General features: G+C 40.2%; 1 protein-coding gene across 7 annotated transcripts; it reads left to right on the forward strand.

Moving 5' to 3' along the window:
* The first annotated feature begins 37,271 nt into the window (after positions 1–37,271).
* On the forward strand, positions 37,272–212,205 carry BICD1 (BICD cargo adaptor 1). Of its 7 annotated transcripts, XM_051635445.1 has the most exons (10): positions 37,272–37,502; positions 130,999–131,211; positions 167,330–167,482; positions 171,611–172,048; positions 177,910–179,004; positions 185,080–185,231; positions 191,691–191,898; positions 192,969–193,131; positions 206,581–206,666; positions 212,050–212,124. In XM_051635445.1, exons 1-10 carry the CDS (start codon positions 37,290–37,292, stop codon positions 212,053–212,055), a joined length of 2,727 nt encoding a protein of 908 aa, XP_051491405.1. In that variant the 5' UTR covers positions 37,272–37,289; the 3' UTR covers positions 212,056–212,124. The 7 variants fall into 7 exon arrangements, with proteins under 7 accessions (XP_051491405.1, XP_051491360.1, XP_051491351.1 ...); XM_051635400.1 differs by lacking the exon at positions 192,969–193,131 and having other exon boundaries at positions 212,050–212,205; XM_051635391.1 differs by lacking the exon at positions 192,969–193,131 and having other exon boundaries at positions 191,691–192,008; positions 206,591–206,666.
* Positions 212,206–285,524: the final 73,319 nt, after the last annotated feature.

Genomic DNA, 285,524 nt, shown 5'->3' on the forward strand with positions numbered 1-285,524 from the left:
CTGATGTGGTTCTGGGAGCACTAATACGTCTTAATAGTCCTGGCTATCCATATGAGTGACCTCCACAAACACCACCTGCTCCTGGACTCAGGAACTCCATGTAAGATCAAACCAGGGATTCAGTACCTGCCTGAGTGACATTGGAAGTTTGTCTCTAGCTCTGTTACAGTCATGCCTGTGTGTGGGCATGGAAATGGCCCATGGATCCAGACCCTGACCCTTGAACAGTCTTCCTGCAAGGACTCAGGAGGAACTTCTTTAGTTTGAGGGTGGCAGACCACTGGAACAGGCTGCCCAGTGGTTGTGGTGTAGCCATCTCTGAAGACATTAAAAACTTGTCTTGATGCCATCCTGTGCATCCTACTCTAGGTGAACCAGCTCTGGCAGGGAGGTTGGACTGCATGATAATCAGAGGTTCCTTCCAACCCCTAACATTCTGTGATTCTGAAAAATATGTTATTACTATGAAGCTGCCTGTCAGTCTTGACTATTCCTGACCATCAGTGGATCTGATCCTGGCCTGCAGATTGACTTCCCAGCTTCACATTGTCCCTCCTTCATCACTACAAGCTTGTCTGGTGATCTGAACTCTGGCTTGACCGTGGTTACCATCTCAGTCCTGTTTGCCTTGCTTGGGTGTGGTGGGGATGAGGCCTTGTGTAGTAAGGGTTCCTGCCTTGCCAGTCATGGTAATGATGTCAGTTGTATCTCACTCAGCTTCTGCCCCCTGGCCTTTATGGAGCCTCTGGTACTTGCTGACAGATACAGAACTGTAGGATCTGGGTGTGCAATATCCTATCCTCTTGGTGTCTGTCTTCTCTCTTCTTCCCATTCCCTCCAGAAGAAGCTTTCCATTTCTTCTGAAGAAACTCAAAGATAGTGTTGTCCCAAAAGTGGGGTCTGTTACCCAGTGTGCAAGAAGCCAATCCACACACAGAGTTGAGATATTTGCTTTAATATCCAGTTTGCACAGAAAAGACAGCGGAGGGGTATTCCACAAAGCAAGCTCAGTTTCCTGAAACACAAGTGCTACTTTTATACACAAAAACACATGAGAGAACTTTTATCTCTAATATTATTCTATCACTCATGATGCATGATTGGTCAACTCATTCCTTGCTTCCATTTGAAGTGGTAATGCTCAAGAATTTCACTACACATGCTCAAAGAGTAAGTGGCTTGTTAGTAGGTTTCCCTCTAGCCTGTGGGTATGTATCTTGGTATGCTCATAGCTCATTAATATATCAACACAGTTATTTCAATTACTCAATGTTTTTTCCACTCAGTGCTCCAGGCTGTAAGCAAGGTAAGTCGTGGGGAGTGCTCCTTTCCATCCCTTTTGTCTGTCTAGCAGATGTCTTGCCGAGCTGTTGACTTCTGTTTTTGTCTAATTATTACTGTTTCACTGTTATGTAGGCCCTGTTTTTCATCTGCATGTCCCTTATATGCTCTTTTATGTGATTTTCCCTAAATGTGATTTTTTTCCCCCAAAAAATTATTTATTTCAATGAATAACTGACATCAGTGGGAAGAGCTACCACTTGATCATTCTTGCCTTTGTGCCCCAAGAGAGCCATGGATGAGGTTCCTGATAAGTGGAAAAAGATAAATGTCATTTGGCACCCATTTTCAAAGACAAGATGACTCAGAACTACAAGAGACTCTTCAGCCAACCTGACCCATTTCTTTGGGAAGACCATAGAGCAATTCTTCTTGAAGGCATGACTATCCCAAGTGCAGTAAGGATAAGGTGAGTTGAAACAGTCAACATTAACTTAAAAAGAGTAAATCACCAACCTGAAGGCCTCTTATGGTGAAGTGACAGATTCTGTGGACAAGGGTGTCATGACCCAGACTGGGAAACCCAGGGAGATTCAGATTGGATCCCCTTTCTTTTTAAATTCCTTCTCTCAGAAATGAGTGGCTGGATCCAATCTTTCTCTCAGACTTGGGTTGCCCAGTCTGGGTTGTGACATTTAAATTTGCATCGTGGCTAGGTTTCTTGGTGAGAAGTGGAAAGGTTCTGTAAAAGGGGATAACAGCCATTCTGAATAAAGGAGAACTGATTTTTGTTGGAAGCTGAAATCTCCAGCAGGAGGTCATGGTGTTGTCCAAAAAGCGGCTTCATGCCTAGTGTGCAACAAACCAATTCTCACATGCTTGGGAGAGGTACTGTGTTTTGTGGCGATCAGCTACGGGCTACAGGTGGCCTTGATCTCGACAAACTACAGCTGTGCCCTTGACAGTTAAGAGATAAACAAGTTTGAGGGAAAGAAGGTATGTGAGATACGGATGTGTGTTGACATTCTTGTAAGAAAATGTAAGAAGCTTGTAGCCTATCACAGAATAAGGTAGAATGTGTGAACAGAAGCTGTTAACCAATAGGAAGGAAGCGTAAGGTGCGTGGACAGGAGAGCAAAGTATAAAAATGCAACGTAATCCCTAATAAACCGCTGATGCTTGTGACCATCATGGTATTGTCAGCCATGTGTCCAGGCCTGGGTGCTCAGTGGAGTTTCCAGAAATCAAGCACACCAGCCAAGAGAAAGGTAGTGATATTTATACAAGAATACTATTCAAAATCCCACCCAACGAATACCTATGTATGAGGCTACATCGTGTCAAGTCATCCTTTTGGCCATAGTTCAGAACTTACTGCAGCTGCGCCAGTTCCTCTGGTGGTTTTCTGGGAGTCTTTTGGGGAACAACCCATTCCCTGGTTATACCTTAAAAGGTATTGGTTTAACTCAGGACACAATTATGTATTTGTCTTCCAGTCTGGTCCTTGGTCCATTGGCCAGGGAGGATGTACGTCCTGGATTAAACCTTGATACAATGTAAACCCAACCTCTGCTAATTACTTTTGGCTACACTTGAAATGTTGTCTATTGTTTTAGCATACCTTCCTGTTTAACACACATAATTAACTCTAATGTTCCACAAAGAGAACTTACCAATTGCAGCCCGGCCTGATCTTGACTGCTCCCTGCTGTTGCATTTATTAAAATATTATAAAGCCTGTCCAACCCCAAAAAGGTATAGCTTGGCTGAGGAATATTGGCAATCCTCAGCAACTGTAGCAGAGTGGGAAAGAGACTTGGCAAAAGAAAACCAGTTAAGACCTGATAAGGGAAAAGCAGTAATTTGTGGTTCCTTAGAAGCCACATTAATCATGGCTCAGAAGGACAAATATATTGTCACAGAAACTGAGAGGCTAGGGAGTCTCTGCAAGATATGGTTAAAACACTGCAAGCAGAATTAGAACGGGTGAAGCAGCGACAAGCTGAGTAAGTGTCACTCAGTGAGAAACGAGCCATGAGCTATTTGCAGAACAGCGTGCGAGATGCTTCTGTGAGGGAAAGGGAACCAAGGTAAGAGCTGGCTTGCCAGTGAGACAGGGATGTTGATGGCAAACCTGGGTTCTCTAGGTAAGAAACAAACCTTGCCAGAGAGGTCACCCTTGTCCCTCCTCCCCAGTTACCCTTGGGAGAAAATGGAGGGGAAAAAAAAAAAAGGCAGCCTAATTTAATTCCTCACCAAAGTTCCAGCCACTTGTCATCTCCCACTGGGGAGACCTCATAGTGGCCTTTCAGTGTTTGAAGGGGGCCTACAGGAAAGCTGGGGAGGGACTTTTTGCAAGGGTTGGTAGTGAGGGAATAAGGGGTAATGGATCGAAACTGGAAGAGGGGAGATTTGAGTTGGATATTAGGAAGAAATTATTTACTGTAAGGGTGGTGAGACACTGGAACAGGTTGCCCAGGGAAGCTGTGGATGCCCCCTCCATGGAAGTCTTCAAAGCCAAGTCAGATGGGGCTTGGAGCAACCTGATCTAATGGAAGGTGTCCCTGCCCATGCAGGGGCATTGGATCTAGATGATCTTTAAGGTCCCTTCCAACCCAAACCATTCTGTGATTCTATGATTATTTTTTGTTTGCTGTCTGTTCATCAGTAGTAAGTATACAAGCGGGAAATGGTTCCTTGCTTCCAGCTCTTGTGCTCATTACTAAAACAGCTTCCAGCTGACAAGAAAGGCAACTGGAAATGGTTGCTTTTTCACTGCAGGCTTGATACTGGAGTATGCACATGGTAGTGGGAGGTTTGGAGCACTTAGCTCTGAGTCTCAGCAAGTTCCCTGGGGCACATGCAAGCCGATTATCCAGGCTAGGGTGCTCTGGTTTTGTTGGCTTGCCCTTTTTTTTTTTTTGGCCAAACTGGTCCTCCTCTACTGAAGGAAGGTCTTCCTCTCTCCAGACCTTTCCCAGGGTCTGGGATTCATGAGGGACAGCTTTAGCAGTGAAGACTGAATCAAAGAAAACATTTAGTAACTCCGCCTTCTCTGTGTCTTCCCCACTAGGGCACTCACCTCATTCATCAACAGGCCTAGGTTTTCCCTAATCTTCCTTTTTCTATTGTGAAACAAAAATTCGGAGCTTCCAAACCCCCTTGCTTTCTAACACTCCTCACAACAGTGGGAGGCTAGGTGCGGCTGGGTAAGGATTCTGAGATCAAGACCCAATAACAACAAACAAGCTGTTATTGAGCAGGCATTCTTTATTGCAGCGCTGGGAAGCACTGGGGAATTATCCACCATGAGTGCTCCAACGAGTCAGTGAACACCCCTACTAATATACACCAAAAACATGCATATTCAGTTCCATGTCAATGAGTTCCCAGAATTCTTCTACATAGTCATTTTATTTCCTGGAATTGGCTATCTTTGTAATTATGCGTGCTCGAGGGTCTCCTGTGGGGTTCTTTGTTGATTCTAGTCCTTTGTCGTCTTTGTTCTGTCTCTGTCCTGGTCCTGTCTCCAGTCTCCTGCTGGTAGATTGCCCAGGTGGGTCAGAATCCACATCAGTGTGTCTGTAGGCGCCCAGGGTCTTAGAAGACTTGATGTTATCACAACCTACAGGATGCTTGGCATAGTTGACTGATAGTTTCACAAAGCACATTGTTTCGAAAGCAACCCTTAGTATAGAAATTCATTTTTTTAGTAAACTTTTATTAGGCTATGTTTCTATTGAATTTACTAACAAATATTCTATGATGTATCAATTGATATACTGAAAAAACTGCTTGCTATCTTTAACTGCGGTGTCCAAGTTGATCTCTGCTTTAGCTTTGCCCTTCTAATTTTCTCCCTGCATAGCTTCACTACATCTTGGTATTCCTCATAAGTTGCCAATCCCCTTGTCGCAGAGGCTGTAAACTTTCCTTTTGTTCCCAAGGTCCAGCCAAAGCTCTTTATTTAGCCAGAAAAAAACAATACAGATTGGAAGTAACAGGCTATAAACACAATGGATATGAATGGAAACTAAGATAAATACCTGAGCATGCAATGATTCTGCAAGTAATGAGAAAAAAGACTGCTCTTCTTAGATGCCAGCAAGAGATAGATTGTGGCCCACCATACAAATTCATCTTTTAGGACATTTAATTAGAATTTAAAAATATAATAATAAAAAATTGACAGGCATAGCAGACTGTTGTGGTTTGGGCCTAACCCACAAAAAAGAACCAGCCACATGGGCCCTCACTCACTCCCTCTCTCCCCACATCCACTGGGAGGGGAAGAACAAAGGCCAACTAGAAGCTCATGGGTCGAGACAAAGGACAAGGAGGGTTCTTCACTGATTAAGGTAATGAGTAAAACAGACTCAACTTGGGGAAAAATAATAATTTATCAGTAATCAAATGTACACAGGACACAGACAACACAAAGAGCAGGGCTTGCATACGTTACTCCCACCCCTCCCTTCTTCCTGGGCCCAAATTACTTTGTTCCCGGTTTCTCTTCCTTCTTCTTTCCAGCAGCACAGGGGGATAGGGAGTGGGGTTTAGAGTCAGTTCTCAATCTGTTGTTTCCTCCTGATCCTTCCTCCTCAGGAAGAAGGATTCCTCATAGTCCTCCCCTGCTTCCCCACGGGGTCCCTCCCTTGGGAGAAAGTCCTTCACAAACCTCTCTGACATGAGTCCTTCCTATGAGATGCAGTCCCTCAGGAGCAAACTCATCCAGCCAGGGCTTCCCACAGACTCACGGGCTGCTTTGCGAACAGCCATGTTCCCTGACATGGGGCCCTCCATGGCTGCAGATCCAAGTCCACAGGCTGCATACAGGACTACATCCACCCCTCCTGGCGCCTTCAGGGGTTGCTCTGCCACAATCCTCCATGAGTACAGGAGAACAGCCTGACATCTCCCCATGGGCTGCAGGGTAATAATATCTGCTCGTGCACCTTTTTCCTCCTTCCTCACCAACTTCAGGATCTCTGCTCTCACCTCTTCAGCCGAGCTCTTCCTCTTTGCTCTCTGCTCTTGGGTCTTATGTCAGTTCTTTCATATGTTAATCGCAGAAGCACATCTATTGTCTTGGTAGGAGAGGAATCTCCCCGGAAGGTAAAAGAATGTACTTGAGTAGTGCATGCTCAGGGAGCTGTCTGGAAAGAAAGAGGAATTTTAACAGCCCAAGGCAAAAATACCAAACGTGGATGCGGATGCAATCCTGGAGCTCCTGAAGGGAGTCCAGCTGCGCCCCAAAGTGGCCTCTATGCATTGCAGGGGACACCAATGAAGTAAAACTGCCCAAGAACAGGGTGACTCAGGTAGTCAGCTAGCAGATCGGGAGGCTAGGGGAGCAGTGGAACAAGGTAAAATCTTATATCTAATTTCAGTGAAAACGTCGTCTCTACCAGAACAAGTAAAACATAATGAAAAAGATTAAGAATTAATGAAGGAGTTCGGAGCAGCAGAGGGCTCAGGGGGATGGGCAAGAACTCAAGATGGGAAAATAGTAGTGCCATCCAATTTGTTATGGCATCTGATTACATTGGAGCATGATAATACTCACAGGGGAACCAGTGCACTACATACTTTCCTATCTAGGCAAATTGTGTCATGGAAGTTGTTACAGACCATCAAAATTACAACAGAAAGATGCGAGACTTGTTTAAAGAACAATTCAAAGACTGAAACTGGGTCAAATTTGGGAACACAGAAATAGAGAATGTTCCAGGGGAAATCTGGCAAATAGATTATTCTGAATACCTGATATTAGCACGAGTTAACCAAAGGACAACTGTGGACCATAACCAAAACACATTAAATCAAGGATGTACCTGGGCCAGATGAACATCTCCCTGGGACAGCAGAACACCAGTTTTGTTGGAAGCCAACAGCTTGAATGTGTCCTGAGTTGAACCAATGCAAGGCAAGGGTAATTCAAGGGAGAGGATGTTTCCCAAACGACCACCCAAGACCACCAACCAACAGAGCATGTGCTGCAGGGAGAATAATATTATAATGTATTCTTGGAATTAATTGTAATACATATGATTATTCCCAGAAATGTAATGCATTTGTATGAGTTAGCAAGATGTAAGTGCTGTGTTTCTGTCAAGTTGGTATGCATGCTTGAAGGAGCAATCCTCCATGCATCCAGTGCTGCAATAAAGAAATGCCTGCCTTCTAAACTTCAAAACAAGTCTTAGGGGGTTCTTTCAGCCACTGAATTTACGGTATCAAAGAAGCCACAATGCCATTGCCAATCAACCCTTTGGTTTTCACAGTTTTGTCTGTTGGTTCTTCCCTTGCCTAGGGGTAAGTGAATTAGAAAAGACAATTGTAAACATATAGGCAGTGACTGAAAATATTGCAGATACAACTGTTGGTTTGATTCAAGCGGTACAGGAAGCGATTGCTAGCCTAACCAGAGTAGTAAGGCAAAACTGGATGGCCTTAGATGTGCTCTTGGCTACTCAAGGGGGAATTTGTACTATTATAAATACCAGCTGTTGTATGTAGAGAGATCTAAACAGTAGAACTACTACTGATCTAGAAGAGATCTGGAAACTAAATGGTGATGATTATACTTCTCTAGGATTTGAGGAAATCTCTATATATGGATATATATATATCTCCATATAGGATGTATGTATAGGGACAGGATAAGAAGCATCCCTAAATAATGTAATATGGATGAGGGGGGTCCCTAAACAAAGAATTGTTTTCCCCAAAAATAGCTAGTCAGCACACATGTAAAGAAAACTGCATTTGCAGCAAGGATGTACCAAGTTAAGCAAGGAAGTTGGAAACAATTACCTTTTTTTAGCTGTATTCTTGAAAATGTATAAATACTGTAGGTCTTGTGCATTAGAGTGGAACACTTTTGGTGGAGATATCCCCAAGTGCTGCCCAGTTTTCCTAATACAAACCAGCAAGAAGACCATGACATCAACTCATCAGCTGATGGAACAGGCATGTTCCTTTAAAGATTCATCTGCAGAATCCTAACTGGATCTGGCAGCACGCTTTACAGGAAAATTCTGCAAAGCTATCCATAAATATCATGTGTAAGAGATTGTGTGGGGTTGGTGTGGCCTGTTTTGGTAGCATGGGAGTGACCCTAGGGGTGGCTCATGTGAGAGGCTGCTGAAAGCTCCCCTGGCTGCAAAAATCCGGCCTGTCTCTGGCTATGGCTGAGCCCATCAGCCACAATAGATGGGCCCCTGAATTAACATGTGAAAGAAGGGGAAACGAGCTGATCTAAAACCTCGGGGCAAAGGAGAGAGGGAGGTGAGAGCAGTGCTGGGATACCAAGGTCGGTGAGGAGGAAGGGGGAGGAGATGCCTGAGCAGAGGCTCCCCTGCCGCCTGTGGTGAGACGGCAGGCTGTCCCCCTTACACAGCCCATGGAGGAGCAGGGTGGAGCAGCCTGTGAAGGACCACAGTGGAACAGATGTGGACCTGAAGCCGTGGATGACCCCCCCCTGCATCAGGGGAGATGACTGTTCTGCAGCAGCCCGTGACTCTGCGGGAAGCCCACGCTGGAGCAATCTGTTCCTGAGGGAGGGACTCAAGTCAGAGAGGTTTGTGACGGATTCTCTCCCATGGGAGCAACCCTGTGGGGAAGCAGGGGAGGACTGCAAGGAATCCTTCTCCCTGAGGAGGAAGGAGCTGCAGAAAACAACATAAGATGCACTGACTCAACCCCATTCCCTGTCTCCCTGTGCCGCTGGGGGGAAGGAGGAAGAGAAATCGGGAACAAAGTAATTTGGGCCCAGGAAGGAGGGGTGGGGTGAGGTGTTTTCTGTTTGTCCTGTTTGCATTTTATTAGTGATAAATTAAGTTGATTTTTTCCCCCCAAGTTGAATCTTTTGCCTGTGGCCATAATTTTTGGGTACTTGTCCTTGTACTTTTCCACAAGCTTCTCATTGGATTTTCTCCTTTTCATCCCACAGTGAGGAGATGAGTGAGTTAGTGGCTGCGTGGTCCTTTGTTGTCGACTGGGCCTAAACCATGACATTTATTCACATACCTTGCTGTACCCAGTTCTTAGTGCAGGAGGAAAGGACAAACAAAGTCATCATACCAATACTAAGAATCTTCATGTCAGCAAAGCAGCCAAGATAATACCAAACATGAGTGATACATCATAGGATATTTGTTAGTAAAATCAATAGAAATATAGCCTAATAAAAGTTTACTAAGATAATTAATTGGCTATACTAAGGGTTGCTTTTAAAACAATGTGCTTTGTGAAACTATCAGTCAACTATGCCAAGCATCCTGTAGGTTGTGATAACATCAAGTCTTCTAAGAACCTGTGGCACCTACAGACACACTGATGTGGATTCTGACCCACCTGGGCAATCCACTGGCGGGAGACTGGAGACAGGGCCAGGATGGGAGACAGGACAAAGGACTAGAATCAACAAAGACCCCCTCCAGGAGACTATCGAGCACGCATAATTACGAAGATAGCCAATTCCAGAAAATGAAATGACTGTGTAAAAGAATTCTGGGAACTCATTAACGTAAAACTGAGTATGCATGTTCTTGGTGTATATTAGTTGGGGTGTTTCTCTAACTCGTCGGAGCACTCACGGTGGAGAATCCCCAGTGCTTCCCAGCGCTGCAATAAAGAATGCCTGCTCAATAACAACTTGTTTGTTATTGGGTCTGGATCTCGGAATCCTTACCCAGCCACGGAATCCTTACCCAGCCACACCCAGCCTCCCACTTCGGTGGGGAGTGTTAGAAAGCAAGGGGGTTTGGAAGCTCCGAAATTTTTGTTTCATGAGCAAATATCAACACACTAAGAAAAAGACAACAGAAAGACAGAAAAAACATATAGGTAAAAAAAAAAAAAATCGATTTTTTTTTCTGTTTATTATCACAATTGGCCTGCTGAGGCATATTGACAAAGGGACAATTCTCAGGTCTTATCAACATGGAATAATTACTTCAGTGGCAGTTATCCTCAGGACATGTATAGGGCTTTTATAAATTTGTAATTTGTCAAGATCTGTAGAGAATGTCCTTTAATATAATTGGCAGTTCGTGTTTGGCTTGTTATTTTAAACCACTCTGAAGTTCCAGTCTCCAGTGTATTAACTCCATAGTGATTTTGCCAATATTGGAGTCTCTTTCATGACTTGCCATAAATCGATCACTGTCCATTCAGAAAGCTGCTCAGAGGCAAATACCTGCAAGAAGCAGCCTTACAGCTACAAGGAGTATCTACAGTCAGTGGTATAAGAAGCCTGAAGTGCATCTGCTCCATAGGACAAGCAGTCTGGATATGTGCATAAATGTCACATGTTAACATCAAACTCTTATGGTGGTCATGCTGGCTTGGCACGGACTTGAATAACAGAGGATAAAACATGACTGTCTTTCATACTGTCGGCTTCACCTGTGGGCACCCCTAGCAACTATAACATAAAAGGGCAGCTCAGCAGATAAGCCAAGAAGAAAAGCTTTCTGTAGGGAAGCCTGAGGTTGCTCCTCAGCATTTCTGCTCTGAATCTCATGCAGCTAACTATGGTTGAACCTGTTTTGAGGTACAAGTACATCCAAAACAGATCTGTTCTCTGGTAAGACCATAAACAGCTACAGACAAGACTTTAAAACATTCTTGAGTCCCTAAACCTTAAATTTTAAAATGCTGTTATGACAAAAAGATACTGTCTTTGTAGAAATAGTATGGGAAAGAGAGCACAAATAAAACACAAAATAATGACATCGTCTAACATTTGGAGGTAACTATATAAAAATAAAGTTAGTTTTAAATGTTTAATGTCTCTGTAAACTTTGTTGATTTTGTGGTATTAATGCTGAAAGTCACTGCTGTCTCTCACATAGACATATTTCAAAAAAGTTTCACCCTGATATAACGAGCAAGATAAAAGAAATGTTTAGTAGTGGCTGTATCATGAGGATACTTGTGCTAGATTTATTTGTGAAAACTAGTCCCAGAATGCCTTTGACTTGTATTTACTTGGCACTGGGATGACAGGTTCCCATACACATTGTAAAGAAAGGCTCTCAGGGAAAAAAAAACAGAGTAATATGAGAAGTCCCACTGCTGTCTGGTGAGGATGTGGAAGTGGCTTCAAGCTTCTCTGTGCATTTGGGATGTTTTGTTCCAAGAGAGATAAGAAACTTCAGGGAGTTGTTCTGCAATGTTTTGATGAGAACCTGACTTTCTCCACTGGTCTGTGTGTTGGGAACAGGAGGAGGGGCAAACACAGTCAATTATGAATTTCTGTGGCCCTGTCTACTTTGTAACTCTTTCTTGGTTGTTATGCACATTCATGAATAATTTTAATGCAGTTACAATTTGCAGAAAACACTTGAGTGGATTGAGAATGTGCTGTTCTATTTCTTGAAGTTTCTCTTTGGAAACATTGGCAGTGACTGAGAGGTCAAGTGCCTGATGAATAAGCTTGAAATTAGCAAATAGGCATGCTTTTGGAGGGCTCCTTGGTTTACCCAGGCTGAGATGTCCCTTTGTTTCTGACTGTAGGCAATGTCTTAATGACACAGAATCTGGGAGGAAATCTGGAGGGTAAAATATTGTAATAGCAGGCTAGTGGTTTCTTATTTGATTAATAAGATGCACATGCAATTTTTTTTTCTGATAATAGGTATATAGGCAAATAACTTAATAGGTATATGACATTGTACTGGTTGTTAGTGGCAAGGTTTTGGTGGAGGGGTGGCTGCAGGGCGGGCCTCTGGGAGGACACCAGGGAATGACCTGGCTCTAACATGCTCCACAATGCATCCACCTCAGGACACATCTGAGCCTCTCACCTGAATTTGTGATGCTTCAGGGAGAACATATTTAAGAAAGAGTAAAAAACACTGAAGAGAGAGAGGAGGAAGAAACAAAAGAGTGAGAAACAGGAGGGGGAACACCAAAATTAGGGGAGGTACTCCATGGTGGAGCAGATATTTCTGAAGTAACTGTTGTCCATGGAGGACCCACACTGGAGCAGATAGTTCCTCAGAGGGACTGCAGCCCATGGGTGAGACCATGCTGAAACATGTACACCCCAAAGAGACTGCAGCCCATGGAGGACCCATGCTGGAGCATAGGAAAGAGCAGCAGACAGAAACTGCTATGCCCTGACTCCAACCCTTGCATTGCCCATTGCCTCAACAAAGAGACCAAGGGTACCTTGTGGTGATAACAAAGGGGAAGGAGAGTAGCCTGGAGTGATGGAGTCTGGGAATGGGGGAGGAAAAGTGTTTTCCCTGTGTATAAATGTTTGTTTCCTTTTTTGAAAGAAAAATCCAAAACGCTACACAAATACTTATATTAATTGACAGTTAAGTTAATTTCGCTGAGGCAAGTCTGTTTTGCCTGTAACAGTAACTGGTAAGTGAATTCACTGTCTTTATCTCAACCCAAGTTTTTTTCCCTTCTTTTTTGCTGTTTCCTCCCCCATGCCACTGAAGGATCAATGAGCAGGTGGTCATCCATCACAAATTTAAAAGGGGAAAATCACTACACCTTGAGGGACCATTACATTTCAGAACAGAATTTTATCTTTTTATTATTATTTTTTTGGTAGAGGGTTATTAAAATGGTTATTAAACTGGAGATTTTTATTTAAAATAACCTTAGAATGCACTCATGCAATAGGTTTTTCCTAGAGCCTCCGATGTGAATGCAGAAGTACAGATCCAGAGAAGAAAAACTAGTCTGGCCTATTAGCTTGAGGTTTGTAAACTGTTAGACTAAACAATGTTTAAAGTATCACTTCCTGTTTCTGTTGCGTGTCAATGGCCTTATATTCTTCCTGTACAACTTCTGAGAAGTCATTTTCCCTTCTCTCTAATGTTTTGTAAGAGAAAAGCTGGAGGCAGTGGAAGGGTCGCAGCCCCTTGTGACAGAAAAAAGACAGCTCAACAGCTGAGGTGGGCCAGTGATGAAATTGTTAAACCAATACAAACATATTTAGCATTCCTTGTGATGGGACAGAGACTTTCCAAATCACTCACTTAGTATAACTGCAAAGCAGTAATAGAATTGCTGGCCTGGCATTACTGTATTTGGCTAATTACTGATTTAACACCTGGTAGACCACAGGGTTGATTATGTAAAGTCACTGTGGTTAGAACAGCTGCAGAGCAAGGGTGAAGTAATCAGTTATCTTTGGGTGAGCCTGGGGAGCTGACTCCCGCAGAAAGCAGCTGTGGGATGTGGATGGAGTGGCAGTTTGCTTTTGGGATGGATTCAGAGCTGACTCCTCAAGGGTCATAAGCAGTCTGGCTGCATAAATGAGGAAGTACAGAAGGTCACAGGTCACTGAAACTGAGAGGATAAAAGGGAAGATCAAAGACCAAGAGGTAGGCTCAGCAGAATAGGTTCAGCATTGAAAATCCCACTGTCTGGGAATTAACAGCTATGAAGGCAAACATCTTCTCCAGGCCACCATGACGTGTGAGGTGGGACAACCCTCATGAGCATGACCCTAAGGGCCACCAGGTGTGTCTTGCAGACCTTCTTGAACTGGGAGAACTTTGGATTTTGGAAGTGCTTGTCATACTAACACTGCTTTGATAATATTTATCATACCTGCATACTGCTAAGTTTGTTGTAGTTACATACTCGGTAGGTTCAGCCAAAAATAACTGGCATAACTATGCCATAATTTCCTTACCCCTGTAGTACTTGAGTTTACCAGGCAATTTCTCTGAGTAGGAGACTGCGAACAGTGTGGGGCTGGAGCCTGTCCCTTGTCATGGTGCCTCTGCCTCTCCAGAGCTGTCTTTGAAGACTGGGGTGGTATCAAAGGGCACCTACACCACTTATAGTAAATCTATAAGGGGATTTACTCTATCTTTCACAGATTAGATACTAAACTTATTTGTACCTTTAGGTAAGCAAAAGGGAAACTTTCCTAAAAGAAAGGGGAAAGACATTCTGCAGTCACTGGCGGGCAGTGGGGAACTAGCCTGCATGGGAATTACAGTAACCCAAAGAAAAAAGGAACAAAGGAAGTAAAATGAGGAGAATAAAATGATGGTAAAAATGGTAAAAAAGGGATTCAGAAAGGAACAATCGCAAGGGTGAGAAAAGGCAGAAACTGCACAAGAAAAAAAGCATGTGTTCTAGCTGCAGTACGTCAGGTGAAATTGGTGAACTATTAGGCTGAGCTTTGGGTATGACTACTAAATCCACTAGGTGACAGTGTGGAGACTGCAATCATCCCGACAGCGACATCTGTCTATTCCTTTACAGGCCTGTTGGCATTGTCTCACTGTTCTCTGCTGTAAAATCGAAGTTTGCAATGTGTCTCTGCTTGTACCCAGGGGCTTTGCCTGTGTGGAGAGGAGGTGGTCTCAGTCGATATTAACAATAGAGATAACTCTGGCATGAAAAAATTGACTGTCACTTCTTCAGCACTGGCTGTTTTTTTCTTCACCTAGAGGTCTGGAGACTTGTATTAAATTGGGGCGTGATGATGGAGAGTGAGCTGAAGGAACAGCCACCGTCTCTCTGCTGTGCCTTGCAACCTTGCTGCCATCATGCAGGGGGACAGACTTGGTAGTGGGGCCTGTTGCAATAGGACGAGTGGTAATGGTTTTAAACTAAAAGAAGGGAGATTCAGAACACATGTAAGGAAGAAATTTTTTACGATGAGGGTGGTGAAACATGAACAGGTTGCCCAAAAAGGTGGTGGAAGCCTCACCCCTGCTGTGATGGTGCAGTTCCACACCTCCACCCCACCTTATTCCCCTTTATATTTGAGACACTCAGTGTGGGCTGTGATACCTCCCTTCTCTGGGCCACAGGCCAACCTAGGAGGAATGTGGATTGTGAAAGGAAGAGGACTGGTACATTAAAGCATCCCCTTTACATGTCTGGCTTCTTCTTCCCCCGTGGATTGCAAAAAGCAGGAGACTGGAGCATTGAGGCACCGCCTTGATGTGCCTGCCTCCTGCCTTCCCTGTCACTTGGGAGTGGTAATAACAATCCATCAGCTCCTGACAGCCTGGTACATCTGTACATAGGGCATGTCCTACCTGTACCAGGACTGTGTCTCAGAAGGGATAATACCAGCATTTCCAAATCTGGCAATGTCTGGGGCCTGCACGATTGGTGGAAAGTACAGAATATTTCACCATCCATGTAGCACTGGAATGGAAAAGTACCTGACAAAAGTGAATTATCTCAGACCATAGAGTGATTCTAAGTGAAGGCCTTTGAGTTCTCCTGGATCACAGCAGGCTGTGACCAGCGTTTCCCTTCAGTCAGGATGCCTCTCACATACCAAATCCTCGAGGAACAAGGACTGTCTGCTGACAAATCTGACAGAGGGCCAGGGCAAGTCATTCTCCTCAAGTCTCAGTTATCACCCACTGAGGAATGGTGATGCATTTTGAGTATTTAAACTTGAGAAGACTGAAATTTTAACTATAGGCTAACCTCTTCCATCCACTTCTCTACCTATCTTTGTCTTTGAATACACACATTTGCCTTTGCGAGTGTGGGTGTCCATATATGTATATAATTTGGTGGATTCAAATATTTCTGTATGTCTGTATGCTTTGTGTTTATGCATATGGACATATATACATATATTCTTTGATTAAAGATACCTTGTGGTAAGTTAGTGTGAATCTTGTCATCTTTGAACCTATAATCAAGCCATGATTTTAATTATAATCTCTCTTACTGAATCACTTGTAAACCTTTAAATTGGTTAGTGTCTAAGTGCAACTAAATTTAGCCCTTTGATCCACCTCACACCATTAATAAATCTTGAATTGCTGCTAATCATAATCTCTGTTGAACTTTCTGTTCTGCGACACCTGGAAACATCAGAGGTCAGGTTGGATGGACCTCTGAGTAATCTTATCTAGTTGAAGATGTCCCAGCTCACTGCAGAGGGTTGGACAAGATAACCTTTAAAGGTGCCTTCCAACCCAAACTATTCTGTGATTCTATGCTTCTGCTTGCACATCATCACTGCCTTCGTGCACTCACACAGTTTGTGGTGCCTTGCCCGGCCATTCTCCAGGAGCATCTGACTGATACAGCAAAGAAAAAGCTGGAAGGAAGAAACCAGAGAATAATTAATTGACAAGGATTGGATGCACAGTACAGTTTTGGTTTCTGTGACTTTTCCAGTTTTGTATGGTAAGAACACCTGGGGAACACTTTCATACCACTGGTTTCTCCACACAGCCTCTTTCCACCTAGGATATGGTGTGAGAATGGATGGATTTTTTTATATTGCTCTGCTTTTTATTTCCATCTAGGGGAAGATTTGTCAGTCTGATTTCCCTTACTGCCCTTTCTGTAACTAGAGAGAGGAAAGGAAACACTGTGAATGATCTCAGTTGCTAGCCACAAATCCATCAGACTTTCATCACCTTTTGATTGAAGAAGGATTTAAAAACAAGATTTCTGTGAATCTTCCTTTTCATCTAAATTAACAATATATTGCAATTTCATAAACTTTTTTTCAATCTCTTTACTTCTCAAAGGCGGTATTGTTATTAAAGACCTCTTTGAACATAAAACTATTAAAATGCCCTTTATTAGAGTGGCTTACTGCAGCTCTCTTTCTAATGATTTTTTTTGCTTTATGACTTGCTGGCTGAATTTGGGCTCCTACTTTAAATCACACAATTGATTCAGTGTTCAGAGTCAGCTTATCAGACCGTATCTTCGTGAAATTGCCTGCCAGCAGAGCAGCCTATGCAGTAAAAAATTAGGATGGAAAACAAAGTAACCTTGTTATTTTTTTAAATTGTCAAATATTTGGGGTCTGCTTCTGCAATCCTTAAACTGTGCAAGGGAGGGGAACTTCTGATGCCAGCCCAACAAAGCCCAGAGCAAGCAATCCTCTGGAGTGATGCCACTTCCCTCCCGAAGGGCCAAAGAACAGCCTGGGGCTGAGGCAGCTTTCCAGATGGCTTCTTCACATGACAGGATCCCTCTTCCTGTTGTTCTGGTGCGATCTCTACAAACACCAACACTGTAAGTTCATGTTTTGGTGGAGTGTGTATGAAATGTGGTAGGCCCTGGAAAGTCTTCATTGTGCTACAAACGTGGAGTGGTGAGTTGCCATGCCTGTCTTATAAAACTAAGTAGCAGTAAAAGACATTTTACAAGATACTGTAGTTGAAATGATGACGAGAGACATCATCTGAGAGGATGAAGTTATGACAGACACTTAAGGAAAAAGGTCTGTCTTCTCTTAGCAGACCTTGTCTTACCTGTAGTGAAGCAGACGTTAAGGGATGCTCAAAGAGGGACATTTAAAGCTTCTGAGCACGGAGCTGGGAGTGATGTGTATAGAGGATATCTGCAGTCAAGGACAAAGGATCATCTACTTCTGGATTAGGCAATCTAGGGTCTCATCAGCTGGATAATCAAGTTAATCTCCTTTTTTTTTCAGTGCATCAGTTATAGCAGCTTGGTTGAGCCAAGGCCTGGTTTCATGCACACCTCAGTGAGTCATGGGCAGGAACAGAATTAGATCCTTTAACAAAGGAAAATGTACTCGGTATTAGTGAGGCCCCACCTCGAGTACTGTGTCCAGTTTTTGGGCACCTCAGTTCAAGAAAGACATCGAGGTGCTGGAGTGTGTCCAAAGAAGAACAACAAAGCTGGTGAAGGACCTTGAGAACAAGTTTGATGAGGAGCAGCTGAGGGAACTGAGGCTGTTTAGTCTGAAGAAAAGAAGACTGAGGTGAGACCTCATTACCCTCTACAACTACCTGAAAGGATGTTGTAAAGAAGTATGTGCTAGTCTCTTCTCACAACTAACTGATGATAGAACAAGAGGGAAATATTAATCAAGTTGTACCAGGGTAGGTTTAGACTAGGGAGAACTTTTTCACTTGAAGGGTTGTCAGACATTGTGACATGCTGCCCAAGGAGGTGTTTGAGTCACCATCCTTGGATGTGTTTAAAAGTTGCCTAGATGTAGTGCTTGAGAATGTGGCTTAGTGCTGGACTTGGTAGATAGAGTAGGGTTAATGGCTGGACTCCATGATCTTGAAGGTCTTTTCCAACCTAAGTGATTCTATGATTCTGGATTAAGAATTATCATGGTAAGTACTTCTTGAATGTGCACCTACTTAATTTTGGGTACTTGGTCATTACAGGGAAATTGTACTCTTATTGTACTGTTGTGCAGTATAAACTCACAAATACTTTTTCACCACACAATGCTGACAAAAGAATTTTAAATTTGCCAGCAGAACCAAGAGTTAAATAAGTAACCAGGAAACCTTGCTTTTTGAAGAAATCTCCTTTCACATCTTCTGAGAGGAAAATGATTCATGTTAAATATGCATCAGATCTTTATACAATTTTTAGTTACTTTTAATTGATTTTCTTTTTGTTCTTTTAGAAACATAATGAGGTTTTTTTAATAAAAACTGCATGTACTTCAGTCACTTAGTGCTAAAATAAAAACCACTCGATTGCTACTTATGAAAATAACTTTTTTTGTACACCACAGTAGAAAGAATAATGATGCAAACTGCGATAAGAAAAGCATCACTAGAACACAGAGAAGTTCCATAAAAATAAGTTTCTCTAGTGAAGAGGAGACCGATAGCTATCTAGAATCTAAAGAAAAGTATTTTATCCAACAGCAGAGGCTCCAAGGCAAATGTGCAGGCAGAAATGTTGGCAGTCACCCAGTGCAACTCATATGGCAGGCTTTGAGGCTGCAAAAGGTAATTTCTAGAGCTGGGAGACCAAGAAGACCTGATTAGTTTTCCAGCATTAGTTTTGACCTAAACGGAATGCAAATACGAAGTGTTTTCCTCTCAAGTATTTGTTCTAGAAATGCTAAAAATTTGCATCAAAACAAAGCAGCCTGAAAGGGAAACACATTTTACTGCAACTTCTCATAAAACTACAGTAACACAGAGCACAGTGTGGTTTTAGATAAACTGGTGGAATCCCACTTAATACCAGTTTGTTGTGGCTGATAACAGAGCTTGGCTCTACAATGAATGAACATTGCTATATTGTATAAAAACCGTGTGAATAACTTCAGGACCAAGTCATATTATCTGAAAAATAGTTCTTGATTTTAAAAATTCTTTGTTTAGAGTAATATGTCACATACAGCTTTTCCAGTGTTGTGCGCTGGATCTTGGATGTTGCTTTTGAGCAACCTGGTCCTCACTATAACACATAATTTCCTGTCAGACATCTTTTCCGTAGCCACTGTGAGAGTCCTGTGACTCCCACAATCTGTGTTGTTTAAATAAAGAACACACTGAATTATGGCAGGGAAACCAAGACATTAAAAAGGAATGAAGATTGGAATTCTAATTTCTATTATACAACGCAGCACAATCAACAGTTGCAGTTTATTTTGGAAGTGCTGCAGAATTAAACATTTTGGATCACTTGGAAGAATATTAAATTTTACTTCAACTTAAGTATATTCTGCATTGAGTTCAACAAAGACAATATTTCAGTAATTCCAATTGTAAACAAACTTTTTCTAGTGGAAAATTCCAATTCTGCAAAAGTTGCTTTTATATCAGGAAGTGAGCTAACTGTTCAATGCCCAAAAAACGTTTCAACTGACTGTTCCTGTTCCTGTTAGCAGTATTTTTCTGCAGAAAATATGACCTGTTGTCTTTGATCTTACTTGGGTTTCACTGGAAAGAAGCACATGATCAAAACTACCTGGAACTGTAATTAAACTTTTTCCTCCTGTCAACCCAGTTATCAAAAGCTACTTCCCTACATGAACTGGAAAAATCAAAAGTTTGATATGACAAAAATAAGGCAGCTGGGCTCATAATCTAGCATGTAGTAACGCTGCTATTCTAATCAGCCAAAAAAAGTAATCAGAAATATATTACTTGCCAATTTGATGGTCCAAACTGATACCAGCAAAACCAGAAAGAGCTGTAATTAATTACTTTTAACTAGAACCTTAGATCTTTGGATGTAACTTTAATATTTTCTGAAAAATAAATTAGCAAAGAGCTAGTCAAACAATCAGAATAATTTTGGCTCCTGAGGAACCTATGCAATTATCTAACCTCGTAATAATACCTGGCAAGGCATAGAAGTACTTGAGGAAAACCATCTAGTAGCAGAAGACAGGGAATTTTTAACAAGGAGTTCTTTGATGATCCATTTCTGGGGAGAGCAAGAAGGCAGAGATCTGGCCTGGAATCAGGTAGAGCAAAGCAGAAAGTGCCTGGAAGGTTGAGAACTGGAGGGATGAAATGTTCAAAGATGTCGAAGAAAGGAATTGCATGCAGGTCTTGCTGTTTTTCCTTAGCTTTGTGTAAGTCATGAATATGAAGAACACAATGGACCAGCCAGCCCTATTTGCAAAAGATACACGAAAATCAAACTTTGGGTTCAGCATTGTAGCTTCTGCAGATGAAGTTTATCCAGGACTTTACCAGTTGGATTAAAGTTTATTCACTCTGGTGAGGAACTGTGCAAGTAGATTATAAATGGAAGAAGAGACAGGATATGAAAAAGAACTATTAAAATCTGCAAATCATTTCACAGGTGCCTGTTCTGGATTTAAATTTGTTTATATAAATTAATAATAAGCTTGCAATCAAAGTGAAAAAATGGAGTATTTCTAGAAGCAGTACAAAATGGTATAATCTAAAAATGAAGTGGTTCGGTCTGAATAAGAGGAAAAATGGGACCAAAATCTTCCAGTTATCTTACTCCAGCTTCTATGTATTGATGATCGTTTGGCTGAGTTTGTTCTCCACTGCTGCAGAATATTATATGAGCTGACCCATATGGGAATTTGTGTTGGAAAATAAAAGCTGGTCCCACTGACACCAGTGAGGTTTGGTAACAACACAAACCACAGAAGCATAGAAAAATGCAGCTGAAGAAAACTATTTGATGGGAAATTCCTTTTCCAACATATCTTTCAAATATATGAATGCCCCTTCTGTTTGGGCACTGACACCAGGGATACAGGTCTATCAGGGTAGAAAAATCCCATTAAAAGAGGCAAATGGAATATATTAGGATCCTCTCTAATATGTATACATGACCACCCTCCCAAGGAAATATGCTGAAACATTCAGTTGAAATCAGATGAAAGAAACCTCCTAAAAAATGTCTACCTCCTCCTCTCAAGTTTTAGACTCTGAAAATATTTCAAGAAATACAGACATTAAATAGAAGCAAAACTTTCATGTGTATCTAGGACAATTAAGTGGACATTGCATTGCAGTAAGACATTATTTAGATCTTCATACATGGTTATGTGATCTAAGTTTCAGTAATATGCTTAACAACAAAACTGATAAATAATCACCTTCTTTAAAGAACAATTTCCTAAATTTGCAAGACTCAGTGGGGATATAAAGAATCTTTAGTATGTATCTGAAATAATTTTAAATTGAAATAATTAATCCTAGGTGTCCTCTGAATGGAGATGATTATTAAAATCTTTCCTAGGCATGTATTTTTTTTGAGAATATATCCTCTAAATCTGTTATACAAACATTGAGATAAACCAGTTTATTATTTTAACTGAGGAAATAGATTTCTAGTTATATTAATTTCTTACAGTACCTATCTGTCAAGTTGGTCCTAGTAATTATCCTTCCTTACCATAATGACAGTGAGAACTCTTGTTGATCGATTTCCTAATACATCTTTGGCATTGGCTTGGATGTGGGCTGGAAGGTAAGCTAAATACTGATTCTTAAGATAGTACATTGGTTTAAATCTGTCCTAAATTCTTTGGCATCGCCTTTACAAGCAATGTGAAGAAAATGACTGGGCATACATGAGACCTTCAGTCTTTAACTCAGCTTATATTTCTGTGTGTTTCCTCAGTTCACATGATTTATCCATCCAATTCTGACTTGAGTCAGTTTTGAGAAAAAAATTCCCGGTTTCTCCTCTTGCTCCTAGTTAGGGAGAGAAATGATGTCTGATATTGTCATTATTTTGCCATAGTGACACCTCTCAAAATGTTTTCCTCCACATGAAATCCTAGTCTTGCTGCAAACAATGGAAAATCTTGCTATTTTATTGGAGTGCTGTCAGCCTCACAGAGGAGATGCACTTCCTTGTGGATTTCCCCCCCTCATTTGTACAGATTTCTATTGTTCTCAAGTCTCCACTCCTCCAAAGGTAAGATTTTAAACATTTTTTATTATTCAAGATATGTAGAGTGTCCTTAGGGAAAAAGTAGTTTTCTGCTGTATTTTTTATGGTCTCACTGAAACAATCAACATCAATTGTTCTAATATAATTTCCTATTTCTGACAATATAGTGTCTGTAAAGTCATTCTGACCAGATAGAAAATGAACAGCTGTACTATATCAGAACAAAGGCGCATATACCCTATCTGATCTATTTTATCTCTAATATAGCCTTTGGTAGATAGTGAAGAAAAAAAACCCTTAAAACAAGAGCAATCTTTGATTCATAATTTTTCCAAGATACTCCTCCAGTTTCCAGCAATTTCTGACTTAGAGACTTTATGGTTGTAGCTGCCCCTGACAGACCTTTTTTCTATGAACTCATCTAGTAGCTTCTTGGAATTATTTATACTTTGAACATCCAAAGAAAACAGAATATTATGTCCTACAATGCAATTAGGCATTGCATATGAAACTGCTTTATTTCATTTGTCTTTGACCTGCTGCCTGATGATTTCATTTAGTGCCCCATAGTTCTTGTCTCATGAAAAATAATGACTAATCATCCCCTCGCCACCTGCTCCACACGATTTATGTTTTTCTAGACCTCTGGCATGTCTTGAGTAATCTCTTTTCCAAGCTGAGGAAACCAAATCTCTTCACTTTCTTCTACAGCAGAATTGTTTTCTATTTCTGACCAATTTGACCTTCCCTACCTGCATACTTTCTTGTTGCAAAATCTCATGTTTGAAGTGTCTGGAGCTTCACACAAGATTGGCTACAGCATACCTTTATGCTGCTGCAATGATAATTTCTATGCCCTTCCTGGTCTTTTTAGTGGTCAGGGAGTAAGAAGTTTAATCTTCCAAAGAACTGTCTGTAATGACATAGGAGACTACTTTACGGACATAAGAGCTCACTGTTGGGAACACAGAATTAGATTGACTCTTCAACAAGTGCACTGCTTTCAGTGCATTCATCAGTGCTACGTTTCTTCTGCCACTTTGTTAGCCATGCAGTACTGGGAGATCTTTCTGTAACTCCTGGCTAACAAGTTCAATTCTGTCACTCTGAAGCACTAGCCCTTCTAAAAAAAATAAACCCAAATCCCAAAATTACAGAGGTTTTTATGCCTCATCCCACAGAAGAAGCTATTTTTCTTGTGTTTGCTTCTAGTTTTTAAGCAGTTTTTGAGTATAAAAAACAAAAATAAATACAGGAAATATTTTTTTCTCAACTGGCTTTACCTCCCAAATTGTAAGGCAAAACCTTTCCTTCAGTTATAAAATGAAGGCAGAGGCTACAGAAAGGTTCCATGACTGTTTCCACCAGTAAAATTTGCAACCACTGGCTAGACAGACAACTGTAAGGTATGGCAGAATAACTGATGCCATGGGGAGGAGATGTATGAAAGTCTGTCTGAGGTCTCCTCTGATGCTGCAACTAGAAGAGCTTTAGATGTGGAATCGATACCTTCCCAATGAGTCCTTGCTGGCTTTGGCACATTTCGTTATGCTGAGTGAAAAATTATTGGTCTCATTGGTATATACTTCTTTTATATGTGTTTTTAAAGATGGGATAATTACGTGTATTTTATCTGTATTCTGTCAGCACAGAGCAGCTGAAACCAGCAGTGATGACAGTCTTACTTAGATTAGAATTTATACATAGAAATGCTGTGAATTTTCACTTCATTAACAGCTTGGCAGGAGACAAGCTTCTTGTCTTTTATGCAGTATAAATAGGAAACGAAATTTTCTGAGGAAGTGTAGCCTTTGTAGGGCACCTCAGTATTGTCAATGTTATGGCAGCAGGAGAAGCCTGAGGAAAGCAGGCAGTTACAAAGGGAAGCAGAGTGAGGACAAAAAGGAGAGGAATATGCAGAACAGAGTGCTACATGGTGTCAAAAGGGGATTAAGAAAAACAAAGCTGCTCAAAGACCAAACAAGCAGATTTTTTGTTGTCTCCCAGGGAACCAAATGAAGTTGCATGGGAACTATTGCTGTAGAAACCTAGGAGGAAAGACAGAGAGCGGAAATGCAAAGCATCGATGGCCACGGCAAGTGTTTTTTCCAGTAGGCATGAGCTGTCCCTGCCTGCTGCTACCTGGTGTTCAGAAATGTCTGAAAATGATGCAATGGGAAGAAACACATCTGGAATTTACCACAGAAACCTACCTTTGTCATTTGAAAGACTAAACCCTCACCCTGGGCACTGTACGGTTCTGCTGTCCCTGTGTGTCAGCATGGAGCTGCTTTAGTGGTTAAGATGACGAAATGTTCTGTGGTCTGTGGATTTTTCACATGTATCAGCAGATCTGCAACATTCAGCATGAAATATTGTTTAGAGAAGTCCTGATTTATTTCAGACATTATTCCCAACTCAAGGAACAGACACCATTAATACAGAGCCATTCAGTGAAAACATCTGACCTGTGTGATGCAGAGAAAATGAAACAAAAGGGAGCACAGACTTCTATCTTGAAAGGCTTTTTAAAAAATTCACACTGCCAGTCAGTACCTCACACTCAAAAGATTTAAGTATTTAGTTGTGCAGAAGTTAACTGTAGTCACAGGAAGCAGTTTAGCCACACTAAGCAAATCCTGAATGGGGACAGCCTGTCAGGTTTAGATGGGAGGGTGTTTGGGAGCAGAGTCTTGGGCAGTGCCTGCTCCCAGAGTCCCAGCATCCCCACCCTCCTCCCTGATCCAGCTCCATGAGCCAGCCTGGCAGCTTGTGATGCTGTGCAATGAATGGGGTGAGGGAAAGTGATCCACTGGCAATTTTGATCACCTGCAATATTTTTTGCTATTCTCTTTGAGTAGATAATTGGTTAAAAAGAAAATCAGGAGTCTCAGAGCACCTAATGTTATCTCTACCTGCCTTTATTGCATCCAGTTATTACAACCACAGAAGCTGATTAATAGCAACAGTTTAAAAGAAACTTTGCTTAATAGTGAGATTTCTTTCCCCCTTAGGCTGCCAACAGCTTTACCATATATAATCTCATTTTTCAACATCAAGTTTTTTCTACCAGGCTGGTTATAATAGGCCTCTCACTTCAATATTTTTAGTGCTTAATCACCTAAGTAAGTTCTCACTTGTTTTTATTCAAGCCTCTATATCGAGACAGAAGAATCTGGAGTACATGAAGACCCAGACTGAAGAGAGCCATGCACTGGGGCAGGTGGCTGGCTTGTCATCTCAAGCAGCTCCTTTCCTGACATGTATTTCCATGAGCATGGGAGCAGCAATGCACCTCTGGCCATGTTTCCTGAGGGTGCCAAGAAGGTAGGACCCATTTCACTCTCTGCTCATATCCCCAGACACTGCTGGCTAGGATCAGGTGGCAAGCTGCTATCCCTGAAGGTTGCTCTGGGTGGACAAATCCCTCCCATCCTCAGTTCTGTCTCTGATCTGTTGACAATTCCCTTCTAGGCCAGTCACTGATGTCTCACAGTTTTCCCACATGTTTTCTTATTTTCTTTTTATTATCTTATTTTTGTGATATTGCCTGAGCCATCCTTCTATCCCTCTTTCTCTTTTTCTCTATTTTTCTGGTCCCGATCTGTCACAGGTGGAAAAGAAACACCAGACAATGCAATACCAAGTGAGACACAGGCTGTATCAGGAAAAGCTACACACACGGGAATGCACTCACAGAGAATTAATTGAGACCTTCACCATGCACAGTGAGTTGGCACAGTCAAGCCCAGAAGAGTGTGACACTCGCTTTGTCCAACCTGTCTCCGTGTCAGGCTCTGGGCAGCAGCTCAGTGCCAACTTGTGATGGCTCCACCTAGAGCAATCTGCTTCCATGAGGTGTTGGACACCTTCAGAGCAATGCTTCCCCCTGTCTCTATTACTCTCCAGTGCTCAGGGACTTATAGCCAGATGTTGGCACTGGCCACCAGCCAAATCTGTCTACAACAATACCACTTTCCCAGCAGTTTCAGATATTGTTCTCCAGTTGCTTGTTGATCCACAGCCTGTCTTAAGGCTCATCACATACAGTCATTTGCATTTTCCTATCAAGCACAGCTCATTATGCTCTGTTACTCAATCCTTGATCAAGGCAAAGTCATGATGCTCCTGTAATATCATTATTTATAAACAAGTACATAAATGAATGTGTGCCTGTGGGTGTTTAAATCTTGTTTTGTATTTACTTAACACCAAATCTCAAGTGCTTGTTGTACAAGGCAATTAAAAAAATATTCTGCTTGTCCTTTTCTTTGGATAACCTTGAAGTGTATGTATGAGTGTGTGTCTGTTCCAGCTTTCCATGGATTGGAGTCAAAGGACACCAGCTAACCGGCATAGAGGTCATCCATGAGACATGTCTCCCCCGGCCATTCCTATGAGGAATCCCTTGTTCAAAACAAGTCCTTTATCCTGCTAATTCATTTTCAAAACATGTTTCTACTTTGACAGATCCCTTGCAGAGAGAATCTGTGACAAGTTTGCAAATCAACCTTCCCTTCTGCATCCAGCAGCAGTAAATTGCCAAATCTCTTAAAATGTAGCAGCTGCCATTTTCTCACAGTAAAATAAAGTAGGGAGGAGAGGAGGGTTAGTATTTAGTTTTCGCCTTTTAACTGGGCACTTGTATTGTCTTCTCCATGGTGGTGAATTTTCTCATTGAAGGGTGTTTACTGTTTATTCAGTTGCTTTTCAATAACAGCTTTGAGTGATCAGCAGCAGACATCAGAGCAGCTGGAAGTCAGGCAGAAGCACATTTATTTTCCCATGGTTGTGCACACTGCTCCTAAGTGCCATCTTTCTTTCAGATAACTTTATGTCTCTATATGTGTTTGCAGAGATTATTCCACTCATATAGAAAAATGAGAGGATAATAGCTGCCTGAGCTTTAGACAGCCAGAAAACCAGAAGTATTCATGAACTTATTAATCTTAAAATGAATAATGAAGGCTAATAATTAGGCATAACATTTAAATAATATCAAGATGTACATACTACTTCTGCTCGTCAAAGCCAGCAAGAACAAGAGGTGTGATCAGAGACAATGTCAGTAACAAAACGGAGATATTCTGCAGGGCTGTACAGTCTGGCTCCATGGCTACAGTATGAGGTTTGCATGGACTTTGCTTGTAACTGGGTTTTCAGAAGATATTAATACTCGCTTGTATTCAATGTAGGACACTGAGGAGCAGTTACTTTGCATGTTGTCCTATATAACTGAGTTGTTTCAACTTTTCACAAGCCTATTTTGGGACTTACCAAGAGCTGAGCAGAACTACAGATCCGTTTCTTGTCATGCTGCCTTCCATGAACAGAATTACTCTCCCTTCTATCTTCTCCTAAAGAAACCACATTCACATTTGCCATTCACAAGCTGCCTCTGAAGCTTTTCCACATAGGATCTCCAGGAGCTCATGGGGGAAGCAGCAGCAGATGGGTTCCTTGCATCAAAGGAATTGCCATCTGTTATTTCTCTGCCAGTTTTGCACAAAATTGGGAAAAAATTTAATTGTTTCTGCTGTTCTCCCTTGATCCTTTGCTGCCCAGCTGGGCAAACAAAGGCAGGCAAATAGCAGCATTTCCCTTGCCTTTTCCCCTGGTTGTACCAGGAATTCCTGTAAGCAACGGTTACATGCAGCACCCAAAAGTGGTTATACCCTCCCCTCACAGACTCCCCATGCCAAGCTCTATCTGCTGCACTTTCAGGAACTCCTAATCATCCAAAAGGAATGAAAAAAGCCTCAGGAGATGACCTCACAGGAACTCCCAATTCACTTTATTTCCCCCCTCCACCTCCCCCAATGGTATTATTAGGAAAGTCTCTGGCACTGTGGGCTTGTTTTAGTCTTCTACGGTTATACTACATTGTTGTTTCCCAACTGGAAACATCTGGATAGCTATTGTTAAAATACAACACAATACCTTGCCATATATCCTTATTGAAAAGACTTTATTTTGTAAGGAAAATGCTTCACCCAAAAAACCATACTGTATTTCCCACTAGGAGAGCTCTAGGAATTCAGTCATGTTTTCTGGTCTGTACGGTCAGGATTGGCAACTGCAGCATTCTCATTACGTCTTGCTAATTTGCAGGGTTAGTTACAGTTCATCTATCCTGGGCCTCACAAGTTCATTCAATAATCTGTGGTTTTTTTGGTGGGTTTTTTGGTGTTTTTTTTTTGTTGTTCGGTTGTTCTTGTTTGTTTGTTTTTATTACTATTATTTGTTTTGTTTTGTTTTGTATTACTTTTGTTTTGTTTTTAAATAAAGCTCTTGGTTGTAAGGAAAAACTGGAACTAGAGACCAGCCAGTTTTGGCCTGGCTCAGAAAGCATCAGGAAAATAGAAATAGCACAAAATACTGTGGTAACAATCCACAAAGAAAAATCTCTCAGGATTTTTTTAAATGGGTTTCAATTTTTATTTTTAAGGGTCAGATGTGACAATACAGAATTCACACAGAATAACTTTATGCAGTACTTGTTTCATGCAGTACTTGTTTCAGCCATTCCAATCCTTGTCTGTGTGTTGGATGATGTGATTATAATAACAAGAAGAATTTATATTCTAAATGCAATTATTGAAAAGAAGTCCTAGACAGGTTTTTGAGTCATTAAGCTTGTGATACCCGGTTCTGTTATAGGCCAAGCATTTCACCCAAGTTGTGCAAAGAATAAGTGGAAAAATTCACACTGAAGTAAATCTCCTCTTCAAGGTCTTAATCTCCTAATTGTGTTTTGACTCTTCTCTTTATCTGAGGAAAATAACTGTAGCTTTGGTCCAGATGCCTTCTTTGTAAGCCTTTATTTTAGTATTTTGAATACATCCAACCTTTTCTGTATTAGACATTTTGACAAAAATCTAATCAAACTTAAATTCATGGGATAGTACCGTAAATCTGGCCCCTTTCCCAAATGCCACACTTGCTTTATAGAAACGTAATGTATTTTTCTTTGTGTGTGTTCTACATTCATGATAATGCATGTTTAGCAACTTCATTTGAAAGAAGACCACAACTAACCTACTGCTAAGTGCTGAAATATTAGCTTATAGGTCTTTTAAAAAAAGCTAAGTCAAATGCCTTTTTAGTGTATGAGTCAAATTTTCCTAATATTATCAACACACCATTATAATTAGATTTCACAGAAAAATGTCAGTTTCTCTCTCAGCCATCATTGTCTGTATAGGTTTTTAGTCATTGATGCATGATAAGAAATGTAAGGCAAATGCTAACTTTAGCAGAAATGAGTGCTTTTTGAAGCTGTATTTAATAAATGTACTGCAGATCCTAGGCTTTCCATTTCAAGACAGGGCACATAATTATATCCAATTTCATTACTCTCCCACACTAATCACTTCTGAGGAGAAAAATCAGTTAAAATGGGACCATAAGCTGCAGTTTGATCCTTATTTCATAGACAGTTCCCATTTCAAACAGGGGATTTATTTATTAACGTGATTTTGCCAGCTGCTTTTGCCCATGGTGGTGTAGTAGGAGGAAACCTGGGAACTGGGCAGCTCTGCACATCCACTTGTTCCAAAGGCATTGGCAGGGACTTGATGTAACCAAGAGGAGACTGGAGGAACAATGTATTGCCAATGTATTGCCTCATTGCACTTCCCAGAAAGACACCAAAGATGACTGAGCAATTGCTTTGCAAGAGCCTGGAAAAAAAAAAACAAAAACAAAACCACTTTGGTTTAAAACCAGCCAGGGTAGAATTGGCCAGGGTAGAACTGGCAAGAAAAGGGGGCATTGGACCAGTCTGTTTCTGCTTTAAGAACAGCAGTTGGCTGGGTGGGTGAGCAGCAGTGGGAGGTTTGGGTCACCACTGCTGGGGCAAAAAGGGGGAGGAACCACACAACCCCTGAGGGCAAAGCCCTTCATTCATCTCCACAGGTACCTACCCAACTCGGAGGGTTGCTGTTGATGGCTTGGTGGCAATGTGGCAGCTCTGCCTGGGGGTGCGGGAGAGCAGCAGGTGGGCTGTCTGACAGCCATGGGGAGAACTTCTGCGCTCCTCGGGCACTCGTCTGAGGGGTACCAGTGTGGCAGAGCCCCCAGGCTGGTGCTGGGTTGGTGGGGACTGAAGGTAGCTGTGGTGGGAGGGAGGTGGCCGTTACCCAGTAGGTAGAGCTAGGAGCTGCAGTCAGCAGGCAGGCCCAGAGGAATTTGAGTTACATGCAGGTTTTGGAGTATTTCTGCTTAAAAACCTCTCAGTTGTCATGATGGCAAAAAATTAACATGGTGTTAGCATGCTGGGTTGGAGTTAAAAGTGGCAAATTCAGCTGTGTGCAGTGAAGAAACTCCCTGATTTGATCCTGCTCTCTGGGAACGAAAAATTTTTAGACAAAGAGCAGTTGATAACACATTTGTATGACGTTGTGCTTCCATAGAAATAGTCACAGGGCGTTTTGGAGGAGGATATTCAAAATTATCTTGGCTTACTGAATAAGTGATACGAAATCAACAAGATGAACCTCAGCAGAGATAAATGCAAATATGTAAGTGGCTGGAAAAGCAGCAGGGCAAGAAAAGATGCTGAAGCTATGGTAGACCACAAAGTACATGCTAATTAACAATGTGTTGTGGTTTCTTAAAACATAGGGTGGAGTACTAGAAGTGTTCTGCTGGCAATGTTGGAGATACTTGACTTGTGTTACTCAGTAGTGGGGAAGCTTTCACCTGGGAGGGATGATGATCAGCCTACAAGAAGAAGAAATAAGACAGTTCAGGAAAGGCCATCACAGCTCTGGATGGGATCAAAAGGGATGATTTACAGGGGCAGACTGAGGTGCCTGAGGAAAAGCTGGAAATTTGCTTAAGGAAGAAAAGAGAAAACAAGCCAGGCTTCAAACACTGAAGAAACTGATTAAAAAGGCATGGTGTTTGCTGAACAGGAATGGATCATCATGATATGTAGTGAAAAAAGTTTAAACTCTCCATTAGAAAAGCTTCCATTTGTGATGGTGGTGAAATATTGGAAAAAGGGTTTGTAGACATATTATTGTGTATCTGTCACTGAGTGTTCTAAGAACATTTTAGATAACGTTAGCCATGAATGGTTTAGTTTCATTTGATCCCACCTACATGTGGAATCAGGTGCAACAACCCTCTAAGATGCCTTCTAGCCCTCCTCATCTCTAATGCAGAAACAGAGAGGTTTGGAACTTCTCAGGAGTGAGCGGCAGGTGAAGACAACAGGGAGGGACCATACGAGAATGGGGAAGGTATGAAGTGGAACCAGTGAGCAGTGGAGACACTGTCCCACTGGTCTGCTGAAGCTCTTGAGGGGGGAAATGGAGCTGAACTCATCACTGCTGGAAGGATCTAGTCCCTCAAACAGAAGCTGCCTTGGCTCTCCATGTCACCTGTCTCTCAGTTGGCACAGCAGTGGGTGCCTGGGGCTCTGGCAAAAGTTAAAAGATGTTTCAGGGTATAGTTATTTTTTCCTCATCTCTGCTGCCCTACACAGCTGGCTACTTTGCAGTCTGCCTGAGCCCTGATTGTAATGATTCTCTGGGCAACGGATGCTTCTGCTGCTCATTTGAGAGAAACTGTGTTCTCCGTTCTCCTCCTGGGTTTAAATCTGTCTGGTAAGGAACAGTTTCCACTGTGACACTGATTTATCTAGGCTAGATGGCTGAAGAGCTGTTTGGACAAAGTTTACTAAGTGAAGAGGTCTTCCTTATGTCACAGGAACATGCCTATTAGGTTAAATTGGCATAATAAGACTGTCTTTGCTTCTTTCAGCATTTTTTTAATTATTATTTTTATTATTCTGTAAGGCTCTGCATAGAGTGGAAGAGCTGTGTGCTGGGTCTTGAGCCCGGGGGCTATGCTGTCAATTGAAAGATTCAGTTGATGTCTGTGGAGCTGAATCAAGACCCACGTGCAACACTTGCTGAAAGCAAGATCCTTTCAGGCTGAGGCAGTATTATTCAGTCTAACAGAATAATAGTTTACATTATTTGCTATTGTATATAGCTTTTTTAATACTGCAAGTATCGGTTTGCTGCTTAGTTCTTGCTGTGTTTTCTAAATGTCCTTATGCTTTATTTTTTGTGTAGTTTTCTTGCAGAACTCATTTTTGGTTCTCTAATCCCTGCTTAGTACACACAAAACGTCCCACTAACCATTTATGTACAGTTATTTTTTGTGATTTCCTTGTTGAGGTGTTCTGGTTTATCCTGTTCTTCCTTTTGGATTCTGTATGTTCTACCTGAGTAGTTTTCAACCTTTTTAGGTTTTTGGGGCCCCAAATTATTCTAGTGGGGATCCAGGACCCTGTATACCAAATTTTAGTCCACCAGACAATAGGCTTAAAAAAAAAAATAATTTATTTTCCTTTGCAGATCCTCTAAAGGCAGTTCACTGAGGACCCTACTGTTTGAAAGCCCTCTTCTGAATACTGACACTCATGTTAATCAGCATAACATCATTACTTTTCATTATATGCATTATTGTTTTTTAGCTCCTCTGCTTAAGTTTCTCTTAATATCCTCTATAAACTAATTTTCTTAAAACCTTTTACCAGTTCTATTGCACTAGGATCTTTAAATTTATTTTAAAATTTCATTTTCTTCCTATTGCTTCCCTTTTATCTCTAGGCTGGTCATTCATTACAAATGTGGTGCTTGTAATCAGTATAAGCTTTGGCAGCATAACAGCCACTTATTTCCAAACCAGACCCAGCACAGTTACTGCACCACCCTCCCTCAGTGCTCTTCCCCTCTTTTCACTTTCAGGAAACCAATCCCATTCCTGTTAACAATGACAGATTGGTCCTAATACTTTTTGTTTATTTGTTTTCTTCTGGCCATTCTGATGAGCCTGCCAAACACGACTAATTAGCAGTTGTTAGATTTGGGCTCTGGTCCTCTGAAATGCTCCATACAAATGGATCAAAGTGATTTCTGTAGGTGCAGTGATTGAGCCATCTGCAATTTATAGTACAGGGTGGCTTTTATAGCTGCATTTCCACCGAGATGTAGAACCAATAATTAATTTTGTATAGGTCATTATATGCTTCTTAAATGGTTTGAAATTTGGAGCAAGATTTGGACTGTATAATTTTGCCTATTCTTGAATATCCAATTGTCTCAAAAAATGTGTAATCAGAAAAGGATTTTTTGGTACTGGAACCTACTACCCTTAGTTTAAGAGTCTACCAACATCACATGCCAGAAATTCAAAGGGCAATTTCTGCCCATGAAATGGATGCAACCATAAGGAGGCTGGTTTTATGAGGGTATGTAGAATGTCACTAAATGGCTAAAGACTGGTTTGAAATATTCATGTGAAAGGGACGCAGCAGGGCAAAATGAAGGAGAAATAATGCAGGGTGATATGCCAACCTTTAACAAAATCAGGGCATGTTTTTTGAGCTGGGAAGGCAGAAAATAAAAGACCACTGTAGCAGGACTTAAACCAATGTCAGGTGATGCATATCTAGGGAGTGACATTATTTAAAATGCTGATATGATTGTTTAGGGTTATCTTCACTGATAAGAATGTTCCTAAAGGTACCAGATCTGTGACCAAGCCCAGCACTTTGCCGTTGTACAGTCACTTGAATCCATAATTAAAGTCACTCCAGAAAGCCAGGAATCTCCATCACAGCAGGTCGTGTATTTTCAGTGATCAGATCCTCACTGGGGATCAACACTTCTTTAATGATGTTTTTCCCTGTAATTGAGATGCTATTTATAGGATGATCCATCCTTTCTCATCTCCACAGAGACAGGAATGAGGCAAACTGGAGCCACTTGTACCAGGGAAAGGTGCTTTAGTATTTTCCAGATCCATCAGTGACCTTAGTAGTCCATTATCAATATAGATGGAGTCTTGACTGTAGCATGTTGGTTCCAGTTTTAAGCCCTAAGAAAAGATACAGGTGCAAATGGCAGGATACATTTAATTCAATGTATACATCTGAATGTGTACATCTGTGTCAGGTCCTCTGTAGTCAGTGGAAAGAAAATGACAACTCTGGGGACGGCTGACTTCAGCCTAAAGAAAACTTCTAAAGCAGCAGACTTCTAAAACAAAAACAAATACCACCAAAGCAGTTTGATTTGATATTGCATACGTTTAAGAGTCACAGTATAGAGCAAACAGGTACTAATGATGGCAAATCATCGGCGTGCTGTGTGTTTCAAGTAGCTACAGAACCTTCAGTTTCTGGAAAATTTTACACAGCCACTGGAAACTTCTGTACTGTGCACAATATCTGGACTTCACGCCTCCTTCCAATTTTAAAAGGAAAGATTCTCCCTAACTTTCTTGTGAGGTATTACAAAAAAATGGACACATTTTAACAAGCCAAATTTCCCCTCTGGGGTGCAGAGGTTCAGACATGTGGTGAGGCTGCCCCTGGGTTGTGGGTGCCATTGTCAACTAAATAATGTTAAATGGAATTCCACTAAGGATAAATTAGCTGTAGTCTTCAGCCAGTTTCCACACTGTCTTGACCCAGCCACCCATTTTCAGCACTGGTCTTGTGCTGTTTGCTTTTCCATCTGATCCTGACGGAATGTTCATGAAAGGCTTGCTTGCATGGGGGCTTAGGTTGAAAGCTGAGGAAGACTGGTAGATTAGAACTTGTAAAAGCTCTTGAGACATTTTGCTCCTGCTTTGGGTTTTGTTTTCTTGATTTTTTTTTTTTTCCTTCTGGTAAGTGGACTGTTTCACCCTCTTTTAAGAAAAGCATGGTGAGTTTAGTCATACAGTTTTAATTATGGTCAGAGTACTGGTGTTTTCCCCTGTTTTGACATTGATTCATTGACGAGAGCTACTCACTCTCCATACCTATTAATATTCACATTTTTTTCTTTCCTGTTAATATTCACACTTGCCTTGCTTCTACACTAGAATTTGTTAAAAATAGGCTTTTTTTTTTTTTTTGTAAGCTGCCTTCAAGATTGACAGAACATCTATTGACATCTATTGACAGAACACCTATTATCTTGCTATCTTCTTCCATTTATGTTCTCTAGGCAATGAGAAGTGTTTTTGTGGGCTAGATAACGTGTTAGTTATGTATGCATGCACATATATTTATAAAATACATATTACATACTATATGCATCTATTAAGACAACTAGTGTAAGTGCTTCCATTTGGATGTCTCAAAGCCCTTTGCTGAGGTGTCTAACCATTTTAACCTCTTTCTTAGATATGGGGAAGCTGAGGTAGAAAGGGGATGTGCCTTCCTTAAAATTGCATTAACAGGTCATCAAGGAAAGGGATCTGTGTCTTTGATTTCTAATACAGAGCTGCATAGGTGGGCTGTAGCCATTTTGTATATGTAACTAATTTTTTTTTAATTTTTCTTTTTCCTGGAAATTCTAACTCAGTTGTTAACCTTCAAAGAACTACTTTTGCTAGTATTCTAGAAATAAATAAATAAATAGATAGATAAATAAGTTTGCAAAGCATGAAACCCAACTCCTGGTAGTAGTTAAGAGCAAAACTTGGTCGGTATCAATAGAATCAGGTCTCTGTTTGCAGGCCACAGTCTGAAGAAACAGTAAATTCGGGTTCAAGACTCCTAGTAGCAAATAAAAAAGGCTGTGACATGGGACATTGTGACATCGATCCAGGATGAACTCACTCTGCCAGTTCAAATATGTAAAATGCCCCTAATCTGGTGTGTTAACTTTTCCCTGGCAGGCTTTGTATGAGATCAGTTGCTGTCTGTCTGCAGCACTCTCTTTTTAAGCTGGACAAGTAGCATCTGTCTTTCTGCAGCCAGCATAAAGCCAGCATAAAACTGACATAATCTATGCATCAGGTCCTCCGGTTAATTTGACAGAACAACAATGGTGTGACAGCATCTGATCTCAATCAGTTTTGTCCTGCTGTCTAATCGCTAGCGCAGAGATCTTGCACTAGTGGGCATGAAGTGTGGCCTCAGCTCAACGCCCCGATCCTGCTGCTGTTTCACGTCCATCTTTCCTTGCCCATTCCCACGTGCATTCACCGAGAAGAGGGAAGGGAGCGGGGAGCTCTCCCTTGCCAGTTTCCAGACTTGGCAGGGGAATACTTGAGGCTCTCCTCCTGCTCCCGCAGTTTTACCAGGCTGCACTGCCCTTTCTGTTTTGCCCAGCGCTGCCTCTAACGTGGCCATAGCTGCAACATGCTGAGAAAGACCAAGAGGCGCTAAAACCTCAGCAGGGCTGGCCAGCCCCGCTCGGCCGCCCGGAGCCCCGCAGGGGAGGGGGACGCGGGCGGAGGCCGCAGCAGCTCCGCGGCACATCAAGCGAGCGGATCCCGACGTGAGGAGCTGCGGGCTCCGCTGCAGCCACCGCTCCGGGTGCTGCTGCCCCCGCGCTTTAACGCTGCTTCCACCCTTCCTCGGCGGGAAATGCCAAACCTGAGGACGCTGTCATCTTAAAGAGCGCAGGGGAGGGACCGCGGCGAAGGGAGGCGGAGGTGCCGGCTCCCTGGGAGGAGGCGGGCGGCAGCAGCAGCATCTCTCCGGGAGCCGCCGCATCAAGGCGCGCTCCCGGCCGCCCCGCTCGCCGCCCCGGCCCCCAGCGCGCCGCCGCCTCCCGGGGCACCGGAGGGGCTCGCTCGGCCCAGCCGCCCCCGCCGCCGGTAGCCGGGGCCGCCGCAGGGCCGGGGGAGGAGAGCGCGGCCTCGCCGCCTCCCGGGCGGTCGGGGCAGGAGGGAGGAGGAGGAAGAGGAGGAGGCGGGGGGGCCGCGGCTGCGGTGGGGGCGGCCCGCCCCCGCGCTCGGCGGCGGCTGCCGCAGGCGGCCCCGGCCCCCGTCTCCATCGCCAGGCCGGCGGTGCCGGTGCCGGTGCCGCCCCTCGGCCGCGCCCGCCCCCCGGCTGGCTCGGCGGGCAGGCGGCGCGGCGGCGCGGTAGTGCCGGCGGGGCTATGGCTGCGGAGGAGGTGCTGCAGGGCGCGGACCATTACAAGAGCGAGATCGAGCGGCTGACCCGGGAGCTCTCCGAGACGACCCACGAGAAGATCCAGGCGGCGGAGTATGGGCTGGTGGTGCTGGAGGAGAAGCTCACCCTCAAGCAGCAGTACGACGAGCTGGAGGCGGAGTATGACGGCCTCAAGCAGGAGCTGGAGCAGCTGAAGGAGGTGAGCGAGCGCAAGCTTTTGTCTGTCCCCGCCGCCCCGCACCGCGCAGAGGTGCGCAGCCCCGCCGGGTGCGGGGTGATGCGGGGTCGCCCCACGCGCGTGTCTTCTCGGAGCCCCAGGCCAGCCCCCTGCAGGTGGACGAGCAAAGATGTCCGGGCCCCGGAGCGGCTGCGGAGATTGGTGGGGTGGGGAGGAGGGGTTTCCCGGGGCCGGAGGATCAGCTGGGACCGTGGGGTTTAGGACGGATTACACAAGACTGCAACCCCCCTGCCCTGGGAAACGTCCCTGGAGCCGGGGCCCGCTCCAGCCCCGGCCGCCGGGAGCCACAACTTCTTGGTGACAGGGATTTGCAGCACTGGACGATGCCTCCAAGCGTGCCTGCATCCTCCGAGGCTGTTTTAGGAAGAGGAAATTAAACAGCCCGAAGGATGCGAGCTGAGTAAAACCTGGTACATAAGGAGTCGGGATCTATGTAAACAGTTGTCTGCAGTGCGTGAGAAGAGAGACAATTCCTTTGGAAGTTATTTATAGACCTGCTCGATGCTTACCAGTCAGGGAAGTCGCTGCCGTTGAGAGGGATAAAGTAGCCATACAGTAGTCCTGAGGTCACCCCCCATCAGAGCAAATTAAATTTATGCGTCATGCTGAGAGGTTAAAGCGTTTGATCGGAGAGGTGGTTCTGGTTTATCTTTCAAATGTGTTTTTGTAAGAGCCGAAGTGCAAACCAGGGGACTGCTACACCTTCCCTCCCAGCTTTGCTAAACACGACTCTGAAATAATATCACTCTTCCTGTTCATCATTAAAGGAGGTAACTTGAGATTGATACAGTGCACATACCCGGGAGCTCCCGAAGGGGTGTGTGTACACACGTATGCAGCACTTGTGCCTCTACATTTCATGCTATTTTTATACTGACTTTGAATGTAACTAGTTACATATTTTGAAAAGAGGAGGAGAGTAAGTATCAAACAGATAGTCTGCCAAATTCAAAAGGTATGGGTTTTTTTCCAACAGAAATACATTGCTATACATAATGTGAAGAAATTCTGTTCAGTTAGAAATCACAAACATACTCCATATTGAGGGAATGAACTTAGATTGTGTATGAATATATTCTTTAGAATACTAAATTATGCACTTTTACAAGTATTTTTAATAAAATAAAGGTTTCATTTTACTTGCAGGTAAATGAGTTATGCTACAGACTTGGTTCAGTTTCCAGAAGAGTTGAAAAAAATTCTATTTTCAATAAGAAGAATAAAGCTGTTTTTCAGAAAAACCTATTGATCTCCTTAAACTTGATCTCTGCCTCCCCACCCCCCCTGAGCCTATGCAGGCTTAGGACTTTGAAACCAGTAATCACAGATTCAGGGATAGAGATACATAACTCACACTGGCATGAAGGCAGTGTTATTTGGAATGACCTAGCAGTGCTAGAGGAATAGGATTAAGGAGGGAAAAGTGCAATGCAAATTTTTAGGGAGAGGAAAGAGAAAAATAATAAAAAAAGAGAAATAAGCAGAGCTATTACCCATTGCACTAATGTACAAAAGAAGACTGATGAGAAACCAGGACAACACATGGGTGCACACAGCTACAGATAAAAGGGATAGTTCAAGGAATTGAGTTGAAAATATTAAACCAGAGGGACTGGTCAACAGAATTAACTGAAGTTAATCAAAGAAATCAAAGATGGGCACAAATTCTCTTCCTGTTTACCTCTCCCCTTGAAGTCAATGGGCCTGCATGGTCTGCAGCCCAGCATGTCTCCCACGGGGCTGTGCCTTTATGCTGTGCCAACCACAGCATGAACACTGAGGATGTCCACGAAGAGGATAAATCCTGTAGCTTGCCTGATGCCAAGCAAGAGTGGAGCCTCTCCAGTTTCCAGTTCAGAGCCAGACCTCTCAATTCCAGAGCTCTCCATAGCTGCAAGTAGGGCATTTCCATCTCCCACTTAGGATGCAAGAGATTTTTTTGGTTATTTTTTATTGCTTCTAACACAAATAGGAGAAACCACACCAATTCTTACTGCACATAAAGCCCCGCAAAGGAGAATGTGCTCATCTCCCTTCCTGTTTCTGTAATCAATTTTCTAAGCTTCTCTGTTACCACCTCTATTATGCTTGTTCCCTGAGCACAGATTAGACTCCTAACTGTGAGGCACAGGCAAATGGTACTTCTGGTGACACTAGCAAGGCAAAATTAGGTGGTTCAGGCAAAGTGCCTTCTGAAGACAGACCCTTCAGCTCTCAAAGTGGTAGAAGAAATCCAAAGATGGCTTTTTTTTAGTAAGGCTTCCTGCAAAATAAGTGGACAACGGTCTTTTGTGTGCCACCTCCATGAGGCCCTGCAGAGGATGTGCTGGATGACTCTGCTCAGCAAAGTGGGACACCAAAATGCTGTGAGTGACTGATGGGAGCTCAGAAGATTCCCAGTCTGTCAGTGAGGGTCTGTGCTTCTGCTCTTACCTCGCTACATCTGCAGCCTCTCTGAAGTCATGTTGGGGTGTAGAAATTAGGCTTCGAGTTTGTGCTGAAACAAATAGTTTATCTCTTCATGAAGAATTGTAGGTGCAAGAGTATGGGCAGGATTACTCTTAGGACTACTACCTCTCCTTCTGTGGACCTTCTCTAAACAGATTCACTCATTGGGATCAAATTTTATTAGAATCATAGAATCACTGAGGTTGAAAAAGACCTCTAAGATCATCAAGTCCAGCCATCAACCCAACCCACCACCATGCCCATTAAACCGTGTCCCAAAGTGCCACATCTGTACAATTTTTTAATGCCTCCAGGGATAGTGACTCCACCACTTCCCTGGGCACCCTGTTCCAATGCTTGACCACTCTTTCAGTAAATTAATTTTTCCAACCTAAATGTCCCCTGGCACAACTTGATGCCATTTCCTCTTATCACTGGTTACTTGGGAGAAGAGACCAGTCCCCACCTGACTACAATCTCCTTTCAGGTAGTTGTAAGGAGCAATAAAGTCTCCCCTCATCCTATTGTGGCAAGGCTTCATATCTTAACCATTTAATTATTATCGTTTTCTGTTGTTAGGAGCTCATTGTATTTGCTCAGCAAACAGAACTGCCCATCTTTAACTACTCAGTCATGGCTTAGCAGTCCGGCACCTGAAGTCTTCTCCCATGCTCCGTGGCAATTCCAAACTCCAGTGAACTTCAGTGGGGCCTTTTCCATATAGATTGGAATACAGAGCCTCAGAGATATGGTAATTTCCATTGTCGGAGAGTGAGATAGGGAAGGCTATTATAGGATGTTGAAGTAAAAGCAAATTGCAATACATTACATTAAATATTAATATTTGTATACAGGATATATGCTATCCACCATGCAATACGAGTTGTTTTAGTAACCTCTGATGTTTCCTATGCCTTATTCAGAGGTCTCTGCTTTAGTCTCGGACTTGGATGTTTTGGGCCATGAGACTGATTTACATTGCAAAAACTTTGAATCAGTAATGTAATAAGGACTTCTTCCAAATTAGAGCAGTTATTACACATGTAAGCTGTCCATGAATGACTTGAGACTTCTATCAGCTACTGACCTAACGTTTTAAAAAATGAACTGAATGACAGGAATGTGAAAAGTTATACTCTGTTGTGTTGACTTTAATAGCTTTCAGTGTTATGGAGTACTTGTGGTTGTGATGCTAGGCAAAGACTGCAATATTAAACAAAATATTATGATTTTTAAAGCTACATTCATTTTCATACTTTTTTTCCCCAGTCGTAAATTATATTTCCGTGCCTCACTCAATTACATCTCAAACTAGTGGAATTTTGGCCCTATGGTAAAAACGCTATCATTTTAGGGCACCTGTTCAGAAAGTTGCTTTAGAAGATGTGCCTTTTAACTTGCAGTCCATAAGAATGCAGGTAGTAAGACTTACTGCTATTGAGTTTGGGATTGAAGGTAGCCTGTTTTCACTGTTTTGTTGAGGTGGGAGTTTAATGATCAGCATGTTTTATGGAAGCTATTTTCCAGTGGTTTTAGTATTTGTGGTTTTACATGTTCAACTTGCATTTGCTGTAAGAATAGTGTTTGTTGTTAGTATTCATTCTTTTAAAGTGTAAAATAGCTTCATATGGATCTTTTTGCCTGAGCTAGCTGCTGTAGCTGTCCCTGCTTGAGCAGGTGGACTGGATGAGGTGATGCCAAGACATCCTTTCCAACCACAACTCTTCTATGATTCTGTGATTAGCTGCTGTGCACTGGTGGCCTGTCATGCTTTTAATGGCAAGAAATATCAGTCACTCCCAGTCGTGATAAAATGGGCATGAAAGGCAGCTTTGACGTCCAACTCTGCAAGGCATTTAGGCCTGGGAAATGCTAAGCAGAGATTTCTCTTTGGGAATCAAACAATGAACATAGTGGCTGAGTAGATGCTGCTGAAGTCCCTCTCCATGACTTCCTTTCTGTCTAATTTAGGCCATATCTCACATGACTTCTTGGCTTTTCTGTATTTCATCCTGTGGAGACAAGCTCTTCCCCTGAACTGCACGTAGACCTGGCTATCTGATTTCTAGATTAAAGATGCAGTTTGATGTTTGTACTACTTTAAACCCAATGATCTTGACAAATTATTGGAAACCAGGCAATTGGTGAGCAGCCCTATCCTTGGCAGGTCAAACAATCTAATTTTCTTTACTTCATGGAGATGTATCAATTATTATGAACTGTTTAGTCAGTTTAGTAATGGGGCTTCTGCAAACAATTCTTGGTCTGTCACTGAAAAGGGTCTTTGAAAAACAGAGCTGAAGTCCTCTCTGGCAGCTTCTTTTCTGTTCTGCTCCTTTCCTGCACTACTTTAATGCAGGTGATTCAAGCTTCATTTCCTCTCCCTTCTGACACGGGGCTGCCCCTCCAGCTCCTCCACTGTTCTCCAAAGTCTGTCGGCTGGAGTCACATCTCTGCCTCTTCTGTTGTTGAATTGTGCCGTTTCTGGGACTTTTTTGCATCCAAAAAAGGCAGACCCAGTTATAGCCCTGTTAAATGGGGATTGCTGTACACACCTGTCAGCATCACAGGATACTTAGAAAAGTGTGAAGTGGCTCATAAATTCCAATGAGATGTTCTGAATTCTCCCCAAAGATGAATGTGTCCCAAATACATAACCAGAAACTTGTGAACTGATGCCATCTCAGTATATCTTTACACCTCCTTCCAGTGACAACATCTGTGGTCTTGTGCAAAACATTTTCAGTGTCTCATCCTGATCTCAACATTTTGTCCTTGGTGTCTCATCCCGCTGTGTCTCTCAGAAAGGCCATGCTGCCTAGCATCCAGCTCAGGCATGAGGACAGGGCAAGAGTGAGTGAGCTGGAGGGACTGCACTCGGATGCTGTCTGCTGTGCAGTCTCCTCCAGAGCCCAGCCAGCACTGGGCTCTGCCTCTTGAGGCATATGTTGCTAATAGAAGAGTTTTTACCCATTTCTCTTTCACATCTGGCCTCGTTAGGAGAACAGAGCAGAGCACTGTGGGAAACTGATACTTGGAGAAGGGAGCATGTGGAAGGCAATCTAAGAACTTCAGTGATTAAGTTGTTATGCAGGGGTTTGCACAACATCTGGATCCAGAATATCCCTAAGTGTCATTCATCACTGTGCTTCCCTCACAAGCACAGGTCTGCAACAAAAAGAGTCTGAAGATGTTCTGTGCGGTTCATTTTGGGAGGTATGCTTACCAGTAATGCCTTCACAAAATCAAACAGCAGCTTGCAAAGCTATTACAGCTCTTACAAGTTGGGGACTAACTGCCTGGGGAGTAGGCCTTTGGAAAAGGATTTGGGGATCCCAGAGGAGAGTGACCTGAACGTGGGCCAGCAGTGTGCCCTGATATTGAAAAGACTAACAGTATCCCAGACTGTTAGCAGCAGAAACATAGCCAGTGGGTCAAGGTAAGTGATTATTACTTTCAAATTGACACTTGTTAGACCCCATCTAGAAAACAGCGTCCAGGTTTGGGCTTCCCTAATACATGGAAGATGTGGATAAGCCAGATGGAGTTCAGCAGAGGCCCACAAAGATGGTCGAGAGGTGAAGCACTTGTCCTGTGAGGGACCTGGGCTCATTCAGCCTGGAAAAGATACGGCTGTGTGGGACCCATCAAGAACCTGAGCGTACCTACAAGGTGGTTATTGAGAAGATGGAGCCAAGCTTTTCATAGTGGTGCATGGCGAGAAGACGTAAGACAACTGGCATAAATTGAAAGTGGAGAGGTTCAGACTGTATTTAAGGAATTCTTAAAAGAATTCTTTTCCCATGAGGGCAGGCAATGCCATAGGTTGCCCAGAGTCGTTGTGCATGTCCTTCCATGGGGGTTTTCAAGCCCAAACTGAATACAGCCCTAAGGAACCCGGTCTGAGCTCAGAGCTGACTCTGCTGTGAGCAGGGGTTTGGTCTAGACAAGAAAGAAGGAAGACAGCATGGGACCTTGAGCACTGCAAGGTCTCTGAGGGTGCCCACTGTGCCCGGTTAAATTCCAGTAGCAGCTTGCTGTGAGTTCTCCAGTGTGAGACAGCAGGCTGCCTGAAACAGTGACCATTAGCAGAGCCACAGCCTCATTTACTTCATTTTCTCTTCTCATTTAGCCTGCATTGACCTGGGGTTACTAAAGGTGTAGTTTGCTGTGCTCATCTCTCAGCAAGACAACCCTGCATCTCCCTGTATCATTCCTGCCCCTGTTGTGCAACTGTTTTATGTTGTCATACCAGGGTAGAAAACTGACCTCAGATAAACATAACTGAGGAGGGGGTGTATGCTATCTGTAACCCAGATTGGTTCCATGATCTTGTTCATCAAATGTTCCCATAAACCATTTTACTTGTATTGCCAAAAAGTTGCCATGAGGATAGGAATGAACGCTGAGGAAAGGGAGAGACAGGATGAACTGCTTAAACAGATACTGGTGTTCAGAGATGCTCATCAAATTATGGCAGGATTGCTTCTGTAAAGAGGAAATGAATTAGCCTACAGAAAACATAAACAGCTGAAATCATCTTAGGGGAAATTAGGGCTGTTCTTGGAGCTCTGGCAGCATGCAAAGAAAATTGTAGATGAACCTTTTTTTTTTTTTTTCCAGAGACCTGTATGGCCAGTTGCTCTCAGTAGTTGCATTGTATCCTTCTGAGCCAGTATAGATAAGCATGAGATTTTTATACCTCCTCCAATAGCTAACCTTAAAACAATGCTAGTCAGCTTTAAACGCTGGGGGCTCACACACTCCTAAAATAAATCTAAATAGAGTTCAGTTTGTTTTCTCCCCACAGTTCAATTATTTTCTTAATTACACTCTCTCACCTAAGAAGTCTCTTTCTAATCTGAGGGATTCTGATTGAATCAGTCATCTGGGCTGAAATTCTCTGAGATAACTGGAAGCTGCAACTGGATTTTGTGTCATGGAAAAGTTAATTTTCTGTAGATTTTCTAGAAAATATTTGGTTAATACCAAATAGAAGATGACTGATTGAAGTGTTAATGGGTGAGCCAGGCATTATTATGTGTTCTTCCTGTCTAAGGTTCAAGAATGTAAGATTAGGGCTCACTGAAGAGATTTTAATCTAAAGGTCTGCATCTGTTTGGAATTAGGCCTTTCACAATGAATTAAAAAAACAATATGCTCCCATCTTTTCACCTTCATTTAGGTGTAATATTTTTTCTTCCCTTTGGTATTACAGGGTAGATTTTCTTTCAGTCTTTTTGCACAACAGCAGTCAGATCAAACACCTGGCTTTCTTGAAAGTGCAACTAGGGGCAGAACAATGGTGGAGAAAACAACATTTGGCATAAAACAGTAATTTGTGGACATTCATCATGGTAAAATGAGGCACATTCTCAAACTCAGATATACAAGAGTAAATTTTCACCTGGGCAACTTTTATGTGCCTTGTGCAATTGGCAGTTGGAGGAAAATACGTGAAAGATCATGTATTTTTCTGGCTGTATTGATGTCTTCCAGAAAAAGAGCTTTCTTCTTGAACAACAGTTTTTCAAATGAGCTCAGATATGTTTGTTCCTCAGCACTTTGTTTTCTATCACACTTTTGCACTGGTGTTTTGTTCAGGGAATAAAATCTGATTCACTGCTTTTTCTGCATTCCTCATGGCTCCTCTGCCTTATAGGACTTTGCTGCACAGTTGCTTTTGCTATAGATTTCCCTTCCATATTTGTGTGATACCTGAGGGGGTAATGTTTAATTCAATACTATTCTGTATTGTACATTTTTTCTTTGGGATGATTTTAATTTCTAATGGCAGAGGCTGAAAAGCATGCATTCATTTCTGCTGAACTGTCTTACATTTGTGGCATGACTTTCACAGTCCTTTCCTCATTTCCTAGTGAACTCAACACTACTTTATGGGGGAGGAGAGAGGGTACATTCCTAAATTAGCAGAATTGATATGGCATGTAGACATGAATGTGCCCTTTGTCCCTTTACCCAGGACTGCTTGCATCACTGGCAGCAGATGATTAGGAGGAGAAAACAGGAATTTTTCATACTGTACTGTGAAAAGAATTCATGAGTAGAGACCAGCTACAGATGGAAGTAGTTATGACTAGTCAGAGGGTGAAAAATGCATCTCAGCAAGGGCAGGTGCCTGAAGCTGAAGTAAGCAGAAAGAAATTAAGCCAGATTGCAGATCAGTGCTTTAATGGGACCTCTATTTCTTAAAATTATTAAAAAATAAGATATTTGTGTCTCTGAGTGTCTTTCACTGTGGAAGTTTAAATAGTAGTTAAATGGAAAAGCAGGCCACTGCCCTAAATCTGTTGTTTTGGGACAACCCTATGGAAACTATTAACCACTACAAGGCTTTCATTAAGACTGAAATTGGTCCATTCCTGTTTTCTGCATCTCTCTTGTGGTTCCCTCTCTCTCTGTCTGCAGCCTCTCACTTTCTGCCTCTCATTCTTGTACAGCATTTGTCTACTATCCATAACAGTATATATATATATATTTTTTTTTTTTGTCCTTGTTCTACATCTTTATGAGTGTTGATTTGCTGTTCCTTAAAGATATGGAGCTGAATTTTTTATATTGAAGACCCTTTTTGTCACTGTGTGAATGTAAGAAATCTGGCCATTTTTTGCAGACTAGACTTTACATAGCATGCTCAGATACTGTAATGACAAGAGAATCATAGAAATACTTGAAAATGTTGTTTTAACGTGGACTGAAAATTAAACAGAAGAGGACTTGTCAGATCTGCTCTGTAGCACCCTCACCCTTAAAATTATCCTTGGAAGACAACATTTAAGGTAGATTTAAAATCAGATTGGCTCAGTATGTGCACAGGAAGAAGATACTTTTTCATCAGGTTTTGCAAAAATCAAACTTAACAAAAAAAATTGTTTGTTTTCTGGGGTTGTTTGTTTTCTGGGCTGACTTCGGTCTCTTCAGGATGCTGGTTTGGAGAGTCCCTTGGGAAGCAGCCCTCAAAAACAAAGGAGTCCTGGAAGGCTGGGCTTACTTTAAGAATGAGATGATGAAGGCGCAGGAGCTGCTGTCCCTGTGTGCTGAAAAAGGAGCCGGCAGGGAAGAAGACCAGTCTGGTTGAGCAGGGAACTCTTACAAGAACTCAGAAATAAAAAAGGAGTCTATCAACTTTGAAAAAAGGGGCAGGTGAATCAGGAAGCATTTAAGGATATTGTAAGGTCATGTAGAAAGAGAATCAGAGATGCAAAAGCTCAGCTAGAACTTTATCTGGCCGTCTCTGTAAAGGATAATAAAAAAAGCTTTTATAAATACATTAATAGCAAAAGGAGGGTCAGGGAAAATCTTCATTCCTTATTGGATGAGGGAGGGAACTTAGTAATGGAGGACAAGGAAAAGGCTGAGGTACTTAACACCTTCTTTTCCTCAGTCTTTAACAGAAAGAATAGCTACCCTCAGGACAAGTGAGCTCCTGAGTTGGTAGACAGGGATGGGGAGCAGAATCCCCCTCCTGTAATCCAGGAGGAACTAGTTAGAGACCTGCTGTGCCACTTAGATCCCAGCAAGTCCATGGGTCCAGATGGGATTCATCCTAGGATGCTGAGGGAGCTGGTGGAAAAACTAGCTAAGCCACTGTCCTTGATTTATCACCAGTCCTGGCTGACTGGGGAGGTCCCAGATGACTGGAGTTTGGCCAATGTGACGCCCATCCACAAGAAGGGCCAGAAGGAGGATCTGGGGAACTCTAGGCCTGTCAGCCTGACCTTGGTGCCTGGCAAGATTATGGAGCAGATCATCCTGAGTGCCATCAAGCAGCATGTAGAAGACAACCAGGGGACCAGTTCCAGCCAACATGGGTTTAGGAGAGGAAGGTCCTGCCTGACCAATCTTATCTCCTTCTATGACGGGGTGACCTGCCTAGTGGATGAGGGGAAGGCTGTGGATGTGGTCTACCTTGATTTCAACAGGGCCTTTCACACAGTCTGCCAGCATCCTCCTGGAGAAGCCAGCAATCCATGGCTTGGACAAGTGCATCCTTCACTGGGTTAAAAACCGGTTGGATGAGTGGGCCCAGAGAGTGATGGTGAATGGAGCTGCATCCAGCTGGTGTCTGGTGACCAGCAGTGTCCCCCAGGGATCAGTACTGGGCCCAGTCCTTTTCAACATCTTTATTCATGACCTGGATGTGGGGACTGAGTCCACCCTTAAGTTCAAAGATGACACCAAGCTGGGGCGGAGTGTCGATCTGCCAGAGGGTAGGAAGAAGCTTCAGGAGGACCTGGACAGGCTGAGTCGATGGGCTGAGGCTAGTGGCATGAAATTCAGCAAGACCAAGTGTAGGGTCCTGCACTTTGGCCACAATAACCCCAGGCAGAGCTACAGACTGGCGAAGAGTGGCTGGAGAGCAGCCTGGCAGAGAGGGACCTGGGAGTACTGGTTGACAACCAGTTGAACATGAGCCAGCAGTGTGCCCAGGTGGCCCAGAAGGCCAATGGCATCCTGGCTTCTATCAGGAATGGTGTGGCCAGCAGGAGCAGGGATGTGATTCTCCCCCTGTACACAGCACTGGTGAGGCCTCACCTCCAGTACTGTGTCCAGTTCTGGGCCTGTCTCTTCAAGAAGGATATTGAGGTGCTGGAGCAGGTCCAGAGGAGAGCAACAAGGCTGGTGAAAGGACTAGAGGAAAAGTCTTATAGGGATAGGCTGAGGGAGCTGGGGTTGTTTAGCCTGGAGAAGAGGAGACTCAAGAGGGACCTTATCACTCTCTTCATCTACCTGAAGGGAGGTTGTAATCAGGTGGGGATTTGGCTCTTTTTCCAGGCAACTAGCAACAAGACAAGAGGGCATGGCCTCAAGATGCTCCAGGGGGAGGTTTAGGTTGGATATTAGGAAGCACTTTCTCATGGAGAGGGGGATTAGACATTGGAATGGACTTCCCAGGGAAGTGGTGGAGGCACCGCCCCTGGATGTGTTCAAGGAAAAGCTGGATGTGGCACTTAGTGCCACGGTCTAGCCCATGTGCTGGTGTTGGTCATAGGCTGGTCTTGGTGATCTTAAAGGTCTTTTCCAGCCTTGGTGATTCTGTGGTTCTGTGATTTATTTAATCTCAAACAGGAAAATTGATGCCCAGTGAAGTTAGTGCACTCAGTCCCTGTAATCAGTGCTGGGAGTGGGGCCTGTTATTGACACAATTCCATGCCCTCTCCATCACTTTTTCCCCTGGTTAACACCTGATTTACCCCTGCACTATACAGCTGTGTTAAATCCAGCTACACAGCCAGTAGTTTCCCAGTGCTGGCAGTAATATATACAACACTGCTTAACGAAGAAGCATAAAAGACATCCTCAGTTCCCGGTGTTAGTCGCATTTCACTTCAGTCACTTCTGGGGGCATTTCAACTGAATTATATACACCTCATCTTTCCTTCTAGTTCGTTTTTGTCTGTGTTGGTTTATTTTTAACTGTGATCTCTCAGAGCTCAGAGATGACACAGTTAGCAGGAGCAATGCTGTGCATTTGGTATGCACTCTTGGAAGTTTATCTGCACCGAACAGCCTCTTCTTGGTTCTCCATGTCACTCTGGATGGATTTAAATGTTGGTGTGCTGAGAATGAGCTGTGAAGTGCTGTTTGTCATCACTGAATAATGGCTGTATCGTAGAGGGAACCTGGAAGTTATTAACAGTTGCAGTTTTACTTCTGTTTTGGATCCTTAAAGGAAAACCAGCTCCTACAATTTGTAAAGCTCAGATAGGAAGATGGAAAAGGATCAGCAAGCCTCTAAGAGTAAAGATAGGAATTTGGGTTGGGCAAAGGGAATAGGTAGCTTGGTGAAATAGTTAATGTATAAAAGCTTGGCTGTTGGCCAAACATGAACACAACATGATTTGGATTTAGTCTTGCTCAGGACTCAAGTCTTATCTACGTATATCCACAAGGCAAGATGCAGGATGCAAAAATGCACTGAATCCTGGTCCTGCATTTCCAGCAAGGTAGAGCTCTCAATCTTTTGGCATTCAAGTTTTAAGAGAGCTAGAGTATTTGATATGGGAGAGTTCATAATTGGGATGAACTGTGTAGGCATAGCCTCTGGTTCTCAATTTGATGGCTAATCCAGGATACTTAACAACTATTGTCCTACTTGAATCTATTATTCCTCTTAAATGTGCTCTCAACAGCTTGTACTTCGTATATTTTTTAGTATTTATAAAGACAAATTGTTTTGTTTTGTGTGTGTTTTTTTGGTGGGTGGAAAAAGTATTTCTCATACCCTGAATACCTCACACAATCTTTACAAAGCATTAAAAGGCTGCACTGTTCTAGATAATTTCAGGTGTCTGCAGAGAAATGGCAAACATGAAGAAGTCATCTGAGTTTAGATAAGGGGAGCATTTGCATTCAGTCCTACCTGTCTTTGATAACTGCATGTGATTCCCACCTACAAACAGTTAGGAAATGTTTTATTTAAGCATCTCATGTGAAAAATGCCATCTCTAAAAATGTATCTTATATTCAGAATTGCACCTCAAGATGATTTATAGCAGGTATGACTTGAAGACCAATGTTGAAGTCCTGGCTACATGAGTAAGTCAAAGATAAAATCAGGCAATGATTTAATTGTTGCCCACCACCTTCTGGCAAACAGCACTGTCACCAAGATGTAAGTGATAAAATGTGTTACAAAGGCAGAATTCAGATTTCTTCCCACCAAAGAAGGGAGAGCTGGCATAACTATAATGATTTGATCTCAAACATGATCTTACTCTTGCAGCTTAATGAATTGTCATAGCTCAGCTGAGTTTCAGTGATTGATCACGTGCATGTACTTGCCTAGTCCATGTATCTTCCATCTACAGTAAGCTAAAAATGTGCACTAGATCAACTACTACTCCATGAAATCCCAGTCATAAGTCTGGGTTGTGACAAATTTTTAAGTACAATGTAAGGATATGGTAACAAGTGTTCTGTGAAATAAGTGTATGGTATATAACTATATATAAGCGAAGCAGCAGTTAGATGGACTGTAATTGTCTATATATACCAATATGGGGGGGGAGGCATGTGATGTCTGTTAGGAATGCATTACTTTGGGCATTAGGTAATTCCATTTCTTGGGCATTAGGTAAGTTTTTATTTTTCCTGCCAGTTAAAGGCCGAGCATTGCCATCTGATAACAAAACTTTCCCTTAAGATGCTGTAAGCTCAGCTGTGTAAAAATAGTAGCAAATCTGAAACAGCACAGTTGAGTGACAGCATTTTTTTCCAAGTATGCTGAATTTGAAGTTAAAATGATGGTTTATTTTCTTAAATGCTTACTATTCCTAAAATAAAATCCATAATAAAGTGATAGAACTGAATTATCAAATTTATATACCTGGAAATTTGGACCCTAAAATCTGTAATATAGTGATAGCAAAAACATCTGGTTTGCTTTATTAAGCAGGCTGAGCAACCTTGTATTAAAATGTATATTACTTCTTTTTGCCCACATACTTAAAATTACAGATCACAGTTGTCTCCGTGACTATATGTAGATTTTGGGCTCCTGGCTTTAAAACTTTTTGCTGTAACCTGCTTAACACTGCTTCATGATTTGTGATTTCAAGTATTTTCTGTCTTCTTGCTTGAAGAGAGAAATTTATTCAAGAATGGGAAGTGCAGTGACACCTTGAGCACAGCTTTGGCACTTGATGTTTGGAAAGTTCTTTACTTGCTGTTCCTTGGGCTGAGGTTTGATACATTCAGTGTCATTCCTGTGTTTTATGGCTGCTGAATTTGCTTTTGTAGCACATTAGACCAGTGAGAAGAAACTAAAATAGGCATGTAAGCCTTGTTTTGGTATAAATAACCCTTTCTCTGGGTGTAGCAGGAAGAGTTGCAGTTAAAGACTATGCAAGATTCTTCTTGAAATATGGCCCCTGGTTTCTTCACCGGTGAGAATTTTAGTTAGGCAGCCACAGCTGAAGCTTGCTCTTTACCCAAGGATTGGCTTGTTAAATATTCCACTCAGAAGAAGTGGATTTGGGAAAGAAGATCCTGAATTCTGCCCCAAAACCCTGTGGCAGAGACTCTGCTCCTACAACGCTCCCCAGCTCAGCTGTTCCCTTAGGCAAGCTCTTTGGTTAAGAGTGAGAGGCCTCTATTTCAAGTCTTTTATCAGTTATTTTTTTAGCAGAAAGTAATCTACTGCTTGGAAAGGAGTCCACAATCTCATAAGCAACATTTTTAGGAGCTTGCCATCCGATGCTTTATGCTGTCTGTGGAGAAACAGCTTTGTAAGTGACAGCGTTATGAACAGTCAGGCACTTCCAGGAGCACTGGCACTGGATGGCTGTGGGGGAGAAGCCAGAGGCAGTGAGTCAGCACGACCTTGGCTGCTGCCAGAGGTATGGGTACTGCATCCAGCCTCAGTGGTCATCAACATGGGTTGGGGTCTTTGGTGGGAAGAGCCTACGGTGAAATAAAATTCACTGGAGCAACCCCTGTTGGTGGATGTCTGACAGGTGTCATATCTACAGAGTAGTAATGAAAACTTAAGAATAAACCAGTTTGTAGTAATTAAGAATTAATTTTGTTAATAAAAAGATCTTGTTCTTTCTGCTCTGCTAAAGCAGAAACATTCTGAAAAATAAACCCACTTGTTTCCTGAGCTGTTTTGCTCACTAGATCTCAGCAGGTTGGGATAAATTGTTATTCATTGGGTGAAAGTAGAACCTGGGGATTCTATGATGCCTAGCACAGTGAGTTTCAAGCATATAACTAAGAGGTTGGAGATTTTATAGTGGAAATAGACCACCTTGTCAGGGATTTGCTATTAAGGAATAATAAGGGGAATTTACAGCAGCCCAGAAGCTGTGGAGAGATAGGTTGTTCAGCTATAATTTCGTAGGAAATCTGTGGCTAAATCACAAAGATAACACAGATATTTTTTTCTTCCAAAGATCCTTCAATTTAAAAAAAGCTGCTCAACCATAAAGCCAAAGCAATCAACTGCCCTGTACTCTCTGACCAGAGTGTGCACTGGTCCTGTGAGGTCCTTCACACTGCTGCCAGCGTGATCAGTAAGGCCATTTAGGAATGGTGTTGCTGGTAGTTTTGCTACTGTAAAACAATCGAAACTTAAGGACAATTGAGGATGAAAAACATATGGAAATCTCTTTGGTTTCTTAATCCATTATTTGGCAGTGTTTCAGTGGTGAAGCCCTTGTCATTAAGAAAGCATCAGCAGCTCTTTTCCTGCATCTCTGCCTCCTGTGGAACTGCCCCCTTCACCTTACTGCCCTTTTGTGGTCCCTCTCCCATGTACTCTGGTGATCCCAGAGTCCATCACAGTCTCTCACCCCCTGCTGAGCTTTCTGCTCTGCCCTCTTTCCTCTGGAAGCTGACCACTCCTAGTTACCATCCCAATTTTGTAACAGTCTTCCTACTCCTTCCCACTCATCCCTTTCCAAACCATGAGTTTTCTCTGCTGTGACTGAGATTTTCACATCAGCATTTACTAATCCCTAGAACTGGTTGAAACACTTCATTTTTCTTTGCTCTTTCCCCATGTCTATTTGTTCATCTCAGGGGGCGCAGACCAAATTCCAGCCGCCTCTCCCTGCAAAAAATGCATCTCTCCTCGCCTGCCATCTCGGAGTAGCCTCACCCCACAAAGTACCCCTTGTTCCTACTGCTGCCTGGGGAAAAGTTAAATGACACTCTTTACCATATCAAGCTCTGGCATGTGGAATGTCCATTATAATAAGAATATGTGGAAATCTTCATTGAAATCTGTGAAGTGTGACTTCTGCAGTTCCTTGGGAGCTTGGGCTGGCTAAAATCTCCCACGGGTACCTTGAACATTGAATCAGGCTTCTTGCAGAGCTGGCAATGGTTTATGTGAAGCTTGTAGAGAGTGAGCTCTGTGGGGCAAGGCCTGTTCTTGCCTGCCTGTTTGTATTGAATATAACACAGTGAGCCTCTATTCTTGGCTGGGACAATTAGATTCTATGGCAATATGAGTAATTAATAATAATAATGGGGCCTCTTCTGTGGAGGGGCTGTTAGAAATAATTTCCTTCTGCCAGTTGCTTCTCTAGAATGTGGTTTTGAACTCTGAGATCCTGAAAGAGATAACCGAAACACAAGCAGCTGTCACAAACCTTTAGCTTTGTTTGTGTAGGCACTGGTGGAAATTCCTGAAACTAACTTGTCAAATGGCTCACTGGTTTGTGCATCTTTTGTTGCAGCATCGAGCTCTTATGCAATGGACCCTTGTTTGATTAAAGACCCTTCTCACTAAGAGTGGCTTTCAACTGTCGCTTTTTTTAATAAGGGGAAAAGAAGCAAAATCATCCAAAGCAAACCACTGGTGCCCTGTTGCTCTGCACTCAATTCACTTAGGAAGCACACAGGCTTAGCTGTGCTGTGTGCTGCCAATGCCATGGGGTGATCCAGCTGCTGCAGCTGCAAGAGGTAGGCCTCTTTTTTCCAGATGTCATTTGTGAGATGGTGGTGGCTCTGAATCGTGCCTTCACCCATGTGGCAGCTTGGGCCCGAAGGCAGGATAAAGCATTTGGTTGTTTTGGCACATCATAGTCTTTTACCAACCATTCTTCATCCCCTTCACAGAAGGGGTGGCATCTGGCCCACAGGTGGCCATTTACATGAGCCTAGTGAGTGGTGGTAGCACCATGTGAGGAAAAAGAAACATGGGTCCTTCTGTCCATGGGGTTCATCGAGGTCCAAAGGCTCCTCCTGTCTATCTTCTTCCCTATATTTAAGGGAAGCTGGACTGTAGAGACCTTCAGAGACCTCTTCCACAACTTTCATTGTATTCTTTGTCAGAACTCTGCCAAATACAGTATTAGTGACTCTGAAATTTTAAGTTAGGTATCCAAGATACTTTATTCTCCTAATTATTTTCCTAATAATAAAAAACTTATTCCCTCAATGAACACAAACTGGACTTTTTTAGGAAGCTGACAGCTGGTGACATGGTGATGAAGATGAGTATGACTGAGAATGTCACATTGGTTTTTAGAGTACTGGGCTCCCAGTAAGCAATGCAAGAATGCAAGCAACCTTGGCAGATTGTTGTTAATGAAAAAGATAGTAATTTCTGAATAATTTTTTAAATCTCTGTTCTATTTCTACTCTGGTAACTATAGTAATTATAGTTTTGGGTTTTTTGGGTTTAATCTATTAATGAATGACCAAAACCTCTTCTGGTGTCCAGTTTGTTTTTATAAAAAGCATGTTGTGGCCTGCAGCCAAAGGCACTGGTACTAAAACAGAATGTGATTTACATCTGTTCTCATAAGGCTGCAGAGCCAGGTACAGCAGGTCTTTTTAAATTATTTTTTTTAATAAAAAGATTTGGCTTCATGACAGCACTGTGAATTATGATCTGAATTCTCTGATTCTGTACCTCTCCTGAAATCAACAGAATTATGTTAGCAAATAATTTGGTCCTTTATAGTGTTAAGTCATACAGCTTAAATATTGACTTTCATGATGATGTTCCCAGAACTATAAGGTGTTTTGATGGGAGGACTTGGCAGCAGGCTGGAAGCACTGGTGACTCAGTGGGCAGTGCTCTGCCTTCTGAGCCAGAAACGAATTGGTGTCCCAGCAGCGCAGTTTGTAGTTTGTTTTTTGTGTTGTTTTGATGTGATGTAAAGCCATCTGTTTTCATAAAATTATTGCATATTAATTATTAAAAAGGAAAAATATTATTCTCGCTACTTTTTTTTGTACATTTAATATCAAGATAGCTATTCCTGGCTGTTTCTACAGAGTTGGTAGGAGAGATTAGTCACCTGTGCAATCTTTACCCTTCAGTCAAATTTGGTCATAATTAACCAATAGATTCCAAGTTATTTGAAAAGGTGAGACTGTAAGAGCCCATGAGAAACAGGCTAAGACTTTCTGTTTGTTTGCCCGGGTTAGGTCTAATTTTGCTTTACTGAACCTGGGTCACCTTCCATGCTGAAATGCATCCTAATGAAGTTTAAAGCCAAATTCCTTTTCTCATTTTCAGCTTTGGGATCTGTTTGCAGAAAGGACATTTTCTTCTGATAGCTGTGAGAAGGCTTTTGCCTCAGTGCAGTGTTGCTTCAAAAAGGGCAGCAGTACAAGTATCAGCTTGTATAAACCAACAGCTTCTTACACTGGAATGGGTAAGAGCAGAATGTGGTCCTTGTGGCTAATCTAGAAGTTGAGCCTTTTTGCAAATGTTAGCTGAAACATTTCAGAAATGTACTTTAAAACTCCAAGTGAACAAATAGTTTGACAGCCAAATTCTTAACTCTGAGAAGAAGAAAACATGGGTGCATCGACCTCCAAGTTCATTTCCTGTTAGTATGTTGCAGTACATCTTCCGGAATCTGTTCAACATAACTTGAACTAATGGACCACCAGAAACACTGTGTAGCTGTTTTGTTGTGGGTTTTTTTTCTTTTTTTTATTTTTTCTTTTTCTTTTTTTTTTTAATTTTTTTTTCTTCCCCCCCCCATATGTATATTGAGAGTTATTATGCAAATATGAAGAAAGTATAATTTTAAGTTGTATAAGCTGGGGCCAAGGAGCTCAGGAACTTCTATGTTATGTACTTTTTGAAAGAGTTTTTTTACAGGTGATGGATGAAGCCCACTGACTGTAGAAGCAAACAGGGATGTGCACTTCAGAGATCCACTTTACCCCAAAAGATCTCAAATAGATTAAGTTTCCTGTAAGAGTCTTATAGAGGCAAGGCCTTTCAAAGCAACATTAAGGTAGCAAAGAAGTATATGGTGCTTGGCAGCCTGCTTTAGGTGGCCCTGGTTGAGCAGGACCTTGGACCAGATAATCTCCAGAGGTCCCTTCCTACCTCAACCATGCAGTGAGTCTGTGAGTGTAAGTCAAAGAGTTCTTAAAAGTGGCTTTAAAACTCCAGGTGCAAATTTCACTTCCATGTGAAATCCATGGAAGATCTTTGCTTTTCCGTTTGAATTCCCTTATTGCATTTATGAAGATAAAACAGAGGTTTATCTTCATGAATGCAAAGCAAGACATCAGCTTTATAGAGGAGCATCTCACCAGGGAAGGCTGCACACTAGGTTGTCCTCAGCAGAATTAGCTTTAAAAACCTGTGGACACCTCCTGAACTATCTGGAACTGGGATATAGGTGTTAGATGAGCACAGGACATCCAGTTGTTTTTGTTTTTATGATCTTATTCCTAAAGATTTGTTTAACCATGTCTTTGATGAAATGTGCTGGGCTTGTTAATTTTCCTCTCAACTTTGTACGATAATAAGTGTAATCTAAATATGAAACTTCTATGTATGAAAGCCTCTGTTCTCACAGGAACAGACAGCCTTAAGAGGGTAGATAGATACCCATGTAACACTAGGACCTCTGAAGTGTACATCCTCTCCACCGAGCTGCACAGGGCTGCATGTGCCCTGTCTGTAAACAGGGAACTTCTGCAGGGTCTATGAGCCACAACTGCCAGGAGCAAAGGGAGGGAAACTGGAGAATGCTGTCTCTCTTTGCCTCAAAATCAAACAGCAACAAATAAACAGCAACTCCCATGTCCTCTCTGTCTCTTTGTATAGTGTTTTATAGAAGTATATAAACATCAGCAGAAACTGGGATGAGTTGGCATCTCAAATGGAATTGTAAATCTTACTGTTTGCAGCAATCATTGCTATATTTGTGATCACAATAATTTTGATAGTGTTGTAGAAATTAAACTTGCATCTGTAACTGGCTGAAATGAAGCAGTTTCTAAATAAAGCTTTGAACAAATTAAAATAACTTTCAGTATTTCCTTTCCATTTCAATGGAAGTTTGTTTTAGTTCCCAGACATTGTCTCAAGTTTATTTACAAGTCATTCAAACTAGGCAGTTTTTTACCATCTTTGTAAGACAGGTACAAAGTAGTTTTACAAAGCATGAGGGGGAAAACTTGCAGTAGTTGTTAATGTCAACTTAGATCAATCAAATTAGAATATTATTTATATCTTCCCATAGATTGGGTTTTTTAGGCCATAATTTCCTGATTTTGGTCATCATCACATTAAATATTTTAAAAATACTTCTCCTGTCTGTAAACATTTGTAGTGATTTGTGAATGACACTGAACTGCATGTCAAAATTTTATTTTTTTATGGTAGTCTTCATAAGATGTTAATGATTTGTGATGTGTGCAACAGAAGGCAAGAAAGCAGCAGTTGTAATTTACAGTTGGAAAATTGGACTGCCTCTGTCAGCATGAAAAAAAGCTGTGTTGTTTGCAAAAGTTTGTGTCCAAAATAATCTAATCAGTTATTGTAGGCTTTATAATATTGACATTTAGTAAGGCATTTCCATGTAAATATTCCATTTCTGCATAGTGCTCTATACCTGTAGTAATCACCATGGCCTAAAGAAGTTTTGCTCATAATTTATGAATTACAGACATTTCCACAAGTTCTGAATGTTGAAGTTGTTTGTTATAGGTATACACAGACAGTCATGAAGAAGCTCATCTTTATTTCATATGGATTCAGTATTGCATAAAGTGTCAGTTTTTACTGTCAAACATGCAGTGAGACAATCCGGGGAATATGCCTACGTGCATACATGAAATCTGGTGGTGGCCACTGCTGCATCACTGTGGGCCTTACTGTAGGTCTAGTCATTTGAGTGCTGTTAGGGCCAGGTCCTCCATCTTCTGGATGAGGCACTATCTAAAGAGCCTTTGAATTTTGATAATATTTTTTTCCAGAGAGACTACCTCAGGCTAAGAGGCTGGTTCAACGCATTTGAAGAAAACCAGGCTGACCCAGTTTTTCTGCACGATTGGGGTTTTACAGGGATGAATTTACAGCCGTCCAAAGAGACCAGGTATTCTTACTGCCCCTGAAATCCCACCATGACAGCACAGGGATAATTAAGCCCACAGTCATACACATTACTCCTGCTGCTGTAACGGCCTTTACCTATTGATCTTCTCTATTCCTCACTGCCTCCTACTGATTGCCTGATCTGATCGCTCCTTAATGCAGTTCTGGAAAACACATGGGAAAAAGGAAAGTCTGCACTCCTTAATCACAGAGTTTTAGTAATGCTGAATGAAAAAAGAGAAATGTAGGAGATTCCTTTTTAATGGGCTTGGCATAACAATAGGGTCAGGTGAGAAATAAATAAGCTGTAAAAGAGGAGGGAAAGGAGGTCAGTCTGAAGGGGTAAGGATGTCCTGTGGTTACAACAGAGAAGCCATATGAATCCTGATTAAAAAGTTGCAGATAGATCCCAAGCAATACTCAAGGAGCTATTTTCCTGCCCTAGTTTTCGCTCCAGGGCTGTTAACTACCGCTTTATTCTCTGCGTTTACAGCTCTATGCATAGGAAAGAGCAGCTGCTTTTGAAAGCTTGAGGCAGTCTGTCTGGCTCAGCTGTGTGTCCCTGAAGGCTGGGCCAGCTCAATACCTGCCAGCTGACAGCACAGGAGCCGTGATTAAGGGTGTGCTTTGGCTCAGGGTCTGCTACGTTTATTCTGGAAGTTTTTGTTGCTCCAGGGAGGTTAAAACAAATAAATAAACAATCCTGCCATGTTTGCAGTAAAGAAACATAGGCTAATTCCCAGCTGCTCTCTATGCTCTCCTGCTGAACTTCAGCCTCCGCCAGCCGAAGTGATGTTGCAATGGTAGGGAGCCACATTCCAGGGCGTTGCCTCTTACTGCAGGTGAAAATGGTTAACACTAGTGCCGTGGGTTTTAAATTCCGCTGTATTTTGCAGAGATGTGTCGTTAGGTTTGCCTGCTGTCTAGTGATGGGCTCCTGGGGCTTGTAAGAAGGTTGTGCTGCTTTATTATTACTAGAACTGTAAAGACCCACTTCCTGGTAAGAAAAGAAGCAGGGGTGCACCAGTGAGAGTGGTGGGCTTGCATTTTGGTTGGGGCTGGATAAGTACTAGAGCAGTAAGGTTTAACTGGGTGGGATGCCTGTGAAGCTGCAGCCTGAGAAGTCTTTTTAGGGCTGTGACTCTTGCTTACCTTGGGAGAAATGGTTGCATTTTGTCCACTGCATTTTTTTTCTGGCTTCATATTTCTTATGTGAGCAGAAATACTTCATGTGCCGGCTTTAGGCCTGTGGGAACTGCCAAGCTGTGAATAATGCTTCTCCTTGCTATGTGTCTTGGCTGTATAATATATTCTGCTTCTGCTGCTATGTCCTGAAAGATGTCAGAAAATTCTTAGCCGTGCTTGGGTAAATAAGGTTTTAAACAATGTTATTTCTTCAGTTCTATCATTTAATAGCTCAGCTATGAAAGTGGAACTGAAGTGGTAATTGAGCTTCTGGAATCTGAGGGTGTGTGGGAAGCAGTGAGCTCAATGTGACTTTTATATCTGTTGGCAAGTAGTTGGGAATGACATTTAGGATAGTCTTATTTTTTCTTTTAAATCATAACATTCTAAGCATGGAATCCTCAAATGTCACTGTTTCTGTTGTCTTCTCTGAGGGGAAGAGAGGTGATAGTGGAAGAGAAGCAGCCTTGGTAATTGAGCACAAAACTGTGCCTTTATTTTGGCTGCAGTCTTAGTTGATCCCATGGGCTAACTGAGTGCCAGACATGTGGTAAAGCTGAGAGACTGACTTCTTACTTGTTAGCTGATCATTTAGTGATGTTTCTCTGTTGGACAGTGCCTTAACTTGATAGATGAGGCTTCTGTATTCTCTCAGGTAACTGGGTGAGTTGGTCAAAGGGCCTTGAGTTTAGTATTAGCATTATAGGTTTAGAGTTCTGTGTCTCCCCTTGGCTGAACAAGGAGCTGGATGCAACTTTCAGTTCATCATGGATGGTCTTCACAGAAATTTGATTTGATACATCAGGATGAAAAGTTACTGCCACAAGGTAATCTTGTTTCTAGGCTTCACCTTTTTATATTACGTGTAGCTTGATTACATTTGTTTCTGTCTACTTGGATATATTAAAAACAATGCTTGCATAGGCAGTTAGGTTCATCATGGCTTCTGTGAATGAAAACAGGGGTGAATGCCTACAAATACTTTTTGCCCGGCTGCAGATCTCTATACTAGTGGCTCTGATTAAATGGAAAGCATGCTGATAAAACTGTTTTATTCAATAATATCAGCACCTATTTCATTAAAAAATTAAATTGCTGATAAGACTGGGTATTCTTCATAGAAATGATATTCCTGTGATGTTACAGCTTTGTCTCATTTTCCACTGATTAAACTTCTGTTACAGACTAGTCTGTAGCGAAGCTTGAAACTTTAGTCCTGTCCTTACTGTTTGTCTGGATGCATCAAACTGCTAGTAGAAACCTGAAGTGCAGTTCTTCTTCTCAATTACTGTTGAGATGAAAATGTCAGTGTCAACTCTGAAGACCACTGATACTGGAGGTACAAGTGAAATGTGAATTCATACTGTTTTCATGTCTGTTTTAGCAAGTTCTGTTAAACACCAATTAGAATTAGAATGTAACTTTTCTCATCTCAGACCTGTTAGTATTTCAACATTGTTTAATGCATTGTCTGAATATATTTTCTGCCTCTCAAAAGGTGGAAGAAGAGATCACCTCCTCAACCTCAACTTTTCATTCTTTGAAAAGACAAAATACATTTCTAGCTTGAAAGGGCTCAAAGAAAAAATATTTTGCTTTGCTACCTACCTGACACCCCCACCCTCCCACCTCCAGCTGTAGCTCCATCCCAGAGATCAGGGACTAGAATTAAAGGAGCCTCTTTGCATGGTGGCAGAAATGTGCCCTCAAAAACATATGTGCTGTGACTGTTAACAGAACTGGGCTTAACAGAAAACAATTTCCAGGTTTTAGAGCTTGCTTCACTTGTTTCTCTCTGGTCTGAGGAAGTTGTTTAGCATGTCCTTTTTTCAGACTTTTAATGCTCTGTATCTGTCCTGTAAAGTGATCTCTTATGATCATGTAAGACATGCCTCTTAGTTCTAAATCACAGATAACTGCTGATGCATGTATGTTATCTATTTATCCTGTTGTGTGACTTTAGTATCTTCATTTCTTGTTATTCACTGACTCTGTCCTCTTTTTGCAATGACTAGGCTTTTCTCTCTCAAGTGTTTGTAGTAAATTTTGGAAAACTCCATCATGCACAGATGTCTAGACTTTCCAAAATATTTCTTTGGCTGAACTGCTTGAGTAGTTGAGAGACTACTGTAGTGGCAAATAAATGTATGGGATTATTTTAGAGGAGAAAACATTATTCACTAGCTATTTTTACATATGTAAATTCATATTTACAGTTTTGCATTTAGCTTCATGAATTCTTACGGAAATCAGTTCTTATAGAAATAAATTCTTTAAGGCAAGAAACAGCAAGGCAGGGCAAATCATGTGGCTTGTTGGATTTTTTCTTAATTCTTTTTCTTTGAAGGGGAGGTAGTAAAAAAATGTTATCTAGCAGTTAAGCTGGAAATCTGCTGTGGTGATAGAAAATCAGAAAATGAGCTGTCATCTTGCAACAGTACTGCAGGTCACTGATGTGAATTTTCTTAATAAGGAAGCTTTTCAGTTCAAGTGTGCTCTGCTACATATGTTCAATATTTAAATCTGTTATTGAAAAAGAAATTCAAATTGCATGATAGTGAAGTATTATTTTTGCTTTCATGGGTAATGCCTTACAAGATAAATTAACTCTGTACATTGGGAAGAGATGTTCTGTACACCTCTGAGGAATCTCATTGTCTTCACTTTGGTTCTTTTCATGGAGTGTTTCTTTGGAGTGATGCTGGTTCTGTTTGATGAACACTGTCTAACAAATCAGCAGTCAGGTCTGCTAAATACTGCCTGGTCATTTCCCCTTGCTCCCCAGTGGCCCCCTGTATCTCCTTGTTAGTTCTTGATTTGGGCTGTGAGCCTGCTGAGGCAGGGGTCTGCCTTTCCACTCCGAGCAACTCCCAGCTCTGTTGGATCTCAGGCACTGACTAAAAGATTGAAAGGTGCAACTGCCATACAAGTAATTAATGGTAAGGAAAAAAGTCCTAGAGTTCCTGATGCCAAAGGCAAACCTCCCTTTGACTTCAGCCAGGTGGAGACTTCATTCTCAGCATCTGAGCAACCAGTTTGTGCTTTTGTCTTTAAGTGTTACATACTATAATGAAAGTTTGGTTTTATCTTTCTGACCTTCGGTCACCCAGATGTTAAGCATGTAGCCTTTGGGGCTCTCCTCTTACCCGTCAGAGGCAGAGGCACAAGAGAGAGAGACTGCAAGAGGTCACTTCTGGAAGTGCCTCCGTTGAGAGGAGCTAAAGGAGTATTTAGGTTGGACAACACCTTTAGACGATTTGATGTTAGGGAAGATAAATCCCACCCAGAGTGCTTACAGCTACACCATTAGGATGTGCTCTTGGTTGAACAAATTGAACAAATTGATTGAGTTTAAGGGTAAAAAGGGTTTATGGTTTGCATAGTCTGGCCTTGGGAATAAGAACTGGAATATAACTCTCCTATTAGCTCTGTGCTGAACTCCACAGTTTGCATTTGTCTTGTGGGCACATTCTGAAAAGGTATCCAGTCTGGCTGTAAATACACCAAAAGCAGATTGTACCATTTCCTTGGCAATTAATTTTAGTAGTTAACTCCCTCTGTCATTAAAAAAAAATATCTTTACCTAATCTCAGATTTCAATGTGTTTGGTTTTAAACTCCAGCAGGGTGTTCCTTATATGCTTTTCTCTGCTTGAAGAAAAAGCCCTAAGAACATTTATAATTCTGCTTGAGGTGATTTTTATTTTTTTTTAGATGTCCTAGTCAAGTCACCTGGCCATTTCTTTTCATCTGCTCCTTAAGTGACCTCCTGATCCTTGCTGCTGAGTTTTCATATAACCTTGAGACACTATTGTAATTCTCAGTGCCATCTCTAAATGTCCTGTAAAAGAAACAAGTTATTGGAACTCTCAGTTAATCCTGCATCCATGTAGCTAATACCTTACTTGGGGAGAAAAATTGTATTCTTGAATTCTAATTCTCTTCTATACATCTGAGGATTGCACTTGCTCTTTTCTGACACAGAATCACATTAGTGCTGAGTTGCTCATCCTCTACCATGTCTCATTTCTCTTTGGAGCTTTTGTAGCTGCCAATATTATTCATGAAAATACTGAAGAGCACCAGACCTGGGCTTTCTTAATTAGAAACAGACTCTGCAGTCTCCACTCTTCAGTAGAAAATGGTGGCAGAAGTTTAAAGAAAAAGCTTTTTTACACCATGTTTTAGCCTCTTGTATATCATATCAGCATGCACTTCTGCAATTTTATCTGGATAATACTGAAAACCTAAGGAAACAATTTTGACAGCTAATTTCTAGGGTTTTCTAATTGCTTTTCAAAAGAATGAATTACGAAAAAATTAACTTACTCATATCTTTGAGATATAATGGGATGAGTTTGGTAGTAAATCCTTTCAAGCACAGCATGGAAAATACTGATTCATATCTCCATTCTTTGTTAGTATGTAGCTGCAGATAATGATTTTTTAATTATTTTTGAAGCTTTGCAAAAATGCTGTATGTTGTAGAGAATTTCAAGGTTGCGGAGTTTCTTTTTTAAAGGTACGAGACAAATTTAAAACAAAACCCAAGCCCCCCAGACGACAGCATGTTTATCTTCAAAATCCTATTGCTGGAAGTGCAAGTGGTCAAAGTTGCTTAAATAAGCTGAGAGGGAAACAGCTTTTTGGGTACTAATGTACTACTTCACCAAATCTGCTTTAAGATGGGGGTGGTGGGTTGGATCTGTGTGTATGCCTGTGCATTCATGTAATGTATTTGGATGTCAACCCCAAACATTGAGCAGGAGTTACCTAGGGCCATTTTTTAAAGAAAAATTCCATTTTGTGAATATTGTATCTTAAATCGGAACAAATCGGAGCTTTCTGAGCAGTTAAGTTTATTTAGGGGAGGGGAGGAAAAAGGGAAGAGATGCCAAATGAGATACCACCGTAATGGTTACATCTCTCCCAGGTTATCTGAGAGGTCTGGAGTCAAGTACTCCAAAATTAACTAAAGTGCTAGCCTGACCAAAGGACTCCACATGCCATGAGTGGCTTGGCTGGGTAACTACTCCAAGATGGGCCCTCTACTGTCCTCTTTTTTTTTTTTCTTTTGTGTGGGAGTCATTGTTTTCTGAAGGGGAGGAAAGGAGATGGGGTGAAGGTTGAAAACAGTTCTTACAGCTCTCTGAGCAAGTTTGTTCAGAACAGAAGTCCATCAGTGCTCATAAGATGCAACTTCAAATGGTCTGCCAATGTTGAAAATTATGGTAATTGAATGTGCCATTTCTTAAGCAGCCATTTTTTGTTCTGAGAAGAAATGAGTAGCAGCAAGAGTTGCATTATATTGGCACTGAACTCCTTCAGCATGAAGTCTCAGCATTTGGCTGTTGATGTCTCAGGGAGGAACAGTGCAGCCTTTGCTCTTACTTAAGGATCTCAACCTGACCAACCCTGGGTACTTCAAATTAACAGAGTAACCAAGGTGATCAACAGGGTGCTACCAGATTCTGCGTGGAGGGCCCTTGTAAATGCTACTGCTCGGTAATAACCTGCCATTGTACCTTTGCCAAGTCTGTCCTGGTGTAAAACCTCAGTGTCTTTTCTACATCTAGGTATCACGTGGTGAAACCAAAAAATGTGGCAGTGAACAGGTGTTGGAAATACACCCTTTTACTAGTGAAGTTGGCCTGGGAGTGGCACTTCACCTGGCACCAGATGCTTCTGAAACTCCTCTTGCCAGCTCATGGGTTTCCAACAAGGCTTTGGCTCCCAACAGTGTGATGCCATTTGAGTGGTACGAGGTGGCTGCTGAGCGTCATGGTCAGCACTTGCTTCCCTGCAGCCTGGTGTGTTTGACAGACCACTGTTCAGCCCACTGCATCAGCTGAGTGCTTGTGAGCTCGGTGTGGCCCATCACACTGCTTTTCTGAGGCTGAACACATCTCTGCTCTGTTTTTGGCTCATCACCTGCTGAACGAGGTACTGTTGCTGTTCTGCACTTTGGCTGAGGTGTTGGCACCACAACAAGGCTATCTCACTGCTATCTGTGTGGGGGTCAGCTAATGGAGTTATGGGTTGCATGAGTAGGAGGTAACCAGCCTCCTCTCTAGGTTAGCACATCTCCTTATTTCACACCTACAGTTTTCTGCTTGGAAAGGCATGTTATCACTGTCTATTACTTGTGTTGCTATGGCCCATGTGATGCTTGGCATTGGAGTAGCACCTCACTGATCTGAACACTTCAGGCACACAACCAGGACATGACTTTTGTCCCTGAAATCTTGCAGCTCTCCAGGGTATGAACTAATGGTGAAAACTATTGATGTAACTAGACTTAGGGATTTTTATATGAAAACATTTAAATTTTGCTGAAATAGTTTTTGCAGTATCAGAGAAACCATAGGCTGAGCCATCTCTCATTTAAAAGATAAAAATGCTATTTATTTGGAAACAAATTCAAATATGCATTTGACTGTAGTAAGAGAATAAATATATTAAGTTTGTGGTTGTTTTTAAGAAGCTTTTTCATTTACTCAAAACAATATTTTAGTTAAATTTTACTATTTACCCCTCACCACCATGACTTCTAATAATTCCATTTACTCCCAAGAAGTGAATATAGGGCTCCAGGAGCATCACACTTCCTTACGAGTAATTGGAAGAGTTTTTTTCTTATCACAGAAATGTCATCTATGTGTTTTTCCTATTTGAAAAAAGCTTGTATGGAGAAGGGTGTGGTGAATTTGTGATCTCTACTTTGGTCAGGCTTCAGAGAATTACTACTTGGATATACTGAAGGCATAACAACTCTGTGCTTTCTGTCAAGAGACTGCACAGGAGGAAAAAAATAATGCAGCTGAGGTCTGCTGTTTGGCTCAAGGGGAATTTGCCTGTAAGGGGCTTGGAATGGAACAATTAATTGGTAAGTACTTAGAGTCCTTTGGGAAGACTTTTTCTAAGCAACTAGTTGTACAGGGGCAATTGGTTACCTGCCTGAGTTGCAGAACAGGGTGGAATTGGGAAGAAATCTGTGTAGTTTATGAACCTGTGATTATTTGTCACTTTGAATACCAGTAGTTATGTACTGGGATAGCTCAGGGTAGGAGTGTGGCTGGCATCTGGCAAAGTGTTGCCACATTGAATCTTTTATTTACAAGGGAATGTGCTACATGTAATGCACAGTGGCGTTCCTAGCAATCCACTGGGAATTATAATCCAATAAATGCAAAGTGCTGTTGGTGTGTCTGGGTATTGCTACCACTGTGCATCATTTGGTGGATATTAAGATGTATGTTCTCCTTGAAACAGCATGCTTCTGAGTTTGTTTGACTAAGCTCTGGAGTTCCTAACCTTGCTGTTAGAACAGCTTATTTGATTCAAGTATCATATTTTTGTGATGTTTTTTGGGTTATTTTACTCAAATTCATTGCAGATGCTGTTACCTGCTGGATTTATATGCAGGTGCAATTTAGCCTGTGAGTCTAAATGTCAGTGCCTAATTTGTCATGCTGCACTGTGGAAACCCTAGTATGTTTTGACCTATGTAGCTGATGAGCTTTACAATCGGACCATAGCAGCTTAAATGACATAAATTTGATGCCTTGTGGATACTTTGGTGGTTTTTGTTTGGTTTTTTAACGTTGAAAATGAAACATGGAATGTTAACTACAGTGCCTCTTTGTATAGCCTGTTAATGGTTATATCTGCTAAAACAAGATAAAATATTGCACTTGTTTTGCTTCATAAAGGATGTAAACAGCTTAATTGGAAACTAATTAGTTATTAATTTCTGGTGTCATGCGCTGTTGATGAGTTAGAAATCTGAGTGCTGCTGTTTCTCTGCCTTTCGGTTGCTTACTGAAGTCCTTGAGGTTAAGGGTAGGTGACACGGGTTACCTTTTCACACCAGTAATTCTGCATGTCCCTATTGTTTTCAAAAGATCTCTTACAGGTGACTGTTGCATGCATGTAATGAGAATCTAAAGTTCACGTTGAATGGAAAAATACTTTGTTTGCGTGTTTTTGTGACGCAGTTGGATGTATAACAGAGCTTCCAAAGGTTTCACTGGCAAGACAAACAGGAGACATTGAAATGCATGTAACCCAATTTATGTGACAAGCAGGAGGTGTGCTAGTTTGATAAATTGAGATTATCTCAAGTGGAAGTAGCACATCTCCTCCTCTAGTTTGGTTCAACTGCGGTGAAAGGGATTTTTACTCTGGCTGGTTCAAAATTTCAGAATATTCTCTTGCTTTTGATTTTGAGAGGTGTAATATAGTTCCCCAGTAGTAACAAGAAGATTTCTGTAGTGCTGTAAAATGACTTGGTTATTTCAATGATCAATAACTTCACACAATATACTAGAGTGATAACACTAGAGAGTGCGATTATATTTTTTCTCTGCAGTTTTAGTGTTATGTTTAATTTTTTTTTCAAGTAATACTTTTGTTGCTAACAATTCAATTTTACTGAATATAGAATTTTTTCCTTTGCAAAAATATTTTGCAAAAAATCATTAAGTGTAAGTGCAGAAGTAATCTGGGTCTGATCTACATAAATGCTCACCATGTTTCACCAATATCTTGAAGTGATTGACTACACAAGTAAGATGGATGTCATCTCAGACTCCCGCAGAATACTTATTTTTAAAAAAAAAAAGAGCACAAAAGGAAAACACAAAGCAACTGTGCTCAGCAACAGCTGAGTAAACAGCTGAGTAAACATCCAGTCTCCATGGTCTAGAAGACCAGCAGAGAGTAGGGAACAAATGAAAAATAATTAACTCTAAAGACCTGTTTAGAGATACTGAGATGGAGGGAGCATGTATGAGCTTTTGGTAAAGACTTTTCTCTCTTACTCAAACTGTTTGTTTCTTCCATGACTAGTCAGGAGTAAATCACTGATTGGTATCTTGAAGATGTAAAGCTGCCCAATGCCCTGGCTGCTACTGAAAGACTCAGCTGTACAAGGAACAGTGCCTCTTCTGAGCTTGGCTTGTTTTTACTACAGTGATAGGTCATCTCTGGTCCTTGAGATGCTCCTGAAAAGGTTATACTTTAAGCATTGTTTTTGCCTCAAATACTGTGTTTAGTTTTGGGACCCTTGCTACAAGCAGAACATTGAGGTGCTGGAGAATGTCCAAAGAAGGGCAATGGAGCTGGTAAAGGGTCTAGAGCCCAAGTCTTATGAGGAGTGTCTGAGGGAACTGGGGTTGTTTTAGACTGAAGAAAAGGAGGCTGAGGGGAGACCTTATTGCTCTTTACAGCTACCTGAAAGGAAGTTGGAGTGAGGTGGGTGTTGTCTGTTCTCCCAGGTAACAAAGAGATAGGACAAGAGGAAATAGGTTGCTTCAGCATATTCAAAAGGTGTATAGATGTGATGCTTTAGGGACATGGTTTAGTGGTGAACTTGGCAGTGTGCTGGGTTAGTGTTTGGATTTCACAGTCTTAAAGGGTCTTTTCCAACCCAAATTATTCTGTGGTTATCAATTGTGTGGCCCACATTTGTCCTTCTTATAAATGTTATCTGTGTAGGTGCATTCTTATTTTCAATGGCAGCTTCCTCTCTGGTGCAGATCAGCTCCCTACTCAGGGGTACAAAAACTAACAGAAAACTTGCCTTCTGAACATGCTGGAGACTCAATGGGTGAGATCATGGCTTCCGGTCCATCCCCTCTACCTTGCTCTGATAGCTAGCTCTTAGGCTGAATTAAATTGTTAAGAATTTACTTGAATTAAGGATGAAAAAGACAAAAAAGTTGGTTTGAATATGTCTTCTCTCTAGATTCCTGTTCCAAATAACAGTAGATAGAGCAGTCAGGGCCCAACAAGCCTGGAGGAGCACAAATCAAACAGCCCAGGCTGTGCTGAGATATTTAGCTTACCAAGAACAAAATATAGCTGTGGTAATTTTTGTGAGTGAGATATTCTTCCCAGGTCTTATTTTTTTAATATAAAAAAATGTGCCTGGTAATGTTTTGCAAGAATAGTCAATGTTAATAACATCATTAGTATTTTAGTTATTATTCCAGAAATGTCAGTCCTGCTGCCAAGACTGTAATAGATTGTTTATGATTTGGGAAGAGCAATTGACTGAATCTCTTTACCTGAGTTTCTAGATCATTAGTGCAGCTCAAGGCAAATTATATCTAAAGTAAATTGCTTCTACAAGAATAATGTGCAATGATTGATTTTCTGCATTTACTGTCCCATCAGCTTAAAGACTGCAGTAAGGGAGAGACAGATGACAATGCAAAATATTACTACTTCATAAAGCAAGTCTAGTTACTTTTTACTTGTATGTGAATATATTTTGCTTATTAAATGATCCAGTATGCTGTTAAATAGAGAACTTGGTTATTTGCCAGGTTTTTATCATTGTGGCTGATGTTGCTAATACTTGTTAAGCAAAACTGCTGTGAGATTATTCTTGCTACCCTGCTGTGACAAAATGCATTTGGTAGCATTGCCAAAATGTCCACATAGAACTGCAAGCTGTTGCCCTAAGTTCTGTTGGGACTATTTATCTGCTTAAAGGTAGGCTTTTATTTTAATCAACAATGGATATACTTGAGGCAGAACATAAATAGCTATGGAGATAAAATATTAAAGCAACTGCATGCAAAAGTGTATATGATAAATTATTAGAAAAGAGACTGCAGAGCAAATTGAGACTTTCCTGCTGTGCAATGATGAATCACAAAAGGGATCATTGGGTGGGGAGGGGAGGGTGGTGGTGGTGGTAGGTTCTGTATTAGCATGTTTGTACGTAGCTCCAGACCTGCCTTCTTCAGACTTTGTCAAAACCCGTCTTTTAGCCCATGAGGACTGTGTGCTTTTGTCCTCATCACTTAGGTGGGAGTCATTGTCAGTATTAGGAAAGACTGTGCTGGGCAGTGGCTCTACTTTGCATGGTGATGCCAATCAAGTCAAGTGGAAGATAACAGGATTAAATGATGAATGCTTTAACTAGTTTATAGGTTTTTTTCTTAACTAAGGCAGACCATAAAGATGTTGATTTTGTTTTGGTGATAGTGTATCATTCCTATGCTGGAAGTCCTTGTGCATCTGTGCAGTGAAAATGGCTTGTAACATGTACATCTCCAGTCACACACTGGCTTAATGGGACATAATGAGAGTCTGAGTGCTTCAGATTTATTGAGCAAAAGGCAGAATCTGTAACAGCTGTTCTGTGAAATACAGCTTCTCCTTCCACCAAGATATGAAAGAGATAAGGAAAACTGTATGTGGAGCTATAACTGCTGCCAGTTAAATCCCATCTCTTATCCTAGCTTGTTCTACCTTGAGCAACTTTAAGAGTGATCCTTTGTTTTTCTGACTGAAGTGAACAGGATGTTTTTCTCTTTGATCAGACAGTGCAGTTTTAGTTAGTTGGTGAGGTGATAATTGCTCCACCTGCAGAAATGCTTCTCTGAGGGGTGGAATATGACACACTTGGTGGTCCTGGCTGAGGACAGAGAGATTTAACCTCATATTCAGATGAATGGTGTGCTTCTCTTTGGTTCTGTCCAGCTTTGTGTTTGCCTGGGGAGATGCTTATAGCTCTGTTGGTTATGCTTGTGCAGGTGATTTCTCTCCTTGGAAGCAGTGGTGCATACCTCATGGTGCTTGCCCCAAATCCACATCTGGATATGGTGAAATATTTACCAGACTCTGAGGTTCTGTGTTCCTCTTCCACTGGTGCCGCTTCAGTCTAGAGGTCCTGCTTCCCCCATGCTCCTCTCAAAGTTTGCTGCTCCCACCAGCAGGCCAGTTCAACTGTTTGCATGGGTATGCTTACAGGGAGGGCCTGCACAAACGTTTTCACAGGTGTGTCTCAGGAAGGTATTTTCTCCAAGCTGTGTTAAGACACAGCTCTCAGAACAAGCAAAGCAGTGCTCGTAGTGGTAAAGAGGAGCTCATCTGTAGGCTCCTCTCTGCTTTTCCATTTGCTCCCCAAGGCTGTTGCTCGCTCCCACTTCAACAGGAGGAACCTTGCCTGCCTGAGTGATCTCCATGCTTGCTCCATGTCCTCTGTGGAAGTGTACTGATTTCTGTCTGTGACTGTGCAAATGATACTGGGGAGATAAATCAGTAGGAAAGCCTGAATTCATGAGAGATGGGAGCAAATCTGCTTACAGCTCTCTTAATGAAAGTGCAGGCAGTTGTGCTGATGCCTGAGCTGGTGGTTTTGTCTATCCACATGGGGCTACAGAAATGGAGGAAGCTAAAGCAATCATGGTAGCCTACCCTGTCTGTAGGCTTTCTATTTCTGTAATTCCTGGATCATTACTTAGCCCTGCCGGGATCTGTTTGTTCATCATCCAAACAGCTGATTTCCTGAAGACTGTTCCTGTTTGACTTCAGCCACCTCCATCTCTCTTGCTTGGACCTTTCTGGAGAAGAGCCCTACCCTCAGCAAGCACTTAAGGATTAACCAGTGTGGCCGTGGCCTCCTGCCAGCAGTGGAGCCCTAAGCAGTGACTCCTTCCTCGCTTCCCACACCTTCAGCAAGGTTTTGCTTGCCTATACCAGACAAAGGGCTGGCTCCAAAAAGGTGCAAACCATATCCAAGGCTTCAGTCTGGGATAGCGCAGTTAAGCCAGCTGAGAGTGGTCACAGGTTTGCATGCAGAAATAAGGCAGCTTCTGGCTTGTAGCAACAGCCTGTTCTGTGAAGTGTGTGCCTCCCTTTTCTATTACAGGCTGTCTTAATGGAAAGGAGGAAAATTCAGGGATAACCACCTTGTTTTCTAGTGCTAACAAGAAGTGCTAATGTATCCAGTTATTTCACCTATTTAGGAGCAATCTGGTGAGCAAACTGTTTAAAGGAGGAGGATTAAAGTATGCAAACCATGTTGTCCACCTGAAATTTATTTGCCACATGAAAATGTCAACATTATTATCTGCTGTTATCTTGAAGTGTTTGTATTTCTGTCTTCAGATAATGCAGCATTGCTAGAATACCAACAAGACAGACACAGTGAGGAGGCAGGGGAATTCTGAAGCTCATAACAACCCCTTAGGTAAATTCATGTGTAACATTCACTTAATTCCTGTTATTTTGGAAAATAATGAGGTTTTGGTGCACGTTTCTCAAAACACATTATTTTGTCTTCATTATTTCAGGTCTTTATCTGCATAAGCAGGACTAAAAAATGCTATGGAACTTGAAAATAGTTCTTATGATGTAGATACTAGGATGTGATTTATGATCTATGGGTGGGAAAATAATCTGTTTTAAATTATGGATATTACTTAAAATATTTAGCGTTCAAAGCAGTGTGTGTAGGGTTTTTAAAAATTATTTTTAAATTCAGTCTTCACCTTGGTTTTAGTGACAAAATGCTACTCTGCTGCTTAGGGCAAAGCCATGAAGGTACAGTCAGGATAGCAGTTGGCCAAATACTTGTTTGCAGCAACAGAGTGGGTGCTTGTAGGTATTTTACAGGTGCAGTTATTTAAAGGTCAGCCCCTCTTTGACCTGTCAGTGCTTTAAAACTCTGGCCAGAAACAAATAAAGTCATGAATGTTTGGTCACAAAGGGCTACAGTAAAATCCCAATATGTATCAAAGCAGTTGCTGCATTTGTGACAACTTGTCTTTGTGGAGACAGAGGGAGGCAGGATGGAGTCTTCATTGGGATCTGCTGGCTGCTGAATCCCAGGAGGAGAGATGAGGGCTGGTACAGAGCCCCCTGTGAGCCTGGAGGAGGGGGTGGCTATGAGCAAAGGCTGTGTGCTGCTTCATAGCCCAAGTCTCTGCACAAGTATGTCAGACAAGAAATCCACCTGAAGAAGCAGTGGTTTTTGCTTTTTAGTTTTCACCTTGGTGTAAAAACCCATAAAGGCGTATTTGTGCAGTGTGGCTGGTGGGTGTTTACTGCCTGTTACCAAATAACTGAGGCCAAGAGACAAATGTGCCAAGCCCTAATGAGATAGACATGCAGGGAATCAAAAGGACTTGTGAGCAGCTTGAACTGATTTGAAATAGTATTTCTGGAGACTGGTGAGTTTGGGAGGATTGAATGGGAAATGAAGGGTAGAGACAAAGCATCTGAATTAGTTGGTGTTTTCTGTTTTCTGTTCAGTTGCCTTGGCTGTTCCACAGTGCTGGATCATCCAGATTATCCAGTATAATAAGGGTTTATTTACTGTGTGGTATTTTAAGAGACTTAAAAAATAGCGAAAATGAATGGGAGATGTTAATTGCTCGTCATCATTGCTAATTTATATTCTCTGTGAAAGCCCTTCATACTAGATACTTGGAATCCTAGTCACCCTCTAACATTTTTTTAATTGCATATCTGATATGGAGGATAGATGATGATCACTTGTGCCCATGGTTATTACATGGGTATCTCCCAGCCTGATCTGGAAGTGGGAATTGAAGTTGTTTGGAACTAGCAGCTGGTTGTTGCAGAAATTGTGATAAGGGTTTTTGAAAAAGGAAACCAAATCTTAGTATCTGAAGGCTGAGCTGAAAATTTGAGCCCAGTCTGATCTTACAGATATTTCTGCTGTGTGATCTCACCCTGAACTGGGGTTTCTTTGTGTGCATGGTGGAGATGATGCTGGAGTGCTGGCTGAGCTGCTGAAGTGTGGTTTCAGTTGTACAGCAGCTCCTACAGCCGTCTTTGGTTCAGTCTGTTCCTTAGCAATCACAGGTGCCAAAATAGGCTCTGCAGCTGCTGCTGAGACACCCTCCAGCCAAAATCAGCAGTGTTAAAACCTCCAAGGGTCTTCTGTAATGCTTGCTGACTGTAGAGGGGTTTTTTGATTGCTTTCTGCTTTAGTGCCTTTGTGCTCTTAGCCCACAAACCTGACTGAAAAAACAGGAGACAGCTCAGTCAGTGCATCAGTTTTAGAAAAAGCATCTTTTGGAATGCTAGCTGTCAGCAGAACCTTAGCCTTTTGGAAACAGTTCTCAGCAATTTCACCAAATTACTGCTTCAAAGTATTTCCAAGATTTTTACTTCAATACCCATAGCTAAACATCCTGCAAGAGAGCCCTTTGCTCTTAGGTGCTCCATGGCTGCTTTGGACAAGTTCAGTGTTTTTGAAGACAGGTGCTGTTTTATGGAACAAAAATAACTATGGACATCAGTAAGAAAACGTCATCTTTATATTTGAAGATGTAAAAATCCTTGATGACCCTTCTTGGGTTAAGTCTAATTTGTTGTTGCTTTGTTTTCCCTGTTTGCCTATATCTATCTTTTGATAACTTAAAATAAAACAGGACTTTTTAGTTTTGTTTTTGTAAATAGCTTCTAGCACATAGTGAGAGCTTCTTTCTATTATAATGGTCCAGCTAGCAGCAATTAAGAAATCTTGCTGAGCTTCCTTGCCTGCTCCCCCATCCAAATGCCCTGAGGTACTGATCCTTTTAAAAACTAGCATTTATGTCTCTCTCTTCCATTATTTTTTTCATAGAATATGCCTTTGAAACTAGTGATTTTTTTGTTTGTTTGTAGGCTATAAAATAAACTGAATGTAATTTGGGTAGGCTGTTCTGTATGATCTGCCCTTGGCTGCTCTTGGGTAAGAGATTGCTTTGCTGAACTGCAACATGTAATAACTGTCCATCCAAAAAGGAGGCAGAAGCTTTAAGGATGATGACATACTGAGATTTAGTTTGCTGTCTGCATCTGAATATTTGCAAGACTTGGAAGCATTTGTATTTTAAGATTTGATATACACTGGTATTTTAAACTAAAAGACAATGTGATGGGGAACTGAGAGGGGAAAATCTAATTGCAGGTTAAGTCTGAAGTGCACCAGTTGATAAATCCATCCAAGTTGTGCACATTTTTGGGTTATTGTAGAATAACCTTGAGGGCATTCTAAGGGCACTGAATATTTGAAAACAATAAAGCCTTATATTGCAGTTTGGTATTATATTCTATTATACTTCTAGTTATGCATTGACTATTCCAAACAAGCTACATGTTTTGTCACAAGCCAAACAAACACTTCTGTTGTAAGATTTTCTGTACTTCATTGTCTGTTGTCTTACAAACATTTTTTTTAAATTAGGCTAGTATCAGGTAACTTTGTGTCAGTGGTGAAAGGCTTTCCAAACTACTTGGGGTCTGATTTTTATTTGACCTAAGTGTGTGGTAAACCCAAATACTTGTTTGATGGCTCTATGTTAATTTGCGGCGTGACGTTGTCCATTTGTAAATGCATTCAGTTATTTATTTAAGAATTGTAATAAGCTGGATGAAGCTTTTAAAATTCATCTGACTTTCAGGAAGTGTTGCAAATAAATTGCTACCATGAAAATAAAATGAGCACTCTTTACAAAAATATTCTATGAAAAGTACTGCTTCTGGGATTAGCTGGGTAGGTACTCTATATCCTAAGCACAGCATTATTATTGGATTGGGAAGGTGCAGAAAAGAGCTTATAACTGTCCATAGGGTTTCAAAGAAGGCCATCACTGTTACAGTAATAAGCTATAATAGTGAGGCTAAGAAGATGTGATCACTCTTATTGGAACAAATGAAAACATGGTGAAAAGCAAGCAAGCTTTCCAAGATGCAAGCCTTGAAACCAAAGCATTAACTATACAAGCAAGATATTGACTGAGAATAGTTGTTTTGTGGAAGTGTAATCTCTTCCCATCCGGTCACGCTGCAGGAGGAATACTGGGGGATGTGCTACCTGCGAACAAGGAAGATATTTGTAGCATTTGGCAATAATTCTTATTGGTTTGAAAAAGCAAGGAGCCGTGCTGTAGTCTGTATTGTACACTGCCTTCATGTGCCATTGAGTTTGTTGACAATGTTAGATGAACACACATAATTCCTTTAACGAATATACACATTTATTAAAGTGCATTAAGTTAATAAAAAAATTTTGACAATGAATCTAGGAAGCCTTCAGCAGATTTATTTTTACTTCTGTAATGCTTTTTATGATGGCCATCAATGAAGCAGAAATCTGCATTATTCTTAGACATATACTTGACTGAGGTTCCTCAGGACTGGTCTGAAAAGAGGCTTTTTAAAATAAAATTTAAGGATCCAGCAGAAGATGTTCTTGCTTACAATTCTATGACAAATAATGGGCAGAGTGCAAGTTGTAGTCCATCTTTGTTTTTGTAGAGATGACAAGAAGAGACATCTTTAGATTCCAGTGATTTACATCTCTGGTACAAATAAATGTAACTTGCTAGCAATTTTTCTATTTTATAAGACCGGTCCCAGGTTTCCCAAGTTGTAACACAGCAATCTGCAAAAAAATAAAAAAATTGATCAGAAGTGAATGTAAGTCAACATTGGAATCACCTCACTAAGATAATTGAGTAATAAAAAGAAAAGTGTCTAGTACTGTGCCTGCGACTTTGTGTGTGGTAAAACATAGGTATGACTGTAGTAGCATTGTTTCACAGGGCAGACCATGCTCTTGTGCTTTAGCAGGCTGAGCAGAAGCCTCCTGGAAAATGTGATTCAATCCTTTTATAGCCTTTGTTTTTAACACATTATGTTAAATGTGTCTGTGACCATCTGTATAGCAGTGATAAATGGCATATTGGATCAGAGGTCTGGGATGAATCAATAAGGAAACTTTTCCTTCTGTATGCTTCTATCTGCTAATACCTGGAGGGATATTATTGAATATCAGAGACGAAGAACTCTCTAACAACTGGCAAACTGCTGTTTTTATCAGATAGGCAGAAGAGAGTCTTGGAGGAATTTAAAACAAATAAGCAATTTACATGCAAAGTAGATCAGTAATCGCTTCATGTAACTTCTACAAAGATTAAGACCCTCTTGCATATTTCTAAAAGCAGAAGTTTGGTGTAGCTAGGAGACTGGAAAGCTTCTCATCCAAGCAATTACCTGTGTCAGCACCTCTTTCTGCACTCAGTAGCATGAATAATTCAGTTCCCTGGTAATGTCAGTAAGAACTGTTTGCAAAGCTTCCTTTACATTAACTTTCTGGCTCTTATTTTTGGGCTTCCCCCCTGCACTCCAAAATACTTATGTAGAGCTGGAATCCTTCCTTAAAGACAGCACCATTGCAGTGCAGGAGTCATGGAGGAAGAAGCTTAGTGGTAGTGAAATGGAGTCCAGCTCCCATGAGTATTCCTGGAAGTGCTGATGCTAGTGGAGAGACAGTGGCTTCTCTCGTAGCAGCTCAACTTTTCCTATATGTTGTTACTCTGAATTGCTTATAGAAGATATGTTGCTGTATATTTTTAGGTTGGTTTTATGCCATTCACAGTGATGGAATGCCACTAAAATTTTTGTGAAAGATTTGGTATAGGGTGTCATTAGGGATTTAAAAGTATCAGCTGCCAGGCAAAAGTAGGGATATTTAATCTCTTTCATGTTGTACTTTCCAGCTTCTCTGAAACAGTGAATTTTCCTTGAGTATACTCATCTGGGTAAAATGCTGTCACTGATGTCCTGTGTCTTGGGGCAGGAAATGGAGAGGAGGATGGAGAGGAAAAACAGCAGTTTTGTATTACATTCTGAGAATTTTGCTCAAATCTCAGTCAGTGAACATTGCTCAATGGAATGGTGGCAGTGAATCTTTCCATGGTCCCAAGCCAGAGGAGCCAAGATTGTAATCTTCTGGCTGCAGGCAAGGTGATGCCTGCATCTAGCAGGGTTGTCCCTGTCCTATTAAGTGAACCTAGGTAACCTGTGGAGATAATATCAATACAAATGTCTTTGGTATTTTTTCTTCCCAGCATATGACAGACATATTCTGCATATTGGAGTTATAATCCAACTAGAAAGCCAGATGAATGCAATTAGATTGCATGGTCATTGGCAAGTAAGTTCCTCAGCATTGTTAATGAAACATGAAAAGTTTAGTTAAAAAAAAAGTAGATGTGAACTAAACTAGCAACAATCCCCTAAAATCAAGAGCAAGCAGTTACCTAGCAAGTGAGAAGCAGGTTCTCAATTTCCTGCACTGGATTTCTGAAACATAGTTCATCTTCATCTCTGAGAAGGGCTCAGTGCTCTCAGAGGCAAAGGTCATCTGAGCAAAGGATGGTTGAACAGAATGAAAGTGGGGGAAGGAAGGAACTCACTGACACCCCTATATTACAGACCAGTATTTTTGGTGGTGTTTGTTTTTAAACTGATCAGTGCTGATACTGCTGAGGAAGGGGAAAAGGGGCAGAGAAGTTCACTGAGGAGTGTGCCAGGGACCAAGGAAGGCAGTCCCATCTCTAAAGTAAGAGCCTCAGTCTAATAGCAGGAGGGCAGTGACATAGTATTGAGGAAACTGAGGGTAATAATGAGTCTTTCCCCTTGGCAACATGCCCCATTGCACTGAAAACACCTTTCCAGGGCTTTTGAAATAGGAGGAAATACTAAATTATGAGGAATATATTAAACTTGGGTTCTGTTATTCAAGGAAGGACTACCTGGTGACTTGCCTGTTGTGTGCTGGTGTGACAGTAAGCATCACAAAGTGTTTGGGTGGATTCCTAGGAAGGGAAGGGGAGGACCCAGTGGTCAAGTTCTCTTGCTGTAGCCTTGAGACAGTGAATCCAGAGGTTCTGGAAACTAAACCTGGGTAGTAACTCTTCTGCCATGCTCCCTGTCAGAAGTCTTTTGCCCCCCTAGCTGTAATTAGGTAGAAAATAGAAGGGAAGAGTAGAACCAAAGGGAGTGCTATTTAAACATGCATAGAGGAAAACAGAACCAAAACCTGGTATCTGTATTTCTGTCCTAAAGCCAGAAACTTAAGTAGCAAATGGTGGAACTAAATGCTTGTCTTTAAAAGATGTTACCGACTTAGATGAATCTTAAATATGATTGGAAGATGACAAATGCTGGGATAACGCAGTATCAAAGTACAGAGAAAGAGAAGAGAGTAGGCTGAGCTGACAAAGAAACTGTGCTGTATGCTGAAGCTCAAAGGCAAGCTTGATCAGCAGCCTGACATAAGTAATGTAAAATCCCAGTGAGTTTAAGCATAGGAAAAAAAAAGACAGTAGGACTGAATTGGTGCCATCAGTGTAGCTACACCAACAGTGCTGCAGAGGAAGATGGGAGAGAGATGAAGTACAACAGCCATGTTGTATCTCATCTTGTGTGCCTTTAATGTCTGTCTGCATTGGGTACCTGTCATATTGCGGTGGGATACTGACACTACGCTTTAGACACCGTCAGTGGGAGCTTCATGGGGCAGCTAGTGAGGGGATTCATAAAGAGAGGCAGCACCTGGTTCCTGAGCATGTGGAGCCGTTTCAGAATGTCACAGTAGAAAAGCCATCCCATGGTAGCAGCTATAGTGTGCATCAATTAGCATCTCTGCAGGGGCAACAAAAGCCAGAAGACTCCCTCCCAGAAGATAAGGACAATGCTACTTAAGAGTAGAGTAGAAGAAAAGGAAAGTGTTTCTTTGCTGCTCTGTGGGTGTGTTAGGGATTGTCTTGGTGTTTTGGGTTTGTTTGGTTTTTTAAAACACTAAAGTTAGTTAAGGTTGAAACCTTTGTGGTGGTTTAAAGACACTGCATTGGAGCCTGTGTGTTCAGACAGGAAAGAAAATGAAGGAAATTGAAAACAGTGTGGTGTTATAACAAGGAAAAAGAGGGTATTGTAATGAAAAAAAACACAAAGAAAACCAAAACCTAAAAAACCTTGGACGAAACTAACTTTGAAGACTTTTCACAAAAGTGAAAGTTGAGTCCAAATGAGGAATGTAAGAAGTAACAGAAAGCTAGCAGGTCAGATTGCAATCTTGTAAGAAGTATAAATAAATACACAGTATTTTCTTTGTGAATACATTGGCAGTAGGAATAGTCACTGATTCCTCTGCCTCTTAACATCCCCTGCCATCCCCACAGGGCCAGCAGAGCACTGTAGTAGGGGTGGGGTGGTGTTTGTTGAACAACAAAAAAAAAAGCATCCAGAGAAGATAGTCTCATTATTAACATAAAATTGTGTTTTACTTTTGCCTTCCCAGTGGAGAATGTTGGAGATTTACATGCCACAAGCCTCCTCTATAAGGGAGGGGGTACCAGAGGGTTTGTCTTGGTAACTGTAAAAGTGGTGGCTGAAGCAAAAAATAAGTAAAATAGGTAATGACAAGTCATCATTATGATATGGTGTGTGTTGAAGGATGGGCAAGTTTCTTGTGATAAATAAATGATTAATGATTCTGCACCGGAAGACTGGAAGGATGGTAAAGGGCAGGCTGGGGACAGGGTTTCCAGGGAAGACCAAATAGCTCATTGTGTGCATTGGGTAGATTAATTGAGGTTATTTTCAAGAATAGAATTAACCTTTGGATAAGCAGGGTAGTTAGTATGGCTTTTGCAACAAAATTTGTTTCATTTATTTGTTGGAGTTGAGCATGTGAAAAAAGAGGACTCCGTAGTCACGTATGAACTGCCCACACCTATGGACTTTCCGTAGGTATTTGACAAAATCCCCCACCACTCTTCATTAAAAAAAATCAACACTGCAGTGGAACAGAAAGATAAGTCTTCATATGAATTAATAATGGATGAGAAATTGCAAAGTGCAGGTATCAGTAAAATGGACAAATCTCACACTGACAATAAAGCACCAGTGAACTATTGTGGAGGTTTCTGTTGGAGCCTGTGCTGCTCAATATATTGATGGATAACTTGGAAAAGACAGTGAACAGTGATGTGATCAAGTTGCTGATGATACTGAGGTATTCAGAGTAGTTGAACTGAGTCCTAACTGGAAAATAGCAGACAGGTGTTATGAGTTTGAGCAACTGGGCAATAGAAGGGCGAGTTAAAATCAATGTATCAATTTGTGCTGCCAGTTTCTCTTTAGAAGTGAGGTCTCATAGTTATAAAAGACATTCTTACTCAAACAGCCTCGCAATAGTGGTCAAAACGCCCTGCCCCAAAACCAAATCAAATTACAAGAATTATTAGGGAAGGAATGGAGATCCAGCAGGAAAATTCATAGTAGTTCTATGTAGGGCAATGATGCTCTCATATCTTGAATACTGTGTGCAGTTCTGGTCTCTCTTCCCTATGGTCTAGTATTTTTAAAATGATACAGCCTAACTGGACGAGATGGACAAGAGCAATGAAAGTGATTAAAGGCATGGAATTATTTTGGAGAATGGAATCAGAGAATGATAGAATGGTTTGGATTGGAGGGGACTTTAAAGTTCATCTAGTTACAACCCCACTTCATGGGCAGGGACATCTCCCACTAGACTGGGTTTCTCAAAGACCCATCTAGTCTATCCTTGAACACTTCCAGGGATGGGGCATCCACAAATTCCCTGGGCAACTTGTTCCAGTGTCTTACCAATAGAATCATAGAATAATTTGGGTTGGAAGGGAACTTAAATATCATCTAGTTCCAACCCCACTGCACGGGCAGGACAATGATGCACTAAGCTACGATTCTTCAGCCCGGAGAAGAGCTGCAGCAGCAGATGGACTTCTGTATTTTCAGGATGTTTTGGGGGGAAATACCTAGGGAATGACTATTTTTTTGTGTCCTCCAGCAGAAGAACTAGCAGCACCAGCTATAGGCTACAGTTTCAAAGCAGGTGGAAGAAATCCTTTTGAGCACAATTTAGTTAAGCTATGGAGGTTGTTGCATGGCACTTTGCTGCATTGTTTCACAAAATGACAGAAGGGGCTTCAGAAGCATCTACTGAAGGCTGTCAAATAGTAAATGGTATTTCTGGCTCAGGAAATCCCAGATGTGCAAGCTAGTGTGTATTCCAAGGATGTCTTTGGCCCGTTATGAGCAGCTTCCCTAGGGCTCTGCTGTTGCTTGCTGTTGGAGGACATAAGTGGGTTTTTGCCTGGCCTGTACAGCCTTTCCTACCTTATCAAAAATAGAAAACAAGTGCATGTATGGGTAAATACCATAAATTACACTTTTGTGTTTAACAAATATTTAAAGATAAATCCTCTCCTCATCAGTTATACTTTTAGGGCTGCTTTTAGAGTGGCTGCCTTGAAAGAAGCAGGTGAGAGCTCTGCTTTGCTGTAGGTAAAGCAGGTAGGACTCTAGATCACACATGTTGACCTAGAGTGAAATCACCAAAGATTATTAGTGACTGAAAAGTGAATTAAATGTAGTTTTGTTTGGAGCCCTGTAGCAGGTTGGCTTTTTAGGTTTCCTTGTCCGGCAGTCAGCACAGTTGCATGCATCCTAGTGTTGATGGGAATGGGTAGAGAGCAAGAGGAAAGGGGAAGGCTGTTCATGGAAGCAGACTGTGCTTGGCTTATGTGTACCTTGGCCTGTCCATGGAAGGCACATGGACGTAATTTTTGTGAGAAATTTGCATTGGTTCAATCAAAATTGCTTTACTTTTTGAAAACTTAGAGAATAGCAAGATAGAGTTTCAGAAACCTATGTGATGCTGTTAGTTAATAGATATTATTTGCTAGTGCAAGCTAATCTATAAGTTAAATGTTGTTAATAATTATGTGGTTTTGCAGCAGTTTTATGATAGGAATGAAAAAAAAAAGTCATATGTAAGTTAGGCTGCAGATACTTAGTCACATCAGTGTTGCCAGAGGGCTCAGAAACCTTAGGAAGGCTTCTTTAGAAATCTTCCATGTTCTTCCATTGAGAATGTGACCCAGCAACCATTTAAAGAGCTGGACTCTAAATTATTTTCTATTTTGGGTGTTTTCAGGGCAGAACAGAAGTATAAGGCTTGCACCAGGAAATACAGAAAGGCTGTTCACTTCTTACTAAACAGGTGAACATTCCTCACTGCCTGGGGTAGGCTCTCAGCTCCCTGGCTTTTGTATCAGCTGCAAACAGGATGAGGAGTGTGAACTGTGCTTTGTCCTCTTGGCTGAAGGCTTGAAGTGGCTGAGAAACAGTCTCATCTGAGAGTGGGCAGCAGAGGGTGGAGGTTTGCTGATTACCTGAAGGAAATGCTGCATGGTGTGCTGAACCTTGTAGTTGTCAACCAAAGTCCATGCTAGGTTAACATATGGTTAGCAGTGCAAGGTGCAGCTTTGAATATTGCAAATATTGCCAACAGTTAATTAGGAATGATAATCTATGAAGCTGTGTTTTTTATAGTGAACTGTTTCCCAGTACAGCCTTGGAAACTATATAGTCTTCCTCAAATATGTGGTAAAAGCCTGTTCCTGTTGGTGGATATCCCTCTTTCTTTTCTGACCTGTATCAGTGTATTGATCTCATGTGGGAGTTGGTGTTTGTGATCCATAAGGACTTACCGTTCTATTTTTGAGCAAGCCTATATATTGCCAAAATATGTTTTTTAAAGGAGAAGAATTCAAATTAATATGTATTTACTCAAAAAGCACAACTTTTTTAGTTTAAAGAGTTTTTTAAAATACTGTCAATTTTTACTTAAAGGTGATATATATTAGCAAACACCCACAGAACAAAATACTAAATGTCTGTTTAAAAGAATCATGATAGTAATTAATGTTATTAGAACCTGATGCTGAACATATAACCAGCTTTATAGTGTGGTTTGTTTTTTTTTTTTTTCACTAATTCTCCTAGTCTCATTTTGTGTATGTTTAATTGAGCTAGCATGGCTGATTTAGTTTCTTTCATCAACTCTACTCATGGCAAAGATCAGTGAAGCTATTTATATTGTTGAGCTGGAATATGAAAGAGTCCCCTCTCTGTAAACTGATCGGTTCCTTTATTGCTGCAAGGTGCCCTGAAATCCATTACTGGTGCTGCAAAGTACATCTTGATTGAATTATGCTACTTACATTTCTGCCTGTGCAAGCACTTTTGTTCCTTTTCAGCTGCCCTATAAAAACTACTAGAAATGTTTTCAGGTTTTGCTTTCTCTGTTTCCTGTTCAGTTCAAGTTGTTTGTTAGTTGTCTGTGTGGTTATTTTATTTTTAATTTATATTTAGTCTTGTGGTTGCATGTAAAAGGGAGAAAAAATATCTAAGGACGGTGTGGCAGGAGCTACATGTTTCCTGGTAAGCTCCTCCAGATGCTGGATGGAAATGTTTTTCATCAGCACTGTGGATGACCACAGTTCGGTGAAGCTCAAGCTGTTACCATGATGTCGTAACTTGAGGGGTTGCTGCTGTCAGGAGCAGAACCCTGCCTCTTAGGAGCTGAAGCAGCTACAGACACTGGCACACAGAGCCTAGGTGTTGGCACTGAAATCCTTGCCCCAGGATCTGTATTCTTTGGGGTTCAGAGAATAAGTTTCCTGCCTGCTTCTTTGGCTTCTCTATCACCATTGTTATTGATGGGGAGGGTGGAAGGGGTTATTTCGTTTTTGCATGTATCGTAAGCTTGAAAGGTACCCAAAATGGTGAAAGCTCTGAGGAATTTAGGAGAGAGTGTGAAGACTGATACTGCACGAGATGGATTTTTGTTTTGATTTACATTTAAACTTCCTTTTCCATAGAGGCACTGTGACTCAGCTTCATAAATTCTGGAAGGCAGAAACTGTTTAGAGAATCTTCTTAAATAAAGGTTCTTGTTTTATGGCAAGTGAATTCATTTCCCTGTAGGTCTTCTGGCTCTGTGATGATCCAGGCAGACTTTTGTACAAAAGATTTCAATCTTTCTTTTCCTGTGTTCCCTTCGGTGAAAAAAAAAACCAGACTTTTTGAAGCACCTGAGTTGTGAAACAAAACAGAAACAAATCTAACTGACCTAACTATAAAATGAAAAAGGAGAGTGCATCTGAGGATTCCCTGGTGCTATCTGCTATACAGGCATGCAAAAAAACAACCCAAACCAAAGCACTAAACTGTTTTAAGATCACCACAGATTTTAAGTACTTGGAAGCAGAGACTGTGCTTTGCAAACTTTAGTGTATGCTTTAGATGTATTGGTTGTTGTGTTCTTTTTTTCTGAGAAAAATAATTATGCATAAAGTAATGAGTAAAATGGTTCACTTTTTAAATAAACAAAAAAATCTGTGGTTGTCTTACACAGGATTGCAGTTCTTATGCTCAGAGCATAAACATTTTAATGTTAATCTTCCCTATAGCATATTCAGTTCAGTGATAATTTAGCTATTCAGGTAATGTTTAAGCAGCAAAGTAGATTTTTTTTCTTTCCATCTGTTTCCTAAATGCTATTATTTTTCCAGTGTAAATTCCTGAGATCAATGAAGATCTGATGTCCACAAGGCTTTCTTTGCTTGAGAGCATCTGCCATCTATTAAAAAAAAAAGTCCAGCAACTCCTCACTCCCCCAACTTCGCTATTATAACACAAAATCCATGTCCTACATGTGAATACTTGTTACAGCTTGACTGCATTTGTCTATTAATCTTTAAAATTACTTTTCTGCATGAATATTTCTGAAGAAAATAGGACAGCTTGTGGATGGCATTGCTTTTCATGGATGTATAATTTCTAGTAGAACTACATTTGCACAGTTAACTTCTCACAGAGCTGAAATGTATTTAACCCGTGACATCCTTCATTTTGGCCATCTCACAGAGGTCTCTTTACTGACAAATAATGATTGCTTCCCCCCTCTCCCGTGGATCTTTACCTGTTTGCAACTGGATAAAGCACAAACTAAATGAAGCAATCCTTATTTGTAGTGGGGTATTGTCCAAAAATAGAACATTCTGAGGGAGAGAACAAGGCAGGTTACTATTTTGGAAAAGATACAGATTTGGCAGGAGGGTTTTATCTGAAGGAAAGTTGTATGATTTCTATATAAGGTACCTGGCTTTGTGAATTTGACAGATGGGGGTCTCATTTTTCAGGATTATGACTCATGTCTTGTATTCTTACTATAGTTATAACATTTTTTGAGTCATATCATAAGTTATTCACTGACAGGAGTTTTCACCACTGTCTGCAGGATGAAGGTTTTCTCAGCACTTCAAAAGTGGGCCAGCTACTTCTTTAAGGTGGATCCTGCTTGGGGGCCAGGTCTAGATCTGGAGAAAAAGGGGTAGGTGAACCAAAGGTGCATTGCTATAGCTTTTCTCATTGTGTTAGCTTTCCAAACCTGCTGAGGTCCTTGGAACATTGGAGAGGAAGAGGGCAGGAGCTTCAAATACAAATACTGAGGTGCATGAGATCATTCACCATGTTTTCTACTTAATGGGCTCATCTGCCTGCAGAGTTACAGTGGAAGAGGCAAGGACAATGAATAAACATGACTGTTGCATCAAAATCCAGGCAAAAGACAGTTCTTTATACACTTGGTAGGGTTGCAGCCCTCAAAAAATGAAGGTGCTTGTTACTTCTCTCTTCCTTATGGGAAATGTGATTCTATTAATCATGATGATACAGGAAGGTGTGACGTGGCAGATCAGAGCGGGCTGTGATGCAAGGGAAGAAAGGAAGGGGACCAGAGTTTGTTGCTGTCACATGAGGCATGGGGGGAACAGAAAAGAGCAAGAAGAGGTTTGGGTTTCAGTGAAGGAGTCTTGTTACAAAAACTTTTGCCACCAGAATCTCTCTCCAATCAGTTCTGAGTTTCTGGTGTCTGCAGCTTGGTAGTAGAAATAATACAGCTCTCCTGAAATCAATGGGAGCTGATGAGTGTTCAGCAAATGATTTAAAGCAGTCAACTTTGACACTTAAACACAGTAGACATACTTTTAGCCATTTGGGGTGGGAACAAGTGGTTTACTTGCATAGTGAGAGGAGATGGAAAAAAGAACAAAACCTCTGACCACATGAGCCTTTGAAATGAGCTCTGGGCACTCAAGTGTTGATTTAGTTGTGCAGCACCTTGGTCTCTAACTCCTTCAGCACTGGCAGCTTTGCCTGCTTGTTTAGAACATGCTTGCTACATTGAGATGTACTCTCCTTAGATGATGTACTACACAGTGACTGGAGTTAGGCATGACTTGTTTTTCTCTTAGTGATAGTAATGTTAGTGACTGCCTCTGGATGCAGAATTTTAAACACCTTTGTTGCTTGGAAAAACAAAACAGACCCAAAACCTGCTCATAATGATATTGGCTATTGTACTGCATGACCCTGAGTGTAGTTTACTGTATACCAAGGAGATCTTTTGCTTGCAGTCGACTGCATGGAGGAACATTAGCAGAATCGATACCACATTAAAGATTCAGGCTCCATTAGGTTGATATGACAGATCATTTGCTGTGAATGCTGACATCAAGCTTGTTTACATCCATTCCTGGTTCTTCACAAGGTAGCAACAGAGCTGACTCAGGCCTCCTGAGTACTTCAGTCTCTCAGGAGATCCTCCCTCATGCCTCCTCCCATGGTGCTGTCCCTCCCGGCGTGGTCACCTGGTTTTCCTCACGGAGGCTGCAGAACTGACAGGAGGTCCTAGCACTGTGGTCTGTCCTGGGCTTGGTGCTGGCTGGGATGCTCGAGCCAGTCCTTGCAGGCCTTGCCAGGTGCCTGAGTAATGCGAAAGGGGAAGGTAGGTTGGAAGTGGTCTGTAGAAAGCCACCAAAGGAAGGGTGATATTGGGGAGGTCAACAGGAGAGTGGATTTGTAGTTGTAATTTCTGTGATTATTTGCATGATAAGGTGTGGAGCAATAGCAGGGTATTGGAGTGGGACTAATGAACCTCAGCTTTGCTCCTTACCTGTGTCTCTGGCTCACTCTGTAGCCTTCATCAGTTTGGTCTCAACTTTTGCCATAGGTAAATAAGGAAAACAATGCTTATTAATCTTTTGTAGTACTTTTATATGCCCAACGGAAAGGTGGTGAGTATTAGTACTCATAAATTTGGTTCTTTTTCCCATTTCCCTTTTAATTTCTGTACATTAAAATTAAATATTTATATCCCTAACTTGGAAGATTAATTTTTTGCTTAAAGATGGTATTATTTCATGCTTGCCAAATTATGGCTTTAGTGATGATTATGTCAGAGTGCTGCTAGAGTGGGTATATCAAAGGAAAAAAACAAAATGGTTTTGAGTTTCAAGGGCACAATGTTTACTGTGTTGTGTGTAGTGAGTGGTAGGAAGGGACTTCCTTGATTGAATAGTCAGCTGTGTTTCTAGGAAATTATTGGTCTCCATTAACACAGTTCTATCAAAGCCCAGGAGTAAAAATTTTGCTAAGTCATTTGTGCAGTTGAAGAGTTTTCATAATTAAGTTAGCAGATGTCTTGTAAAGCTTTATCAAAAGTAAAGTGGCAGTTGGTAAAAGCTGCTGCATAACTTGTTCATCTACAAATAAGAGAAGTGATTTCAGTTTCTAAGTATAGACATTAATTGTCCAACTTTATGCTCTTGGTATTTAATTTTGGGTATGTCATTAGAAAACTTCACTTTAAAATGTGATTTTAAAATGTCTAATCAGCTGTTCCTCCTTCAATTTGTTTCTCCATCAATGCAGAATTTAATCTTCCCCTCACTAATGAAGTAAATAAATCGATACAAATTACTTCCAGCCATAAGGTCTACTGAGTTATAAGCTTATACAACGCCACAAAGTCCACAAATGCATCAGTTGAGTGCATCAGTTCTGGTTTATGAAGCAGCAGGTTGGCAGTGGAGGTAATAAGGCTGGTGGGGAACTTAATCAGGCACCATTTCACTTCTAGAATGGTCCATTTTGGACTTTTTTGTTTTCCTGTTCAGTTGAAATGTTGTTCGTGGGCTTCTCGGCCACTCCTGTTCTCCTGCATCAGGAAGCATGTGAGCAGAGGCTCCTAGGTCAGGTGATGGTACCCATGTGGGGTCCTCCAAGTGCCCTGACTTTCAGGCCTCTGCTCCTACTCCCTGTGTCCTGAGACACTCGTGCTGCTGGGAAGTGCAATAAGGATTGCTTTTCTTTTCTCTTCCATTGCTTTCTGCTCACCCTCAGTGTTTTTCCTTTTGAAAAAGGATTGCTTCTCTACAAAGAGTTTGGCTTAACAGCTGGGAGGAAGCAGGTAATGAGTCACCATTCTATGCTATAAAGTATATATGAAGTACATGCATATGTGTATATTTTATGTCATAATATTTATAAAATTATAGCTTATGCATATGTGTAAAACAGGAGTATGGGGTATATGAATATGTATATACATATATACAAGCATACATACAGTCACCATATATATAGGTATATAAATAAAGGTTTAAGTCTTGTACAGAAGAGGTTTAAAAAATGGTCGGAAAAGACATGCTTTAAATCTGATGTAACTTGACATTTTATTATTACTGACGTGTTTATTTTTCAGTGGAGTCTGGAGGCACTATGCAAGATTATGGCACTGCATAACATACATACTAATCTCTTCAAGACAAACTGAATAAACAAGGTGAACTGAAGGTAGAGGACTAGCAGGCATGGAAGAGATACTTGGACTCTGCTGGCCTTAGCTTTTACCTACACATCAGTGTAGATAAAAGTATTAGCTTCCCAGTCAGGATGTTGTAATTACATGTTGTTATGAGCTAATGTCTGGTGATCTTTATCTGATTGATTTTTTTGTTTGTTTGAGTTTTTTAGGTTTATTTAAATTGTTTGCTAATATGTTTGTCATAGTGAAAACTGATTTTTTTAATAATTCAAATTGCCTGTCAGTAAAAGTCAAACTAATGTTGTTCTTTTTGTAGAGCAGTATGTTACTTTATTGATACTTCTAGCTTTAAAGATTAAATCAATGGGAATTATACAGCGTTCCAGGGAATTTACAGCTAGCAATAACCAAGCAGAGACTTAAAGGCTCCCAAAGCAGTTGCATACCTGAGTAAGGAGGTGGTGTGGTGGTGGAGGTGGAGCCCAGCAATGTGGCACTGCACCCTTCGTCTGCTAATTGGTCATGGTCTGATGGCTTCCAATTTATGTCTAGACTGGATCAGTGGCAGAGCTGGGAAGGAAATGAATTTCACTCTCATTCAGTTAGGAGGCTTCAGCCTCATGAATCCTATAAATAGTTGGGGGCTGAGGTTTTCTCAGAGTGTTGTGATTTGAAAAATTATTTTATAGACTTCTCTGAGGCCAATTTTTCATTGCATGTAGTGTGATGTGTGCCTAGCAGAGCTTGTGCTGTGACTGCTGAACTTCAGCAGCCCTACTTGGTCTGTCTGCTGATGAGCTGTTGCCTCTTCTAATTTAAATCACAGATTTTGTTTCCCAAAACGTGTGATCCCTGTCTTGCTAGGGCACGGCTCTATAGAGTTGGTAAGAAATGCTGGTGTTTGACCGCCCTCTGAGTCTCTTCTACAGTGCAACCCAGTTTGCAATGTAGACAGTCATTTTGATGCCTTTTTGTGCCCCACCAAAGAATTAAAACCAAAAAACAAATCTGAAAGAAATGCTGATTTACCAGATTTACTGATGAGGAAGAGGAAAGCAAACAAGGGCTGCAGAGGCAATCACTCACCAACTCCTACCAGCAGACTGGGAGCAATGGCTGCCTTGAGTAGACTCACCTCCAGTTTTATTGCAAAGCAGGATGTTATGTGGTCTGGGCTATCCCTTTGGCCAGTTGGGATCAGCTGTCCCTGCTGTGTCTCCCAGCCTCTTTTCCACCTCACTCCCTTTGGAGGGGCAGAGTGGGAAATGGAGGAGTCTTTGGCACTGTGCAACCACTGCTCAGCAGCAGCTAAAACACTGAGTTATCAACACTGGTGTAGCCACAGATCCAAAACCCTGCACATACGGAGTGCTGGGAAGAAAGTTAACTTCATCCCAGCTGCACCCAGCATATTGTGATATGATTAATTTGAAGATATTGCATCAGGATCTGTAAGCTAATGGTTAATTGAGAGCAATTTTTATCATTATTGAACTTTCATTTAAATTACTGTAATTGTGAGTAGTAGAATACCTGGTTCAGGTATAGAATGAATACCTGGAATAGAATGAGTACCTGGTTTCTTTTGTGTTCTCTGAAGTACAGAACTGGGGAAGGGAAAATGTAAGGAATCAAAAAAATAAGTGGTTCATTTTAATGAAGGCAAGCTTTAAAGTTTTCTTTTGCCAGCCATGTAAGTTTCATAGCTGGAGTATTTTTCCATTCGTGCTATCTTTGATACAGACAACCTCTTCATTGCCATAACTGAAATGTCCATATGCAGCATATCTAACAGACAATTTTGTTTCATTTAGAAATTAATTTTATGTGGAAAAGTTCAGATAAAGGAATCTCATTGCACCTCCTTTAACACTATATTCATTCACCCGGATGTGAGTTTGCCAGATGTACACGCATAGAAAATGAAGCTCTTTTTCTTGAGGTGCACTCCAGTTATAACACCAAATATTTTGTGTTTCAGTGACAGCTTTAGTTGGGCTGTTTCCACTCTTCAGTTCTCTGATAACTGTGGATATTGCAGCTCTCTGCATGCATTAACCAAGAAGTTGCACTGCTGTGGTCTTAGTTTGCTTCATTGGTTAGACATTGAATAAAGGTTACATTCGAGTTTATTTCTGCAGAGGATGCTGATGCATAATGCTGTGTTGAGCAGCTGGATGGACATCTATTTGGAGAATTGAAGATAATGTTTTCTGGAATATGGCTAGGATATTTTTCTCCTTTTTTTTTTTTTTTTTGCTTGTTTCTACTCCAATAGAAAAGGGAATTTCTGTAAGACTTCAAAAACATAATGATAGTTCAGAATTTATAAGGTGAGATTCGAAGATAAAGTTGCTGACTTTTGCAGATTTAACCTTGCTTTCAGTCTCATTCTACAGGTGGTCTTACATGCAGTAAGGGCCATGTCAAAGGAAACATACCACGTTATCTGCTCTTTCTTTTATTTATACACTCTTTGGTAAATGTTTAGCAATGTCTTTTTAGGTATTACTAAGGTGAATTGAATTTATCTGAGGGGGAAAGAAGTTTTTATTTTATTTAAGCTCTTTAAAAGAAGGCTGTTATTTAGAGAGCAAGAGGAGGTAGTTGAAAGGGAGGAGAAGGGGTATTTAACCCTCCTCCTATATCTAATCAGGGGTGCAGAGCAGGGTGATGCTCTGTGGGTGCGAGAACCTGTTCTCCACATCTGTTCCTTCCTTGTCTTTTCCTGTGTTATTGCTTTTACATGGATTCCTTTACAGTCTTTGTAGGACTCCATCTCTACTTGGGAGAGACATATAATGTGTGTCATGGGCATTGCAGGGTCCTCAAGAACCAGTTCTGTGGAGGGTTCTTCAATATAAATTGGGGAACAAATGTACCAACTGTACCTTAGTGGCTGGCCCTATAGGTTGACAGAGGCAGAGAATCTACAGCTAAATGGTAGTCTACCATTTAGCAGGCCTTCTACCACTTCCTCTGCTGAAACAGTACAGAATAGAAATTAAGTAGGAAATACAATGTTGATTTAATAATTCCATTGCTAATTCTATTTTACCAGCAAAATGTGACATGGTGCAATATGAGGAGAAACAGACATGGAGCTGCTGGAGATCTGGGCTTACCATTCTAGCGTGTCTTGGGTATGCACACTATGAATGTTTTCATTCTTCTAGATGGTACTGCAAATCATTTTAAAAGATTTGGTCAGCTTTTTTCTTACTACTATGTCTGTAACTGGCTCAACATAATACTGCAAGAGATCCCTTGAAATACGGGCTAGTCCTGCATCCACTAAAGGCAGTGGAGAATGAATCCCATAGGCAAAATATTCTCTTTTTTGCACCTTCTTGACTTTTTATATGTTCTTGACTTTTATGGATAATTGGTTTTGACAAGTGTATGCAGAAGCAAGTAATCATGAAATCAGTGTCCTGTTGTATTGTCAGGAACTCTTTATGATACAGCCAGGTTTCTTAAACTAGTATTTTGAGTCCTGTGGAAAGGATGGGAAGGTATAGTCACCCAATTAATGGCTGAGGTAGAATGAGAAATTTAACTTGTTTAACTGTGTCTCACTGATGAGACACAACTTCTTGTTTCTCAGCTGTCTATGGTATGATTACTGTGCTTTACCATAGGTTGGAGAAGGTCTGTGTTGTGTTTCAGTTCCATTAAGATGTTTCATTGCTATTTTAAATTCGGTATCCTCAGTTAAACGGGAGGAACTGTTCTTTCTGTGATTACAAGCTTTAAAATGTTAATCTTTCTCGTTTTCCTCTTCTGTGGTCAAGTTCATTGCCATCATTCTTGGCATTTGACTGTTTTATTAGTAAGCTCAATGTGTGCCCTCAATTCTGTTCTGAGCAGAAACAGTCCTTGATTTAAAGCTGCAATGGCAAATGACAAAATCAACAGAAGTCATTCCTTCTGAATGAAGATGTATGGTAGACTTCCTTGGATTTATTTCAAGTGTGGAATGATTTATCTTTTGAGACAGCCAATAACAATCCTATTCCATGCCTTCAAATAAGTTTGAGATAGTTAAGTAGGAAAATGTGAAGAAGAATCTTGTCTGCCTTCCTCTCTGTCCTTGAAAGCTGTGGGAATACTAGGCTGGACTTGAGTAACCCACCACACTCCCACCCCCCTGTTGGCTGTACTTGCAATGACAGTCTCAGATGACATGAAAGAGGTAAAGCCTGCCTTTCTGTCTGTAGTGGTTTGACAGTTACTTTAGGCTTAAAATGCAAATTTGACTTTACTTTTTATTATTTTTCAGATGAATGTGACAATGTTCTCTTACTGGAAAGACATAATCAAGCCAGTCTTTCATCTCAGACATTGTTAAAAAAATATGGAAATTATTCTTTCAGGGGAAGCTGAGAATTACAGGAGACTGTAACTGCAGGTGAATATAAATTTTGCAGGTGGTTATTCTTTAAACATCATAAATTCCACTAGAGAGATCGATTTTCTGTGTGTGCTGAATATACATATATTTAAAAATCTGTCATCTCATATCCAGAACTTTCCATTTCATGCTCACTGCTGGCTGGGGCTAACAAGCGAGGATATAACACTGAGGACTGAGTCAAGATCCTCTGAAGTCAATCAAGGGACTCCTGCTGGCAGCCACAGTTTCTTGATCAGGATGTATGCAAGTGGTGGCAATATATGATGTCCTTCAGATGTGGATGAAATTGGTGTTTTCAGGGACTTCCATGGCAGTTTAAACCTAATTCTATATGCCTGAAGTTGATTGTTGGTGTTGGTGTATATGCAGATTTTGTTGTGTAGCTCAGCTACCCTCCCCTCTAACACTTAGTAGTATTTTCCAGATGGTTGAAAGAAAGAGGAGACCTTTTAATTACCATGGTCTTGAAGGGAAGAAATGAATCTATAAATCTAAAGAGAAGCAAACAGATTTTCATCAAAATCCCAGGCTTCAGAGAGCACAGAAAGCTGATTTTCATCTCTCCTGCCTTTTAAAATGAAAAATATTTTTGCCCGGGTCTGACACAGACACTTTTACAAAGGGAAGGACAAAATATTGTGGCTGAGACTACTGTGGGGAGCAATAGCTGAAACAGCAGTAGCACTTGAGGTGTCCTTGTGGCAAGATGGAGGTCCTGAGGGTTGTTGGTAAGCTTGCAGGGCAGGGTTGAAACCCAGGCACAAGCTAAATGTAGATTTGCAAACAGTGCAAATAAATATTGGCAGCTCTGGGAAGGGTAAAGGTGAGGAAAACCCTGAGTAGCATTTGACTAGAAGGACCCAGGGGATGCTTGTGTCCTCCTATCCAGGGATGCTTGGAGCAGCAGAACTAACATTACCCAGGGCTGCCTGCTCAGACCTAATGCCTTGAAACCATACCATGCCTGGATTACCTTGTCAGAAGCCATCACTGCAGAGCCTTGAGAAGTAAAATTGGATTGGCATTTTTTCTTTAGGGACATTGCAGGGTTGCATTGATATGAATGTGAGGATGTCTGGTATTTTGGGTATAGAGAATGTTGCAGAGGACTGTTGCTCAAGAGATAAAAATGAAGCACTCCCTAAATAATGAAATGGATGAATTGTAGGCTGGGCTTCAAGATGGTTTTCCATGATAGTGTTAGTAACTAATTAACCTTGTTAGCTCAAGGATCAATGAAGAGCCAGGTGGAAGTCTGCCCATGTCCTTGAACGGTCCTTGGAAAGGCATTTTTTACTTTCCTTAGTCTGATTATCATATGCTGCTGAGGAAAGGATTTGGCAGTACAGTAAGAATTTAGGAGAAGGAAGAAGTGACTTTTTTAAAAAAAAAAAAAAGAAAAAAGAAAAGGCCTCTAAGTGCCAAGTCTCTCATCTGCTTTATTGGTATGTCATTAGCTGTGTTTGCTGAAAACTCCAGTCATGCTGAGAACCATCCATCCAATATGATGCATGTGCTGTGACCATTTCTCCTAACAAATCTGATTTAACAGCTCTGTTTACAATAGGGCAAATTGGGTAACTTAGCTAAAGCCTTTGCTTAGAAGGAATGATGTAGTCAAGGTATACACTGGAAATGCAAATTCTGAATAGATCTTCCTTCCAAGTCATCAGAGCTGCAGCTGTTTTAAGGTAATGAATTTCTGTTAGATAAGTTAACCAAAAGAGGTAAAATAGGACAGCAGTGAGAGAAAAGGCTGCATCTTCAACAAACAGACAGGACACACAGTAACAGTGTAGTGGAGAGGATCCCTTAAGAAAGGAACAGACTGGGAGTAACTTCAGGTATACTCTATTGCCACAAGCCCCTGAAGCATGTAGCAGAAGAGGGGAGAATGAAATACTCAGCTCCTCACCTCTAAAATAACTGAAATAAATGAAGGAAACACTTTGGAAGGATTTTTGTGGAATAAAGTCCTAGCATTATGTTGTCTCCTCTACATTACTCCAAGCTTAAGTATTCAATCTTTCAATTTCAAGACAGATTGGCATGCAACCTACTTAAGGCAGAAGTTTATTCAAGACAGTAAGTGTGAGATCAGCCTGTCAGCGCTGTAATTATAGAAGTGAATCCCCTATCGATCGGTCATTCCAGCAGCTGCTGCAGATCTGTCCCCTGGATGGAGACTGCAGGGCTTCTTCCTTGTCTGCTCAGTTTTATACTAGTTCAGGCTAACCTAAAGATCTTCATGTGTGCTATGTTAGCCCTTCCTGCACTCATGTTTGGTATCTGTGGGTTTGTTGAATGTGTTTGTTATGTGACTGGGCAATAACTGTAGTAATCTGTCAAAACCTACATAACAGAAAAGCTCATTATTCAGTGTCTTAGATCCTCTTCTTCCAGACAGGACTGCCTACGAGTTACTCATTTCACATTTGTGTAATTCTCCTGATGGCTTCTTAAATCTTCAGCTTATACCAATTAAATCAGGGTTTCTGCCTACATCTGTTATCAGGGCTTTGGATTTTGTAATCAAACGTTTTTCTTTGTGAGAATGAATTGTCTTCCCCTTTCCCCTTTCCCCTTTCCCCACAGAGCTCACAGGTGCACCAATGGGAATAAATGTCCCCAGGTCCATCACTAAACCATGTCCTTAAGCACCACATCTGCACATCTTTTACATTCTGCCAGGGAGGGTGACTCTACCACTTCCCTAGGCAGCCTGTTCCAGGTCCTGACAACCCTTTTGGTGAAGAATTTTTTTTTAATAGCCTATCTAAACCTCCCCTGGTGTAATCGATGTGATTCCTAGGCAAAGTAGTCTGAGATGTGTTCAGTCAGGTTGGCTGGAGCTTCCCACACCTGAAGAAACTCTTTATATGATGGCAGCTGTTGTTCTCAGATTTGTCAACTGAAACACCTTGTGGAAAGGACCATCACCTGTACAGTGCAGCATCTGGACAGTCTTGTAGGGTGTGACTTGAACCAGATGCAGGTTATGAAGCCACTTCAGTTACCCTGAGCATTATAATTATCTTTGCCAGTTCGTGGAATTCGTCAGTAAAAAGGACTTCTGAATGACTTCTCTCAGTTTTGCATGCTTAACAGTAAGACCAAGGCACTCTAAGAGTATAATGACAGCATTCCTGTTTCTTTGCAAGGCATAAAGCTTTCATGGCTTTGGGCAGGCACAAAATATCTGATGGTTCAAGAATGACCACAGATCTGTTGAGTGTGTTCTATCAGGAATTTGTACCCCTTCAAGTGGCTCCATGTTATCTTCATCTCTCTCAAACCAAAGACATTGACACTTAAGTGTGTTATGGATACTTGAGCAATGTTAGAAATATCTTTTTCAGGCTTTAAAGTTAGCAGGATGGTTATATACTCAGCTGAAAGACACAGAAGTCCCATAGTTTCTTCAGCTTGATGGATGTTTTGCTCTAGGCAGGTCTATGAAAAAAATTCTAAATATTTTTTTTCTTCTGCAGTATTTTATTGCTTTGAAACTGTAGAAGAACATATTCTGATGGTGGACATCATAAGTGATCAGCATGAATGTTACTTGCTTTTAATATTTTTGGTAGTTCTATTTTTTGCAATTGTAGGATCAGTAGGTTAGGAATTACTCTGAAAGCTGATGAAATGCTTCCTAAACAGGCTGTTAATACAGATGTAGTTAACTTCAAATACAGAAGATGTTAGTTTCATAAAAATGCATGTCATGTAATACAAGATTAGCCTTTCTCACTTTGAAGTTGTTTGGTTTTAGTTTTGTTGGTTTGTTGTTGGGTTTGTTTTTTTTCCTCTCAAAAACCCCCTTCAGTTCTGTTTACTAGCAAAAAGTAAGATCTCAGTTGCTAATACATTGTCTCAAGAATGTTTTTAGCTGTGGTCAGTCTTGGGGGCCAACCCACTGCTTTTGCAGGACCTGACTGACTGTAACCTTAGGTCAAAATAAAAAAAAAAAAGAGCTAAAAATAATCTTATTATAGATTTTGATTCCCCTCCACAAGCCATAGCAGTGCTACTACATGAATATTAGTTGCTAATAATGACTGAACAAAACATCTGAAACAGGTCAATCTGATTTCTATGAATTGGAATGGTGATGTATACAGGAATTCTTGAAATAAAATTTGATGCTCTTGGAGAGCATGCTCTTTCCAAATGGGCAAAATTCATGAACTTATGCATAGTCAGCAGCTGTGAGATTCCTGTTACTTGCTAATTAAAAATGCAAAGTAATCTGCGCATACCTCCTTGGAAATATTAAGGGACAGTCATTCATTAAGTGGTTTCTGAAGAGAAAGCATTAATTCTCTCCTGAAGGAATGAGGAAGATTTTTTTCACTTGTGTATTTTCTTACATTTTTTATAAAGGAGGGAGAATAGGAAATACAGACATGTACCAAAAGCGCACGCAAGTTGGCTAAGACATCCTGCCAACCGACTAAAGGCTTTCTGTGGTCTCACTGAATATGTATTAGTAAAAGCAGTGAAAATATTTCTCATGCAATTCTATCTCTGCCTCAAGTTCTGTAATTTAGCTGACTCCAACACCAGTGAAACCGTAGTGGAATAAATCAACTTGGAAAAAAGCTCTCATCACAGGTAGGTATTAGATAACTGAGAGGTGCAGTAGAGAGAATCCTGGGACTGTCCTCTCCAGGCAGTGGCTGCCCTTTATCCTTTTCTCTGCTCTTTTAATCTCCTTCTTGATTCATAGAGCTATTACATTTTCCACATTGCTCACTTTGAAACTGCTGCAGCTTGGTCTTTATGAGAGCTAAATAGATGATTGTACCCAAACCAGGAGCCTGAGACTATCCTTATATAATTACAGGAGAAGTGAAATGGCCGTTTCAGGATACATACAGAAAACAACAGGAAGTTTCACTGAGATAAACAAGCTTGAATTGCATTAGAAGTATAAAATATTCATCAGTCAAATTGGTATGCATTTTATTCTGGATCTGCTTGGTAACAACATAATACACATATTAAGTGCTTTTCTCTTTGAAGATAGCATTTGGAATTATTTCTTTCAAATCCAGTGCTTCAAAGTTGTTTTTTTTTGCTTTATTTATCTACCTTATGAAAATATTTTTAGTTGATGTATTGTCATCACTGGAAGAAGCTAAAGAGGATCTCTTAAACTGCTCTCTCAACTATTGAGAGCGAAGTACAGAGGTTAAAGTAACTCCTAGTATGTGTGAAGAGGTAAGCTGTTCTGGAGTTTGGTTAGAGACCAGCTCTCTTAAGGAAAAAACATGCTCTGAGTTCATTTTCCTGGATCAACAGTTAAAGATAAAAGGCTGGTGACTGCCTGGAATCATGCACCTCAGACCTGAGCAATGTGTGACTTACATTGTGGAGGAATGCTTGGGGACCCACCATCTTTTGCCAGCCTCAGTTACTGCTTTTGGGGGCTTTGTGCTGGCCAGGCTGTAACCAGCCTGCTCTAACATATCTGGTAAGAGGGCTGCTCTGTTGCAGGTATCTGTCTCTTTTACTCTCATTTCCAGCTTGCTTATCTACTCTTGAATAGTTTGTGGAAGAGAACTGCAGGAGGACGCCTATTTGGGACTGCTCATAAGACTGAGGACCCAAAAATAGTACTTTGCTTTGGCTACGATGGCACAGTAGGATAGGCTGAGTAGAAACTTGTGTGCATGTTTCGCTCAGGATTGTTTCCTAAATTTGTTGCTGTTGGTGAAGCAGAACAGGTTGATTTGTTTTGAATGTTTATGTTTACATGACTTCAGCTTTTCCTTTCAATTGAGCTGGACTAAACCAAGTTTTCGGTACTACTGCAGATGGCAAATAAAAACTCAGCCAAAAAAGATACTGTAATTTTATGAGACCATCTAGCATTTTGGTGATGTTATTGAATTTTATTTTAACGAGCACTGCAGGAACAGAACCACAAAAACCAGCTGAGGTTATCTGGCAAAGGGTACACTTCTGAGTATGTTGCTGTGGGATACCAGTGATTCAGTGCATCTTTAAAGAGGGGTGTGTTACTAGTAGAAAAGTGGGGAAGATTGGGGAAAAAAATCAGCCTAGGCAATGGATGCCTGCTTGGCTTGGGTAGATTCCAGTGTTCATGAGAAATAAACCTGTGGAGCAGGGACAGAGCTGTAATTCAGATTCCTATCTCAGAGTGCAGGGCTGCCCACCTGGAAGGGCTTTTCCTGCTTTACTAATAGCATGGAGTTTGTTTTGTTGTTTTCAGTTTTTTTTTTTTTAAAGCAGGTATGCGTTAGTATTTCTGTGTTAAACTTGATCACTAAGCCTCACTGAGGGAAACAGACCAAGAACCTGTTTCTTCTGTGAAATATTCATTATGGCATGTTACTCGAAAAGGTAGTTGGAAGATTGACTATTTTGAAGCACGTTAAACAATTATCTGCTCCTTCCAAAATACTGTTAAGGGGAGACTAAATATAAAATGTACCCAGCATTGTTTTACATCACCTTTTATTCAATGACTTTAAAAATAGTAATTCGTAGATGATAGTGTATGACTTATATTGCCTATTTAGAGTTTATGAAAGTTTCCTGAAATTGAATGACAGAAATTTTCAGTTTTATGGTTATAAAATGTATCCAGGAGAATATATTGGTCAGTATATCTGACTGGTCATTTTTTCAGTTAACAGTGGATCTGTTTGTGAATATCCTAGACCTTATTCAGCCTGAAATAATTACTTGAGTAGATGCAAGGAGAAAACAAGTTCTGCCCTTTGTCATTAGTGCCATGGAAATCTGGAGGCCTGTTTACATGCTCAGGTTATTGCATGCTAAAGTGCTCTCCTGGACTGAGACCTCTTTAGCATCTTTATTGAAAAAACACTGGATCTATCTTGTTGCCATTTAAGCTCCTAAAACAGAGTTTGCAGTGTTGCTGATTTTCCTCTACTAATGCTGGGTCTCTTCTATGCAGCTTTTATTCTTCCTGACTTGAAGTGAACCCCCTTCCTTTTTTCACCCCTTTTTGGGTGAAATGCCTACATTACATTTAAAGGATGAGGATAGCTGTGACAATGTCAGCACAAGGAGCTTGGTAACTTTTTGTTTCTCTGTTGTGGTTTGTTTTTTTTAATATTTATATTCATCTTGCATGCTGAATAAAGAGTAAATAACCAGCACTTCATACCACTGTTAACTTTGTATATTTTTCTAAGTTAGGAGAGCAAATCTGCTTCTTAAAACATCTGCTGAGATATCTCAAGCTTCCACTTGAGTTTGTTGGGGCTTAAACTTCTAAAATCCAGTTTAATTCTGAGCATGAGATGCTTCAGTGCAGTTGACACACTCCAGATTAAGAAAAAAAAAATCATTTTTGAAAGAAACATTAGCTGTATTTGGGGGGGGGGGTGTGGAAGGATGGAGGGTAGATGAAAAGGGAGAATTAAATTTTCTAACATGCAAAACAGTGTGCTGAAGAAGCAAGATTAGTGTGTACATATTTTTATATCTTGAGCTGCTAGGGACTTTAAAGTGAGTAGCTATTTGGAAATTCAAAGCATAAGTAAAGTTACTAGTCAAAATTTCTGAAAGCATGAATGATGTAGCCTGTGATTAATGCTGGGCCTAAGCCAGTGGGATGAATCCAGCTCCCCCTAAAGGCTTTCATCAATGTGGATTTTTTTTAAAGCAAGTATGATAATTGCTACATCTAACTGGCTTTTGAAATGAGGTCTTGGAGACCTGGAAAAAGTGTGTCTGAATATCATTGGGGGTGGAGGAGGGTGTGAAACAGCTGTCTCTGTAGTAGAAAACGAACATCTCAAGTGGAATATTATCTGATGGGGGGAGGGTTTGTGGTTGGAGTTCTGTGAGCTTCCCCTGCCCCCTCTGACTATACCTCTCAAAAGGAATTAATAGTACTTTAAATTGTATTGCCTGATCTTAGCTGTTACTTGTAGCCAGACTTTATTTCATGACCCAAAGAAAAGCATAGGAAGAGGAAATCTGGAGCTCAGTAACTTAAAAATGTGTAATAATGCTTTGTGTAATCCAGCTGCCTGGATGGGAGTCTTAATGTCAGCAGACTTAAATTTGCTTTATGGCAAAGTTCTTCTAGGGATCTGGAAGAAGATAAGGACAAGAAATTACTTACCTAGATTGATTCTCAGGAATATCCAAGCCCTATGGCTAAATCTCCTATTCCAAGACAGTGATCTATAGAGGGTAGTAAAAATAGCTTTGAACAATCAATGAACATAGTTAAAACATGAGCAGATGTTCTACTTTCTCTTGTTATGCAAGTTTGTATGACTCTGAAATCCATTTTGTGGCAGGGCTGTTTTACCCTGCTGGGACAACGATTGCTTGTTGGGTTAAATTCTCACCTTCTGTCTTGCCTTTCTGCAACTAGTTGGAAAATATTTGTTTGAAATGTGATTACGCAGTTAGAAGTTCTCTTTTCTTTCCTTGCCACTACATTCAGCTGCTGTGTAGCACAACTTATTTCAGATGGGCAGATGCATTTCCTTTACTAAGGTTAGGCATGGTAGCCAGTCAGTTACTTGAACAGTTGGTCTCCTGTAGCCACCTGAGGAGGTACCTTACTAAGCTACTTTTGGTTCAGTGACTAGTTCTTTGTATAAACATTTCTTCTCTTGCTTGAGACCTGAACAGCTGAGCTAGTACCCTCTATCTGTGTGCTCCTTAGTTCACCCATGGTCAAGGCACCAGCTGGGGACTGGCAGATAGCACAGGCTGGCCTGCCTTCCCCAGCAGATGTAGGGCTGTGCCCCATCTTCCTTTAGCAGGGCCTGCCACACAAAGACATGTGAAGTAGTTACTTGTAGCTGGCTTGATTCAGGACAATTGGTTTGATTTCTGAAGCCATGCAGTGCTCCTTTTTATTGAACTACCTCATTTACTGAAGTATCAGATTGTCTTTTGTCATCTTATTTCTATACCATTTATCAGTAACATAAAATAATTTTCTTTCTGCCTCCTTTCCTGCAATTTAGCAGGAAGGCCATTCAGTTAGATTCGTGTTGATGGCAGCCACAATTCACAGGTTCATTTTTTTGCTTGTTGCCCTGGAGCTGGTCTGTGTTACTGAACAGAAGGCTGATAATTCCCTGCAGAATTTCCAGGACTGCTGAATGAATAAATTGTGTTAGGGGAGTGAGTGGGAGGGGAAGCACTTCTTCTCTGTGGTGTCTTTTTTATTCTTTAATGAAAAATGTATTCTCTTAAAAAATGAAGCAAATTAACTATAAAGGTGAGTAGTACCAACTATAAAATTAGTCTGAAATGTGCAGGGTATAACTTCTGAATGTTTTTTTTTCTGTAGATAAGGCATATAGTTTTATTCAGAAGAAGTTAAAAGCAAGCCATCTTTAATATATGCATGGAAAATAATCTTTAGTATTTCATTAGGCTGCTTTGTATCACAGGCTGTCAACTTGGACAAAATCCAAAGCAGAGAGTTTTTATAAGTAGTCCTCTTCCAGCTCAGAAGAGTACAAGATCTAACAATCTAAATGTGTTTGCATGCTCTCATTGCAGTAAATTTTCTGTTCTTTATAATTACTACATATACAGACATATCCTCATACATTAACATTTAGAAATACCATTGTCATAAAGCAGCTACTTATGCTGTTACATCTTGGTTTTACTAGGATGATGCTGCCATATACAAGGAAAAGAAAATAACCCCCAAACTCTGCAGAATTTGATGCTGTCAGTTTGATGCTATGAAAATACAGGCTGTGCAGGCATGAAACCTCCATGGAATAATAGGATAGACCTTCTCAAGTAATACAGAGAAAAGGATATGTGATGGAAAACAACTTGTTTAGTCAGGAAAGATGAATTCTGTTCCAGATCTTTATAGAAGATGTTGTGAATAAAACCAGAGAGTACCTGCAAAAGGAAAATAGATGTTTTCTGGCTGATAGAGTAAGTGGAGTAATTAGGTGTGAAAGTACAATCATCACAAAGAAGCCTGAAATTATAATTGATGGGTCTCTAATTGGCTCCTAGAAAGGAAAGAAGAGACATGACTGCAAAGCAAAATTATAGAAAGATTTTTTATTTTTTTTTTACAATTAGATTATTTTTTATTTATTTGGTGGGAAACAGATTGCAGGCTCCTTTGCCCACTGTGCTGATACTGTGGGAATGTGATCTATGTGATTTTTCGACTGACTTAGATGTCAGATAAAGTCTTAATGTTGGGCAATGGTAATTTTTGTAGGAGCTTTTCATTTTACATAATGTGCTGTAAGATTTCTGGTTTTCAGCTACTTACAAAATCCCTGACATGCAGAGTGTTACTGGCATTTCATAACAAGAAGCAGAAAATTCATCTGCAGTTATTAGAAATGTACTTGGAATTACTGAGCGTCTTTCTATTTTGTTTTGGGGTTTTTTTAATTCCCTCTTGTATGTTTTTAGAAATGTGGTTCTTCAGTTCTTTTCAATAGGCTAAAAAAAGTTTAAACCTAACCAGCCTTGAAACTGGATTTCCTTTTAGCTGTCTGTGTCAGTATCTCAGAATCTTATAAGAAGCTGCCTAGCTCGCCATCTTTCTGAGGAGGTTAGGATGCTTTTCAGATGAAGTAAACATGACTTTAAATGTTTGAGCATCATTCCTATTCCATTTAAAAACTGAGAAATTTATGCTGAAGAGGATTCTGGCAAACTCAGCATTGGTTGAACTTACATAAAAGAAGCAGTTCAGGATGTTTCTTACAAACACGGTTTTGGAGTGGACAGCAGCTTTGTTCAATAAAATTGATCAAGGTGTTAAGATGCATTAATATGTTGCTGTCTGTCATGTCAGTGGATGAATTGCTATTGCAGAGTAACCATCTGTGAATTCTGGGTAAGCAGTTTGCTTTTCTCTCAAAATGGATGTTGGATACACTGTTAGTGAGAAAATGGGGAAAACAAATACACGACCTTTATAAATTCAGTGAACCTTTTTTCTTAAATGTTATTTGGAGTTCTTATGGTGCTAGGTATCTTGTATGCTTGTATATATTAAGACTGATCTTGCACAGAGCAACCGTCACAGCAGTGAGAACGTTAAGAATCCAGAAAGATCTCTGTTGCTTCTGTCTTACCAGACTGAAGTTCTTAATTTTTTCTCTTCCATATTTTTCTTCTCTTCCAAATTTTTCTCACCCATAGAATTTACTTGTTTGTCTGTTGTCCTCCCTGCTGCTTGATACTACGGCTGATAAGGAGCTAGATTATTTCTATGGGACCAGCAGTTCTGGGTTCTCTTGCCAAGCTGGGGAGAAATGTGGGCCAGTATTGTCAATCCTTGGCTATGAAGAGATGGAGACCAACAGTCAAAAAGTACACACTTAAACAAGTGGTCTGTTTTCAGAAGAAATATTTTATCTGCAATCCTAGTCAAGAAAGTGAGGGAAGTCTATATCTGGAACCCTTGGAACTTCATCCTGTTGATGGGTTCAGGATTTTGGCATTAATCTCCTTTTTGCCTCAGTTTCTGCTTCTATAAATGTACTTAAATATGTATTTGTATGTGTGTATGTATATGTTGTGCTATAATTATCTAGTTTTTAAGCTTGTGAGTTTTTTAAGCTCTAATTTTGTGACTACTGAAAATATGATAAACCTTGTGATTTAATATTAAAGTATAAAGTATAATTTATTGTTTTCTCCATTTTACTTTTCTCATGGCTATTATCAATCTCCTGCTGAGTTAATAATTTCAAATGAAAACAGAGATCTTATCCTAGACAAATTTAATGGAAAGAAGTCTGTATGTTACTTTACAGAATAATGCCTAAATGTCAGCAATATCACTAAGTGATAATTGGAGAACTGCCCTAAAACAAAGAAAGCAAAACCCCTTATATAAAGAATGTAGCTCCTTGTACTTGTGTTAAACTATGTTTTAGGGAAACTGAATGGGTCTTCCTTATATTATTTCGGTGTTACATACTTGTGAGTAATAGTTGTGTAAAAGCAGGTGGAACCACCCTGAAAAAGCAGCAGCAATATCATTTTTTCTTTCTGGCCCATTCGAGGTTCATGCTTGTTTTGGATTTCTATTTTTGCACCAATTACTGGTTGCTCTTAAATGTATTTTTATTCGAGTTATGTAAGAGTTTTTGGGAAGCTTTGTACCTTCAACACCGTCCTTCACAATAAAGCCCAGCTTGAATGTCACCAGTATTGGATTTCAGCACACCATCATCTGCTGATTTTTCAGTGGCCACTGTAAAGTGCTTTCAGATGGCACTAATGCATGTTCCTTATTACAGGTAGTGTCTTATCTTAAAATGCTTCTAGTAATGTACTGTTATTAACATAAGGGTTTCTTTCTGGTTCAGCAGAAATAATAGGGCAAGCAGCCAGGCCATCACTCACTGCCAGTCTTTTAACAGCTTAAAATCCAATTAGTTTATCTCAGCACTGCTCTTCATAATAGGGATTTGCCAATTTAAATTCCTTGTACAGAAATGCACTAACCTTTATGGTTTGAGCAGTAGTCACAGCAGGCATCCGTGGTACTTTGGGGTTAAAATGTGGATATTTTCTGCAAATCAGGAGGCTATTTCAGCAGCATTAAAATTAGCTGTGTAATTTTACTGTTATGATTTTGCCTACTTGAACCACAATTGTTCCAGTAGAGAATTGTGGTAGCATTTCAATCCTTCCTGCTATGGGATTTACCTTAAAATATTTATGTGGATTTTCTGAAGCATTCTGACAAGTCTATAGAAATACACAATTGCAGCATCACAGTTGATGATCTGTACACACACAGATACTTCTGAAGTAAGAAATTCGAATGTAAAGTGTCTGGCTTTTTTTTTTTTTTTTAGCTGAATATTTTTGGTCATCTTACTTATAAAGAGCATGTAACTCCTCTTTTCAAGTGTAAACATTTGTGATTTCCCACCATTGCCATTACTAATGCTTATAGTATGTGTCTGTTTAAAAACAGAATAAGAACTTAGGTTTCAGGACTGCCCTTAACAAAAGTTCCATAGAAGACTGGAGCATCTGGGTTGAAGACAGTAACACAGTAAAATCCAGCTTGATAATTTAAAGAACAAAATTAAAGTACGATAAATAGTATCTCCTGTTTTGGGAAATAAGAAAACATTTACACAGCCCTGGATTGTCAAGTGAGTGTAGGGGAGGGATTTTGATTCTTTCTCTTTGTTAGATCCCAGTCTTCTTCCTCTTGAATCTGAAATGCTAGTATGTTTTTTGCATTTAAAATATGAAATGTCCTAGATCTAGAGAAGGCTTTCTTTGCCATTTTAAAGGGGAAATACTAACTAGAATTAATCTTTCCAGGAAGCTTCCAAAATAACAACAGTAATAAATTACTTACTAATTGTCAGTTTGAAATTAGGTTACAAGGGACTTGATATTTATAAAGCACTGACCTCCTGCCTTTTTAAGATTCAAAGACTTTTGAGATATGTAAACACAGATACTTGATACTTTTTGAAAAATGTTGGCTAATGTCTTCACTTTGATATTGAAAAATGTTATTAAAATGATGTGATGTTTAGAGGTGTGATCATTGTGGGATCTGCTTAGTGTATAAAATGAGCATTGAACTATCTCTACCATCCTTCTGACCAAATGTGTACCATAATCCTGTCAGTATGCTATTATTTATTAATATTCAGGTGGTATCTATAAGTTACAGCTATCTAGGAGGAAAAAGAATCTTTATAAATTAATGAATAATTAACTCAGGTAGTGGAGAGGTGGGCTGAGGCACACAGGTAATGTGAAATGAGCGTGGTTACATAGGAAATTTTCCTAAGTTTGCAATATAGATTCTTTGTTTCTTTTATGCCTAACTTGTAACTCCTGTCTTTTAACTCCTTTCTGTGGACCTTGGTAATATTGACCTCTACTCTGGGAGTATTCTTTCCTTATGAGTTATGTTAGTACCTAAGCTAAAAGACAGGCTTTTGAATATAGTGATAATGTCAGTATAATTATGATATTAAACCTCTGCTTTCAGTTAACTGGGGTCAGCTCAGTAGTTCCATTGTAGGGTTTTCAGTGTTTAATTGTTTAAAAGAGAAAGGGTAATGAGCCACTTTCAGAGATGTTTTAAAGAGGCCAGGACTATTAAGAGAAGAATAACTCTGAAGGCCTGAAGAGACTGTTATATTAACTATCTTAATTTGCTATTAAATGCAAGCTATAAACTTTCATAGTAATTTTTCTGTTGAGCCCAAGAACTAATGTATTTGTTGCATCCAAACTTTACCACCAGTCTTTGAAGGCCAGGTGAGCAGACTGATAGGCAAACAATAGCCCCAATACTAGAAGCACATGCCCCTTTCTGCGGTAATAGGGCAATACATTCATATGTAGCAATACAGACCAGCATATCAAAGTACCAACCTCCTTTGCAGTTCTGAGGAGAAGGGGAGATCAAAGAGTGTTTCTGCATTCTCCTATGGACAGTTGAGAGGCAGCTCTGCTTCTTCTGTCAAAGTGGTCACAATGGGATTTCTTGTTTTACTTTTCTAGATTTTTCAAGACAGTCATAATATCTTATCATGTATTCATTTGGGATTCCCAGATTTCTTAGGGCAGGTGGAAATTCATGTTTTATAGTAATAATAGAAGCACACATAAATAGTAAAAACGCACCACTTTGACCCACATTCTGACAAGCACAAGGGTGGATGTATGTTCAAGTGCTCTGTCAGGCACCTTTATTTCTTTCAGTGACACAGGGTAACGGATACATACCCTCAAGTTCTCTTTATGGCCTCTGGTTGATGATGTGCTGAGTTAGGATGTATATTTTCTGTCTTCTAGGAGCTGTAGCTGTGAAATCTAGTCTAAAAAATGTTAAGAATTCTGTGCTGCTATTTGTGTCGTTATTTGGGTGTCTTGAGGCATCAGCCCCACCTTTATCAAACCACTGGGCTCAAGTCCCCTGTCTTCCTGAACTATGTGTCTTGAGAAGTGGCATTTAGAGATGATGGGTCATTTTCCAGGCATTCTTCTTTCTGTTTGAAGCTAGTGACTACACAGCCTGTTCAACGAACAGTGATTCTGCTTGATTGACTAAGACTTGAATCTTTTTTGTCACTGTGAGCAAGCTTTCAGCATGAGAACCTTTTCAGCTCAGCATTGATCACTTCAAATGGATTTGAGATCTATGCTAGTTAATGACCTGCTCACAACTCTGAAGTTTCCTGATGAAGATTTTAGGTCTCTCCCTCTTAATTTTGCTTTTAGGTATGTCTCAGTCCTCTGTGTGAAAAGGCCTTGCCTGGTGTTTGTTTCAGCTGAACTTTTTTGGAAACTTAAGTGCAGTGGGACTGGAGTTGATTTGCATCAAATGTAACTCTGTACCCCAAATAAGAAATGTCTAACTCTCCATGGTGGTTTTGAGCAGCTGTGTTCTCCCAGATATTTAATCAGCCTGCTAGAGCAATAGCTTCACTAAACACTGACGGGTTGTGGCTACTGTTTAGATTCACCCCAAAATTGCTAACCTTGGTGTACTATAAGAGGAAGATAAAAGGTATTCTGGGAGTGACTCCATCTTCAGTCTGTGTGAAAGGGTTTTACCATCTAACACCATGATGTCTGTTTTATGCCACAGTGCAAGATGTTCTTCCCTATCTGGGTTTTGCATTTTAAAGTCAGATTAAATCAGATTTTGCAAGGTACCCTTATCAGTTTTTAGTGTCCACTTATCTTATTGATCTTAATTTTTAACCACCTCTGAATGTGATAGTCTGGTATGCTGGGCGGGTATCAGTTATCTGTGTGAGTATAATTTAGTGAGTAGGTGGACAAAGAGCAAGTGCAGTTAGGAAAGCCTGTGGCACATTAATAAAACAGTACTGCTTCCCTTGAAACATCAACGCAAATTTACAGTGGCTTTCTTCTGCTAAATTTGCTAAATGTACTGCCAAACACCATTTCCTCCCTCCCCCCAACATTTGTAGTGTTGTAGCTGCAATTGGAGCTGTTTGTGGAGTTAAAAGGTTTAGTGCTCATTCTGTTGGTTTTGGGACTATTCAGCATACCTAGGATTCTGGCTGCTGCAGCACTGGCCAGACTGGAGAGCTGTGTATAGCACAGGGGTGCGCTCCACTTACTAATCTAAACTGTAACTGATGAACTGCCATCCATTTTCAGCTGCTGTTTGATATCTCTGCTGGCACTATTGGGCTGGGGCTGGACCAATAAGTACTTTCTGGGCTGGGTGCACTTCTTGCTTGATACGAGTGAAATGTGGAAATCCAGTTCTCACTAACCTCATTCATAGACATCTGTTAGCTAAATCAGCACAAACTTATTGTCCCTCAATAACATGTTGCTTAGAATTGCTTGTTGTGATTCTTTGGGTCCATCTTCATTTGAACACAGAATGGTCCTTTTTCCTTGCTAGTCACCTAATTATTTTTTTTTGTCCTTAGCAGCTTTAACACCAGGCCATTCATGTGTTATCATGATCTGCTTGTAAACTACATCTCCTGTCTATGTAGTTCTTCTGATTCCTTTTGGTATTCAAGCCTGTTAAATTCTCTTTACTCTGGCTCTGGAACCAGCTAACATACAGGAGTGGTTCTGGTTGGGATTTATTTGTAGTTTTCCTGCCCTCTCAAATACAGCTGTCCTAATTTGATCATAAAGGTTTTTTTTGCTGGGACTGTGGTCTTCTGTACTTCATGTCCCTCATAGTCTTTCCTGAGCTTTTTCACTAAAGCACTGGTTTCTTATCTCAGCTATATCTTCTCCCGATCCCTCTAATTACTCCTAGATGTTACCCAGTGTTTCTGGTATCCTTTAAGGACATGGTCAGTCTTTTAATGTGGGTTACAAGATACAGCTTTTGCTTTGGCTTCCTTTTAATCTATGAATTTTGTCTGACTCTCTAGGTCTTAATTGAAGTAGATTACTACTTAAATAAGCTCTTCTTCATCCTTATTTAAAAAAAAAGTGTGCGAAAGTCTGTTTCACAGTCTTCCTGTGAAGTGTTTCAATCCTTCAGAAATTTTCTGCATGCTCACCCAAGGTAGCTGCTGCTATCTGGTGGAGCAATAATTACCTTTAAGAGGTGACTTCATCCTTCATATACTATTAGTCTGAAACTCTCTTTATTATAGTTGTGTTCCTTCTTGTTCTTGAGCACAAACACAGCTGCAGTTCCCAGTAGTTGCTTCTTTGTGAAAAGCAGCAAGAAAATGAGAGTTCTGAGAGATCAAGGCACTCTTGATAATAAAGCAAAGCCTTTAAACCAGTGCAAAGACTTATCAAGTCCATCTTACTAGCTCATTTTTAGTTATTGGATTAGCTTGTATTTCTGATTTGAGCACAACCCTCTCATCTAGTATTCTGGCTGGTTGAACAATTTGATTTTGATCTATATTTTACCCTTCTCTTGCAAGTCACTCATGTCTCCCTGTTTAAATGCCTAAAGTAATTTGGTACAGTTCTAACTTGATTGGCATCTAATTTCATTTCAGTAATAATTGACTCATTTCTACTTCGCTCATTATCCCTGGTTCTCTGTGTTTAATAATGTGCTTTGTCACAAAGTTTTTGCATTTGGTTTATTTCTTTTCTGATGGAGTGCAGGAAAGGTGTGTACTGAGGATGCTCATGAAATCCTGTAAAAAGTGAGTCATACTAGATGATTCTGTTCCAGGTGTTTGAATTTTCCACAACTTTTGTGGCTGTTACTGTACCTGTTTTCTCAGCTAACTTTCTGAAGCTGGTATTTGCTCATTATTCAGTATGTTATCAGTAGTCTCTTTCACCTCCAGCATGGCTTGAATGGCAGCCTGTGCTTCACTTAATTATTTCTATTTCATTCTTGTGTCCTCTTTTTAAAAAAGATGGCTGCCCCTTTTTCTGCTGTAATCTCCCTTTTCTGGCTATCTCTTTACCCAGTTGCCTCCAGCCTTTCTTCTATTGCATTACATTTTTGGCTTTGTATTCTTCTACCTGTTGTGGCAACTTCCACAACTCCTGTTCTAGAACTTCAGTTTTTTTGTTTTTACTTCTGTTTTCACACTTTATTTTTCAACTTGAATTTTTTGCTCCCTTTTGCATACACCACAATATCCAAATACTCTAATGCTGTTCTGATGCTCCTTAATTCTTCACTTCAAGTTTACTTTAATGCATACAAAAATTCATCCTGTATTTGCTAACTGCCATTTAAAATGCCCTCTATCCATGGATTGGAATCCCACTGAGAGCCCTCTACTTCTAACAAAGAATGTGTTTTGCCCTGTTTTTGAGTTGGCAAGAGAATGCCTGCAGATACTTTCCATCCATCTATCTATTCTGTGTATTTTACAAGTATTAGCAGTTAGGTCATCACCCCTTGGGTAACTGCAATTCTCAATCACATAGATTACTTGGATATTTGAAGCTACTTTACAGCAAAGCAGTGAAAGCAAACAAACTGCCTTTCCATTAATCACTTAGGCCTTAATGGCTTAGACTGTTCACATTCCCCATCAGTTCTTTCACCCAAGCTTTACAGCTAGTCTTCAGAAGCAGGTAACCAGACCAACCAAGCATAAACAGTAGAAACTGAGATCACATTTTGTTTCTAATGACCGCAGGACACTACTTCCATGTATACTGATCCAGACTAGGATATTAGGAACAACTGTGAGCCCAGATCTGAAGAAAAAGAGCAATGAAGTGATGTTTCTTGCAGTCTTTTATAGATACTCCAGATGTGTTAACAGACTCCTTGATTTGTTTTTTTGGGAGTTTGGTTTTGGTGGGGTTTTTTTGTGTGGTGTTTTTTTTTTTCTTCTTTTTTTTTTTTTTATCAAGTAGGCAATGTGGTTTTGGGTACTTAGCTTACCATTTTTCACAAGAGATCAGTGTTCCCAAGATCAGGATGTCTGTCATAGGTGACCCCTCTACAGGGTAAATAAATGACATTTCCATGAAAAGTTTTTCCCATGGAAAGATGCCATTTAAAATATTTTAAATTGGAAATATTTTCAGCAACTCAAGTAAGAGGTAAGAGTTATTGCTTTTAATAATTTTTAAAACAATTTGGTCTAATCTCCTGGATAGTGCAGGACATATAAAGCCTTGCTGTTTGTTGAGTAGATAATCTCAGTCTGAATAGCAGCAAATACTATGATGTTATCTCAGGATGAAATCTAGCCACTTTCTCTATGGTTGTCTTCAACGCTTTTTGTCCTGAGAAGCCAGGCTTATCTGTGCTTTCAACAAATGGCATTATTCTTTTTCTAATGAAAGTATGTTGTCTTCTTACTCCGACCTTGCCAAAACCTCAGACCTTCCTCTGTGATATTTCACTGAAGTTAAAAGCCTTAAGTCCCTGTTTTTCTTTCCAAATGTACCTGTTCTTTGTCACCAAGGGCTGCTGTGTGCTGTCATTCTAATTATTATTTGTATTCTGTGCTGTATTGCCAGGGTCAGCAATGAAACATGATTATCTTGGGATCTAATGAAATAGTTTCCTGCCTCCTGTAATTCTTGCAGTGGCTCAGACATTTAACCTTTTGACCCATTGGGACTAGCTTGCTGATAAATACACTGCTATGACAGCAGGACTGTCTTAATTTTTTTTGCTCTATTTCCAAGAAGTCAAATATTTTAAACATTTTGCATTTCTTTTACTTCTCCCCCATATTAATTTGTTTTGTAACACAGCTCAATAACCTTAGTCTGTGTTGAATTTTTTTGTCTTGCATAGTATCTACATGAATTTTCTTGTAATAAATTACAGTATGCAATATAATACCCGGAAGTTTTAAAGGCAAGAATTAAAATATTTTCTGTTATACTACAATGTTATTTCTTTTATCTCCATTTTTCTTTACCTTTATCATACCTTTGTCATTGCCACACGTTTAATCAGGATCGCATAAGCGGTGGGTTTTAGCCTAGATATGGCTGTGATGAGGTTCCAGGTACTTGATTCCTCTCACTTTTAGTACCATTCCTCTGCTCTCTCTGGGTGCAGTTTCAGCATGTGGCTGTTTCTCAGCTGTGTGGTGGTATGCCACATCTGGCTGGCCCAGCTGAGCTGCAATGCTGGCTCCAGCATCCTTGTCCCAGTGCAAATAAGAAAAGGATGGCAATATACAGAATATATTTATAATTGTTAAATTGAACAGATTTATAATGCTGTATCTCTTAGAAGAAAGTGATTAGGATAGAGTTCAAAGAAAAAAAGATCAACTCATTGTTTATCACATAAATAGCCCAAGACAGCATGTTGTGTGTTTACACACACACACCCCAATGCTGATGATTTCAGAACACTTCAGGGAATGGAGATAACATTACTGATTTAAATGGCTGTCCAAACTCCTTAGGCTGCTTTGGAATTAGCAACTCATGGGGGCTTTTTTCAGGGCTAATCAACCCATTTTTGCTAACATACTGTAAGGAATTTTATAACAGTCTGTTCAGCTGGAGTATGATAATACTAGAAATTTACAAAAAATACGTAATTCCATTCTCTTTTCCCTGTTTTTTATTCTTCGGAGCAACGCTATATGAAATCTCATCACAGCTCACAGGGACATACTAGCAGTATTTGGTGGTTTGCAATTCATCCTGTAAAGCAAAACTAATGCTTGGGAAACTCTTGGATGTGGCTTGGATTTGGTGACTCGCACCAAATCTTTTGTGCAAAAGGGGCAACTCCTGCCATGCAGGGGCAGCTGAGAAACCAATATTGCAGGGCAATGTGAGACAGAGAAAGCTGCTTTGCTTTCTACAGATGCAGCCTGGGTTGGCTTGGCCAGTGTTGAATTGGTGTGAAGAAACCCTATTGGATTTTCTGGATCCTTTTGTCTGTGCTCTGCTGTCTAAGGGTATTCATTAGCTTAAGCACGGGATCATAGAATAATTAGTGTTGGAAAAGACCAAGATTATAAAATCCAACTGTAAATCCAGCACTGCCAATTTCACCACTAACCCATGTCCTTAAGCACCACATCCACTTGTCTTTTCAATACCCCTGGGGATGATGATGATTCCACTTCTCTGGGCCATGGTTCCTGGACCTTATGAGCTCTCTTTGTTTTCCTAGGAAGCCTATGGAAAACCTGAAGCACTGAGAAACATGTTGCAGAACAGGGTGGCTGGAGCTTCAGTGGTCAGGCCAGGTTTGGCAGGGCTCCTTCCTTCTTACTCACTGCTGCCCAAATCCTGGCTTGGCCTGAGCCCTGTGAGAGTCTCCTTTACCTGGTTAATGAGGTGCTGTTGCACAGCTGTGTACGGTGTGTGCACATGCACAACTACTTGCACACACAACTGTATTTACAGGATTTTCAAAAGTGTACTGAGAAGCTCACCTGCTTCCACTTTCCCAGGGTCAGTGGGGTGGGGTTTTTTTGCGCTGCAATGTCCCCTTTTAGGTACAGAGACTTCAGAGGGTTGGTGTTAGACTTAAATGTCGTTTGCATAGATTTTGTGTGTTTAAAAGGCTGGTGTCTAGATTCCCAACAGTAAAGGTATAGCTATATTTTGACACAAAGGAGTATCTATGAATCTACTGCAAAAGGAATGTGTTGTTTGATGACAGGGTGTCTTCACTTTTTCTGTTGGTGTGTGCTTCCAATAAATGCACTTGCAGATATACTGCGGTTCAGAAGTTCGAGTTCAAGACATTTTGTGGACATGCAGGCTTTAAATGTAAATAAATAAAAGAAAAAATCCAAGTCTCTGAGGGTTGCCCTCGAGGCAACTGTCCCTTTGTGATGTTAAAATCCTTCAGTTAACTGAGATGGATTTGTCTGATAATCTCCAAAGGCTCTTTGTAAAGTAATGGATGGAAAACAAGCATCCCTATAGGCTGCTGTCAGAAGGCATGTTGTGATAGTACTTTTTAATCTAATGAATCATCAAATATGATTCAGTGTAGATTACAAATGTAGATTAGAAATGCTGTCTGAGTAATGAAAGTTTCATAACACTGTATGATAGGCAAACAATAAATGGAAACTGTTTATGGTAACTTGTTTTGCACTGAGAAGGTTCTGGTTCTTTTGAAGAAAGGCCCTCAAACCTTAAAGCTGGTTAATAAAGGTATTCAATGAGGAATATTCAATGGAAATATAGAGAATAATAGCAATCTTGCATCCTTGCTGATGCTGTCACCCAGCCTTCTGTGGCTTTGGATGAGCCCCTGGTGGCTCATGGCACACTGTTGGTCTCATCCATAGTGTGTGTCACCAGCCTTGGTGTTCCCCTGATACTCTTACAGGGTCTTAATCATAATACAGATTCATGAAAAACTGACAGCAGTCAAGTTTGGAAGGTGGACTTAGCTTTGAAAAGTTTTTTGGATAATACGCTCCGATACCTTATGCTAATAAAAATACAGTTCTTGTACAGGTGCACATAATATTTCAAGGGGAAGACAATGCTCTGTACATATACTTAAAATTGAAAATAATGTATATATACATGCTGATTATCTATGCATTGAGTATGTGTACACAGATTAATTATGCTATTGTTCAGAGCAGTTGCACTGTGTCTGTGATACAGAGGCATGTGCTGGGGAAGCAGTTGTGACTAATCTGCCATGGCTGGTTGGTATCACAGGCTACTCAGAGCACACCTGCAGATGTGAGAAGGCAGTAGGGCTGTGGGTCACTGACTTCTTGTACCACAGTCTTCCCGTGGCACCGCTAACAACATGGAAGGTTGAACAGAAACTTGTGAATTGTGATGTACACTTTTCAGCAAAATACCAGTTGAGTTCAATTCATTTGCCCAGTGAAGCCAGTGTAGTTCAGGTAATATGAAGAGGTCTTGTAATGAGTCATTAATGTTGGAGAGGCATACTTTATTTAAAAAACAAACACAAAAAAAGCAGACATCTCCAAAGTAACGTGAACTGTTAGTGCTTCTGGAGACCTTCCGGAAGGAGTAGGTGATGCTCATTTTACAGAATCTTTAAGATGCTGGACTTCCACCTACCTGCACTCATTCTCTTATAGATTTCATTTACCCACACACTCATACGCACATACTTTCAAGAACCAAGGCACATGTTTATGCACAACTAGTCACATCAGGATAATTTGTGTCACAATAGGACATCAGGTACTCATCATGTGTTTTGAGTTCTTATTGACTGATAATAACAAACTGGTTTTTTAACTGTATTTCTTAGGAGTGGATGGTGGTTAATGCTGTTTCTGATTTTGTTTCACTCCTCCTTAAAAATCTGGAATTTCACAGTTCTCTTTTTCCTTATCTGGATGTTTTATAGCTCTGTTCTGTTCTTCTTAACCTTAACAGCTTATCTCTAGGTCAGTTTGTTCTTCATTTTCTTTACATGAAATCACCTATATGGCACTCTAGGTAGCATATAACTGCTACCTTTTCTTTTAACCCCTGCTCTGCTGTTTCTTATGGTGTGCATGTGAGTGTGTGTGCACACATACACAGATATTTTCTTTTGTACTTAATTTGTACCATTCTTAATACTCTTGTTTTAAATGTCTTCGGAAGAGTAGGAAATCATCCACCTTAATAACTTCTGGAAGGCACTGATACTTGCATTCTGATGTTGCAACTCTGCAAGTGGCCGTCTGGAATACATTCCTTTACAGTTTGCTAATATCAAATTCAGGGACATGTGAAAATTTCCTTCCTGGAAAAAGAAAAGGAAAGCTCCAGCATCCGGTGCTGAGACAGATTTAGCTTGCTAGCTAAGCACTCCCTTGCTGGCTGCTGACAGGGGTGTTCTGTCTGTGCTGCTGATCCTCTGCTCTGCAGGAGCGCAGGCATCGCTTCCATGGATGGGAGTCGGGGGAGGAAAGAAGACTTACCCTTCCATGAAAACTGCTGTTATGAGCAGGAAGACTCTAAATGGAAAAGTCTGATGATGCTGGTGAAGTCGTTTGAAAGCCTCTCTGAAAACAGGAATGCCTCTGAAAGAGCTGAGATTGACAGATTTTGCTGATTTTTGATAGATGCTTAAACTGTTAGCAGTTTGCTTGCAATTTATGCATGAGCAAATGGAGTAAATCAGGAGCCAGAATACAGTGTATCATCCAAAAATAAATACCCAGGGGTAAAATCTGGGCTTCACTGAAGCTAATGAAAACTGGTTACTTTCTCAGTAGAAGTCATGGATGCTTGATTTGCATATTCTTATGCAATTATTTTAGTCTGAAAGATAGGTCACCCTGAGACAAAGCTGCTGACAAAGCAAAAGCATTTTATCCTCTTAAATTTGTTTTCCTTTGCAAATTGCTTATTGGGAGCAACTTTGTGAAATACACAAATGGGATTTTTCATCACCAAGCAGTATTATCTGTTTAACACTGTGTTAGAGATTTAGCCTGAGAACTACTTAAGTTCCCAGTTTTGGCTGAGGCAAGATGGGCACATTATGTAAACATGTTTGCAACCCTGGATGTTGCTTGGTGATTCCTGGTCTCACTGTTTTTTAGGTGGTATTCAAGTCAGATCCTTGTTGCAGCCACCGCCATCTTCTGTGTTCGTGCAATAAAAGGAAACTAGTGCTAGGGGCAGCAGAGTCTTTAGGCAAAAGTACTGGGACAGCTGTGCCTGGTCAAATGGCTTAGATTGTAGGTTTCTTGCTTATTAAAGCTGAATCTTCATTGGCCTTTTGCTTATGTTGGGTTGGCACATGGGAGCCTGATCCCTCTGGAATCCCACTGTGCTAAGACAAGTAGATGCCCAAAGCAGAGGCTAGGGCATGGTCTGCCTTCTTCAATTTATCATCTGGTTGACTTTAGACAGGCAGTTTTGGTGTGAATCATAGAATCACTTAGGTTGGAAAAGACCTTTAAAGTCATCAAGTCCAACCATTAACTTAGTGTCCACCACAAATCATGTCCCTAAGATACAGTAATATGCAGTGTGCCAGGCCATCTACCTTCTCAGGCAGCCTTAGGTGCAAGACAAGTCCCTCTCCTCATTAGTAGATCTGCTTGTCAGCAGCATATGCCAAACTCCTTTCCTCACTGACTTTACTTAGGTTAAATAAATGAGCAGTTTTTTGTTTTGGATTGGTTTGGGTTTTTTTTGGGAGGAGGGGCCTGTATTTCAGGTTTGTTTGGTTGTTTTTTTTATCTTCTTACCCTATGCAAAATAACGCTCCCTAAAGATTACAGTGGGGACAATTTATGGCCATCCCATTCTTTGAATCTCACTTTTTTCTTTTTATGTTAAATAGGCAAGCTGTTGTTGCTCTAACACGATTATCAGTACCAGGATTTGCTTTAAAGTCCCACTTTACTCTGGAGGCATGAGATTATCCAGCACTTGCAGGAAGCACCCAGCTGCAGCAGCAGCGTTGTGTGAAACAGGTGTGTGCGCTGCATTGATCAGCGCTAATGGAAGCGTGAAGTTCCCCACGGTAAATCTGTGGCTGGCAGCACTCTAATTAAACCTTCTTTTGAAAATAAATGAGAGGTCTGTAATTGTGGCCTCTTGTTCTGAAAGGCATGCTTTTATTTAGAGATTTTTCCAACTTAATTTTTTAGGAGATTTTATGCATGCATGAAACAGCAGAAATGTCTAAATCATCTTTCTTCTTTTCAACCTTTATAAATTATTCTTCTAAGGGGTAATGTGTTCTCCCTCTCCCCTCAAAACTCAAATACTCCAGCTCTAGGAACTGGAACATGGAGCTCTTTCCTTGCACTCCATTGTCTAACCTACTTACGCTAAGCTCAGCTTTGGTTGCCACATGCCTTCTATTAAGTATGTCATGTGTAGTCACAAGGAGAAAGTCTATTCTTATAATCACTTATGGAGTACTCAACTGCTGTGCTGACCATTCACAGAAAGAACTGCAGAGGAATATAAGTTAAATAAGTTAAAACCACAATGGCCTTTCTTTTGGTCACCTTCATTTTTAGACTGGTGTTGAAGACACCTAAGAAAATGGCCAGCCGTGAATTACAGTTCTTCCAACTGTATGATCCAGGATAGTGGGATGCATGCTGGTCTTCCAGCACATGAAATTGCTCCCTTAATCATAACAATTTAGTTTGGAAGAGGTTCTTGAATATGATCTTGTCCATCCCCTTCTTGAAGCTCAAAGTTGGGAGTTGCTCAGGGTCTTGTCCCAAACGTCACTGTCTTCAAAGATGGAGATTACCTGGCTGCTGTGGGCATTTATTTTGGTGCTGTCCCACTCTCAGGATGAATTTCCCTTTATCTGTTGAAGGTTTCCCTGGTTTAAGTTGTAACTGTTCCCTCCTGCCCTTTCCCTGTGCACCTCTGAGACAGGTCTGACTTGGCTCTCTCTATGCCCCTTCAGGCATCAGAAGAATACAAGTAGGTCTCCCTTTCCTTAACCTTTTCTGCTTGCACAGAACAAACCCATTTCCCTCAGCCTCTCCTTGTATGCCATGTGCTACCAATCCCCAAACAGCTTAGCCTTGGACTTATCTTAATCCAAGCAGTGAAGCATGTACTTTGGCATAAAACGTCTCAGATTCCAAGCATCAGTAAATGTTGGGATTTATCCAAAAGCCAGTTCTCTCTCAAGGACAGGTCGGTTGTAGACCTATAGAGGTTTCTTCTCCAGGAACCCTTTCAGGCACTCCCAGCAAGGAAACTAATTTTATCTTCATTTCTGGTCTTCCTGAACTGCTAGTTTCACCAAGCTGTTGACATGAACTTTAAATGGAGCCCATTGCTGTGCCTGTAGTGTTGGGTCTGCTGCTTCTATTCCATATGTTGCTTTGCATTTAGTAGCATGCTTTTAATTTACTATTTGATCACCCAGGACTGCAAAAGTCTTCTGCAACTGTTTGCAGTCAGCTTTGGCTGCTGCTTTCCTGAATAGCATGCTTCTGTATGGCTCCATAGCATGAGCCTTCTGCTTCTGAGAAGTCCATCTGAATACAGTTACCTCAGCAGGTCTGTGCTTGGGTCATTTTCCAAGCAGGGTAAGGAAGAACTAGTTACAGCCAGTTTGGTGTTTTCCATCACAGAGATAAGAGCTGTTAAGCTCAGCCTGTGGGGGAGAGGGCAAAGGCATCAAAAGAGATGCTTCTTTTTGAGTGACAGGTAATCCCCTCTCTTTTCTCCCATTGTGTTTACAAAACCTGTACAAACCAGTCTCTAGGGAGGTTCATGAAAAGATTCAGAAAAGATTGCACATTCTTGGAAAAAAAAAAGTATTTATGAGAATGTTAGCTTTTACCTCTGCACGTGCTGATTGTAGCTGATTCTTCCCCTGCATTTGGGGACCCCGTGTAGCTGGTGACTCATTGAAGTAACTCGTGGAGGCAAATTACAAAGACACATGAAAAGTTTGAGAAACATGAAGAGGAGTAGAGCAAGTCTTTATGCTTGTCTATAAATGTCAGTTCAAGGATAAGATACCTCTGCTTTTGTTATCTGAGACTTTTCTCTGGGTCCAAAAAATACCTTAAAGGACATAGGGTTTTTTTTCCTTCTCTGTGAAAATGCGGAGAGCAGAAATGCCCATTTTAGCTTTTCCGTTCTTTTGTTTGTGTGACACAGAGAAGCATCTGAAGCGTAATGACCAAGGGTAACATTTTACAGTGCTTTGAAGACAAGATAGTACCTGTATTACTTGTTTTCTTATTCAACAAGAGGAGTTTGCTGTTCTTAGAGTAGAAAATCCTTCATTTTGCTGCTTGGCAAAAATGCTACCATTTATGATATGCTCAGGGCATACAGTTTTAGATCTCTGCTTTTTTAATTGAAAGAAGATAGTGCAAGACATTAAAAGAAGTGGATCTAAATAAAGTTGATGTTTTATTGCTTCCAGGATGTATTTAAATGCAACTGAGTGTTTTTCAGCAGAAGAATACTATTTCCTTCTAATTTGAGACCAAATCTCAGAATCCTTCCTAAAGTGAGGCCATCTATTTTAAAGTTTTTGGGTAATTCAGTAAGCAGTTAGCCAATTTTCTACTCATCATGTTTTATATACGTTGAAGCACACTCCTTACATTTGCAGCAGGTACTGGAACAGGATTTCTCCATTGCTTTTCACTCTAATGTGCAAGGAACATTATCTCCTAAGAAGCAGCTTTCTCTTCCTTTGTTTCATCCAACTTAACTGGCTGGTGTGCATCGGTGTCTAGAGTATGTCCCTACTTCTTATTTCTTCCTTTCTCTTCTAGAAAAGGCATTCTGGGCATGCAGCCTTTGTTTCCTTGTACATGGCTCTGGGATAGTCTTAATTTGGTGTGACAAAAGAATCCTTCCTTCCCCCTGCCGCATTGTACTTTTACAGCTGGAGATAATCTTTCTCAATACAACATTACCCTCAAAACTTTTCTCCAGCAGGAAATAATAGCAAAAGTAGTAGCAGCAATATAGAATGCAGTTGATATTCTTAACCAGTTGTTTTTGTTAATCACTAGCAACATGACTTTGCTTAGACAACTCCTAAAATGCACTGTACACATGCTCTCATTATGGAATGTGAATTTACATATGGGGAGGTGATGAGAAATGACTAGAATGTCCTGGCAGACCAACAACTCTTAAAGAATTGCATTTTGGCAGACATTCTTTGCAGCTTTATTCAAACAAGTGCAGGAGAAAGAACTGCAATTACCTCTGTCATTTCATAGTTAGAAGGGAAAAAAAAAAAAAAAGGAAAAAAAAAATCATTGTTTTCGTTAAACGTGAGATTTTGCTATTTACTACAAAGGTAATAGAGCTTCCATGGAAGGCATGTCCCATCTCAGACTTCAAGTACATTTTGTTTTAGAAAATAGATATCTTCACCAGTTTGCTATGTTTGTTCTGGTAGTGCTTCTATTGGTTTTAATTAGAATTTTGTAATAGCTGGAGATTGGCCTGATAAGAGTACGAGCTCATATAAACATGCATACAGACATTGGTGCAAATTTTTAAGCCAGATTGTGGTTCATTATTAATGTGTGACTTATTTTCTTTATAGAAATAATTCAATTATTGTCTATATTCATTTTGAACAGAGCTGTTTTTAAACTACCAGCATGAACCTAATTAGGTATGTTGTAGGTAAGTGGTGCTCCTTATTACAAGCTTCGCCTTTCTTGTGTTTTCTGTGCCTGGAGGGAATGCTCAGGACAGGGAATTTAAATCCTCATCTAGAGTTCTGTTAAAGGCATTTAAATTTAAATTCTTATTCACTCTCCCTTTTACTGGATTGCTGAGAGACAGTGGAGGTTAGTATGGAATGTTCATTTTCACGGTAGTGCTTCTTCTTTTTGTCTATAAATATTTCCTAACCATCACATTTAGGAATATTTTTGTTCCTTATTTCTAAAAAAGCAGCATGGTTGCCTGCAGCCTCACACTGTGGCATATTGATGGAAATCAGCACAATATGTACTGGGACTGAAGAAGCACGGCCGTGTCTGTAGCTGAGTTGAATGTAAATGCTCATTTCCCCCAGTACTTTCTGAAGGCTCTGTTGATTAGCATCTGATATATGAATTTCATCAGGTCTGTAGACACTGTAGAGATCTATTAAGAGCAGACAGAAGACATCCACATTGTGCATGCTTTTATCCAAACCTTCCTTGGGGAAAAGATTATGAATTGTTTATGTTTGTCCTCTGGTTCTGCATCTCAGAGTCGCAGTGTTACTTATGTTTTCCATGTATCTGATTTCCTCAGTATTTCTGGCATAGATAAAACCTCTAGCATGTTGGTTTGCGAGTCTTTTTTGCAACTTAAATCTCTCATGCAGATATGAATGTACATGTCTTTACCATTGCACCAGCATTTGCATTTTTATTGAATTGATTAAGTAAGTTGGTATTTGGAAATAAAGTTAAATGCTTTTTGCCTTGAGGAGGTACTAAAATAGCTTCTTCAGGTAACATTTGTGGATTTAACATAGTTACCTGTACTGTGCTCATAGCTGTATATATTGTATCGCAGATTGTGAACTGGTGCATTGTAACAAGCATTTCATTGCATAGAGGGTATGTTCCTCTACATTTTTCAAATGGAAAGTTGAGGAACAATTCCTTTAAGGTTGTAAAAAGTGTTTGTAGCAAAACATGAATTGAAATCAACTGTCCTTTGAAGTTTACTTTTCACCTTTTTCAGAAAGTGGATTGATCTCATGAGAACAATGATCATGAAACTCCAGTTTGTCAGTTCGCTTCAACTGACTACAAAACATTTAGCATTTTTTTCTCCAAGATGGGGCAAACGAATTGAATGGTGTGTTGTTACATGAAATAAAAATTTCAAAACACAAACACACAAAAATCCTATTCATGCTGTGTGGCATAGAGCAAAAAACTTACCATCTTGAGTCTGGAAATTATATAATGACAAGTACTTAGACAGTTGTTTGGGTACAACTGAATTTTGCGCAATTATCTCATAGTCTTTTTTGACCAAATGAATAGTTAACCCTGGGATCTCTGTTTGCTTTTCTGAGTTGAAGAGGAATTAGTATTGGGATCCAGCATCTTTCTATCTTATACCTCTCTGTTTAGCATCTTTTCTTGGACAAAAAGGATACCTCTGTAGCTGTAAAAAAACCAGGATGTTTTCACCTAGCCTGTCAGCCCAAAAGTTCATGGTCTAGTTTTCTTGCCGGTATGAACATGCTGATTGAGGCTGTGTTCTCAATCTGTTTCTGAGTTTTCAATCTGCTTCCCTGCATGGGCTATACATCTCACATGCACACAACACCTATTAAATTCCTTCTTTTCATTATTTCCACTAAAAGTGCATCTGTCTGTGTTTTGAAAAACGCTTATTATTTGCATGTGAAGACTTTCATGACATCATTATTGGATTCCAAAAGGAAATCTATTGACCTCTCTCAGCCATCATAAATGAACATCATGAGGTCAGGTCAACTACATAAAGATTTAATCTAAGCTATTCATAAATTTTAGAGGCATAAAACTTTCCCACTTTTAAGAAATATGGTGACTTGAATCCATCAATCACTTCTGCAAGGGTATTGTTTGCTGTTTGCACTGCCAAGAAACACAAGTTGGGTTTAGATTCAGTGCTATCTCCTGTGTTCTTCAAGAATAAAACACAGTCCTTGTCCATGACTCTGGACAGTCTGTTTACCTAAAATGTGGGGAGCATGGAGTAACAAACAGTCAAGTAACCAGAACTGAGCATATGCCACAGGGAGAGGGATTCCCAGTTAGGCTGAATGCTGGTTTGGATTTACTAACAAAGAAAATGCTACATGAAGTTCATTTCAGCAGCGTTCAGGTGAGCATATCAGAGGTAAGTTAAGGAAATCATATGATTGGCTCTGTTTAGACACATCTTAGAGAGGGGCAGTTTTGTACTAGCTGGTTTTGAGGGAAAGGTTAGAGCTTGCTCAACCAATCACCCTCTGCCCAGCTTTGCCCAAAGAGGATTTTCTCGCAGGCCTGTCATCCCACTAATACCTCCTTGGTAGAAAAGCGTTAAGAGAATCCTGAGCTTTGCTTAATAAATTGTGAAGAAAGGAAAAAAAAATATAAAGAGTAAAATTTTAAAAAGATAGAAATCTCTTATCAGAAAGAAAGACACAAAATTATAAGTGACCAAGGGAATATGAAGCTAAGTGGGCCTTCAAGTTGTGCCACAAAATAAGGCCTGTCCCTGTCATTAACCCCAGTTAGACATCTCTAGCAAAGATTTCCACCTGTGGTGCCATGCAGACATTTGCCTAGGAAATACGCTACCCTTTTGGATAATGCCAAACTGATTTTTCACTGCTTTTATGTTGGGAATGTGGAGCTAACCAATACATAATACATTCCACTTTGCAGCAAGTTAGCAGCTGAGATAGGTAATCATTTAAACAACTTCAGTGCTGTTGCATTATGCATCAGAAAAACTACATTAAGTGTCAAAGCCATAAAGGTAGTCTGCCTGCTCATCCTGATAGTGTCAGGTCATTTTTACTTATTAATCATCACAGACTAGAAGAGTGAGTTTCTGTGCAAACCCTTTAGAATTCCTGCCCCAGGAGGTGGCTAGTGAAAATAAAACAGAAGTTCAGAAATAGCATCCTTCATTACCTGCTTATGCTTTGAGCAGATTTTTTGCATATGTGCTTCTTTCTACATCTAAACTAGACAGCTAGCTTCTCTTTTTCCTTTTATTTTTTTTAACGTGTTCAACATAATTTTCATTTTACAGGTATCGTTTAATGTCATTCACTGCACATTGGGTTTTTATTGCTGTTTGTATTTGTCATATAAATATTCTTACATATGTTTGCAACAGTCATATTTTTTCTATTGCTCTTTTACAAATCTGTGCCCATTTTGTTCACTGCATTATTTCTTTCATGCTAGTTTGCTTCTGACACTGGAGTTTCCATCTGGGGTTATTTAGAGTTCAATGTCAAATGGCCTACTCTTCAAAGTTACACCCCTGTTGCCATCCTTTATCATGTGCTCAGGCAAATATTGATCATTATTTTATCTTCCTCAAAGTTCAAATTTTTAAGTCCCCCCTAAATGTGATGATATTGTTACACAATTCTCAGGTGTCAGAAAATACATACAATGCTTAATGACATCTTATTACTCAGCTTTTATGAACAACTTACAAAAAAACAACTCCTAACTCAATCACAGCAACCTTTCAAGAAGGTCTTGAGAGAAGTAATGGGACTAGTATAATGTGAAATTTGGACTGGTCTGTGTTAGGACAGTCTTTGTAGCTGACTTCAGCTGTTGTACCTACACTGGGAGGGGGCTTCTGAAGGGAGCAGAAGCCATAAAGGGCTATACATCCCCCTCTCATTCCTCATGTGAATTTGGAAGATGATGTGCTTTGTCAAAAAATCTCTGCAATGTGATTGCTGAAAGTACAAGCCACTAAAGGACCAGCAGTGGTTTCCAAGTGGTTTTAATATGTAGCCACACGAAGCAAGGCAGCATCATCCTGAAAAGAACTGTGGTAATTGACTACTATATCTGTAAGATACAGTACAGCACCAATCCAAAATACTACCATAGAAACAATGCAAGAGAGTTGGGCACCATTCCTGCAGTTACAACCACTGGCCTCTGTTTCTGTAGTTAATTCTTCATGGTTCACTGAGAGAATTCTATTGCCTGTGTAGGTGTACTGGTCTTAATCCAGTTGAAAAAAAATGAAAAAATGTGGAAGAGCCTGGCCCTGCTTCTGTCATCCTGATGTCACCTGAAATTTGGTTGAAGGAGAAGCTGATATGGTACTTATATAGGTGACAAAGTACTTTTAGGCAGGAACAGCATCTTTCCAGGAGCCAAACTACATACCTTCACTATAAATTTCTGCTCAAAATATTGATACCTTCTCCAAGGGTGAGCCATAGCAGGCTGGTATTTTCCCATCCACAATGCCATTAGATATGTTTAGCAAACCAGATTGTATCTGACACTTGACCCAAACACAACTGAAAATTCTTTAGCCTGTATTCTGGGTTACCACCTTCTCATGCTTTGACCTTCTGCTGCTTCCTTGCATACCTGATGCCAATGCTAGCTGCATCACATAGAATCACATCATCCTTTACTGGCTCTTACCAATGTGGATTTCCCAGCTCCTGAGGACCTTTGGACTCTTTCCTGTCCAACGTGTTCAGGAGATAGCTGTGAAGGCTCAAGAGGAGGCCAGTTCCAGCTTTCCCAGGCTGCAGCCTGTTCGTGCTGTTGGCTGAGTATGGTGTTTGTGTGAAGTGGTGGTCTGAGGTGTGTGTTCAGTCAGGCCTGGAAACTGGTGCTGGTTGGAAGATAGCTGTGATGCCTGTTAGAAAAGTTAGTTGACCTGGAAAGTTTTTCAGGTGACTAACTTCTCCCACTATAAGGATGGCTTCAGTTAAATAAGTAAACACAGTTAATTTAAATATTTATATCACAGTAAGGTTGTAAGGTTTTATGAAGAACTATAAATACAAAGCAAATTGTGGATGCCCCCTTCCTGTTCAAGGCCAAGTTGGCTGGGGCTTGGAGCAGCCTGACCTAGTGAGAGGTGTTCCTGCTCATACAGGGAGTTGGAACTAGATGATCTTTGAGGTCTCTTTGATCCCAAACCATTCTATAATTCTATTAAATTATTAAAACATAAAACCAATAACTGGCTATTAGCTGAAAACTATTGATGCATTGCTTAGTTTAAAAGTGATCAATCTCATGGAAGGCTTCAAGTGAGTATGTCTGGAAAGTTTCAAATGTTGGTGTTCTATAAAGATAATTAAATACAGAGGCAGGACTTTTTGCTTACTCTTTAATTAGAAGATATCCTGTGTTCCTCTCCTTGTTGCATGGATCTCCATAACTTCTATTGATATGGAAAGAGAACTATGCTTCCTTTCTTTTCTTTCCCCAATTTTTAACATCATGATAGCATTTCAAGAAAGAAACTGAATAGTATAACATGCCAAGATGTTAAAATTTGATTTCATAGGAAAGCGTGTTGATTTTCTCTTGACTCTTTCTGTAGACGTAGGTACAAGGAGATGTGAAGTACACAGTAATTTTGTATTATGCTGTTCACCATCCCCAAAATGTATTCATGGACATTCTTAAGCATCACACATGTTCAAATGCACCTTCAAAGTACATTTCAGGAAAATGTAGTGTGTACCTGGAAGGCCATCATCACTATGTGCTAGTGTTTACCCTAAGTGCTTTAACTATAGCTCTCTGGTAGAGAGGACTCCAGGTCCCACTTCATGTGTTTCTCTACCCTGTTGGTCTTATATGCTGTTGTGCTGTGTTTTGGTTCTTCCCCTGGATATGTGACCTTTACACTTGTTATGCAGGGTCTTTATTAGAGTGGTGGGTTTGGTTTTTCTTTCAGTTTCAATTTAGGAGCATTAAGGTATTGAATATAAGCATGTAGAGAAAGATATAATATATTAGCAGTGTTCCTGAAACAGTCTTCTTAGGTTCACAGGTGTAGTGGCTGAATAAGTTCTTAGCAGTTTCATTAAATTGAATTTCTTGTTATTTGGAAAATCCTATTCTGCAGTTGCTGATGCTTGCTATTTCAGTAACTTGCAGTCTTTTGAGAAGACAGCTGGGTTAATACATTATTGAATATTTTTAGAATCCTTTAATGCTGAGTTCACAGGATTCTCTAACTGAAGTAGACTTAAAAGCTAAAAAGTTTTTGAACAGGCTTTTCCTTTGAAGTTTCTAAGGGGCTGCTTCAGTCCTAGTGCCAGTAAAACTTAGAATGTGTTCTGAAAGACTATAAATAGCAGAAGTAAAACAATGGATTGCACTTGGCAAGTAGTTCTTATCGATGGGAAGGCAAAGGAGGCCACTGCCTTACAGCAGGTAGAAATGTATGCTCTGCTTTCTGGTTTCATAGCTCTGGGTAGAAATTAGGCTTTTGGAGGGAACTTCACACTGAAAGGACATATATTATAATGACTTTTATCTCTCCTATATCGGGGGAAGAAATGAAAAATCATGGTCCTTCAAACATGCTTTCTCTGAATTAAGCTATATGAGAGAGCTTTTGCCTATGTTAGGCTAAATATTCTTAACAGTAGGGGTCTTCTATTGGATTTTTCCAGAATTAGATCATGTAATTTTTAACCAACTCTTTGTTTTTAAAGATAACACAAACAAAACAGGGTTTGCTTTTATATATTATTTTTATTACTAATTTCTTTTACGTATATATCACTTAGTGTTATTATATTATTTTATATTGTTATATTATTGCAGGTTTTCCCCTCTGTCTTTCATAGCTAAATGATATCTCCATCACTTCTACTATTGTGGCTTGTATTTGCTTTCTTCCAGGTTGCTTCAGAGCTGTTCAAAATAACATCAGGTATTGTCACTGAGAAATACCATCTTGTTAAACTGATCACTCTAAGCCAGAAACAAGAAGAGGATGAGAAGCACTGAAAATTACTTATATGTTTAGAAACTTAATGAATGCTTCTTTCCAGCAGCAGCATAAAACACTGAGTAGAAGTGAAATTAAGGGGTTCTGTGTTTAGTTTACCAGCAGTGTAGATGGCCACTTCTTGATATTCAGTTCATTTATCTTTCTTACAAGTTGTGGGAAGCTTATTTCCATACAATAAATTCAACTCTTATAATAAAAGAGTGTTGAAAATGGAAAGCAAATTGGAAAGATTTGTCAGCTATTTATGCTCCTTAAAACAAAACAAATTACACATTTATTTTGCAGAACTAGAGAAGAAAGGAATTGATGAATTATCAGCTAGCCTCATGCAGGGGAATTAAACATTGGCACTGATTAATGGCTAGTTAGCAGAGCACCATCTTGATCTCAGTGGAGGTCGCCTGGATAGGGGCCATAAATCCATAATACAAGTAAGAACAGCTTCAAGATGCTTCATTTCAGCTAAATGAGATGGTGGCCCTCAGCTGCTAGGAAGCTGCTAAGACGGTAGTTACTGGATCAGAGTTTGGGAGTCACAGATCTATTTCGTTCTCGCTGGCTATGCAGCTGCTCATTATTGCTGCTAATTTTCCTAGGCCTTCAGTAGTTTTACACTGTGCACTGTTATCCTCTTGCAGGCATTTGGACAATCCTTCTCAATTCACCGCAAAGTGGCTGAAGATGGTGAAACACGTGAAGAGACTCTTCTCCAGGAGTCTGCATCAAAAGAAGCATATTACCTCGGGAAGATTCTCGAGATGCAGAACGAGCTGAAGCAGAGCAGGGCGGTGGTCACCAACATGCAGGCAGAAAATGAGAGACTCACTGCTGTTGTCCAAGACTTGAAAGAGGTAAATGGGGGGTGTGCAGGAAGCAAGGGGCTGAATTTTCTGGGAATATCATGGGTGGCATGGCTCAGAGTAATGAAAATACTACAGAACTTAAGAAGCTCACCTACCTATCTGTGATCATCCTATAAACCACCTAGTCTGAGAAGCCTGTCATGTGGAAAGAAAAAAGAAAGTGACTTATAAACTTTATGTTTATTTCTAAACAACAAGAAAAACCCCTACAAATATAATAAAAATCAATTAAGGAAGCTATAGTTTCCCAAGTACTCTTAGTATTTGGCTTTGTATTTAATAAGACCCACAAATACATGCATTTTATGTAAAGGCATTTTCTGCACACTTCCGATACTTGTGTAACTCCTTTCTTTCTCAACATTCACATAATTTCTCATGTATTCTAGATTGACTAGGACTAGGTAAATCTTTCACCATTCAATCTCCTGTAGGGAAAAGCTAAAATTCGTGATCGTGTTTAAAACATGGGCAACAGTAAGGAAGCCAAATGCTGTTATTTGCCACATGGGACACAGTGGTTATTGATTAATTTCAATTGAGAAATTAGTAATATTTAATAATTTGACTTTTCCCTTGATATCTAGAAGTTCAGACAGATGTTTTTTTACTTATTAGTATTTCCATATGCCAGTTAGTGAAGAACTGTTCTAATTCTGCTAATTTACTCTTTCTGAATTAATGGTTAGTTTGCATGATCCAAGTAAGAAGTGATAAGACAAGAGAAAATGGCCTCAATTTCTTCCAGGGAAGGTTTAGATTGGGTATTAGGAAAAATTGTTTCACTGAAGGAGTTGTCAGGCACTGGAACAGGCCTGCCAAGGGCAGTGGTGGAGTTACCATCCCTGGAGGTATTTAAAAGACGTGTAGATGTGGCTCTTAGGGACATAGTTTAGTGGTGGACTTGGCAGTGCTGGGTTAACAGTTGGACTTGATGATCTTGTAGGTCTTTTCCAACCAAAACGATTCTGTGTAGCAAAACTCAACAGAAGACCGTAGACAAGAGGAAGATGACTTTTTTTTCAGCTTTGCTAGCAAGTTGGGTCTTGCTAATTTTCTCATATAGACTCCTTAAAAGTGTGTCCCACCACTCTGGCCAGCAAATTGGGATGAAATGGAGGGTAAGAGACACAGAGTACCAAGTCCTCCTCACCTGTCCTGGTTTCCTCATAGATTTTTGATTGTGTGCTCTTTTTGGATGTGCCTTGTGTGCCCATAAGGTGTTGATATCTATTGAAATCTTTTGCCTCTCTGGCTTGTCCCACTCCCATGAGTTGCTGTGCAACACTGCTCGTCTATTTATTTCTCTATAGTCTCCTGCCCTGGCTGTAAGCTGGTTTTGCAATCTGGGTGCCAGAGAAGTTGCACATGAGTCTGTTATGATCTTGGTGGCCTGTTCATCATGGTTCCTTCAATGCACACTTTTCTTTTATCCTTCCACTATTTATTCAAGTGCTTTCACACACACACGCATCCATTCATATCTCATGTCAGACTGTCTTGCTGTTTCTCTTACAAACCTCTACAGATTCAATTTTCTAAGCAGAGCAGCTACATGCAGAGTGGGGTGGGGGCATCACTTGGAAGTAACCCCACATCTTCCCTGCTTTCCCCAGAAATGCTTGGGCTGAAGGGCTCTCCCCACTGTCCAGCTTCTGGAAAAGATCTTTACTAGGGTGATTCTGCAAAATGCTTATTTTATGTGAATTTAACAAATTAACAAAGTTTATCATGTTTTCTCTGGCTGAGTCTAGCAGTATCCTCTTAATCTACCGAAACACCTGGGACAGGGGTCTCCTTGGGACTGCATCCTTTGCTCCCATTGAACACTCTTATTGCACTGGACTTGCCCATAATGCAAGCCAGGTTTCAGTAAAAAATTAATATATGCTACTTCTTCACAAGATCTAAGTAAAATCTGTTATTGTAATTGCTGTTGTGGTGGTTTACAAGAAAAAAAAAGAAAGAAAAAGAAAAAGAAAATCAAGTTTATATCTACTCATCCTAAAATAATATCCTAAAAGCTTCTCTGGTAGCAGGCAACCAGGTGCTGGCAGACCTGCCTAAACCATTTGGTTAAAACTTGCAGGCAGGCACAATCCTAATGACCTGGGATTCAGTCACAAATGAACAACCAAATTGGAGAAAACACACGTCTTTGTACTCAGTTTCTTCCTCTGGGGTATCTTTGGATTTCTTCAAATGCAAATCTCCCTTCCATTTTGTATCATGATTATCGATCTGTAAGTTATTCAGGAGGCAGTTTCAGTACCTGTCCTCCCAGAACATTGATTGTCCTCATTTATTTGTAGATTATAGTAACCCCTAGTGTGAGACCAGCTGCAATTATTTCCTGTTCTAATGCTAAATAGAAATGAGCCTTAGTAGTTAATTAAAGTGCAGGGAAATAATTTACCTGAATAAAAATAAGGGTGATTAATGGTTTGTTATTAGTAAGATGATGTTGGACCCTGAGTTAAAGTCCTTGACTATGTTGAAATTTATTTTGTGGAACTGCAATTGATGTATTTAAACATAAATAGGATTACTGCAGTCAGTTCATTATCAAGCTTAGAACAGACACTATTGTGATTAATTACTTGCATATAATAAGAGATAGAGGGCAATTGACACCTACCTCGGGCTCTTACGGAACTTGTCACCCTGAATTACACTGATATTTCACCTTGTGCTCAGAGGAGTCTAACCCTTGTACTCAGCTCAGTATACCTTGGTCCAGACATAAAAATCCTAAGGCCACAATGTCCAAGTGTCTGCAGAATTGAGATGTCCTTCTGCTGTGTGTATGAACTTTGCTTGGTTCTGGGTGATGCTGATAGGAAAAGGCAGACTTAGCTTACTACAAATCTTGACAAACACTAAGGCAGAAACCCCCATTTTTTAAATGAAATGTCTGGTACATTTTGGGGTAAAGGTAGCTGCTAGAAGATGCCACAGGCAGATTTGCTACAATGAGAAAGTAATTTGTCTCTTTAAACAGTCTATTTTAAAATCTAGTTAGATTAAAAAAAAATAAATTGAAGAAAAAAGGATGATCTTTATGTGAGCAGCTGTACTGAGCCATGTAAAGGTACATTCTGGATGTAAGTTACTTGGCTGCATCCTGTCTCTTTTCCTTCTTGCCTCATCCCTCTCTCCACCTCCCACCCCCGCAAGAGAATATACTTTATAGTTGCTTTTTTAAACCGTGCTAAGATATCTTATAAGCTAAACCAAAAAGTAATCATTCCTTTCCCTTTCAGACTTTATAATATAAAGTGTTTGAAAAACTGCTTTGTGGTTCTGGAAATAGCTTTTTTTTTGCATAGATGACAGAAATGTTTGTATTTCTCTGTGCACACAGTCCCTTATGATACTGAAGAGTGATTGCTAGGTTTTCAAAAAGTGACCCCTGTCATTGGTAACACACCTTGAAATAACAGAGTCAGTGCTCTTCTATTCTGTAGTCTGTCAAGGGATTTCCCTTCCAAATAGGTTCTGCTTTTTGAACTCGCACAGAAATCCATAGTCATATGAATGTGTATGAGCATTTTGTGAGCCATCAGGATACACTCGCATGAATGCTAATAGCTTTTAGGAATCTTGGGAATTCCATAGCCTCAGAGTTTAAAAATTTATGCCTTTTTTGCAAGTATCTGCCATATAGTTGCACCTAGTGTCTGCAGGGCAGCTTGACCTGGGTCCCGCTTGCTATAAAAAGGAATGTATCAGGCTCAGGTCTCTGGAGATTATGCATCTCAGTTTGAGAAAGCAAACAAACTGATTTCAAAGCTCATCACTAGAAAAAGACATACTTTTGAAGAATTTGAGCATTTGTTACACACTGATGGTGAAGGATGAATGAGGAATCTCTGTACACAGATGACTTTCTAAATTCATGTTTAAATGATCAAAAGAATAAAACTCTAGCAGCATTATTTTTGATGTAATAAAAATCCCTAGAGTTTTGGAGAGGAATATTAACTATCATCTAAACAAAATACACATTTTGGAAAGCAGGTAGCCCTTTTCATTCTTTCACCCCCCCTTCAGGCAGGGGATGTGGAATGTTATTTGGAGATTCTTAAAACTGCTGTAATCTGAACCAGAAAATATACTGATTTGAGAAATGAGGCCAGGGAGATAATTTTTTAACAGAGACCAGATTTCATGTATGTTATGAATCACAGTTTATTGTAGGTGGCTCATTTAACTTTTTTTAACCGTCTTACTATATAATAAATATTAAAGAAATAGTAAAATACAATAATTTATCATTTTCTGATCATCTGATCATTCTGATAATCTGATTTATCTGATTTTCTCCAGTGCTTGTGTTTTCTTATTTAAAAACACTGTATACTTATAGTTGGGAGATGAGTGGCTGGTTCTTCCATTTGTTCCATTGAAAAGTCTTTCCTTATAGTAACTATAAGCACTTTATAGATTGATTTGATAACTAACAAAGGGAGTTATGCAAACAGAAATTATGCTTCTCTGAAGGTAGAGCAGAAAAGTTCTTGTGATGAGTTCATACTCCTTCATAAGGAAGCTGAATGGGCATCTGACTCAGAAGTGGCAACTGAAGGGGAAAAACATGATGCAAAGAGGGGAAGCAGGTGGAGCTGTAGAGAATGGGAGATGAAAGATGATAGTATGGTTTGAGTTTTGACTAGGATTAGGAGTTGTGTGAGGTGGGTAGATGAATGCTTTTGGGCCTGAAGAGGCTGGCAGGTATGGGTCAACTTTTTCTTACCAACAAGACTAGTGAAAAGGAGGAATAACAGAAGAAAGTTGGGAAGCAAATGGTTAAAATTCACAGTTTGTGCTACTGAATATCACTGCAGCAGCTGCTAGGCTTGCAGAAAGAAATTCACACCTGGGTACCTGCAGTCCAGGAGATAACAGATGAACAGGGAGGTTTATGTGATGGCATTATCAATGAGCTGTGGCAACAGCACACACCTGGGCTTCTGGAGGGCAAAAGCAGGCATGAGGGCAGTGGAAAACTGGGTTGGGGGAAAAATATGTGTTGGTGAGGCATTATGTGCTGAAAGCAGGTGAAAAAAAAATAAATCTAGGATGAACCTCTGCAGCCCCACTGCCCTTGAAATCAGTAGCTAAACTTACATTCACTTCAGCAGTGTAAACATTTTCCACTTCATGTTAATCTGGAAACATATGGGTGTGATAGCTTGAACTCTTTGTTTTAGGGGAACCTGTGTATGGTGCAAAGCATGACCACTTGTTCTGGGTGATTAATTACAAGTTTTACTGCTAGCTATGGCCTTTTCAGAAATATAACCTCATGGTAGAGGCATATCTGCATTCTGGAAATACATGAGAAATAGAAAAAATTTACAGACATTGTGTTGGAGTTGACTTTTACCTTAAAAATATTAAGATCTGCTATTTCTGTACTAAATATACCTTGAAAAAATTCCTAATTGCCTATTTCCTTTTTAGAAATTATACTTTCATAGTCTGCAGAGTTAGATTTTTCTCTCATTTTTGACAATTCAGAATAAAGCCTCAAATTTTAAATAGGAACACATATCTGTCTAATACCCACACCAATTTCAGGTTCTTTTTTAGTTGCTCTAGGGTTAGACTGTAACGGGATTTGGGTATATAGTGCTTCCCACTTAATGTGGGATGTAGTTAGGGCCAGAACTGAGATCCTTAATACATTCAGTTGTCATCTGCTCCTGGAGGTTCCTACAGTCATTAGGTGCCTTAGTTTCCACCTCTAACACTTTCTGTCCATCTAATGGTCTGTTTTGAGATATGTGCAGGAGCACCCCTGGCTTAGGCTGGAGTCTGTTACTACCCTGTTGCTGGGTATTGCATGCTGCTGTAGGTGCTACAGGGATCCTCCAAGGAGACGTCTCCCTAGCAGACCTTGTCACCTGGCGATGTCCTTCTTCCACTCTTTGGTTCTGTGATTGTGGCATAATTTAGGGCTCAAATTTCCTGTGCCTAAGGGATTATGAATCCTCTTACCCTCTGAAGAACGTGCCCGAGCAGTCAGATGTCAAGCTCTTCATTCCTTCAGACAAAGTTGTTCCACTTCGTTGGGGAATAGTTAGTATTTTGTGGGTCAGGGAGAGCAAGAGTGAGCAAGCTCATAAAGAATGACTGTAGCCTAAAGGCTGAGACACTCAGCTGGGAATAGGGAACTAGTTCCAGTCCCTATTTCAATTAATGTTTAATAAGAAATACTTAAATATTAATTGGGGCAGAGACCAGGACCCCAGTCTCTCCTCTGTGAGGTGATAGCCCTCAGCAAAGGTTGCCTCCATCCCTCAGAGCGTGGCCTTTGGCCCATATTTCCCATGTCTGTGGCTAGTGGTTTAACTATTGAACTCCAGGTTACCAAGTGAGGTAACTTTTTCCAAGTCTGTCTTGAAGAAAGATGGAAAAGACAAGTTGAGGAGAAGAATCACTGCTATGAACCACATAGCTGTAGGAAGCACCTTCTGGCAGCCTGCTCATAGCTACAAAGTTCTCTTAGAGTGAGCTCTCTTCAGCATTACTAGCTTGCTTCCCCTCTTAGTTGTCCAGCTTCCTTCATGCACAGAATTGGGAACTTGTGAGTGTGCTTTGACAGTTATCCTAAATGGCAAAGTGATTTAACTGACTGTGATGTTGACTGTGACAACACAGCATCCTTCCATGATCTCATCTCCCCCCTCATAGTAGTTTCCTCTGCTTCACATTGGCCACATAGACAGACTCGTCCCACTGAATCTACTGAAGAATAGAAGTTTCTTTTGACATTTGCACTGATTGAATAAACCCTGCATTATAAATATATTTATCTTCTACCTACTTGTAGCAATGACTCAGTTTCTAGGGGGAGAATGAGTATGAAAATATGGTAAAGTATTCATTGTGGCCATTGCTACTTCAGTGTGGCCATTAGCATCTTCAGGCAAAGACTGCTTTTTAAAGAGGAGCTGTAGGAGTGTAATGCCAGATCAGCTCATAGAGATGACTGGAGGGAGCTGCCTGAGAAACAAAGTGCAGCCAAGGGATGAAAGAGAGATGGCAGAACTGTTTATCCTCTCAGAAGAGCCCTCATCACAGTTTAGGGTAGTATGAGCACAGTCACTCTAATTGGCTATATTTACATTCCTTTGTTTTAGAATTTTCCTTCAGCTGGCTTGAACAAGATCTAAATTAGGCTTAGAATATGAATTTGTTACTCTGCACACTGGGAGGTGTTTTTCTTTTCTCTCTCCCACCTTTAGAAAAGCTTGCTGAAGGGAGATTTTCCAGCTTGTTGGTGCCTAGCCACCCTCATATATTTTTCTGCCTCCTTTCCTGACAGTTCTGATGGGTGGGGTTTTATTTGTCTTGAGATGCTTAAAAGTTTGCTGAAAAGGTGTTGTTTCCGTCTGCTTTCAGGAGAAGTTTCCAGATTGACCATAATCCTAATTATTTTCTAATAGCATAAGTTACTGTAACATGCAAAATTTTATTACATGTTGCTGACTTGTTTCAAATCAAACTCCAGTGTGTTAGAAATGAAATGTGGTGTTGATTTTGCATTCTAGTGTTAGAAACATAGTGTCGGGTTTGGTTCATATATATATATAGATATATATATACACACACATATATACTCTAGTGTTAGGAATATAATAGTTTGCTTGAGATAAGTGAGATATCTGCACATTCCAATTACACCAAGAGTGGTTTACGGCCTACGAAACTGAGGGACTTAATTGGGCTCCATCTGGGGGATCTGAACGTGGAGAAGGATTTATGGCCCAAGATAAGACCGAACAAAGCCACCTCTATCTTGCTCCTAGGAGCAGGATTGCACCAGTAGGTATAGATCATTTTGGGGATTGGGAAGACAGCCAAGGGGGCAAGAAAGGTCAAAATTTTACCTTAAAAGGTAAAAAGTAAACTGCTAGAATGGAATGTGTAAACAGGGGTGGGAAACTTATAGGATAATTTGAAGCCTCAGATCGGCTTTAAACCCTGGAGTACCCAGCTAGTGGGGAAACAGGGGAGGGAACTTTGTGTGGGGAATAGGGAATATAAAACGTTATTCACCTTGCTATAGGTGTGCCTACTTGTTTAGGTCACCCATTCTTGCAAGAATGTAAATAAACTGTGCTTCCTTGAAGGATCTGTGTGGGCCTGTTAATTGGCACAACAGATGTTTCTCACAAGTGTATCCTTATGTCTTATCTGAACCTCTTTAAAAACATGTTAACAGTTTCTGTAAGCAGTCAGGAGTTAATGCTTTTCCTGTGAAGGCACTTACCTTTCTTCTTATCTAGACTGGAGAATGCTGCAGGATCTCCTGGTGCTTTAGGCTGAGCAGGGTGGAGAGGGCCCTGTCTTTGCTCTGAATTCCTGTCCTCTTGACACAGTCTCTGGAAAATCAACAGGGCATGTTTGTGAGTGAAGGCCACCAGTGGGCCTCCACTTGCAGTGGGTTGACTGCAAGTGGTGTCCTTCACATGCAGGCCATGCCTTTAGCCCTCATTCTGTCCTTTCTTCCTGATGCTTATACATGCATTTCCATTCACACTGTGTTCACAGAATCATGGAATCGTTTTGGTTGGAAAAGACCTGTAAGGTCTTCAAGTCCAACCATTAACCCAGCAGTGCCAAGGCCACCTCTAAACCATGTCCCCAAACACCACATCTACACATCTTTTAAATACCTCCAGAGGTGATGACTCCACTGCTTCCCTGGGCAGCCTGTCCCAGTGCCTGACAACCCTTTGGTGAAGAGAGGGTTGTCATATCCATCTCAATATTTCTTGTACAACTGCCTACATCTACTCACTGCAGACTGGTGTGGATCAAGGTGTAATCCCTGTATAAGAGGTCCTGTATAAGAATTTTTCGTTACAGGCAATGGAGTGTGCAGGTAGGTTTGGTGACTGCTCTCATCCCCGGCTACAATGGGAAAAAGTAGCAGCAGACCACACTGAAGTGTAAAGCCTGGCTTTGAGACATGAGGCAGTCTGGAGGATACAGAACTGGAGATTTGCATGAGTGAATGTTTTCTGACAAAACCTTTTTACTGATTTTCAGGTACTTTTTACCGAGATTTTGTGAGGATGTTATTTTGTAGAGTTAGATGCTAATGTGTATTAAATGCTTTTCTCTGCCCTGTGCATTGTCTCCATCTTCACAGAAATTTACTTCTGAAAAGAAACAAAATGGCTTTCTTTATGGGTTGGAGATGGAAATATAAAGCAAGCTGGGACTTGTAATCCTTCAAATCTTTCCTCATGCTGTGAAGGGGATAGTTACACTAGTAGCCTGATACTGTCTATCTGTCAAAGAAAGAACTTTCATTATAGGCAGCAAGACCTGTCCTGTGTAGACAGCTTCTCAGTGCCCTTGTTAACAGGTAAAGGTTTACTTATCTGCCATTTAACTTCATCTACTACTTGGTTAACACCAAACACTGTGGTGGTTCTTGTTTCATGCATTGACCAACAAACTTCTCGCTCCTGCAGGTGGACCCAAAGGTGGGTGTGGCAAGATTCACCATTCTATTTCATGAAATATGGTTTATAATTCTATAATTGCTCATAAAATTATTGTGTTTCCAAGCTCATACTCCTCATAAGCACCAACTGTAATAGAATGGGAAGGTGACAGTGCAGAACAAATACATTTTGTTGTGGCGCTGTTTTCTCAGAGTAATCTTCATCTCCTTGTACTGTTGTTCTTGCCCTCAAATATACCTGCAAGCTACCAGAGGCAGCTTTGGTTTGTTGTGTTTCCGGTTAATGAGCCTGGAACAATGGCTTAGGATGCAAACTTGTGATCTGACACATGCATGACACTGTTTTCTTTGGCAAGGTTCAGGCATTTAGCTCAGCTGTGAATAACAAGAGTCAGACAATGGACAGTAGGGAGGTCAAAAAAAGGCCAGGCAGCATAATGGAGCATAACCAAGGGACTGTTGCATAAATGCAGAGTGCCTTATTATTAACACTCAAATTCCCACCTCCTTGTTTCAGAAAGAGTCCTTTGCAAGGCCTCAAATAGAAAAGAAAAGAGGGTGTACTTTCAGCTGTGCTTTGTAATCTCTGGGCAGTAATTAATCAAATCAGGATCTGGCAGTAATCGTTCTTATATAAGATCTGTGAAATAATGACCCCTTATTTATGTGTTTCAAAGCCCCTTATGTACCCCCCTGTACAAGGTATTCTGTGAGAACATGCTGAGGACAGCTTGTGGAGGCCAGATTTATCTGGGTTTAAAGAGCAGCAAGACTAATGTCATGGGGAAAGGGTCCATCAGTGCTGCCTATGCCTGAAGATCCAGACCCAGCTCAGAAAGTTCCTCAACACTGTGAGCAGGAGGCTGGGAGGGAATGCCAAGGAAAACATCATTTTATAACATCCTTGTTTCTCAGGTATCATGCATCTATGAGTGGCTGTTTGGATGTTGGACTAGCAGCTTTCTGAACATCAGAAAATGTTAATTCTGTGCAGCTCTTGCTTTTTTTAAAAAAATGCATAATTTTGCTGATTTGTTTTTGTTTCTAGATGAGGAAGCCCTCATAAGAACTGTTTGTGCTGACTTACTCTTTTCAGTATTAATTTGCTGGTTGAGAATAAATCGGGCTTTTATCTATTCAAGTGGTGTAGAAGTAAGATGGGTTTTGGCAGTGCTGGAATTAGCTGTGTTGCCAACTTTTAGAGAGTCCTTGCAATGTGATCTGGAGTCTCAGGAGAAAGAGCCCAGGAGCTGTGCTGATTTGTTCCTTGTTACTTCATTCTTTTCCCTGGGATTAAGCGGGAAGGGAATACCCTGGTGCCAGAATTTCTGAAGCTCAAATCCAAAAGCTTAAGCACTCTTCCAGATAGAGACATAACAAGGAGAATTTTTTTGCTGGAAGTCCTCATTGCTTGAGTGCATAAGCAAATAGAGCAGAAGTTTCAGTGACATGTGCCACTGATAAAGAGTATTAAACACAGAATTAAAGTAATTTTGTTGTCCCTGTTCCAATTAATTCCCTTTGATTCTTTTTTAGTATCTTGAGCAGTTTCAAATTTAAGAAATGGGGGAAAAAATACAAAAATAAAATAGTTTCTCTGAGAGGTGATGCTGTTCTTCCCAATCACTCAGTATTAGAAAGTGCCTGGCAATTGTTAAGTGTTTTATGCCCTCAGGACTCCTAGGAGCTTCAGAACAGCAATCTTGATGTATTCCCAGCCATCCATACACAAGCGGTGCAGTCGTATTTCTCTTCTCCTGGGAGTCCCCACATGCATTGTTACTCTGCTTGACTTTACCTTCTGTTGTTGACTTTCTCCCATTCTTTGCAAATGGATGTATCACCGCCTGTTTTCCTAACCTGCTGCCTCCTAAACTTTTGACATTGCTCATGATTAAGCAGCGTAGAACCAATGGCACTGAAGAGCCATTGATTCAGAGGTGACCCACCAAACATAATGGAAAAAAACTTACCTACTCTGGTGCTGTGATTAGTAATGGACCCTGAAAGAAACTAATGAATGCTGATTACATGTGGACAGTAATTATCAGCCAAGGTACTTGAGCTTCCACATCTGCTCTTATTTGTTAAAAAACCTCATTTATCTTCAGTGTATTTTTTCTTGTCCTTTAATCAATACTGTTTTATTTGTAAGGGTTTCTCCTGGGATTTACCTTTTCCTAGGGAAACACTTAGATGCTAGGGCACAGAGCATTGCTGGTGACCTGACCCCCAGAAGTAGATGATTTGCCAGGTGCAATCAGAGTAAGACTGAGTATGACACATCCAATACATACCGTTGGATAGTTAGAAACTAGTAAAAACTTCCTTGGTGAGAAAATCACCAAACAAATAAAAAGTCACAGAAAAGCAAACCTTGTGAAACCCTGAAAAAGATGAAAAAAAGACAGAACCTTTGGAATTTATTATTTTGTGCTCTATATGATGGCATCCCCTCATTTGGCTCCATTCAGCCTACACCTTATAAACTGAATTCTGCTTTGTGTGGCAATGTGATGCCATCCTCTGTGGAGTAGGCTCTCCCATTCAATTCCCTCTTCTGCCTCAAAACCCCAAACTCATTACCAGTTTGAAACTGGTATGAAATCATTAATAAATTCTTGGCTCCCATAATCTCTGCTAATTGTGCTTTCTGCAACAAACTGTTCTCAAGGGGAAAAACAAAAGAGGAAGATGACAGGAGGGTGAACAGCAAGAAACTCAAACATGCCACCTCTTTTTCTCCCTTTGCCCTTATTACAATGTATGAGACAAGCTAGTTATTTTTAGTTTTTCTCAACAGTCAGTGCCAGTCAGCATCCACAAGGAGGGCACTGAGTCAGGCAGAGGTCAGACAGTGTTATCACCCTTTCATTGTGATGGTCAAATCCACTTTTAAGCTTCAGGATTGAGAGAAATGCACTTTTGCTGGCAAATGTTTTAGATGTGTACGTGCAGATGCTCATACATAATCAGAGCTTGCCTGCTTCTATGATGTTATTGTTCCAAAAGAACGATCAAATAGGTAGAACTTGATATGAGTGCAATTTTTTACTTCATTGTTCATTCAGTCTGTCTCTGTAGACTTTCCTTCTGAAGCGGTGGCTTTTTCAGCCAAGTGTGCCTTGAAGGCATCATCATAGTTATATGATTTTCATTTCAGTTAAATGGTCAGGATGTCTGTTCTAATACTGGCCATGTACTATATACATGAAGAATGACTGTGGCAGCTTCAGAGTGAGGTGAGTTCCCATCAGTCCTGCTTACTTAGTCATGAAAATGGGATGCAAAGGCAGTACTGTTCACAAATGCAATACTGGGATTTTTGGCTAATGATACAGGGTCATTTGCCTTTGTTGCCCATATTCCCTTGTGTCTCATTTGCCCAAGGCAAGTGGCAACATGATAGCAGTGAGAAGATTCGAGATTCTGGCTCTGTGCTTGATAGCTGTATGTGATTAAAATGGCAAGAGCAAAATTCTGGTCAGTGTGGAGAAAGGAAAGAGATTCTTTACCAAACAGCTTCTCACAAGTGTTATTTCACATGTAGTGACTATCTGCCTCTCTCAAATAAGGAACACAGACAGCTCAAGACAGACAAGAAAAAGAGGGAATACAAAGTAAAAAAATTAACCCGTAGATATAGACAAAGATTGGTTGTCTAGTAACTAGGAATATATTAATTAGAGAAATTGAATATTTTGAATTAAGTATAAGTCATCAAAAACCTGCCTTGGTTTGCTTCAAATATCTGAGGGCAAAAGGATGACCTTTGTTTTCCAAAACTTCAAGTACAATCACAGAATATGCAGACACCTTTGCAAGCTGTCAAAACAAGGTTCCAGATCACAAAGACATCTAAGTGTGTTTTGAAGCAGAAGCATAAAAGGTGTCCAGAAAAGCTTGTGGACTGGCTTATTCATGATACTTTCAGACATGTTCATAGGCACTTTGCAGAACTGATGCTTACCTTGTTTTGACAGCAATTTTCATAAGCATTTTACAGTGCAGTAAGTTATTAAGCAGGTAAGAAATAGCTATAGATGCAGATTTATGTGATTAGTGTGCTTTTGACACTCATTTTACTGCAGATATTTGAGACATTATCAGAATATTTTTGGTTTGGAGTCTAGGATGTACAGTTGTTTTTTATACAGCTTGGTTTGCCCACGCTCTATAAATGTCAGTGATGATTTGAAGTCAGTCCCTTGACAGCTTTCACGTATTAGATTTTTAAATGGTTTTATTTTTTTAGCCTTTGAAAAAAAAAAAAAGATTAAAAAAACAGTTATGAATTTTCCATTACCCCTTTTCTTTCTTTTTAAAAGTTATGAATTACTTTTCCTCCTAACCTGACTACATAATTTTTCTCACCAAATTTGTTATGAGATGAAGTTACACACCAGAGCCATACCTCTGTTTTAAACTAATTCACTTTATAGGCTTTAAATAAAATTTAACCTTAACATTCTAAAAGAGTTTAAACATTCTATTACATTGTTAGTCCACTTAAGTTTATATTATCATCTTCAAGCAAAAGAAATAATTACAGTGCATGTTCTGAAGTTTAAAAGTGCAAAAGTTTTAGAGCATTAGGAAGGAAAAAAGGCCTATGTGGATCTGGAAACTTAAAGTAGGAAATGTACAGCCCTGCTGGTGTTTCTGTTTAGAAAATCCTTCTCCTTTTAACATGTTATCAATAGTAATAAACTCTTCTTGTGTGATCAGCTGTAACACAGGGCAGCTACACCACCTGCCTCCTGCTGAATTCAGGCTGTGAATTGCCTGGATCATCTGGGAACTACTTTGCAAGAATTCAGTGAATACTATATTGCCTAGCTTAATGCTGCAGCAATGCGAAAGGCAGAGCAAACCAACCACCAGCTCATTTTCAGCAACATATATGTAGATTAGGTGTTGCTTTCTACTAATTTACTTTGAGGAACTGGATTTCCTTTTCAGACCGAATAAATGTGTGCTACAAACTGAAACTCTTAAGTTCCCCATACAAAGTCTACATTTTTATTCTCAGCTGAACTCAGAAATACTGGAGATATTGATTCTTTGCATAGTCATAATAACTAGTTCTACAGCCTCTGTAACTTTGTGCCTTGAGGTGGGAAGAACCATGATCATCTATGTAAAGGCAGGATAGTTAGCAAAAATTTTGGTCTTTGAGTAAAACTGGGTAGCTCCTTGCTTCCAAAGATAGCAAATTTATTGGAGATTGTTTCAGCCCTGTTGTAATTTCATTAAAAATTGTGGCAATAACTTACAGTGAATTGGAGAAATAATATTTCTTTCTATCAAGAACCAAATGCAAAGAATGGTTTATCATTGGGTTTTTCATACCACGTTGCACTGGCTTTTTCCCAGGAGGGCTGTAAGCCAGACCAGGACAATGAAACCAAATAGGCTGGTTTCTTCTTTATTACATGCATATACTTGAGGAAATTTAGCCTTGACTCTTTCCTGTCCACCACTGCAGTAAAATTCTGGTATAAGAATCATGCATCTTACAATCTTTGAATTATCAAAGCTTTTCTTATTACTGAAACTTTAAAAAACAGTCACATTTTGTTACGTGTATTTAAGCATTTTTAAAATAGTTTTTTATGCTGGACTTTATAAGAAAACTCCCTGCTCCATTGTGCCTTGAAGTAGTTGAGGCAGTTCTAAGCATCATTCCCATCTGAGGTCTGGAAGGTCAAGTTATTTTTAAAGCTTGTGCTGCAGCTGAAAAACAGTTCAGGCCCTATAATGGTGTCATTCAATGGTGTGGTAAAATGGGTTGTGAAAACAACAGTGAAGTAAAATAAATACATGTCGTGCCCTCCACTGAAGCACATAACTCAGGGGCCGTTGAGGTGCAGAGCCATGTGCCTTCTCCTCTGGCTTTCTGCTTTCCAGCTCCCATCTGTAACTCATTAGGAACTTCCATTATTTCTGCACGATTGGGGTTAACTTCTAAACATGATTTATTGCTGCCACCTCTCCTGAATACATAGACTGAACCCATGTTTTCAGCTATGCTGTTCTGCAGTTAGCTTCAGATTATTTTTTTTTTCATCTGCAATTTTCATTTTATAGTGTGGGGTTTCATTGCACAGGCTTTCTAGACTATTATTGTTCAGCCAAGGGTGGGAAAAAATAATTTGGTCTGAGAAAAGTTGTATATGAAGCAGACATTTTGCTTTCCATTGTTTTAGGAACAATCTTTGTGTTCTTCAGAATATCTATTTATTAATTTTTATTATTATTTAGTATTTTCCTAGAGTTTTCATTGCTTTTCTTTTAGAAAAAGAACAACAAGCACTGAAACAATAATTTGCCCCTTCAGCAAAAAACCCTGGAATCTAAAGTCTCTCTCTCCCACCTTTCCCCACATGCTGCAGCTTCTGCTGGTGCATGTGGTGTTACCATGACCTCACAGCTGAACAGCAAGTCCATGCAGCACTGGTTCCTTTCACTTTCCCCTGTCTCACAGTGAAAAGCTTCACTGCAAAATATAAAAGTCATTTATTTAATGATCTTATATTATGCAGAATAGATAAAGAATAGACAAATTCTTTTGATAGCAGGGGTAGTTTATCCAGAGTGAACAATTTTCTACATTTATGTGCTTCATTTATTTTCAAAAGAGGCCTCAGACTTCCTTTAAAAGAAATTATTTATCCCATATTATTGTCACAGAATCACAGAATTGTCACAGTTAGAAAAGACCTCTAAGATCCTCTTGTCCAACTGTCAACCCTCACCCCACCCAAAAAAAGAAAAGAAAGAAAAAAGAAAAAAAAAAAAAAGCCCACTAGAGCATGTCCTGAAGTGCCTCATCGACATGGTTTTCAAATACCTCCAGGGATGGTGACACCACCACCACCACTTCCTAGGCAGCCCATTCCAGCACTGATCTACCCTTTCAGTGAAGACATTCTTCCTAATATCTAGTCTAAACCTCCCCTGGGACAACTTCCAGCCATTTCCTCTAGTATTATCATTATTTTCTTGAGAGAAGAGGCCAGCCCCCACCTCCCTACAACCTCCTTTCAGGTAATTGTAGAGAGCAGTGAGGTCTCCCCTCAGCCTCCTCTTCTTCAAACTAAACAATCCCAGTTCCTTCAGCCTCTCCTCAGAGGACATGTTCTTCAGCCCATTCACCAGCCTTGTTGCTCTCCTCTGGCCTCACTCCAGCCCCTCAATGTCCTTCCTGTAGTGAGGGGCCCAGAACTGCACACACTGCTCGAGATGCAGCCTCACCAGTGCTGAGTACAGGGGCACAATCACCTCCCTATTCCTGCTGGCCACACCATTCCCGATGTGGCCAGGGTGCTGTTGGCCTTCTTGGCCACCTGAGCACACTGCTGGCTCATATTCAACCAGGTGTCCACCAACACCCCATTGTCAAAGCGATGACAGAGTTGTGTCTGGGCCTGTGCTGAGCTCCCTTATGCATGGCTGGGCTTTTGGAGGGCACCGACTGCAATCAGCCGTGGTCCTAAGGGAGGGTTCTTTCCTGTGCTGCCAGGCAGCTGGCTGGCAGCTGGTGATAGCACTCAGGGCTAATTCAAAGAGGATTTTTCTCTCAGAGGAGAAGGCTGGATTTCCTCTGACTCCAGTTTGGCTTTTCTGGGAGCGGATAAGCAGGACAGTAGTCGAGTTATGAAGTGATGTGGATATGAAAGAACAACCAAAGCACCAATTGTACCTCTTCCCTGATTAAGATAATTAACATGAAGGGCTTTTATCTGGATTGATGGGTTGATAGGCTTTTGTTTGTTTGCCAGGGTCACTGCTGTATAAGGTAAGTAGCATCAGTATTTGTGTTTTAAGAAGAGCTAATAAGGAAAAAAAAACAACATCCAGGACAGATAACACCAGTTTGGGTGATTTTCAGCCAGGAAATGGCTCTTGCAGATCTCACTTGCTGTTATTTCTGAGTAATGGGAGAACTGCAGACATCTCTCTTGTATACACAAACATCTTTTTATCTGTCACCTCTCAGGAGGACTGTATTCCTTTCTTACCTGTCCATTATCAATTTTCAGTATGTTCTGTAGCCTCATAAGTTTAATAATTTTGTGCCTCACTCAGGCCAGACCTGCATTTCAACTATCCTCAGTGTAAAAATAGCCTGAAGGCAAACTCAGGCATGTATTGTGTCTTCAACTAAGTTAAGAAATCCCTTATAAGATTGAGGGAGTGCAGAGGCTATATCCTCCAGCACTGTCCCATCATAGATAAGTCACTATTCCTCAGCTTTGTGTACTTTCCCTAATTCCAGGACATTAAACCTCATAGTTACTGTAGAAAAAAAAATTGCAAGATTTGTGTTGGAATAAAGTTCTGCAACACAGAGAATGTTTCCAACCTTGTGCTGCAAGCGTCACCCTGGGAGGCTTTTTCCTGTAAGATACAGACAGCTGGCTACAAGAAGCATCTTACCTGGTGCCAGATCAGACTTCAGCCCTGTTCCACTTTGTTGCCTAATTTGACTTGCTCTTTTCAGTTGGTTATGTGAGGGACAAGTTTCTGAGACTGTAAGTGCTGTGCTTTTTTTTTTTCTTCTGAAACTGGTCTCATCTAGATATCAAGAGTTAATTCCTAATGCATCACCATTGACCTAAAAGTTGCTGTATGTTGTTGTTTAAGAATTTGCATACTGGGATGCTAAGTCAAAGAGAAACAAACCGAAACCCCACTCCATTCTCTTCCGTTCAGTACAGCTGAGCTAATCTTCTTGACCTCAGTGTGCAATGCTACAGTTAAAAACTCAGTTGTGAGCTCTAGCTGGTGATGAAAATAATGATGGAAGCAGTTCTTGTTTTCTGAAAAGGTTCTGCTGTGCTCTGTAGGCAGGGAAGTACTCCAGAAACTCCTGTAATTAAGACCTTTCTCCTTTGACTTTGGAACATATGGCAGAATGGGATGAATAAGCAGGAAGGAGGAAGCTTTTTTTCTCTCTATGACCAAGGTATTTCCCCCCCCCCCGTGTGTTTCATATAACTGTATAAATTCAAAAGTGCCCCAAAGCAGCTATTGTTTGCCTTCTGTGGGTATGGGATAGACCCCCCCCCTCCCATAAATGCTGTCGTGCACATTTTGGTTGGGCACACTAATTGTGCTCTAAACCAACCTCTTTTAAGGGAAACATAAAGACATATATGCAGTTCAAGGTAATTTTTTCAAAAAAAACCCTGCCTACAAAGAAACAAAATAACCGAAAGTAGCTATGAGCAGACTGTACATAGCTCATGTACATTCTGAATAAACATTCTCTATCAAATAAGTGGTCTTTAAAAAAGAAAGCCCACAAATTAGCAGAAAAAGGATATCTTCCATTCTAGGGGGAAAGAAGGTTTCTGCCTCATCCTCAGAACATTGTATTTCATAGGTGAGTCATTTTCTAATGTTATGGAAATGATAAAGATCATTTGGCTAAGTGAGGACTAGCGATTCCTGTTATTGCCTCAGTGGTGCTGCCATCTGTTTAGATCCCTGCCTGCTTGGTGAGATAATGTAACCAGTCTGTTCTTATAGCTCACATTAATCTTACTCATATTAGAGAAATAAAATACTATGGAAATAAATTCTGTTTGCAATAAGATTTTTTTTTTAAACCAAGACATGTTTTACAATCTTCCTGCCTCTTTATATAAGGCGTGTATTGTTTTACCTGGTAATACAATTTTTTCACTGTGTTTTAACAGTGTTCTAAGTTCTTAAGATGTATAATTTGTACAAATTTCCTACAATTAGATGAGTTTTTTCCCTAGTGGGCAAGTTGAGGCACAGAAGCTGAGATCCCACTTCTTATTAACTGGCTATCCTCTTGCTTTTATTGGTTCTTCTGACGCTTGGTGAGCTATGTGAGATGATGGAGGAAGTTTGTGTTGCATCCTAAAGCTTAAAAATTCCCGGGACTCTCATATCCACAGTGCTAACTGAAAGGTTCTGTTTTCCATACCCAAGGTTCAAATATTGTAATATTTTTTCTGTGCTCTTGATATTCAAGAGCTTTTCACTGTGACGGTATGAAAATATTTGGTTCATCTTTACATCCTGCAATAGAAGACCCAGACTCTGTCATGTATTGGAACAGGCTGCCCCAGGAGCAGGTGAAGGCACTGTCCTTGGATGTGTTCACAAAATGAGTGGACCTGGTGCTTTGGGAGTTGGTTTAATGGTTTGGGGTTGTAGGGCAGATGATTGGACTTGATGATCTTGAAGGTCTTTTCCAACCTTGATTATTCTTTAATTATGTGGTTCTGTGTAGCAGTTGTCTTTCCTAACTGTTTTGTGTGCTTAAACATAGAAATAACTAGCAACATTCTGCATTTTCCCTGATGGAATATTTAGAGATCCTACTATCATTTTTGGTTTGTTATTAAGTTATAGGGTGTTAGGACTGGCTTTCTCTTTAAAGAAAGGTTTTGTCCCTTTCAGAAATCTCTGCATCAACTCTTCTCTCCCATTTCTCAGTTACTCTCAAAGCTGTGTACTGGTGCTAAATCCAAGTTTCTAATTGAGATTCTAAGCAGGAAAAATTGCATCACTGGCTTTTGTTCTCCCCTGAAAGCCCATATTAATGGAAAGCTGCCTTATATAAAGCAGTCCCCCTTTCCCCTTTGAAAACAAAGAAGAGTTCCTGTCTGAAACAAATACTGTGGCAGTTCTTATCAGCCCAAGGCACGATCAGCACCAGTTTTTGTGTAGTGAAATAGATGGTGTAGTCAGAAGGAGCTCCATCACTGAGCTATTTCCCAGGGATGGGAGAAGGAAAGCTTCTGGTCCTTGCCCAGTGAGATGATGCTTGACCTCAAGGTGTACACTTTGCAATCTGCCGTGGTCTTGCCTATCCCTTCCTGTCCTATGCTTGCTAGAAACATGGAGTCCTATTCAATACTCACCAAACTGACAGTGTTTTAAAGCTTCCTATGCAGATTCTTCCCCTGATTACCCTGGATGTGAATCAGATGCATAGGCTTGTGGCATGGATTATCTCTTACCACAGCTTGTTAGGCTGAAGTAAAATGTGTGAAGGTAATTCTCTAGTAGGAAAAAAACCAAGATTCAGGTCTGATTACTCAAGCTCTGACTAACCTTCCCTTTTACCCTAAATTTCAAGCAAACATTCAGGGGTTTTTTCCATTTATTAACTTGTAAGTTGTTAAAATCCTCATGTTAACCTGTTACATTGGTAACACCTAATGAGACTGAACTCAGCCATGTAACATGTGAGGTTATTAGGTTGTCTTTTCTCCGTTGCACGTTTTTAGGCTAATTAACACACGCTAGCTACTATATAATAAAATATGCATTTTCACCTAGGGGGGTCTGCACTGTGGAAACAAAAAATCATGTCCACAGCACTCCTCAGTCTCTCCTCCCAAGCTGAGAGCTAAGAATGTCACAACTATTTTACTGACAGTTGGATTTTCTATTTAATAATGATGGGGTTTTTAATTTAATTTTGCTTTTCTACATTGCGTTTTTTTCCCATGAATATGAAAATATAATCTTAAAATCAAAGGCCAACTTTGAAGAAAGCTTATATATATATATGCATATATATATATGTACGTATGTGTATGTATATATATATATAAAGAAAAAAGAAAAAAACTCTGATTGCCAGAAAGTATCCTCAGGTTCATAACCTCAGGTGGAAACAGCATTAGAGAGACTAGGCTGTCCTTCTGTCCATGAGACAGAGTGCACAGTGGCCTAGGCTGCTGTTACTGGTTTCTGTTTCTGGTTTTTGCATTGGGATATGACACTTTCTTCTTTTTTAGAAAATAAATAGCTAAAGCATTTGTCATCACTGGGGTAGTACTGCACTTTGTTGGTAAAGTTGGCAAATGAGCAGCTTGCAAGATTAACAGTCTTTTTTTTCTTGCCACTTTGGAATTAGTGATTATATATCCCATTTGTATGTCCTTCATTAACCCCTGTTTAACTCAAATGACAGGTAAATTTGAGGTAAATTATTATTTGTTTCAAGTTCAGCACACTTACACCTCTTGTTGAAAGAAAAGTGAATATGAAGCAAGAGTTGGAGGGGCAGAAGAAACGTTTTGGCAGTCTTCAGTGGGGAGAAAAAGGACCGCAAATGGTAGAGGAGAGCAATAATGGGAGGTGATGTTAGGCAGTGTAGGATGCTTTTGTTGCTGAGAGTTTAGAACAAGTCAGGGCAGGAAAAGCTTTTAGTACAATGTTTACATTTGAGGAAAATGGTTAGAAAAGATTCACTGGGTTTTCTCTGGGTTGCCCAAACACATCTCCAAGGGAACCAGAAAAAAGAAGATGAAAGTCTGTTTAGAACAAGAGTATTTAGTTTTGCTTGAAATCTGTCTCCTCTGTTAGGAGTCTAGCCTATTCTTAACTTTGAAGTTCAGTGAGTAAAGCAGTTTCTAAATAGAACACCAGCATGGTCAGGGTCAAACAGCAGCCTGTCAGAGCAGTACTAAAGCACCTTCAGTCCTTTAATGAGACTGACTGAGGAAAAAGTTTAGTCTTTATGCGACGTTTATAAGAGCAAGCAAAAGAAAGGCCAATAAGAAGAAGTAGTTGTGATACCATTTTGTTCTAGGATAATAACAAAGTGTACATCTTGTACACCACGTGCTCCTGGAACTCAGCTAAGGTGATCTCTGAGGGGCTCAGGAGTGGAGGGGGAAAACATTTAGGATTGAGAGACTGCTGACCTACCCTTTTATTGCTACCTGAGAGCTGTCTCCAAAAGCTTCCCATTTAGTGACGATGGCTGGAAATGTCCACAGGGAAAGCTACTTTCTCTGGACCAACGCCAGAAATGGATTTTTAACTTTAACTCGAGGCTTCAAATAGCACATAGAAAGAAATTAATGTTTTATAGAAACCCAGGGATTTTTATTTGGTTCCTCTCACACAATTAATATCTCTAATTTGTAATGAGGATGTTCTTTTCCTAAAGCAGCTCAGCTCTCTTCTGTGTGCCTACTGCAGCTATGCTGCTCCTGCAGTGGACACTGAGCTGCTGCAAAGTAATGCCTGCCATACTCTGAAACACCAAAATGGGTAGGACTTTCATTTCATGTGCTGGATTCACATACTGAAGCAGTTTGGCTACTCAGCCATGTGGAGCCTCCATTGATTAAGGCAGGGCAAAGGACAGACAGATGCAGCTGCAGAGTTCATTTTTTTTCTGCTCATAGTTTCAGTCTTTCACGAGAGGTATTTGCACTCTGTACAATCTGAAGAAAAATTACCTGTGCCACAGAAATCTCCATGTGATTAAAAGCAGAGGCTGTTAAACAAATGTGCAGTCTCCAACAGGGATAATGGACTGCCAAAAGCTGTGGTTACACCAGAAATACTGTTTGGGGGATTTTTTCCATTCTGCTCTTGTATTGGCAATATCCTACATCACACTGCACAAAGAGGAGCATGGTGCAAGTGTGTAGGTGTGAGGCATAACCCATTTCCCATATCTATATCTATATATCTGGTTGAGATGCTGAATAAACTCAACCTCAGTATAATAATCAAGAGCCCAAGGAATTGTTAGTAGCCTGGCTCATCTTACCTATAGACACTGGTAGCAATAATTTGATGATGGAAAGCCTGAGAATGGTCAACAACTATGTAGGTATGTCATGGAATTCATTGATCTGTTGATGAAGAGGAGTTCATAAATCTCATCTTATTCCTGTTGCATGTCTGAATTTTGACCTAGTTCAAGTGTGATGTTGTTTTTTGTCCCTGAGGATGACTGTCATTTTATTAGATTGATCCTTCTGCTGCACTTTTTTTTGCAGTGTGTAACTGAATTCAGTTGTGCTGTATCAAGCTATTGGGCATGCAACAAAATAAGAACTGAAAAACTTACCTTTAAATAGATACTTGCTGAAACTGATACTGGATTTCTTTAGTAATGATGTTACATTGTGGTATTGGTTGAGCACTTTAAAATCTCATGGGAAATTTAAAAGCAGTCATCCTCTTATGTTTTGTTATATTTTATATTAAAAACCAGTTAGAAAGAAACAAAGGGATTGTAAGCTATCAATCAGCAGTGGCCTGCTGGGATATTAGAAATCAGAGGGAGCAATTAAGGCTTTGGATTGCAGTCCTTAACTGCCACAGAAGTTTCTTACCAGTATCTGGAGATTTACAGTCCAGCACTCCAGTGTTGCATGCAGGTGCCCTTGCATCTTAGGGCTTCACTGCTGAGGGCTTGGATGGGAGACTGGAACAGTGCCAGCCTCTGCCCTTGGTGTGTCCAAGCTTGCTAGGGCTGGGCAGGGCGACCAGTCTGGCACCCTTGTTTTGCCCAACTGTTACTGTCAGCCTTGGAGGCCTGAGTGAAGGCTGAGTTCAGAATTTGGGAACCCTGATACTGAGATAGGTTAAGTCTTAGGTGAACATGTCTTTGAAAAAATATTTTTCACTCTACTTGCCACATGGGTGTGTTTTTCTGAATGTCCATGAATCTGGAAAAACACTAGTTCTTCATTTGTCATAGTCCTTGAGCACAAATTCAGCAAGGACAAGAAAACGGCTCCGCTCTCATGCTGAAGTTGGGACTTGACATCCCAGCTCTGAGAGCTGGGTCCCTTTGCACACATGTGCTTCAACCATCAGAGATCACTTGGTATTTGCCAAGAGATACTGTCCTCCTCATGCCACACGGTGTTTACAGAAAATTATCAGTGCTTTAGTGCACGTCGTCTTTAGGTAGCTAAAGAGATTTTTTTTTTTTAATTAGTTGTGGACTTTCCTAGTTCAGTTCTTCTGTAACTTATTTAACTGTAGTAAATAATCAGTTTCAGAAGAAGGCTCAGACCAACACCAATAATGACCTGGTTGGAAATCCGGTGGAAACTGATGGTAACCAAGGAAAACACCAGTGGTTTTAAAGGGGAGTACACGAGAATATAAAAAGTAGATTTAAGCATAATTTTAATATGCAAAGTGAAACAATCCCATAGCTTAACTGGTATTTTGCTCCCTGAGTAAATATGACACTTTGTGGCTGTTTTTTCCTATTTTGATGCATTGCAGGCATTGAATAATATTCAGTGTTTATACAATTTCCAGAAGGATAATTTAATTCTAAGGCTTTGCTGCTGTGAGCAGCATGCTTGAGTAACTGTCCCAGAGATTATGGCATTCTTATGGCATATATTACATTTGTATTTCTGTCCTGTGTGCAGAGCAATGAGAATCTTGTTTGCTCAGCCTTTTAATAGAAAAGTGTCAATGTAAAACTTACTACCATTGACTGAAATATATATATATAAAATAAAGCTGTGAAATATGCAGTCTGTATTAAAATAAACAAGGGAAATGGCAGATTGTAAAAGCCAAGATCAGGTTTCAAACCAAATTATATTGAACAGTCAGGAGTACTGCAATGTTAGAGACATACTTTGTGATACAGGTATTTTCACTGTCCATAGCAATAAATTCAAGTAACCTGTAGTGCAGTTTACTTTATCACATCTCCTACATAGGCATTTGCATTAATGAATCACTGTAGGCACTGTAATGAATAAAAATTATGTGTAAAAATCAAACCCGGAGGATGTAGTTTACAGACAGATGCGGTACTTATCTTTGGCTGTATTTGCCTCCCAAGTCATTAAAATATATTACCTAAAATAAAAATGCTAAGTATTTGATGAAAAAAAAAAAAAAAAAAAGAGGCATTATTTATCAAGCCATCTTCATCTTCTTAATCAACTCCCATTTCTGAATTGATGTTTCTACTCATGCTACAGACGAATAAGCGTGTGTGGGGGGGGTGGTTCTGCACACAAGGTCAAATAAGCTGCAGAATGCTGCTGTGCTTCTTTTGGCAGCAGATGGGTAACGTTACATGGATTTTAATTACTGAAATTAGTCCTGACTTTGAGGAAATATTGTCTCTTAATAATGGCAGAATCGACTGCATTATAACATTTGAATTTTGTGGCACAGGTGTGTTTGTTTAAAGATGCCATGCCTCTGTCCTTCTGGAGAAGAATAATAATTATGGAAGTTTAACTTGCTTGTTGCCCCTCCTTTCTTAGCAACCTTTTTTACAGTATAGATATTTTTCAAGGGGAACTTGAAATAGTTTGTTGTCATTGGGAGGAGGGTGAGTGCAGATTCACAAAGAGCTTTTAAAACACCCTTGCAGCTGACAATCTGCAAGAACAATTTTGACAAGGGAAGCTCTTCTGTGAGCATGGGCTTACAGAGCTGCTTTGATGCTGAGCTTTCACAGCTCCTCTGCAGCACAATAGAGAATGTCCCAGCAGATGACTTCTTGAAATAGATTTGGACCTGTGAATAGTGTCTTTGTATCCTTTAGCTATTTATTAACACTACTTTCTGAAAAGGATGAATGGTTTCTTCTTTGTTTCTTTAGATATATTTCTTCTCTCTCAATCCACTGTGAGGAACCTGGTACTAGAGGGAGTGTGGCATGTTAATTGGGGTCTTCTATTATTTTTCTTCCAATATCTAGTTGCTGTTGTCATCATCTCCCTGAATTTCTGCTGTATTTCATGCAAGGACAGCGAGTGAGTTCTCTCAGTGGTAGCTGTCTGGGATCTTCAATTCTCATGTGCTTTTCTATTTGCAGAGGAGAGAGAGGTGGCAGAAGATGGATACTGTGGGTAAATGGAAGACTCCTACAGAGAGGAATAAATGTATTTATTTTCCTCTTTGTGGGCTGGAAAAGAAACACTTCTTTCCTCTTGCAGGGTGAAAGTCTCACATTCAGATTGGACATTCAAAAAAGGTTTCTGATGACAAAGGCAAACAAGAATTAAGGAAACAAGTTTCTGGAAAAGGTGACGGGATCCGTCATTAGAAGTCATTAAGGAGAGATTAGACAGATAGCAAGAATGACATAGATGTAGTTGTTTCTGTCCTGAGAAAGATGAATGGACTAGATTCTGCCATGGAGTCCCTTTGAGATCCATTTTTCTATGATTTTTATGATCTTTTGTTAGCTGAGGATCAGGATTAATTACATATCTGATTAATTTGAACTCAGCCCCTTACTAATTTAGCTGCACTGTCCCCAGTACTGGATTTATGAGTACTGCTGCCCAGCCCTGGGTCTGCATGTCGACACGCTCTCAGCTTCCTGAGCTCTGACACAGCGCTGCAGCACAGTCCTCCTGCAGCGGGAGAAGGCAGAGGCACTTGCTCACAGACATGGATATTACAATATCTAGCTGCTATTTACAAGACCAAAGATTGGCTCAGCGTGCAAACTGGAAAAAAAACCAACAACCAAAACCAACAATAGCAACAAGAAAACAACAACATGAAAACCAGAGCTTGGGTAGTATTGTAACACACTGCAGAGAGCCCTGGCCCGGCACGTGCATCCCTTGACAGCACAGCTTGATTACTGGTGTGAGGAGTATAAGGAATGCAGGATTGAGCTAGCAGTGAGCTGTAATTAAAATAGCTCCGAGTCCTAAGGAGGGGAGACAGTTGCCGTGGGGAATGGAAAGCTTACGAGGAGTGTAGCTCTGTGCCTGGAACATGGGAGAATGGAGTTGCTGCCTGGCACGCTCAGAGATGGGTCAGCACAGGGAGCTCTGAAACTATCTTGACATCAGAAGTTAAAGTAACACAGCAGAAAGTAGTGCAAAAGCAAGCAGTCAAGAAGCAGAGCCATATTTTTCTATACTAACCAAGCAGAATGGATGCTAAAATAGTCAAGCTCATCCTTATTTAGGCACTTGGTGTCTTTTCTCTTTCCTCCTTTCCACCCTTGGGAATTCACTGTACATGTGCCTCAACATTTTAATGTATATAATGAAAATACATTCCTGCTGGAGGGTATATATATTTTACAGTTTATATCTATGGGGCTGGGTTTCCATCTCTGGTACTTGGAATTGATCATACAGTTGTTGCTGAGCAGCAATCATATCCCAACTAGAAATGGCATGTGTTCCTATTCCCTACCTCCTGCTAGCACCAATGTCTGTGTGTCCACCCTGTCAGCAGTGTCAAGGAGTACAAATACCATTACAACTAACTTTTTGTTTGTTTGTTTTTTGGGGTAGCTTGCTGATGATGATCTGGCTGATTATGTCAAAGGTAGTGCTGGCCCAAGGGAGGGTCAAGGCCTGGGAGCAGCAGCTGTGTTACTGCTGAGTTTAAACTGATCAGAGATCCATACCCTGTTAGCACAACTTCTCTTTTGTTGGTCTGGTGGTGCCCCTTTGGGTCTAGAAGGAAATTTGGCACTTTGCACCTGACAGATGGCCTCTCAAAGAGATACATATATCTGGCAGATGCCTCTCCCAAGTGATCAGTTAGGCTTTGAAACCAGCTCTTGCTTTCTTGATGAGCTTGAAAAGGCCTGTGGGGATCCTCCATCAAAAAGCCTGCCTTCAGGCATTGTCATGTAGAATCACTGCTGTTGATTTCTGAAATTCTGGATAGAAACGTAAATCTTGTAATTGGGCAAAAAAGAGTATAAATTGCCATTCAGTCCGAAATGCCCTGGGCACAAACACACAACACCTCCCACTTCTTCCCCCCACGCCCCCCCCTTTTTTTTTTTCTTTCCCCGAGCTAATCTGGTGAGAGCAATTTGGGTTTGGTATCTTTATAATAGTACCCAGCCAGTCATGGGACAATCAGTGACACAGAGTGGTCTCCACAGCTCTGCTTCAGAGAGCACAATCTCAACTGCTTGTCACTCAGGCACTCTTCCGTGCAGTAGGAATTATGAGGATGTGGCAAAATAATTCAGCTAAAGTGTAGTGTTAACGGGTAGTGCCCTGTCCACCTCTGGCAGCACGCTCTCACCGTGTGCTCTTCACTGCAACCAGAGCATGTAGGTCCTGGGGGAGCCCATTCTGCTCCTTCAGCAGTGGGATTGGGCAGATGGCAGCAGCAGCACAGCATGGAGGAAGCAGGTGAAGGGTCTAGAGCACAAGTCTTATGAGGAGAGGCTGAGGGAACTGGGGCTGTTCAGTCTGGAGCCAAGGAGGCTGAGGGGAGACATCATTGCTCTCTACAACTACCTGAAAGGAGGTTGTAGTGAACTGGAGGTTGGTCTCTTCTCCCGAGCAGCAAGTGATAGAATAAGAGAAAACAGACTCAAATCATGCCAGAAAAGGTTTAGATTGGATGTTAGGAAAATTTTCTTCACTGAAAGGGTAATCAGGTACTGGAACAGGCTGCCCAGGGAAGTGGTTGAGTCATTATCCTTAGAGGTATTTAAAAGACATATCAGTGTGGTGTTTAGGGACATAGTTTAGTGGTGGACTTGGCAGTGCTGGGTTAACGGTTGGACTCTACGATCTTAAAGGTCTTTTCGAACCAAAACAATTCAGGGATTCTATTAGAAGGAGGGGGACTGACCTTTGGGCTGTGGCTGGTCCCCGGGAGGACATGGCGTTGTTCATGTGTACCTGGATAAACTTGAAGGCCATTATAGGCCTGAATGGATTGTGGGAAGACTCTTCATGGAGAGCGCTGCATTTGCAAGATGTTATCAGCCCACTCCAAGGCATGGATGTGTCATCAACTTTCTTTTCACCAGTCAGTGTGATATTTAGAAATAAAACCTCCCACTTCTTAGAAGTGTTTAATGCCACTAAAGCTGCAGGAGGCAGATGAGTCGCAGGATTTTGACTTTAAACAAAATTACCGCCACAATGTCCTTCTCTTGGCAAGACTTTTTTGCAGCCAATTGATATTTGCTATTTGCAATGATCATATATATGACATCATTCTGCAGATATGTAGAAGGATCAGATTAACTAAATTGTGCTATAACCCTGGAGTCTGAATTTCCTCTCACACTGGTTTAATACCATGTAGTTTGGTAAACTTTCTGTTCCTTTGAAGGAATTAGTCAGGCATGTTACAGCAGTGCTTGTTACAGGCTGCTAATGTTAATTATAATTAGCATGTCATTATATAATTGTTATATAATTAATGTATTAATACTAATGTTATAATTGGTATAAATGCAGTCAAATAAAACAATTACTTTTCAGATAAATATGTATGGTTTGAGATTTGTAGTTTATCAGTTCATATAGCAGTCATTATATTATGTGACCACGACACTCAGTAGGAAAATTAAATACTAGCAGAACATTGCTTAGTTTCATCTTTTTGTGTATGCTTACATATGAAAGTTAATAAATAGATCAATAAAAAATAAAGATATTTTGTAGGGATTTTTATGTAGCAGGATTTACAATGTTTCAAACCCTGGGATAACTAAATAAATGGACCATTTAATTGCCCTTGCTAGAAATTCACCGTACTTGTTTAGATTTTGCAATTCTAATTAAATGCATTGAACATTTCAGATTATTACATTATTAGATGTATTGTAAATGCTGTATCTAAGAGCTGTTACTGGTGAAGGAACTTGAAACATACATAATCTTGATCTGGCTTCTGTTCCATATGCTGTAACTAACAAATACATGGCTTTTTTCATCCTTTCCTTGGTTAGCACTGTGATTCTGTAAGTAAATCCATGGAAGGGGAAGATTGTAAGTACTTAGGTTATTCTACAGATGTATTTTCGAAAAAATCTTGTGGCAGTAGCACATTTGTTTTTTTTTCTACTTTTGAAACAATGTCTGATATGTCAAAAACTGAAGACTGTCAGAATTCCATATAATTTAAAAAAATGGTGGTTTCTGTTTTTTTACAGTAGGAGCTCTTAAAGTAGTATTATACCAGTACAGATGGTTAGGTCAGATACAATATAATGAATTCTAATAATGCCACCTGAATTAAATTTTTTGAAGGATGAGATCAGATAAATTCAGATTAAAAGGGAGGATGTAGACTTTTAACAATGAGGGAAAAAATATTTTATTTTGAGATATAGAGGTATCTGTGTATTGAAAGGGAAGCAAAAATGTCTCTGCAAGAGATGCTCCATCCCTGTTTAACCCTGTTTAGGGCATCTACACATATGAATCATCAGGAGGATCGAGCTGCAAATTCTGCAAAAGGGTCAGACCAGGTCACACTAAGTCATCCACAAAATCCCATTATGGTTTTAAATATATCTGGAAACATGGAAAATGTCATGTGAGCATTCCTGCATATGAGAGAAGGAAACTATAAGTCTAGAGGACTTTCCTTGGGGACCTAAATCAGCTGATGACAACTAAAATAAAATAGTCCTCACTCTTCTATTCCCGCTTTCATTCCCTCTTCTCTCAACTCCCTTATCCCTTCAGAATAAAAAGTCAGGACCTGCTGGGGTTTCTCTATAGACCAGCCAGTACTCCCTGGCCACCTGCTCCCTGGCGTGGCAAGTCTCTTTCTGGGTCTTTACCTTGTATTATTTTCCTCTCTGGATTCTTCCATCAGTAGCAAGGAAGAGGGCAAAAATTATCTGTATGATGCAGAATTACATTTTCCATTGTTTAAGGAAAACAAAAATGTACCCATGATTCACATTAGCCTTCTAAAGAGGAGATATATTTGGGCTTTGATTTTCTAAGGTTAAATCTGTGTATTCTAAAAGTAATGAATCAAAGATACTTTAGGATTTGGTTCTTTTTTCCTCATTAATATCACCTGAATTTATACTTGCATGTCACCAAGTAGATACAAACAATATATTTAAAAAGAAGCCAAAGTAATTTAAAGGTGGGGTTAATCTTGTGATGGGACGATCCTGCAGGAAGTCCCAAACTTGTTTTTTGGCCAAAGTTGTGCTGGTATTGCTTCCTTATGTAAAGTTAGTGTGTTTGTAATTAAATTTGAAACCCAGTTTAAATTGTCTTCTCTATGATATTTCTATTACTGGTTGTAATAAAAAAATGCATCTTTTATTTTCCTCTGCCGAGTAAAGTAAACATAACAGACAAATTTTCAGTGAGACTTGTCAACAAACAAATGAGATTGTGGATATTAGTTGAGCATAAACTTTCTATTGCATTCAATTTACTGCCAGTGCAATAAAACTGTCATCAGATGAAAAGGCATTTTATACTGAATCAGCTAAAATACAATGCCATTAAGTTGGAAGTATATAAATTTCATGAGTTATGAAAATTAGAAAGTTAAGCATAGCATAATTCCATGGCTTGCATTTTCTAAGAGATAAGTAGTGCTTTAGTCAGAGTAGTCTGCAGCATATAATTAATTTTTTATTATAAGTCAGTTTTGCAGTGTGAAAATAGCATGTTTTACTACAGTAAGAACCTGGAATATTTCATGAAAATTTGTATGGAAATAATTTAGGGAAAAGCCCAAACACTAGTTCTCCAGCTTTGTTTGGGACAAAAACTGGTAGACAAAAGCCAGAAAGAAAGAAAGTTCTTCATGTACTGCAGGATAGGGCAGAACCAAAATCATGCAACTGCATTCGCTTTAAAGAGAAGGCTTCAGAACACCACTAATTTCCAAGAAGTGCAGTTTATGTGTCCACAGGTCACAGGTCAGGAAATCAAAAACCACCAGGGTTCATTTCTTACTTTGGAGATGAGAATACCCAGTTTCAGGTCACTCTTTCTTTGCTCTCCTTAGGTATATTGATAGGACACAAGGCTGTTAAAAAGTGCCTTCCATAGGCAACACTGGGGATGTTCTGACAAAAAAATGACCCCGGGGAAATAATGTATTTTTTAAAAGTCCTTTCTCATTGTTTTCAAGATTAGACATTTCTATTATTTCATTTGAAAGTAACGTCACACTTGCAATTATTTGATATTACACAATATATTACAATGTATCTAAGCACAATACAACATGCTCTGTATGTAGCATATGGAGTACATAATTTAAAAGTCTATGCTGAATCAAACATTAATAATATATTAATATACTTTGCATTGATTTTGATAAGAAGTAAAAAAGTTTAATATTAATGTTCCACTGATGCTTAGAGGCCTGTTAGGACTGAAGCGATGTTTGTGGTGTACAGAAATGGTCTGTGCCCCTGTAAAACCTAGAGATGTCTTTCATTTCCCATATATGGCAAGTCTGAAAATAAATCTAAGTATTAGTGGATAGGTGACCTGAACAGACTTTACTTCAACTGAGCCTTCTGTTTTCCATTTCTTGTGGTCTGTTCTGTTATGTGTAGGTTCATTAGACACGCTGTGTGACTGACATCTTCTACAATTAGTGCTCACATATAATTAGATGCAATGCTGACAAGGACTCTGTTGTTTTCTATGGTTTCACAGAAAGGCCTTTTCCTTCTTCTTTGGCACTGATCCATTAAAATCATTGCACCATGTTCAGCTTGTGACTGGGACTGAAAATAATTTACAGCCATTAAAACATTGCTCATGTATCGTTAGCTCCACTGCTTGGTTTAATTTCTTTTTTACAGATCCAGTAGTTAGTTCATAGCGGAATCCTCTCTGGAAATAGAGAAAGTCCTTAAACAGTGCCCTAGCAAAAGCATCTGGCTCAGTTGCTCTATCCTGCAAGGTTAATGTTCAGCACTTGATTATCAGTAATGCTTAATTGCAAATTATTTTGCTAGTAATTTGGGTTATATTGTCCTCTAGTGGCGCATATAGATAACTGCCCTGCTGACAGTTGCCTTGTGTTTTAGATCCTCTCATACTTTTTCCATACAAGTCCAAGTCACCTCAGGAAAGAACTGATGCAATGGCCAAATAAAAAGTTTGTCTTTCTGCTGCTGTATCTGTACAGCAAGGTCTATCCTTTTGAGCAACCTGGTCTAGTGGGAGGTGTCCCTCATCATGAAGGGGAGTTGGAGCTAGATGATCTTTAAGGTTCCTTCCAACACAAACCATTCTATGATTCTAGGATCATCTATTACTGCATATTGTCTGTTTAAGAAATACATATTTAAAGTATTTCAAAATAACAAGAGAGAGTCGTGAGAAGATACTGTATTTAATCAGAGCATTTGATGAAAAGAATATATCCTGCTTACTGACAGTAATAAACACAGGCTGAATTTTTTTTTTTTAATAGGTTTGTTCACTTCCACAAAATTCATAGCAATCTCCTACAAAGGAAGCAGAACCACCCTCCAGCATGCCTCACTCATAAACCTAGATAATGCCAGACTCTTTCCCTGTAACATGGCAGCCTCACCTTTCATAGGAAGCAGTGAAAGCGCTGGAGTGCTTAGCAGATGGATGTTTGCCAGCATCATACAGATGTTCACAAATAGGAGGAGAGATGTGGGAGCAGGATGAAGAATGCCAGGGTGTTTACAGTGACAAAATGCATGTTTTATTTCATTTTGAAAAGGTGATACCACATTCTCTAATGTACTAGGTTTGTTTTGCCCCTGTGGCAGAGCAGCAGGATTGCTTCCAGTGGAGGCCTTGGCCCTGGTCATGGAAAGCACAGCAGGCAGCCCTGTGGCAGGCACGGGATGCTCCCACTGGCAAGTCTTCCCTTTTCATGCTGTTTCTTCCTTGACCAAATGCCACGAGTAATGAGGTTGGTCTGCAGAGATACTTGCTACGTCTGTAAGAGGAGGAGGTGAAATGCTGTCAGTGCTTCTTTTTATGCCTCCGAGATTATGTAGGAGAAGAAGCAGCTAGAAGTGGCCAAGGGATGTGGTTTCTGTATTTTTAAAGACATGGTGTTGGGCTCCAGCAAGGTGAGAGCTTGTGTTTTCTCTTTGTTCACAGCCATAGGAAAAGCAAAGAAATACTCTGGCCTTACAGAGTTAATATGAGAGGCTTTTTCAAAGTAGCTCGCTTAGTGCTCTTTCAGTGAAATAATATACCAGGATTCAGTAAAAATTCTTTGCTCATGTCCTCCATCTCTGGTTATCTTGTTTCTTCCTCTCTTTTTGAAGAGGCCTTCCTTTCAACAGCACCGTGACTGTGTGCATTGGATGGGTGTCAGCTGGTTGCTATTCATTCCCTGGGCTGATTATCTTCCAAACAGTGGGAGAGTTGCAGGGTAGCTTAATTATACTTGACAGAGTAGAGTTATGCATTTGGTGTTGTCCACATTCATCCTCAGACTGGAATGTACACCCACACCTTGCAAGCATCAGTAAACTCCACAGCTGAGAATGTGCTGACAGAAACGAAACATGCAAAGGCAGCCCTGAGGTTTAAAATGCCTTCATCTCATGAAATCATCTGCCGTGCCATTCTCTCAGTTCACTCAGAGGTTTATTGGGTAGTGATGGATGAAGTAATATTTGTAAAGTTACTTTTATCTAGTGCTCTGTGACTCTTCTGCCACTAGGGATCTTTTAAACCAAAGGTCTGCCTTAATTTAAGGAATTATATAGGGTCTTTATTTCTTCTTAATTAACTGTGAGGAGAGGGAAGGTGATAGTTTTAATTTTCCTTTAACAAAAAAGCTTTATTTTAAAAAGTGCTTTTGTAATTCTTGCATCAACTTTTTTTTTCATGCTTCAGTCTTATTTTCCAGTGATTTGTAATGGTTTATTTAACTGGGATGCCAAGCAAAGTTTTGTTTATCCTCAATTCAGAGCATGTAGTTTTATCTGTTCTGTACTAGAGAGCAAGTGGTAGACTGATCTATTTAGAGTTCGCTGACTACAATTTCTGCTGTCTTAATTTTTTTTAACATTTGATTTTTCCAAGTAGCTATCAGGACAATGATTGCCCTCACTCCATGCTGGAATCTTTGACATAAACCCATTACTGCTTCCCAGGTGTGCTGGTTTTGACACTGCAGCAGAGACAGGGCTCTGCCCAATCAATTAAGGTTGCTGTAGTGCTTCCCTCCACCAGCTGCTGTGGCAATGCTCAGGTTCCTCCTGCAGGCAAGGAGATGTGACCAATTATGACTATTCTTATTAATCAAGGAAATGCAGGCTTCTCTTCAAAGCAGAAGAGGAGCTTGCTCCTACCGTTTGTGTTGGTCACTGTTCTCTTCCAGCTGTGTGTTAAATCCATCTTCCCATAGTGTGAGTGACATCAGAGGGGGTCAGCGGGGTCATCCCAGGATAACCTGACCCTTGATGTAAAATTTAATCAGAGCTGAAATCCAATGGAAGCAACTTTTGGTGAAACTGATCCCTCATGACCTCTCTCGTAAGGCTGTGTGGGAACTGTATGTGCTAATGGGATAAATAAAGTGGCGACTTTGTGTATTCTCAGGGTGCTGGCTGTAATCTTGCTTAGCACAGCAATGGGTTTGTCAGGTTTTTGAGGTGTGCTTTGCAACCATCTGCCTAGCAGATGCCCCACCCCCCTACCTGTGCCTGCAGACACAGCCATACGAGTGCACCTCGCTGGGTAACAGATGTCTTTACAGAACAGATGCCGTTACTCATGGCTTTTCTCTGTGAATGTAGAAAGCGTCCTTGGGTGAAAAGCAGGTGATAGTTTTATTTAAATCCAACTGTATTGTAGAGCAATAAAACTAATGAGATGATGATGCCTTGCCAGGTTTTCCATTTCAATAAGCATCTAAACTTGCAATTGTTTTAATCAATCTTTCTTATCAGACATTCTCATTTCTGCATTGCCCTCACACACCTGAAATTACCACGTGGCCTCAGATTAAAAAGTGATGCTATTTTTTATTTGGACTGCTAAATCATTTCTATTTGATGATTATTTTTTTGTTTGGACTTTTCTAAAGGCAGCATTCATTATCAAAGTGACTGTGCATGAACAGTAACGTACTCGCGTTTTCTCTCGCCAGAATAACGAAATGGTGGAACTACAGAGGATACGAATGAAAGAGGAAATTCGAGAGTACAAGTTTCGAGAGGCCAGACTCCTACAGGACTACACTGAGCTGGAAGAAGAAAACATCACTTTACAGAAACTGGTGTCCACACTGAAACAAAACCAAGTAAGAATCGAAATATTCAAGGCATTATGCTGAAAAATGGTACTGTTTTCTCTAATTTCTGTGATTTGATCCCAGAGAGCACTTTAATAGAAATGTATTTTATTATCTATCTATCTATCTGTCTGTCTATCTATCTATCTATCTATCTATCTATCTATCTATCTATCTTAATTGGGTTTTTGCTGAACACTGATTCTGAAACAGTGTTACTGGCCATTTTTTTGCATATGGTAAGGCACTTACCTCATTTTTAGCAAAATTCTGGTGGAATATTTCATTGCAGAACTTTGTAATAGCAGAGGAATTATTAAAAGGGAAATAACTGAATCTTTTAGCTTCCTGCTTTTCTTCTCCTCCCTCCCTGCACACTGAACTCAGAGCCCAGAGGTACAGTTCAGCCCTCCATTTCCTCTTGTTTGGTTTCCTGCATATCCTTTCCTCTTCTGAATTGGAGAAAAGAGGAAATAATCTTTTCCCCATTCTCCTTTTTTTTCCTTACTCCTCAGGTTTTCCTGTACCAGTGTTCCTCTCTTTTCAGCCATGCTAACCTGCAAGTTTAGCAAGCTTCAAAAATAAGCAAAGGGATGTCAGATGTTCCTAGTTTATCTTTTGGTTTCCTCATTGCAGTGATTTGCAGCTCACGACACGCCCAACACGCTGTAATTCTCACTGCAGTGCAGAATGCACCCCAAGGAACTGTCATAAACAACAGCCCCGTTGTATCCAGATGCAAGCAGTTGTGGGGTCTCTTCTTCTCCCCCTTAAAAATAAACAGCTTCCTTTGCTGCTGAGAAAGCAACCAAGGACACAGCTGTCCTTTAAATTGGACAAAGGAGATTTGTTCTCATGTCAGAAGACTTGCTGTGACCAATATTCAGGTATCCATGTTGGATGATGTAACACTTTCTGCCTGTTAGACCCTGTCCAGACCAGCATCACATGGCACTCCATAACACCATTTCTTAAACTGCTAGCAGATGGTAACAGCACTGTGTTGCAGCCCCTCATTTATGTCCTAACCTACTGCCTTGTTCACTTAGGGCTTTTATCAAACAGCCAAGAATGTCACTGTCCCTAATTATAGAGTCATAGAATGAGTGGGGTTGGAAGGAATCTTTAAAGGTCATCTAGACCAGACTTCCCTGCAGTGCACAGGGACGTTTTTGACTAGATCATGTTGCTCAGAGCCTTGTCAAGCCTGACCTTAAGTTTTTCCAGGGATGGGGCATCCACCATCTCTCTGGGAAACCTGTTCCAGTGTTTCACCACCCTAATTGTAAAGAACTTCTTCCTAATGTCTAATCTAAATCTACCCTGCTCTAGTTTATAGACTATTGCCCCTCTCCTACCACTACACACCCTTGAAGACAGTCCTTCCCCAGATTTCCTGTAGGCCCCCTTCATGTACTAAAAGGCCACTATAAGGTCTCCTTGGAGCCTTCTCTTCTCCAGGCTGAACAAACCCAGCTCTCTCAGCCTGTCTTAATAGGAAGGGTGCTCCAGGCCTCTTAATCATTTTTATGGCCTTTAATCACAGCCTCATAGCAAAGCTGCCTCATTCCTGCAGGAGAAGCAGCACTGTTTCATCTCTCTTTTACTGCTCTAGCACAAATGCAGTCAAAACATTTAAAAGAATGGGGCCAGGCCTCAGGGAATACCCAGGTAACAGAAATGGATACATCTTTTCCTTATTTATGAAGATAACCCAGACTTTCATACTCGTGAAAGTGAATTTATAGCAGATCATGTTTGTGTCAGAGTTATTTACAAAGCCAGCAAATTCCCCCCTTTGAGGAATGGATTTTTGCCACTCACATTGTCAGGAAATTACAGACCCCTTTATGGACTGTCCTAGTTTCCCCCCCAAGAAAATCTGTTTGCAAGTGTTTATATTTGCCATAATATTTCTTTCTTAATGAAACCGAATGCCAGCTGTCTGTGGAGAGAAAAAGCATTGCAACATTTTGAACGGCTTTAAAAATTAGTCATTTTGCATCACATATCCATGTATTTCTGATTCCTTAAATAGTTTTGATATACAAGGTAAAAATTCAATAGCACTTTACACTTTAATATTTTAATTTCCAAAACCATATGTTTCAAATCTTAGTGCTAAACTGTAATTATCTGGGTTGGGATTTTTTTAAACTTTTAAACAAGAATCCATGAGACAACCATAACCATATGGATAATATAGACCTCTTTTTACATTAATTCAAAATTTTAAAAGGTTTCTTTTTCCATGACCTTTAGTTATAAACATAGCTATTTGAGGGGATTTAGTAATTTTTCAGATGGACCTCTCTAGTCAGAAAAGATATCAAGTTCCCAATTGTAGATTTCAAAATATCATGGATATTCCTTTTCTATTTTACGTTTCCCAATATGACTCTAGAACTAACTTTGTTGCTTGAAATGTTTCCATTCTCTGGCTTTGAAAATTAGTACTTTGGTTTTTTAATTTGCCTTTTGAAAGACTTACAAGAGTTTCAACAGGTTCATAAATGTTCTACTCCAATAGGAATGGTTGTTATTTCTATTTTCAACAGAACCTTATTATAGTGTGTTTACATATATGTGTCATATAAAAGATATTCTAGACAATGTCTTAAAATTTCAGACAATAATACATATTAATGCCTTTGAATGATAAAAAGTTTATGGAGCATGAAATGCAGTATTTATATTCCTTTCAAAGAACTATTAAATTATTTCACCCAATATATTTCAAAATGAAAAGGTAGATGAGTAATATTATTAGAATTAAATTAAAAGTTGAAGCTTGAGAATTTTTACCAGGAGAATTGGTCAAGCACAGACAAGACCTTTAGGAGCGAAGTTCTTCCTTTTCATTACTGTTGGATTTTCCACCAATGGAAAGGAAGATAAAGAGAGCTAGCAAGGGAAGGTGTTTTGCAGTGAGGATCAGCTGCACCATCTAGATATTGTTGGTTTTGAGCTAGATTATGTTTACTCAGGCTTTGCTTCTTTTTAGGTGCAATAGAGAGGACTAAATAAACATGGGAGCTTTTAAAGAAGAGAGAGGAGGCTGTTGTTTTCCTCAGGCCACACTGCCAATAAACACTTTGATAAGATGCTACACCTGGGTGTGGGGTAGGGAGCCTGCCCTTCGAGAAAGAATGGGACCATTGAGTCCCTCCAAGCCTGGTGAGGCTGCACCAGGTCACTTGGGGAAGGGCTTCAGACAGCGCTGTTGCAGCTAAGGGATCCAAAATGGTATCCCAAACATACAGTGCAAGGAATAGTGGCTGGATAAGCTGTTTACTACAAAGTCAAACAGTCAGAGACACAGAGTGGTCAGGTCTGGAAGGGACCTTTGGAGATCATCTAGTCCAACCCCTCTGCCAGAGCAGATCACAGTAGATCACACAGGAGCACATCCAGATGGGTTTTTAATGTCTCCAGAGAAGAAGACTCCACAACATCTCTGGGCACCCTCTTTCAATGTTCTGTTGCATTTATCTAGTTGTTTAAAAATATCTAACATTTTGGGGCAACTTAGAGTTTAAACTGATTGTATGAATAGTTTGTTGTTTAATTTTTAAAATACTTCCTGAATAATGGAGAGGTTTGTATCACACAAAGAAATGTTGAGGCTCTTCTACAGTTTTTATACTTGAACACTACTAAGACACCAGATACTTTAGTTTCCATACCTGAGTGACTTGACATCTGGTAAGAATTTAGATAAGAAGTTATCTTCAAATTATCTGCAATTAATAAATCAGGCTATATTAACCTGCGATCTGTGCATACCATGATATACCAACATTGCTTATAGAAATTCATAATAAATCTATGGTTACCAGGATATCTGCTACTAAACAGCCTTCTTTCAATTAAATACATTGTTTAGTGTCATAAGTTACTCAGAAAAAGGTGTTTTATTTCTTAATTCTCACATGCTTGAAAAAGCAAGCAGTAGAGTATTTAATGGAGTGAGCTCCACTTGCATTTTCTGTGCAGCCAGGTCTTTGCAGCTGCAGGCAATGTCTGGTATTTCAAACTGAATTTTCTTTAACACCTATTTCAATAAGGCTGATAAATGGCAGGTTTTCATGACTCAAGTTTTAGTATTATGAATCTTCCTTGTCTTGTCTAATTCAGGTTGAATATGAAGGCTTAAAGCATGAGATTAAGCGATTTGAGGAGGAGACTGTGTTGCTTAACAGTCAGCTAGAAGATGCCATCCGGCTGAAGGAGATTGCTGAGCATCAGCTGGAGGAAGCTCTGGAAACTTTAAAAAATGAAAGAGAGCAAAAGAACAATCTGAGGAAGGAACTCTCCCAGTATATAAACCTCAATGATAGTATGTATAATAACCACATTAATATAGCAGTAGATGGATTGAAGTTTGCAGAGGACGGGGGTGAGCCCAACAATGATGACAAGGTGAACGGACATATCCATGGGCCTCTTGTGAAACTCAACGGTGACTACCGCACTCCCACGGGCAGGAAAGGGGAGTCTCTGCACCCCGTCTCTGACCTCTTCAGTGAGCTCAACATATCAGAAATACAGAAACTGAAGCAGCAACTTATGCAGGTAAGAACAGAATTTAATGTCCTTAAAATGTTTGGACACGCATCCTATGGACCCTAGTGCCAGCTTTTGCAGTGGTTTCCTCAAGTGAGTGTCTTGACTAGGTATGTCCTGTTGTCAGACTTCTGCTTTGGTGCTTCTTTGTATCCAGGTTCGCTAGAAATATCCCTGCTTAACAGAATATCTGTCTGCAAAAAGTCAGTGTGATCTAAGCATATGTTTAGTGCAAAGAGGAGAAAGGGGCCTACTTGCTGTGGTTTCAGATGGTCAGATTCTTTTTTTTTTTTTCCTGCACTGATAATGGGAAATATCCCTAAAATTGCAAGTGGGATAAAGTACTTCAGTATGACCAAAACTATCTGGAAAAGCCCGCATTGAAAGACAGACTTGATTATGCTCCCTTGCAAGTCAAAGGGAGTTTTTTGCCATTAAATTCCATTTGAACAAGATTTGGCATGCTGTCAGGAGAAAACAAAAGGAGAGGAGAGCTCCTCATAATAACTGTGCACTCAGAGAGCATGTGGCGTGTGAGGTGTCACAGAAAGCCCTTGTCCACGCTTGCAGTCCTGGCGGATGCACAGGCTGCAGGGGGTGCCTTGGGGACTGTACAGCCAGCATTTGCTCTCTATTCATCCAAGCCCAGCCAAGGCATAACCAGAATAGGAGCCTGAGATGCAAGCCAGGGAAAAACTCAAGCTGTGAGCCCTGATGCTGACATCATCTTAGAAAGGAGTACAGTGCCACACAGAGCAAGGGTCCTGCTGCCCAAGCTGTTGAGCATCTTCTCTGCCACAAGAGCATGAAAGGTTTTGGCAGAGTCAAGGAAACATCCAGCATTTTCTAACTGCAGGCCTCCAAAAACTGCCTCATCTAAAGGGAGTAAATATAAATCCTTCCCTGCTTAAAATGTAAAAGGCGATTTGGAAGTAAAGTAGAGCAAACCCAATTTTCAGTACTTGTAAGAGAACAATATATCCCTACGTGGTCTGTCCTATATTTGCTGAAGACTTAATTGTTCTATTTACTTCATTGCCAAACCCACTGTGGGAAGTTTTGATCTGAGCTATGACATGGCAAACGTCAATGACATCTAGTGCTTTGCACAAATAGCTTTGATGCAAAGTATACATCATTTAAGTGGAAAAGCTTGAAATTTGGAAATGTATTTCTGTGGAAAATTCTATCACAAACTTTCTCACTCTTAAAATGTAACAGTGTGTGTCATTTGTGTATATGCACATATATAAAAATATGCACATGTATGTACACAAACATTTATGTACATAATATGTGCACATACAGAGTATATGCAGCTTTTTATTTAATTGATAAATAAAATGTTAAGAAATAAAAAACCACAACTTCAGAAGAAATGTTTTGAGACATTCACATTTTAAAATACAGTGTAAGCATTTTCAGCCATAATTTACAATGAAGTTTATGCAAGATAAATTTGAAGTGAAAGCTAGTTAGAAATGAAAAAAAAACAAGATTCTTTGTGTATATTTTGTCTTGATTTTATTTATTTAAATATTGAGCTTGAAAATCAGCAAACTCCTAATTGAAAGATAATGAAAATGCTTTGATGGTTTTTGACTTGAACATTACTTATCTTACACTTCTTAAACAAAGAGTTAGCCTGCTGATAGTCACTCGCCACAAGCTATCTAAGAGTACCCTGGAAAATAAATATAACCATTTTTCAGTTACAAATGCATTGACAGGCCCCAGCACCCTCACACTAATAGCCACAACTATTGCTCAGTATTCTAATCATGTTTAAAGGTTTAAGGCTTAAAAGTAAAACTAGACCTAGCAGGAGACCTGAGTTCTTTAGATTCTGAAAAAGCTTACTGCAAAATGCTGATGTGTACTTTTTTAAAGTAATCATCTTCTCTTTGGAGTTGCAGCAGCTTACCTTGGGTCACACAAATTATATCTGAAAAATCCCTCTGAAATTTTTCCTCATAGTAGATGGGAGATTTAATCAGGTTCAAGCTTTCAAAAGGCAATTCTTCAGCAAAATTGGATTTTTCTCCTCCAAAGTGTCTTTGCTATGTGGTCTTCATTCAGCCACATCTCAATATTTGGTGTGTTCCTCTTGTTTTCCCTGAAGAGGCTGTAATATGTCAGAGTTGCTGAAGACACTGATTTGCTTGTGTGAACTATTATGTCTGTTGGACAGCAGGCTCCTTTTTTGAGAAAAGTAAACTTCAGATTTGCCATTTTGTACGTCTGGCAAATTTTTTCACTCCTCAATCTCAAAAAGAAGCCTTCACCAAAAAAGTTAGTGTGATAGATGTAATTCCTTCTTGCAGCTCTAGAATGCTGCTGCTCCATGATCTGGGCTGGTCCCTGGAAGAGATTTAATTGCAAGCATTCTGCTTCCATCTTTTAAATCCACCAGGTAACAAATATACTGAAAATTCTCATATTCCAAGATTATCTTGGAAAAGAGCAAGGCTTTCTGCTCTGGTTTCATGTTCAGTGGGAAGAATTATCTGCCTCATCTTTGAAGCCTAGGACTCCTCTCTTCCTTCCATGGTGATGCTTTTCTGTTCCTGAGGCCATCATCAAATTCAGAAAACTTGGATTAAAAAAAAAGTCAAGAGGCCTGGATTCTGACTTTCTTCTCCAGTTTCCTGCTGCTCTGATAAATATGATACATCTCAGATCCAGGGTTCTTGAGTTTTCCTTTTAACTTGTTTCAGTCTCCATTAGGAATTGTTCACTGATATTCGGATGTTATTAAAAAGAAATTTTAAAAAAGAGGATAAATAGCAATGGTAAAAATTGTTTCCATAATTACAAACTGTAGAGCAAATTGGGAAGAAAATCTCAAGTTGAAATATTTGAAGAGAAGGATACATCACAAAGTAAATGCAGATACTTTGAATTGCTTTGATTTTAATTTTAAAATTATAAAGGCCTTATTGCAGCTACTAACTTCAATATAAAAAAACTCCCACCAACTGGCCTGAAAAATAACTGCAATTCCTAAAAGTTTGCCGTGGGTGGAAATAAGAGTTTATTATTTTCTAGAACAAGAAATATAATTACCATACTTAGAAAAAGAAGAGCCCTTAATATTCAGAAGGTGCACTCAGGGCTGAGTTGGAGCTTTGGGTTGTTTGGGTTTTTTTTTTGTCCTTGTAAGTAGGAGCATGTATCTATAACTTTAAACAGAAGTGTATAATCTTCACCATAGTTACTGGACTAGAATAATTAAAATTCAGTAGATCTATTTATTTCATTTTACCTACTGTCCAGGCTGGTGCGTGGGTTTTGAAAGTTCCATGTTTTCTCTGGAAAAAATCCTTTCATTTGAAAGAAGTATTTGTTTCCAGAATACATTTCTGTTGAGAAGATAAATTATCATAAAGATCCCAGTTAGCTCTGTTATAGTTTTCCTTCATGGTAGAGTATAAGGGCTGAGATCAGTAATCTGGCAGGATTGATTCTGTCTGATTAATTTAAGCAGACACTGAAACACTGTGCCGCTGTAACACCAAGTTGTTTTCTTAAAGGAAAGGCTCTCTGGCTGTAAGCTTTAGATTTATTTTTATATTAGTGCAATCTACAGTTAATTTTGTACTTCCATGTCAACATGTGTTGACACATGTCAACATGTCAAAACAGTGGACCCATACATCTTATAAAGCAAACAGCATTTGGTATCTCATGTAGGGATTGTTATTATCCATACTATTTCTCACTGTAAGGTGAGACAGCCCTTTAAATTAACCAAAACTCAGATTTTCATGCATAAGTGTAGCTCACCTTACCAGCCTGAAGGAACCTTCATTATCTGATGTGGGTAATGCAATTAACACTTAAGCCTGCTATACCAGGTGGTAACAACTAGAGTTCAGCTGAAAGTTTCTGCTGAGAGCAGACCTGTGGCAGACCAGACTGCTCAATGGAAAAAACAAAGAAAAGCCACTTAAGAGTCTTTGGTTGGGTCACTCTTAGGCTCCCCAGGACAGATCTGACCCAAAACTCCGGGAAAAGAAATCACCTTCTAAGAAGATGCCCTCAGCAAAGGGGAAGGTTGCCCTATTTTGGATTTTCCCAACGAGAGTGGGATGACACAGGGCTTGAGTAGTCAGGGAGATGGCTGGCAGACTGAGGCAGCAAAGGGGGAACAATGTCAAATGGAGAAGTGTACCAATATACTCTTGGTTCTTGACTGTTTTCTTCTGCACAGACTGTGTAGTGTCTAATGTGGAGTGCCCTACATCTAGGGAGACAGCCTCTTCCTGGATCATAAATTAATGCTGAGGTTTGATCCTGTTGAATTCTTAAGCCATTAGTCACCTGTACACAAGAAAACTAGGCTGAATTTTTTTTAGATGTTTTTAACATGACTTCTGTTTTTATTGAAGTTTTTGCCTGCAGTTGATTGCATGTTCTAATAGAGGCCATGTTTTGAAAACCTGTCTGTAAAACCAGGGAATCATCATATGCTTTTGTGCCTTAAGACCTCTGGGCAGCAGCCACAGCTCAAAAGCCTCGTTATGAGAAAAGAGGAGTTGGAACCACTCCTTGGAACATTTTGTGAGATAGCATTTATACCTTCTCAGTCTCTAAAAGGCTTTTATTTTTCCTCAGTAAGATTCATGATAGCTGATTTGACTGTGTTCCAAACACTACCTGGGGGGATGCTGATAGGGAAGGAAAGACTTTTTAAAGGGTTTTTCAGAACTGACAGCTGTGAATTCTCAGACTTAGTAATTCAGCTACTCATAAAGGGAATGTGGAGTGTGTTTTTTTCACTGCATGTGTAAACACAGGGCTGAGATACTGCAACCATGGGACAGAAAGAGCAGAAAACCTGGTAGGCTCAGGATCCTGTTGCAAAAGCCATGGAAGGAAGAAGGATCCCGTCTCCTTGTGACTTCCTCTGCTTCCCAATTCACAATTCAGAACAGGACAAAGGCTTAGAAAGAAGTTGGAGCATTACACTTAAAACTTGAAATTGCAGTCTTTCAGGTGTGCTATCAGAAGTGGGAGATACCTGAGCAGATACAATTGTAATGGATTTTTTTGTTCACTTGCTTTAAGATGCTCTGTGTTAAAACTTCTAGGGGAGTCCTCCATGACCTCTTTTGCTGTTGGACATCCATATTTCTCTGTGGATATTCAGAAATTCACTTAATAGCTCAGAACCAGTGTTTTGTTAGTTATACCAGAAATCCCACTTTTTATGCCTTGTCTTTAAAAGGGTGGATTGTGCTTACAGTTAACTGCTGGGGATGAGAAGTCCTGTGAGTTGCACATGCTCAGTCTCATGATTCATGTTACATTCACACACAGCGGGTTATTTAATCTGTGGAAATATACACAGCCATTTGTTTACTGTATTTGCATACAGTAATCAAGCCTTAATGAAAGTTTTTAACAGTTAAATATATTAAAAAATTGGTAGAGTTATTAATGAGAAATAGAAATTAAAACTCCATTGAGAAATGTGTATATAGCAGTGGAATGGCTTATAGTTGACAGTGACGCAGTTCTTACGTTCGGGGAGCATCTGTTGTTAAAACTCCCCCATCATCACTCTAGCTGACTAGGCACTTACTTCTTGGGTACTAAGTATTCTTTGATCAGCAAGGTGTAAAATTGTGACCTAGTGATATTGCAAATTGTAACAGAGGCTGTGACTTTTATCACCCTCTAAGTGACACGTATCTCCCTCTGACTTAACTTTATGGTTCAGGTGTATATGGCTAAAATATCTTGGAAGCCCTCAAGTTGCACAGGCAGACTAGGGGAATGGAAGAAGAGATGAATGCGATTGCAGAGTTTGGTGTTCAGCACAGGTATGATGAGATCCTTGGTTTCTTACTTTGACTCTGTTGCAGGTGGAGAGAGAGAAGGCCATTCTCCTGGCCAACCTGCAGGAGTCTCAGACGCAACTGGAGCACACGAAGGGAGCCCTGACCGAGCAACACGAGCGGGTCCACAGGCTCACAGAGCACGTCAATGCCATGAGGGGGCTGCAGAGCAACAAGGAGCTGAAAGCTGAGCTTGATGGTGAAAAGGGCCGAGACCCCGGTGAGGAAGCACATGACTATGAAGTGGACATCAATGGCTTGGAGATCCTAGAATGTAAATACAAAGTAGCTGTTACTGAGGTAATAGACCTTAAAGCAGAAATCAAAGCCTTAAAGGAGAAATATAATAAATATGTGGAAAACTACACTGAAGAGAAGGCCAAGTATGAGAGCAGAATCCAGACATATGATGAACAGGTGACAAATCTGGAGAAGTCGACTAAGGAAAGCCAGGAAAAAATGGTCCACATGGAAAAGGAATTGCAAAGGATGACAAGCATAGCAAATGAAAACCATAATACCCTCAACACCGCCCAGGATGAGCTGGTGACATTTAGTGAGGAGCTGGCTCAGCTCTACCATCATGTCTGCCTGTGCAACAATGAGACACCAAACAGGGTCATGTTGGACTATTACAGGCAAAGCAGAGTCACTCGCAGTGGGAGCCTGAAAGGGCCAGATGACCCTCGAGGCCTCCTTTCCCCACGGCTTGCCAGAAGGGGGGTGGCATCACCCGTAGAAGCCAGAACCCCGACTGAGCAGGTGACGAAAGAGCCCGCAGAACCTGGCAAGGAGCAGAGCCCGACAAAAACACCCACCATTTCTCCTGTCATCACAGCCCCTCCTTCCTCCCCTGTCTCTGATACCAGTGATATCCGCAAAGAGCCGATGAACATCTACAACCTCAATGCCATCATACGGGACCAAATCAAGCACTTGCAGAAGGCTGTCGATCGGTCACTGCAGCTGTCGCGCCAGCGTGCGGCAGCTCGGGAGCTGGCGCCCATGATCGATAAAGACAAGGAGGCCTTAATGGAAGAGATACTGAAACTGAAATCACTCCTGAGTACAAAGCGGGAGCAGATTGCAACCCTGAGAGCGGTGCTGAAAGCCAACAAGCAGGTAAGAATGCTAATAAAGCAGTCAGTCTGGAACCTCTGTTATTTACACAGGTCACTTACAAGCTTTCCCAGGAGTATTTCAAGAGAGATTTTACTCACAGGTTAGTTAGCCTCTCACTCAATCATGGCAAGGGCAGACCTTCCTTCCCTCCCTCCCTGCCTCCTCTTTCAGCTCTTCAGCTCCGATTTTCTCAGCACACATCATTCACCAAGGGCACAGGCAGAAGACACTTTGCTGAGGAGCAGGAAAAAGGCATTAAGAGCAGGGAGGCAACAACTACCCCCCAGCCTGATGGATAGGCCTGTTCCTATTATTATTGTGAAACAAAAATATTCCCCACATTGGAAAACAAAACAGGAGGCTCTCAGGGACATGCTGACCCCTCACCAGGGCAGGTACTGCTGGAGTGATGGGGAAGCAGCATAGGGGAGACCACCTGGGCCAGCACCTCAGAGGGTGCCGGTGGCCCCTCTGGTGGGGTTTAGTGATGCAGATGGTCCAAGCAACCTGTTGTGTTCTTGGCTCTCAATAATGCTCCACAGGCTGCAAAACTTAAATGACCCTTCCCCCACCCCTGAAAATTTAAGGGGGTTGAAAATAAATGCCATAAAAGCTAAAGCAAGCCTCAGGAAGAGAATGGCAGGCATAAGACTGTGACCAGTGGCTTTGGACTGTACAGAAGCTTGACATTTGATAAGACAGTAGATGAAATGCTGAGTTATTTTCATTACAGGTGGCTGGCATTTTTAAAATTATTTTTCTCTTTAGTCAGAAATAATTTCTTCTGCCACTGTAACATTTTTAGTCATTTCAGAAATAAAATCAGGGGGCTGGTTATTTTAATAAAAGGGACATCACTATATGATAAAACTGACTGAAAGAGTAACTGCAAGGTTTGGTTTTTTTAGAGGGATTCATTACAAAGTTCTATTTTAAGAGAATAAAGCATTTCAAATGTTTATTTTCAAACTTCATACAGCTTAAAAAAAAATCAAACCACTTTATTTTTGATGTTGCACCAATGTAAATAAACTGAAAATTACTGCATTTTATATGCCAAAAGAGGACCATGTAAAAGCCTGTTTTTAAAGATGACTGTACTTTTTTTTTTTTTTTTTTTTTTTTGCTTAGTGTATCCTCCTAAGCCCTTTGTATCCATTTGATTCCACGTCTGCAAACACTTTAGCAAGCTAAATTTAAACATGCAAATTGTTTTATTTACTTTGGTGCATCTTCTTATGCCGAAGATTAAGTGTGAAGGCAGGAGGCTGCAGCAGCAAATCATCACACCAGACTGCCTGGGATTTTTCTCATGAAAAAGCGGCACAGGAATCACCACATAGAAGCATGAATCCTGGTTAATGGCTTGGAATAATATTAGCTAATGACAATGATGGGGTTTCAGTATTCAAATTCCCAATAGTCAAGTAATGTGAAGTTACAGTTTCAAGTTTGATTGCTGGATCTGTAACTGCATTTCTAGAGTACTGGGGATTTAAAAATTGCAGCAATATTTCAATATACATTGAATCTTTTATAGCATTTCCCCCCCTCCATTATAACATTTGTTAAAGATTAATTCAAGTAATTAAATGCCATTCCTAGCTAAACAATAATAGCTCTGAGCAATATATGTGGATTTTAATGTAATTAAAATGTAATTAAGATGTAATTGAGGCATATGGGTTTAGGTTCCAAATTAAAGATATTTTTCCATTAGCATACAATTATCATTTGTTTTCTTGATACTACTAGTGAATCTAGTTCAGTCTTGCTCTTCTGTTGTTGGCAGAAATGAGGGATCATCCTAAAACATTCTCAATGAAATGGGAAAAGTATATTTGCTGAGTAAGGAGGTGGTATTAATTAAATTTGTCATTATCAGATAGCAGCATAGATATTGGTAACTGTACAACTGGGTGTGGAATCTTGTAATACTGTTCATTCCAACCTAATATCAAGATCCTCAAACTGAAGTTAAAAGACATAATAATATATAAGGATAGGAGAAATTTAAAGTTGCAGAGAGGGAGGGGTAAGTTTTATTATGTGGTAGCAGTACTGCCAGCTTCAAGAGATGGGTGTATGCCTGGATCCAAAGCACATCTCATTTTCATAAAATGGGAGACGAGATTCCTCCTCTTGAGCTCTTCTCCTCCAAGCTAGCAAGCTTTTAGGTTGCAGTAGGCTGGGGATATTTTTCTTTTGTGGGATGCAGTTTAGATTAGCCTATAGAAGACACCTGGCTCAGTTTTTCACATTTGCTCCAGAGCCACAGAAGCCAGAGTCTGGATTTGTTAAAAACCTTCCTTGAGCCCTAATGAAGCTGACGTTAATATGAAATGCTGCCTTCACATCCCTTCTGCAGCACGGTGGGAAAGGGCTGGTGCCCGAGGCACAGGGACAGCTGGAGCTGCCCCTGCCAGGGATAGCCTGCAGCTGGGGGGCTGGATGCCCCCGGCCCTCCTCATCCTCCAGTGGGGCCACCCCACACCCCGCTGTGCTTTGTAGCAATACCGTCACAAAAAAAAAAAACCACAAACAACCCAAACCCATATAGTTAGCACTCCAGTGATGTTCTAGGTGAAGCTTTTTTGACTGAAATAATATTGGAAAGCAAGATGAGCGCCATCAAAGGCACTGTGAAAAGGGGAAGACTTGGCCTCCCTGGAGAATCTCGCCATCCAGGTCCTGGGGGACAAACCAGCAGCCGGCCCCTGGGTCTGACTTTCCGGGCAGTGTTTCAGTAGGGAAGTCACACCCTTGAACCGGGCAAACGCGGCTGCTATCTAGTGACCATCGGAAGTATTGCAACACCCGGTGAAAGCGGGAACGGTCTCTCTTCTGGCAGCGCGCTTCGCCGCAGCGCACCGGCACCCTCGGGTACCCAGCTACACAGGGGGAAATGGTTCATCACAAGAGAAAGAGATGAGAGTTTCTGCCTCCCGACTTCAATTGTGTTCACTTCTCCTCACAGTGACTTACCTGACGGCAGGGTAGCCCTGAGGGGCACTCCCTGTCTGTCCCCTCCTGCTGCAGTGGGGCTGGCATGCCAGCAGGGCAGTTGCACCTCTTAAATCTCTAATAACATATGATGAATTTCTGTTTGAATCTCACAAGATGTTGCCTAATACAATGCATTCGGCAATATCTGATGTTATTTCTTTTAAATCTAGCTAATAAACACTATAAAACACACATATATATATAAAAATATATATATATATATATATAAAAGGAGGGCAAGATTTCCTCTAGGAAGCTACAAACCGAAGCACGGGAAAACAGATTATTAAATCAATTGCTCAAAATAACAAGGTACATGTATCTTGCTAGCTTTCTTGCTTACCTCATCTTGATTTATGTATCCATTTATTTGTGTCTATAATTACTGTGTCAGCACCAGTTTTGTGAAGCAAACTCAATTAGCATTAGCATTCTCAAGTAGCATAAATTGTAAAGTAATGTCGAATTAATGTTATAACTTGTAGGACTGGTTCAGTAGTGGTTTTAATGCTGACTTCTAATAACATCCAGAAAACAAAGCTGCCTGTCAGGAGAATTTATTATCCTGAAGTTCTGATTGAAAACTTGAATTATTCTCATAGGTAAATGGTTAGATGGGAAGGAATCAAGTGAGCAAGACCTTCACATCTGTATTGGCAGTAACTACGACATCTCAAGCTCCCATAACTGAGATACTGATAAAAGTCCTTCAGAAACAATAGCTGGATAACCCTAGACATACAGCACCTGATCTAGAAACAAAAGCCCTGATGTTATAGAGAATGCTGGGTGGAAAGATTTAGTAGCATGTATGACTTCTGCACTGAAACAGACTACTGTTCTGCTTTCCTGTATGAAAAAAATACCACTGTACAACTTAATTTCTTTTTGCAACTTTTAAAATTTTATTATTTATTTATTTATTCAGTTTGGTTTGCTTCTCACACTGTTAGTGTAAGGTAACCTTTAGGAAGCTGGGTTTGGGCAAACATCTCTTCAGTAAGGATAAGGAGGAGGATGAAAAGGATGTCATTAGCTCTGGTGGCAGTGCCTTGGGTCCTGAGACGGGGGTGTGTGACCACCTCAAGCTGTGCAATTCCATGGCTGGGTTTTGGGGACAGCAGGGCTGAGCTCTGCTTGCCCAGGTTTCTCTTCCTGGATAATGTTTTGCACTCTGCAGGAGCTGGAGATCTCTGCTCCCTTCTGGCCTTGCTGTCAGCTCCAAGAGATTTCTTCTGCTCAGCAAATGCTATGTGCTCTGTGAACCATTAATCCTGTGTCTACAGGTGGCTTACTGAGTGGCTGTGTAGTTGGTCTGCCCAGTTCTTTGGCATGACTGGTCTCCTGACAGGAGGGTTGTTAACATCTCTCCTATCTTACTGTATTATTTACTTCACTGAAGAGTATTCACACACCTTGCTGTGTTCTCATCTTTTCTTTGTGCTCCCCATTTCCATGTTTGTTGATCAGAGGTTGCATCTTTATGTGGAGCAGAGTTCTCTGATTTCTCAGACACAATTTTGTAGTTAACCACAGCTTAAAATCAAATGCTGAATAAAGACCTGTTAAAAACAAAGCCAGGTCCTCAGTGTCTGCTTCCTTCTGGCACCCACTACTTGGAGGTGTTGAGAAAAGCTGCATTTATTTCAATATATCCCTAAGTAGTTGATTTTTTAAAAAATTGTATTGCTAATGATATCAAATTTGGCATGGAAAAACCCATCTATTTAAAATGACAGTAGTTACTAGTGATTGAAAAACAATCTTTTCTCTCTATGGGATCTAGTGTGAAAGTAGAGAAAACATTACTGGTGAATGTTTAACTGGGGAAAAAATAAATTGTTTTAACCCTGCCATTTCTAACTATGCTATTTCCCCAGACACAAATAAATAGAGTCATATTTTAGCTAATGTGTCTTTTAGTTAAGAGACACTGTTAGTGGGAAATGTATGGAGTTTCAGAAAACAGAGCTTAAAATAGATTTTGAACTGTTTGGCCATTACCGTTTTTTTGTCATGTCCCCTTGCTTGTTTCTTTAAACTAATGTTCTTCCACACTTCTCTCCCCTGATGATGGCTCATGAATCCCTAAGATCAACAACAGGGGAAAGTGATTGCCTATATAAAATGCTGCAACTCAGTATGCACTGAATTAATTGAAAAAACAACCATAACCCCTCTGGGTAAATGTAAAAGGGAACATGGCAATAATTTTAGATGTCTCATAGCAGCAGTAGGTATAAAGCCTCTATGAAATTCTGTATTTTGAATAACTTCAAATTTATACTAAACTCCGTATATAAAGAAGAAGGTTCACCTCTTGCAAAAAATATGACAAATATAGCTATTAAAAGCAGTAAGGCAGAAAATTAAAGAAATTTGATGGATTAAATTGAAAAAAGAATGCAGGCAGCAGAAAAAATGAAGGAATAGGATGACTACAAAACCTTGTTTTCCTGTTAAGTGAAAAATCTAATTTACACTCTTTTTTTTGTTCTTTTTTTTATAGTAGTTAAAACTGCCAAAATAATGCTGGGTTGCACAACAGGAGGTATGGCCAGTGCTCAGATATAAGAGCAAGCTGTCAGCTCCTGGCAGGCACCTGGGCCAAGAAAAGCCTCAGCTGGCTGGAAGCATGAGGTGAAACACGTTAATCCCACCTCAGCTACAGAGGCTGACTCTCATGTGCCTTGTGTCCTGTTTGCAACATGGTCAGGGGACACACCTGGTTTTTATTGTAGCTCAGACTACACAGTAGCATCCTTAAGTTACAGTAATTTAGTCACTTGCCTGAGTCCTCAACACACAGCTGCACAGTTTTGCAGAGATGTTTAAGGTACAGAGTTGTTGCTGGTGCATTGAAATTGGCTTTGTTCTTTCAATTGCTTTCTCCTTTCCTTGGTTTCATGGGGTACAACTTAAAAGACAACGTTAAAGGGTGCAATGAAGGTCAGGTCTAGATTCTTTTATTGTGTGAATGAAGAGGGAAACCAAAAGTAAAATCAACCAGAGCATCTTGGCTCTAAGCAGAGATCTCTTATCTCTCTATATCCCTGTTTGTGTTTTCAGACAGCTGAAGTGGCACTAGCCAATTTGAAGAATAAGTATGAAAATGAAAAAGCAATGGTTACTGAAACCATGACCAAACTACGAAATGAATTAAAGGCTTTGAAGGAAGATGCAGCAACCTTCTCATCCTTGAGAGCAATGTTTGCCACCAGGTAAGGGAAATGGTTTCACTGTCTGGCTCAGCACTGTGAAACTAAGTATGTGTGTGCTAAGTGAGAACAGACTTAACCCCATGTTCGGAGGAGAGACAGAAATTATTTTCTGCAAGGTCAAGGGTTTGCTGGATGAAGGTGAATGACTTTTACAGTATGCACTGTGCAAAACCTGCAAGCTTTCATGTGCTGTTGAGTGCATATCTTGGAAACTAAAGCTGAAGAATAGCAATGTCAATAAAACCTTGAATAAAGTGTTATAAATGCCAATATGAATCTCCATTATATTTGCATTTATAGGACTTTTTAAAGTGGAAATCAAAAGTAGATTTATGTGGCTGTTTTTCACATTCAGAAGTAAGTAGTGATTCTGTCATGTAAAGCGATTGTATGGTTAATGATGATCTTCAGAATCCCACGTTTTCATTATTGTGAGATTCGTTGCTTACCCCTAGTAAGTGGTTTCATCAACTAGCCTGTGCTGTAATCCAGCACTAATAAATGTGAGGCCACTGCAATGTCCCACTTTAGCATGAATTCTTATTTTATCCCATTGTGATACTCAATTTATTATCTTCTCCTTCACAGGATAAAAGTTTCACTTTTCTTCTGTAACATGGTTCCTCCTGGCAGGACAGTAATTAACAATCTCTCATCTTTCCTTCTCCCACACCTTCTTCAGAAGAGCTTTTGGTTTTAGCTGCTTTTTTAAAAAAGGTTACTAAAATTATTTAAAAAAAAATAAAATCCGATGCTTTTATCAATAAATCCTTAACTGCCAAATAAGGAAAGAAATTAGTATTAGCAGGAAATTACTCTGCTGTATGAAGGCCTTTTTTTCCCCTTATGGTCAAACACAATGCAGATTTCTTGCTTGTGCTTTCACCCATAAGTGATAAGACTTCTTCATGCCTCATGGCAACATCTGTCCAGTGCTCCCTGCAGTTTATAGATGCCATCTCACCTCTTACCTTCTAAGGTCCTTTGTTGCTCAGTGACAGCGGCACCAGCAGCGGGGAGAGGTGGGGAGGAAGGAGAAGGGACATTTACATGCCGTGACATTGGTGCTGTGTACAAATTCATCATAGGTTCATCGTCAGAAGAGTACGTGTAGTGCCATAATGGAAATGAAGAACCAACTCAGCAGGTGGTGTGAACCAAGGTAGCTCCATTGATTTCATTGACATCTAAAGATTTTGTTCAAGAAAGCAAATTTGTGTGTCTATTAGAAACGCATCTGTCAGTCTTTATTTGCAAGCTCATTAATCTAGGAGATACATGAATGTACTAACTCTACAAGATTACCTGGAAGGCTACTAACTCCTGAGGAGATGAGTGGCATCATGAGCATAATGCAAACAATGGTCTTGCATGGAGCAAAAAACATCAACCTGTGAGATTAAACAAGTTTGCCAGGATTGTTACTTAAAGGGAATGTTAGGTTGTTGGTGTACTGAATGCTCTTTACCCCATTTGGGCATCCTGAGTACAGACTTCTGCTGGGTTTATGACATATCCTAAAGCTGGTGGGAACCAGCAGCATCTTTTCTATGAGAATTAGGCTTACAGGCTTAGATGTCTTGTGTATAGGAGGCAACAAAGCTTCTGTTTCTCTTCTGTTAGCTATAAAGAGAATCTGGGTAACTGGCCAAGTTACAGATTTCCACTTTGTAGATGTCTAAGGTTAGTAGAGGTAAGTCCCACCTAAAACATCTACTGCTGCTGGTAAACTCCATGCCGTACTGACCAAACACTCCTTGCATGGCCTGTAGAACATGTCCCTGCCTTTAAGGTCATAAGCTTTGCCCAGTATTTTCTGAGCACAGTTATAAAAAATCATTAACTGCAAGGTCTTGCACATCAGTGCGCTCCTATAGATTTTTTTGTTCTAAAATACTCCTTTTCATTCCCTGCTGTGGAATCTAATGGCCTTTATAATTAAATCAATCTTCCTAAATGTTCAAATCATTGACTCATTCTGAATACTCCATTTGGAATAGCATTTGTTTAAATGACAGAGAACTAATATACTCTAGATGTCTGTTTAAGAAGAGAAAGCTGTTTGAAAAGACTCCATGCAGTAACATTTGATGCAATAGCAACCTTCAGCATAAAAAGCAATTTAAAAATCTTCTGTTAAGTAAAACAGTGGTTTCCATGGTAATCCTTCGTCAGATGGAACATACTCCTGAATTTATAGTTTGGGAGAACATCCCTCTGATAGTAGTGTTATATTACAGATCTGAAAATTATTTCATATATTATTTGATAGAGCAATATCCTTTCTTTTTCATAAGCCATCCTTTTCTGTTCATTTGGTCCCCAAATGGACATTTCTTCCTCAAATGCACTGGATAAAGGTCATGCCATGTTATAAACAGAGCACAGCATACCTATTTCTGGTCTGAGCAGAAAAGATGACACTTTTCTCCTAAGCTTCCCTATGCAGAAAGCAGGAGGCCTCATTTTTCTGTGATTTTCCCTGACACTTGTGCATCCTTCCGTTCCTTAAGTTTTCTTCAGTTCTTCCTCTCAAAAGTTCTTCTGTCTGGTTTGTACCTCTAGTTTTGCTGTTTTTCTTCCTGGAACTGTTTGCTTCCTAATAAAAAATCTCTGTGAATTTTATCTCTACAGCTTCCTTCTTCCCTCTTTATTAGCCTTGATCTCTTTCTGAATTTTTGTCAGACCTGTCAAGAATATGTTCTCAATAGGTTCAAACTCCCTTATCCCCAAACACCTCTCATAGAAAATGAAAACAACAGTGTATACAGCCTGTTTTCTGTGGGATGCATGGCGTTGGCAGAGCAGAGTTGAATTTCCTCTTTGATGCCAGGGCCACATGCTGCCCCTGCACTCTTGTCTTTAGCTTGCTTATTTTCTCCCAGGCTTCTTTTCGTCATCCTAGACCAGAAAAAAATTGTGTGACTGACCCTTTTCTGCCCCTCCTGTTTTTTCCCCTCACTCCAACCTTGAGGCACTGACCCTGGGGGGATCTGTGGGAGTGTGAAGCAGTGAGATGGGCAGCCAGTGTTTATCCAGAGGGCAAATGAAAAATAAAATATTTAAAACATGTTTTCCCATTTAGAGTAGGGGTTTCCCTGGGAGAAGTCTCGTGATGAAGGAGAGGAGGGACTACTTGTAAAGCAGGATCCTAAAGGGATTTGGGAGGGTAATTTTACTGAGTCGCTACACATGCTTGCTTTCCCAGCCTAAAAAGTGATACTCAAAAGAAGAGAGCAAGAAATATTAGCCATGATATTGCCACAGTCTTGACACTGCATGTACTGATTTTTATTCTCCATCCATCTAGACATTTTCTTATGATTAGTATTTTTTAAAAACTGTGCTGAAGAGATGGAATAGGAAGTTCAGAGAGATCCTGGAGGTATGCTAGATAAGGAAACATTTATGAGCAGAAAAAAAATATGCTTATATGGCTAGAACACGGATCTGTCACTGTCAGTGTCCCTGGGTTTTAGCTCAAGCTCTGCTATGATTTATTACACATAAGTGTAACATGATTTGCATTCCTAGATAAGAGAGACAGATGGAACTAGAAATCCCTTAAATTCCTATATAAGCTTCTTGGATCAGTTCATACAAAATAAGTGGACTTACGTGTCTGTCTGCTTCCTTTCTGAGACAAGAGAAATGAGAAATAGGTGAAATCTTGACTTTTGCTCTGGTGATAACTAGAACAGAAGACAGTAAGATTACAGTGCTGTTTATTTAATAAGCACTTGCAGCTTACACCCATTCTGGGGCAAGGGACAAACTGGGAAAGTGCTCAAACTCAGGAGGACATAATGTAACTTTTGTTATTCACTACTTTTTGAGTACTTTTGAAAGACCTAGTGCATCCTGGAGCCCTGTTTGGTCCACAGTGGTACCATGCCAGAAATCATCTCTCTTAGGAGCTCTTAACCTTTTTCTTCCTCAGTATGCTGTGAGACGTCACAAGTGTTTATAAAACTTGCGGGCAAAATGCAATAAGGATGTGTAATGCTTTTTAGTTTTAAATTGGAAACACTCCTTTTTATCCCATGCTTACACATAGCAGGGAGTATTTCAGTGAAGAGAAATGCAGTGGCTACATGCAGCATCTGCCTCCCAACACATGGAATAACCTTCACTGCTGCTGACTTCAAGGAGATCTGAGACTGTTAATTCAGCAGTTTCTGAAGTTAATTATGGCCTTTGCTTGACTGATTTAGGTTTAACCTTTCTGAACACTGTTTCTGAAAAAAAACCAAAAATGTATGCTTGAGCAACAAAACACAGAGACAATGGACCACATGTTTGTGAAAAATAATAGGAAACTTTGAGTCATGATGGAGGTCAGATGACTGGAACCACCCAAAAACTACAATGAACTGCCAAGAATGTGGGGTTGCTGTTATGGGAAGGCATCTAGAAAGGGCATATAATTAATGAGAACAGTTGGAAAATACTGTATTAGCAAGGTGGTTTTTGTCTCAAGTCTGTGAGGCCAGCTAGCAGCATAACAGTGTAACAGCAGGTAACCACAAGCAGGTTTGTCTAAGTCTGCTTTAGTAATATCCAACTTCATGGAGCTTATGATTTTTAACTGCTCCATTATGCTGTTGTAAAAAGCAGATGCCTACATACCAAGAACATATCCTAAGGCCTGAGGAAAACTAATCTTTTTCCAAAACCAAAATTGGCTTATTGCCATACTAAAGCAAGGCAGTTCATTCCTCTGGTAGCACTGTGCTACAGGTGTTGCTGCAGGTGTTACTTTTTGAAAATTTCAACAGAAAATATATTGGGGGGAAAAAAAAGTCTTCTTATCAAAGAGGAACAGGAAAGAATAAGAGAGATGGATACAGGATCCATCTGGTTACAAGAATAAGTCTCTGAAATTCTGATAATACAGACATTATAGTAATTCCTATTTCAAATGAATTGAATTTAACCTCCAGAATATGGATTTCATTGTAATGTCTGTCAAAATAACTGGCTAAAGCATCGATAGACATCTCATGGCTTGGAGCAGAAATAGGTGTGCAAGTTGGCTTTAAGCCAACTTATGTTTCAGAAATATCTCTTCTATCTCAAGGCTTGAATAGAGAGAGTCATGCTTATCATGGCCCTGTAGAAGAAAGCTTATACTGAAACTGTAGCTGAAACCATGGCTGATTTAGTAATTTTGGTTCCAGTGCCTGAATCATTCAAAGGATTCAAATTTTTGAGTATACTTTATTTCTGTTTCCCAAGGAGAAGATTAACGTTCCAGAGACATTAGTTTCATCCTTCACTTTGCAATAATTCAAAAGTTTATTCTGTCACATATTTTCAGAAGGAAAACTAACATTATTTTCTATGCTTGTTTTCTGAGAGTGATTCTGATAAAGTTACATCCTCATTCATTACACTATTGTAATTGCACAGCAAAGCTATTTAGATTTATACAGATCACATGAGGAGGAGATTTTACAAAAGCTGCATAATTTAATGTGAAAAATTCTTGGATGTTGCCACAACTGTCCAATGGTCAGACAGTACTGCTCTATCTGTGAATAATTTCACTACTGGTATACATTTAGCACTCCTAGTTCTTACTGATTAGATGGTCTATTGTTAACAAACTGAAGCTATTTCACATCAAAAGGTGATTAAGACCGTCCTGAAATGCCTTGCTCTTCCTGTTATCCTTAGGAACCATTGTTTAAAGCAGAACTAAATTCAGTCTTAAATGCTAACAAAATAAGGAGAAAGGTGGTTTTATTTAAAAGTCTATCTCAAAGGATTTAAAGCATATGAGAAAGACACAGGGTTTTGTGCAGATAAAAGAGGCTGAGGGTTAAAAAGGAGTAGGTGACCATAGCAATGGATACTTGGGCACGCCTCCCAGGGACTCAACAGTAAATGTGAAGTAACTTCCACACATTGGTATTCCTGAATAGTCCCTCTTTAATCAGTTAACAATGGCAATCCACTGAGGGGTTCTTCTTGTTTCACAAAATCTGATATGTCAAGTTTTCAAAGTATTTGTAGTCTTTTTAAAATATTTTTGTTCTTATATTTTGCTTAAGTAGATATTACTGGCTATGAAAAACAGTATTATCTAATGAGTAGACATTCTTATCCCTGGTGAGTTGCTAGCTGAACCAGCCCCCAAAATTGTTATTTGTCGTCTAACCTGGAGATAATCACAAACTTTCCCTCCAATTGCTAGTTATCTGCAGTACAAGCATATCATGTTGACATAGACTACTTGGATATTCTAGACACAGGTTCTCCTGCTGAATGGGAAGTGTTAGTATTCAGATCCAAGTCTAAATTTATTCCAAGTGGGAATGGAGGAATTGAGGTTATCTGCTTTCAGGATTAGGTTCAGCAAAAGCTTGGGTGTGAATCTGTCCCTGGAATTGTAATCACCAGTAGGGCTGGTTGTTGGACTCGTTCCCCAGATTTCTGCCTTGTTTGTTTTCCCAGGTGTGATGAGTACGTCACGCAGCTGGATGAGATGCAGAGGCAGCTAGCAGCTGCGGAGGATGAGAAGAAGACCCTGAACTCTCTGTTGCGCATGGCTATCCAGCAAAAACTTGCCCTTACCCAGCGACTGGAGGATTTAGAGTTTGACCATGAGCAGTCCCGACGCAGCAAAGGCAAGCTTGGAAAGAGCAAGATCGGCAGCCCTAAAGTAAGTGAGGAGGCATCAGCCACCGTGCCAAGCATAGACACTTTCCTCCTGCATAGTCAGGGCCCACAGCAACCAAACTTACTGGTCAGCAGTGGCACTCAGAGGAAAAGGTATGCATGCAGTGATCTTTACAGTACAGTGCAGTGGCCAGACTTTCATTAAAGTTGTTCACTGAATTGTTAACATTGTTCTTCTTTTTTTTTTTCTTCTTTTTTTTTTTTCCCCCCCATACTTTGCCTGGGGAGAAGGAGGGGGGGAGGATATGAATATGAAATTCAAAGCCTGGCAACATATGGTTCTGATCCACCTACTCACTATGTTATTTCCTCCTCCTTAATGCAGTGTTTTGAACTATATTCTGTCAGTGTCTCAGTGCATCTTGTATGTCTTTAATATTAGTGTGAATGTATTTTCTTTAATAAGTTGTCCTTAAGTTTTCCTTAAGGTTTTCTATAACAGGCATCTGAAAAAAAGGGTTGTGCTCTATGAGCATGACAGTGCTTAACACAAAAGAAATTGCATCTCTTTGTTAAGCTCTGGTGCTCACTTGTTCTTCATCAGTGCAAAAAGATTATGGATGTGTTCACTCAGATCAGTTTTGCTACATGGGAGCAAGAAACCTTTTGAAGGGGGATGGCTGCTGTTCGTAACCTAATGCAAATATTTTGCTGTTCAAGGAGTGAGCTCTTGTCTTGTGACTGCCCTGCCAAAGCTCTCTGTTAGAGAAGTCCTAGATAATCATTCACTTTTCTTATATGCTCTAGTCACAATGCAAAAACAAGAGAACATTCAAGGAGCCTTGTACTTGTCAACTCCAGGATGCTGAGATATAACCCAACCTCATCTCCTCCTCCCCTGTTATGTACCAGGATTTCCAATGCAGGCAAGGTGCCCTGCTGTGGAAATGATGTGGGGTGGCAACACTAGTTGGTTTTTACCTGTTAAGCAAATTAACATGATATTGTCATTCATGAGGCTTTGAAAGGTAATTAAAGTAAAACTCTTTTGTTTCCATATGTATTTTTCTTGGATCTCCTGCAAGAATATTCTCACCTTCCCTTTGTGATCAGAGCCATCCCAGGACTTCAGGGACCTACCTCCAGAAATTATTAAGAGCCCCCCCTCATCCCGCCTCCACAGAATCATATCTTCTGAGGGGCTCCCCTTCCATGAGTGAATTCATCCATGGGCACCGTCTCAGCAAGGAAAAAAGGTTAACCGTGGCCATACCAGGTAAACATTTTTTCCTTGGGTGCATGTGGTGCTGAGTGGTTAGTAGAGCAGAGGACCCTCCCAGCACTGCAGATGCAATCTAATTTGGGCATCTTCTTGAGACCCCGAAAGCAAAATGTCTCCTCCTGTGTCACCTGTGGCACGAGATGACATTCTGCTGGCAGCAGCCCAAACTGGTTCCAGATGCAGTGGGGAAAGTCCAGCTGTGGTATAGGTGGCTGCAGTCTTGCTGGCATCCACAGAGGCTTCACCCCTCTGCCTGGGTGGTGCTTTGTCTGGTGGTTGTGCTGGTAGTTCCCACAGAAGACACAAACCCAACGGGACAGAGGAGTCAGATGTTTGAGGACCAGAGAGGGAGGGATTGGCAGCGTGCAGGAGCCTACGCAGCACCTGTCTTCTGCTCACCCTGGAGCATTCAATCAGGTTTTTCTAAAGGGTAATATTAAACTCACAGAAGGTTTAGTTTATAGCAATTGAGTCATGAAGTTTATCTTTGCAAAAAGCTTTTGCTCTCAATTCCTGCCAAAATGTAGTATCTGCTTCAAGCAAGGCGTAGAAAGGAAATGCAAACTGGAATGCCATTTCAAAGGTTGTGACATCTTTCTTCTCCTGACAGACAAGCTAATCATCACTTTTCTTCTGTGCCTGAGCAGAACTTTTAGCCTTTAAGTGTGCGTCTTCTTGCCTGGTGGTAAATTTTTTCATTCTTTATTTTGAAATCCATTACACACAAAAGTAGAAAATATAAAAGCTAAACCCCATAAAGTGGTTGCTGCTCAAGTTTATTCCAGAAAGCTGACCAATACCCTATAGTATGTTAACTCTCTCACACAGTGCCAGCAGTATCACAGCTGCCTTTGAGTAGTGCCATGCAAGTGACACCCACTCAAAAGGACAAGTGTAAAACTGCAGAGAGTCTGAACAAGACATTTTCCTAAGGAGTGTTGCAGTAAATAAATCAAAGAACTGGTTCCTGAAGAGAAAAAGGTAGGGAAGGGGAAAGAAGCAAAGACTTTAAAACAAAATCAATGATACTCATCTTTCAACAATTCCTTTGTATTCTGTTGGCAATGGAAGACCATCTGCTCATTTTCTGCCCCAGACAGGAATATGTTTCATAAACACTACCAGTGTATATTGTATTCTTTCCACTTCAACCTACAACAGAATAAAGAAACATTTTTTTTTTGATGGACAATTAAATTTTTATAAAGAACTGGATTTTGTATTTTGTGCGTAAATCAAACTCCCCAGTTTGGAAATACGAGAATCTAGGCCCAAAAATGGCAGTCTTCTAAAATACGATTTATAAGGCTCTTCTAATTCTAATGGTACAATTTACAAGAGTGCCAGAGATTTTTCTGAACACTCAGATCTCAGCATTATCAGGGCCCATGGTAGAATCAGGTTGAAGATTAGGTAGGGAATTTTCCAGCATTGTTCCTACCATTTTCTGTAATATTTCCTATTGTTGTTAACAGATCAAAGGATTGATACACCAAGTAGAATTTTGTTGCCATCTGTCTAATTTTCTGTTTCCTGAAAGTAAGGAACAGTGAAGGATGTTATTCTGATGGTTTTATAGGGGATTTTTTAAAGCCTTTTAAGCAGAAATTGTTTCTTTTCTCAGATATGTGCAGTCAAGCAAGCCAGCAAGAAATGTAGCGACCCACACCTGCTTCTTCTTCAGAGAGGTTGCAAAGGAGCAGCATTCAGGCTCAAACACTTTGGAGCAGAGTAGAGCTCGGCTTGAGACTGTGTCCTCAGGAGCAGGGGAACAATGAAGCCAAAATTAAATGCACTCAGGTTTTGGGGTTTTTTCTTTTAAATTTATGAAACATTTCCTTCACATTAATATTTCACCCATATAGTGTGTTGACTTCCCTATCCTTTTTATTAGCTCCCAGTGTTCTGGGAACTGGAAGTCTGTAGCCAGGAATATATTTGAGGAGACCTAGAGCCAAAACAACTGAAGAGGTAGAAGCCAGGCAGGGTCCTCTGCCCCATTGTCCCCATGCAGCAGGTGAGCTGTACCTTTCTCTTCCACCTTCTTCTGGACTTGGTGCTTGGCAGAAGTGGCTGCCTTCACCATGCTCTGGCCCCAGCTTTGAGTGCTGCTGGCTCCCTGGTAGGGGAAAAGCTGGGACTCCTTTTGGCTGCCTTCTTCTGGGGAAGACCCTGGCATGAGAACTCACTAGTGAAAAAAAGACCTCTGAAGAAAGAGATTGCACTTTCCTACTTGGTGCCCCAATTTTAAATCAGCATACATGTCTTTCTGACATCAAGCCGCAGCAGTATTATTTTATCTGGGCTTTCTAACTGAAATAATAGCTCCTAACTGCAGTGGCTAAAAATACCACTTGGTCTATTTCCAAAGTATCACGTTTCGTTTCTCCTAGGTCATAGTACGCATTTAGCTTTGCTATGTCTTTCTTCTTTCCTTCTGTTATTAACATGTATTTTTACACTTTAAAGTCTTTGTTCTTGAATCTGTATTCAGGCACTATGTTTCAAACACAATTCCAGCCCACATGGCTGTTTTCATAACTACATGAAGAAGTCAGGGCATATAGAAGGCTTAAGACTTGATTTGACAGTTGTGTTACACTGTATTAGAAATGACCTTTCCTTTGCAGTTGCATTCAAACTCCTTGAATATAAAATCACTAGATGCCTCTTAATATCCTACAGTCCCAAATAAAAAGTTTCTCTTGACTTCTTCAAGGAAGGAACAAGACAGAAATAAGCCTGATGTAGGTGCCCTGTTACCACTCTTTTTCAGTTATTTTAGCATAGAAATTCTGAAAGTTGAATAGAAGGTTCTTTAATTTCATCTTAAAGTTACATCAGTTAAGATCCTTGTGTGGATGATGCACCCGAAGAAAAACTTTTCCAACAGGCTTATGAAATGGAGAGTAACTAATGGCTTCACTATACTCCCTTACACAGGGGTAGTTAAAAGGAACTATGATACCCTGAAAGTTTCCTTTGCTGAAGTACCCCCCAAAAAAATTCAGTGGTAGATGCTTCTTTTCCATATTGTTTCCGCTTGTAGGTACCACAGAGCAGATTTCAGTATTTAAAATCTTACACAGGAAAACACTTTGACTAGTAAATTATTTCATATTTCCTTATCAGATCTTAAGATCATAATAAGCAATCTTTTCCCTTCTAGAGTATTCTGAACAGACTTGTGTTTTAATGTTTTAAAATAGAAAAAGGAAAGTAACCTTAAAATGTGAAACATTTCTCTTAAATTCAAAGCCCAGTCAAGGCCAGGTGTTTAATTAACATAACACAGGCTGGCCCCACAAGTTTAATCAAAAATTTGCTGATTTACTCTAGTCTCAAGCTTTTGTCCTGTAGGATTTAGATTTTATTGTTCCTAAGTATTACAAGACCATTTCATAAAACTGTGCTTCTAAAACTTGCAAAAATAAAAACAACTGCAAAATTAGGTAACTTTGTGCTTACAGACAAATAAAATAAGAATAACAGTATGATACAAATAATTAGCTTTTGTTTATTCATTTGCATTTTACAAAAAAAAATATTATTTACAGAAATTCTATCCTGAGGGAAATTCTTACAGACAGTTATAGTATTTCCAAGTGCTAAATTATAGCATCTTTAACTAGAAACTATTTCTTAAAGCTAGTAAGGAAAACAGTAATGAAAAAAAACTTCCATTCTCAAATATGGAGGACCAAAAAAGTCTTCCAATTAAGTCTTTAAGCTGGGATTCCAGGGGAATTACTTAAGAGCTGTCTTTGTTAAGTGCCCTTCACATTGAATGTGCTTTAAACTGTGAAGAACAGGTTAGAAACCCAGGCATGCCTTGATCTGTTTGATGTAGCACACACACAGTTTAACACAAAAAGGAGAAAGGCTACTCAGTAGGGTGGTCATTAAGTATTCTAGGAAGTTAAGGGCCTTTTGATAGGCTGTGTAAAGTGCTAAGTGGCACAAGTGCTTTTTTGGCACAAGAAATGGAGAATAGCAGTAGACTGCTATATTAATGTTTTCTTTCTAGATTTTGATCTTTTTAAAAGTGCACTGTTTAGGAAATGATTTTTCAGAGATATTCTGTAAAAGGTTAATCTCCATGTAATGAGAAGCATGTATTCCTTTTTATATATTTTTCTTAAAATAATGTTGAAGTGGAATTCATCACATGGGGCAAGTTTCCTGGCTCCTGCTTCTTGCTGCTTCAGGTTGTTGAGGCAGTGTGACAATATGGGAAAGCAAAAGGAAGGTAGAAGGCCTTTGTAGGAAATGAAGCTGTCTTTACTCTCCTCTTTTGGATGAAGGGGTTGGAAAAATGACCAAGGGAGGCTCAGGCTGACACTGCTCTCTCCAGTGGAGGCTCTTTGCAGAGACAAGCCTGTGCCCCTTAAAGCATTGGAAAGGTAGGGGGAATACAATTTTGATAGAGGGTCTGTGTCTTCTTTCATTGTGTGATGAAAAGGATTTAAGTTCAAGGTCTTTAGCTGAGCACATTTTTTATTTGTTTGGGAATATTTTGCCAAAAATAGTTTCAGCTTTGCTTTTTAGAGTAAGTGCCAATGTCAGAAAGCTCCTCACAGATTTCTAAACCTTGCTGATACAGATGTTACTTCAGTGCCTTAACTTTGTTTTTTTATGCACTTACCAATTTTGAAACAGCAGGACTGTTAGAAATCTGAATGTGGAGGAAAGCACATCTTTTAAGTCATTATGGAAGAAAATCCTTTGAGGAACACTCTCAGCTCAGACCTGAATTTTGCTAGGAGAGTGCTCTGTAGATCTTTATGATAGCTCAGGACAACCAGTGAACAGTTTAAAATATTTCTTACTTATTGCTTGTGAAGGAATTTTATAGATTCATGAAAAGGAAAATCAAAATGACGAGGATCTAGATACCCCTTTCTATGCTGATTTTGTATTAAAGTTTTATTCTGAATTCTAGTTCATGAGCAATATGGCTTTATCTGTACATTAAGTGAAAGAGTTTATTCTTGAAAAGCAGAGTAGGTGGTTAACTGAGCAACTACTAGTAAAGATATGCAGCCATGTAATATTTAACTAGTCAGGCTACTCTGCTCTGATTGTTCAGTCAGGTGAGTTTTATTTGCTTCATCCAAAGCAACTGGAGCATGAAAGTTCTTCAGAATCATTCTTTTTTTAAAAAAATCCACAACTTTATTCTGACAACTCAAATTTACAGTCTGAGTGCAAATTGCCCTTTGTCTATTTAGAGATCCATGGATGATTCTTCAGAGTCCTTGGTTATGAATATGTTGTGGTTTTATCCTACCAAAAATGTACTTGTGTTGATGGTAATCCTGTACCTGAAAGATGTCTCTAGCTGGTGTAATCAGGCTACCAGCTATTGCAAGACTCATACAGTATTGGTCAAATCTGTCTCTGCTTTCCAAGAAAAATGAATTTTCTGTGTCTTTAGCAAGGTTATTTAAAATCAGGTGTAGGGGTTTTGTTTTGGTTTGTTTTTTTTGTTTGTTTGTCTTGTTTTTTTTTGTTTTTTTTTTTGTTTTTTTTTTTACCTGGGCATGATGCTCTTCACAAAAATGATAATTCAATCATTACTAACTTGTTATATGTGTTCACTTTTTGTTCTGCATTGTTCTGTTTTTCTGTGGGTTTTGTAAAAATGGCATATTTGTGTACATGTGTGTTCATTGTTTAATCACCCGTATTAGTGCATATATACAGATATATGTATATATCTTCCTGCTCTTGGGGCCATGTCCTGCATCTGATATGCTCATTTAACTAAGCTTAATGAGCGTTACATACTTATGCCATTTCAAGCATTGTCCTTGTGGAGGGCCGTTTTGAATGTGAAGAACAGGATCCTTGCCAAGGACATTAGTTGGCTGTAACTGATGAAGAAGTCAGCTGGCTAACTGTACTTTTACCTCTCGGTGCCACTGTGAATAGGATCTTTTTGCTCTCTGCTTTTCCTCTCTTGCATTTAGCTTTCCAGTTATCACTGATGAGAACAAAACCATACATTTCATGCTGATCTATATATTTTAGCCTCTTCAATATAATTTAGTTATTATGGCATGAATTCACTGCAGTTCTACAAGCTTCATTTAATTTCTGTTTGTCTTTTTCCCTGTGTAAAGAAAGCAGTTCCAAAATAAAACATTTTTAATAAAAGACACAATCTGTTTGTTAAAACACTAAAAAACCCCAACAACAACCAAGACTGCAGTGGAATCATGCCTTACTGTTGTATATTTTCATTAAAAAGTTATTGACATTTTTCTCTCTATAGCTAAGTTATGACATCATTGCTGGATGGAATAGTTAATATTAGTACCATTTGTTGAAGCTCTCTAGTAAAATCTTAGACTTCTGATTGTTTCTAACTAAATAGGTATGCAGGTGACATATTGTGTCTTCAAGGCATGTTACCAGATATATGTTGCTTTCTATGAACATTTTGGGCTTTGGAATCCAGTCTTATCAATTAACTAAAACAGCTATTGAAATATTTTTACAATGTTGGCAACAAAAGCCATCCATCTTTATATTCTTTTTTGAGAGGTTTTAATGTGGTTTCATGACTTACTGATTTTGCCATCAAATATACAGGAATATTCAATATTGTGCTTCTCAAAGAATAGGCAAAACTGAAATGAATCTCTTTAAATTAGACATGCTGATATTTTAGCTTTCTAGTAGAGCAGCTCATTGGGATGTTGTGAGGTATGGAATAAGCTCACCAGCAATTTCTTAATCAAGACTAGTATCCCTAATTGTAAGTATCTCCCTTCCTGTATTTTTTTAGGGCTATGAAAGCTTATAGTTGTACCTTGTGTTGTTTCTTCCAAAGCCTACTAAAGTCACCTTCCCACTGACTTCATGTTTTGGATCTAGTCCTTTTTTACCGGTAAAATAGTGCAAGTATTTTTGATTTGGACACATTTGTGGCCATCTAAAATATTTCCATGAAAGATGGGTAACCAAGGCAGAAGTGTGATGATTTCTGTATTTTTAAGACCTTTCTCTTTTAAAATGTTTAAAATGTGTGTGTCTTTTAGTGAATAACTATTTCATGAATCATCAAACCTTTCTAAATGTGCTTTTTATGACCTGTGTATAAAAGAAAGGAACTGAATATGTATTTTCAGCTTCTACCCTTTCCATTTCTGCTATTTTACTAACCCGCTATTTAGCTTCTCCATAGATTTAATGAGGAATTATTTAAACCATTCATGGAAACCATTTGAGAAATAGCATAAACATATAATGATATAGACAATGTGAAAAAGCCTACAGAGCTGACAAGAAATGTCTTAATGTTCTTAGTCTGTAATTGGAGAGAAATACATTTCACTAATTTTATTAATGGCTAGGTGTTATTTATTTAAAAAAAAATAAATTCTTAATATAAGCTCCAGCAAAGAGCAAGGCTGAGGTATAGCTTTATCACTATATTTTGAGCTATCAGCCACATTATCTCTAGAGCATGTGCATTGATGAGCACCCGGCTTTCTAGGTTGGGGGTAATTCAGGTCTAAAAAGAAATCAGAAATCAAGTAATGCAAAATGAGGAAAGAGGAGGGAAAACCACTCCATATAGCGTAGCTGTCATATAGATAAAAGAACTCACCAGAGCCCAGCCAAGAAACCTGACATGTTCTGGAAAACCATCAAATCAGTGACCTACTAAACCATGTCTGACAGGTAGTGCATGAAGTTGTCAGTGATGCTCCATGAGTTGGTTTGTGGAAATTGTCAAGACAGATAGCATTTTTTTAAATGCTATAAGAAAACAGCAATTAATATGCTACCTGTTCCAATAATCTCAATCAGCTGCTCTTACTCCTGCAAAGGATTTAGCAGAAGTCTCTCTGCTTTGTGTTCTGTGACTGACCTTGTCCTGAAAGTAAAAATCTGAGAGGAGGAGGAAGAGCAGAAAGACACCTGTGTCAGAAGCTTGGGAGTGTAGACACAGTGGGACATTCCCAGGATTCTGTTACAAGAAAAAGAGTGGGCATGTAGAGATGACAGGAGATGAGGATTTCAGATGCATCCTACATCCTATTGCATCTTAGTGCAGTACATAGATACTGCTGATGTCTCTGAACTCTGAATGGGAGTTTGTCAGCATGTTTACATCTCCTTACCTTTATTCCACAAACCATTTTAGAGAAGAGGAAGAACTAAGTAGTGGATGAATGAATTCTTGTTGAAAAATCTCTAATCAACAATAATCTAAGACACAAAGTTTCTCTGAATAGCAAGTTTAAAATTTGAGTTACCTCGAAATTTGCGAGACTTCACGTAGAAATTTCATAGCAGATCTGCTTTACCATGTAGTAAGCCAAAACTGATACTTGGATGATGAATTTTTCTATCTCAAATCAACAAATAATAATTCAGTTTAAGGTTAAGAGAGGTAAAACTTGGGTAGAGTCTGGGTACTGGAAAATGTGCAGGAGCTAACTTGCACCTGGTGAAATCCATTAGGCTGCCTGTGTAATAGCTGTGCCAGAACAGGGCTGGCTGTCATGGAGCTGAGCAGGGGCCCTGACCACTCCATGTTTTGCTCCTAGGCCAGGACAACCCAAGTCTTTCCTGCTCTGAGAGGGCTGGGGTTAATAAGGCTGGCTAAGCTCCCTGTGGAAGCCATGTGGTTGCTCCACCCTAGTCCTCTCCTTCCAGGGATGGCCTGCAGAAACACAGAGCTGCACCCAGCTTGCAGCTGGCAGAATGACCCTCTGGGGCTGTTGATAGGGCAGAGGTAACGGTGTTATTTCCAGACCCAAACTGACTCTGGAAGTATGAGAAGGGAGAGACTCTTCTGATCTTTGACCTGTACCATTGTTCATACTTTTTTCCTAAGGCAAGCCACAGCTGTTCTCTCACCAGCTGTTCTTCACGATAACCATTACCACTTAAAGTTCCTCTTTGCCTTAAGGTCAAAGTTTTCTTGGCATCCACTAGAAAAACAGAGATAAATTGTAAGTGAAACCAGCTAGTCAAATAAGACTATAAACTTATGTCCCCATCACCTCTGGACACAAACAGTTTTGGGACTTTTCCCATCCTGTCAGATTACAATTTGAAAGCATCTCTACAAATCTCAACTCAGCAAGGCGGGCGAGTGTTTTAATACCCTCTGCCCCATTCTTCTTGACATCTCAAATTTGTATTTTGGATTTGGAAATTTTCCTTGTTCCGCATCTTTGAGTAGAGAAGATTGATTTACTGTAGGATTTGCTGTGTTATGCAACATGTTTCTGCCTCTGCATGACTAGAAGACTACTGATTTGTTCTTTGCCCAATACTTCTGACCCATGCTATTAAGCATTCATTCTCTCCCATTAAATTGACATCTCAGGGAAGAAAACAATTCATTACCATATAAATGGAGACAGCTTCTCTTTTCAAGTAAATTGTCAATAACATCTTCATATACATGTTATCAAATGTCTCAGACTTAATGGAGCAAGTTCAATTGACATTGGGTAGCATGATACAAAATGAAATGACTTGAAAACTTCTAGCTAGGAAAGAAGGACTTTCTGCTGTCCTGGAGTGGTCAACAGAATGCTAAGGAGAGTTTGTTTTAGAGGACTTAAAAAGCCTCAGTCTCACATTTTCTCATAATAATTTTCTTGAGAAGCGTTTTTTATCAAGAACAGATTTTACCCTATGTTTTTCATATTAGAAATACCAAATATGTAACATTACCTGTAAAAAAATGGATTGGTTTGTTGTTTGACTTTCAATTTTACCCTTTCAGATAAAAGCAAAAAACCTCTCTATCGATTAACAGGACAAGACACAGTTAAAAGTATTTTATATATCAGTTACTCATTCACAACGCCCCCAATGCTTATCTTAGGATTCTTACTAGTCTCAGTCTCTGACAGCACTATGGAGAGTTTGGTTAATTACAGAGTGTCAAAATGTTCTGAAGTGTTCCATTGCAGTCTGCTGGGTCCTGAGCAGGTGGGACTGAAAATGCTTGCACGTAGCATTCTCACTGGGGACATTGCTGATGTCAACAGAAGGCATGCCCATTTCCTAGACACTCATAACCCAGTTAAGTAGGCCTGTGTTGATTGTAGTCACCCAGTTCTTAGACTGAAGGGCAGAGCACACCTTGTGACATGAGGGAAATGCACAGTTTTTGTGGCTGAGGCAAAGGGAAGCACAGGAAAATATTCTTTTTTTTTTCTTCTTCTTTTTTTTTTTATATTTGCTCTCAGCAGATAATTTCTAGCAGCACATTCACTTCTCATATGAAGAGATGTAGCTTCTCTGAGCTTGGTATTTTTAATGCTCTTACTTTAGGAGCTGATTAGTCCAATTAGGACTGGGCATTAGATTCCAAAGGAAAATCAGCAGTGGCTAATCTGTGAGAGAGGAAATCTCTGAGCCCTTTTCACTACTATTGCCAGCAAATGTCAGTAACTGGAAGTTCAGAACAGGCCTAAAACAGCATGAGTCAAGCCTCAAAGGTCCAAAGGATGCAGTGGTGAACATTGCTTAATACTGGCACAGGACTGGGTACAGATTCAAGTCCTGCTGATATCAGTCAAAACTGGCATATTAATTTTTTGTGTAAAATAGCTCCTCTTTGCCTTATGTGATTGAAATGGTCACTGAACTTCATTTCTTGGTTATAGGTTGATAGAATTGTAAAAGGGCTCTTAAGAGATCAGGCAGCTCATCCCCTGCCCCCAGTAGTTTATTTCCTCACAGCAACTGGAGATGACAGAGAAAAGAGAGAGTCTGTAGTTAATAACTTGTTGATAATTTTTGTTGGTGGTGTTCTCTGAAGACACACAATAAAGTATAAGTTTTGTCTGTCCTTCAAGTGTCTTCTACACAAATTGCAGACTTTCCTGTCACTCTGTACCTTGAATGACACTCCCTGAGTTTTGAAAAATACTGGGAACAAACCTCTTCCAATGTATTCTTTGAATTATTTTTCTTAGTAGGAGAGAGCATATCTCTTTCCTTGTCTTGTGGTGTGTCATTGAGCATAGAATTCATAAAGGCATTTTTTAACTTTCAACACAGTATTTTGGAAATACACAGATGTTCATTTGATAGAGGCAAGTGTTCTTTAGTAGAAGGGAAGAAATGAAAGCGGTCTTCTAGTTTTCACCTTTAAAATTACTGCCTGTTCCATAGTGTTTGACTGTCATGTCATTAGAGAATAGGGTTATAGACTCTCCAAAATACTTAAAAGGATTAAATATATAAGGACTAAAGTTAGCTCTGGCTCAGCTACTTGGCCGTAAGTAGATAAGAGCTCCTTTGAATTTGAAATATGTGTACTTAAGCCATACGCATTCTGCTTAGCTCTTTCCTAGCATAATCCTCAAAATCTTCACTCCTGGAGCACGTAGGAGGACGACTCAGCCATTTTAAGTCATGTGGATCACTAAATTTCATGCTGATGTGTGAGCCAGATTGTGTGAGCACTGCTGATGCCGGGTAGAACTGTCATTTCAGGTGAAGTTGAGGGAGTTTGCTCACATAAAGCAGTTATTATCCAGGTTGCATAATGCTTGCAGAATCTGGCTCTCTATTCACACATTCTGCCAAGTCTAGCAGATGAAGAGGCATCATAAAGTATTTGCAGGATGTTCGAGATATTGGAACAGGATCATAAATTAGGCATTTGTGTTTTTCTGGCAAAGCCTGTCAGAACAATTTATTCTATATATATGAAACCTGTTGAGGGATGACTTTGCTTTGGACTTCTGCACATTTATTAATTTAAAATAAAGTTTTTAATTATTATTTTTTTAATATACAATTACTTCTCTTCTGCAGTTAGCCTGATCTGTCTTTCCCCCCAGGCACCTTTCCTGTTAATTGAGCTTTGTGCTGACATGACAGACCTTTCTATTTGTGGTTCAAATCCATTGCAAACTCTTGCACTCCTCAGCTAAAAGATGTACTGAGGCCTGTAATGACCATCCTGGTAAATGAGAGAAAGGCAAAGAATCCTTTCTTGTTCCATTTCTGGTGGAAACTGTGCATATATTTTTCTGATGTAGCTACCTATACAGTTGAAAATAGGTCCAAACCCCTCTCTTCTTGGCTGAAGCAGTAAGAAACTACTGATTTAGGTACACTTGCTTCCACCCACTGGAGGTCAGTACTTCATAGGAAATAAGGAGAAGCACTCTGGGCTTGTATGAAAGGGCAATGTTGTGATACTGGAAATGATGCTCAGTGTTGTTAGGAAGGTATGTTGCTCTGCATTTTACCTGATGTCATCTCAAGACTCTTGACAGCACATCATTTATGCACTCTTCCACTTGATTGAGACAAAGAGTAGAAGTGGGGTTTGGAAAACAACCTCATTGTAAAGAGAGGTGATTGCTGGTTTTGAGATTTAAGTAGCAACCAATTGAAAAAAGACAAAGTTAAATTCTTTCCAAGTATATGAAGACTAGTTGTCTCATTTTTAAGGTTCCTTTTCCTGTCTTATATAAGGTTCCTTCCCACTGAAGAGCCAGGTTGAGGCAGTTGGAGAGGAGGATGATAGATCTGTAAAGCCTGCTGGAGACAAAAAGTGATCTCCAGTAGTCTTCCAGATGGTCAGAATTTCACTTATAGATTTTAATGTTTGAAAGGACCTGACAATCTGAATCACATGGGCTGTGGAATGAAAGGCCAGACAGCTGTGGGGAAGACTAGCAAATCTTGAGATCTGGAGGTCTTGGTAGAAAGTAGTGTTGTCTTGTTCAACTACTTTCCTATGTCCCGCAAGTATTATTGAGTTTAAAGCTGTCTTCCTATTCCAAATGTCACAGTAAAAATGTAGCAAGAAAGGATTATTTGGCTTTACAGTTATTTAATAAATTAAGAATTAGAATGCAGATTTCCAAGTAATTAATGTGAAAACTGCCTTGGGCAGAGAGTTGATAAAATGATCCAAACAGAAGAGTGAAAACTGACTTTATAAATTTCTCCCTTTTCCCTATAAAATATAATCTCACAAGCACTATTTAGAAGCTGCGAAGAGTTTCTTGCAAGCTTTTTCTCAGAGACCATAATGAGATGGTATCTGTAATTGTTGCTAAATGGATGTAAGTTCTCTGCAGGAATTTTTGGTAGCTTCAGTGACCCTTTTTATACTCGATGTAAGCAAAGAATGATGAGTATAAGGTTTAAACCCAGATCTTGAATGCAGACCACTATTGCTATCTGATCTGTTCAAACAAAGATTTGCCAATGCCATGGGAAGACAAACAAAAATGTCTTCACTGATTCTCGCAAAAAGAAAAAAGGCAACAACTTATGTTTTTGCTATCAGGAAAAAAAACAAAAAAGGTGTTTCTGTCAGATAAGGAACTAAGAGCACATTCCTCACTAAATCTCTCCATCAGATGCGTAGCCTGTGTACTACTGTTACTAACCCCTTGCTCTGTAATCTCTCTGTATATATGTCTAATTTATCAGTTTCTTGTAGATTGTCAGCAGCCTGCTGCCTCCATACCGCCACACGGCTCACAACTAGCCAGGGGGCCAGATTGCCAGACTGTCAGGTAAACTTCACTAACTCTTTTCTCTTTGCACATAGGTGCATGCACGTCTGCAACTCCTGTCCTCTTCCTTACCCAAAGTCTCTTCACTGCAATTCTTCACTAAAAGCAAACTTTTAACTCCCTGAGGAACAGTGATAATTTCTGCAGTGACAGTACAAACATGAATCGCAGCATTCACATACTTCTGTGTAAAAATATGGAGAAGAATGCAAAGTTGGATCTTGCAGTTCTAATTTGGTCTTTCCATGCAGTCAGCTTCTCAATGATAGCACAATACTAATAATTTTATTTTGTTGCTAGATAAATGTACTTAAATTGAGAACATTTAATTTTAGGGGTAATTTTAAGTTTCCCTTATGTAAGGTGGCAATTTAAAGGCATTTTTGAGATTTTAGCAGGCACTTCTCAGAAAGCTCTCCCTGACCTGGAAACTCAGGCCCACCACAGTCAGTTCTTAATCTTCTTGTTAAAAGTAAACTCCTGGTGTCCTTGCTTGTAGGTGGTGCAAAGGCCAAATCACACCCAAACAACACATGCTTGTACACTTTGCTGAACTATCAACTTTCAAATGACTGTTGTTTCTTGCCAGTAGGTTGATATTCTTTTAGCAAAGTGAAAACAATGTGCTATTTTGGTATATTAGCACTCGGCCACATAGCTGCACAGTCTTGCAAAGCAGTGATGAGTAACAACAGATTTAATGCAAGTCAGCAGGACGGCATAAGTTGTTGAGTGCTTTAAATAAAGTAATTGAAATCTGGAGTAAAATTCAAAGGCGTTTAAAGAACCAGTTAGATTTATTGCAGGTCAGATTTTCTAAATCAGACAGAGGAGGAAGATGGGAGCTTGTACGGCTCTTCTTCACTGTCTGATAATCTCTCCTGGCATGGCACATAGGCTTTCAATCATGTATTGCCAAATGAGGCAGATTAAAGCTGTGCCCAGCGCTGGAGTCACCCATTTTAAAAGAGAGGTGTTCTTTGTATTTTAAGTCTCTAACATTACTCTTCCAGTAATGTGACCTCTCAATGGCATTTCACCCAGTATTAAACAACAGCTTGTTAAGACTTGTAATTCATACAGATATTTTCTGCATTGTCTAATCATGTTCAAACTAGTTAAGATGCCTGACCACAATGCATATAGATTCACTCGGAACTTTAACATCAAATATGGAGAGGTTTCCCTCATCCCTTATCTATCCTGAATTTTAAGTGAGTCTTGTGTAATTCTGGGTTTCCTAGTAAATGTGAAAGTGCACAGATTCCAGTGCACAGATTTGGGTGAACTGCATGAAAGTCTCCCTTTGCCTTCCATGCATGACCTCAATTTCTAGATCCAGGAGTATCAGGCAAGCAAACAAATCTAGGCCTACCCTGAAAATTACTGGATTATGTTCACCCTTCCCTAGCATTTGTAGCTAGTTGTCTGTTGAACTATATTTGACAAAACTAAAATATTACCATCATCCAATATTTAAAAGTCTGTGTCTTTGGACAATATTCAGGTTTCTGTTGAATGCAGTGAAAACCTCATAATTATCAGAGGCCAAATTCTAGACCTAAATTATATATTAATAAAAACAAAAAACAAACTCAAAAGACCTGATACTGCAAATGATATGAATATTAACCTTTAATAACAAAAAATGCTTTTACTTCATGAAACATAGGAAATTCATTAAAAATCAGGTAATAAATTACTACATGCAAAACGGCTGCATTCTGAAAATATCACTGCTCTGTTTATATTTTCCATTGCTGATTTGTTACAGTTACAATCAATGCTGGACAATATTGCATGTGAATCGTGTCTTTAAGACAGAGAACTGAATACTTAACTAACATTGAAGGGCTTTGCATGCTATTTCCCAATTGATTTTAGAAATACATGATTAGCATTTTGAATGCTATGGGGTAAAAAAAAAGAACAATGGTACTTGAAATCAGACAATAATACTAACACGAAAAATTACACAGACTTCATTCATCAACTGAATCAATAGGTCCCCCATTGATACCAGCCTTTAAAGAGAGGTTTACAAAAATATGTATTAAAACCAAATGTTTTAAAAGCTGCACATATCCTATGGGGAGAATGTAACAATGTTCCTCCTTATTCTCAGTTAATAGTCAACAGCTTCAGGTTCTTCCATGTCTTTCTGTTGCTTCGTGTTATTAGTTTCACCTGCCTTCCTCTACTGCCCACCATTGTCGATGTGCCTGATAGCTCAGCTCCAGGACCTGCTGCCACAATCACCTCTACCACCTTAAAAAGCACACTGCATGCCATGTGTCACTTGCCAGTTCTGATGGAATTTTTGTTTATATACTGCTACAGTAATCTGCATTATTGAACTGGATGTATGCTTTTTTCCAAAGAAAGGATGATATAACAGTAGAGTGTTAGGAGAAGACTGAAATGCACTAGGAGTGAAAATGATGGATGTGTATATGTTGCTGCAATGGCACTTTATAACCTTGTAATTTTTTTCTCTTCCCAATGCCCCTATTATTTATTATTAGTTGAAAGAGAGAATGGTGAGACAAAGTTTTATATTTCTTCTGTGCATAGAAACAAGCTTTTATTTCAAAGTGAGAAGCAAGACAGAATTTCCACAAAGAGAAAATTCTAAGCAAAATGCTTCCTAATCTGAGCTTAGTCTAGGAGAGTTTGTACTACAGTATTTGCAGACAGGGCTGACTTTGTACTGAAGGTCATGCCAAAACATTATTATGGTTGTGCATATTTGTGTAAAGGAGAATCTCACATGTCTCAAAGAGGTCCTCTTTCAGGCCACTGCTGTACATAACTAGTCTTAACTGTGGCCATTTCCTCACCAGTCCTCTCCATCGGAGCATGAACATCTTGTTTTGCTTCTTTTTAAAGCTAAGAAGGAAGCCCCAAAAGACAAACACACCTCTGCTAATGAGCAAGGAAAATGTCTGCTGAGTTTCTGTTCCTTTCTGACGATTACAGAAGTTCTCTGAAAAAAAGGAATGGGGCAGCAAGGAAAGGGAGAGTAAGGTGGTCTTTTTACGGTAACATGAGCCCCTCCTTGTTTGTCTTCTTCAAAAATGTTCTCAATTCTCTTTCTCTGAAGGAATTAAGAACAGTGCCCCTCCTAAGCCTGTCTTGAAAACCTAGGAGGTGCTGAAGCCAGGGGCTGGCTTTTGATGAGTTTACAAGTTTGAGAGTAAATGCAGACTTTTTGGACCAGTCTGCAGTCACTCCTGACAGACTCATTTGAGTGGAGTAGATAAAGATCTCACTCAGTTCCCTCTTTAGAAGCTGGATCTGCATCTGTATGTGGCAGAATATGCAAAAGAAAAGGATAGTTACAGCCATGGAAAGAATTACTTAGGCAAGTTTGGTGTTGTCTTAGGGTGTTTGATTAAATGAGTCAAACTACTGTGTTTCAAGAAAGTATTTTAGATTAAATATTTATGCCTAGGTGCTTAGGGTTAGACTAAATCTATATGGAAACTGACGAGTCATGGTCCATAGCATTAAACAGTTTGGGACTGACCAACACAGCTAAGCACAAAACCAAATCTTGTGAGCTTCTGTAACCCACTCTCACCAGCCATTTTGCAATCAGGAAACTCACACTCATTGTGCATCATTGTGAAAGAGAATCTGACTTAAGACATACAATTCTATGATCTTTAAATAAGCCAAGAGGTGCAGGGACTGTAGCTCCTGCTGAATTGTAATACCTGTGGTTTTGTGGTTATAGTCTTCTAGGCTTCTCTGATTTGAAAGTGTGCAAGTGGCCATCTACTTTCTTAATGGTGATGGTGCACACTTGTTCCTCTCTTCAAAAGAGTGCAATGCAATTTCTTTGTTTCCCTAATTAAATGCTATATGAGGAACTACAGACATTTTCCACTGGCATTTCCAGTGGCAGATTTTCAAATACCTCTGGCATTTCAAATTGATTAATTTCCAGCAATAGACTAATTGCATTCTTTCTGCCAGCACTCCAATAGTCTGTGCTGCAGAGATAATATGTAGTAGCATGGTTTCTAAAGAAGGAAAACGGAAAAGGCCAATTTTCCTGAAGACGGGAATATAAATGATTGTGCTTCATCATATATCACACTGTTGAGCTTGGAATAGTTTCAAGGCTGCAGAGCATTTGAAGCAGTAGGGAAAAACTCTTCCCAGACACAAGACACATTAAAGAAATGTTTTTTGGTGTTTTTTTGCGGTTTGTTTTTTTGGTGTTTGTTGTTGTGGGTTTTTTGGTTTGGTTTGGGGTTTTTTTGTTTTGTTGGGGTTTTTTTTGTGTTTTGTTTTTTGTTTATTTTGTTTTTTTTAATAAATTGCCTTTACTTGAATTCTGTTTTGGTATCTTGTTTTGCCACATACTTTCCTTGAAATTTTAAAGGCTGTCACTTAGCTTGACATCAGCAAGGTGAGCTGAAGGTCACCCTTTTAAAGCAAGATAGGCCACATCTGAAGACTCACTTAAGCTCTGCTCACATTGCCTACTGCAGTGTAGAGTTTACTGCTGAGTTGCCTTTAAATGAGCAAACCTATGTACCCTAAGCTTTTCTAGCAGGAGCACCCTGGAACTCTGCACCAAGCAGCATGCTGTATTTGTGTTAGCTGCCCCTCAGGCTGCTGCTCCAGCCCCACTCTGTTTGCTGAAAGCTGGTTCAGACCTCCCTACATGACATGACAGTGTACATTATAAATTCACATTTAGAGGCCTAAGAGGTGAAAGCTGTTATCAGTCAAATTTTACACAAAAAAGTCAAATGACAAAAGTATGTGACAAAATTGAAGAGGATTCAAAGCATGAAACCAAAAGAAAATAAAACACAAGAAAACCCACCCTTTGGAAGTGTGAGATTACAAAATGTGTAATGCTTATGTGGCCCAACAAGGAAGGTTGCACCATATTTGTATGAATGTACTAGTAAATAGGTCAAGTTCAATAAAACATCACATTTTCACAAAGTGATGAAACCTGGCACTGTCACACTGTCCTTCACTGAAAAAATATTAATCAGTTACATACGGAACATTTCTAGTGCTGACATGAAGATGGCAACTATATTTTGTCCTTCAAATTTGCTTCCCCATTTTGCACCTGCATTCATTTCTCTACACAGCGTTTTCATCAGAGGATGCAAACAGCAATTGTGTAAATGAGCTGGCAAGCAGGATTTCCATGGCAGTTCATGTATGCATCCAGGTGTCACTGAATGTGCACTGAGGATTTTCTTTATGTACTGTGTACCTGAGGATACAGATTTAGAGATGAGTTTTCATCCCCTTTTAAAGTTTGTTTCCAGCCCTGTACTGTTTACGTGCATGTAAAAAGTTTTCCTTGTATTTTAAGCACTTTTTCTCTTTTCTTTTTAATTTTCAGTCCTAATGCTCTTCCAGAAGAGCAGCCACATTCCAGCTCTCAGTGTGCCCCTCTCAGCTGTCTCTCTAAGCCTCCTCCTTACCCCTAATCTTCATATGCAATGTAAGAGAAAATGCAAACAGAGTGGAGTTCATGCAACAAAGGTTGGGGTTGTTCCCAGCAAGCCGGTAACAATCCTGCTTTGTTGCTGGATTGACAAGTCTGGATTCATATCCCCTGCTCTGGCGTCTGAGGGAAGGTTGAGAAGAAGAACACAAAGCACAGAGCCCAACCTATCAAGAAGACTTTTTATGGTTCCTCTGATTGTATTCAAACTTTACTATCATAACTAAAGTGTAGTGAAATATAACATCTTAACAAAAATGTTCCTCCCAGCTGCTTGGCTTTACCTCTGAAAATGAGAGACTTAAGCCAATATTTAAAAAAAAAAAAGGTATGTTACAGAAATCCTACCCTCACATTCTCTAAGTTCAGCCATAGGAACCAGTTCAAATTTCCTTTTGTCATTAAGGGTGTGATATTTATTTCTGACTTTATTTGCACCAAAATTTTCTGTTTATAAAATACAGTATCTTTTTCTTTTTTTTTTTTTTTTGTGAGAGTTGTATTTAATTGATTTTATTTTTTAAAACAAGCAGAAATAGCTTAAGTGAAGAATGACTGTGTTAATATTAAAAAGAGGCTTGTTGCATTGGCCAGCATATGGCCAATTTTTATTGCACAAAAATGTTGGAAATGGGTTGAGTTGGAATGTTAGTAATGACTGTATTTTGCTGCTACACTGATATTGTTTATGCACTTGTTTTTTTAATTCCTATTACACTAGTTTCTGATTTTGGTTTATCTCTTCACTGAAAGATAATTATTAATCCTAAGAAGGAGACAAAAGGATGATGTATTGATTTGTTTTCAGTTGTTTGCTTGCGTTGTAATTATATTTTTGCATTTCCAACAAGTAGATGAATTGGTGCTGTTTTTTGGGGTTACTTTCTATTTGGTATCTGAGAAAGTAAATCTAAAATAGGTAAAATGCTGTGTGCTAATTAAAAACATTCTTTCCTCCCACTCCCATATTCAGGATACTAGCTTGAGGCCTTACTGTGAAAGGCTTGTATGAATGGCAAAGTCGCATTCAGCTTGTGTGAAGTATTCTGTGGTGAAAGCACTCATGCAGGTAGGGGTAACGGTGTGGATCAAAGTTAGTAAGACTTTACTGTAGTGCATTTTTTCCTTGCCAAAAATCAACAGACACAGAACCTTAGCTCCTGTCAGTTTATGACAACTACTCAGGTGATCTACACTACGCAGACTCTATCGCAACAGTGCACAGTGTTCCTAGTTAAAGATTCTTTCCTGTAAAAGCTGAGTAAGTCTGGGTTTTTTTCTTAAAAAGTAGTGAGTTTCAGGAAAAAAAAAATAAAATCAAGGTTAGAGGAATTTATTTTGCACAGTACCTGACAGCAAGGCAAGCAGCTAAATAGGGGGTTGTGGTTCAGCACCTATGGGCGTCCCGTCTGGTCATCAGCTAGGAAACTGAAGTACTGCCTACCTGCCTACTTGTTGGTAGCTAGCAGACTCCTTGCTTTGTCAGGTGGCCTTAATTTATTTACAGAAGAAAGGTATTTCCACATGTCTTTATTCCTTCTCTGCAGCGTACGTATGACTTACAAGTGGAAAACACAGTACAGCCTAAGGTACAGAGCAGCTGGGGAAAAAAATTGCTGCAGGTGTAGTTGGAATAATTCTTTCATATTCTGCCTGAATCTGAGAAAACGTGGTCAGTTTTCTGTTAGCAAGAGTGCTTACCAAATGTTACAATACACAAAACATCAGCAGAGGAAAGAATCAGTGACCACTCAGTGTGCCTAACAAATCATTATTACCATAGTACCAATAACAAAGGTGCTGTAAATAAAAATACTCAATGTCATCAACAGTGTATGTCATGTAACCTTGGCAAAGCAGCTGAGCTACTGTAACAAAACATTCAGAGTCAGAGGTGGAGAAAATAGGAAGAAAGTGATATCCAATTCTGATCAGATCAAACAGACAACACTCGTCAGTGTTTTGTCTTTGGTTTCCATGTGGTTTGCGTGGCTCTTCTCATATACGCTTACATTGCTATTCAGTATCATCCTTAACCTACGTGTTCTCTTGTCAAAGAAGGGTCAAGTGAAACCTTGTTCAGCTCTATCTTAATGTCTGACACTGAGACTGGCTGCAATTTTGATTTTTATTTTTAAAAACCTAATGTTTTGTCAGAGGCAAATGCCGCCTTCAAAAAGCATCTCAGAATTCCTGACCTGTCAGTCTGGTGTGTGAATATCATACAGTGGCCACATCTGTGTCCAACAAAGACAGCTACTATACATTGTGAAAAACAAAATAATTTGGATTGCATTTTGAATACAGTTACTGCAGCCTGCACTTGGAATAGTTTTTCCTATTTTCATATCAAAATCAAACACATTTTCCCTGAGTTTAAGTTAAACGGAAATTCAGTGAAATAAATTTCTTTTCTATACAAATACAAATTTAGTGGAAATAAAAGATGGTATCAGAACTGTTGTTTAGAAGTGTATTTGTTTCCAGCTGTGATATGCAGAGCAACTTTGAGAAACTGAAACATTATACTGGTATGTCCATGTGGATTGAGAGTTACGAAAGAGCATCCAATAGTATAGAAATTGTAGCCCTGTTTTATAGAAATAAATGGGTTTATTAAATTTTTTATTCCCTTAAGCTTTAAATTCTTAATTTCTAAGTTTTAGATTTAAATTTTTTATATGTAATAAAACTTAAGTGTTGGAAATGTAAGAGAACTAGAAACAAACTTAAATGTATGAATGTGGCTGTAGTTATTGCATTGTAAGTTATAAAATTGTGTAGGTCCCTGGGACAATTTTGTCAGTTAACCAGTACAAAATAAAATATATATATTGAACTTCAGATGATAAACTGTTCTTTATTATATAGTGATTGAAAATATACAACTTTGTGAGAGATTTTGTGGGAAATATTTACATGCAGACAAAACCAGAAACAAAAGCCTGTTTTTTAAAGGTTGCAAAATATTTTGTCCCATAAAATAAATTAATGATGTATTGACATATATCCTGATTTTTAAAGATTAAGAAAAAATTATACATGCATTTTGTAACAGTTGCATATACTCAGAAAGGCTGAAATATGTCCTACACAGTAAAAAATAAATTTAAATCCTGCTCCAACTTCAGATACTTTAGTATCTGAAATGCAGCTTTTGTTCTCTATGATGGCCTTGAAATTTCCTTGGATTTGGAATAGTCTATTCAGTTCTGGGGCATTTTGGGTTTGGTTTTTTTTCTGATATAGTGAAAAAATATTCCTTGTTTATTGAAATGATCCACTTTTGGAAATCCAGTTTATAGGAATATGTGGGGGAAAAAAGAAAAAAAAAGTCAATATAAGGGCAGAAAAATATTAATAAATACATTGTAAAACATAATAGTATGCAAAATGTATATTCTATCAGTCAGAAGACAAATGGAGATTTTACAGAAAGAGGGAATATTACCATTATGCAAGATAATTATATAGAAGTTTCTGCCTTCTAGCTGGAGGCAATAGTGGTATTCTTTCTGGTTGATCTGATTGACAGGTTGGCATCTGTGATTTCTCCATCCACATTTTTCACAGTAAATTAATGTAACCATAGCTATACAGTAGGGTTCATAGAATGACATTGTGATTAAAGTAATGCTGCAAGTTTTAATGCCAAGGTAATGTTCAGTTAATTTTTTATTTTTTTTTAATTGTGAACTTATTTAAACCATTTGCCATACTTAAGTGTAAACAGAAAGGAGATTATGTTTTGAAATATAACCTCTCTTATGAAAAATGACCTCACCTGCGAAGGCTGCTCATGAAAGTTATGTTGCAAATATTTAAGTAAGCTGTTAGCAAAATATGACCTGGTCCTCATCACCCTGGGAGCAACAACCATGAGTCTGGCCCTTATTTTGATACTAAACTTATCGTTCAGCGTGCAATACCAAAGTCAGTAGTTGTGCTATCAATTCTACTATAGCTGGATTGATAAAGTATAGATTTTATCAGCCCTTCTGAGGTCTGTTCCTTTCTTTGGAGGAAGATGCATATTCACTGAGGTTACAGTAAACTTCTTTCTTTGTACTTCAGAAATCTTGGTTTGAGAACAGCGGGCACTGATGTTTTACCTTTGAAGGGTAATTGCTGTAGTTACCGCTTTGAAAATTCCAGTCATCAGTTTTCTTCAGTTTTCCTTTGCTGTGTGCAGTGAGTCTGAAAGGGTTGTACAAAATTCAGACTTTTTTTAGCCATTAAGGGTTTTTTTAGCATAATTAAGCATCCTGTGGAAAAGACAAAAAAAACCCCAACAATCGCCTTTTGCTTTCAGGCACAGATGCATCTAAATATGCAACGTAAAATGTGTGTGTGAGATTCTTAACATCATGTAGCTTTTCCATATCCATAGCTAAGCTAGAAAATTCTTATTTCTGGTGTGATCTGCATATTCCTCTGCTAGAAAGGCAAGAGGACTATCACAGGGAGTCTGTATCTTTCATTCTGAGGTGCCTGGCTTAAATCTCTATTGGATTTTAATCAGTTTCTTGTGCGGTTCTTTAAAATCCCCTTTGTGAAACCTGATGGCAGCCAAGTGACAAACTGACAAAAGGTAAAGGAAAAAAATCTTATATTCCATGACTGGACTTAATGTGCAGGCAGACTCTGGGTGATAGGGCCTTGTGTTTCAAAAATGTCTTACTACGAAACTCTCTATTTGTTTTAATTATTATGATTTGCTGTAAAAGAAAGAGTGGAGAAGAGTGTATGTTTTTTCTCAGCATTAGTAATCTGCGTTAAACAGTTTTCATTGAGTATATGGTTATTGGATTTAAAAAATATTTTGGAAAGCAATAAACGCAAGTGATTGATAACACTTTCAAGTAGACTGGCTTGATAGCTGAGTTCTGATTTTATCAGCTGTGAAGAAGTAAGAGTAATCTAGCTTTTTTTGTTGTTGTTGTTTTTTGTTGTTTTTTTTCCCCTCCTGTTCACAGATATGGCTATGTGTGCTATGCCAGTGAATAAATTAAGTCTATTTTATTAGTTACTGCCCTATTGATTTTCAGCCCTGTGGTTTGACTGTTAAAGGGTTCATTAACTTGATCCTTTGTAAACAATTAAAAAAAAAAAAACAACAGAAAAAAAAAACTGGCGTTTTGTGACTTTTGTAATCTATTGAATGTTTTCATTTGCATGATGTTCTGTATCTAACAAACCATACAGATTGCTGTGTTCCTTTCAAAAGAATTTTAACATTGGTGGAGTCTGTGGCAAACACAAATTTGTATACTGTATGTTTACTGCTGTAATAACTCAGCTACTCCTATGTTGAATTGACATTATGTTGTCCTGCCTTCTTGGGGTTAAATGATGGAGTGTTTCTAGGTGGTGAAGAATATAAAAGTATATATGTTCATTTGCTAAAGACTGAATATTGGAAACTCTTCTTGTTGCTACTTTATGCTAAAAGCAAAAAAGTTTAATAATTCTTGTTTCCAAAAAAATCATCCTTTGTTTTTAAAATTGAAGTAATTCCCATGTTAACTCTTCCTTGTCCTTGTAGACAATCCTAGATTAATGCCTTGTGAGGGATTCGTAAAATCTGTGCTTGTACATGTGTAATATGATCATGCAGTCAAATGGTTGGGAACAACACTCTAGTACTGAAGAAAATAATTAAAAGAAGCCAATATACTGATTCTTACATCTTTATGTTCCAATTAAAATTACAGTGTAATGCATAACTGTTCCAGTAAATAAACTGGCCATTTTTGTTCATTTAATGTTATGCTGTCTGGTCTACTTCTGTTTACATTTGTTTGCAGTGTGTTGGCTTGGCTTATACTTTTACATTTATTTACTTCTTAAGGACAGGAAATTGAGAAGGGAAACCAATACTAAAAGAAAAGGGAATCAGAGTTAAAGCAAAGATGCTTCCTCTGTTTTCTGAGATGGAGGCAGATACTAAAGTAGGGCTTCCCCATGTCGTGTTTCCAACTGATTTGAGAAATCTCTGAAATGCTGCAACATCTGCATGAAGTCTCAGTACAAGAATGCTTTGTAAGATGCAAATCTGTACCCTCAGGGGGATGTGGAAGAAAAGGAAAAGCTGAAGCCAGCAGAGAATCAGCTTGGGAGTGCTGAGTACAGTACAGAGTACCATACCTGCTTTTTAAAGCAGGAAACATCCTTTTCCCTTGTGGAAGAGCCTGGCTCTGACAGCCGGGAGTGCAAAATCCTGCTCCAGCAGCCAGTCTTGTAGTGGTCCAGGAGTGTAGCCCTGGCAGGCAAGAGGCTGCTGCAGTTCCTCCGGTGACCCTCACTGCTGCCAGGGTGCCTGAGAGGTAGCAAATGTCCAGCTTCCTGAAATGGTCCAGGAAAGGGGAAGAGCATGGAGGAAGGATTGTGCCTCCAAGCCTGCTGTGGTATTTGACTCAATGGGAACAATTGCAGGTCTGGCTTTGTTTTTGGCTGGCTGGTAAGGTGCTTTGGGTAATAACAGGATTTGTGCATGGTGACAGAAATGCTTTTTCAAGACCTGTTACTTGTCTAAGTTCTTCCCACTTCTCTCTTTTCTCCCCTTTCTTCATCTAGCAGGGGGAGTTCTTCTACCTTATCTGTGTCCATTGCAGAAGTGCCTTTGGCAATGGTGTTACGTGATCATTTTAGCTGAATTGTGACTACTTCTTACACTGGGTGTTCCTCCCCTTTGATTTTAAATTAAAAGGGTTTCTGAGAACTAAAAAAAAAAAAAAAAAAGGGAAAAAAAAAAAAAAAGGAAAAGCAGACTTTTCTTCCTCAGTGTATTTTTAATAGCAGTTTCACAGAGGGTTGCCCCCTTTTTGAACATTCTCATGGCAAAGTTGATTTGAGAAACTTCTAACCCATATTGCTCCTTACCCTTCCTCTGTATCACCCTTTCAACTCGTCCTGTGCAGCTCTCTGGGAGGCAAGGGTATTGAGTAAGGTCACTGAAATAGTCTTGGCTAAAAAAACCCCCACCAAAACAAAACCTCAAAAAACATTTTTTTCCAAAGAAAATGTCTGTGTAATATCTCCCTTGAGAAGCACTGAACCCGTGTTCTGGAGCAGGAGGTAATTTCTGACAAATGAACTATTTGTTTTCCTATAAAAATATGCCAGATGATAGTGGAGAAGATCCTGAAACTAAAGTTTACATTGACTGCCACTGCAAGTCTTTGTTTCTGAATACCTCCCTTGATAAATCCTGCAGTTACACTTAAGAGAAATACAGAGCACAGCCAGTTATACCCAAAGACAGCCACAGTTTGACTCTCTTAACACCGTAAAACACTGAGAGGCCACAAGCAACTCAGGTTGAGCTCAAAAAATTACTGCATAATTTTGAACAATTTTGTAACCTAGACTTCATGAGACCAGTAATAATTACGAAGAGGGTCATATTAAAGGGCCTGACATCCATATCTTGTAGCAGCCTGGGAATGCTGCTACAAACATAGAAGAGACAATTTTATATATAGAACAAAATACAGTGGAAAAAATGAAGCTAAAATCTATCATAATAATCATGTGCATCTTGGGAAAAAGTATTTGGAATACAGCCAGCTTTCATCTATTTATGTATGCTAAAGGCACAGACACAACTGCTTTCCTCTCAGTGGCCTGAATGAAAGAAGAAAGTCCTGAGTTTGCACAAAAATAAGGCTCAATGCTATTATTGACAGCTCAACAGAAGCTTAATAACCAGTAAAAAATATTGACCTTTGCAAGAATGATTCCTTCTTGACTAGAGCTGTATATCACAAAACACACATTTCCCTGACTATTATTTAGAAATTCTCTTATATCATATGGGAGGTATCTAACTTCAGGAATAAGGTTTGGTGGCTGGTTATTGGAAGGGGCGGGGGGGGGGGGGGGGGGAAGAAAAGAAGTTTAAATTATGTTAGAATAGTACAGGATTGAGAAAAAAATGACTTGTGAGAAAGCTCAGAAGAGAGGAGGAGGACAGTTCAGGAAGAAACCCTTTCATCTCCTTTAAGTGAATTATCAGAAAACTTTGGACATAAGTAAGGAGACGGTTATGTCCATTTAAATGAAATCAGAGGATTTCCTACATGAAGAGGGCTATCATCTCAAGGAAGCTGATTTTTGCTATTCAGTGTTGTGGTATTAGTTAAAGCATTAAAACTGAGGCTATATACTCAGATTAGGAAAGTAACAGGAAAAACTATGTGAGTACAGAGCTCCATTGAAGATCAAATTCTGAACACAGAGGATGTGGGTCCAATATTCTGTTCTCCCATACAGAGATGGGAGAGGCCTATGATCACAGGAGAAAAAGAGCTACTGTTTTTTACAGCACACAGGTCGTCTTCTATCCCACTATGCAAGGCTAAATGGCTTTCCCATAGTAATAATAAACCTCTATTAGAGGTAGACAACCTCTGTAAACCCAGAAGGCTCAATGCTGATCCATCCAAGGTAGCTCTTTCTATTAAAATTCTGCATGTTAGTGCTCTAAGATGAAGCGGCAGCTGTCCTTCATAGCTATCTGGATGCTACCATCAGGCCCTACACCAGGGAAGTCACTTTAGAATCAGGTGAGGTTTGACCCATGTCATAGAATCATAGAACACTAGGTTGGAAGGGACCTCAAGGATCATCTGGTCCAACCTTTTTAGGTAATGCTATAATTTATATGAGATGGCTCAGCACCCTGTCAAGCTGAGACTTAAAACTGTTCAATGTGGGGGAATCTACCACTTCCCTTGGGAGACTGTTCCAATGTTTGACTGTCCTCATGGTGAAAAATTTACCTCTTGTGTCCAATCAGAAGTAGTAGTAACCCTTTAAGTACTGACACATGGTAATGAAGTCTCCCCATAACCTTCTTTTCTCAAGGCTGAACAAACCCAGTTTTCTCAGCCTCTCCTCATATGGCAGGTCCTCCAGTCCTCTGATCATCCTTGTGGCCCTTCTCTGAACCCTCTCCAGCCTGTCCACATCCTTTTTGTAGAGCGTTGACCAACACTGAACACTATACTCCCGGTGTGGTCTGACAAGTGTAGAGAGTACTCTACAAGAGTAGAGAGGGATGATGACTTCTTTATCTCTGCTGGTGATGCCCTTGTTGATGCAGCCCAGCATCCTGTTGGCTTTCTTGGTTGGGAAACTTGCTTTCACCTGAATGAATGCACCTGCCATTTAATTTGTTCCTTTGAAATTTAATTTAAAGAGATCCCAGGGTTTGAGCAAAGTGCCACAGACCTTAGTGGGCTCCATCTGGATGTTGGGCATTCATCCATGTGAAGCAGATGAAAGGACTGGGAGCATAATTCGGAGCAGCTAGTGCAATTTGATTATAAGACTGATGAGTGCTTTCATGACCAACTTGTAACTCAACTTCAGCCACGCAAAACGTAAAATAAGAACTTATATAAATGTACTGCATACAAATACCAGCAGTCTCAAAGTCCTACATTATTTAAAAAGCAAATGCCCCTGTGAAGCGATCACTGCTTTTGAAGGTTTTTGTTATCTAAGCCAAATGCAAAGTAGCTCTTTTTATCTTCAGTACACTATGCATATTAATTAATTACCAAAACATCTTTGCAAAATGGGTGCTCTTATCTCTCACCTGCAGATAGAGAAATTGAGGCTGTGTGATGGGAAAACATCAACATTTAAGAAAGTGAGCCAAGTTTCTTTAGATGTAACCCTTGACCTCTTCACGCCCATCCACCCTGCACACAATGGAATACAAAAGTGGTTTGAGATGCAGTAGCCAGGTGCTCTCAGCAAAGTTGGTTGTTTAGTCCATGTGGTATCTACCCTGCTCCAGAACCTGTGTTGCTCAAGTGCCTGTGTTGGTTGAGAGCTTGTTCCCTATTTCTGCAGTGCTCAGTATTAATAGGTCCTCACTATAAATAACTGAGGTTTAACATCCACTTTCCAGTTTTAATTTCTTTAGACCAGTGCCCTCTTCCTGACTGTCTGTCAGGCCTGTAAACTAAAAAGGCAATTTAGTTCACTAGGGCTGAGATGAAAACATTGCCTAAACATGGAAAACTTTTCTTCCCCCTACAATATTAGCTCAGTAAAATATAGATGTTCTTTTTCTGGTAGAGAACTTGGATTTCCTTTAAAGTGACAACATCCTTTTAAAGGCTGTGTTCAAAATAGTGAGTGTAAATCTGCTACAAAGCTCAAATTAAGATTCTAGAGTTTCTGAAGTTTCAGACCCTATGCAGTTATGCTTAATGCTATTTATGCTTGAATACAAAAGAATGACACATTTCAGTATGGTAAATTTACAGCCATTTGCAGTGCATAAAGCCTCAGATGTATAGTGTAAAACTTGCTTGAAATATTGACTTCCAAAATTAGACAATCTCAGATCTCTGGAGGTAAAGAAACCATTAAAAAATTGTAAATATGAATGGAATTCTATTTTTGAGATTCTGGATACAAGAGTAAGTTTAAGTGGAACAGGAGCAGTATTTATATACTTTTCACAGCCTTTTCTCCAAATAATCACATTTCAACCCAGAAAGATCCAAGGGAGTCTGTGGAATGTGGAACAGAATGAAGGAAAGCAAGGATGGAAGAGGCTAACAGAGGAGTCTGCAAATGCAGCAACAGCTTTGAAGTCTCTCTGGTTTAAGTTACTATAAATTATTGAGAAGCATACTGAAACTCCTGTGCATGTACCACATGCCTCATTAGTAGGCATCTTATGAACCTGACAGCTTGGTTTTTACAATAATGGAAAGAAACAAAGTTAAGGGAGTATTGCAATATAGAGACTGGTATATTATCTTCCAGAGCTGGAAGCAATAATTACATCTTTCTTTTCACTACATATTTTATCAGCCAATTGTTCTCCAGGTGTTGATTTGTGAAGGACAGAACCAGAACATTTTGCTTTACTGTTTAGGTAAGCATTCATAGAGTGAATCACAGAATCACACAGAATAACAGACTTTTCACAGTTGGAAAAGACCTCTAAGAAGACCACATCCAACCATCAACCCCCACCCAAACAAAAAGAAAAAAAGAAAAAAAGAAAAAGCCCACTACAGCATGTCCTGAAGTGCCTCATCTACACAGTTTTTAAAAACCTCCACCACCTCCCTGGGCAGCCTGTTCCACTGTCCAACCACTCTTTAGGTAAATAAATACTTCTTCATATCTAGTCTAAACCTCCCCTGGCACAACTTCCAGCCATTTCCTCTAGTATTATTTAAATCAGAGAAGAGGCCAACACCCACCTCACTAAAACCTCTTTTCAGGTAGTTGTAAGTGAGCAATGAGATCTCCCCTCAGCCTCCTCCAAGCTAAACAATTCCAATTAACTCAGCCTCTCCTCACAGGATTTGTTCTCTAGGCCCTTCACCATCTTGGTAGCTCTTCTCTGGACACGCTCTAGCACCTCAATGTCTTTCTTCTAGTGAGAGGCCCAGAACTGAACACAGCACTTGAGGTGTGGCCTCACCAGTGCCAAGCACAGGGAGACAATCGCTTCTCTTCTCCTGCTGGCCACACTATTCCTGACACAAGCCAGGATGCTGTTGGCCTTCTTGGCCACCTGGACATGCTGCTGGCTCATATTCAGCCAAGTGTCAGCCAACACCCCCAGGTCATTTGCCGCCAGGCAGCTTTCCAGCCACTCTGCCCCAAGACTGTAGCTTTGCATGGGGCTGTTGCAACCGAAAATGCAGGACCTGACCCTTGTTAAACCGTTAATTGTTAATATTTAATGTATATGGCACCTTAGCAGTGCACGGCTTTTCAAACAAAGTACAATCCCTTAACTCATAACACTGACACAAGAGAGCAAAGCTCAGGCTGAGCATTGGGAATAAATGCAAAGCAATGGCAAAGAGCACTGTTTCTTGGTCGCACATTTCCATGAGAACAGAGCCCCTGATTCAAGCTGCAGCCCTTCCCAGAGCTAGTGAACCCCATACAGGGAACATGCCAGAGGAATGGATCATACTAGCCACCAGCTCCTTCCACACAAGCTATTACCTTTTCCCCAGGAGTCACTACCAACAGTCCTATCACCTCATCAGGCATGGGCTGCTTTTAAGAAAAGGGAGAAGCTGAAGGGACCAGAAGAGATGCTGGCTAGGAACTGTCTACTGCCACCATCAGAGGATTAGCACAGGCCACCTCCAGCTCCCCAGTGGACCCTTGGGAGAGCACTCGAAAGATCTTGCTGGCACATCATTTCCTATCAGACCACAAGAACTTGCAGGACATACCAGGAGCAATTTTGCCTTATTTAAACAATTTTCAACAGTGAATTTAACTTGACTAGGCAAAAAGCTAGACAGACTATTAATTTTGGATATGGGGTACACCTAAAACTGTTGTCACTCCTCCCTGGGAATCAGACCCCACTAAGATGTCTCAAATGGGGAGCTCAGCCCATGGTTTTAAAACCTATTTTTCATAGTGGCTGTTGGCTGTCACTGCAGAAGGAAAGAAGAAATGGGAAGAGAGGAGAACGTTTTATTGAGCACAGCTTGCTTTCAGTCTCCTTTTTACTAACATGACTTTATGGATCTTTAAAATTTTTAAAATTATTTTTTAAAATCAAAATCAAAGCAGAAGTATTGCTGCTAATGGCATCTAAATGTCTGTCATTTATCGGATAGTGGGAAACCTTAACCTATGATGGTGATGGTGATAATAAAGAATATTCTGACTTCTAAAAGCAATCAGTCTTTGTTAAATGAATGTCATTCTGCAAGACTTACCTAACAAAACTGATTAAATAGCAATTGCTGTGAGCAGCAATTCTTCAGTTAAACTAAGGGATGTGTGTGATAGCTTTATCTTAACATGATTTCAATAAATTCCAAGAATTTGCTTGCAAGAGACAAAGTGCTTCAGTGCAACAAAAAAGGAGTAAGACAAAATGAACATTAAGGCAGTACATAGCAGGAATGTTGCTTCCTTAGATAATCATAGTGCTGTTCTTGCAGAGCTACCTGTTCACCATTCATCTAGTGGACTTCTGCATGGTAGGGAAAGAAATCCTGGCTGTAGCAGGTATCAATAGAGTTCTTTGTTACAGAGGCTGGAAGTGGACAAACTGTGCTGCTGGGTAGTCCCCATAATTATGTTTGATAGGGCCCAAAATGACAACAGGAGGAAACAAATAGAGCACAACAGTGTTCCTTCTTATACAGTCAAACAAGACAGAACAAAGTTCTGTATCAGAAGTGTTATTGTTGGAGTGAAAAGAGACTGCCATGGATTTTCTTCTGAGAGCTGCCTACTCATCTTTTTTCTTTTTCTTTTTTTTTTTTTCTGTTCCAGCAGTTACTACCTGGGATTTGTCTACCTCTGGAGTGCTTGTCATGAGTTACTTGTGATGTTGGTTTCTCAATTCATGCTGTTGACCCTGCAGCTCCTTCTCATGGGGAAGCAAAGCCATTCCTAAAATACGGTGTGTTCTAGACTTTTTGGTGGGGAGCAACAAAAAAGCTGTGTGCATTTTTTGGTGTCAACCAGCATAACGCTAAACATTCTGGGCCCCACCCTGTTCTGACACACACACTGGGTGCTGCACAGGCAACAAGCATGGGAGCTTGAGTCCCTGTCATCGTCGTAAGCCACTCCCCAGGCTAAGAAGCCAGACTCTGCAGCCTCAGGCTGAATGTCTCATTATGTCTTTGAATACTGGATTTTGTGCTTGCTGGCTGATTTACCTGGGGTTAAGTATCTGCTCAGCATTTGCTTGCTTAGACTCTGTTGCATGCACTGCAGTTGCTTTCTAACTGCTGCTGCCATTGGAAGAGACTTTTAATCTGGAATGTGTATGAGGGTCTCAGATAAGTGAGATTTTTCTCTAATTAGTATCCTACTCTCTCTTTTGCTGTATCAGTTCTTGTTCTTCATTATACTTCCCTGCTGGCAGAACTGGTTTCTGGATTATACAAAATGCAGTTCACAGAACATTTAACATGTACGATTAGCTGAACCTTAACTTAGGCAGGACTTGGCTTGGTTAGCTATGTATTTATGTATGGATTTTCTACATTACAAGTTGCATTTTAAGTTTTATTTGGAGTTTTTTACCTAACAGAGAATAGTGTTTTTCTGTCACACCTCAGAGAAGGTACTGTCCAAAGCAGCTCTAAATAAGCCAACGTCTGTAATGTTTGCAAACATTTTACATGTACTTTGGTTAGGTGCTGAGTTCATGCATCTTCTTTCTCATGGTCCTGTACATTAATGCTCTAAAAAGATGTTACTGCACAGATTTACTCTGGGGTACAGTACAACCTAGTACTCTGAGAAAGGCCATAAAATGAATCCAGGAACAGATGTATTGTGTAACTGAGAAGAAAACAAAATTAAACTGACCAAAGACAACAGCAACAGTTTCACTCAAGGAGTCAAAATCAAGTCTTCTGAAGGCTGTTTCCATTAGAAGAAAAGGTTAATACAAAGAGCTTTACTGGAGGAACAATGGTTTACAAACAAAGTGAAGCGTTTGTTTTCTCACAAACTAACCAAAGATTGCCTATAAAACTGTGTTTTCCTGAATGCTATGGGGCTCCAGCAGCATGAGGTGAGTGCTTGCAAGCCTTTCACACGCCAGAAGCACTCTTTCAACTTCTTCTTCAAGCTAAACCTTGCCAGCTGTCCTTGCCTTCCTTCTACACCTCTGTGTGCTTCTAGACGGTTCCTGTTGCTGCTTCTGCATGCAAATAGGTATAGTTAAAACAAGTCTCCACCACTGCATTTCTTGCCACCCCCACATTTGAACAGCTTAGCTGGGGCTTTCTGGTTACCTCAGTTACAATACATCAGAAGGGTATGTTACACTTCCTGCACTTCACCTAGGGTGGGAGGTATGCTGCAAGGCTTTTACTCAAGTAGTGTCATTTTCTGACCTTCATATATTTTAAGCAGAATTGGCAGCACTGCCTATGTTTAAGCTTATTCAGTATTTTCTGTTCTTGGATCCTGTCTCCAGTAATTACACTAAACTCTTAATCATTTAAGGTGTTTTCCAATACAACATCTATCACAGATTGACTTTTTTACACTTAAAAAAATGTGTTTCCTTTTTGCTGACATTGCCAAAAGACTCCCTCTCTCTCCCTGGAGATGAACAGGAGAGGCTGAGAGCAGTGTATAAAAACAAGAGGAAGGGCATGCCAAAAGGGGCGGTTGGTTGTTACCCTGTTAAAGCAGAGAGAACGGACCCATTGCTGGTGTATGGTGGGTCAGAACCAGCTTGAACCAGCTGCTCCAGGTCTGTGTTGTAACTAACTGAAAAAAAGCACAATAATTAGCTACTCTGAGAAGCCCAAAGTGCACTGCAGTGAACAAATGCTCTACAGTTACCATGAATTCACTGACCGCATGAATTTCTTTTATCACAAGCTGTTGCCTCACTGCTTTAAATACACCAGAGTGCTTCAGGAGGATTTTCTCAAGAAAATGAGCTTTTGTGACCAGTCCTCTAATACCACAGAGTTTTCACGATCTTCTTTCCTGAGGTGACCTTTATTTTCCAGAGTGACATTGTAATAAGTTTCTGCTCACTGATAATATCACAGAAAACAAAATTAACATAGTTCCTACCACCTGGTTAGGATTTTTGGCATGTGTGCATTCACCCTTGCTTCCTTAGCTGTTTTCTTTCCAGGAGAGAACTCTATGTTTAGAGAGACAAGTACAAAGTTCAGTAATAAGTGATAATTATGCCTGGCTACAGATTGGCAGTTGAGCATTTGGTTAATATTTGGGTTAGTCTCAGTTAAGTTATCACCTATAAGAGAAACAGAGATAGGTCCTCTATATTCAATCTTACTTACAGTCCCATAAGCTAATATTTTGTATTTTACTATTGTATTGACATCTTGGGCCACTTTGAACAATTCTTCCCACATTTTCCTGCCCTGTCATACTTTCTGCATTAGTGCTTTGAGAATTACTCTACCTCTCTCACTCTCTCCATGTTTAAATTGTTAATCACAGAATTGTCAGAGTTGGAAGGGACCTCTAGAAATCATCTAGTCCAACCCCCCCCCGCTAAAGTAGGATTGCCTAGAGCACAGCACACAGGATTGCATCCATCAGGGTTTTTAATATCTCCAAAGAAGGGGTCTCCTCAACCTCTCTGGGCAGCCTGTTCCAGTGTTTTGTCAGCCTTACAGTAAAGGTTTTCCCCATGGTCAGATGGAACTTCTGTGTTTCAGCTTGTGCCCATTGCCCCTTGTCCTATCACTGGTCTCTACTGAAAAGAATCTGGCCCAGCCCTGGTCAGGTGACTGAAGTCAGGAGATAAATCAGTCTTTTACCTCTGAGTCATTGCTTTATTTTGTATGTTTGTAAAAGTAAACCAGCAATTCCAAGCACATAAATAACATCCAGGAGGGGATCTGACTGGCTCATTTTCACTAGGAAATGAAGGGGGGTGGGGCTGTAAGAAGAGAATTATTTCACTTCCATTTCTGGAAGAGAATGATTTCACAAAGAGATCAAAAGAATGAGCTCCTGGGCATGTGGTGGCACATGTGTCATGCACCGGTCTGCCCCCATGCTGGCTGCTGACCTTCTCTCTAACAAGGAAAGTGGAAGATGTACTCATTCGACTTCTGCCTCATGATCTGGTACAGGTAGTGCCACCATGGCCTCTCTCTGCTGCTGTCCTCCTATGGGTCAGGCATGGCTGGCTGCTCACAGAGGTGGTCCATTGACATCAGGAGGACATATGATACTGTTGGGTCCTGCACTCCAAGGTAATCTGCTGGAAAGGACTCAGTAGGAGCCTCACTCCATAGCACAGGACTCTAGAAGAAGGTGATACCCCGTCATGTGGCTCCCCCCTGCAGATGTGGCATGTTGCATGCATGACTTTGTGTGCTGATGAAAGGTATCCTCAGGAGACAAGGAAGCTGCAAAGTCAGCAGCTTGCCCAGGCAGTCCAAGAGATCTTATTACAGCAGATGTAGGAACGTAAGAGTGGCTGTATGGGTCAAATGAAAGGTCTCTCTTGCCCACTACCTATCTCTGGCCAAAAAACACGTAAGAGCAGGGCAAGTGCAGAGGGTTACTTCCCCAGAATATTCTACCAAGATCCAGCTTCATGTCAACTAAAGGTTGCGTTGGACCATCCCCAAAGGGCGAACATCCCTGGAGTGCATCTGTCTGTACTCCCTCTCTTTTGTGATTAAATACTCCAAGTATGGCTCATGGCAAGTGAGGCAGCATGTTACAAAACAGGAGGCCATCTTTTAAAGAAGCCCTAAAACATGGGATTTCCAAGCCATAGAAATTGCCCATGTAGTGGAAGCACCACTTTGCAGCTGGTTTGCCTCTAACTGCACCACTTTAAGCTGACAGAGACAAAAGCTCTCATCCAACATACCCCGGACTGTTACCCTTTCATGGTGGCACAGGCAGAGATGTTCTGCCTCCTAATAGCGTATGCCAGTTGCCCAGGTAAATAGGTGCTTTCAGATGCTGTTGCTATATGTGAACCTACTCCCAGGTCCCACGGCAGCATAGCCTTCTGCCTTTCTCAGTTAACATTAATTAAAATTTAGAGGGAGAGACAACTGCTTTGGCCCGAATGAACCATTTTAGCTAGATTTATTATCAATGGAAGCATTGCAGCTCCATCCTTGGCACCAAAACTCACTTTTAAGTGCTAGGACTAAAGATGCCTTTGACAATTTTCTCGTTGGAAGAGGCGGACTGTGCCACAGCCAGCTTCTGCATACACGGGTAAATTCTACAGGACTTGCGCATTCTTCCAGAGAAGGCATTTCAGAGGTGAACGGTGGCAGAAAGCAGCCTGCGAGCACGGTGGGGCTGAGCATAAGCAGGGTGCAGCGGGGTTACCCACGGGCCGAGGGGGCACGCCCGGCCAGGCGCCCGCAGGGCCCAGGTGGGAAGCGGGGAAGCTGGGCAGCGGCTGGGAGGAAGCAGAGCAGGTGCGGCGCCCTCGGCATCCACTTCCCTGCTCCAGCTGCGGGGGGATTTTGAACCGCGGGGGGATTTTGAACCGCGGGGGGATTTTGTGCCGCCGGTTCGGGAAGCTGCCGCGCAGCCCCGGCCCGGGACGGGGAGCAGAGGGCAGAGGGCTGGGGCTCGCCATGCCGGCCGAAAGCCGCGCCCGGGGCAGGTAGTGCGGAGCAGGGAGGCGGGAGGAGGGGCCCGGGCAGGTGTTGGCGGGGGAGGGAAGGGGCGGGGAGCGGCCGGCAGGTGAGGGGCCGGCATGGAAGGCGGCCGGAGCGGCGGTGCGGGGAAGGAGGGAGGGAGGTAGGTTGTGCCTCCGCCGTCGGGGCTATGCCGGCCCTTCGGCCCGCGGGGCGGGAGGGGTGCTGAGCGCCCCGTGGTTTACTCCCTCACTTCAACCTCTCTCCCTTTGCTCCCGTCCCCAGGATGAGCAGAGCCGAGGGCGCGCACTTCAGGCGGGCGGCCATCCGCAGGAAATCCAACCTGGCCGCCGCCTCCTGCGGAGCAGCGCTCACCTGCCCCGCCGCCCCGCCCCCGGGGGCCGCCGCCCGCAGGACGCCCGCAGGTAACGGCCGGGACGGATCCTGCGGGCCCTGCAGCGCGGGGAGGGGGCTCGGCGGGCAGGCCAGGGCTCGGCGTGTCCCGTGGGGAGCGGGGAAGGGGCCTTCTTTGCCTGTTCGGGCTGGCAGCGGCGGTTTGTACGAACGCGAGGCTTAGGTTTCCTCCTCGAAGTTAGGGAGGAGGCTTATTGAAGTGAACTTTTGCTGCGCGTGCTTGTGCGCTGAAGATGAGGCATTCGTTCATTCCACGGGTGTCCCCGCGGGCGGCTGCGGAGCCGGTTCTCGGAGGGGCTAGGCTGGGGTGGCGGGGGTCAGGTCAGACCCTCAGCCCCCACCTCGGCACGAAATAATCGTAAATTATACTTTTAACAGCTCTTAGACTGGCAGAAAAGCAGCTGCGTCCTCTGACAGACCCATGCCTCACGCCTGCCCCTCCCCGGTGCTTCTTTCTTTGCCCCCTTCAGCAACAAACCTGTGTTAGACTTGTTTGACATGTTACGCTTCAGAAGACAGCTGCTACGACATCAATGCAGGATTGTTAAAAGGGGCGGTCAGTGCAGGCCGGTTATCTGTGTTAACTTGGCCTTGCTGCAAAAATAAGCTGTCATTAAATCCAAACCTCGAAAAGTCGTTGCTTAAGAGCAAGCTAAAGCACACACCCGCTTGTGTGTCTAAACCCTGCAACTCTGCGTTGTGACAGCAGGTGTGACATGCTGTGCTCCTGCTTGTCATGTCGCAGAAGCTTGATTTTATGCATACGGAAGGACAAAGAGGATGAACTAAAGCTCGAAATCTCTGACATGCACTTCTTATATTGTTAGGAGTGGCAACGTGTCAAATAAAAGGATGCAATGTTTGGCTTGGGGAGTATCTTTTCGTGCATTCGCAGGCAAGAGGTCTGCTTAATTAACAAGTGTGCACACCTCCAAACAGGCTATAATAATGTTATTGGTAGTATGTTTTATTTTAGCTTTAATGTGTAGTGACTTTGCATAAGTGCATTAATCCGCGATTTTTCGTTGGTGGTGAGATTCCCCCTCCCCCCCCCTCCAAGGGTAAAAGGGGCTGTTCAGCCTGGAGGAGAGAAGGCTCCAGGAAGACCTTATTGCAACCTTTCAGTACTTACAGGGGACATACAGGAAGATGGGGACGGACTTCTGAGCAGGGACTGTTGTGATAGGACAAGGGACAATAGTTTTAAACTAGAAGAGGGTAGATTTAGACTAGGTATAAGGAAGACATTTTTACCATGAGGGTGCTGAAATACTGGAGCAGGTTGCCCAGAGGGGTGGTAGATTCGCCATCCCTGAAAACATTCAAGGTTAGGTTGGGTGAGGCTCTGAGCAGCCTGATCCAGCTGAAGATGTCTCATCTTACTGCAGAGGGGTTGGGCAACCTTTAAAGGCCCCTTCCAACTCAAACTGTTCTATGACTCCATACTGGCATGTTTACATCAGGAAAGAAGAATTGATGGTTGTATTTGTAGTATGTAAACTGAATGGATTTCATTCTCTTCTAACAGAGGTACGCTAACAACAGGGCCCCTGTGTTTTCTGTCAGTTTCTACTTGAGTTTCATTAGGCTTCTGCAGTTGTTCTCTGTTACTATAGACTCCTGAGTAACAGTTTCATACTCATCTACAATCTTTTATTGTTGCTCTTTTTGCCTGCGCACACACCAACTCCGTCAAATTACTTTTATTTACTAAACCGATGTGCAGTGTGTAGCTTTTCAGTGTGAGCAGTAGCCTTGTGGCTTTTGGATGGCAAGGCCATGATGAGCAACTTGCTACTTCTCAAATTTATCTGTACTGCAGTAACCAAATTCATAGGACTTTCTAGTATCATGATTGCTAACCTGAGGGGGTCTACAAGAAAGCTGGGGAGGGACTTTTCACAAGGGCAAGTAGTGATAGGATGAGGGGTAATGGCTTTAAACTAGAGGAGGGTAGATTTAGCTTAGACATTAGGAAGAAATTCTTCACTCTGAGGGTGGAGAGGCACTGAAACAGGTTGCCCAGAGCAGTTGTGTATGCCCCTTACCTGGAAGTGTTTGAGGCCAGGGTGGAGAGAGAGCTTTAAGCAACCTGGTCTAGTGGAAGGTGTCCCTGCCTATGGCAGGGAGGTTGGAACTAGATGATCTTTAAGGCCCCTTCCAACACAAACCATTTTATGAGTCCATGAAATATGATTGCAATATGAAAACAGTCACAATTAAGATAAATAAATTAATCCTAGAGATGTGGGAAATAAAAAGAAGACCTGGTGATGATTTTTAGGCATTTCTCATGTAGGTACACAAATTATCTTTTTTCATTCATGATCCATTTTTTCTTAGAAAACTAGGTGATGACCTCTTGTGTATACAAACAGTTTCTTTTCTCTCAGTGGGACTTTGGCTCCCTATCTGCTCCTTCTCTTGGTGGAAGCAACCATGGCATGTTCTCCAGCATCCTGTAATCCCAGGATAATTTTGTAGCCTCCCTCTCTGTTTTTTGTAGTCGGAATGTGACTGTGCTTGCTTCTGTTGCTGATAAAAAGAGATCAGACTGCTTTTGTTCTGCAAGTATAATCTTTAATCCCCAGGTGCAACTTAAAGCTGGGTGTGTTCTTTCTCATATATATATATATATATATATATGTGTGTGTGTGTGTGTGTGTATATAAAAAGCAGATGTTTACACTTTCCTGGCATACAAAATGCTAACTGGATTTTAAAGGGGTTTTATAATGTAGGAGTATGTCTTTGACCTGCTTGAAAACCTTAGGGGGAAAGAGGCATTAGGGTAGCCCACGCATCTCCATGTTGTGAAATGTGCCAGTTACTGCTTTGGGACAGACAGGACTCTGGCAATTGTCTCTGATCTGTATCTGGAATGTGACTGGAGAAACTAGGTGTATTACATGAGATATATTTGCTTATAAATGCAGTAGAAAAAAACCTGGAGTGTGTATGTGGCAGGCATATCAGAACTCTTCTCAGAATAGTAACTGTGTGTTAGTATTAGTAGTTAGTATAGTTAGTATTTCTCACTAGTGAAAGTGAAAAGACTTAATAAGACTAACTCTTGTGTACTTGACAGTTTCCTCACATGCTTTGACACTGGCCTGATGAAGTAGGGAATATCACAAGTTGGGAGGCAGATCAGGGAGTATTTCCCTTCTTGGTGTTTGAAAACATTTCCAATGCTGAAATGGCCTACTTAAGATTTCAGTTGCAGTATCAGTCTTTTGTTGTGTTTTACAGTCTAAATGTGTGACTTTTAACGAAAAAATCTTTGTCCTCTTCAACATAGTCCAAGTCATTCAGGTTCCTTGTCCTGTGCAGAGTTGCAGTTGAATTTTGTTAACATTTGAGTTTGAAAAAGCTTGGTGTGTCTATCTACAGGACACAGCAAAAAATATTTCCTAATAGAAATTGATGTTAATTTAAAGGTCTGGACAAAGGAGTACTTGAATCTTCATAGATACTTTGAAATGGCTGGAAAATGTCTGGAGACAATTTAGAGAAGAGCATTCAGTGGAGCAGCATGATTAATAATCTGTTTTTGAAGGGAATAACTAATGTGAATTTGGTGTCTTTTTTTTCTGCTAAATTAGAATTCAGAGTTGATACCAACTTGAACAAATCTTCACTTCAAATGCATATATGCATGTTAACTCAAAATTAGCTACCTGCCAAGCAGCAGGTGTAGGCTACTGCTTCCTTGTTTGGCACCTTTCACATTGAGCTTTGCAAGGTGTGAGCATGGCAGTACTTTGATTCTACATAGAATTAACCTATCCTAGAAGGTTGTATCTCCACGTAGTTGACTTGATTTAGCTGTGAAGATGCAGTTCAGGACACAAGGACACAATAACTCTTTTTCATAGCAAGAAATAGCTGTTTCTGTCATCAGTGCAGTCACCTCTGCACACAGACCCTGCACCTTGCTGCACATAGGGTTAACTTTTGTGCCATTCAAATCTTGTCCCATCCCTTGGCTTTGTTCAATTAAGTGCAAATTTACACCCTGTCTGGACTGGTTTTTTCTGTTGCCTTTATCCCCAATATATGCCTTCTGACATTGCACTGTATGTTGGCAGTCTCAGACATTGCAGTGTGCCTTTTAGGGAGCTGAGGTAATCTGCATTCAGGACAGCATTCACTGCAGCAAGGTATCTGCAAACACTGACAAGAAAAAAAAATACTTCCCTGCCACTGCTCTTGTATCTCTGCCTGTTAAATGGATATGATTTTATAGGATTATGTTCAGAAAACTTCAGTAGTCTTTTTAAGTTTCCATCTTGCAGTAGGAGATAACTGAGAGTCTAATACTGTGCTGTTCTAGTCTGTGAGAAATATCTTTATTGTTCAGTGGTTTATACTTTAAAAGCTGCAGCAACTGTGCCCTGCCTGATAATTTTTTCATTGTTGTTGGTTTAGTTTAATTTTTGCAAATAAAATAATGAACTGTGGGCTGTTATGCTTCTCATTCCTGGCTTTGTCTTATCCGTTGAATTTTGTTTGCTTGTTTATAGAGGAGGAAAATCTTACTGTTATACGGTGTGTTCAGGGAAAACTTACACGATCATTAGGGCTAATCTAAACAGTGATTGGAATCTGTAGATGCATTAGAGACCACTGCAAAGGAGAACTAGTTGCCTTATGTGCCTTCCTAGTGAACGCAGCATTTATGAAATTTTTCTAAAGTTGAGATTTATCAAGGAGAGTTGATACTTAAAAATGCTGAGGGAGGACCATGAATATATAGGAAACAGTTTCTGAATATTTCTCTCCCTTCAAAAATGAGGGAAAGTAAAATATAAAAAATTGCTTTATGCAGAACTTGTGTTTTCCTGTCTTTTATTAAAGAGCTTCCTGTTTCTGTGGGCCAAATTAATCCCATGTGCCTCCTATTGAAGGAAATGTGTTGTGTGAAAGTGCCAGGAAATGGAACTTAGCTTCCTGAATAGAATTTTACTGTTTTCTTACTCCTTTCTTCCCTCTCTTCTCCAATATTTATAATCAAAATAATCCCTTTAAAGCCAGTAAGAGTGCACTGTCTGGTTCTTCAACTATCCAGAACCGAAGTCACTTATATGTGTATTTTGGGTTTGTTTAGTGTGTCTGTTTAGCCTTTGCCTAACAATGTCTACCCAATTATTGTTGTTGATCTTGTAATACTGACTTCCTGGTGATCAGCATGGTGATTTCCTTAAATAAATTAGGATTTGTATTCAGTGCTTGACTAGCTAGTGACAATACACAAAGGGTTTCAAGGAAGAGTTGCAATTTTTGCTGGAAATAAAGGAAGTCTGCTTCTTTCAGGAGAGGTTTCTTCAGAATATACCCTGGGAAGAAAAAATTGTGGAGGTGCTGGTAGGTGCTGTTCCTGAAATACTTTTAGGCCTAGCTGAAGCTGAGAAAGTAATAGTTTGTACACATGATACAAACCAGTTTATTGTACAAAATCACAGGAGTAGGTTGCTTTTGCAGATAAATTAATAAATACGATTTGGAGTTCCTAGTTTGGAAAAGGAGAGCTTGATCAAGGAATGTGTTATTTTTGGAGGATGAGTTAAAGACAAATATTGCGAAAGGAGACTGTTCATAAAAAAGAAAAAAGTTACTATTTGCCCTTGGCTGCTATTTTGTGCCTTGTATGTAAATACCTGTGCTGCTTACAACTGCAGTTGTCAGGCTTTTCACCCGCTTCTTAAGTCATGGCGAATCTCATCTCCCACCATTGCAGTCAAAATCCTGTACAAAACTGGGCAGTACTTAGTGCTGTTTGTCAGTATGTCTTGGGTACAGTGTGATCTGTGATAAATCACTCCACCAGCTGTATTTTTCACTGTTATGTCTCAAAGCAGTGTTTTCCCTTTACTATATAAGACAGATTACCTTCCCAGGATGAACAATTTGTCAGAGGGAAAGGGAAAAATATGAAGCAAGCAAATTTTACCGTAAGGTACGTGTGGGATTTTGCCTCTAGTTTCATTAATGCTGTGTAGATTTTCTTCCAAACCTTATTGTCAATTCAATGTTTTAATTAAATTCCTGGCTGCAAGTGTTGTAGCTGAGACTCATTTTTCTATGAGGGGAAAAAATGGCTTTCTGTTCCAGTTCATGATACTGTATGTAATATCTCTCCTGTATATAAGGCAATTCAGGATGAATGGTTACGCTTAGATAATCAAGATGTTCCTTTCCATCATGTTACATCTATGAATAAATTTTGCCTCCTGCTCTTGATGGTCAAAACATTTTAATCAAATGTGTAGCTGTGGACAGCTCAGTATATTAAGGCTGTTATCAACAAACTTCTGACAAAGGGAGAGAGAATAATGTTTAGAGAGGGTAACCCTAAAGCAGTAGTTCTGTCAGTAACCCAAGAAAGTAAAAGGAGGAAATTGAAAGAGGAGGTTGTAATGGTTTCTTCAACTAGCTGCTGTGGAAGTAGCATTTTAATAGAGATGGCTTTAACAGAAGAAACAAATTTTGAAATTAATGTAGGGAAGGGAGGATGGGGCTTTGTTGAAATGTTGATCAACCAATGAAAATCAGAGATGTGGTCCCAGCACAAAAACACACAGCAGTAAGGTGATACCAGAAAGCAGGGAGAAATGAGTCAAAGTGTAAGAGGAGAAAAAATAAACTGCTACAGTATTCTGCAAAGCCATGCATGTAAAGAAATGTATTTTAATGAGTTTCAGAGCAATTTAATGCCTCTGATTACACTGAAACTCAGTAAAATGGAGCATAAAATGGATTAAAATTGGAGGCAAAATACACTTCGTGGAAGGTAGGTCAGAGCAATGGAATAGTATTAGTTACTGAGTATTAATTCTAAGCATGTCACAGATATTAATGTAAAATAATTTAAGTAGCCTGGATAGAAGGAAAAATATGACTGAATTGTAATGTGAGATGTTAAATCCTGTAATTGATTCCTGACTTCTGAGCAAAAGTTTTCTTGCAGCAGAGACGATGATGTGGCTGATTTACAGGTCTAGCATTCTCCTCACAAATAAGTGCAGGAACTTGCCCTCACTCTTCAAGTAGATGCTAGTGTCCCTAGATGTAGATGAGGATCAGAGAGAAAATGGAGACCAACAATTACAAACAATTCTGGCTGTTTCATTGGCTGGATTTCTTCTAACCTTCTAAAGATTCAGGATTTTTTTAGTTCAATCATAGAATCATTTAGGTTGGAAAAGACCTTTGAGATCATCAAATCCAACTGTTAACCCAGCACTGCCAAGTCCACCAGTAAACCATGACCCTAAGCACCTTGTCTATGAGTCTTAAATACTTCCACGGGTGGTGCCTCAACCTCTTCCCTGGGCAGCCTGTTCCAGTGCCTGACAACCTTTTCAGTGAAGAAATATTTACTAATATCCAAACTAAAGCTCTGCTGGCACAACCTGATGCTGTTTCCTCTTGTCCTATCACTTGTTACTTCGGAGAGGAGGCCAACCTCCTTTCAGGTAGTTGTAGAGAGTGATAAGGTCTTCCCTCAGCCTTCTTTTTTCCAGGCTAAACAACCCCAGATCCTACAGACATTCCTCCTAGTGCCACACTATTTCTGATAGAAGCCATGATGCTGGTGGCCTTCTTGGTCACCTGGACACACTGCTGGCTCATATTCAGGTGGCTGTGAATCAACACCCCCTTTTCCACCAGGCAGCTGTCCAGCTACTCTTTCCCAAGCCTGTAGTGTTGCATGGGGCTGTTGTGACCCAAGTGCAGGGCTCGACACTTGACCTGGTTGAACCTAATACCGTGGGCCTTGGCCCATCAGTCCAGCCTGTCCAGATCCCTCTGCAGAGCCTTCTTGCCCTCAGGCAGATCAACACTCCCACTCAACCTGGTGTCATCTGCAAGCTTACTGAGGGTACACTCAATCCCCTTGTCCAGGTCATTGATAAAGATACTAAACAGAACTGGCCCCAGAACTGAGCCTCAGGGAACACCATTTGTGACCGGCTACCAACTGGATTTAACTCCATGCACCACAACTTTCTGGGCCTCTCCTATCCAAGCCATGAGCAACCAGTTTCTCCAGGAGAATGCTGTGGGAAATAGTATCAAAGGCTCTACTAAAGTCCAGGTAGGCAACATCCATAGCCTTTGTGTCATCCACTAAGTGGGTCACTTTGTTATAGAAGATCAAGTTAGTCCAGCAGGACCTGCCTTTCGTAAACCCATGCTGACTGGGCCTGATTGCCTGGTTCTCCTGTATGTGCCACGTGATGGCATGTGATGTTTCCATGCTAGGCTTTTGGTTCTGTTGGTTGCTGTTGTGACCAAGTCCTCATGTTAGGGGCTTCCAGCTACTGTAAGGGCACTGAACCGTGTAGCTGTATAATTACGTTGTAACTCTGTCTGGCTCCCACATAGTTGAAACCTGTGGAGTCCAAGCTGCCCCTGAGGACTTGTGCTGTGGTACCAGAGGGCTGCTGATGGCCCTGCTACAGGTGGTGGTCCTAGGACCTGCTTTAGTGCCATGTGCTTTCTCTGGACCAGCTGGATTCTTGATGGGGCTTCTGTGTGGTTTCTTGTGGGACTTTTTGGCCCTCAAAGTGCAAGTCAATACAGAAGTTTCTGACTGCATCTTTGGTACACACCATCTGTTTCTGGATAGTATGAAAAAAATTGATAACTTGAGAGCAGTTCCTCCTTCCCATACCTGGTGGCTTCTGGAGGTAGAAGAGGGAGGGAGTGTAGAGTTCCATGCCACTCCTGCTGGTTCTGGCTGAGGATCCTGACCCAATCAGTTAGTGTTTCTTTTGGGGACTGTCTAGTCTTTAAGCTCCAGCTATTACACCAGAATAGGGTGACTATTTATTTATTTACTTAAGGGTTATATTGGTAGACTTTATCTTCTTATGAGTCTGAGGCATTTCATTGCTTAAGCTGTTTCAAACTCCTACGTTTCTTTCCACCATGAAACTGGCATTTTAAGACAAAAATCAAAGTTAGGGTCTACAGCAGGCTTAAAAAAGAACACCCAGTAAATTACCTGAACTGTAGTATTGTTAAAGCAAATAATATGTGAATATAAATGTCTTTATTTTTTGTAATGTTTTATCTTGTGTCAGAAGGGCTTGATGACAATTTCTCACAGTGACTAATCAGAATATTTTCCTCTTTTCTCTCTTGCACCACTGTTCGCTCCCTTGTCTGAGATACTTCAGTTTCTTAATTTAATATTAATATATGCATTGTTTGTATTAACATCATTATTGAGTTAGGAAATTAATCTTACTGGCTAATTACATTAATCTTTGGAGCTGGTGATTTAAGAATCAGAACAAAGTCACTAATACAGAAAAAAAAATTGTTTTTGATAGAATTGAAACTTTTGTTAGTTTTATGCAATTATACTGCTAGTCTTTTCTTCAGCTGACCCTTGCCAAAATGCCCATATATTAATACAGAGATAGTATACATTCCTTTTCATTCAGTCTGACATTATTTTTCATCATTAAGAAATTACATTTGGTCTGTGAAGGTAGAATCCTTTTGTACTTCTACTGTTCTCCTGTAGGTTAGCAGTACTGAAGCATTCAGGAAGCTTTGTGGGATGACAGACACCTGAGAGTGGTTTTCGTGAGTTCTTGGGGATTATTTTTATTTGACTTTTGAAAGCCTGTAACTTATTAATTCTTAAAAAAAAGAGGACTTTTATGTCTTTAAAACAAGAGATTGGAAATTCTTGAGTCAAAATGTGATTCTAGGGGAGGCCTTATAAAACACCTGATTTTTGTGGTATTTATAATAAAATGAGAATTGCTATCAGTTCATTAAATTATTCAGTGCTTGAGTTTTGGCTTATTTTAGTTCTAAAAGTAGAACTATGTGAATTTTATTAAAATGAATTTTAAATTTGAAACCAAGTTGTATGTATTTACTACTAAAAATAAGTCTCCATTTTAGAAAATAGAGTGGCTGTTAGTGCAGCATTTTGATTTGACTTTCATCAAGTTCTGGTAATCTGACCCAACTGCTGCTCTGTAATTATCCTCTTGAGTTATGCATGATAATGCAGTGAACAGTGTTCTTCATATTTTATTAATCTGTATCTGATCCAGTGGACAAACTTACCAGGCTTACTAATTAAGGGCCTCCTGACACCTAAACAGGCTGCTAACGTGCTGTTGAGAGACTGCCAAGGTAGGTAAGGTAGCAGAAGGTAATTGCTGTAGTGTTCTGTGGAGGTTTTCGTGGTTAGGCTGAATGGAATAGTGTAAGCAAGTCAAAACACAATAACCCAAGTTTTCGGTTGTGCACATAATGCATTTCTAAGCTTCCTTGCATCCTTTTCCTTTCCTGTGTCAAGCACAGAGGATATCTTCAGGATAACATTCCTGGCATGCAGGCAAAGGGCGATAAAACAGTCCATCCCAACTGCTGAATATAGCCAGCAAGAGACCTGTCTACTGTTGGCATGGGTTGCCCTTGGTGTTCAATTTCAGTGTGGGGAATTGTCTCTTAAAGTGTTTATCTTACTAATTTTCTGTATAATGACATTACTGCTTGCACACAGGATACATTAAAAGCTTTTCGTCTATAGAAATTAGTGCAGTATTAACATTGTGTGTATTAATAAGGACTTTAAAGGTACTTCTCAGCCCAAATGAGGTCCCTCTTTGGATGATTTTGATAGAGTTTAAGCAAAGGTGCCTGTTGGTACTAACAGAAGAATATTACTTTCTGGTTTCAGCAACTTAACTTTTATCAGTATAGTCTCTGCTTTTTCTTATGTGGCTGATACCAACAGTGTAGTTAACTAATTTTATAAGAAGGTTTTCCAGTTGTTTTCATAAAATCATATCATAGAATGGTTTGGGTTGGAAGGGACCTTAAAGATCATCTAGTTCAAGCTTCCCTGCCACAGGCAGGGACACCTTCTGCTAGACCAGGTTGCTTTATGTTTCATCCAACCTGGCCTTGAATGCTTCCAGGGATAAGGCATCCACAGCTGCTCTGGGCGGGCAACCTGTTCCAGTGTCTCACCACTCTTATGGTGAATAATTTCTTCCTAATGTCTAACCTAAATCTCCCCTCTTCCAGTTTTGATCTGTTACCCCTTGTGCTCTCACTACGTGTAAAAAGTCCCTTCCCAGCTTTCCTGTAGGCCCCCTTCAGATACTGGAAGGCCACTATGAGGTCTCCCTATATCCTTCTCTTCTCCAGGTCAAACAAGCCCAGCTTTCTCAGCCTGTCTTCATAGGAGAGGTGCTCCAGCCCTCTGATCATCTTCATGGCCAGCCTCTGGATTAGCTCCAGGACCTCCATGTCCTTCTTATGTTGAGGGCTCCAAAACTGGACACAGTACTCCAGGTAGAGTCTCAGATTGGAGCAGAGGGGGACAATCACATCTGTTGACCTGTTGGTCACACTTCTTTTGATGCAGACCAGGAAATGGCTGCCTTTCTGGCCTGAAAACACACACTGTTGGCTCATAGTGAGCTTCTCATCTCAAATCTTTCTCCTCAGGGCTGCTCTCGTTCCATTCCATTCTCCACCCAACCTCTATATGTTCTTGGGATTGCCCTGCTCCATGTGCAGGACCTTTCACTTGGCCTTGTTGAACTTCATGAGGTTGCCCTCTCAAGCCCGTCAAGGTCCCTCTAGATGGCCTTCTTTCCCTCCAGCATGTCAACCACACCACACAGCTTGGTGTCATCAGCAAATCTGCTGACGGTGCACTCAATTCCACTGTCCGTGTCTTCAACAAAGGTGTTAAGCAGCACCGGTCCCAGTACAAACCCCTGAGGAATGTCACTCGCCACAGCCCTCCATTTGAAAATCAAGCAGTTGACCACTACTCCTTGAGTCGAACCATTCAGTCAATTCTTTATCCACTGAGGGAGTATCCATCGAATCATCCATCAAATCATTGAGAGACCAGGATGTCATGTGGGACAGCGTTGAATGCTTTGCACAAGTCCAGGTAGATGGCGTCAGTTGCTTTCAAACTTGTTCACCGAGGCTGTGACCCTATTGTAAAAGGCCACCAAATCTGTCAGGCATGATTTGCCCTTGGTGAAGCTGTCTTGGTTGCCACCAACCACCTCCTCATTTTCCCTGTGCTTTAGAGCCTTCATGATCTTGCCAGGCACACAAGTGAGACTGACTGGCCTATACAATCATGTTTAAAGGCATTTGCCAAGCCCCTACTGATTGCTTCTGTTTTGCTGGCGTCAAGGCATACATGTTCAGCATCCATCTGAAATAGCACATGAGTGGAAATGAAATAATTTCTCTGAATATTCTTCTTCCCTCAAGAAATCAAAGTATCTCTTTGCTGTCACTGTTAGCTTCAGTTTGAGTACAGAAAATGCTTTTTAAATATGAAAAGTGAGAATATATAATCCTTGCTAAGATTGACAAAGACTGCATGCTTATTATAGTCAGTGAGATAAGAGATAACACTAAATGTGGATTTAAAGTCAAAGCTGGAAACTGAAATACACTAGGCTGAAATATCTGAACTACTATAGATGGATTTTTTTTTTTTTTTGTGGGGGTATGTGTGGAAGAGCAGGTTGTTTGAAGTTAATATGCAATGTTTACGGTGGCTCAGGCTGTAGAAGCAGTATCAGCTTTCTGATAAGGGTTTTTTTCCAGTTATGGTACACAATGGTTTAGAAAAGCAGATGCTAAGTAAGGAGAGTGGACTGCAGGCTGACTGAAGGGTGCTGAAAGGACTTTTCATCCTAAAGGTTTTTTCTTTTATTTTGATTGATGTGTGGAGTTACATTGAGAGAGGCAAGAGAATTCTGATAGCTGATAAGCATGTTAAACTTTAAATTAAAATTTCTCAACCTCTTTACAGTAGCTGCTAACAAGCCACAAAAAATAAAACTAGGTAATCCTCTGCTAAGGAGATGAACCTCCCTTTTTACCATAAGATCTTGATTTACATGTTCAAGTACATAGAAGCAAATAATTTCTGTTTGGTTGGAATATGTACTATCTTCTTCCCCTATTTTTCTTCTCTATGTGGATGTTATACTATTTAATGATCTGCTGTTTAAATGATTATTGAATAATTTCATTATTTGTGGAGTGTGGTCCTTATCTGTACCATGGTTCCTGATAGTTTGGGTTGGTTGGGTGGTTTTTCATGTTTTTTTCTGTTTCATTGTATTTTAATCCTTTTGTGGAAAACATGGCTTTTTAACAAAACTTGAGTTGAAATCTTTTAACAAATTGGAGGTCAATTTGAGAGACTAGCCTTGACCTTGTAGGTATATTAAGAGGCTTCAGTATTATGTAAAACAAACAGGTCTGATAGCCTTTTTTTTTATAGGTGGCTTGCACAGATAGAAACTAATGTCAGGGGAGAAAAAAAAAGGTGTAGTTTTTTTTTTTTTTGGGGGGGGGTTTGTTTGTTTGGCTTTTTGTTGTTTGGTTTTGGTTTTTTTGTTTGTTTGTTTTAATTATTATTTTTACAAACAGTGTTGGGTCAGTGTTTAACCATTTGGGACATAACGGCAGTGTACACAAAAATTACCTTAAGGTTCCTGGAAAATAAGAAACGCTTTCAAAAGCTAAAGAGGAAAGTAAAGGACTAGAAATTGTGACTAAGATAATACAAAGGTCTCTGAGGAGAATGTGTCTGCCAGCTGACAGTGCTCTTACTGCACAGACTGCTTCAGCCAGCTGCTGTGCTGCATTGTTGCAGCAGAGGGGCTGATTTCTTAATGTGTTGGCTTTGTCATGGGCATTGCAGTATAGGCAGTTCTTTCATGGAGTTTTTATTGGTTATCTAAAAATATTCTCTTTGTATAAAACAGCCGCAGTGTAATTTGATAGACTGTACCGAACCTAAGTATTGTGATATAGTTGGATATGATTTGGACGTAAGCATTTGGGTATAGTTAATACCTTCAGGTATTAAGCCTTCAGCTGCGCAATGTGATACTTTTGAATTTTTTTCTGATATTAAGCCTGCCTTACTTTTCTTCATATTAGCAAGGAAAGGTCAGGAGCAACACCTTATAGCCACATGTGACTTGATTTTTTTTAAACTCCAGTTCATTCAGGGGCTTTCAGTTAATGCTTTTTTCATGTTTTGGGAATAACCGTGTCTGCCATACATGTATGGAGTAACAGGGAAAAGTGCTACACAAGCTAAGGTTGTTCTTCAGGATTATGTGCCCTCATATCTTTTTAAATAATGCTGCCTGCCTACCCTGTTAGCACAGTGGCTACTGCAAGCATGAGGCCAAAAGTTCTAAACTGACATAATCAAGCCACCAGTTTTTTAGTACTGACTTTGGAATATTTTGTGTTGATGACAAGGCTAGTTTTTCTTTTACATATCGTATTGCATCAGTGTAGAAAATGTAAACAAAATATTTTTTATGTTGAAGGTTAATACATGTCTGGTATTGTAACATAATTTGGTAGATGATTGGCAAGTTTCTTTGTGATTAAGAATCTTCATTAAAATCTTTGTGATAACTCTGCAGTTACTTGCATTTGTGTCTTACTGCAGCAACCAAACTAGAAATATATATGAAGAGCTTCAAATGTTGTCTAAAGTTGAAGTTCTCTCTTTCCAAATGGTCACTTCAGCTGTGCTTTTACTGGTGCCATGCAGTTGGCAGTATGTTCTCCAGCTGATTTTTCTAGAGGCAATCTGAAGCGCAGTGTCTGCTGTGGCAGCTGCCTTCCTTGAGTCATCAGCTCTCAGGATCCTGAAGCACCAGTTTTGGTGGCTCTGGAGCCTTGTCCTCTGAGATTCTCCTTCTGTTGCTGTGTACTTCCTGTCCTCCTCTGCATAGTGTAGCAAGAAAACAAGCTTTTTCTGTTCTGAAAAAGTGGAATGAATCATCAAAATACAAACATCTCTTCTGCAGAAAGACAATGTTTTATTTTACTTCAATATTAGTACATAGTACTTACGAAAACTTAAAATATGAGCAGCTGCATATTGCATTTTATTGTCAAATAAATATCAACAAAACATTGTATGAGGTCCAATGATATGTAGGCAATTACCAAAAGAAATATTTTTAACTTGGTGCCAGTACACAAGCTTACGTAGGGATTCTGCACTTACGAGGCTCAAAACAGGCATGCGAAGTCAATGCAGTATTTTCTCTGCAGTATTTGTCTTGGTTTGAGCCAGGATAAAGAAAATTGGCTTCATTCTGGATTAAACCAGGACAATATTTGAGTCTAAATTAACGGTATTTCCCTCATGGTATCTCACTGAATTCTCCATCAATTTCTACTAAAAAAAAATAAAAGAGAATAATAGATTACTTCCTCGCTGGAACCAGAATGCGAAGGGTGCAGCCTGGACTGCTCTCTCCTCAGTGTGTTTAGCACTGCAGCTCTACACAAACAGCCGTGGGGAAGGTGGGCTTTAGATGTCCAACTGTCTAACTCTTGCTGACGTTCTTGGGGCTGGAGCCCTCACAGCTGTAGCTGTGCTGTGCTGTGATGGCAGGGGCTGCTGCTGTATTTTTAGCTGGCTCTGATTCAGCAAAGTTGGTTTGGTTTTTCCTTCTTACTGGTGATTATGGCCCTGACCTACAGACTGCAGCATTTTGATTTAGCAGTTGCTAGCGGCATAATTTTAAACACTGGTGAAGCTCCTTAGAGCTTCTGAGCTTTTCATACCCGGTGAAAAAGGCAAACTGGTAACACTATTGGTTGTATATGGAGTGCTTGTGACTATATGGAGGAATGCACTCTAGAATGGATTACAACAGGTCCATAAGTCTCAGTACTTGTCATCATCTAATTTGTCTGTTATCAAACTCTTTTGCATACTTCCCTATATCTTTTGCTCCTCGCTCGACATAGTTTTTAACAAAACAGAAAACCGACGGATGTGGAAAGAACTAGATTCAAGACTAGTGTTCATACACTAAACTTGTTTGAACTCTTTGAAACTCTTGAATACTGACCTGCAGCCAGTAAACGAGATTTAGCTTCTCTAAGATTTAGTTCAATTGTGAATCATTTGCAAATATTCTGTGCCTGGTAATGCTGTGATTCAATAGAAATAGTTGTGCTGAGTAAGTAGGCCATGTGATATGAAAGGTAAGGAGATTTCTACCCTATTAGCTGTATATTTATATCTAATCAGACCTGGTCTTTCTTATGTTCAAGGTGAAAGAAATATGACCAAGTGGAACATAAGGGTTTTTTGTCATTCAAAAGATCTCTCATTTGCAGATTAATCTATGATTAATCATAAAATGGTTACATTTAGTAGTAGCTTAGATTTTTATTGTTAGTTCAAAGTCTAGAATGAAAACTGCATATTTCTTTCTTTGTGAGTGGCTAACTTGGAGCTGGAGATTAATAACGAAAATGTAGAACTGAGGATAAACTGCCTACGGAAATAGATAAAGATTATTGCTGGTAAAAGATGCTTATCTTTTCAGTAGTCAGAATTCCTTTTGCTATAATTCATGCACTATCCTTTTCATACCTAGAATGCATTTACTTATGTTGAATAGTGAAACCTTTATAAAATTCAGTTTTGCTTTCTGCTTTCATGGCAATAGATAACCTTGCAGAAAAGCAAGTGCAAATGCAAACTTCTCATTTTCCTAGGCTCTATGTAACTTAGCACTTCACAGTTGCTTTCAGAGACTGCCCTGAAAGCTTGTGAAAATTCCTGCTCTGAACCTGAATCTCTCGGTGAATCTGTTGATGGCTGGCAAAATAAATTTGTCTCAGCAACTTTCTCTCTTGTCCCTCTTTCTTACAACTGAGCAGCATAACAAGGAATGACAGAAGAGTTAATGACTATATTTTTTTAGGCATAAGCAGATGTACTTGTCAAGTGTGCACCTATCTAAATAAGAACAAATGATCTCTAGGACTGTTTTGTCAAACTGTAGACCAAAGCACTGGATCCTGTACTATGTATCATGTCTAAAATTAGTAAGAACATCTGGTGCATGGTTTTGAATTAAGTGTGCTGCTAGTCTAAAGCCATTTAAAAATCGTACTCCACCTATCCCAAGTTTATCTTGTTACCCACCTCAGATCATTGACTTGACTGGGAAAGTCAGTCCTGGTTTTACTAAATTATCATGCTGAGTGATCAGCAGTAGCCCTCAGTATGGTGACTCATTCTCAAAATGACATGGAGAAATCTGAGATCAGTGGCACCAGGGGCTGATCATTTCACCTAAAGTCTTCTGTTTGTCTGCAGTTTCTGTCCTGCTATTTTCTGGGATTTTGAGAACTGTGGGGTATTTTTCAACTGAAATGGAAAACTAGTATTTTTTGGTCTCATTAAAATAAAAGTCTTGATATTCCAAACACATTTTTTTTCGTGGTTTAATTTTTTTAAAAAAACAAACTCTTGTAGATATCCAAGATTTCAATCAGATACTGGGTTTGTGTTGCTAAAACAATATCTAATTTTTTATTTTATTTTCAAGCAGCTCTGTATAGGAGGTAATACAGTTCTTAAAGGACAGGGACTGTTTACAACTTGATTTCTTCAAAAGCAGTATGTTTTTCTTTGTATATGTATTTTTCATCTCTAAAGCAAAGCATCAGCCTTCAAAGGTTTTGCAAATATTTCCTTGGATAGAATATTTTTTGACCTGTTTATCATAGTCTGTATGATTGGTATAGTTTTACCTCCAGAATTGTCTTCTATGCAAAGGAAACCTTAAAGAATTAAGAGCTTGCCTCCTACTTTCAAAAACAGAAGCCAGCTACTATGTTTTATTCAATTTGTATCTCTGTCTTATTGGACAAATAAGTATTATAGCTTCATGTTGTTGTATGAACCCCTCAAAAAGAGTACAATACACAAGACTGAAGGTGATGTTTATATATATATACACACACACATATAAATATACATATACATTTTATATATATATATATATATATATAAAAAAGGGTATTTTCACACTGCAGACTATTAAGTAAGTGAAACCAGAACTAGCTGGTTATTGCCTTTGGACTGCTGTGCTAATACCGAGACTGCTTTGACAGCATTGTGGTGAAATGAATGAAATGGTGACATTTTTCTTCAAAACACTGAGCTACCATACAATGAATACAAGATATTTCAGCCGCAGGGCTATTCCAAAGCTGTTTGATATGATCTGATTACTATAATACTTGCAAAACTGAGACGAAATCACTGGAAACGGTGATATTTTTGTTTGTTTGTTTGTTTTGTTCTAGATCTCCTATGAAAGCGACTTCTTCAGCCAAATAACTGGAGTTAGGTGAAGCATATTTATGACCATCCCATAAGTGTGGATGCCTTGTTTTAAAGATAATCTGGCAAGGATTAGGTATATATTAAAAAGACGTCCCTTAGGTACGCGTGACAAAAATCTCACTTGTTATTGATGTCAGCTCAGTCTTTTCTATAAAAATGATGGGTAATGAAATTGCTCTGTTAGGAATAAGGCACAGTCTAACAATCTATTCTCTTGGTAGCTGTAGTGCTTTCCATTAATCCAGAAGGATTTTTAAAGTTCATTTAGGTGTCTGCTTTCTGGAGTATGGGTTCAGCAACTTTCCGGAGCATGCACAGAGTGCAACAGTAGGAATGAAGGGGCCGTGTTCTGAGCTTGTGTTGGGTCTTGCCATCTTCCCAGGCTTCTCTAGGAAGGAGCAAATTGGTCTGAGAGGATTTATCAGAAGCTAGGAGTAAAGCTTTCACTTTGAAAAAACAGCATATTCATAAAGTAACTGAAAAAGTGCAATATTCTGGTGAACAGAAACTCTCCCTCTCATTTTGGCCTTGAAAGTCACAAGAGGAAGTGAAAGGCACCGAGCCCTTCATCCTGTCAGTTGTGTAGCTCCCTCGGGGGTGTCAGCCTTGAGCAGGAAGACAGTGTGGTGTAGCAAGAAATACCTTTTGACTTAAGGAGAAGAAATTAATTCATAATTTCTTAATAGATGCTCTCAAATGTCTTCACTGGTAAGTGAATAAATTCTTGTGAGTAAACAAAAGTGGTTCAGAATAATAAGGGCATGGTATGGGTGTAATTTCCATAGAGATTTTTTTTTCTTAAGGCAAATATTTAATGTAGTGGATGTTTAAACAAAAAAATATCTGGGGCTTTGTTTACCTAGAAACATTAAAGGCTACAAAGAAAACAAACGAGCAAAAGATTTAAACTCTATTCATCTGCCAACAATGTTACTCAGAATTAAAATAGCCTTTTGAATTCCCACCTGCAGTTAATTAGGATTGATAGTCTGTTTCTAAATCATGCTTAGGCAGAGCAAAAGTATTGCTTAGTGTGGTTAATCAGAGAGTTGTGAGAGCAAGAGTGAAAGTGTTTCATTCTACAGCCAGGATTTTCTGTCCAGATGTTACAGGTAAATAGGCTGTTTTTCGGAGGTACTGAGTTTGAGCTCTTCTGAAAACTACTTCACTAATTTACAAGTCTAAACACTGGATTTGTGTTTCTAACTTGAGACATGCAAACCAACAGATTCCAGTACATAATTTGAAAGATTAACATCAGTAAGTACATTTGTAGGTATTGTGACTTTTTTTGGAAATCCAACAAAAGTACGTATCATGTACAAAAAGAAGCTTCCCTGCCTTTTCAGGGTGTTAAATTGCCAGTAAGAGCAAAATCTAGCCTGGGCAAAAGGCATCTGCAGACAGCTGAGTTTTGTGCTGCCGTGAATATATGAGATCTAGAATGCAGTAATTAGAGAGGTTAGTCAATACTTGTTAACGAAGGCGGTACTTGGGATCTGTCTTTGAAGGGGGAACAAAGCAGCACTACCCTTCCTGGGGTGCCTTATTGACCTGCTACAGCAACTGTTCTCTGCTTGCATGGCTGATCCATGGAATAATTGGCATGCTTTCTTTAAGAATAAATATCCTATTTTTCAGAAGTGCTGGAAGCAGTTCAAGAAAAATGGAAGTCACTTAGGGTATGTCTGTGTACATTATGTGTGCACAATTACAGGTGCTTTTTTTTTTATGGGATATACAAGCTCAAATAGCTGCTTTTTAAGAGCAATTTTCACTTATTCATGTCGCTTTGATTTTTGTTTAAGAGATCAGTCTAACAGGGGTTTATTCCTCAAAATGCGAAGGAGGGGCATTTACTCTGTAAACTGCCTGCTGCTGTGGAATGATAAATGAAATATGAAGTGTTTGGCAGAGAAGCTTTTAAAATTCTTCTTTGAGTGATTAAAAAACGTTTCCTAGAAAGATTGCTGCCCCATAATTCCATTAACTGTATGGGATGCCAATGCAGTAGCTAGCTGTGTTACTGCCCTTGAATTTCATAGAATTATAGAATAGTTTGGGCTGGAAGGGACCTTAAAGATCATTCAGTTGCAGCATCCCTGCCATAGGCAGGGACACCTTCCAGTAGACCAGGTTGCTTAAATCTTCATCCAACCTGGGCTTGAGCACATCCAGGGATGAGGCATCCACAACTGCTCTGGGCAATCTGTTCCAGTGTCTCACTACCCTCATAGTGAAGAATTTCTTCCTATTGTCTAACTTAAATCAACCCTCCTCTAGTTTGAAACCATTCCCCTTCATCCTATCACTACTTGCCCTTGTAAAAAAGTCCCTCCCCAGTTTTCTTGTAGGCCCCTTTAGGTACTGGAAGGCCACTATATTGTCTCCCTGGAGAGTTCTCTTCTCCAAGCTGAACATCTCCTAGTTTCTCAGCCTATCTTCATAGGAGAGGTGCTCCAGCCCTCTCATCATATTCATGGCCCTCCTCTGGAATTGCTTCAAGAGCTCCATGTCCTTCTTATGTTGGGGGCTTTAGGACTGGACACAATTCTCCAGGTGGGGTCTCACGAGAGCGGAGTAGAGGGGAGAATAACCTTCCTTGACCAGCTGGTCATGCTTCTTTTGATGAAGCTGAGGATACGGTTGCCTTTCTGGGCTAAAAGAGCACATTGCCTGCTCATTGTGAGTTTCTCATCAAACAGCACCCTCAAGTTCTTCTCCTCAGGGCTGCTCTCATTCCGTTTTCCACCCAACCTCTATCTGTGCTTGGGATTGCCCTGCCCCATGTGCAGGACCTTTCACTTGGCCTTGTTGAACTTCATGAGGTTTGCATTGGCCCACCTCTTAAGCCCATCAAGGTCCCTCTAGATGGCTTCCCTTCTCTCCAGTGCATTAACCACACCAGACATTCTAGTGTCACCAGCAAATCTGTTGAGGGTACACTTGATTCCACTGTCTGTGTCACTGACAAACATGTTAAACAGCACCAGTTGGAGTACCTTGAGGAGCACAACTTGTCACTGGTCTCCACTGGAACACTGAGCTGTTGAATGCAACTCCGTGAGTCCGACCATCCAGCTAATTCTTTATCCACTAAAGTCCGTGTCCCTCCAATTTAGAGATGAGAATGTTGTGCACGACAGTGTCACGTGTGTTGCACAGTTTGCTCTTTGTCCACTCATTTATGCTGTTCCTTTGAACTGCTTTTCCACTTTTTTTCCTGGGACGCCAACTTCTAGCAGGTGATAAGAATAGTTGCCTTGTGGCAGCAGCCTTTTCTTTATTGTAGCTGTCAGGGTGAGTTGCCAGAGCTGCTAGGATCAAAGATGGATCAAGGGCTTCTATTAGAAAATGAGTCTTGCTGGGTATTTCTTCTAAAACTATTCTAAATCTGGCTTAAGATGAAGAAAATGTCACTGAGGTCTCTGCCATGCTATTTAGTTCCACAATTACAGAAGAAAGCACCAAAGATGCAGGGCTGCTCATTTTCCCATGAAAGAGAAAAACTGCTACTTGTTTTCTTTTGGAGCAAGGTAAATGAGAGATCTTTTGGGAATTCTTCTATGAAACATAAGTAAAAATTTTTTGCCAGTTTTATTCAAGGTAGATATGATGCCATAAGCAAGAATCTAGTACAAAAATCAAATCCTGCTTCTGTAATTTCTCATGCTTGTTACGCTTATTAGCATGATCTTATAGTGAACAAGGCTGTTCTCAGAACCTCTTACAGCCCCCTATAAACATGCAACATGCTTGCTAAGGTCATGGTGTAGCACAGTACTCCTAGATCGGCTCCACATCAAGCAAAACGTCCCTTCTGCCAACTCCTGGGCTCACAGCATTCATGATTCCTGAATCTGTCACTTGCAAGCTTATGCTGACGTATGTGGATATGCTTCTTTTATTTTTTTTTCTTTGTTTCTTTTTTAATATTTTGTTTCTCAATTATTACTGAGAACAATGACCACATCAAATCTTATTAGTGTTTTAATGGAAAAGACTCTGCACTAAGCTTAGTGTGGATCTTGATCTTAACATGGAGGCTACTCCAAATACCATTTCTGTGCTGGTAGATAGAGGGTTATGAGTTCAGCCGGGGGGGAGAGGGTGGGAATAGGAGAGGGATTATCTTTTACACTGGTATGACTGTGGAGAGTCATATTAAATGACTCTATTAAATCTGCACACAGTACTTGATGTGCAGCTGGAACCTTGTTTATGAAAGGGAAAATGTTTGCTTAGAAGAGAGTATATTAAAATTGTATTGCTAATTCCCGTTCTGTAAATTTTACAGAAGCTGGGCATAGGGGGAGGAGAGGGAGCTCACTTTTGGTTTTGCAAATCCCAAGGACAAGGCAGAGTTATTGGATACAATTATCATTGTTTCTAGTACGTTGTTTTCAGTACCAACCCCTGAGGAACACCACTTATCAGTGGTCTCTGTCTGGACATCAAGCCACTGACCACAACTTTTGGAGTTTGACTGCCCAGCCGATTCCTTATCCACTGAGTCAAGCCATGTTGGCTGTCAGTAATCAGTCACTTCCTTATTTTCCATGTGCTTTAGCGTAGTTTCCAGGAGGATCTGCTCCAAAATCTTGCCAAGTATAGAATAAGGCTGATTGCCAGTAGTTTCCCAGGTCTTCTTGTTTCCCTTTTTGAAAATGGGGATTATATTTCCCCTTATCCAGTCAGTGAGAACTTCACAGAACTGCCACAGCTTTTCAAGTATAATGGATAGTGGCTTAGCAATTTAGTCTGCCATTTCCCTCAGGAGCTGCAGATGGATCTCATCAGGTCTCATGGACTTGTGTACATTAAGGTTCCTTAGGTGGTCTCAAACCTGCTCCTCTCCTGCAGTGGGTGGTTCTTCATTCTCCCAGTCCTTGCCTTTGCCTCCTGTGACTTGGGAAGTGTGGCCTCAGCACTTGCCAGTGAAGACCGAGACAAAAAATTCAATGAGTACCTCAACCTTCTCCAAATCCTTGGTAACCAGGTCTCCCTTTTCCTTCCAAAGAAGGCTTACAGTTTTCCTGGTTTTCTTTTTATCAGCGACATACCTGTAGAAGCTCTACACAGAATCTCGGAGTTGTCAGAGTTGGAAGGGACCTCTAGAGATCATCTAGTTCATGTCCCCTGCTAAAGCAGGATCATCCAGAGCACATCACACAGGACTGCATCCAGGCAGGCCTTGAATATCTCCAGAGAAGAGGACTCCACAACCTCCCTGGGCAGCCTGTTCCAGGGCTCTGTCACCCTCACAGTTAAGATGATTTTCCTCATATTTAAATGGAACTTCCTGTGTTCCAGCTTGTGCCCATTGCCCCTTGTCCTGTCACTGGGAACTACTGAAAAGAATCTGGCTCCATCTTCCTTGCACCCACCCTTTAGATACTTATAGGCACTGATAAGGTCTTCCCTCAGCCTTCTCTTCTCCAGGCTAAAGAGTCCTACCTCTCTCGGCCTTTCCTCATAAGGAAGGTGCTCCAGTCCCCCAGTCATCTTTGTTGCCCTCCGCTGGACTCTCCAGTAGCTCCCTGTCTCTCTTGAACTGGGGAGCCCAGAACTGGATGCAGTATTCCAGATGTGGCCTCACCAGGGCAGAGTAGAGGGGAAGAATGACCTCTCTTGACCTACTGTTCCTTATGCATCCCAGATTCCATTGGCCTTCTTGGCGACAAGGGCACATTGCTGGCTCATGGATAATTTGCTATCTACCAGGACTCCCAGATCCTTCTCAGAACTGCTTTCCAGCAGGTCCAATCCTGCTCCATTCATCACAACCCTCTGAGTTCTGTCACACAGCCAGCTCTCAATCTACCTCACTGTCCACTTGTCTAGCCCATGCTCCCTCAGTTTCCTAATGAAGGTGTTATGGGAGACGGTGTCAAAAGCCTTGTTGTAGTCAAGGTAGATGATATCCGTTGCTCTCCCCTCATCCAGCCAACCAGTTTTGCCATCATAGAAGGCTAACAATTTGGTGAAGCATGATTTACGCTTGGTAAATCCATGCTGACCACTCCCAATAACTTCCTGTTCTTCAGCGTATTTAGAGGTGACATCCAGAATGAGTTGCTCCATCACCTTCCCAGGGGTAGGCTACAGACGAACTGGTCTGTAGTTCCCTGGGTCCTCCTTCTTGCTCTTTTTGAAGACTGGAGTGATACTGGCCTTTCTCCAGTCTTCAGGCACTTCTCCAGTTCTCCATGACATTTCAAAGATGATGGAGAGTGGCACAGCACCTTTTCACCCGTGATGTCCCTGACCAGAGTTAATTGTACCAGGGCTTTAGCCTTCCTAGCCTGATCCCTGGCTGCTCTGACAATTTCTCTGTATTCCTCCTGAGCTGCCTGTCCTTGCTTCCGCTTTCTGTAGGTCATGATGTACTAGCCCTGTACTCTTTTGCCTACTGCCATGTTATGTGATCTTCCTGTGAATTTTTGTCCCTGGCTTTAGGATCTTGACATTGCCTAGAAATAGCTCATGGTCACTTTTTTGGCATCAGACTGCACTGTAACCATGAGATTTGTGGAGCACAGACACTGTGTGGTACACAGTACTTTAACTGCAATGGAAATCCATTCTGGTGAAATTCAGTCTTTCTGTAGTGGAGGTTTCCACTGATCACCTAGGTATGGGAGAACAGCTTGTTCCTTTGTGAAACTTGATTTGTGTCCAGTTTTTTATTTTTGTTTGATGTGGGGTTTTTTTGTGGTTTGTTGTTGTTCATTTTTTTAAAATAAATGTTATTCAATAATACTCCATCTCTCTGTAATAGTCAAAATGAAACTGGTAAGCCAATGACAATGGATGCAATTAGGTTTGTTTTTAAAACTTCCTTCTTTGTCTTGACTATATTCCAGACACATACTCTTATCTTCATTCCTCCAGAAGATACAGAGAGTGTCTGTCAGATAACTCTATAAACTCGATAAACTTCCTTTGAACTTTTACTCATCTTGACACTTGAACTTTTAAATATTGTTGTATATGTTTGTGTACCAGAGGAAATGATAGGCTGAGAAACACATCTTTTATGAAAGATGCGTTTTTAACCCACTTGTACGGAGTGGATTTTTAAATTTTTTTAATTTGCTCTTTATTGTAGCCAAGCCACGCTGTAATTACGACAAACCTCTTTGGTGTCCTGTTCTGTCTTTAGCTTTTTCCCTCTTCTTCTGTGCTTGTAGATACGATTCTTGAAGCTGAAGTAGGATTTTGGGGTTCCTGTTTTGTGGGCCAGTTTGTTCTGTAAATAGAAAAGTAAATGACTGGCTGGCTGCTTCTTCAGCAGGAAGTATATACAGCCTTAGAGATCTGTCTGACTGTCACTGACAGTAACAGCCATGCTGATCTCTGTGAAACAGCAGTGAAATGCAATAACCAGAATTGCTTCTGTTGTGATAATGGTGCAGGGGAATGCTGTAAAATAACGATCTGTCAGGTAGCAATAGAATTCTGCCCCTTTTTTAGTACAATGTATGTGGTTTCCAGTAGCTTTTACTTTTTCTCAGGCTTCTTACATAGATATTTCAGCTTTTTTAACAGTACCTGATGATAGTCATCTAGTCTTCTGACATATAATCACTTTCAGTGCAGAGCATCTCCCCACAACACTGGGTATTACTCACCCTTGTAACTACAGAAGAACAAAATTATATCTGCCTGTTCCTTTGAAACTGATACATTTTAAATCATTCAGTTGCTTCTAATCCAAGAGAATGGGTAGCAGAACTTCTGGCTAAAAATTTATAGGCTGGAAAAAAATATTTCCTACTTTGCTTGAATGGTTAAAATAAGTGCCAGCTGGTTCTGGGGGTGTTAAAAGACGTGACACTGTGTTTGTGGATCTGGGTTTCTTCCTGCACCTGTCTTTGCTATGCTTTTTCCAGCTTATGCTGTATGTGACATATTTGAAACTTAAGTGCAGATATTATATAATGAATAATTTTTCTTTTGTTTGGGCACCTTTACATCACTTCTTCCTTCATCATCTGTTTGAGGGGGTTCCTGCTAAACTCTCAGAATTATCACAAAGGTGGTTTGTTACTTTTGATGCCATGCAGACAGATTTTTCTGTTAAAAAAAAAAAAAGAAAGTCATACTCTATAGTTTAGTTGCAAGCACATTGTTAAGTGGGGAAAACCTCTATACTTTTTCTTGGGTTGTTTTTTTTACTAGTTTTAGGACTTTCAAGTCCTAAAATACTTGAAAGTATGCCACTCTGAAATCTGAAGAGATCGCATTGCTGAGAGACCTGTACATGAATAATCTTAAAAGACTGAGAGAAATTTTATATCTGCTTTTCTTCCCAGAAACACCAGGCATCACCCAGTAAAAATAGATTGGTGATGATATAGTAGTAGCGACATTCTCAGTCTAGAAGTTGTTCCCTTTGGAGTGGGATGTGTGGAACTGTATTCAGATGGGCACATGGGAGACTGACGACTCTGTGGGTAGGAGTGTCGGCAGGAAAAAAGCAACATTGGTTGCATTTTTTGAATAGCTTTTTTTGATCCTGAACCTGGGAAATTACAAGATTAACTTCTAACGAAATTCCTGGTATCCTGGAAATTTGCTCTCTTCTCCATGGAATTTTTCCTTACAAGGTCGGTACTTAAAACTCCCTAGTGACTTATTTTGAATATACTTTTAGAACAGCTAATTCTTTAAACTTGGCAGAGACAACCAGCTGCAGCCCTAAAATGATCCTTGGCAGTTGACTACTGCTTACTGCAGCTGGCAAGTTTTCCTGTTGTTTTCCTCCTCCCTTTTGTGTCAGGCAGTTGATGATACTTGTTTGTTCTGTAATGGGAAAGCAGTTTCCTCCATCCCATATTAGAACAAAATCTCATTTTCATTTTGGTTCCTGGTTAATTTCTCCCATGCTCCCATCTAGCTGCTTAAAAACACCATGGGTGCCATCCAGAACTGTGTTCATTTTTTTTTCCTTGATAAACATTTGCATAGCTTCAAATAATTAATGATTGTTTCTTCCTTGTATGTTCATAGTGGAATTATTAATGTTATGGTTACCCATGCAGAACTTTTGATGAAGTGTTAAGGAATATGATGAGGACAAAAAAATTAATTGTAGAGCCAAAGAGTCTGAACTTAGATTTCTTAAAGTAATTCAGTAGCTTACCATCAGACTTGTTCTCTTCTGTAATGGAATTTTTGACATTTTAAATTCTGCATGTAGGATATAATATAGAAATTCCCTCACTGATTTATGTTTGCATTTCAATATTTTCCAGTTTGTCATGGATAGCTGACTGTTTTCTTGGTTCAAAGCATCTCAAGACAAGTGCAAATTTTGTAAACCGTGCTCTTGAGTTTGAGGAGGACACAGTGGTGTGCTGAGCTTTCTTCTTTGAAAAGGTTTCACGTGTCTTGTGGTCCATTCTGGTTGTTAATGGAGCTCATTTATCTCATAGAAGATGAAGCCACCTTTCTGAATCAAAGGGTTTATTAAACTAACTTTGACATGTTTTCTGTGGTGTAGTCTTGATAATCTACAATCTCTTGTCTGAGATTAATCTATCTATTGCCCCAGAGTACTCCTGTTTTCTTTCTGTCATGCACACAAACAGTTCAGGGCAAGGAAAAATTTAAAACACTTGAAACTCAGAAGATGAGGAAAGATAATGATTAATAGTTACTGATTACATTCTTGTGGTACTTTAAATTATACTCAGAGTAAAGCAATTTGCAGAGTATTAAACTGAGCTTGGAGGAGTAGCCACGTTATCCCACTTTACTTACATTTTTGGAATGTTGCCCTTTGAGTAGGGACAAGATGGTCAGACAAGGATTCTGGGTATTGCTCTGGCTCCTGAAACAATTTTAGTAGTCTTTTGGAGGATATTGGTGAATTTATTAGCCAGCCAAATTACAGTTAATTTCTTAAAGACAGGGAAAGGAGAGGTTTTTGGTTTTTTGTTGTTTTTTTTTTTTTCCTTTCTGGGTTAATACTGGGGTTGATACTGTTCCATATTTTTGCTAACTACCTGGACAATGGAATGAAGGGCATCTTCAGCATGTTTGTGGATGATACTAAATGGGGTGGGAGCAGTTGATATGGGTAGCGTAGGGATGCTTTTCAGAAGGACTTTGTCAGGCTGGAAAAAGAGAGAAACCTTATGCAGTTCATCATGGGCAAATAAAAGTTTTAGTTTCTGTGTTGGAAAATCTCTGTGCAATGGTGCAGGCTGATGGAGTGCGATGCTGTAGAAGTGGGTAGCTGATGAAGATGATGAATGTGAGTTGGCAGTGTGCCCTAGTGGTGAAACAGGACCAACTGCAGAAGGCCAAGGGAAGTGAGTCTTTCAGGGACAGTTCTGCACCTGTCAAATCACATCTGGAGTGTTTTGTCCAGTTCTGGGGCTGACACACATTATACAAAAGCCTGACAGAACTGCATTTGTCTAGAAGAGACATCTGTGGAGTAGACTTGCATTGGACCAGGTGACCTTAGAGTTTCCTTCAGAACTAAATTGCTGTATGACCTGATCTAAAGGGAGAAGTGGCTTGAACCAGATGGGGTCTGACTACACTTGATAGATTGCCTGGTGTGATCTGCAGATGTTTCTGTAAGAGTATAGATGCCTGACTGCTTGGCTGGAAATACGAATGGACCAAAGCATACAGATAGTTTCCTTTTATTTATTTTTTTTAACTTACTTTTTTTCATTATTATGCACTAACACTTAGGGCAGTGACTGTCTTACAGTAATAAGTCAGTAAGAATAGGTATTATGAGAGGGGCCACACTGAAGAAGTCGCTATTGAAATAGTCTTTTTGGTTGGCTGCTGTTCTCTGTAAGGCAGATAAAATAGTTGTAATGCCTCTTACAGAAAAGACAGCAGCACAAACTCCTTTGTCTTGTATAGCAAAAGAAGCAATGCAGAGTATTGTAGCCGTGATTTATGCTCCCCCTAGTTCAGCACCTTTAGCTGCGCTTTTCTGCTGACGATGATTTCATTCACCTTCCACTTCTTAATTTTTTAAGGGAGTTAGTAAATTACATACTCATTTATTATATCATGCAATATGTGATGATATATCTTGAGACATCTTCCTTGTTATTTAAGTACTTTGATCATCTGTCCTGAAGGAACTGTATACTTAATATAAAATTTCTTGTTGAACAGTAATTTTTAATTATTCCTTCTAGGTGCCCAGGTACATCACATAATGCCAGATAGAATGATAATGTACTCTTGGATCCAAATCTTGCAGAATTGGATTCCTCAGAGAGGAGAGGCAAATACAACCCTGTTATAGCTGGGTATTTGAGGGACTGATTTTTTTAATTGATTGCCCAGCTTCAGGCATCTGCTTTGAAAGTCCTTTATGAGACTATCATCATACAGACAAATAGTTTCAGTTCTGGGACATCTTTCCCCACTAGTAAGTCATGGTAGTTGATAGAAAGGCTCAACACTATTCTGACAGATGCCTAGGACATATTGCAATACCATAAATATGTTTGAGTCCTGTACAGAAAAGATCAAAGAAATTATTGGAAAAGGCAAAACTGACCTGTGGGGTTTTTTCAGGGAAGGGAGTTATGTGTTTGCGTGTTTGTTTGTGTTGGGTTTTTTTTTTAGTTTGTAAAGACTTTTTTTATTTTTATGTTTTAAAGGTTTGTGCTCTTCTGGATGCAGTATATCTTTCCATGTGCAACTGATTTCATAGTCATGATGAGGATGTCCTAAACCATAAAAAGATTAGGAAGCAGTTAAAGGATAAATAGCAATGTTTGCACTCCAAAATGGTGACTCAGAGTCATGGGTGTATGTGGCCACAGACTTGGCAAAATGCAGGGCAGCTGTTCAGAATCTGAAGTAAAGGGTGGGAGACCCAAATGAAAGTAGATATCTTTTTTAATATTTTTTGGTGTTATGGCACTGATCACGTAACACTTCTGTATTTAAAAAGAAACTGAAAAAAAAATAAATTGTGTGTATTTGCTGAATAGTAATGTAGATAGCACAAAAGTTTTGGCATGAAGTAAAGAGTTGTTGTGCTTGTTTAGGTCTCCGAGCTATTTAATGAAAAAGTCTTGTGTGCTGCCACTGCTGATTAATATTATTTCCCATTTTAATTCAGAGGGACACATGTGGAAAGTACAATTGTAAGGACAGTCAGATGTTGGCAACTTGATGTGATTTGAACATGATTAATAATAACTCCGCAGGGCCTGGCTTATTCATAGGCTTAAAATCAACCAACCGAACAGCCTCTCCCTACCAAAAGCCCTCATCTCCTCTGAAATGAAAACAAACTTCTGTGCTTAGATGCACGTCAGTGTTCTCTAGCAACTCTTTTCCTTTCACTTTCTTGCTTGCAAACCTGTGAGCAAACTGATGGACTGAATGAGCTTCACTTTTTGTTATCAAGTTTTTCTGTTTCAAGGAGTTAGCTTTTTTTTCTTCTTTTTGACTATTCTATTGCAATTGGCTGTTGAGCAGATAATGTCAAATTCTGCAAAGCCACTGTTTCTAGCACACCTGAGGCTTTGTCCCTTTTCCCTTAGATATGACGTAGTGTATAAACAACAAAATCTAAAAAAGGAATACTCATTCATCTTGGTTGTTTAAATAAATGTAATCAAGCATAGCTATTGTTTTGTTATTCCCATGGAAATAGGAGAAATGGGAGAAACTGTGGTGTGAACATGAAAAAAATTCCTCTGAACACCCCCTCCACCCACCTCCTATTATTTTTTCTTATTTCGGATTAGAGGTTGGTAATCTTCTAAAATAAAGACCCTCAACAGACTTTAGTTTCAATATTCTCCAAAGGTACATGCTGTTAAAGGGGGAGGGGAAAATAGCAAGAGTGTTTGTCATCATGTACTGTACTTATGTAGGCTTCCTATGTATCCTAAAAGAACTTCTCAGATCTTTGTGCTCTCAAATCTAAACAACATAATCCCTCAAATCTCCAGAGAGTTTGCTGAGCAAGACAGGAAGGCTTCTTGTGGTTTACTGTGCCCTAATAGTCTAAATAACTGTGACTAGGGTATCTTTCAGTTATTTCTTTAGTGTTTCTTTAGCTCCTGGTAAAAAATAAAAAATTGACTTTTCCTTTTAAAAATAAAATATTGAGCAGTCTCTCCATCCATTCAACAAGCCACACAGGTGTTTCTAGCTGCCAGCTGCTGCTTTAGAGGGAGGTGGTAAATGTACAGGACATATGCTATGTTCAGAGGAAGGTGCTCATGGTCAGTTTGGCAGACTGCCACTGCTGTTATGTTGTGTTGAGCCAGTACTTATATCCATTTTTGGCATTGCTTTTGATAAATCACAAGTATAGGTGGTGCCTTTGGTTTGACAACTGAGTGTCAGTGGTTACGGTGCTGAAATCAAATGTAACTCTGCAAAAGGAAAAGCGGAAGTTTTGTTTAATTCATTTCTGTTCAGCTATAACTTCCTTCTTCTAACCTGAAATTGCAGGAAGAAAAACAATATGAAAATTCAATATGTCTGCTGTTAAAGTTGTAGGAGGTTGGTTGAAGTAACATGACCAAATAATCATTGTAATTCATAGTGAGCTTTCAAATACTAGGAAAAGGGTGAGAAAGGTTTCTGGGTGAGATGGTGGACAGCCTTACAGTTGATGTTTAAGTTCTGTTTTCTCTGGGTATGCTGAAGATCTTAGCCCAGCTAGCAGCTAGGAGAAAGTGAAAGTGGTTGACTTATGCTAGTAGCATGAGAAGGCTTTCTACTGAAGAGCCTTTAAAACCAATTAATAAATTCATTAGCTGAACAGTCTGGCTGCATGGTATTTTTCTTTCTCTTCTATTAGGCTGAAATAGGTGTAGTGTGTGAGTTTGATGATGTAGTTTTCTCACAGCCATCTTCCCAGGATGGACTAAGCATATAAATTATGCTTCACAGATGAGCCTTGGACTATGTAGTCTCCTACTATTTCTTCCCTTATTTGTAGTGTTGTCTGTTGATCATTATTTGACAATTTTCTAAAATCTAAATGGTCACACTTCATGAAGCAATAGTGCAGTAGATATATGTTCCACTTTTTGCTTTAGCTCATAGTGCATCCTGTTTTAAAAAATTAATTTGAGGAGGCACTCCAGTGGGTGTCACTGGAATCTTAGCACAGCTGCTTGTGAAAGGCCCTGTTTTGCAGGGATCCTTATCATGTATAGGGCAATTCTTCTTGACTTTGCAAGCATTTCTCCATTTGTGGTTCTGCTTTGTATTATGTTTTTGTCTTACTGCTGTGAAAGTCAACAAAGTCTTCAGTAGCTTCTCAAAATAAAAGAACAATGAAAAACCCCAAACCCCCAAAGGACTATAAAAGATTTCATCTTTTAATTAGCTTCATTTTATAACTTTTTTATTCTTTCGAACTTTTCTTAGTATGAGGGCTGTGAAACTCTTTCAGGGATTCATGCATTGCAACTTCAAAGGAAGAAGGCTGTCTGAAATAGGGAGTTAGTTACACACGTGGTTTGTATGATATAGCTTATATCTCATGGCTTCAGAAGCCTATTGAAATAGGCTTTTTTTTCACACCTTGTAATATACCTAAAATGAACAGTGGTTTATTTAATGGACTTGTAAAGAAGTTGCATGGAGCAGGTTGTGTGATAGGTGACTATCTGGCTATCTAGAAAACTTTCTGAAGAAAGCTGCTGGCATAGTCTCTGCCTGATGCCATGGGATTTTGTCATAAATTCATTACTGTGGTGTGTTGGAAAATGTCAGGTCTTTTATTCTGCCTGAAAATTCTCTAGCACCACTTCAGTAGTCTAATAGTCAGTGCAGAAAAGAGTTGAAGGTTTTGACCATCACTACTTAGATGTTTCTCTGCTTTATTTTATATGGCTCGAAGATACAGCAGTAGAAGGCTTGGAGGCCTGCTGAAGTTAGGTATAAAGACCACAAAGATGAGAAACAAAAATGGAAGAACATCAAAGGCAAATTGTAAGTCTCATGTTTACGAGCTTCCTAGTACTGGAAGATAATACATAACTCACTACTTGGCAGTTTAATACTATGAAAAGAGGAGTGTGGATACAAGTGGAAGTAACTTATACAAATCCTTTCCCTGAATTTATTCATGTGTTTCTAATTCTTCACAAACTGCTTTTCTACACTGAGTGGCAACCATTCTGCATTGCCAGAGCTGCCCAGTATTTTCTTAAAAATTGAGGATTCTTAAAAGATCTTAAAGATGTGACTGGAATGTAGCTTATATAATGCGGAGTAAAACATAGCTCTAGAGTTCTCCTTATTGGTGGCACTGTGTCCAATGAATCTTGACCTATAAAGGTTTATTTCTTTGTAAAGAAACATTTTCTTTAAGTGTCCACTAGCACATTCTCCTGTTAGTATGTGTTGAAATATTTCTTGTTACTTATTTCCTGAGTTAAGTCAGAAAGTTATGAAATTCAGAACTTCCTTTTTTATATAATGAGTTGATAATGTTCATTCTGTGCCCAGTTTAAGGACTGCCTCCTAGATGGGTAGAGTTACTGGCACAAAAGCATCGGAATGTAGGGATTCCTGCTCGCAGTAATGACATTCCTATATAAGGCATGGGTAGCTGTAAGTAGAACTCTTTGTGTGTCTTTTTTTTTTTTTTTAAATAGCTTACTGTTTTTGAAGTAAATTTTTATGACCTGTGGGAGAGACTAAGAAATATTTGAAAATAAAGATATACATTAGTTTTATTATCCTGTTCTGTAGCTGTTATACTTACAGATCTCTTAAAGAATTAGAAGACAGCAGGAGTCAGCTAAATTATCTAGTAGCCTGTCTATGCAGGAATGCATTCTCTAGTTGACATCTAGTTTTTCTGCTAATACCAACAAGAAAGCATGTTTCTTGCTGTCATTGGGGAGGAAGTCATCTGTCAGTGTCTGAGGGCCATTGCACTGAACTAAATTCTCATCGCTCGGCTGAGCAGCAGCGGAAGCAGAACACGAGTGCATTGATCCAAGGCAGCTATCCTTGCAACGAGAACTTGAATCTTGTGACCTTCCTCACCACACACAATGGTTTTATGTTCAAATTTGAACTTACTTTCTGGCACTTTCCTGACCTTTCCTTCCTATTTTTCTGTCACATGCAGTCTGAGAATAGAGTTACTAGACCGTGGATGGTAAGTAAGTGGTGCATGTTACTCCAGCCCACACACATCATTACCCAGCAGTGCATGGATGAATATTCTGTTTTCTTGAAAGTGAAGTTTAGGTAAGATTATATCTATAGGTGTACCAATATTCTAGCTGTTTAAAATGCAAGCACAGGCAGACTGGATGGAGAGTATTTATCTGTACTATATATATACACTGTATATATGCATTTGTACTATATTGTATTACTTGAGAGACGTATTCATCCCTGTTTAACTGCATGTTTTTGACTCAGTGAGCTCACCAGTGCTATAGCAAAGACAATCAAAACTTGAAGTGTTTTTAAAAACTTATTTTGCAAGCAACATTGGTTTATTAGTTATGCTTTGTATGTACACGTCAGTCATTACTTATTTCTCAGAATGTGTAGGTGGTTTGAGGAGTGGAGTCTTTCTTTTTAGGTAGGTCTTGATTTTTATGTTGTTTATTTTTTTCTTTATCCTTACATCTAGTAAGTACTTCTGCAATTAAAAAGAAACTAAAAAGTCTAGATCTTGCTCCCCCACATTCCCTTGTAGCAAAATAATAAAATCCTTGAAAGATATGGCTCCCTCTTTTTTGTATTGTATGTTAATAATAACAAAAGACCTCTGTGATTTTCCTACTGCAATCAAGATGCTGTACAGTAATAGGCTATACTGGGCCTATCACTTATATTGGAAATAATCTGAAAAATAAATGACCTGTGTTTCTGTGCTGTATGCCTGTAATGCTGTATATCTGTCACAGGCCCACCTGGAAGCCTTGACTGTGCCCAAAACCCTCTGTACTCATCAGATTGTTCTAAATAGTCTGTGCTGAAACCTTCTTTTTTATTTTTATTTTTTTTGTCTTTTGGAACTGTGAACCTGGTGGCTCATCCCGTGGGAGGAAATGTGTACAAAAGAAAGCCAGGAATACATTTAATTACTCCAGTGGAACACACAGATAACTGTGGGCCTCAGTGGTACTGTAAATTTGGCTTGTAAAAAAGCTAACTCACTTGTGTGAGCTGGCACATGAGGTAGGTTGATGTGGCCTTGGCAGCTACCAGTAAATTGTGTGGTGCTGCTGTTCCTTCCCCTTGGAAGTGGAGCTGTTGGCTGTGGGCGTGGATGAGATATGCTCCAGGATTGTTTGATCAAATACCAGAGCATGGTTTCTTTAGACAGCTTACTGCTGGCTGACCTCTTGGCCTGCTGAAGGAGCTTCAGGCTAGGGAAAAGCAAGGGGGTTTATAAAATGAATCTTTTGCTTGGTCAGAAAACTGTTACAAACTCCTCAGAAAAGTGTTTGTGTTGGATCTAACACAGGTGCTTCTAGATCTTAGGAATCTGTGGCAAAGTGGTGCCTGTCGAGTGTGGAGTGGAGTTTAAAGGCAATTGGTGTGTATAATGTGAGTGGGTCTGCTAAATGCATTTGAAGAATTCTTTTGCATTCTTTGCCACTAATATATTAGCCACCTGCAATGGGCTAAAGCACAAGGATGCTGATGTAATATTTAGTACTGCTCAAATACCAGTGCTCCTGCTGTACCTCAGATTACCTCTGTGAAGCATAGATTGAAGTTCTGGACTTATAACAACTTTTTTTATTCCTAAGTTTAATTGATGACGTATGAGAACTTTCTGTATCTTCACGGACGAGACTAACACACTGAGTAACCGTAACATCTTCAATTATTTTATGGTAGCATGGTTTCTCTACATTTCCTTACTTTTCTACTCTTTGTGGTTTTTATTGAAGGATACTTTATAAAGGAGGGAATGTACAGGCTGTTGTACTTCCAGAGACGCCATTTTTATCTTTTATTTACACGTGCTATTGGGAGTTGTCCAAGTCACAGTAGAACAGCAGTCCTGTAGTTCCTATTCAGACTTCTCAGAAGTTCTTTAGTAAAGCCTAAAGAGAAAGGAAAGCCCCATGGCCACAGTTCCCACCCATGTGCTTCTCTGATATCTATTCTGCTTTCATTGGGATCTTAACTGGTAAATAAAGAGCATAGGGCAGAGCCTCTGGGGTTAGGCTCTCCCCCAGAGCTGGATTTACTCTTGCTTTGCTCAGAACCATGTCCAAAGAACTGTCTGTGATCTCTGTCTAAGCCTTGTGTGTCTGAGCTTTGGCTTGCTCAGCTGTCAAACGTGTCATGTCATACCTAGGAGGCTGCTGCTTTTCCATGGAAACGCTCTGAGATTGCAGAAATAGTCTGGCATTTGAAATAATCTGGTGGTTGCTGTGCCCTTTTGTTGGATGTTTCCAGACACTGAAATGAATTGTCCTACCTTGACAAACTGAGTTTTCAGTTAAAATCCAGCTCTGCTTTTGTCATCCATCTTGCTTTTTTTTTAATTTATATTTTTTAATGCAGATGGATTGAAAAGCATTAGTGTCACAGTTTATTTTGCTGTTGGAATGTAAGCCTCTTGGCTCTCCCTTTCTCTCTGTTCATGCACATCTTGCAAAACCAGCTGCAGACCTCTTGCTTATGGGTAGGTACCACCAATATGAGCTGTCTCATGCCCTGTATTTGCAAGGCCTGAGTTGCAGTATCCTCTTCAGGAAGGCTGTGCTATTGTACATTTTCTGTAACTACTCTCTGTGCACTACATTTTACTATTGAAATAAAAATAATTCAGTGTTTACCAAAAAATCCTGTTAACAATTTATTCGTGATCAGCCATTTCCACAAGGATTTTCTTTACTTGAGAAAGGAGTTCCAATCTAGAGCCTTTGGATTGATGGATTTTTTTGAAATTAAGTTTTGCATAATATACTTTCTGTAATACTTTAAATTTATATTGTGTTTGACTAACTCTAGACATTCTTTGGTATTGGCTTTAAGTAAAAAACAATGTCCTTTTCTTGAGGCATTGCTAGTTTGGAGGCACTACTGATACAGCTCTAGGGTAGAGGTGCCATAAAGTATTTGGAAACTAAAGGAATTTCAGTTCAGGGAATAAGTGTTTCAGTGTATTCATCTGGTGTTGTTCCTGATTGGAAAACGACTGTCTTTGGAGACATAATAGTAGAAGTCTTAGTTGTTTTACTTCTGTAAGCAATTTCATTTAATAACTTGAAAATTATTCTGGAGGACTGCCTATAGGGGAAGGATAACTTCCAGGCTTGTACACCATAGAGGTCACTAAGATGGCCTAGTATGAGCTCTGACCATGTTTCTTTGTTGTCCTTGAATGGTATTTGCCAAAAATACAAATCCATAGAAGCAGCTGTTGTAATATTAGAATTGCTGCAGTGGACAGAGACTGTCCATGTCATTGAACTGGTGAGAAGGAGATAGCTTGTCTCTCTGCTCTGAATTGCATTTTTGTAAGCAGTTTGGAAGGAAAAAGCTTATCACTCAAAATGTTGACATCACTTAATCAAATAGTGGCCGTAAGAACAAGAGCCAAGTAGTTGCTGCCCTGTCTCCCACACCCAGCATGCACATGCTCTCAGGATGTGTGGGTACTCTGTGAAAGAAGAAGAAACTTCATAGACTTGATCCTTGTGATGTTGAAGAAGCACGTGCTCATGCAAAAACACGTTGTCTTCAAACACTTGGGAAATTAGAACAACAACTCATGAGGCATGAGTTTTCCATTTGCATTCTATCTGCAGAGGTGCTGCTGAGGACGTCTTTGTTGTCTGCAGGGCTTAATTAATTGCCTTCCTTCTGCAAAGTACCCTGTTTTTTTCTAATTTAGGAAAACAGCCAATTGAGGTCAGGCTGGAACAGCATCTCTGCCATTCAAAGGGATGTTTAGGGACCCATCTGAAAGTCTTAGCCCTTCTGTGCTCATCACAGAATATATTGAATCATGGGATTCTGGACAAATAAGAGGAAATTTTGCAAATTACAGCCCCTAGGATTCCTTAGAGAATGTTTTTTTATATACTCATAAAATGTAGACATTCTTTTTCCCTTGAAGTGAACTTCCTCAATTCCAGATGGTGCTAAGTTCAAAGCAATACATACATATTATATTGAAGTTGCTTTCTTTTTAGGAACAGAGGTGATACTATAACAGAACAGGTCTGTTGCATTGCTGTATCCTGACAGTAACGTACAGTTGATGCAACTGTCAGGAATTACAAAGTTGTTTTTGTAAAATTCTGAAAAAGGGTATGAGAAGTGGGCAAAAGGTGAAAACCATGCATGTGTGAGGCCTGGTGTCACTTATGTGGTTTGCTTTAGCAAGTTTTCAGATCTTACACAAAGAACGGAGACTAACTTCTGTCAATATGCCTTATTCTAAACTCACATAACTTGTTTTGGGTGAATAAATTCTCAGCAGCCATTACAAAAAAAAAAAACCCATGTCCAATGTCCAGTTTGAAACGCATACTTTTCTAAAGCTTAGTTTGAGTCTTCATCAACATTAATAAAATACTGAAGTCTTGGTCTGTCAGATTGCAGCTGGGACTGAAAAAAGCTGAAGCACATGGTGTCATAATTATAAAAGACAACCCTTTCAATGGAATCAATTTAGGAGACGGGATGTCAATATGTTGTTCATTTAATGAAAAATGTATCTTCCAGCTGAAAGCAATTTATTGCTAAGCTCCTATCTGGCTCAGACTAAGACAAAGAATAAGGGGAGATGGCCAAGTTCTTTCTGTTGTCCACCCCTCCTCAAAAGCATTTTGATGTGCTTTTTTCATTTCTCCCCTTCAAGTAGTTTGAATAAAACATTTCCCAGATGCACAGAGAATTTTTATTTTTTTTTTACTGTTGCTCCATGTAACTTGCCTATTGGTTCTGCCAAAATCCGTAGTGCATCCCATTGCCTCCTTCTTTGTGTGGTGGTTCCTCCATGTGGTTTATTCAAATTTTTGCATGTATCTGTGTAAAATGAGACTTAGGGATCAAAGAAATTCCGAGGAAGAAGCTGAAAGAGATCCTGACTACTGTTGCCTTTAATTCTAACAGTCCCCCTATAATGAGTACAGCTAGTACTTGTTCAAAACAGACAGCTTAAAGGTTTTTATCAATGTCTGGAACAGGTTTTCCAATGTCAAAATTGCCTGTAATGTTTCAATAAAGAACTTCATTATTTTAATGCAAAGTTAGAATTAACATAAATCTGGAAAATTACTTTGTAGGGAGATCTTGCTCATGAATGAGAAAAGACTAAAACTGGACTTGAATCCCTGTAATTTTGAAGTCAGTCTGTTTGCCAGAAATTGTAATTGCTACAGTTTTTGTCCCAGAATGCATAAATGGACAAAATCTATTAGTTTATTATAATGAATTCCTGAGCCATGGTCTTTATTTTTAAGAGGCAAAACAAGAAATGTTATTGCTCTGTTTCATAATGCTTAAAAGCCTAGAAGTTTTCAGTATTAACAATTGGCAAGTTAAATAGGAAATTGCCTTCCTTCCTCACATTATTTTTACCTTGTGCTGATGGTGTCCATGCTTGCTTAAGAAATTTTTGATTATGAGAGGATTGCTTATTCAGAGGAAGAAAATAAGTTGAAATTAGTGTCATGTGTCACAATGATCTACTAGTCCTGGAGGCGAAGGTGGCAGACCTTGGGACCTTGGTCCCATGACTGTCACTGGTGCCTGCAGTGCCTCTGTGAGCTGTGCGAGTCCCCTCTGAAGTCTAGGTCCTCTTTAGCTGCCATACTTCCCATGGTGGGGACTCTTCTACAGCTTACAGGTACTCAGGCCCTCTCAGCAGTTATCTGAGGGGCTTCCAGTCTTAATGTCCTAGCAGGTTAACAGTAGTGTCTCTTAGCAGTGTAAGGAAAACTTCACTGCACTTGCTATGAAAGAGAGCTAACTTCCTTATGCAGTGAGAATGAGGGAAAGCGAAAATTTGCAAGGAGAGAAAGAAAATTACTGAGCTCTGTGCCTGGAGTCACCCACAGGAAGATGGGCTTTTCTGTGATGGTTCAAAAACCTTAACAAAAGCTTGCAACAAGGTTTAACCTTGAGGCTGCTTATTCCCGTGTCATGCAGGGGGAAAAGGGGATGGGGGGTTTTTGGTCTGTTTTAGGAACAAACACTGCCCTGCAGGACCAGCTACAAGATCAAAGGTGCCATTAATGGCGAAACTGTTTTCCCGTCCTCAAAAGAATAATTCAGCAGACCAAAGTTAGCATGTAGGAACATGAAGTCCAGATTTGGCTCAGCTTTAAAATTACCCATTTTTTTAATGTGCTGTTAGTTATAAATGCTGCATGGTTTTAAGAGTGAGACAGAGAAAGTTTAAATGTGTCAACAGAGTCAGTCCTTGGACTATAGTGTTGTGTGCTTTTTCACATCCAGTGGTTCAGACCTTTAAATATTCTACGATATGGTCCTGTGCAACTTATCAGTATTTAATATGTTCTTTCAAGCTCTTTTTGTTTTGTAGACAAGACCATTATTGAATGGTCTTGTTAAGCCACTTCCTTCTGCCTTCCAGATAACATTGGTGGGAATTTCTCAGCTAGTACATAAAGTTGGTGCAGTTGTCTGAGAGCAGTGGTTGTGGGCACAGCTTTCATGCAAAAAAAAAAAAAAAAAAAAAAAAGAAGGCACTTCCAGACACGCCTCCCCTGGCAAGTCTGGTCGTGCAGCAGAGAGACCCAGCAGTTTTGTCTGCTGCTGAATCAGCGTTGGTCTTGGCAGATGCAGGAGCAGATAAGCCTAACAGAAGCCCTAAGAGCAAAAGCAAGGGGCTGTGCAGTTCTTATTGAGGAAAACCCAGCTTGAGTGATGATAGTATTCCTGAGGGGAGTGATTTCAAGATCCAGGTGATAGAGATTAGGCAGCAAACATTCCTGTTGTACAAAACCGAAACCCATTTGGCGAAAATAAGTCTGCCTTCAGAAAATCATTTTGTCACTGGGAGAACCAGTTCTCAGCTACTTTCTATGCACCCACTGTTTCAATAGTAAATGAAAACTCCGCGCTAGCTTCACCTCTGTCTTAGTGTGTGTTTTACCCCTACCCCCCATCCCCTTTTCCCCCTGCATGACACGGGAATAAGCAGCCTCAAGGTTAAACCTTGTTGCAAGCTTTTGTTAAGGTGCTCTGCCTGCTTGCGAAGGCAAGGCACCTGCTAGGCATGCCCAGTGAGCACTAGGAGCTGGCTCTCCCTTCATTACGGCTTTGCAAGGCTGAAGCACAAAGAGCGCTTGTTGCCCAGTCCCTGGGAGCCTTCCCAGTGCTACCACTAGCTGGGGAGGACTGGTTACCATGGAGGCTGCCATCTGTTTGCTCCCCGCTGGAATGTGATTATCCTTGCTGGGTTTGGAACCAGCAAAAGAAGGGAAGCGTGTGCTGTCGGCAATTATCTGCAATGGAGTGCGTTAATGGCAGGCTGGAATTAGCTGGCTGGAGGAGCACATAAAAGGATTTTACCAAAACTATTAATGATTTCTAGCCAAGAGGAGTCACCTTTTTGCAAGGTCAGTACTGAATTCATTATGTATATAGGTAATTTTTAATTGGTGCAGTGGCTTTAGGATTTAAGGATGGTAGCACCATGGCAATAACACTTATTGTTAAGGAGGGGTGTGTGGGGAATTGTATTTTAAAGATCTTTGTCTGTTTCAGTTCAAGCAGTTTAATTTGGGGTTGTTAAAGTAGTAAGTCAGAACAATAACTGGCCAACCTGACACAAATGGACCAATTCATTTGTCTTGTCTTTATGAAATGCTGTTGACTGCCAAATCTATTTGATTTACATACCTTTTCATGCTGATTGCTTTTTGTCTGAGTGATTTCTGTGGATGCAATACATGTTTAGTTTTCATAATGGCATGAAGGGTGAGATTAGGGGGAAATGTTAAAACAGAGCTGGTGATACCATGGATGTTTTGGGTATTTTATACAGTTTGCTCAAAGGAAGCAGTGTAAGGGAGGCAGAAGGCAGGAGCAGGTTTTCCACTCCTCATTCCCACCCTCTGCCCGTCTTTCCAACTCACCATCTGACCAAATATTTTGGACTGTTTCTCTCACGGAAAAATTCTACAGAGACTTGACACAAGTTCTCAGGACACTGTGCAAATATTGTGACTGTTTTGATGGCCAGATTTAATTTAAAGGTAAAATAAAATTACAAATATATGCTGGTAAGGTTTTGGTGTCCTATAAAAGACATTTTTTGTTGTGCTGTAGGAACTAGGAGTACTGATTTTTTTTTTCTTTTTTTTTCATAACAAATGCATGATGAATGTTTGTGTGCAGTTCAAATTACTGACTTAAATGAGGGCCATTAAAATGAATTTGTACCCTGAACAGACAAAATGTTACTTCAGCAAATATGTTGAGTTGCATATGGGCTTTCCCTTTTCAAAGAATGGTCTTACACTTCATCCCTCTTGCCAGGACTGCCATTTTTGTTTGGTAGAGAGGAGGACACTGCTGGAGGCTTTAAATAAAACTGTGTCAGTCCTAATTCCACCGATCTGCCCTCTGCTTCTAGCACTTAAAATGTCAGTGCATTTGAGTCTGAGAGGAAAGTTATCCATGGGGTTAATAAGTCACGACTGCAACATATTTGACTAGGATAAATTTTTAACTTCAGAGATGTGTTCCAAGTCTTGGTGCCTAATGAAAATGTGTGTGGGAGGCTGAAGGGGTTTTTATTTCTTTGAGTACTTTAACTGTTTGTGGTATGTGAGCATTTCTTGTGCTTGTGGGAGCCTGGTTTGTATGTCTGAAGTCCTTTCACATATCATGTCACACTCGCACGTTGGTGGAATTGGGCAAGCGTTTAATGGAAGCTGTATCATCTTGTAATGAAGAAAAACATTTTTTTTAACCCCTTCCTTCTCCAGAATTTAAGTATTGCATTGCCACTGAGAGGGGTGATTTATGCAAAACTTGCTTTTAATGAACTACAATGGACTTGTTCAAATGTCCAAGTTTCAGGTCTGTAATAGTTTTTTTTTAAAAAGAGTGGAGGACAGACTGGCTTTTGTGCTTGAAAAGAGATTAGACTTTCACCCTGCAGATGCTACAATGAACCTGGCTGGAGGGAAGGGCAAACACCCCAAGGTTATTCTGTAGCTGGTGTGGGCTGTATTTCTGTTCTCCAGTCTGTTTCTAGTAAGGTAGCTGTTGCCTACAAGATTCACTGTCGCTGTGGATGTGAATTACTGTCTTGTTGGCAAGTCTTCACAGAGAGCAACAATCATATCGACATAAAGGTAATGGCTTGTATGCTCGTTCCAGAGGTGGTTTCTCCAGATTGCTAGCTGGTTGTGTGCCGAGAAGCTTGCTTTTCCACTGCCTTTGCTAAACCCCTTTCAAGGATAAATAGGGGATTTTATATTTGGCTCTTATTATGTTCTCTTATGAGCACTGTATAAATGTCCATGTAGTCATGAGCAGTGTTTTTATTTCCTCTTGAATGGTCTATATGTGGCTGGGGAATACTTTTTTTTCTTATTAAATTTTACTTTAGGTCACTAGGTCAGTGTTGATTTGCAGATGCAGGATTTAAAGGCTAAACACTCTTTAATCCATTTGAGCATCTGGTCTTTCATAGTAGACATCCCATTTCCATGTAATGGAGAAACTGTTATGTCTGTCTGAAATTAATGTGGTGGGTTTTTAAAATATTATTATTGTTATTTTTAATCTTTTGTAGATTATTATAAGCAGATCTGATGTTTATGCTTAATACAAACAACTGAGGGTCACTGTAATCTGCTACATGATATTGAAGGAGATTTATTCTAAAATACAGTCTTTGGGGGCCAGCAGAAATGATGGGTTGTACCGAGTAGTGGTTGGTTTGTATTAAGAGGCTTAGTTTTGGTACATCATCTCACAAAAAAAATACACTTTGAGTGAACTCCCAATTAAACAGTGTCTAGAAATGCAACCTAGTGTACAGTGGACTCATAATAATCTTGTTTATACTGTCTGTATGTACTAAGCTTTCAGGAGACTTGTCATTAAATGGTGAAATCCTGAGTCAATATATAGGAAGCTGGCTTGCGTATAAAGGATCACAATTGTTTTCTTCAAACAGACAAGTCTTTCTGCTTTTCACTTGACACATGACTGTGGAATGCTGTTTGACATGACTTGGATTTATTTATACATTGTGTTCAGACTGCTACTTGGCGGAGCTTTTAAACATCCTTAGTTTTCAATACAGTTTTTCTGCTGTTTACTGGTGTTTTCTGAACATTAAAACAAACAAGAGAATCCCAGGCTCTGTACTGTTTCCTTATAGCAGTGTGGCTATTTCAAGGGTAAAGCCTTCAGCTCCCTTTGAAGGACCAACCGTTTTGGAAAGTCGTGGTGCCTGTTTATAAACTCTTCTCTTTGCAACTCCCATGAAATAATAGAGTCCTTGGGACTTTGGATGTGGGAGGATAAACCTGCTGACACAGGCACTGCTGCTGTTGGTCTGTTTGCAGGGCCTTCGTAATGTAAAATTGCTTGTGTCTTTTCTGCATTGTGTGAACAGGGACAAAATGCAGGCATTCACACTTCCCCCCCCCCCCCCGAATCCTAGAAGTTGCTATACTAGATTTTAGAAAACATTCAATTTGTTGAATTTGCTCTAAAGCAGTGAGTGACACTATGTGTAACTAAATGTGAGAGACTGGCAATGTGCAGATTAATGATATGCCTATGAATTGTGGCAAGCTGGCAAGTTTTTTAACCTTTTCCAGAGAGGGTTGCTGAAGTGTTTCTGTCCTTCCATGTGAGGTGTCTAGTTGAAGGCCCTGAAGAATCAGAGATGTTCTGCAAATGATTTCAGAAAACATTTCTCCTAGGTAATCCTCGTTCAGGCTTCAAGACTGGGAGAAGAACAGAGGGGGGGTAAATGACAACACATCAGAAGCAAAATATCTTGAAGGCACATTATTTCTAAGGTGTTTTTTTTCAGTTGATACAATTAGTCTTACTATATGTAATAATCAGCTGTTAATTTTAAGTATAAAAATACTACTTGGACTGATGGAGACATGGGAATTGTTTACTTTTTGGTTAATATCTCAGCAAGGTACCTGTACTCAGCAGGTACTTGAGTATGTTTGAGAATGTGGTCCTCAGGACTGGAAGGAGCCACATGGTCACCAAGGGGTTTTTGTGTTGGCTTTTTTTTTCCCCTCAGGCAGCCATGTAACTTATGTCTCATTTAGATGTTCAGTAGACTTTTCTTCTGGCACACAGAGAATCACAGGTTGTTACTGGCTATGGGAAATAAAGAAACTTTAAACAAAACTTTAAACTGTGGTAAATGACCAGATGTCAATGTTACATTGTCCTTCAGAAACTGAGCAAGAAAGACTGAAGTAATTGACAGTGTAATGGGATGCCTGTTAGCAGAAAATTTAGGCAGGCACTTGAGAAATTAACTAGATCAGCAGCATGATGCTTACCTGAAGTCAGTAGCCATTCTCCAGCATTTCAGTGGAAGGGGAACCCAAAGCAGCCTAATTTTCAATCAGAGGGAAGAAAAATATTCTCGTCCTGACAGATACCTGGTAGAATTGCTTTTCTGGCTGCTAATCTTTGGAGGATTCTTTATTGCTGTTTTGTTTTGGTTTTTATGTATGCTTGCTCTTGACCATCTGTAGATAGCTGCTGGCTTTTATATCCTTTGGATTGTACTTGGATGCTGTAGTTTTCTCACCACCACGGAAGGACTTTGTGTTAGTAAAGATGATACAGGTGCAGCTAACCCTGGTATGAAACAGTGTTGCAGTTTGACTGTTCCATTTACACTTGTAGTAACACTTCGAGGATGGTGGAAAGGGGGAAAAACCATGATCAGCTGCCTAAATAGGTAGGAGTTGTCATTATAGCTCTGAGTATCAGGTTTAGATTTGGTAGCTAAGATGGAAACAAAGTACCGTGCAGGCCTTCCCAGCAAAGTAACCTTTGTGAGCAAAGGCTCACAAATAAGGGTTTTGTTTTGCAGGCATTGAGTAGTGCCATGGGTGGTGTGGTGTATTCTCTGGAGTGGTTTTGAACATAGCTGCTGTTTGAGTAGGAGAGGGGAAATTAGCTCAAAAGCTTGTAATAGTACTTGAAAACACAAGTTAATTCTGTAATGAGTTGTTCCTGCAGGGCATGACCTGAACTTCTCACTTGGAATTTTCCTTACTAGTGTCTCCTCCCCACTCCCAGCATCTCTTGTATGCTCCTAAGTTTTTGTCCCATTCCCTGAATAAGTTAATGTGTGTTTTTTCTCTTCCCCCTCTTAAAGAGGTCACTGATGCTGAGGAAGGTATGTTAAACTGTGAGGTGTCTTTTCTAAAATTCAGAGTTATTTATGACTGCTTCGTGTGTCATGCTTGCAGCAGTTATATTGAGACTGAATGATATTACCTAGAATAAATAATTTTATGCTATTTTTATTGCATTCAACATAGTTGAGTAATGTATACCTGTTGCTGAGCTTGCAAAAATACCAAAAGAGTTCACAGGTTATATAAGACTACCTGCTGCCTTTCTTAAAGATACTGTACCACCTTCCAGCTGTAATAGTTCTCTAGCAGCCTTAAGTGCCAAGGCAGTTTCCATGACTATTTTTGTTCGTCAGTAGCTCTGGTTCATGCTATTGCTTGAAGCCTTATGTTGCTGTAATGACTGTAATGCAACTGGCAAGTGTTTTTTTGTCCCCTGGCTTGTCAAGATTTTTGGTTTTGAGTCAGTTTTAACTGTGGAAGCTGCTACAAGCAAACTCTTAACGATAGTTGTCATAAGCCAAAATAAAATGGAAGACTTAGGATCATTGAATTGTTTTGGTTGAAAAAGACTTTTAAGAACATTGAGCCCAACTGTTAACCTACCACACTGTCAAGCTAGCTAATAAACCATGTCCCTAATCACCACACCTACACATCTTTTAAATGTCTCTAGGGATGGTGACTCCACCACTGGCAGCTGGCTCCAGTGTCTGACAGCCCTTTCAGTGGAGAATTTTTTTCTAGCATCCAATCTAAACCTTCTTTGGTGCAACTTGAGGCCATTTCCTTTTGTTCTATTGCTTGTTATTTGTGGTGGAATTAGAGCTTTACTGAAGAATCAAAAAAACAGCATTTAAATTCTAATATGGTGAAATACTCTCAGTTAGCTGCATGAGCACTGTTTGCCCATATTTAAGCTGGCAATGCTACACCCCTCTGTTGTCTGCTGGCAACTTATTCTTTTGGGTAAATGCTCATTTTAAAACTTTAGTCCAGAACACTTAGTTGCCCACCAGTTTTTCCCTGGCTTCCCTGACTTCTCTGGTGAGCTAGGGCTTAGTTTCTGCCATAACAGGCAGAATTTGTTGGGGGTTTGTGTGTGTGTGTGTGTGTGTTTATACAGATAGTTTTATTGATTGAAAAATACAGCATTTCCAAACAATTGACTCGAATTGTCCAGAATTATCTTATTGCTGATGTTTTTTCTGGTATGACTGAGAATTTTCCAAAATTTTCCTTCTGTTAAAAAATTCTGAAAATTAAAAATGTTTTTTGCTTGCTGCTTCCCACAGGAGTACAATTTCGGTTGGTAGCTGAGGAGGTTTTTTTATGTATGCATGTCTCTTCTATGGATGATCCTCAGGTTGCATGGATGATCCCCAAAGCTAACAGAGCTGTGGTAGTACCACAATATGATATTAGACATGTTCAGTGTGAAACAATGAACAGGACACCATCGTGATGAGAGATAAAAGCTGCTCAATCCAAAATGATCCAATTAGAGTCGGTTTTTAGTGTAGTCTATTAATCATGTTTTGATGGATTAAGTTTTTCTTTGTTTTGATGGATTAAGATTTTCTTTGTAGATCACTGAAACTGCTTTAATCCAGTTTGTGTTGAAATCAGGTTGTATTTTAGAATTTCTGTCTGTAACATAGAAAACAGTGAAACTTGACTGTCTATGTTCTATAGCTGGCATCTTCTCAGATTTTTAGAGATCATAGATAGCAGTAAAAACTGTGGGGAAATGCCTATTGGTTGCTTTTTGTGTTAAATGATGAAAAGCTATTACCATCTGGCTTATGAAGTCTGGAGTGTGGATTGCAATAATTTGCAGGAAATTATAGTTTCATTAGTGCTGGTGTGGTCTCTGTGAAGGCTGTGTTTAACTATCAGCACAACTTTAGTATGTAAAACAGAGTTGCAGCTGTCTCTGATCTTCCACCCTTATTGCTCCAAAAGCTGAAATACACTTCTATTTTCCCTTATTTGTCACCACTGTTTGTATTGTTAACATCCTTTTTTTTTGATAGAAATTTATTTGACTAATTCCTTTTTATCACTTTTCTCTGAACACTTGAGATATGCAAGGCTAGATGGACTGGAAAAAAGCAGTAATAGATACTAATGGCAGGCAGAGAAAGCTCTGTAAAGAAGGTCCCAATTTATTGTCCTATAAGTGCTAGATTAAACTGATCCTAACAGGAAAAAGTCAGAAGAGAAATGTTATTTATATATTTGAGGTGGAAATAGTCACAAACAGATAGTGGAATTTTTTTGTCCTGATACCTGATCTAATGAAAGATGTCCCTGCCCACAGCAGGGGACTGGAGACTGAATGATCTTTAAAGGTCCCTTCCCACTCAGACCATTCTGTGGTTCTGTGATCTTTAGGAACTGATGTGTTCTGGAGAAATACATGCAACAGGAGGACAGAGAAAGGTACAAAGAGAAGAGCAAATGCGTTGTGCCATTGAGTTTCTCTTCCCCAGAAAGGATGAAGTCAGAGTTAAGGTAGAATAGAATGAAAATGTCTATACTATCCCATATTCCCATATCCAGGAAAAAACTAAACAAATTCATGGTGAATATGTCTTTTGGTAGCTGGTAAAATACAGTTGCACACATGCATCTGCTGATGTCGCTGATCCCTAAACAACTGATGCTGGAAGCCATGGGGTTTGAGGGAAAGATCATTGTGTGTTGCTTTCTACTGCAGGCTACCCAAACATTTGCTACTGCTTCTTTTCAGACCCAGAATGTTTGATTGAATCATCTTTTATTTTATTTTTCCTGACTGCTGTACATATGCTTTTATCTACTCCAGAAATATACTGATGTGTTCCACTCTGTTTTTTGTTGTGAATAGTCCTTGCTGGCTTTTATTCACTCAAACAAACAAACAAAAGTGTATTTTATTTTTAGTATCTATTGCTGCCCAGATCTGTTTTTTATGTGGAAGCAAAATCATGGTCACTGCATTCTGACTGCTTTCACTTTTGAGTCTTCATACTATTTGGATTTCTTATGTGGCAGGGTAATTTTTAAGTTGTGGATGCAGCATTTTACTGTACTACTGAATCTAAGGTAAAAGCTCTGTGGTGGTCTTACTGGCCTAGGTTATGGGGTTTCTAGGGGGCTTTTGGGGATATGCGTGTTTTGTGTGTGTACGTATGACCAAAATCTAAATTAACTGGAGAGTTTGTGCTCTTAAGCTATTTTGCAAAGATGTTAAATGAGTGGTATGTTTAATCTGTGAAGTTGAAACAAGACAGGTGGCAACTCTATTAGGGTAGGTCACAAGCTTTTTCCTCTTCTTTTTTTTCCACCCTTCTTTAAAGAAGAATGTGAAGGTTTGGGGCAGAATGTGAAGGTTGGGAGGAGCCTTGGCTGTAGTGACTGTGAGATGGTGGAGTTCAGGATCACGTGTAGTAAGCACAAAGCAACGAGCAGAATCACAACCCTGGACTTTAAAAGAGCAGACTTTGACCTCTTCAGGGATCTGCTTGAGTAGGGTACCATGGGATAAAGTCCTGGAGGAGTGAGGGTCAGTTTTCAAGGATCACCTCCTCCAAGCCCAAGAGCAATGTTCCAACAAAGAGTAAGGCAGTCAAGAATATCACGAGGCCTGCATGGATGAAAAAGGAGCTCCTTGACACATTTAGATGCAAAAAGAAAGTCTACAGAGGGTGGAAGCAAGGACACCATAGCCTGGGAGGTATACAAAGAAGTTGTCTGAGCAGCCAGGGATCAGGTTAGGAAAGCTGATGCCCTCATAGAATGAACTCTGGCCAGGGACATCAAGGGTGACAAAAAAAGCTTCTACAGGTATGTCAGTGATAAAAGGGAACTCTAGGGAAAATGTGGGGTCTCTTCAGAAGGAAACGGGAGACCTGGTCAGGTGGGATATGGAGAAGGCTGAGGTATTCAATGACTTTTTTGCCCCAGTCTTCATTGGAAAGGACTCAGAACACACCATCCAAGGCACAGAAGGCAAAGGCAGAGACTGGAAGAAGGAAGATCTGCCCACTGTAGGAGAAGAGCAGGTTAGACTCCATCTAAAGAACCTGGGAGTGCAGAAGTCCATGGGACCTCATGAAATCTATCCATGGCTCCAGAGGGAACTGGCAGATGAAGTTACTAGGCCACTGTCTATTACATTCGAGAAGTTGTAGCACTCTGGTGAAGTTTCCACTGCCTGGAAAAGGGGCAAAAAAATCCCCATTTTCAAAAAGGGAAAAAGGAAGACCTGGGAAACTGCAGGCCAGTCAAGCCTTGACAGGCTTGAGACCTGGGCCCATGCCAACCTCATGAAGTTCAAGAGGTCCAAGTGAAAGGCCCTGCACATGGGGCAGGGCAATCCCAGGCACAAATACAGGTTGGATGAGAACACCCCTGAGGAGAAAGACTTCAGAGTGCTGGTTGATGAGAAGTCCAACATGAGCAGGCAATGTGTGCTTGCAGCCCAAATAGTCAACCATATCCCGGGCTGCATCAAAAGGAAGTGTGGCCAGCAGGTGAAAGGAGGTGGTTCTTCTCCTCCACTCTCATGAGACCAGACCTGGAGTAATGTGTCCTCTTTCTGAAGCCCTCAACTTAAGGATGACATGGAGCTCTTCGAGTGAACCCAGAGGAGGGCCACAAAGCTGGTCAGAGGGCTAGAACACCTCTCCTGAGAAGACAGACTGAGAGAGTTGGGGCTGTTTAGGCCAGAGAAGAGAAGGCTTTTGGGAGACCTTATAGTGGCCTTCCAGTATCTGAAGGGGCTACCGGAAAGAGTTGGAGAGACTTTTTACAAGGGCATGGAGTGAGAGGACAAGGGGGAATGGCTTTAAACTGGAAGAGAGTAGATTTAGGTTAGACATTAGGAAGGAATTCTTTAGTGTGAGTGTGGTGAGACACTGGAACAGGTTGCCCAGAGCAGTTGTGGATACCTCATCCATGGATGTGTTCAAGGCCAGGTTGGATGGGGCTCTGAGCAACCTGATCTAGTTGAAGGTGTCCCTGCCTATGGCGGGGAAGCTTGAACTAGATGACTTTTAAAAGCCCCTTCCAACCTGAACCATTTTATGGTTCTATGATCTTTAAGGTTCTCTCCAACACAAACAGTTCTATGATTCTGTAGGTTTCTGTGGTAACAGCTACAACATGGTCCCCAACTGATGGGGGACCAGGACTGCTCTTCTGTCCTAGTACCACCTGGCTCTGCTGGTCTGGCCATATGTTCTGGCTGGCAGGAGAGTGCAGCGTCAAGGGGAAACATCACCATTGAAGGTAATACTGTTTCTGGGGAAGAGGCAGCAGCTGTGGGGAGGCAGGAGGCCTGAAGACGTAGCCTTCTCAAGGAGGAAGGCATGGGAAGGAGAAAGTGATGAAGATAATACGAGAAAAGGCAGAGGTACAAAGCCAGAGTCTTATTTTTGTATTTATTGCTAACTGTCTGTAATAGACGGATAACACTACAAATGGTAATTTCCACTTCCCTAAATCATAACATAAAGCTTTTTCTCTCTTCTGTAATATATATATAAAAGGAAGTATAAGAAATAGTGAACTGTTAAGCCGTTTTTTGAAACAGAATCAGCAAATCAAATCCAGTTGATAAAGACAAAGCCTTTGACCACTTCCCACATCTAAAACCAAAAATCCTTTTACAATAGCTGATCTTTCTTTGCTAGAAAAGATAAATTGAAAAATGAACCACAGATTCTTGAATCATTGTTTTTTAAGTATGGGAAATACTTTAAGTGACAGGAAAACAACTTTATGTGGTTAGTGTAAAATATACAGTTGCCATAGTAAAAGCACTCTTTTGGTAAACATTAATAGAGTAGATATCACTGACATTGGAGCTCAGTGATCTTTAATATAGTGATTTGAAGAACTATAACAATTTAATTATTTGTTCTGAGAGTTTTGTAGTTGCTTGTATTACTTTCAAGCTTGGACTAAATTGTAGGCACCAAGATGCTACAATGGCAAATGCTGTACAAACTTAGAACAAAAAGGAAGACTTTTATCCTAAGACCTTCTATTGCATGTCCTTTGGGGTTTTGTGCAGCCGCAGGCTTTCCCTTTGGGGCACACGATACAGCTGAGCTGGAAGACAATGGAAAAAAGATGGAAAATAACTGCTATTTACTTTCTAATTATGGCGTGGTAGATGTTCATCACACCTGCCTTGAGCTTGCTTGTCTTAAATCTTCTTGCATGTGAACCAGGAGAGGTAGGGGAGGGAGTGGTGGAGGAGATTTTGATTATTTTTTTTTACTTCAGAACTGGGAGGGAAGGTTGCCTTTCAACAAACATGTTTCTGTTTAGGCAGCAGATAGAGAGTTTCCCATAGTGTACCTCACCTTCCTGGGAACTAGTGACCCTTTTTTTTTTTTTTTTTTTTTTTTTTTTTTCCTAAGGGTTTTTATTAAGGTTTACTTTTCCTTGGTGCAACACTTCTGAATACCCATTCCTAAATTTCCTCCCTGCCTAGCCCACTTCTATGTGGAATTTCTTCCTCCTCCTTTTTCTGGTGGTCCTTTGTTTCTGTAGGTAATTTTCTTAATCTAGACATTTTTTCCTATCCTTTTATACATCATATACCTGAAATGTTATGTTGCCATATGGCTGTTTCTTCCTTCCTCACATGCCTGTGTGGCAAAGCTTGAAGGATGCAGCTTAACAAGACAGCAAATAACTAGCTCTGTTTCCTGGAAGGAGTTTGTCCTCTCCAGCTTTCTCCTCCTATTGACACTGATGCTCATCAGACCCCATGGGCTATCTCAGCCTGCTAAGTTAACAGAACAATCCAAAATAAAAGGAATATGTTTCTGGCAGATTAGTGAGCTGAACAGGCTTGCTATGGTGCCAGACAAGACCCAATGCAAGGAGAGGAAGAGCAGGATGTTCCTTTGCTGGCAGCCAGCCACTGGCTTGGCATAAGGGAGCTCTTAGGCTGCACACAGACTCTCTCTTCTTGTCTCTCCTGAGGGTATTGGGCAATCATGCATGAATTTCATCCTTCATGTACCCATTCAAGAGTCCCTGTCAGTGCTTCACAGCTACTGCACTCAGTCATCATTAACCTCTGCAGCCCTCAGGCTGACCCCAGTTTCCATCCCTGGCTGAGATACAGGAGGTGAGTTAACGTGACAGCCTGGCACAGGAAAGGGACGTCATGTCCCTTCACTCTGTGCTGAGCTGTGATAACCACACACCTCGTGGAGCCAGTCACATGGTACAAAAAACAAATGCAGCTTGATTATGTGAAACAAAACAGTTTGCTTTGCGTGCTAACTTTTGTTAGCTCAACCTGGGCTGGACATTTTTGTAAGAGAGGAATGTGATGTAACTGCAAGGGGGAATAATGGTAGGGGAATCTGTTTATCTTCATAGTAGAAACACTAAACTGAAATGCTACTCTAACCACATCCTTTTGGGGATAATTTCTTTTTCCTTGGGAGAGAGGGTAAATGCCAGAACATTCATGTGGTGTTTTCCCTTGTTTATAGCTCTTGGTAGTTGGCTGCTTGACTTCTTAAACCATTTACTTTGCCATATTTTCACTCTGCAATTTAACTATCTGCCCGTGGTGATCAGAGGCAGGAAGACCCCATAGTGTCCCCCATTACAATCAAGAGAAACCACAAAGCACCAGTGATAGTAGGCCTTGATTGAGTACAGTGCTCAAAAAGAAAGTAGAGGATGTTCGTTGTTTCAGTACAGCAAGAAGGTGCAGGTAGAAAGAGCACATGGTCACCTTTGGTGTTTACTATGCTTGGGGCAGTGCAGCTTTCTCTCAGATGTCACCCCAGACCAGTGTACTGCATATCTGCAGTTCCAAAGGTGTGTCCTTTATTTTGTGTGCCTGCACCCCAAGTCAATTTTCAGACTCTTTTTTTATTTTTTTTTTTTTCCTGGTTAGATAAGTGACCGTTCAAAACTACGGTAGTTAGCAAGTTGTGTCCTCTAGCTGTTTGTGGTTCTTTTTTTTTTTTTTTTTTTCTTTTTTTTTTCCCCAGATATAGTTTGTATCCATCCAGCCTTTTGCATAAAATCACTTTTAACTGATTGTAGACTATCCCAAGAATCACACAAAGGGCAGCACATGGAAGGTCTGACAGAACTGGAGATTGCCTTGGGATATGGGTGTGTGGAATCTCAGTAGCTAATCCCATTACCCTAAGAATAGCTGGGAGCCAAGGTGTACCCCTCTGCAGACTACTGCTAGGCTTTTAAGAGAGGCTTTTAACAGAGCACCTCAGAATCTGTTTTGGGATAAGGACAAAGCATGCTTTCATTTTTGCTCAGGACCAAGCTGCTGTGATT

The sequence above is a fragment of the Apus apus genome, chromosome 1, assembly GCF_020740795.1.
Source record: "Apus apus isolate bApuApu2 chromosome 1, bApuApu2.pri.cur, whole genome shotgun sequence".
Classification (NCBI taxonomy): Eukaryota; Metazoa; Chordata; class Aves; order Apodiformes; family Apodidae; genus Apus; species Apus apus.

Bases quoted from the DNA above. Each gene is read 5' to 3' on its own strand.
- BICD1 (XM_051635445.1), top strand. From the start codon at position 37,290: ATGGCTGCGGAGGAGGTGCTGCAGGGCGCGGACCATTACAAGAGCGAG. The intron at 172,049-177,909 runs GTAAGAACAGAA...ACTCTGTTGCAG, and splicing joins TGAAGCAGCAACTTATGCAG to GTGGAGAGAGAGAAGGCCAT. The intron at 191,899-192,968 runs GTAAGTGAGGAG...CTTTGTGATCAG, and splicing joins GCAAGATCGGCAGCCCTAAA to AGCCATCCCAGGACTTCAGG.